Raw genomic sequence first — 288358 nt, 5'->3', positions numbered from 1 at the left:
CCTCATTAATATTAGAGAGGTAATAACCAACAAACAGAAGCTAAGGCAGATTTTCTAAACATGCCTCTTCCCATTTGAATTCAGAATTAAAGACAGACAGCACTCCAGTTGCATTTCTGCTATATCCTCATTTTCTACAAGAATAATAAAGTGAATCTAATAATTTGTGGCAGTAAAAAGGTTAGAAAAGGTAGTGGGACTCATAAAACAAAACCACCAAGAAAGCCCTACCACTGCACAGCAGAGAGATCTGCAGTAGATTTTAAATTCTGTTCAAGTACACATTCTCAGCTATGCCATGTTTTGGAATCTAGTGCTGTCATTTTTAAAATGAATAAAGTATATCCTTATTCCTCACTATGAATCATCAGTTTGCATTAAAAAAATAGGGAAAAAAAAGGCAAAATATAGCAGAGAGCTTAAAGCTTACAAAGAAATAGGGGGTTGGAGACAGGGAGGAACATCTTGAAACAGCCCAAACAATCTTTGATCTTTATTGTGAATTGATCCTGTGATTTTTGAATTTCATAAGAACATCAAAGTATCTTTTTTATTATTTATTTCAATATGCTTGAATCAGACCCTTAAAGCCTTGTCAGATAATTAATGCTTTGCAATGCAATTAGCAAAACTTTTGAGCAATATTATTATTTTGGCTTTTATTCCTTTTTATTGGCTAAAACAATAGCAGATCACTGTCTATATTGTTAAGTCTTGTAAATTCAAACAGAAAGACATATATTTATGATAGGGTTTTCTTTTTAAAACAAGCTTTGTTTCCAAGCCAAATTTCTGTGGATTGGTACTCAGCATATTCTGAATAAAGTTAGATCCTCCCACACTGAAAAGATTCCAAGTCAGGCAAGCAAAATTGATTGCCTATCATTTTTAGCATCTCGCATCTCAATATGGAAAAGTATGCACACAGTCTGCTAGCTAACTTGTCTCTGAAAATTAGGTGAAGCTTAGGCTGAGAAAGTGATTTTTTTAATATGGAAATAATTAGTAAGAGGTACTTACAAACAAGGAAAATTTTCTTAATTGTACATTACTAAATGCAATTTATTTGTAACTGAGTAAGAGGATTTCCATAGGCTTTTGGTGAAAACATAAAGCTAAGCAGCTAATTTCAAACATTTACATTTTCTCATTATAAAATAAAATGGAAAATGTACTTTTACATGTCCCCATAAGTTTCATATTTGAGAAGCTTTTTCCTCATAGACCATGCCACCTTTAATAAAGTTATTAATTCCAATTAAGACTCCTATCAAATACTGTTTAGAAGCCATCAATTGTAATGTAGTTCAAAAAGTGCAAAATCAGTGTAGAATGTTGAATAAGAAAGACGAAATAAATCTCTATTCTACTTTTTAATGAAATATATTTGAGCAGTTGGGACTCAGGTTTGAAATTTTACATTAATATAATTTTGCTAATAATTACTGCTTTTCATCTACTCTGCTCCCCTTTGCTCTGTAGTTAATTGTCTTGGCTATTCCAGTGGATGATCAACCTGAGAAATACTGGCAATATATCCACAAGAAAAGTCAACAGAGCAGCTTTATCAAAAGTTAAAAATTATATTACTAATGTTATAAAGAAGTAGCAGCATTTCAATATGCATGTGATCCTGAGTCACACCATGAGGAGAGCTCAAGATTAACAGAGCACACACACACTTTGAAAATGAAAATGAACTGGCTGAAAGAGGAGCAGAGCAGCATCACACACACAGTAACAGGAAAAACACCATTATTGAAGGCACAGCTGTTCTCCAGCACACCTTTAAAGGAAGGGGATAATAGGAACAGCTCCTCCCAAAGAACTGAGCTCTGTAGCAGCTCATTAGTTCAGCTGAATTCTTTTCTACTGGGTTACATAAAAGATTTCTTAACAACAATGTCATTAAAATGAAATTCCTATCAAAAGGAAAAGTGGCAAAATCAACCACAATGTTAACTTGGTCTTGAAAAGAGCATTGCAGGAGCTGTGCTGAAGACTGTAAATAATTTGAACATAATAGGTGATGTTTCCTCACCATCTCCTCTGATTTCATCCTTTCTGATTTCAAACTAACCTTCATTTATGTTTGAAGTGCTGGTTTTGACCTTGGTTTGGAAAGAATGTTGTGATTCATCAGAGACAGTAACGTTTATTCTAACTTCTGGTTCTCAGAATTTTCTGATATAGCTGCTGCAGGCACCTGCAGCACATTGGGCTGTATTCTCTGTGTTCTATTGTCACACATATCCCACAGGTCTGTCAGAAATAACTTTGGGGACTACTAATTTTAGTGGGAATAACTCATATTTCTCCTTCTGTTAAGACAAAATTAATATTGCCATGTGATACTGCTCTGAAAGGGAATGCATATTCCATAGTGGGAATAAATGGGTTTTGTATAGCTCAGGAAAAGAGGAAAGAAAAGTTGACTCAGTCACAAAACCAATCAACCCTGTAGATGACACTGGAGACAGATAAAGGAAGTGCTACATTTTCTCCTGGATGCTGTTTGGCAATGTCTGCCTTGCAATTTATTGAATTTTACTTCATGGACACTGTGGAACTTACAGGCATGGAGCAAAGATTTCAAAACCTCATTATTTTCTTAGCAGCCTGAATCCCTGCACTTTACTGTACAGCTCAGATTGCCAGAACAACCTGATCAGGGCAGTGCAGGTACCATGAAAATGTCAGGTTGTCCACACTGTGCCCCTCAGAGCTCCACATCTGAAGCAGTTCTGATACTTGATATTTGCCTCAGTTACTCTGCATATTTCAGAGCAATGCAGGCATATTATATCCTGTTTTCAGTAAAATCCAAGGCTGGAAGACACACAGAGGTACAATATTCCTAGGCAATGGAGGCAGTTCTCCATCATTTTGAGGTCTCCTCCATTTAATTTTAAAAAAGAAGAAGGAAGAAGCTTTGTCAAAGCAAAAGGAAGCATGGGCGTGGGGTTCCACAAGTGTATTTTCTTAGTCTCTAATTTCATATTGTCCTGGCAGACAAAATAAAGATTAGGTTTATTAAATTTGCAGACTAAGAGAGAGTGCCAGTAGTTAGGAAGATATGCTCAGAACTCATACTGATCTTGACAAAAGGGAGATTAGGTCTGGAAAAACAAAGATTCTATTCAAAAGAGTAAGAAAAATACCTAGCAAGAATTGTAAGGCACATTAAAGTCAATGTGAGCAGCAATTCTGCAAAAGATGTTCTAGGGACTGTTATGGAGCCTTAGTTAAGTATATGTCATGATAATGATTACAATCAGCCACTCTATTATGATATAGAAACAGATCTGTACTTCAGAGGCATGAAGTTGGTTTTCTGCTCCTGTACTGACATTGAAAACACCCCAGCTAATGCTTCAGATCTGATTTTAGGCACTGTCAGTTGGAATACCAAGAGGACAGGGATAATGACACAAGATTTCGAAACAAGTCCTAAATGTGCTAAGTTTCTTGCACAGAGTGTTGGACAGATGCAAGGAAAATATTGTAAGAGGCTTCATAAAAGAGTCCTGGGGAGTGGTAAGGAGCAATCTCTTCCTGTCACTTGGTAAAAAACAGAACAAGAAATAATAGAAACAAATTTCAGGAAGGACTCAGGTGAGACATTAGGAAAAAAGCAGTGAGGACAATGTCTGTGTGAGCCCCCCTGTGAAGCTGAACCTCCATCCACCGTGACTTGCAGAACCCGTGAGGAGCAGCACTGCCAACATTGCCTGAAGACAGGGAAAAAGAGGAGTCAAGATGACCTTGTGGTGCTTGTCTTTTGTGCTGAAACTGAGTTGTGGCTGAAGAAACGTGTCAGTAAACCTTGTTCTCTGTAATGGGGGGGCTGGTGTGGGAGAAGGGAAGAAAACCCTAAAATATTATGAGTATATGAGCTCCTCCACTATATCAACAGTATATCCACACATCTGCAAACAGACATCCTCCTGAGTCCTGAAAACTGATCTCAGGATGTGGAACACAGATTCCAGGGTCACTTTTAAGTTACTTGTTTTAACTTTAATTTCAGAAACCTGGCTAGAATGATTCATGAATGTCTTGTGATTCTGAATATTTCTGCAGCATTACCATGGCAACCTGAACTGATAGAAGCAGTGACTATAAAAATGTATTGAGACATCTTTTAAGAAAAGAAAAAACAATGAAAACAGAATATAAAATAATGGAAATTGTACACTTGCAACATTATATACATATTGAAATTCAATAAATGCATCCTGTGAAAGCACTAAGGATATATTCTCTACTGCTCAATACAGGTGTAGAATTTACTTCTCAATATTGACACCAGTCCAGTAATAACTGGTTGAAGTCAACAAATAAAAGCACCATTGAAAAGCAAGATGGCTGTTGGTTTCTGATTATCACTATGAAAGAAGTCTTTATCCATCCTTCACCCTCCTCTCAGTTCTAAAATGAAGATAACCATTATTCTTACTACTTAGCTCATCTGAGGACTTCTTGCTTGCTTTTAGGGACTAATGTTTGATTTAACTTCCCAACTTCCTCAAGGATTACTCTTTCTTTAAATGTCACTATTTATAAAAATATGGCTTAAGCTTTTTTTTCCTGCTTCTTCCCCTTTCTTATGCACAATTACTCATTTTGGAAACAGGTGCTGCAGTTGGACATGTGAGATTTAGACAATTCAGATTATTAATGGCAGAACATTTCCCTTTAAAGTCTTAATCACTGTCTTCTGATATTGTGGTTACCTCATTTTGAATTTAAGAGGCCTCCATTTATCCAATTTCTGTAAGAGGTATCAAAAGTACTACTGAATTTCAATTTCTCTAATCCTTCATTTTTTTTAAATTTCCCTGGAATACAAAAAATAGGTCAAATTTATTTTTAAACATATCTTTTGACCTTGCCCTGATCAGACCAATTGTCTCATAACTACTACAGCCTTCCATTCTCACCTAATTCAGAAGTGGTTTTGTATCTGGGCACTCAATTTCAGTTGTGAACTCACTTTTAGTTGAGTCAGAACCATTCCAGACAGGAACTTCAGTTACCTAGAGAGCCTGGGTCCTTTCTCCTGTGAGGAAAGTGGTGGTTAAGGTAGAGGAAGGAAAAGAAGAGAAATTATCTGGATTCAGAGACCTCCAGCAGTTCTGCATTGTAATTACAAAAGGACTTGAAAACTGGTCCTGTTTCTCCATTGACCACAGGACAGGTTGGTAAAGCTGACTCTTCCTTCCAATGACTATTTCTAAGTAGTGCAGAGTCAAAATGTATTGAAGTGGTGGAATTACATGATGCTGACAATTTTCTTACCTACTAGACACTGGGTGAGCATGGAATTCCCTCAGGAGATTGCTCCCACCTGGCCCCTTTTCCAGAGGCTCCATCCATTCTCTGATATGCCTTAGGGTTGCACTGAGTTAAACACCAAGATATTATGCACGAATTTGCTCAAGGATTTCCTTCTCTGTTCATCAGTGATGGTTAATTGACCATGAAATTTCATTTGTATATCAAAAAGAGCTCAAAAATATTTTTCCAGAAAAGCTTTAAATTAAAAAATATTATTTCTAGGATGGCTTTTTATTTTGACTTATAAGGCTAGTTCAATTTTCATGTGAAACAATGCCATTTGCTTTAAAAATCAGTTTGTAAAAATTCTTCAATAATGTCATGTAAAGAGTTCAGCATTTACTGACTGCTTTCTAAGAGATGGTTTTGGTAGCAATCTATTTTTAATAGTCACAATATGATAATATTATTACATAAACTGATGTAAATCTTTTGCTTTGGCAGGAGCAGGATATCATAAATCCCACTGAGTTGCTGGAAGCTTTCAGGATCACACAGAGGAAGCAAGAAGCTCCTTGAAGATCTGAAGATTTTGTACATTTAAAAATATTATTTTACAGTTTACTGACTTCAGAGCAGAGATACATACATACTACTGCATTTTCCTGTTCCCACTTCTCCTGATACACAGGACAAAACAAAAACCTTTGCTCTTCCTGGCCTTCTGTGTTCCAAACACAACCTGATTGGCTGGAATTACCATTTTAGGGGCCCTTCAGGATTTCTGAATGGACTGGAAAGCTCCATACATCAGCTGTACCACAGGAGTGAACAACTCCCCAAATGCCTATGCAAATCTCTTCTGGTTTTGAACTGCAGCAAAGAAAAGCACCAACAAATCCAGAACACTTCTTAGATACCACAGTCTCGGTATTATTATAAATCCTGTCTTAATTCAACAAGAGTTTATCTAGTTAATCACAACATCATGTCTAGAACATTCTCTTTTCTAATATATTACAGCGGACATCTTGTTCTCTTATGTGGCTCCAAATGGCAAAAGGGAGGAAAGCTCAAGCTCAAGCTCATCTCTAGCTGCAAATGAACAAAGCCATAAGCAGAGAAGTGTACCCAGGCAGGAGCAGGTATTTTAACACTGAACTGCCTCCAGTCACGAAGACTTTCCATAATTTACCAAGTACTGCATAAATATTGACTTACTGCCTTCCTGACCCTGTTACTTGTTGCTTCCAGGGTCACTAATGCTGCTGCTCCCATGGAATGAGAGCTTTCCACAGCTGTGGCACAAGCATTCCAACTGCATCTTCTGCACAGCTGCTGTTCAGTGTCAGTCTCAGTGGTGTCAGTGACACACACATCAGAGCAAAGTGCTTCAGCAGGTAGATCAGAGCAGAACAGCTCAATGGAGCAGCACCCCTGTGCTGCCACTAAAGGCTCAGGGAATGTCCTGGCAGATGGAGGCAAGTATACTCACATTATGGCAATTCCATTTTCCTAATGAGGCCATTGCAGCAACATCAATACAGAGCAGCCCAGCTGGCTGCAGCATCTTGGCATCTATGGTTAGCAAAGTGCAAAAACATTCCTCCTGCTCTGCAGACTCTCCTTTGTCCCCATAAAGACTTCTTGTTCTCACAAAGGGTGAGCTAGATGGAATATTGCCTCCCATTTTTCAGATGAGAATTTCTTTATTCCTCTCTACTCTTAACTAAACAATTTCACTACTGGGAGCTGAATTTTCCTTTATTAAAATACAGTTAAGTGTGAGTTTTTTAGGGAATATTGCCAAAGCTGTTTTCAGAGAGTAGAATTTATCAGCAACATTGTTCTTTTGTGTGTCTCAATAGGAGATTATTAGCTGTATGTGGGCAGTTTATTTAAATTATGGGACACTGCTGTACGTGTATGTGGCTGACAAGTTTGTTACTTCCTCCTCTTTAAAGTCCTGACTTGTAGACAATTTCAAGGAACCACTACAATCCCAATGTAACCCCTCAGTCCCCCGCAAGGGCCTCAGAAGAGCTCTGAGCATTTTTACAAGCTTGAAACTTGCCCAAAATAAACAGGATAAATATGAATTAAACATAGACTTTTCTTGTATTGGACCAAATAGGCTGTATCTGGTGAATGGGGTAGCAGACCTGTCTGCTGGACATTCCAGCACAACACTGTTGTTATGTCCTCATAAAATCATGTTTATAGTAAATGAACTTGTTAGAGATACAGTCAGTGATATTTTCTCAGTTTATTTCATTTCTTATTTATACTAATTTATAACATATATAACCCATTCATAACATACTTCCTTTTTATATTGTTTATAAAAAAAATAAGGAGATAAAATGCATTCTCTACATTATTCCCATCTATCAGCATGCCCCCAATTCCCTTCATCTCAACTGTGAACACTTATAATGATAAAACAATAAGGGAGCATCTGGCTGGATTTTTTGAAGCAAATAGCAAACTAGGTTTAGCTGAGGACTTCTAAGGTGCTATCAGAAGGTGGAGGGTGCACTGCTGTCCTCATGTATGAGTGAACTGAATTCTCACTGTAGGAGAAATTTCCAATCACAGAAATCCCAAGCAGCTCAGGCTGATTACAATTTGTTTGTTGTGCTTGACACCACAGGATAAATGAAAAGCTTTTTGGAAGGATACCCATTCCCCCTGGCACAGAATTCATTTAATGATGCTCACAGTTATCTTTACAGCAAAGATCCTGGCTTATTATGAGCTGTCACCGAGCTTGTGGTGCCATGGCTCTCACAAGAAATGGACAAAATTGATACAGACTGCATCAAAACCATGCTGTGTAAATTAGCTGTGTGGGGAGTTGCACAAGAGTGCATGTTAGGGATGGAGCTGGGGACACTCAGCCTGTTCTGTAGAGCACACATCAGTATGCAGCCACACGGTGAAAGAGGAATGTGGGGCTTCACACAGATGTGTCCATGGCAACTGACAGACTATTTCCACTTGTCTCCAAAGATGTTTCCAGCTCAAAGGACTCCATTTAAACTCACAGATAAATCCACATTCAGAAAGGATACCAGCCAAAAGTCTTTGTTAAACTTATATTCTGTTTTGACAGGGGCATGGGACTTCTTTGTTTCACAAGCCAATTACCAGTCCATTTTTATGGCAGAAAAAAAACAGTGGCAAGGTTTTCTATGAACAACATATAAAAATTCAAAAATTTAAGACTATTGTAAAATGATATTAAATTTAGACCATTCTGTACCCATACACACACTGAGTTATGACAGAAGGTTAAATGTCACCTATGAACACCAAGAATCAAAGTAATAAACAAGGAAATGTTGGAACCCTTGACCGGGGCACAGAAACAAAAAGACCTCAGAGCATTGCTGGTCTTTCCCTGCCTGAAATAGCTGCAAAGTTACAATGCCCTTGAAACAGGTTTCCCAGAAGTGATGAGAAAAGCTGAAAGAACACTGAGGAATAGCATGCTATGAAAAACCTGTGATCATTAGATGACAAGGAAATTAAGCAGTTCAAGACAGCATGAGGGATAAATCACACTTTGATTTTTTGATTAATATATTGCACAGATCCACTGCATGGATCACAATATTAAAGGAAGCACAACATCCACTTCTAAAGCAGAACATCTATTTCAAATTCCTACCAAGCATGTGCCACATCATGCAGTATTTAGTCTTTAAAAAAAGGCCTTTTAATTTTTGCCCCAGCATAGCAAATTTTCAGGGCCCTTCTGATTATTTGTGTCATGGAATGACCTGTCTCCTTTCCCAGTTCAACATTGCCTTCATTGAAAAACAAGCAACATATTTCCCATTGAAGGTAGAAATTATTTTTTACTGCCTGGATCTTTCATTATTTGTTTTTATTTTATCAGATTTAATTGTCTTAATTTTACCAACATATTTTTTTTTGCCAGTTCTTACCTTTTTAATAAGCTTTCTGACTTGTGAATCACATTTGTTTGCTGATCAATCCCTCTATTCCCTACAGGCTCTCTGCATAATTGTGTTAGGATTTGTTATAAATAGCTGTGGGGGTTTGGGTAATTCTCTGCCTTTTGCCCAGGTCTCTGGCAGTGGGCAGGAACTTTATTGGGGTGGCCAGCACCACAAACCCCACTCTCATTTTCAAGTTCTTTATTAATGGCTGATTTGGTCTATTGTAGAATGAATTATTTATGTAATAGACACAAAACTAACAGACATAAAACATAAAACAAACTAATACTACACAGGAATAAAGAGAGAAGGAAACCACTCGTAGGTAAATGTCTTTGCCCCACTGCTGGCAACACCCAACACATTAACTGGAACAAATCCAAACCATAAATAACAACACATAGAACCAACAACTTTCATTATTTTACCTAATAACCTTTTGGCTGCAGCAAAATATTACCTCATCTCTCACACCTGTGATCTTCTTCTCTTGAGCAGTCATTCACCCAGCAGGTTTGAAACTATTTCCTGCAAGAAATTCAAAAGTTTGTAAAGACAACTCTGGGAAGCTGTGCAATATTGATTAATAACAACAACCTCAAAAACATCAAGCCTCATTGACACTGAAGAGTTTGAGCTCTTCAGCACAGCTGAATTCTCTGATGAGCTCCTTTAATTTCTCAAAGCTCGCCCTTTTGAAATAAATAAAAAACTGTAATTAGTAATCCACTTGGTTTATTTCTCTATTAATTTGAAATGGACTTAACTCAGGGTCACTCAATCTTGAATAATTTCCTGGGAGCAGCTCTTTCAGTAAGTTATCTCCTACCATTCAGGCTGCAGAATTACACAGCCTGTTCTTGGTTCAGTGCTTAGTAACAAGTCTGTCATCTGGCACAGTCAGAAACTCATGGGACCCAATACCGTCAGTATTTTGTCTCCAAGCTACACAGAGAAAAATTAAGTGTCCCACAGTGAAACAGTTGCATTCAGAATAATCATTTGTTTGTACAAATATTAAATCAGTCCTGAAGTTTTTTTAATAACAATATAACAGAGATATGCCTGTGGCATATTTCAGAATTGTATTTTAAAGTAAACCTAAGCTTGAGGCTTCAGTCTTTCAGGCTCAGTCTAAAACTCAGTGCATTTAGTGTCCAAATGGTCATGAATATTCCTCATCACAAAAGACAACAAGCAAAATGTACCTGCAGGATTTCTTTTCTGCTCATTGTTTCTCTAGCTCACTTATGGTTGAATGTTGTGGTCTGGTGTGTACCAGTTGAGGCTTCTGAGTCATAAACTCGAGGCAAAATATTCAGCAGTAATTAGTAATAGACTGTCACTGAAGCAAAACCATGGAATCTCCCATTCACATCAATGATATCTGTTCACTGTCACTTAAAGTCACAGGTCCCCATAATTTACCATAAACTTGTGGGCATACAGCAAAGAAATTGAGAAAACTACATGTCTCTGAACTAATTTCACTATATTTCATCTAGAAAATTACTCTTTTAATGGATAAGAGTCAAACAGACTCAAACATACTAACTGTTTGTATTTGATTCCTCTGCAGCAAAATGGTCTCCTAATATTCATAAAAGGCCCTCATCAGCTTTGGAGGCCTTTTCTGTCATGCACATTCAGCCAGGAATCAGATGTGATGGAATTAATGGATTTCCAAAATTCCTAAGGTACTTTTGAAAATTCCATTGAACAACCCTGATTTAGTCCCCAGCCCTAGTAGTCTGATTTATCTTGATGAGAATACACAGATGATAAGGGTACCAAGCTGAAAAGGGATACAAAATTGTACTGAAAACCTTGATGTTCCCTTAGAGAAACTTCTTAGATAACACTTCTCCATGTGATAGAATTGCTAATGAAAGGATTTCACATTATTAATTTAATGAATATTAAAACTGAGATTTATTTTCATCTAGTTCTCATTACTTTCATGATGAGATATTTGCATGCATATGCATTTGTGTGTAGGATAATGTGCTACACATCATGACTTAAGGACAGATAAAATGGTAGCATGTGTATTCATGCTGCTTGGGGTCAGGTCAAATATGATGGTCTGGATCTATGAGCAGGTTCAACAAGCAATGGAAAACAAACCAAGAATTGCTTAAGAAAAAATGAACAATCAGAAATGTACAACATATCAGGGTCAGTGAAAGCACTAAGAAAAAGATCTGTGGCAATATGAACAGTTATCCAATTGAATGACCAGGAGGATAGTTGGTTAAGACAGAAAAATTTTTAGTATCTATTATTTTGAATAAGATTTAAAATTATTTATTACCCACCACTTCAGTCCCTGCAAATCAATACAAACCAGCCTATTGTGTGGCTTGGTGCCTCTGCTTTACTTAGGAGTTAAGCTGCTTTTTAATACCTTTTTTTTTATTATTGGATTGTCAGTGTTATTCAGCTTTGCATAGCCAAGAAGGTTCATTTAAACCTATTTGCATTTAATTGTAAGAACACAAGTAAGTAGAGCTTAACTTTTTCTTAATTAAACTCCAAACAACAAATCACCATTACTACGATACCCTGCAGGGACAGAGATTAGAGATACATACCCAGACCTTAAAATCTGGTTTTGTGCCTGCAATGCAATATTTACAAAACTATCAGAACAGTTTGTGTGTTTGTTAAAAAGGCAAGAATATGTTAACAAACTATGTAAGAGTAAGTACTTTATGCAGTTCCATGTTCTCCTCCCCAGGGAAAAAGGAGGAAGCAGCAGACGCGGCCAACAGTTACATTGCCTACATTGCTAATGACATCTGACCTTGAGTTTGTCCTTCCCTGCTCAGGGACCGTCAGCACAGTCTGCCACTCGAGGCTGGGGGTCCTCCCCTGGTTCCAACCATCCATCTCAGGTCTGCCCAGCTCTGAGGTGTGTGCAGAACAAACTGCCAGCACCAGGTCCTGTCTTGCTGATAGGCAACTTTGGCCATCTGTGATTAGAAACAAATTCAGGACAGGAGCAAAAAGGTTTTGGGTTTATTTCTGCATTGCCTTAGCTTGGAGCGGTTCAAAGGGATGTGTTCTTCTTTTCAGTATCAGAGGATGGATGGGAATCGTAGTCTGAGCATTTCAGTGTGGGTCAATAAAATGAAGAACTATAATTTACATGGTTCTTGTTAAGAGTGGCTGCCAGGCAGTCCAGAGGACCACTGGCTTCCTCATTACACTGCATCTGTTTGACCATGGACATTCAGGTGCCCAGCCTGAGGTGCCCTGGTTAGTTTCTGGGAATGAAAATAAAATAAATACTAATGAATTGATATAGTTGTATCATCAATGTTCCGCTGAATAATCATGAGGTGCAACCTAAAGATTTCTGAGCATTTATTAAAGACTACAGTTCCTTTCTTTTTAATTTTCTTTTAAACCCTGCATCATAGAGGTTCAGGTCACATTTTCAAAGGTTCATTAGCACTGGGATGTCTATGACCTTACTTATTTTTCATTTTTATTTATTTTTGGAAAGTTGATACTTTTAAATAGCTAATGGTACTTGAGTTTTAAGGCAAAAAAAGACACGTTATGAGTGTCTGATTCAGAATTCACAGGATCATAATTAATCACATTCACTAAAGTGAAGGACTTGACCTGCAAATAATATCTCTGCATGATGGTGTTTGAGAGAGGAAGACGAGGAGAGACAGACAGGTGGACACAGATTCTCTAGCTTGAGGCAATTGCAGAAAGTCAGGAAGCAGAGATGCATGTTTTAGGATTTTCCTGTGAATGTTTCGGTTGTGAACTGTTAACTATTGGAGTCTGGCCCCTCAAATTAGTCTTAACGTTCACTTGAGATTAACAATTCACAAAATAGAAATTCCTGCTAGTGACCATCACACATGAATTTTAAAGCAGATTTTCCCTTTCACCTTTATCTTCTGAACCTCTAGAAATGCTTCTGTGTATTGAATTCAAGGCTAATTAAAGAACGTGGAGACCATGATGGTACCTGTGGATAAACTTTTCCTTTGGGAGATCTTTTGCCATTATTTGTGAAGAGTTGAGTTGATTGAAGTCAGCTATCCAAGGTTTCAGTTTATTTTGTTTTCCCTGCATTGTACCTCCTGCATTCAAGAGCTGAGAAGTTTTATCTCTTTAATTGCTGCATTATTCAGTACAGCTAGCTGTAATCTAAGCTTTTGCTACAACTGCCTTTGGTTTATTACTCCAGCTGATTTGTACAATTCATCATGTTCTTGTTTGCTCTTTCCTCCATTCTAACATTTTCTTTTCATTTTGCTGGCTTTAGCCCCTCTTACCAGCTGCTTACTTGAGCAGTGACCTGCAGTAAACCCCTCTGTATTTCTTCTCCCAGTGTAGGTTTTGACTGAAGGCCTGTGTCTACCACATTTGAATTTCAAGTGTGTTATCTTAAGGCATGCTGGGCTATCCAGAAGAGCAAATGGAGTCTCTGTTTAGGAAGATCAGACATTGAGTCACACCTTGTTCAACTTCTGTACCTTGTACTTAAGGGATACTAGCCAAACCTGCAAGCCATTTATCATCCATTTATTTAAAACATTTCTGTTTATGAGTTAAGGAGATACTTTTAAGGAACCTTTGATACTTTGCTCCTAATTATAAGATGGTTACAGATGAATGATCTGCTGCAGTACTGACTGCGAACAGAACCTGAATATTGCCTGTTATAATGCTCAAGCCTAAGTCAATGTTGTTATTGCTGAACTACTATTAAATTCTGTTTTGGGTGTGTTTCATATGACTCTTACAAACTCATGTAAATGGTAAAGTTGTTAAGTATGTAAAGAATGTATCACTAATAAAAAAGTTATTATTGCTATTCTATCATTAGCCCTTATGAATCTTATCCTACAGGTCAAACATTGTTATTAAATTCTGTTAATGATTTTAATGTTTGTTGCACTTAGGCATTTTCAAAATTGGACTAGTTACCTTGCAAAGGTGGGCAGACTGAGTCAGAGGTATTTTCCTCATGCCATCTTAAAATATGATGAAAACATGAGTGATGAATGCATATATTTATGAAGCTCCAAAACAACACCACTCTTTGAAGTCTGGAAAACATCAGAAGACAGGATTAGAACAAATTATTATATTATTGAAGCAATCTTTTATTTATAAATGCAGGCTCTCTGTTTGTCAATAGGCAATTTCTTCAAAAGAGGTGTTTGATCTCAACTAGGGAAAAATCAAGAATATTGCACTTCTGGAAGAAAAGCAAACATTGTGGGACATAGGAAAACCAGGGTAATCAATTCACTGCATGTGGTACTTGTATCTCAGCTGCAGACTGTGTCTAACTTAACCAATAGGTAGAATGACTGGAAAAAAATCCAGGGAATGCAAGAATAATAAGCAACCTGGAAACATAAGTATTGTTTGAAGAAATAGAGTTTGTTTAATATAGGGAGAAGAGGTGAAGAATAAAAATTCATATACACAGCAAGTGCCTGAAAAGAATAAGAAAATAATCTGTTCTTCCTGTCAACACAGATAAGATTAAAAATACCCCAAAGGTCTTTAGCTGGACAGGGAAGACAGCAGGGATTGCTAAGCACTGAAACAGATGGCCCACATGGGCTATGAAATCATCCCCCAGCTAGCCTGTTTGGACTTTTAAAGTACAACTAATGAACAAAAAGGACAGTTTTTCTTGGTATTAGAGGAAGCAAAAATAACCCTAAAAGTGACGCTGCTGTAGTATGTTCTGACAGTAGGACATGAGAGCTCTGTGTGTGTATGGGGGTGTTGTAGCACTCAGAAATATAGGACAGCAGCTTCACACATTTTCCATTGTGACTCTGGAGCTATGTAGTCTCCACCTGGTAGCTCTGAAAAGATCACATAAATTTGTGACCAGAAAGCAAAATACAGATGATTTTTGTTGGTATTTATTTTGAATGGATTAATATTAACAGAAGAGGGCAGCTGGACTGCAGTGACTAAATTGCTATGTTTATGTGTTTTTCTATTTTGCTATCTTTTTTTATTGCCTTAATTCTGTGTGGGGTCATTCAAGATAAATTGATGTAATTCCTCTTTTTTTTTTTTATTGATTCTCTGTTATGATACAGCTAGACAACATAAAAAAAAAACCCAAACCAAAAAACCAAACAAACTCCCCCCCCAGATTGCACTTAAAAAAAACCCTTTTCAACAATTTGAAACTGTCAAATACCTGATTAACTTCAGTTTTTAGGGATCAATTCTGCAATGGAACCTTAATGATTACCTTAATGATCCATTGATGAGCTACATCATCAATGGAGAACTCAAACATCTCTCTGCAAGAGAGAATTTCCTGGTGCAACTCTCACCCTGATGATTCAGGAAGGACAGACTCTATTTCCATGCCAAAGGTGCAATGGTTAGAGGCCTTAGGTAATACAGGACGTTGATGGACATCCTCAGAAAAGGCTCATTCATTCTCCCTGGCCTTGTTTTCCAGACATTTCAGGTCTTTTTCATTCAACAAGGATACTTTATTTCTGCTTTAAATGCCCAACTGCTGCCTAAATATAAGGAAGTGGGAAATAAAGGCAGAGGGGAAAAATGTGGGCTGCTCTCAGGTCCAGTCTCCAAAGGGATAGGACACAGAAAGGGTAAGGATATAATGCTTTCTATTTCACATACTCTCACCAGTGGGACAACTTGTTTTCCAGCATCAGATGAAATGTTAAACAGCCTCAAATAATCTGCTTTTCAGACAGGAAAAGAAATGAGACAAAGAGATGTATGATCTTTCCAGACCTGTAATTCACGTTGGAGTAAAAGTTGAAAATTCAGCCCCCTCCATTCCCAGGCACTTGCTCACACAGTGGACTGGACATCCCGACTGGACAGAGGATGTAAAGCTATGTTTCCATAGATTGAGGTGATGTTTGCAATTTTATGTGTCCACAGAAGCAAGAAAGAAGAAGAAATAAGGAGTAGGAAATTCAAGGCCTCAGCAAAGTTCTAGCTTTTTACCTCCTGTATGTTTATTACTTTCAAACCTGATTAAAATGATGTATTATCCAATCTCCATATTTTATTATTTTACTCTACTTACCTTTCACTCAAGTTACTGACCATAATTCCCTGCAGTCATTCTGATAATAAAAGAAGTCTCTTGATATGATTTCCTCCATAGATAATATAATATTCATCAGACCTAGATAACATAAATGATTTATATTGTGAAAGTGAAAGGAAGAAGCCTTCAGTTCTGTTTAAAGCTGAAATTTTCAGGTATTTTTAACAGCATCTTATTATATCTTTAATATGCCAACTGACCCATTTTGACTTCAGATCAACGGGCAGAAAATGAGCTTTTGGTGTAACTAAGAAAGAGGTGAAACCAAATTATAACTATTATGTAATAATGTTGTCTGGTCATAATGCACTTTCTTCATGTAGGTCTGATTTCATGAGGGCAATTTGATTAATATATGAATGGGGGAAAAAGGGTTTCCGTAGAGTTGAAACTGCAGAATTAAATCCTGCTTCTGTGGAATTTATTGAGGACAGAATTTAATCTATCTCCTCACATTTTCAAAATTAACCTCCTAAAAATATTTAAAATATTTAGGCCTGTTGAAATGCTGGATCTAAGTTCACAAAAATCTCCTCACTACCTTGAAAAATGCAGCTATTTTAAATTCATGCTATGAATCCATTTTAGAGGGAAAAAAGCATTTACTGGTAGGAAAAGTTGTGGACTTAATATTCTTCCTTAGATTTAACAACACATAGCAAGGTGATAAAACTTATGGAAATAAAGGAGAAAGCAGTGGAGATGTGTGCAGGAAGCGATAATGGAACTCTAACTCTGGAAGGCTTCCTGAAAGTAAATTTAGGAAAAAAAAAATCTAGATTGGACTATTTCATCAGATAGTAAGGAAGAATAGGAATAATCTTGGCAGTTCTCTCTTCTGAGCTCTACTTCAAGTGGAAAATTTTCATTTCACCTAAGCCAGAAATGCATGTGGCATCTCATGTTCTTATCTTTCATTGAATGCTTGAAATATTTGAAACTCTGGAAAAGAGAAAAGGGGAGCTTTTTGATCAAGTACCCTGAACAATGCCAACATTTCTTAGAAAAAAAAAAAAGCCAATGCCAAGAACTGAACAAATTTACTATCTGTGAGCTACATTCTGTGAAAACCCACTGCAATTATTAAAGACGAAAAATTAAAGATAAATATATGATGTACTAAACATTTACAACTAAATACGAATTATGATTTAAGTATCTGGAAATCCAGGAAATCAAGACTTCTTTGCAGCTACTTTAAGACTTTTTACTAGACTATAAAAGAATACATCCCTTTGATAAATTTCAAATTGTATTTTATAATTTGATACTATTAAACATCTAATCCAGTCAGTACAATAACCAAGGTTTTACCACACATAAAGGAAGAGAGGGTGGCAAACCTCTTGCTAAGGATCCTAAGGCAGAGAAATTGTATTTTGTAGTGAAGATTGTTCACTTGATCTCTAGAGCAAATTTACAAGCAATTTTTTATTGTGCTTCCCATTAAGTCACATTATATCTTGGTCCCTAGACCCCATTGTCTTTAGATATTCTTTTTTATTAAGTGTAGATAGCTAAATTCATCTTTCTAGAAGACTGGCAAAATAATTAATTTTAATTTTTTTGAGCACATGTTAAAGGAGATTTCTTTTTAAATAGACAATTTTGCTATTTTTTAGTTGATTGTCAGAAACATTTTGGAGGCAACAATTTATTTTTTCCAGTTTTGAATAAGTGAAAAATTTGATTCAGGGAAATACTCACTGACTCTTAAATGTTCTTCATAACATGTGAGGAAAGAAAACCTTCGAGTCTGAGTCTGTGCAAGGCTCTGTCCTTTATCAAAGTATCCTTTATCAAAGAACAGCGACTTCTGATGTCCTTAACACAACATTGGGCTACATAATGTCCTTGAGCAGAACGAATGCAAGGATTTTCATTTTAAGAGTAAAGCCTGGCCTGAGATCCTACAACTCCCACGATCACTCTCTTGTTTTCATCACCTCAGAACTCATTCATTGACCAGGCTGAATGAAAAGACTCAATCTATGCATTCAGTTTAAAGAGTGATGGTTCAGACTCGTAACTCATTCACCATCCAAGGTTACAGACATGGATTCCTGGATTTGCTGTTTTATATATGCAACTCTAAGAATTAAAACATTCTTCTTTAAGAAATCACTCACATCACTGGGGGTTTATTATCTTTAACTGTTCACCAAAATGTATGGGAAGAAATATCACATAAAAGGCTGTTGGAGGAACATTTCATTTTCCATGTCAAATAGGTTCAGCAAGGTACTGAACATGGTGTTTTGTATGAAATGTCTTAGAGCATCTTTCCCAACCTCCTCGAGCAACTGCACTTACCACTGGTGTTGTAAAACCTGTAAAACAAATTGGAAGGAACTGTTATTTTGCACCCATCGGTAAATTACACGACATTTCTGCCAAAAAAGCCTCACAAACTGCCACACCAGCTGGAAATCCTTCAGTTTAGTATAACAAGTGCAACCCTGAAGAGCTTTTATAGATATGACTAATTCAGTTTAGCTTCATTCTAAATTAATGCATTGGGACAGCCAATAGTAAAGCTATTAAAAGAGTGAAATGCTGGTGTAATTGTCAGAATTTCTCCCTTAGCCTGCATTTAGGAAGACAGTTTTAGCTACATGGGTCTCCAGTCAGTAGCAGAGACAGGCATACATTACATTCAAAGTTACATGAGATTTTTGGGGACAGGACTTGAGGAAAACAGTGCTGCCCACTGAACAGCACTATATGCATGCATATGAAATTTATTTTCGTTAACATGACAAAAGGGATGACACTGAAATTAGACAAAGGTGGCCCCCTGTCAGGCAGAAGCCTGTCCAAGCAGATGGGCTCTCCAATACACTTGAAGGTCAAGAGATTCTAAATCACCAAGTGTGTCAGTAACTGTGGTAGTTTATAAATCTCTCTCTGCTGTAGCTACTGGATCTAATCTGTTCATGTCTTGGCAGTTAAAAGATAAGGTCCTGAAAGCAGCTATCCAAGCAAACTGAAAAAGAAACCAGATCCTCTTTTCTGAAGAGAAAAGAAATCTTGTTGGTTCTGTTTGGATCATGATAAATAGGGAAGTTTATTGCCACTGTGGGCTTTCATATAAGCAATCCTGTGAGAATGAATTCTCAAAGACACAGCAGCCTGTGTTGGTTTGCAAGGCAATGTCTGCCAGGGAAGGTGGGAACCTCTGTTAGGGCCCTGGGCTCTCCTCTGGGGCACCCCAGTGGATGGTGAGGGCCCTTTCCAGTGAGGTCAGGGGTTGATAAGGTCCAACATCTGCTCTTAAAAGCAAAGGCTCACCCACAGCAGGAGAAGCATCAGGAGGACAGAAGCTCTGCACTGGCAGCAAATCCTCTGGGCAGCATCAGGCACCAATCCCACCTGTCTCCGCTCCAGTCCCGAGAGAGAGCGAGGAGCTGAGCCAATCCCTCACCCCCAGCCCAAATCTCTCAGCCCTAAGAGAAAACACCAACACCTAAGCTAAGAGTAGCCAGCTGCATTCTTCCTCCCATCTTTTGGTCTCTTAAGTACCCCTTGTTATCATCTCTTAAGAAACAAATATGAGAAAATTCTCTGAGAGAAAGAAAAGGAAAAATCCTGACCTCCAGCACATGCAGTGGATATTTAATCCCAAATAATGATGTCTTAATATTATAGTTCAAATAAACAAACAAAAATGCTATGTTTTGTTGTGCTGATACAAATCTTGCATAACAGTATTAAAATAAGTGACATTAAGTCTATGTAAAAGCCATAAATAAAAACATAATTTAAGGTTTTCATGGAAAAGTTCTCCAGGACTGAGTAGTCAAAGGATATCATAAAACTCAACTACTTTAAATTGTAGTGGCTGATAAACCCACATTATTCATGTACACTTTTAAAAATCCATATCTTCAACTCAATTTCCTTTCTGCATTTACTTTTTTTTTTTAATCTCTGTCCCTTGTGTCTTAAAAGACTGCATTTGAGCAAAAGCACCTACAGCCACTAATACTTAAGTCTGTTGCTTTCAGTGAGGTTCTCTTGCCTCAGTCTTTCCTCTTGATTAATCTGTGTTTACTTTCCCTTTACCCACTCTTTCTCTCCTCTCCTTCTTCAAATGTTCTTCCTTTGTTTTGGAAGGAAAAAAAATGTTCATAGAATAACTAAAAACAAGGCTGAATTCTCTGATAAATTACCATCATCTAAAATTCAATGAAGAAAATTTTAATCACCTGGAAACACTCTTTCTTACCCTATTAATCAAACCCATTCTTACTCTTGTGTGATGCAAGAACATAGAAGGAAATGATTTCTGTTTCTTCACTGTCTGAAAGGATGTTCCCCTCCATTTCTTCTTTCAACATGCTTCTCTTTTTGTCACAGGGAATCTTTGAATCTACCAAGCTTAACTTGGGCGTGTTAAAGAATGCACACACACTCCCACCCCTTCATCCCCCCAACATGCCAGATGGAAAATAAGGAAGTTGTATTTAACTAAACACTGGAGACAATATGACTCACTCAATCTTCCTAGATGTATACTGACCCTACCAGACCTTATTCCTGATTTCTTTCCTAAATCTAAAGCTACAGTTTGTTTGAGAACCTGAATGTCTGTCACCAGTGTTCTTAATAGCACCCTATTTTGGGATTCCATTTCCTGTACTAACCCATAGTACAAGCTCTGCTCTCTATTTCTTTGTCAAGAAATACTGGAGGGATTTATGTTTTAGAATAATGAAAGATGCCTCTCTGCATACCCAATATCACTACAAGTCAGAGTAAGGACTGATATTCTTTAAAAGACTCATCCCTTCTGTCAAGTCAGCACAAGTGTGCAGTACAGTGAAGGGTTTCAGCCAATAAAATGTCAGTTTTTTTCAATTTAACAAAATGAAAAGTTTTGAGCATTAAATAAATAAATAAAAGAGCTGATGGCAAAACAATATGCATGTTTAGCACTTCTAAGACATGTTTATAAATTCCAGTCACCCAAATGAAAAATATTTTACAGAAAAAACAGAAGTGCGAGGACCAGGCTGACAAGTAACTATACAGGAGACTATACAGCTGAACAGTAAATGAATTGGAAACTACTGTGGTTTGGACCAAATCTGGTTAAAAACAATAGTAATTCATTAGATCAGCACCACCATCAGATGCACCATATGGTCATGCAGGCACTCGTGCCAGAACAAGTGAGAAAGAAGCATGGGGACAGGGATTAAATGAATGAAAGGATACTGGGATTAACCTTTCAGGGACAATGCTGGCTTTAAATGTTTGCAAAACAGCAGAGTGACTAGATCATGACATTTCAACTCAGAAAAGAAAAACAGCTGAGGAGAAATATAAAGAATGGCAATACAAAAATTTCATTACTGAGCTCCTACATAAAATTTCTCAAAAATCATGAAGGTGACAAATTCTTACTTCACTTCATTCTTCCGAATGGGTGTGTACCGATTTAAAATTATCTGGCAATCCTATTTGTACAACACAGCAAAATTATTCAGGCATTATCTTAAGTTCATTAAAATGTATTAATCCAGCTACTTCGAGTACCAGAAGTTTTTATATACAATTGCTTTCAGAGCTACTTGAATTGTGTTTCAGAGCTACTTTAAAGGACTTGAAATTTTTTCATTAATTTGGTCACCTCTGTGACTAAAAAGGAAAAAGTAGTTTCAGTTTTTTTCTATAAAATTGACTATTTAAAAAAATATTTTCATTTTTTGATCTATGTCTTGTACTTCTATTTTCTCCCTTGTTAGATCATAGTGAATGAAATAACAAACTGGAATGGATTGCCAGAAACCCATAACAGATATTATCTGCAAATTTCTTTCAAGTTCAAATACTGACAACTTTCTTTTATCCTTCCTCTACAAGGGGTAGTTTACATTTAAAGTTCCATCCATGACGAATTCCATGAAACACACAAAGGTGTTTAAGCCTGAACATATTTGTGATGTCTATTAAAATTTGAAACTTGTTCTTTCTTTCATTTATTACAGTGCTTCGTTTAGTCACAGGTCATATTAGCAACACTTTTTGATATCATCCTCATCCTAGAACAGGGCAAAGACAATGTTCCAGTTTTGCCAAGATCATTATGTCTCCAAAAGCTTAAATGAGAAGAACATTTTCAAAATGGAAAGATAGTTTAGAAAGCAGTTCTTATGAGCAACCATTATAAAACACTGATTCTCACAGAAGCTGACAATTAATCACAGTTCTAAATTTAGTTCTGAGTCTTGAAATCCATTTTCCTTGTAGTGTTCCAGGGACATTTTTGTTCTTGAGGGAAAATAAACTCACAGCCCATTTACAAGCTAGCACATAATCCTGTGGCTCTCAAAGAATATAAAATAAACAGCACTAAATCTCCTTCAGCTCTTTATCTTTCCCACTTCATTAAAAAAAAAAAAAATGCTTCAAGTGAAAATTGTTAATAACTGAGGTTCTTCAGCCTATGAGAAGTTACATAACAACTCAGGGAAATCCATATGGCAAAAGTTTCAAAGTTGAACCACAATTGAATTTGAATCACCAGAGATATCTCTAAATAAAATTAGTGTAGTGAGAGAAAGATTAAGTATTCCAGAGGGCTATTTCTGCTTGGTATGATTCATGCTGGAAAACAGCTCTCTTTGAAACTAATGAGGCCCAGCACAAAGCCAGAGGAATTAGGCACCATCCTGCTGAAGGAAGGCTCTCACTGGCTGATCCTGGTGCACCTGCATGTTTCTGTTACTATACCAACAAAAAAGGAAGTTGAGCCTTATATATTAAGGCTCTATTAGCAGGAAGGAGTTTTCATATTATTGCAGAGTGTCTTAGTAAAAAAAAGGTTGGTTTTTTTGATTTGCCTGATAAGTCATTAAAACCTGTGTAGGGATCCTGGGGCAAGTGTTGCATAATACAGAAAAAATGCAAAAGTCAGCATTCAGAAGATCCAGTAGCAGACTGAAGTGTGCAAAGCTATAACAAAAGAATTGGTTGACCGTGAGAACATTCACTTAGGGCAGTGTCACACCTTCACCAATGTCAGAGCCACTCTCATGCTCTGTGGATCTTAGTCCTAAGCAAGATGCAGACCTGAGCTGCATAAATAAACTCCAGAAAGCAAAAGAGTGAAATGTGGTAAGGTAACTTTTAGTTTCTTGAGAAATACTAAACAGCAGGTTTCAAGCTTGTCTGTGTACAGAGAAAACAACTAACTGAAGTAAATCAAGGTGTATTTTGTTTCTAAAAAAAAAAATCGACAAATTCCAGGGTCACTTACAAAAAGCAAAAAGAAGAATAGGAAAAAAAAAAGAGTAGGACTGTTACAAAGAATTAAGTGATAGGATCATATTCTCTTGTCATTTTAGGTGAACAATTTTCAGCCTCTCTGAGTTTTTATAAATGAACTATTTTTACTCTCCCTTGAATTGATGTTACACTCTGTTGAAAGGATAATTTGTATTAAAACATCCAATCATTTTGTACAGCACTAAGGCCTCCCCACCTCTTCATGTTTCATATACTTTTACTGGCCCTTCCTCACAAACCTCTTCTTCTGAATTAAACACCCAGATCTTAAAATCTCTCTCAGAAATGCATGAGCATATTCCCTGGCAGCATGACTCACTCCAGTGTCTTAGCCTCATTAGTAAGCAAGGCAGATGTCCAGATTCCAATGCTGTCTGTAGCACATATGTTTTATATAACATCTCATTATTTATATATAAATGTACAGTGCCTTATCCTGGGAATACAGCATCAATTTTTGGTTGAACATTACTAAGATTCACACACAAGTGTCTTGTTTATTTTAGTCCACTTCATGTTTTTCTTCTTTCTTAAATTTTGCCATGAATTATGCTTATTTAGGAGAAAGCAACCCTCTTTTGGGATATTTTCCCCTGAATGCATTGCATATTATAAAATGTCAGTGGCAGAACCTCTTATGGTGTAGCAGTTGACAATCTGCATACTTTAATCAAGATTTAAAGTTTTAATTATACTGCTGGAGGCACTGCATTTACATTTATTTTCTTTAATAAAGACTCTGTGAGAAATTTAAAAAAATAAAATAGTAAAAGGTAGAGTTCCTTGGGAAGAAAGAGGATGTCACTCTGTTTCTTAAACACAGACAAATCTGAAGAGTCTCTATTAAAGAGTCATTGAGTGTTTTAGGTTGGAAAAGACATTAAAAGTCATCAAGCCCAACCTTTAACCCAGCACTAAACCATGTCCCTCAGCTCCACATCTCCAGGCCTTTTAAACACCTCCAGGGATGGGGACTCAATGACTTCTCTGGCTCCTGTTCCAGTGCTGGACAGCCCTGAGGGTGAAAAAACATTTCCTCATAGTAGAGAATCATAGAACATCCTGAGCTGAGAGGGATGCACAAGGATCATCAAATACATCTCCTGGTCCTGCACAGGACACCCCAAGAACCCCACCATGTACCTGAGAGGGTTCTCCAAACGCTCTGTGACCTCTGGCAGACTGGTGCTGTCACCACTGCCCTTGGGAGCCTGTTCCAGTTTCCAGTGAACCACCTACAGTATCCCACTAGGAAACTTCCTCTGGCCCCACTTCAGGCCATTTCCTCTTTACCTCTTGTACTATCCCTTGTTACCTGGGAGAAGACACCAACAACCACTTTTTTCCCACCATCTTTCAGGGAGCTGTGGGGAACAATAAACCCTCCTGTGATATTCCTTTCTGCCCATGCTGAACACTGCCAGCCCCCTCAGCTGTTCCTTGCAGGGCTCTCTAGGCCTTCCCAGGCCTGCTGCCCTTCCCTGGACCTGCTCCAGCAGCTCAGGCTCCTTCCTGAATGCAGGCCCAGAACTGGACACAGCACTCGAGGTCCCTCACAGTGCCCAGTGCAGGGGACAGTCCCTGCCCTGGTCCTGCTGCCCCTCTGTTGCCATTGTCCCTCACAGTGCCCAGTGCAGGGGACAGTCCCTGCCCTGGTCCTGCTGCCCCTCTGTTGCCATTGTCCCTCACAGTGTCCAGTGCAGGGGACAGTCCCTGCCCTGGTCCTGCTGCCCCTCTGTTGCCATTGTCCCTCACAGTATCCAGTGCAGGGGACAGTCCCTGCCCTGGTCCTGCTGCCCCTTTATTGCCATTGTCCCTCATAGTGCCCAGTGCAGGGGACAGTCCCTGCCCCGGTCCTGCTGCCCCTCTATTGCCATTGTCCCTCACAGTGCCCAGTGCAGGGGACAGTCCCTGCCCTGGTCCTGCTGCCCCTCTGTTGCCATTGTCCCTCACAGTGCCCAGTGCAGGGGACAGTCCCTGCCCTGGTCCTGCTGCCCCTCTGTTGCCATTGTCCCTCACAGTGTCCAGTGCAGGGGACAGTCCCTGCCCTGGTCCTGCTGCCCTCTATTGCCTGTGCAAGGGTGGGCTCCAGCCTGGAGCACTGCAGGGGCTGCTGTGACCCCAGACCTGTCACTGGGGCTTGTGGAACCTCAGACCACTGCTCTGAGCCCTTCCATCTGGCCTGTCCAGGGCCTTCTGCAGAGCCCTCCTGCCCTTCAGAACATCTACACACCCAGCTCGGGGTCCCCTGCAAACTGCCTGAGGCTGCACTCAAACTTCTACTCTGGACCATTGATAAAGATGTTAAAATGGATCATTGATAACGACGTTAACAGCCCCAATGCTGAGCCACAAGGGACATACTTGTCACCTGCCACCACTCTATGGGTCTGGGCAGCTTGTTTTTTACTTACTGAACAGTGCACCCAACCAAGCCATGAGCAGCCAACCAAGCCATGAGCAGCCAATGATATAATTTGGGTTTTTTTACACCAAGGAAGAGAAAATGGTATGTTTGGTACTATTATAATGCTTTTGGATACTATAATTGTTCTAACAATAGCAGGTCCTTTAAATAAAATTCTCCTCCCTCCCCATTTCCCTTTTTTCTGTCTTCTGGCATTCAGTACAGGAGTGGGCAGCCCCATGCAGTTGGGAACTGTGCACCTGAACAAATACAGCTGTAAGAACAGCATGTGCCTTGCCCTATTTAAGCTCACCTTGAACAATTGTTACGGCAGGGGATTTTAGCTTGGAAATATAATGTCTTACCAGATGCCTGCTTTAGGAAAGAAAGGCACCATTATGAAATATCTGTTGGCCTTTGAAACTGATTAAAGAAAAAAAAGCAGAAGGACCCTGCTGTCATCTATTGAAACAGAATTTCTTCTCAGAAGGACAGCAAAATTTCTCATCAAAATTTGTTTTAGATTTAAATGTTACGCTATCATCACTGAAGTCACTATGACAGATCTTGTGGAATTGTATTTTTAATATATATGTATTTCATGAAATAAATTTAATTAATGATCTATTTTTCACAGCCTGTATGTTTGGGGCTGAGTTCATAATTTACCTTATGGTGTTTTTTTTCCCCAAGGATGAGCTCATTAGCCGTGGGGTTCCTGATTTCATTCCAAATCAGGTAGTTCTTTCTCTACAAATTCTCTTTAATCTTCATTTGGATGCACTGTATTTCTCTCCCTAGTCTCAAAGTACTATTTATGTAGCATTGCTGTTAGAAGCTTTTCCTTGTTATTTCCACACCACAGGTATCAAAACTGTAACAGTGAGATAAACAATCTATATGGGATGAATAATGGCTGGAAGTTACAAAGAGAAGATCAATTATATATATAGGACTATTAATGTATGTCACAGTATCAAGATAAGAGATATTTTGATTAAAACTGCATTTAAATACGAGATCAGGTTTCTTCACAGTTGTCTTGTTTGACTGAGCAAATAAATACAGCAAATGTAAAATGTTTTAATCACCCCAAACCAGATATTCCAGCTCAGAAAAGGATTTAAATGTCTAATACATAAATTACATGGAATTTGAACTCCCAGATGCAAAGACACAACCTTGAAACTATGGATTACACAGACTCTAGGTAGCATAAAATCAAGAGGGAGTTCAATATAAAAGTTCTTCAGATAAAAAAATCTCTAACTTCTCTAAATGATGACAAATAACTAATTCCTGAAAGAGTTAAGTGTCATGTACCTCACTGCAGATGACTAACCTGCATTTCTCTGCCTCCCCTTCTAAAGAACTTGTGCCAGAAGGTTTTAAAGCACACTGCAGACTCATTTCCTCTTAGAAAAAATTCCCAGAAAGAGTTTTGCTTTTCAAAATGACCAGAAAAGGAGTGAGATTTTCCTTTCCCTTGCTTTTAGACTAAAGCTCACTCTTTGGAACAGTGACCCAGGGTTCATTCTCTTCCTGCCTTTAAAATGCTGTTCAAGCCTATGTAATTGCCAGATAAGAAATTGCACAGAGGTAAAGACAGAGGTGCTTTCAAGCTTCCTATGGAGGCTGTGGCATTTTCCATGTAAGAATCAGGCACTGCTTGTTGGGTATTTATGGGAAGGAGAAAGGCTGGGTAGTGTTCCCTGACCTGGGAATAACAGAGGGCAGCTGGGGAGATGGATTTCTAGGCTGACCTACAGAATAAAAAGATAAATGTAATTCAAAACATTAAGGAAGACAATTGAAAGAAAAGGGATCTTGTTTAATTGTTATCCATCTCTCTTCTTTTACTTTTGGTTCAAATGGAACAAGAAGAATTCCCCATTCCTCGTGCTATGCTGATTCCAGCAGCAAGCGCAGTTTGTGACAGTGCAGTGACAGCTTGTGCAACACCAGATCTACAACTGCTCCTCTCTGGAACACAGGTGTCCTCTTGTGATATTTTTTTGGCTAGACAGACAGCATGATAATTTTTTGGAGATCATCCACAGCCATTTCATAAAGACAATTGTACATCTTCTCTGCCACTAATTATAGTAATCATCTTACTTAATAACAAGCCAAGAGCTTGCGCCAGAGCAACTAATTTTGCTTTTACTCCCAATTCCCAATTCATGCTACATTGTTCAACCTTGTCTCAATTAAAAATTGTCTGAATTTTTGGTTGGATATAAAACAGAGGAAGGAACAATATTTCCTTCAAGATGTAGATTGGCTTCCTGACATAGATTGTTAGGCAACACTGTATTAAAGTGTGCAGCAGAACAAACCACATTTTGAAGTGTTTCTCAGGGAAGTGGAGAACAGTTATTTTACAATACCATGTTTACAAAAAAAATACTCTTTTGGATTAAAAAGTACATTTAAAAGCACTGCCTATGTCAGTGACAACATTTAAAGCAGCCCTTAATATTATTTAAGTTTTGAGATGAGAAGGAATAAATAAGTCAGTTGTGCCAGCAATGTAATTCAAGAAAGTGTCAAAAGTTTTATGAATCTCTTTGAAATTAATGCTCAGCATTCTGAGAGCCAAAGAAATGAAACAATGAGATTAAATTGATGATGGATATACTTGGTAAAATCTCTGAAATAATGACATTTTAAAATCAATAGCATTCAGATAATTCTCACAAAAATGCCATGACTGATCTGAAATTTAGCTGTGACATTGTAAACTAAAATATATGCAGGAACATGTCAAAAGTTGGAAATTATTTAGAAAAATTTAAATACTGATAATATAAAATATTACATAATTATTGTCTCCTGTTACTTCCTTATGTGATTTTCTGTATTTTTAAGGATAAACATATTTAGTCTGACCTGTAGGCATCATATCCAAAGTCTTCTTAGCTTAGTTCTGTTCTGTACTGAATCAATTATAAATATTTTGTAGGTTTAAAATTATTAATACCTATGCAAAGTAGTATATTTATACCCATTTTCAAGTAGTATTGATCATTTTGCCTCTGCATAGACTATGAGAAAAAGCTGAATTCTCTATAGCCTGCTGGAGCTACATTTCTCTGTTTACTTGGTTAGGAGCTTAAGTTTTGAGCTCAGAAATTATTAGTTAGACATACAGTGAGGGACTGATGTGGCTTAACTCAGCCATCTAAATGCCAGATTAATAAATCTGAACCAGTCACACCCAATCCCTTTCCTAACTGAAGAACAGGCATCCTTAGATGTTTATAATTTGGTCAGATATCTATCTTTCTCTCTCCCCCAGCCCAACAATTTTCAAATAAAATAATTATTCTTGAACACTACACATGTGATTACCTTGAAATGATTAAAATTTTCTGTGTCACCATAATGCAGTGCTTTGTTCACAGCTGGGAGGGCAGTGAGAGCAAGAGTTTCTTCAATGATGGTGCAATATCTCCATATCTTTTCTATACTCTTCAGTAGTAAAATCATGAACTTACTAGGTTGCAATGGAACTTCAGTTGTCATTCTCTGTTTCTTCATAGCCTTACTGTCCTTAAGTGTTCTTGAGAGATTAGGACAACCTTGAGAACAAAAGAAAAAGCAGAAGTAATTTATTGCAAGCAGTACAACTGCAGAGGGGTTTATGTTGATAAGGGAATAGCCCTGGAACATGACAAATGCAAATGAGGCAGGCAGTAATGTACTGCATGTTTAAGAACCACTTATATAATAGGTAAATACTGAGGAAACTATTTCATATTGAGCATGGCAGCTTTTGATATATTTAGTGAACACCAAAATGCCATTCTTAGAGATGAATCACTGCTTATCATTCCTCTGTCCCTCAACACATAAATACATTCATACATGTGCATTTGGAAAAATTATTAATAAAACCAAGCAAAATCAATTGAAAAAACTATATTTTGAGTGTGTCCTTATGAGTTTTAAGTCAGACAACCAGCTCAAATATGCTACAAATTAGTGCAACCACAAAAGGTAATCAGAACGGTTTAAGTACAGGTATGTAACTTCAAAAACATTCAGAAAAAAAATCCCCCATAAATTTTATGAAGTCATAAAATTAAAATGGGAAAACATGAATGTTTAGTAGCATAGGGTTTTGCTTAAGGGAATACAACTTTTTCTTGCTTATGTTCCACTGAAAACATTTCAGAACTTTCAAGAGTAGCAAGACATTTCATGGAGCTGATGAACAAAGGGGTTCCATTCCATCCTAACTGGTGTTAAGCAAGCGGGAATTAACACAAAATAATGAATTCAACATTAATTTTTAACCTTTTTACTCAACAATCAGATCTCTTTTGCCTCCAGCTGACTGTTTCATTGTAGTATGCTGGACTCTGCCATGTACAATATTTTGATATGCAAGGAAGCAATATTCTCTAAAAAGACTTGAAGCTTCCATTGGTTTGCCTGTTACAAAAATCTGCAGGCTGGAAAATAACTCCCATGGGACACTTTCTTCTTTGAAACGTTTAAATCTAAAACGTTATCCTTTTCCCCTTGTTTATCTGGAGAGCAGAACTGCAGAACATGCTAAGGTACACATTAGTCACTTCTTCAAGTGAGCTAGCTAACAGAATAGGAGACATTTAAATTGTACAAAATGCACAAAAACGCCTTTCAGACATGTTATGAACAAAGATTGATTGTCATCAAAGCCAAATATTCAAAGAAATTTGATCCAAAGTGAAATGTTTCGCTCGACAAAACTGCCACAGAAGAAACATTTGAATTTCTGTGTCTGTCAGTGATAAGTTCACAGTGACATTGAACATCTCATCCACATCAGTTAGCTGGAACTTGTGACACTTTCCCTGCAAAATCAGGAAGGAATTCAACATAAACATTTAGTAGATTTGGAAACAAAGAAATTTTGTATCTGGTCTTCCAACTAAAGATGAATTGCTCCAGATTTTTGTTTGAACTGATGACAGAAGTATTTGTCAAAACAAGAAACAGTTTCCTCCATCTTGTACAGAAAAAGTTGCACTTCTGTAGCTATTCCACATATTTCTATTTGGAAGTCAGCCTGGTTTATCCTATTTTATCCAAAGAACTGGCATGCTCAAGTCCATGGTTAAGTTACTGGCATTTGTCACAAAGTAAGAATGAAATCCTTGATCTTTATAATAGAAAAATCTTTGTTCTACTAGCCAAAGATTTTATTTCTGCTTCCTTACAAGTAAAAAATTTAAAACATTTTCATATTCCTGTCTCTATTATCAAATAATACCAGATCTTCTGAATATTTTTTAATTAAAACTGCTTTTTGAAACTGACTTCAGCTTTTCAATCAGAATGAAATCACATATTCTTTAGCTTTCCACTTTTATTTAACAGAGACTTTTCTTACTTTAGATGTTCTAATTATTTTTGCTTAGTGAAGCTAAAGCAGATTTGTACAGTATATAAAGATACCGCTCTTTGCTCTACAGACTTGTACCTCAACAATGAGGATATTTTCTAACAAAGCATCCATCAGAAGTTTAGAGACTTTTCCAAAGAGTTTCTACAGGTGCTAATACACAAAGAATTCCAATGCATGAGCTATAAAACTGGGAAGAATTTATTGTTTTCCTCTCCTATTCCCTGGTATAATTCATCTTTACCATACTTATTTCCATATACTGGAATAAAAAATATTTTCTTTCTCCTTTTCTTAAGATGAGAATATTTTTGTCCACTTTCTGACAGTTTTTGGCTACAATCCACTCACTAACTTGGAAGTAATGACACTCTGGAAACATTTTATGCACTCTCTACTTTTGGTTTTCCCCTGTTTTGATATTTTTTGGATTTTAGCTATGCCACTGCTTGTTTCCTTACCTTGTTTACAGTGCAGTTGAATGTGTGTGGGCTGGTTCTGAGGCTTGAGGTACTGGGGGACATGAAGCCCTCAAAATGACTGCTGAAAATGCAGAAAACTAACTTGGGTATTTAATCCCTCATATTTCCATACTCTAATTTCTGTGTAAGAAAGTTTATGTTGAACAAACTGTGGCTATTGATATTTGTATTCCCCACACTGTCAGAGCACCCTCACTATCGAGCTCATTACAGAAACTGCCTTAGAATGCCTTCAGTGTGAAAGGTGTTATTATAGTATCAGATTCTACTCTAGTCTGAATTTCAAATTCTTGATTAAAAAAGCATTTTGGGCTAACAGGTCCTCTATTAACATCTCACCTATATACTTTACACTGAATAATTCTAAATGATTTGTTACAGCTAGGAAGATTAAGGCTGTTTAAAATAATAGTCTGCTATTACTGCTTCAAATGAGATCTTTATTGCAACAGTGGATTCAATATTATAAAATACTATAATCTATCAGCTACTGCCAGTGAAAGAAGCTCCTAAACATCTGTGGGGAGTGGGAGCTATAAGGCTGAGATTAGCATCATACACTGGTATCATTAGTTTGCTGAATATACAAGTGAAGAGTAGATCAAGAATTAATTTTGTCATTCATAGCAGAAATAAAACTGGTTACACAAAACTAAACATGCACAGACTGCCTGAGAAGTAAGTATTATGTACAGTTACAAATTCAAGAGATCCTGGTCCTGGCCATATTTTACTTGTGGGAATCTAATCAGATGCACTGCCTTAACATATATATGCCCATTAAGGCAACCACAGAGATGGGTTTAAAAGAATTTAAAATAAATTCTGGGCATGGCCTTTTTGTGCACTTATGTCCATGATTTAGCACCTCTTGCTGAGGCTAGAAACAGCTCAGAACTGAGGGAAAGGACTCCAGGGCTGGGTGGGACAGTGCCAGGGCTGGGTGGGACAGGGCCAGGGCTGCCTTGTGGCCATGTCCTGCCACAGATTGCATCCCACTCATAAAGTGCGGCCCAAGAGACAATCATGGGATCTCAGAAGAGTTTGGGTTGAAGAGACCTTCAAGGTCATCTAGTTCCAAGTCCCCTACCATGGTCTACAGAAGTTCTCCCTTACTGAGAGCACAAAGTCTTTTATTTCCAGGTAAAGCCAGATTTGCAGTATCTCACAGGCAGGGTGAGGGTGATGCACCTCACAGAGTCACTTTGTGTAGGTGGAGCTGCCAGAAAATGCCTTGGTTACATTTCTGATCTTCTCTGTAAACAGGAAGGCCCAGGCCCACATCCTGGGGTACAGAAGTAGGAAATCACTGAACCTGCCTCAGGAGGGTTTGCTGCTCAAGCCAGTGAGTAGGCTGAGAGAAAGACAGCTTCAGAAGGGATCTCAGAAATTAGGTCAGACCTAGTTACTACCAGGGTATGCCAATTCCTCCAGTGACTCAACCACTCCTGTAAAATACTTGATCAAAATACATTTTTGACATGCTTACGTACAGGAAAAATTCTTTCTACTATTCATACAGTTGATTTCCAAATCAAATCAAATCAAATCAAAGGGCAATATTTTAAAACAAATACGTGAGTTTTAAAGGAGATTACTTGCCTTCTTAATTAACAGGTGACAGAACCTCAAAGGAAAGAGTTACCAGAGCTGCAGGCTCATGTGTAGGGGTGGCTGGTAGGCAGGAAAGGGCAGCCCTGGGGATGGCCCGTGGTGGAAAGGCTGTGGAATTGCACCTACACAGGAAACTGCCAGACACCATAGGAGCAGATCTAGAGAAAGAAAAATCAGACACGGATTTAGCCTTGTAACACAACCTAGTTCAGTGATCTTAGAAAATACTGCAGTTAGCAGGAATGCATCAGAGAGGTTTTCATCGGCATCTGTGGGAAAACAGCACTGACACCTGAAAATCTGTAACAATTTATGGCAGTTCATAATATTCCAAAATCAACTCTAGCATACCTTGAATTATATTTATAGTTTCAGAAGACTTTTTAAATTAATTAACCCTTTTAAACATTTTACAGTCTCTGGAGAACTGGGAAGATGGCTTTTCACTATGCATCTATGGCAAGGAGAACAATTTGCTGCAGGGTTAGCTGAGTAGTGGGAGAAAGAAACTGAGGACAACTTTTTAATAAAAATTATCAAGGAAAGCAATAGCCTTCATTCAAGTAATCATAAAATAATCAATCAGAATTCAGTCAGAAATCAAGTTCTTGTTTTAGAAAGGCTTAAGCTAACTATTCTGTCACATACATTTCCTCCATGATAAATCTGAAGTTTGAAATCATGGTTTCCCCCTAGTGATACCCAAGTAATCAGAGTATAATGCTTCTTTAAGAAAAGTATAGAGCAAAAAATTTTCAGCATTAAAGTTAAAAAAAAGAACAACATTTTTTTTTACAATCTCAGCCTCAGCTCTGATGACCTTGCTCTAAGCACCTCACAGACTTTGAAACAGAGAACACAGCTTAAAAAGAATGACAAATAAGTTGAGTCCTGTTGAGGTTCAAAGTTTTAAAATTAATATCTTTCAATACAAAATGAAACTTTGAAATGTACTTGGGTTTGCCATTCATTCATTGTAATTCTCTCAGTATTATGTTCACTATTCATATTTTCTGTCAGAGATCTTCAATATGATGAATTTATCTATGAATTTGAATCACAAGCAAGGAAACTATGTTCAAACAATAATTCAACCCAATCAGATCTAGTTCATCTCTCATTTTTAAGGGGTAAGGAATTTTTCTCCTCTCCCTGACTCCCCAGGTGCTGCACAGCAGTTAAAGTCTCAGTGATTCATGCTCCCCAGGCAGGCACCTTCTCCCCGAGTGCCAAGTGCTGACTGACTCCTGTGCCCTCCCTTGCTCTGAGTTTGCACTGAGTCTTGTTTCTATTTTGGTCTGAAATTCCAGTGCAGCCATGTCCTGAAGGAAACAAGGCCAGATGCTTATTGTGCAGCCCATGCACAAAACACAGCCCAAGACAGGCCCAAAGGAATCAAAGCTGCTGCTCTGAGAAAACAGGGAAGGAACCAGCAGTGAAATGTGGTGATGGAGAGGGAAGGGCTGTGATCTGGAAAGGAGGGAAGACACAAAATGCATAAGCCACCAAAGAGAATATAATTAAATACTATGAAGAAAAGAAAACTGGTGGGCTCAGCACACCATAACCTGAAGAGTGATTCTACAAAGGAATCAATAAGCCTGAGAAAGAGAGCCCATGAGTAAATAGTAAAGAAAATAGAGAAAGACAAGCTGAGGTAGAGAAGATATTCCAGAACCAGAAGAAGTTGGACAAAACTCATGCAAGGGAAAGCAGGAAAGCCTTTGGCTGTGAGATGAAACTCTTTGGAGTCCACATGGAAGCCAAGATTCCTGACACTTTTGGTTCTGAGCTCTAGCACAGCCATTAGCTGTGCTGCTCCTTCATCACATTTAGTGCTAATGAGCACCTATCAGAGCCATTATTGCTGTCAGTAATTTCAGTTTATAGGTCAAACATCTACTGGGTAAATATAATGGGTTCCATACATCCAATTCTTGTAATATAAAAATAATATATTTTTGTAGTTTTAGTGCAGGTTGTGTGTGTACAATTTGTTATGTTATTTTAGTAAATGTTTTGCTTATGTCCTCAGTGATATAATGGCTAGAAGTAAGGGAAAGGCAGCACGTCTGACTACATGCTTTTGAATTGTTGTGTAGGATTGACCAAATCCCTGTTGCTTCATGTTGAAACTTGTTGGAAGGTCTGTGTAAAACTGCAGAAATTGAAGCACTGTATTTAATTCCTTAATAAAACATCATTTTAAAACCACAAGTGAAAAAGACACCTTTACAGCCAGTAGAAATCAATAGAACTCAATATTCTTTCCGATAACCATGGGAATGAGCTACAAAAAAAAATCTGTCAAAAATTTCCTGCATGTCCAGTGAGCCCTCTAAGCTAAGCCTACAGCTAATGAAATTACTTTGCTGTGGACCATAGCTCCTGCATGGAGCATGCAGAAGCACACAGGGGTAACTTGGGAGACACCCAAATTTTCGAATGCAATCAAGAGTCAAGGTTCCCATGACTGGCCTTGCAGTCTTTGCCATTCTTACTTGCTTTTGTGATACCATTTTACATTTCATGTCAGAGAGACAAGGCTGAAATCCCCCTGTACTGACAGGCAGCTCAGTACCACATATCCCAAAGGTAAATGAGATGGGTAAATGCCTGCACTGGAACTAAACTCAGAGGTTGATGGTGAAACAATATGAATGCAAGAAATTGGATATGATCTATTTCAGGTAATCAGTCCTTCAAATCCAGATCATGCTGATTTTTATCACTTATTGAGTCATTTCTGATGTGTTAAAACTTCAAAACCATCCTACTCTGTGTTTCATCTTAATCTGTTTTAGTCCTGTGGCCCACATATCTGATGAAGGCCTTTGTTGTATTTTCCCTTTGCTGTGCAGCTGTGGAGGGCAGTGGCAGAGAGGCTTTGGTGGGTGTCTGGCATCCAGCCAGGGTCAATCCACTGCAGGAACAAAACTATTGCCAGTTATTGCCATTGATCTGATTGGAGAGAACTGTGGGAAGCCAAAGAGCTGAAGATTACACTGTGCAGAAGGAAGCAGGGCAGGAGTTGTATTGCCACAGACAGTGGAAATTTCAGAATATTCCCATTGTATATTACAACAAACTATAGCACTCTCAAAGCCTTTCCTGACAAAGGAAAGAGGGCAGAAGAGGAAGAAAAGACCAAAACTACTTTTGTAGTTACTATTTGGATGCTCACTTAGGCTGTAGAGAACCTGCATTGTGGTTTTCAATCTTCTGTATTGAGAGCAGGAACTTTGAAGATATTTTTCCTTTCACAGGCACACAAAGACTGCGGGTAAGAAAATTCTTTGTTTTACTCAGAATCAGTCTCTTGGCTGAACAGAAATTACCCTCAGGACAGGAAAATGGCTCTTTGTAAAGATAAGAAAGAAGTGTACTCCAGTAGAATGTTTCAGTTTTCATAAACTTTTCCTTATTGAAAAAATGTATAATCAGAAAATTCCTACTTACCTCTAGGAAAAAATCTTTTTTGCAAGCTTTGTCACTATAATTAAATTATTTGTTTCCTGAGATAAATCTCTTCAAGAAACTAGCACTGTATTTGCATTTCCATTAAATACTCTGTTTTCATGTTATCTTGAAAACACACTGCTTATATTAACAGTATTTTCTTTTTCTGCTGTTTGTTTTGAAGGCATAAGATTTTCTCGGTACAGATAACTATGAAACTTTTAGTAAGTAATTCAAATGTTTGGTTATTAAATGAAACTTTCTCATTTCAATTTAGAATTCAATTAGAATTTGTTCATTTCTCTGGTTCAGTGTTTGGAATCAATTGGCTCTGTGCTGACACACTGTTTATTTTAATGCTCAACCTTAAAAAAAAAAGGTTTTTGCAACCATAAATCTATAAAATAAAATGTTTAGGAATATAACCTGTGTTTCAAAGTTTGCCTTCTTCCAAACATGAATGCAAAATTCACACTTCCCAGGATCAAACACAAGCAGTCCAGCTGACAAGGTGTGATATGAAAACTGGCTTACCTTACCACCCACCTCAAGCTAGGATACTTGAAATATTAGTGGAGTAAGAATGCCTAGACATAAAAGCAGAGGTGAAGTTATTCAAGCAAATTTCTACCTTAATTCTTCTACAATGTAAGCACAACACCAAATTGTCAAATTACTAATGAAGACAGCCACGTTCTTTTTCTAGGCATTTTTCTTTAGTCATTCAGCTATTTGCAAGATACTCTACACTTAACAAAATTTCATTTGTTGATTTTCAGGAATTGTAGTCTTTGAAAATTCTCAGTTATTTGCTAAATAATATATGTGGCAGAATTTTCTCTCCACTGTACTAATAAAGATTAGAGGGAAATAGAGCTCCTGTGATTAAATTTGCTTGTAAGAGGATAATCTATTATAAATCAGCAGCAATCATGGCCTGTTACAATTAAAATACAAGAATTAAATGACCACTTTATGACAAAACATTTCAAAACCATGAAAAGTAATCTCATTAAGAAGTATAAACTTAAAAAAAAGAGTAGAGCTGCATATGCCAAAGACTTCACATGATTTTCAAGTCAATGTATAAAAGCAGTTACAAAAATGGAATTTTATACCAAGTAATTCAAAAATTTAAAGGGATATGTTGTCATGTATTAACATAATTTGTATTAATTCCTGTTGTCAAATATAAATAAATGTCAGTAGTAATTTAAGTCTTTTGCTAATACTTTAACTCAATCCTTGTGCCTTAAAAAACTCTTTATTGAAAAAACCCCAAACCTTAATCAAGTCACACTGGCCTAATTTACAAATACTTAGAAGAAGAGCAGGTAAGGTGTTAATGACTGTAAACTGGTGTGAGCTGACTGCAGGATGTGAGATCACACTGTCACACATCTGAAGATGTGGCCTTTGCTTATTTTCCCTTAGGAACTCTGTGTGATTTACCTTTTCCTGATGAACAGCACACAGGTCTTGGGCTTCCTGCTTGCCAGATGCAATCTAGAATTCTAGAACTGAGTCAGAGACAGTTATTTGGGAGAAAGCAAAAAAGAACAAAGGTTCACACAGAAAAGGGCATTTCTGTGCATGCATGTGCAGTTAATCAGCTGTTATGGCCACCATGTCTGACAAAAATCTTAAAGCTAAAACATCCCAGGAGACTAAAACTGGATCTGTGGAAATCAGGCAGTGAGGAGAGAGAGGAGGAAGGTGGTGGGAAGTTCATAGGGCTCAGAGAAGAGACTCCCCTCCCCTCCAAAAATGCACTCTACTCCTATCCATAGAAACTTTAGTCCTTTCACACCATCTTCATTTCTGTAGACTGAAAAAATACCATGATTTGAAAAGGTTTTGAATGTTTTTGATCAGGTATTTGCTTGTAAAGGAGAACATTCGTAATTGCCATATGTACTTTGTACTCTCTTATCCAGACTTAGTCTGGATGTAGAGGACAAGTTCCATACTGTATTTAAATGTAGGGTTACTCAGCTTCAGAAAATAAGTTATTTTTATGTATTATCTATCATGATTTATAAATTATTTATCATGAGAATTGCTCTTCTTGGCAACAATATCCTTTTATTGGTGTAATAAAATAGCTAAGAGTAAAATAAATCTCTCAGTGCAAAGTACAATCATAAACAGGATAAATATTACTCCCTTTAAATAAACTAGTCCTATAGTTCCCTCTCTCCAAATAAATTTTTTCCTTTAGATTTAAATAAGATATAGTTTTTCTCTACAATATATTCTAACTCTGGGTTCACTTGAATAATTCTTTTCTTTTATGGTCAGTTTCAGTGAGATCTTAGTGCTCTACAGATCCTCCTGATTTTTCAGGTGAATATTTTAGTAAATGCCAAAAACTCTTTCTGAGGTTTTAGTCACAGCAATAATAACAGCAGCAAATCAAAGATAATCCAGGAAATTCTTGTCAATGATCTGGTCTGCCTTGAAGGTTTGGACAAAGGTGAAATTGTGCTTGGGACAGTGTCTTCCTGTCTAATATGTCCAATTAATTTTCTATCTTAATTCTCTTGTCAAGTGCAAAAGTTGTTAGACTGGTCAGACTCAGGTGAAGCCAGTTTCATTTACTTTAGCTTTATCTTGCATGTTTTACACACAGAATCTCAACTGGTGCCTGAATTTAAGAGTTACTTACAGCAACTTCAGTGAATTTCTGTTAAAAAGAAATAAACCTCAATGTCAGCCAGTGAAAATACATGGTATCTCAGTGGGTACTGAATATCTCCAAACCAGATTATGTGCTTTCTCTGAGGGAGAAAAGTGTTACCAATCCAAGACGAAAGAAATGGAAGTCTATGAAGAAAGTGTTCAGTTATTTGAAGACTAACTGCAAACAATAATTCCTGGAAATGGTATATATTGCTTTATTTAAAGAAATGCCTCCTAATTAAATATGTTTCCGTATTTGTCACTTTTTGCCATTTTAAAACATGAATAATCATAAGTAATCATAAGGGCTTGTTCTGGAAGACACTATATCTTCATTATTGTGAGGAGAACTAAATAAACCTAAATATGAAAGGTAATGCAGACAGTTCCAAGTTAGCATAAATGATAAAATCAAGGCCAGTGTTCTAGAAAACATTCAGTGAAAACCAAAACACATTAATGTGCTTATCAATCAGTGTGAACTAACTAGATGGTCACTTTCTAGAAACTTTCCAGTAAGAATACTTGTGTAAAATTTTGACGCCACATGGCTAAGTCTAAAGCTAAATTTATCATTTAAACTTCAGGAATAATCTTTCTGAGAAATTATGCACAAATGCAGTTACTGATGCCAGAAGATATTGGTATTATTTCTTAAATCCTCAAGATAAAAGCTTCATTCATAAATTATTGTTTGAAGAGTTCTTGAATGAATGTGCCTTAAAGTGAATTAATCTGTCACACAAAACCCCACGTGGAATGAACAAGTTAATACCATTTAAAGAACATAGCACTACTTGAAAGCAGAGCCATCCCTCCTAGGTACACATTCCCACTTTTATATTAAAGATTCCTTTTTAAGTGTAATAGAATCAAGAGAAGACTGGGAAGTGAAAGAAGGAAAATGGTTGTGATTCCAAGTGCTACTTGGATTTAGAAATGAAATTATTTTAAAATTAGGCTGTGACTCTGTAGAAGAACATATGAGCTAAAGCACAGAGTGAAACAAAGGTTTTGCTGGGAAAATCTGTCAATTTGAATAATTAAGTGGTTCCACCTGTTGGAAGAAAAGGACCTGGGAACTGATTTGGCAAACAATAATTTACCCTTAGTGCCTGGGTAAAGAAGATCTGTAATTTCCCCCTAACCTTAACAATGAATGTGGCTCATATAAACAATGAGAAACATACAAAGGATTTTCCTGTTTTCACAGGTCAGTAGAAATTCTTCTTTTTCAATATCTCTCATGCATCATCACAATGGGCAAAATAGTTTTTTCAGACCTGCACTGTTTTCCATGAATTTCAAGGATACCAAGTACCCTGCAGATCTGAGTGAAGGATTTGTACATTTGAAAGAGCAATACTCTTCATCTTCCTGGCTTATGCAAAACAACAGGGGAATAAGTAAACAAAAAGTATTTACATCTTATGAAAATGTTGTAGTGGTATGCTTCCCAAAAGATCTGAGAAAAAGATGGGAATATTTTGGACAAGTCATCACAGAAAACATGAAGAGATGTTAGCTGCTCAGATATTTGGGTTTGGAAGGTGGTAAGTCTGGTTACTGGTTAATGAAGGAATATAAATGTCATAGATTAGATCTGAATTCTTAGAGCTTTAGTATTCCACCAGGGCTTCAACAAGCAAGGTTTTTAATGTGAAAAGACTTTATCAGCATCATCCTTTCAGAATCTCATAATTTAAAAGCAAATTTGGTTTCCTGGGCTGGATGAAAGGTGATGTTTCCAACTACTGAGGAGGAAGCATTGAAGAGTGGGCTTGTGGAATTTAGGCTTTTCTGAAATAATGGCATTCAGCAAACAGTATTGCTGTTAGAATCCAATAGGGTGGAACAGGTGAATGAAGTGGAATGTTTTTCAAAAATAAGGAAATAGTTGATCTTATGAATATGCAGAACTCAGTCAAATAATTAACATTTTCCTGTCTCCCCAGAGACAATCTTCTGGTTAATGCCTGTCACTGCAAAACATTTCTGCAGCCATGTTAACCTGGAATTACAGGATTGCAAGTTACTGCCACTTTCTGAAAGAGGCTCCCTGGGAAGTGAATATCCAATTTCAAGAGGTATCAGCCAGCTAAAACATTTCAGGGTGCTTACAGAGCACTCAGATCTGTTTTGCATACTTACATGGAAAGATCTTCTGCCTGGATGTTGTTTCCACTGACCTAAATTTTGATGAGGATCCCCAAGCATCTGTGTAGCTGCCCTCTTCTGGAAGTCTGCCTCATGTTTTCAACCTGACCCCACAAGGAGGTGCTGAAATTCATTAACTTGAAAATTAACACAAAGTACATGCTTGAGCAGTGCAATGTGATTATTGTTTGCTTTGTTGCAACTGGCAATGTAACACATCATTTTGGGATGACCAGATATCCTGCAAACTGTATAAGAAAGGCCTCTTACCACTCAGATGTGAGTCCTGAACAAAATGCACCAAGTACTTCAGAGTGGCTTTGTTTTGTTGCTGGGCTTTGCTTTGTTTTGCTTTTAATTTTTAATCAAAGCATCTTCTAGATAGAAATCAAGCAGTAATTATGGGCCAATTATATAAATAAAGTTCCATTAAATAACAAAAGCAAAAAAGAAAACATAAATTACTTTAAGGCAAATCTGTCAGTCTTTCACTGCAGGGTGCACACTTTAGCACCATGTTTGATTCTGCATTAATGCTTACAATTTTTGTTCCCAGGAGACAGAAGTTTCCCTACTCTAAGCAAAACAGTAACTAAATCAGTATTCTGTAACATATCAAACACAAAAATGCTAATGTTTAAGGGGAAAGGAAGACTTTGAAAAAGAGGGGGGTAAAAATCAATTCGACCCTTCTGGTTGGGTTTTTGTCCTGCAGCCAATGTCCATTTTTTAATACCCAGTTAAAGGCTTCCCACTGCTGTTCTTGCCTGGACCACCTGTTCCCATCATGCACTCAAATCAGCAGGGTTTGGCACTGCATTGGACAGTTCATAAAAATGCAGTTCAACAGCAGGCATTTAGGGTGACCAGCCTAGATCCCATGAGCTGAGTGCTGTTTCACTTCCATGAAAACCTGAATGGTTATAATTAGGAAGAATAAATTTGATTGTAGGTCAAGCTGGTGTTAGTGAAGGAAAAGAGACTTTGAATAAAGGCCTCAAGTACATTTGTAGCAACAGTGTTACAGTGAGGGGGAAAAGGGACAAGGAAGAGTAAGGAATGTAGACCATAATTTCTGGGGTTAAAGGGATGCAAATGATGTTGAATAAAGAGAAGGGAGAGGCAACTTGTCTACTCATAGATTAGAATAGGAAGAGCAGGTGATAAATCATCTCACACAAAGAGGAAAATGAGTAGTGTATAGAGGAACAGAGATGAGAAGAGAAGATGGAGTGGTAGATGGCTTGGAGATTCAACAGGCAGGTTAGTTAGATAAATAATTGTTGGCTGCCAGTCTTAAAAGCTCTCTGAAATTTAAATTTTAATTCAACCTTCATATCCAGCCTCTCACAAAACTTTTTACCCATAGTTATATATTCACATCTGGAAGAAAAAAGCCCTGAAACACAGTTATAAGTGTCTTTTTTATCTCATAGGAAACTTTTCTAGCTGCAAAGCTGAAGCTTTCTGGTTCCTTTAACTTCCTCTCATTGCTACAGACTCTGCCTCACAGCTGACATGTCATGGAATTAAGGTACTATTGCCATTCCAGGAGGTGAGGAGAAAAGGAGCTCCTCCTCCTTCTGGAATGAAGAGCTTTTCATTCACTCCCATTACAGTAGCAGCCTCAGGCCTCAATCCTTGGACTTTTTGAGGAGAAAACACTTTATTCCAGCTCTTGGCACTGCAGTGTTCTTAGACACTCAGATAATCCATGGGGGTGTTATCCCACACACAACACCACACCGAGGGAGAATCCCAAACCTTTAAGTAAACAGCACTAGATCTCAAACATTTTATCCACTAAATCTGAAATTATTTTTACCTACTTCCACAAGTTGAACCTGAATGTACACCCTGACCAGGTCTGTCCCCAGTGCATATTTCCTGGTAAAATGAGAGGCTTGCTTGGATAGAGGCTGCTTTCTCTGCAAAGAACATGATACTTTGCAAAGAGCTTGAAGAGGGGTTGAGAGACAGGTTAAAAAGTCAAAGTCAAAGGTTTCTTTGTATGAAGTTCAGGAAGGTAGAAAATATATTAATGATGGAATAGAATAAAAGGTTTTATGAGCAATCTTGTACCTGGTGAGGCTGATGCAGATCCAGAGCCAACAGTCTAATAATCTCCTTGCTCATTCACTCCACTCTCTGCTTGGAGCCTTACAATTATGGGTAAATAGTAGGTTCATTACAGCTGGGTATACAAAGAACTGGCTCAGATCCACGGTCCTCAGTGTTTTCATAATGTACTTAATGGTTTCTCCATACACTTTAAAGCTTTTGCAGCTCAAATATTTTCTTATCCATAGTTATCTGCAATGCAGAAGATAAGAGTTAAAAATTTGATATTTTAAGACAGTTAAATCCAGTCTTTTTATCCTAAACAAAGCAGAAACTTGTCAGAAAACATTTAAGGAAACTAGCACTACATGAATGCAAAGTATTGCAGTAATATAATTCCTGCTTCAAATACACACCTTCCTCTGGGATTCTGCCCATGTAAATACCACCATATTTTCTTTTTTAAGATTTTGATATGCATGTGAAGTGGTTTTAAGACACACTGCTGCATTTAAGAAAAATTATTGAAAATCTTATTTGACTGAGGCCCAGCTGTCACACAGTTTTTTATTTTGCCCCACCACAGAGAAGTTGGGACTTGTGCCCCTGTCTTTCCCTTGGTTCACAGCCTTCCACTAATTCTGAACATGTGCATATTTCCTACCCTTTTTGACATCATCAAGCTGGCAAGTGTCTCATCCAATTTGCTGGCGCAAACCAAGGTGCTGGCATGGCTTTCTTGAATGGTAAATATCATCACTGAGTGTGTAACAGCTGAGAATTTTGCCTCTAGCATCTGCCTACATGCTGCAGGATTATCTGGCCTATCCACAATCTATCTGCTAGCAGGAGAATAAATTAAAACAAACAAACAAACCCCAAAGAAACAAAAAAACAATACAGATACAAACCCAAGTATTCAACTCTAACTGAAGCTGTCTTTCTTGAACAAATACAGAAATATGACATCTGCTTCAAAAAGTGAAGTTAACAATGAGATCACTTAAGCTGCCCACACAGTGCCTCCTGCAAAGCAGCAAACATGATACAGACACAGAGGAAGAAATTCTGTCAAATTCCATGTGGTTACTGTTGCTTGGGAAACCACTTCCTTGGTAACTACAATGCATTCTCAGCACGACTCAGTATCAATTTCTCTCTGGCTCTGAGACACAAACCTGCAGTATAGTGTGAAGTGAGGACCAGAAAAACAACAAGCCAGTAACAAGAAAACCAACCTGAAGAAAAAAGGAGAGAATGAGCAAAAGATTTCTTGCTGTTGTTTCAAATGTGCCTAAATGAAAAATAACATAATCAGAAATCTATCTGGAAGTTGGTTTTAATGTTTTTTGGAGGAGAAATCATTGATATGTGTCAGAAAGTGTGTCTTGAATCATAAGTGTGAGGTTGGAGACAGGTTCTTGTGTGGGTCTGGAGAATTGGCACTGAGCCTGAAGGTTGGCTGTCACTGTGTTTTCTCTGCTCCAGCTTGTCAGGACATTTGTGGCTGAATCCACACTATAGAATGCAGTTTAGGGAAAGATCTGTTAAGAATAACTCACTAGTATTTTAAACATAATTTCTGAAGAAAGTTGTTGTAAAAAGAAGACATAAACCTTAGAATCCTATCCCATACTGCTCCAGAAGAATGGCTCAGTGATAGTGCTGCTAAGCCACTGACAGTTTGCTTCCTGCTGGAACACAGTGATCTTTCCTTTAGAAGTATTGATTTGAGCTCTCTGCATAGAATGCAAAATTTGGAATTTTCAATGTTTCACACCAAAATCTTGTCTTCTGCTTACCCTGGACCTCCAACTTCTCTTTGGCAACAGGCATGTAAGCAGCTAAGCACAGTTTTTGTTCATGGACTACATAAAGGAAATTTAGTTTTTATAAGAAACAAATAGAAGAAATGCTGTAGTTATAGCACCAGAAATTTGGGGTTTCTTTTCAGTTTATCTTTTTCTGGGCTTTCTATCAGAATCATTATTTTGTTGTTCCAGTACAGAAAGTGTGTTCACTAGAGGTTTCTTTTCACATAGCTGGAGATTATTAGGGTGGCAAAAAGGAGGCACCATGAGCTCTCTGCTTCTTCCATTTGTATTAAGTAACTTAGTACAGAGTGACTCTAAAAAAGCATGAAAAATAAATAAGGATACTAGAGAAATCATTTAAGTCACCCTCATTCTCAGTGCAATGAACTACTCCTTTTATGTATGTCTGTTTAAATATATAGATTTCTATCTGTACATAGACATACACTTGCCTTTTCAAGGACAGTAATAAATAAGTTTTCTACTTTTTTGCAGACAAAAAATTAACTGGTTGAAGCTATTTTGTTCTTACAGAGGGAGCATCAGCAAAAAACATTAATAGTGTCATTTTAACACCTTTAGCTCAAGCATGCCTTCCACCCACACTCCAAATGGCAGAGGATATACGTAAAACACATCTCTTCCAGGAATTCAGGAACTTCTTGAGTCAATGCAAACATTGGTGCTAAACTGCAATAATATATGTACTCATCCCATTTCCTGGTGCTGTTGCCTGGATTAAATAGAGGGACAAATCAAGGAATCTGAAATTTAGAAGAGTTTATAATTTGTTCTCTGAAAATACAGGAATTTGTATATCTGCTCTGGAGTATGTGGCTGTGGGGAGAGGGCAGGAGGATATCCCTGGAATACTAGAAAAGGTGTGATGGAGAGCTGGGATAGATCTGGGTAACAACAATGGAAAGGGCACTCTCTCTTTTGGTGTTGACTACCCAGGTCAGCACTAGTTTCTCTTCAAGAATAGTGTCTTAATTCAGAAAAACAAATTAGGGAGTTCAGAGGACTTGAATTGATATTATATTGTGTTACTATGCTCAGGTAGTTGAAATACTTCTTCAGCATATGTTTACAGTGCTTTGAGATGAAAAACAACAGTGGGAAATGCCAAGTCTTCCACATTGCTGAGAGAGTACTTAAAATGTTTTGGCAGAACTCCTTCCCCTCCCTGTGAAATTTAATTACTCCATCCAAAAGCACCAAGTAGCCATTAGGATCAACATTATTTGGACACTGATGCCATGAAAGCTCTAAACTTGAATGTGAAGTTGTAGGTCTCATGGTGCATAATAACTGTCTCCAAACTATTCCTGGAAGAATAGCAGGAAGTTATATACATGAAAAACAAGTCAGACAAAACAATTCCAACAAAACTCAAAGCCAAACGCACAAAGTGATTTGGGATAAGTCAGGTTTTCTGTTTGTTCTGGTGTTTTTAAAGGAAGTTTTCAACAGTTATATAATCCAGAAATGCATATGTAATACTTCATTCTTCTGCTGTCATAATTGCTGTACTATAAATTAAATACTGCAGTCATACTACTTCCTTAGTTTAGAGGAGAGAAAATTCTCGAGTATATCATGTTTACATGTGAAAGTTTACCACTGTGATTTCATATCCAAAGTTGTATCTTGTAGAACAATTACATATTTTTCAGACTATAATGTATTATTAATGTATATGCTTTCCTAAGTAAAAACCTTGCTTCTGTGCCTAGAGTCTATTGAATATTTTACCATTGATGTCACAATCAAAAAAATTAAGGCAAATATTAAACACATGTGAGAATGGGCATCCAGTGCATAGGATGTCAGGCTTGCACTTTGTGGCCTGTTTCAGTAAGCACCATGAAAAACCAATAAAACCCAGGGGGAGTCAGGCAATTCACATTATCAGTTCCTAACTCAATAAAGTGGGCTACTACAAAATCAGGGTTCCAGGCTTTGCTGAGCCATTGTCCCTCAGGGTCAGTGTGTGGGAGCCACCACTGCAGCCTGATCCATGGGCTGTGAGATGTGGAACAAAATCTGATTCATGCCCTGTGCTGAGGTGAATGCATCTGTCAATTTGCAGCGATTTGAAAAAACATGTTTAGAGAAGTATTTTATCCTATCTTCTCTATATAGCTTCTAATGTCTTCCATTCTGCTGTTTGACCAAAAAAATAATGTTCTGCAGACTGCAAAAATTCATGTAAGATAAACCAAATCAAGACAGTGTCTTTGAAGTCTCTATACATTGACATTTAAGTAATACTTTAGACAAAGAAAAGGTTGGGAAAAAAAAGAAGCCTGATTTTTAAAAATACTTTTTTATTATCTCATAGGATCAGAGTCTCTCTCTGTCACTATGCCTTTAATTAGATAAATACTGCTGCTTCTCACATATTGTTGGCTTGATTCAAGGAAAAGACATCTAGCTTTTTAAAAGTCAGAGTTTGTAGATTTGATTTCTCAGAGGATTCAGTTATGTCTACTTGAGTCTATGGGATTGAACTGAGATAAATATTCTTGCCTTTCAGGCATTCATTTGCAGGCACATCAGGTTTTCAGTGAATTTTTAAAGTATGTTTGCCATACATCTGAAGGAGGAATTCTTTTTACATGGAATGAGTAACAAACTTCCTTTTATCTCTTGCCATGGTGCAGATCAAGGTACTAACTTGTTACCTCACTGTGTGAGAGATACTGGATCGTTTGTGATGCAGTACAGTGTGATTAAACCTATTTCAGGTACGGTTTCATTACAGAATTCTGTCAGTTGTTGTCTGTGAAGTGTTCCAAAGCAGTCTCAGAAAGCTTTATGGTTCTTCAGTATTAGAATACATGGATATATTTTCAGAAGAACTGTTTTCAATACATGAGGCTCCTGTAAACAATTTTTGCACAGACAAACAATTAAGAAGTGTTATTCAGAGAAAAACTGCTGGAATATCAGAGACTTGTACTCAAACCAAGGATTTACACAAAACAGGAACAAATAACCATCTTTCTTGTACCTTTGGTTGAAGTCCTAATCACTGGGATATTGGTATTCTGTGCCATTTCTCAGACTTCTTTAAATATGCATCAAACTAATGAAGGCTGATTTGGAACATCACCCATGACGTTAATGAATCAGGAAGAGCAACATCTCAAACCTTGGGCTCCCAGCAGCCAGTCCAGGGCTGCTCTCTGATGTCTTCACAAACTTAATTTGCATGGTCTTAATTTGTTTCAGTTCAGAATAAAGAATAATGTTAATGTAAATGTCAAACCCCTCTAATTTTAACAGAGCTTCCATTTTTCAGGCAGGCTTCCCTACCATTTCTGAAGGCTTTTCCTCACAAGGACTCACATTGTCATAGACAAAATCCAAACACAGTCCCATGAAATACAGCTCTCCTCCAGTATAAACCAGTGCAAATGAGCAATTTGTCTGAACTCTGGTTAAACCTTTCCCTGGGGCTGCAGGGAGCCCAAGCACAATCAGCTCCAGGCAAGGATTGATTTGCAGAGGAGCACACTGCCCCATTTAGGCCAAACCAAGACCCTCTATTTCCAAACATCCCTCTAAACCCCAGGCAAGCAGCACAGGTGGCACCTTAAGAAAAGTACCAGGGAAAGTTCAGAGAACACTGGTGGGAGCAGCTGTTACAGTGGTAAAGCAGGGAAGCTCCAAGGAAATATTCAGACTCTTAACAAGACTCATTATTTCCAGTCCATGGCCTCAGCTCTTCTGACACTTCCCTTCACCCCCACACCACATCTCTTCTCTCAGTCTCCCCAATAAAACGAATTTTTGTATTTCAGCAACTGCCTCTTAATTCCCTTTGGGTTTCTTCCCACTTACAAGTGTATGTTTTATCTCCCTCATTGGATAAGTTTAAGGGGAGGAAAATGTAGTTGCTGTCATGTTGTCCTCTTCCCTTGTGCTTTTCATCCACCACTCTATTCATTACCATAACCCCCATGACTCTTAGTAAGTAAAAGTATCTAGGGTTTCTGCTGCCACTCACTGAAGAGCAACTGAACTGGTGTCACTTTTAGCAGACAAGTTTTCAAAAAATAGTGGCAAGAGATTAGCTTAAAGCATTAAAAAAAAAAAAAAAAAAAGTTTCTCCCTTAATGAATAAAAATTGACACCCCAGCTGGCAGAACACCCCCTGGACTGAGCCACCTGACCATTTCAGCCTCCTCTCTCCTAATCACCAGGATATTCATATGACCACAGCCTCAAAGATCATTCCAGTGCATATTTGTGTCTCACAATTTCATATCCAGAGGGGTTCAGACCATCACAAATGATCAAATAATTTTCTAAAGCAAATACTTTAAAGCTAATGAAAATAAGGATGCAGCTAAAATGTTGTGTCTAGCATAAGCTTATTTGCTTTTTGTCTCAGCTTGGTAAATAATAGTGCTCCTATAACTGACATTGTTTGATACTTCTGTTAACAATTCTAATACAACAAAATATGAATGTACAGCCAACAGTCAGAGATCTTCTCATTATTCAGGTAAAGAGAGAAAAGAAAAGGAGATACAACGGAGATCTATAAAATTGTGAGTATTATGAGAAAGCTTACCAGCAATATTTACTCTTTGTTGTAACAAAATGACTAGGATACAAATTCAAACCAAAATTAGAAGCAATTTCACACAAACTGAACTATGGAGATTATTACTGATACATGGCATTGACCCAGTTTATATGGATTCAAAAAGTACATTTATGAATTCATGGAATGAAAATTGGGAAAAGTACAGCTTTTCCTTTACTATCCTTAAAAAGTGGCAACTCTGCGGCAATATATTGACAGACAAGAGACCTGAGAGGTAGCCAAGACAGCAGTTATTAAGATGGAGGACAGCAGCTGCCTGAAAAATCAAGTAAAAATTGATTCTTTTATGCAGCTTCTGCCAAAACAAGAGCAAACCACAAAGCAATGTGTTGCTTGCATGAAAAAACTGTCTTGACATTTAAAGCCTAAATCCCCAGAAAATGCACAGTGCTTAAGGATCTGATTCACACTTCTGCAGATAAGTAGGCTTTTGTTTCATGTAATGGAACTAAATTCTTGAACTCAAGAGTTTTTCCTTAAATGTAGCTTATTTCTTCAAATAATATAAATTGTTCCAGAGACTTCCTTTTCTTAACATTGGGATGACATTCAATTCAGATTTTCACAAAATTGAGTATAAAGAGACAGCCTAGTCAAAAATAAGAATTTTTTCTCAGTTATTCCTCTTATGCCACAGTAATGTGACACTGTAAATACAAAACATACCCATAACTTTAGGAAGTACTTATATGAACAATGGGCTTAATTATGTTGCTCGTATTGAACTTGAAGTAATCCCAGTTGCACTGAATTTTCTATACCTTTATCAATGAAATTGAAAAGAGAAATGGAGCAAAATGAACAATTTGATTTTGGAGCAATAGTTAATGAGTAGGCCATTCCTTTTTTTTTCTCCCTTTTTTTTGTTTTGTTGTTGTTGTTTTTTGTTTTTTTTTTTTTAAAGAGGACTTTTTTACCACTGTGTGTTGTTTAAACACAGCCATCATTTGCCAAGAGAGACTTTCCCCTTTAGCTGTTGCCTCAAGCCTTGCTAGTATTGCCCAACATACAAGTGGTGTCACAGTTGCAAGGTCACACCACAGACCTGCCCTCAGCTGATTGTCCCCAGGTCTCCCAGGCCACCTTCTGCAAAGCTGATGCCTTCCCGTGGTAGGAAATTAATACTCCAGCAAAGTGAATATGAACCCAAAATTAATATTCTCACTTGCTTTTACAGTACTGAAAAGGGGACTATTTTAAATACCTTCTGTGGAATCATCAGATTGAGTCAAGAAATTCTGGTGTTTCCAAGTCTGACAAGACTTCTAATTAGATTGTTGAACTATTTTCCTATCCAGGAGTAGCCCAAACAAGAACAAAAACCAGTAAGTAATTGCAGTCTACATTAACCTTTACCATTCAAAAGCTAACCCATGAACACTCTGGTTCTTCATTAAAATCAGTTTTAAAAACCTTTTTTTATTATTTACAAACCTCCAGGCTATGCATGAACTTTTGTGAGGTCCCACTGATCAAGTAGAGCTTATTAGCTTCCAGACTCCACACAGCCTACAAGGTTCAAATTTTAAAGCCTCAAAACCTTTTGCCCCAGACTCCTGACATTTTCACTAACTTCATTTGAAATGGTGATATGTATGCACATTTCTTTGACCCTCACTTGTGTACATCTTCTCCCTAAAATACTCTAAAGTCAAAAGAAAGTTGCAAACAGCACTGCATAAACAGTTTTTTAAAATGCAAGCACAGAAAGGGCAAGTTTAGCAAATTGTCTGAGCAAGAAAAGTATTTGTTAGGGAATGTGCCTTAGTGTGTACTTTAGTACTACTTTAACTCCTCACATGAACAAACCTTATTTAGCCCTCACATTTTGAAAATGTGGTTTAATTTTAATTGAATGCAACTCTTCCTGTGCATTGCTGGTAACAAATGCAACTAATTTAAACCTATTTTAAAAATCAGGAGACAGGACACATGATGTAAAAAGATCAGGATAACCATTCTGAGTTTGAAATTTTAAATTAAAACATTGGGATATATGAGGTTCTCTCTTGTGAATAGTGAAACAGCAGGAGCATTCCGAAACACTGAGGGGTCCTTCCCCTGGATTCCTTAAGTAACTCCACAATTCTCTTCTGTTTTAAAAAGAGAGATTATTACTTAAGAAGGACTCCAAGAGAAGGAGAGGTAAGAGCAGGGACAGGTTGGTATTTAGTACTGCAAAAACTACCACTGTACCATAGCCCAAAATTCAACAAAATATAATACATGAAGCCAAGACACCTGGAGGAAGAGAACTTCCATCACCCATCTCTGCCTGTCCGTACTAGTTTGAAAACAAACCAGTGGGAGATTACAACTCAGAACTACAGCTTAATAAGAAAAATGAAATAAAGGCTGAAAACACTGGCTTAAACTGACAGAGTCAGTATACAACCTGACGTCCTGGTGGCCAGGGTGGTGGTGACAGTCCAATTAAATGGTGGCTGCAGTCCTGTTGGAATGATGAGTGCGGTTCTGTTGAAGCTGTGAGCCTGTGGAAGGGCCTGGTGTCACATCCACATTCTCTGGAAAAATCCCTTAGCCCAGGATTTTTCTCCTGGGAAGCTGAGAAGCCTCAGAGAAAAGTGAAACAATTCTTATCTCATTTGCTTCTCCTGTGTTTTGCTCATCTGGAATGTGTTTGGAGATTGTTCACCCCAGGTGATTGTTTCATTGGCTTCTGGTGTGAATTGTTTTGACTCATTGGCCAATCAGGGTCAAGCTGTGTCAGGACTCTGGAAAGAGTCCGGAGTTTTCATTATTATCTTTTTAACATTCTGTAAGTATCCTTTCTGTATTCTTTAGTATAGTTTTAGTACAGTATTCTTTAATATAATATAGTATCATAAAATAATAAATTAGCCTTCTGAGAACATGGACTCATCATTCCTTTCTTCGTCTGGGGGCAATGCAAGTACAATAGCCTGGTCTCCCTCTGAAGGTCCAGTGGTGGTTATTGAGCTCTTGTCCTCCGGGAATCCAGCAGGTAAAGGCTGCCTGTGGTGCTCCAAACCTCAGATTGTATCCAGGCAGGAATGCTTGGCTCCTCCCCCTGGGAGGAGCATCTCCCAGTGGGATGATGGAACTCTGTGAGAGATGCAGTGAGACTTGATGGCCCATTGGTGCTCCTGGACCCCAGAGGGAGTTATCAGGCATGAGATAAGGAGCACTGCCCCGTCTGTTTTAACAACTTATGAAGACGGTGACAGAACACACTCTTGTGGTTACATCTTACACCGTAACCTAAGACACTGTCCAAGAGTGAGAATGAAGTTCATGGCCCAGAAGAGTTCATTATCACAGCACATCAGTTCCATGCTTTTCAGGGCCAGTGGATGCCATGCCATTTTCTCAGGACAAAAATGAATTGAAGTGAATTGAACAGAACAGAATCCTTCAGTTAGAAGGGACCTACAGCAATCATCTAGGCCAACTTCTTAGACTGTGTGCAACCACTCAGGGCCAAGGAGATATTTTTGCCCTAAAAGGAATAAAATTGTTAGTCATCATTTTTGACCATTGTAAGGTGATTTAGAAAACATCAAACCAAAAAATTTTCAAATTTTCTTGCCTCTTTTCTACCCTATGTTCATTTATATATTTCTATGGTGTGGACTATATTATCAACTATTTAACTGGCAAGAAGCCATATCAATTAATACCATAAATGTCTTATTCTATATTTTTTTTATTATAAATAAATTTTATGGCAGAATTCCTGTGGACATCTTGTAGATAATGATTTATAGTACATAGTGTCCTGAAGGCATTTTAAGAGTTATTCTGCTCCCTTTCTCCCCTCTAAGAGGGTGAAAATTTAACAGGGAATCAGAGAGTTATATTTGATTTTAAAAATGTTGTTAAAAACAGGGTGGAATTTGAAGGATTCTTATTCTCATAAAAAAAAGGCAAAAAAGCTTTTAAAATTGTCTCATAGGGCACATTTGAAAAGTATACAAGTAAACTGCCATTATCTGTATGTTAGGATAACTTGTGCTTTAGTGTCTTTTCTGTCTATTTGCTGTGCAAACTGCTTAGGAGCAGAGGAAACCATAAGCTCCAGGAGCCAATCTGCCACTGTTGTCTGTTTATGTAGTCTGATAGAATTTACATGGGCTGGCAGAAAATTTGCCCTTTGCATGCTTTGTCTCTAGGGGAATTTGGAAGTATGTCCAAGTTTTATAAAATAATGATGATCACAAAATACACCAAGCAAAAATAACAGATTTTCTAAGGTCTTTTCTAAGCAAATTAAGTCTGTGGACAAACAGAAAAGAACAGATAATTCCTTAAAAGAAAAGGAAAACCAACCCATTTATGCATCAAAGTTAAAGTGGGTCACTCTGCAACATAAAGCACATTTTTAGTGGATATAAATTTAGCAGCTCTCTGCAGCATTATGCATGACAGCTGTCTTGTGATATTTCAAGTATAGAACAGGTCCCTGGAGACACCATGTAATTTATAATGGACTAACCATAATGAACCATAGCAGCCAGAAAAGGAGCTGGTTCCAACGAAATAAGGAATGTTGGTTTACTTGTCTTATAGGAGCATCATGTTGAAGATCTCACTTATCTGGGATCAGACAGGAGCAGTGGGGAGGTCAGTTTATTGGTCACTAGAAAGGAAAAAACCAAAACAGAAAATCTCCTGTTTGTCTGGAGTATGAACTTAAAATAAAGAAAACAAATACAAAGGATCACAATACACTTTTCCAGCAGACTAATAACTAGCAACCCTTTTCTCCAAGTGCACAGCAAATGCCTTTCTGCTGTTTGTGCTGGCAGAGCTTTATCATAATTGGTGCAGTAACAAAATCCAGGGATACCTGCAGGGCCAAGGGCTCTGCCTTCCTCAGCTGTGCTGCACATTAATTAGGCCCCAGCTGTCTACAAAGGCACTCTTTATTTGTGATGTATCTGTTACTCCATTTTTTCACAGGGTCCTTGCAGGTAGGCTGAGGGTGTCTATTTGTTCTGTTCATGGCTACCAGGGACTGATACCCAACAACCTGCACAGAGTGTGGGACATGGTAAACAGATTAAAGGTGCTCTTTTCCAAAACATAAGGGGATATTTAGCATGTCCGTTCACTGCAGTGATCTGTAGACCTTGTAATTAATGAAAATTTAGTTTTTCAAGGCCTGGAAACTTCATTTCTATATCCTAACTTCTTACAAGACTTTGATGACATGAGAAATTATTAAAGATATTGTTAATGTGATGAGAGTTTCACTTAACATTTTCCCATTCTGTCACTTTTTCCTTCAAAATAAGAGTAACAAAGTGCTCTAGTTACATAACACTTTGCAATTATCAATTAATTATATAATTAAGGCACAGGTATAACAATACTACTGATGTGATAGTTAACATCTAATTCAACTGTAGTGGAGGTAAAGCAGAGAAGGGGGATGCCACATGGGAGGCAAACCTGAGGCAAGTCCCAATCTGACAGCAGGCTTGCTGTCTATCAAACAAATGTTTTTGGAAATCCCAGAAGTCCTTTCCAAATTCACATTATGCAAAAGCTTTGGTAATCCTAATTTAATTCCTCATAGCAAAGTGTCAATTCCTGCACACAATTGTCATCCTGTTCCAGAGCTGGGTCTCAAACATAGAATCCTGCAAGAGACATTCAGTGTCTGCTAAAGAATGATGCAGGGGCATTACAGTTTGACTTCTTCTATTTTCCAATGTCCATATCATTCTGTTTCATTAGAATGACAATAAGTCTCTTTAATTCTTGCAGAAATGAGCAAAGCCAACTCTCAGCAGTGTACAGATTTTGCATAAGTTGTTGTTTCTATTTCAACAATACACGTGAGTGCTTGCAATATCTAGGCAAAGCATTTTCAATTACAGGGCAACAGATTTGACTTGTTATCTCAGTTTTTAAAGGAGAAAGTTCTTCCCTCCCCTCCTCCACTGATACAATGGCTAAAATATTTCTCAGAGTGTGCACAATCATGGAATGGGTGCTTAACACGTTTGGAAATCCTTTGGGCAGAGTAAAGGGAGCAGGATTTGGTATTTGCTCTCAAGTATTGTCAAATGCAAAATACACATCTAGGGAAAACGTAAGGACTTGGATGCTGGACATCCTTTCCTTTCATCAACACCAGGAGCTATTATCTCATATCACTTTCCTGGAAGCAGTCTTAAATGGGCAAACCCAGGTGATGGATGGCTGGGCTGCAGTTAAAAGACAGGCAACCACGTTCTGCCAGAGGAGCAGGCAGTATTTACTCTAAAATCTTACAGCACGAGAGAGGAAACAGCCTTTACTTTCCATCTGCCTTTCCTTCCCATTTTTATGTTTGTTCCTTTTGTCTGGACCCCATAGAAAGATTTGCCCCTGCCTCTTTTTCTCATCCTTAACTAGTTTGAATGTCAAACCTTCTCAGTAATCACATTGCTTTGGGTGGTAATGAAGGCAAATAAATAATGCTTAACCTTTCTTAAAGAGATCTAGAGACCCTTCCAAAACCAATTAAGGCTTATTTTTTTGCTGGAATTAGCCAAAGTCATCACACTAAATTTCCAAACTTGTCTAAGAAAAAAGCCATTAAAATTAAGGCTGGGAAAGGAGAAAGAAAAATCTTGTCCTTCCTACAGTCTTAAAACCTTCTAATTTTAAAGTGTGTTATGAGTGGGAGAAAAAAGAAGAACATAAATTAGGTGATGCATGTTGCACTTCATGGCTGCTTGAGAGAATGGGAGGGAATTTGCTGGATTTCACCACACTGGTTTTTTTGGTCTTTTTTTTGTTTGTTTGTTTGTTTTGGTGGTGTTTTTTTTTTTTTTCCTTTTCTTTTTGTTGTTGTTGATGTTGTTTTGGGGTTTTTCCCCCTTTTTTTCTGTCCAGCAATTTTTTCCTGTCTATTTGGCACATATTTCCAATTCAGATATCTTTTGAATGATGACTAACAGCAGCAATAAAAAAGCCTTGATTTTTCATAACCTAAAACAGAGAAGCACATCAAAAGCAATCCAATTTGTCTGCAAATCTTGCAGATAAATCTTGCTGTCCTGACATGTAGGTTTTGATCTGTTTATTATCCACATTGCTTCTCCTGTCAATGTCTTCTCACCTGAAGAAACAATTTCTTGGCATGACGTGGAAGTGGGAATATCACCCTCAGCAATGGAACTGCACTGACCCTAGCATGACCACAGCAGCTTTTGTGCTGTGGGTTTATCACCCACCTCTTGCCCTTTTTGCTGCTGTCAAAGAGGGTATGACAGGACTTCATCCCCTGTCTCCTGCATGACACTGCACTCCTGTGCTTCCTGTGATGTCTCTTCACAGCACCTTCTCAAGCATCAATGCCATGAAATTTCAACAAAGGGCTGAAGATTAAAGACTGCCATGATCAGTGAGACCCTTCAGAAAAGGGAACGTTTAACAAGGACATCTCAAAGGTCACAGTTCAGTTTCATGTGGGCTTAGAAAGCAGCAGATTTCAGATGTATCAACCAAGCTGAGAAATCTGAGTACCTGTGACCATAAATACTCACAGTTACACCGAGCTCTACTCAAGTTCCATCTCAAAACAAAACAGCACCAAAACCAAAAATGTGCAGTTTACATGATTTAGTTTTTAAAGCATTTTAAAGGGAACTTAAAATAGCTGGATTTCCTTGGCTATATTTTTTTCCAAAAAAGAGAAAACTTAAAAAAAAGTGGTCTCAGCTGGAAGTATGCCTCTAGCCATTAGAGTGCCAAAATGAATGCAGTGTGTCAGCTGTGACAATCTGTCAGAAAGAGAGAAAGAAAAATACTTTTGCTCCAAGAATAAGAGGTGTTCAAAAGTTTTGCCCTTACACTGAAACAAGCACTCCCCCTCTCCCCAAAAACCTGGCCCAGAGCCTCAGGCCCAGGGAAGCACATCTCCCTTTATACAATCAATTTTCATCACCTGAATAGACAACCCACATTTCTTGACATAGCCATCATTTTTTTAAAAAACATATCCCTTGATTAGACTCATATGAACACCATAATAAATGAGTCATTCCAGATATCCCTCAAGAACAACAAGCATTATGGATTAATAATGTCATACTGCTCATTAATTTTGATAACCACAGAATTTATGTCAGTGAACATGCTTGCTATGTAGTTATAATGTTGCATTTATTTATATGCAGCACTTACAATGTGTTAGATGCCAGTTCCCATTATTTCACTGTTTCACAGCCATTCAGTATTTGACAGATGCATAATTTCATTCTTTAAAATACTCATTTTCCTTTTATAAGTTAGGAACTGTGATGTTAGATAATTTCTCTCATGTTTTGTTAATTTTAGATTATCAAGATATATTCAACAGTGCAATTTACCCATAAGAAGTCACTATTAAGGTTTCTAATTTGCAATCCAGTAAATTGAATGAAGGAGAGGCCATGTCATGAAGTGCTAAAACTCAGAGTAAAGGAAATAAATTATTCAAATACCCTATAGTACTAGCCTTCTTTTTGTGCCAGTTGATTTGATATAACTCCTGTTAGGATGGGATAATCAAATGCATTTATAAACCCAGACAAGTGAAATAGACATTTTTGATTTGGAAATGATACTCACCAACTAATATAAATATTTATAGTCTCTGAAATCATGAACCAGTCTCAAAGTATAAATACTTGCTTCCTATCTTGTAATAATCCTGAAAATAAGGGGCAAGAGTATATCACAAGAGTTGTAATAAAACAAATGTGCTGACATTTCAGTCTTTTTTCAGAACTCATCTCTCCTTTTCAGAAGCTTCAGAGGAAGATGTGGTATTTTAAACAGTGAGAGAAGAAGTCTTATTTGAGCTTTCCTTAACAGTCTGGAACACTTTACTTCTCATGTTCTGTGTCTCCTGACACAGAGTCAGCATCCTGCACCCAGCAGCTCCTCACCTCAGTACCATCTCTAAGGCTCAAGGCTTCCCATCTTCACTCTCTGCAGAGCTGAGTCTTTCATCCACAGAAAAGACAGACAGAACAGATCAATCATTAAAGCAGTGCTGTTGTGGGGCTGGTACAGGGAATAGCCAGGTGGACAACTTCAAAAGGAATTACCAACTGCTGTCTGCATTTCCAGACAAAGATGAGAAATTGGCAGTTTTAGCCTTTGGCAGCCTTTTGTCTGATGGCCATTTGTTCCCTTTTCTGGTGCTCCATCTGCTCCCCCTGAAAAGAATCAACTGCAGGAATGTGCAGCTACAGCTACCAATGAACACCCTGTAGTATCCCCCTTGTAGTAATGCTTGGGGTTTGGAAACACAGCTATGGACTTCCTTTTATTAGAGCTGGGACAGCAGACAACAAGAAAATCCAATAGACACAAACTGCTCACCCAGCACAGCCAGCAAACAGGTGTAAGTCTGCAGTATATCTAAGGCTCAAGATTCCACTAAGACAGAAAGAAGCAGCAAAACCAGACCTGGATTAGTGGACATTTTACTTCTTTGGAGCACAATGAGAGACCCAGATTCTAATCTCTGTCCAAAGCAGTCAGAGCCTCTCATGACCATGCCTGACTGCTCTCTCCTCTGCTCGTCTTGAATTGTTCTTCAACTGAACCACTCAAACAGGAAAATCTAAATCCACCATCCTGAAAAGGACAGAAATTTGTCATCCAGAATCTGTCATGTTTGACCCTAAGTAGGAAGAGGAAGGAATGAAACTTGGGACTTCCATATCTGAAGTCCACAAATTCAGAGTTAAGACCATTCACTGTAATAGGAAATATCATCCCCCTGCAAACAAACCCTTCCATATTTCTGTAAGGGGGACACCAGCAACTCACCATCAGCAACAGCTGCACAAGAGTTGACTCTGAGGAGGTGGTGCTGAACCTCTGGGATTTCTCAGCTGTTCCCCCTGCTCTGAGCCTTTCCTCACTGACCAGCACCAGGCTTCTCACTGCACATTGCTTACACTCCCCAGACACTCCAGTCTCCCGACGGGCTGCACAGGCAAATTAACACCACGATATGGTTCCCCCTTCCATCCTACACCTACATTTCAGGTGCCTCAACACCCAACTTCTGAGTCCCTTTCTGGCCCAAACTCAGAGTTATTCACTTCAGATTAGAACTGAAATCTGCAGCTTTGAGAAAAGAGCCTGCTCAACATAACACAACTACATGTACATATTTTAGGTTTTCTTTATTTATATTTTTAAATTCAAGAATTACACACTAGCCAACATTATTATATATTTACATGCTGAAACTGGCTGCAATAATTTTAAATTCAAGAAAATATCTCTTATGTGCTACTCATTTACAATCATCATTTTACTACCTCATAAATCCCAGAGGTTAGCAGTCCTTTTGAGAAAGACATGAAGATCTGATGCAATGATATCCACTAGTATTTTGCATTTTCTAGCCATTGGAAAATGTGCATTATGTGCATATAAGAAAGGCTACAAGGTCATTAGTAAGGCTGATGATTACTACATTATGAAATAAATAGTACTAAGTAAAAGATAACTCAGAACTGTGCAAAGACAGTACTAACAGAACCATTTAAACACCCATGCCAATAAAAACGTGATAGAAGTCAAATCATAGGCAGTTTGTCAGAATTAATCATGTTTCAAATGTTCTTTTTGTCTTGAACTGAAAGTAACAGGACAGACCATGAACCATACAGCCTGGTGAGTATCTGCCAAATGACAGGAACAGTGAAAACATACAAAATGCTATCAAATTGGAATAGATGACCTCATGTCTGAAAAACATTAAAAAAATACAACCCTTAGTATGAAAGTAGAGGTGAGATTTTTCATCATTTAAGTTTCATTTTTTTGTCAAAGCACTTACAAAGAAAATAATTTTATATTTATGAAATGCTAGTGTTGCATATTCTTGTAGAGATTATCTATTTCAATTTTATATAATGGATATTTAAATTCTTAGTATTTTTACAAAGTAGAATAGGGCAGTCTTTTTGATCAACAACATTCCATTTGCTTCTTAAAAATTTAGACAAAGTTCCTAGTGCATTTTACTAAGCTTTACCTTTGGTGTTAAGCAGTGACTTTTTAGATTTCCCTTTTAAACAATTTCTGGAGTGAAGATTCTTTGGCTTTGGGGGACTATGCTATCTAACGACAGTCAAACATCCTGTGGTTTTTGTTTTTTTTTTTTTCTTAAAGAAAAATATAAGCCTACTATTAAATACCATAAGAGACAGATTTCAGAATCAGACAGATGCAATATGCAGGCTTCTGTAATGAAATCGCCGACAGCTGAGTTCTCACTTACCTGGACACCTTCCCCTCTCCACTCACTGGAGCAACACCAAGGTGCCTTATGGTAGGTGAAAACCAGGCCCTGTTAGTTTTGGCTAGTCTGAGTACTGAGTGTGGCCTGAACATTTTAACCATACAAAACAATCAGCTGTGCCAGCAGGAACGTTGCCACGGTGGCTATTTTACACTACAGCACTTCCTGTACTATTTTATATCTGGAGTCCAAATCTGTTTATGCAAAAGGGTGTTTAAATTACTCTGCTAGAGCACTGCAATTATTGTACTTAGTAAAAAAAAGTCACTAAACAAATACTGTATCTATTGACTGCTCATTTACAGCTTATTTAATTATTTACATAATTTTAGGACACATTAACCTAAACCATAAGTAGAATTAGCTTTTTGCCTTACCATAAAGTACAAATTAGAAGTTAAAAATGTTTAAGAAATCTGATAATATTTACACACGTTCAGCTTAAGTTATGGTTGCTCACATCGTATGTTCTATGTACACATAGCAAAATGTTTTGATCACTACTGATATAGTATTGTACCCTGGCCATCCCACCCTAGATTATTTTCTAGAAATAGTTACTATTTTTGCCTTTTTTTTTTTCTTGGTTCCCTAAGGAATTTGTTGGTTTTGAAAACTTACTAGTGGACAATGCTGTTATAAAAAGAGAGAGAAGAAATAGGCAAGCAATGTGAGGACTAGTCTAATTCCAGATGCAAGGAGGTACAGTACTATCATCATGTCAAACGGTGCAATACTCCATACGAATCATAAGCATTGATCTGCTGATATAGAAATGCCCAGTTACCCTGTAGAGTTAGTTGTTTGGTTTTTTTTTCTAAATACATTACTCTTTTTTTTTTTCTCAAAAATATATTCATACACTGGTTGATGATAGAAACAAAACTATTATTAGCTTATTCCTTTAACACACCAACATGTGAATGTGTGTGCATATATATATATATATACTCAGCACGTGTATATATACACACATATGTCCATACAGACATTTGGGGGTACGTCCATATGCACATACAGTTGGAAAATGTTTCACATCTGTTCACTTATGTTTAGCACTGTGTTATAGGATTGGAACACAGTCTAATATTTATAGTGAAAATAAATTGAGGCTCAATTTTAATGCACGTTTTTCTGAAATAAATAGGATATTTTCCCCAGGTATAAGACCACCACTTATTTTCTCAATGCATTGTGCTTTTGTACCTTACAGATTTTATGTCTTTTTTTTTTTATTCGAATGTAAGAACTCTCTGAAGACCTCTGCCACATGCTGTTATCTAGGACTCTTGTTTTCCTCCTGGGAATGAGAAAAGAAATGGTCACAATGTCATTGCTTGAGTCTTTCTTCCCAGTCATTGAACTGCGATAGGATAGAACATAACATTCCTTATGCAAACACAGAAATATGTTGCATGAATTTTCAGTTCTGAAAATGTGTATCATACTTACTAGCAGTCATGTACAGTATATATTTACAGATTGATCTCAAAGATTTCATTAAAACTGTGCCATGTTATAGTCATAATTCCCCCATGAATTTCGCAAAGATGAAAAACACCTTAATTGCTGGCTATTATGTCTAATAGAACAATAAAATGTGCAACTATAATTATATTACAAGTTTTTATCTAAATTATTAACTTTGCTATTTTGTTTATTGAAACCAACAACAATTAACACGATTAAAAAGATCTAGAATATTTATTTTCGGTCAATTCTAAAGTAAAAGCAAATTTATTCTAGTTTACCTGGAGGGTAGCACACATAGCAAACCCCGTGTCTCATGTCTGTTGGCATCATTTCCCACTTTCACTCAAGTATCTCAGGAGTAAGTGCTTACCTGGGGCTCGAGTTATGCTTTTTCCTTGATAGTGCCTCACCAGCCATCTCACCCCCATCTTTTTATATCACAGTGTTAAGCCTTAGTACAAAATGGTAGAATCTTTCTCTATCACTAATTTTATACATCACGTTAATAGCCAGAAGAACATAGTAAAAGCAAAAGTGCTCTTTCCCCACAGATAATTTATCTTTCCTAGTGACACCTGAGCAGAAACCAAACATTTTCTTTCACTCTCTGAATAGCAATATCAGAGAGTATTATGGCTTGTACTGTAACTTCAGAAAAGTGAATGTGCAGTTCCAGGATTCGATCTCTGTGATTTTTGTAATAGCTGAAGCAGTTACCAATGCAGAGAGTCAACATATTCCCTGTAAGGTTTTATATTTGATGTGTATCAACCACAGAAAGGCTGCGAGCTCCCTGCAGTCACACTCTGCTTCTATGAAACAATAAAAGGAGCTGTCAGCAATTTCTGAAATGAAAGAAAAGCTTGTACAGTAGAATACCATAAGACTGCTTTCATTTAGGATAATTAATATAATTTTCAAAGAACAGACTTTGAGGAGAAATATTGGATTTTGATATGCTCCATTTCTTAAAATTGGGAAAAAAATAATCCAACATGACTCATACCTATCAGCTGAAATCCCAAGTGCATCTACAAAGGTTATTGCGTTATGCATGAAATGCAGTCACAAATTTACTATGTGAACAAAGACCATAATTTTCACTGGGAAAGTTAATCACATCAGGGAAACCTATCTCTACATATTGCAGAGTCTGAGCCTGGAGGCAGTGTGTGAATGTACACAACTTCCTGGCAGGTAGGGTGTATTGCAAATCCCATCCCAGGCTCTGAAACTATACTTTCTTATTTGAACCAGAAATAAGCATATGAAGTGCTCAAAAAAAAAAGTGTGAATATTTGCCTATTAGTTCTCAGAACTTCTCTTCCTATTAGTGTCATTTACTATCAAATGGGGGGAGAGGAAGGGGAATCAAAAATAAAACCACAGAACCTTGTAAGAAAATTACTCTTTTGAAGAACAAAAAAATTAAAAAATATATTTTATGAAAAATATTCTAAAGAGTTTTTTTTAGTACCCTGAAAAAAACATTTATACTCTCTAGTCTCTTTCAAAAATTTGTACACAGATGAGAGGTAGTATGGATGCAACAGATGTGGCTTTTGCTTCTTGAAAGATTGTGTCAAACAATATTGGGGATCTCATCTAGTAAAAGCCATCAAGAATTTTACTTTTTATACAGATCTTATGATTGCTGTTTTCATTACAAAACGAGTTCCACAGTGGAATAAGTGACAAAAAATTTTGTCTAATTTTTTTTTCTACTATATATTTTGCTATTTTGTAAAAATAAAGCTCAGTGGAATGAAAAAAATCTCAACCTTTTAATTCAAGAAGCTTCCCAAAGAAAACCAGAAATTTTCTAGTTTTTCAATGGAAATCACCCTAAAGCAGGAAACATTCAACAGTGTACTTAAACTCTTAAAGTGACTGCTATGAATTTCTTTCCTTTAGAACAGTGCATTAAGGAAAGCAAAAAGTGAAATGTTATTGCCTAATCCAGACTGAGAAAACACCCTGTCAGTACCTCTTGTACAGAAATAGATATGCTCAGATCCTAACTGCTGAAAGAGGTACAGAACCTTTAACCAACAGCAGGAAGCATAATGCTGGAAAGATGAAAACCTGGAAGGAATCACACAACTCCACACGACTATTTCAGATTAAGGTGTGTACAACTGAGAACATTCACCTGCACTGTGTTTGTGTATATGTGTGTGTATATATGTATGTGTGTATGTATATATATATATATATACGTGTGTATGTGTATATATATATATACGTGTGTATGTGTATATATATATATACGTGTGTATGTATATATATATATACGTGTGTATGTATATATATATACGTGTGTATGTATATATATATACGTGTGTATGTATATATATATATATATATATATATACACACACACATTTATGTATATGTAGCCCCCTGTCTCCCTGCCCCTGCACTTTGTAATTGCTCTCTCACTCTCTCTGCCCTGGAGAAAGGCAGGGCACCACTGGCTTCCTTCAGCCATCTACAGAATTACTATTTGGGCAATGAATTTTGGCACTTTGGACAGACTCCCTTTCCTCAACACAACCCAGCAGCATCTACCCATTCAGTGCTGTTGCATTTTTATACTGTCCCCACATTTCTCTATTGATCCCAAACACAGTCACTATGACTGAGCATAGGTTCTCTCTTTAAAATACAAACAAACTAGTGCTTCTTGCTTCAGCTTCTGTGCAAACACCCAACCCCAATATCATCAGTCAAAGGTTCAGCTCTCTCAATAAATAAAAGGAAATACCTGAATGTGGTTGGGAAACCTCTGACCATCATCATCTTGGAAAGATGATAGGCACTACTTGTTTTCAAGTTTACACATTTAAAAAGTAAAGTGTATGTGTTTCATAAGCATGATATCTTAGTACACTCTCTTAAGTGTATATGCATGCCTTGGATATGCACTTTCCCTAGAATGGCATGTACTGCTGTTGAAATTAATACTTGTTTCTCAAATGCTGCTCTATAATTTGTACCACTAAACTCAAATGGCCATTGGGAAAAAAAAAAGAAAAAAAAAAAAAAGAGTGAGGGACAATGAGACAAAAGTGATTTTCAAAACGCAATTTGCCTTTACACTCAAAATGCACTTATATTTTGATAAGGGGATATGTCCATACTGCAACGTAACATATGTATGGTTTAGCAGATACAACCAAAACATTATAAAAACAGACCATAGAGTGGGCCAGCAACTAAGGTGTTTTAAAATAACTTTTTGTCCTGAATAGAATTTTTCCAAGTCCCACTTTTGGCTGTACAACTGATTCGAAGAGAAAATCCAGTTCTTTCTTCCTGCGTGGCTTTGTTTCTTAGTTCACATAGTAAAGCCAATAGACGATGTTGAAGAAGGAAAAAACCACGGGGAAGAAGATGCGGGACCATCGATCTATGGCATTGACATCAGTCAAGTCAGGGATGGTGATTTTCAGCTGCGACGCGCGCCTCCGTAGCCGGCTCTTCTTCTGTGCCACGTGCCGCTCCAGCGCGTTGCGGCCGAAGCTGTGCCGGGGCAGGCCGGCCTTGCGGTACTGGATGCTCGAGGTGTCGTAGGCCAGCATTGTGCTCCTAGGGTCCCCAAGCCCCATCACAGCCTCAGAGGCAGCCATCTCGTTTTTAATTTCCAGCGTGCTCAACAAGATGTTTTCGTGTGGGTCCATCTGTAAAAAAAATAAGGCGGCGGATTTAGCAGGAGGGAAAGGAAGCCCGGTCAGCTGCAAAATGAAGCCATGCTGGTAAGGGCCATATCTAGCATTGCTAATTGATTGGATGTCAGCCTGAAAGACTCTAAGCATAGCTGTGATTATATTTATTATTATTTATTTGTGACCTCAAGGAGAAATAGGGCCAGTATTTTATAATGCAATAAATGGCATTTCCCTGGACCCAATTCTCAGCAAGCACAAGCAATACCTGGGAACAGAGAACACACTCAGCTCCTGAAAGTGGCATTCTGTCACTGAGGAGGACATCTGGGGCAAATATTGAAATTTTCAGGGGTTTTGGAAGGAAATCCAATGGGAAAAGATCTGCTTTGTTTTGGTTCTTCTTCTTTCAAATGAAAGCTTTGGCTCTGACACAAACTTCCATTATTCACGAGGTCTCTCTGCCTCTATGAATGAGGTGCAAAGCACTGCACAAGAGAATGCACATTTTAGGTCCCCATATTCCAAACAGGAGTGCTGGTTACTTGGGGAAAGACAATGGCATGGTCTAGCTATAGCTATGTGGAAACTCCATGCCCCAGTACTAACAAATTTCTTCAATACAATGCATGCTGTAATAGCATGCTGCTGTAATAGCAGAGATCTGCAATTTCAAGCAAGGGAAAAGATATGCAGAATGTAATCACATCAAATGTACATTGAACAGTTGTTTCAATGGGTAGATTTAGCTGCTATGCGTTTTTTAAAGCAATTCAGTGAAAAAAAATAATAAAGCAATATTGTAGAGAAACCCCTCAGACAATCAAGAGGATTTCAAAGATAAGGAACTAACTTCCACTCTTAGGCAATCTGGAGTAGATCTGGAGTGTGGAAGTAGATTCTAAAAAGAATCCATTTATAGAAAGCAAATAAAAGTTATTTAGGCAAGTTCTAATTCTTCTCAGCCTTTTCTTTATGAGTGTATTTTGAATTGTGTGATAACAGATTATAATTAACTAAAAGTTCTTAAAAACAATAATAGCTAAAGAGAAGCTAATTAATTACATTGAATTAGTGATGGTAATGCAGATACACTCCAGGCCAAGTAAGAGAAAAAACTGTCCCAGAGCTCCTTTAAGAATAACTCAGCCACATTATTAATTTATCATGTACAGAATATATTCTATGATTATTACTCAAAGTACAAAAACTGTGACCTTTGTGGATTTCTAAACAACAACAGGGTATTAGTATTTTCTGTAATATTTAGAAACTACCTCTCAGCAGCATGTACCACCCTGCACTGCTCATTGCAGGCTGATTAACCATTATTAAACCCCCTATATAATATTTACCATGGCAAGATGAGAGAACTGGGTTCAACCAGTTGCTTTTTGGTAGCACCCTCTGCCCAGTGTTCTGAACTGAGAAGTCAGACACTCACAAAGGTACTTTGGACCTACTGAAACACTGTCATTTGAGTGATTACATCTGTTCAAGTGATGCACAAAACCTAGTGTTGCTGAGATGACAGATTTCCCTCTCTCTCTTTCCCTCCCCCAATCTGTGTGAGTTTGCACCCCTCTAGTTTAATTATAAATCAAATGTCATGACTCAATGTGAAACAGACAAAATCTTTCTTTTCTGTTAGCTTTTCATAAGAGCCACATGATATTTATGAAATTCATAGTGTGGGAAATCAATCTTTACTTGAAAAGCCCTGGAAAAATGTGAAAGTTGAGCTGGAATTCAAGAAAAATTCCTTTAAGAGCTCAGTAGCATGATATTGAACATAGTGAGGGAGCAGTGCTTCTATCCAGGAAGGCCATCAAATCAGTTCCTGCCAGCATTGGACAGGTAATAGTAGTATTCTACTATTGCAATTGCAACAAAAGCAAATGTCTGCAAGAGCAAATCAATCTATGAAACTTCTCAAGATGGATTTAAAACATCGTTTTCTAATGAGTGTATTTATTTGGAAAATACTTTTCTGATTTCTGGGGTAAAACAAAAGGGGACTCAATTTGTTATTAGATCTCAGACCAATCATAAGACTCTCAGGGTCCTAAAAATAAAACAATTAATTGCAGGTACTTGGCATTCATTGATCCCAAAATGTCTAAAATCAGAAGAGGTAAGTTTACTACATGAGGGGTGCAAAGTCATTTGGAAACTACATTTTCTGTATTTTCATATAACCTCAAGAAAAGAAGTTTTAGTTCCAGTGACATCAGGGGAAGTTGGATATAACATCCACTAATGTAATGGGTTTACCCTTTAGCCCAGAGCCTGGGTTATTTTCACCTCAATGTTGTGCATTCTAGGATACTATTTTTGAAAATATTTTAGTGCCAACAATTTTTTTCACATCTTAAATCTTCTTAGGATGAGTCTACTTTAAGCATTTTATCCTTTTGATCTGCAATGATATTAGAAATTTGAGTGCTCTTTACATATTTGCATACATTCTATGCAGCACACATGCAAGAAAGGCTATTTTAGTCTGCTAGAGTTAGACACAAACATGTTTTAGCAGCATGATATCACTCCAGTCAACTTTTTTTCTTAATGCAGCAAAATGCTGCAGATGTCTATAATCTTGGAAGCAGTTAGTAAGATTAGTGATGCTGGGCAGAGAAAACATTCAGCAATATTCTAAACTATCTTCTAGGGAAAAATGTCGTCTTCTGTACATATCACACTCGTATCAGAGTTGAAGCACAGCATTTTTCAATATTCCAAGACTTTTTCAGAAGAAATAATGCAAAATACAGTAAATATTAGAGATGGGCGAACCTTCAAGTGTTACAATACCCAGGAAAACACCACAAAGTTCAGCTGTTTCTTGAGCACTAATGCATCTGGAATAATGAGCTACCATAAGAACAAAGGCATTTTCTCAAGATATTTTGAAGGGGGAGGGGAGGGGAGGGAGGGGAGGGGAGGGAGGGGAGGGGAAGGGAAGGGAAGGGAAGGGAAGGGAAGGGAAGGGAAGGGAAGGGAAGGGAAGGGAAGGGAAGGGAAGGGAAGGGAAGGGAAGGGAAGGGAAGGGAAGGGAAGGGAAGGGAAGGGAAGGGAAGGGAAGGGAAGGGAAGGGAAGGGAAGGGAAGGGAAGGGAAGGGAAGGGAAGGGAAGGGAAGGGAAGGGAAGGGAAGGGAAGGGAAGGGAAGGGAAGGGAAGGGAAGGGCCTCTTCAACCTTTGCCAAAAGGTTCCCCATCAAATTAGAGAGAGCTGGGACTGTTTTTTCCACCAAGCAGATTCGCCCAGCTCTAACTAAAACATGCTTTTGTAACGAAGTGACGCCTGAGATAGAATGACAGTGATCTACATTTACTGTAAACAGCACCACCCATTCAAAAGGATCCCAAAGCGCTTTACAAGCATTAGAAAGAAGAACCACTTCACTTCCCAGTGAAGCACAATCACCTCTGAGGTGAAATGTGGTGACTGACAGTGCAGAACAACACACTTTATTTTAGTCGAGGAAATGGAGAATGTTGTAGCCAATTAAAACTATGGGGTGGGTGAGTGGTGGTGGGGAATGTTGGGTAAGCAGAACAGTTACATAAATTGATATTTGCCCAGGGGCTTGGGGTTGAGATGACCACGCTATAAAAAAGTGCCATGGGATCTTTAATGACCATAACCGGTCAAGACCTGAATTTTACGTCTCTGAGGATAAAAACATTAGAAAACAATGAAAGATACCTTTGTTGAATACATTTCTGGACAATGATATGTGCCAATTATTCTTCTGTCCTGTAAGTTAATAAAATCAAGACCAGTTTCCTTAGAGATAAGGCAGCTGTTATCTTTCATTTAAAATTAAAGCACTATAGTATAATAGTAGGACAAGTAATTAAAATATATGGGGACCTCTAAGCCAACAATTAGCATAGGTACATTCTGGCTTCAGAGGTGCTATTACTGCCTTGCTGTGCTCCTCAAGGTAACATAATGTTGTGATGTAAATGTATTTTTTCCAACTGGTCATTTGACCAAGGAAGATATGATGATATGAAAACAATTATTAAAATTATTCTGGGGGGAAAGTAAGTGTAAAAGTGGTTTCAAAAGGAGGTGGAGGAAGGTTAAAAAGATCTCTTGGTGCTGAAGGATTGTTCAACCATAGAACTAGACTCTTTATGGTGAACAGGAGAGCTCAAACTTAATGGAGAAATTCCCAGGACGAGAAAGGAAGGGAGGATGAAGATGAAGAAAAAGCAGCAGCAAGTACTATGGAAATAAAAGGTGAAGGCAGAAGTGGAGGAGAAATGACCAGAGCTAAGCAACCATGCAAGATACTGGGGTTTTTATAAATCAATCTTAAATGTGAACGACAAAAGAGATGATGCAAATGATTCATTTATAGGTCCAGGTCAAACTGAAGAAAAGCTGACTCTGGAGCCTTGAAAGCGGCCATGAATTTTTTTGATGGTTTTAAACAAAGGGAATACAGAGGAAAGCATAGAATTGTTACCATTATATATTCTTCCTATTACCTAGAACTCCAAAATGATGGCTTTCTTGAGGAATTCATCTTACAATAATACATTAACAACAGTTAAATACAAGAAAATTACAACTCCCACACACATTCATTAGGAATCCTCCAAGGATGACCAGATCTCTGAAATTATTAGCTTTCAGTAAATCAGTTCCTTGGTGATTAGGGTCTGCTGCTCTGCCAAACACAGCTTTATCGTACAAGAGAAATTTATACTGATGAATTAAAAAGATACAACATTGATATTTCTCCCTTCTAATACACTGTTCATTTTCACCTGTAACCTTCAGCTACAGGCAGGAACTGTATTTTATGGTAGAGTGACTCAGAAACTGTGTATAAAATAGACAGTCGGGATGGAATTCCTGATAGAAAAACTCTTGGAAACAACACAGTTTCAAATTGAAAACTTTTTGTTAAGTAGAGCTGCCATTAGATTAAAACAAAATCTGCTGAGCTAAACCATGGAGTCTAAACTGGTACCCAGTCTATTATAAAGATTAAAACCTGAGATATAGATGTTATATGTCCTGTGAAGTGACATTCCTAAGAAGTGAAGACAGAAATAAAGATCCCTTTCTCAACGAAGACTTAGGTGACATATCTAGATATATAATTGATTTTTGTTATAGATGAAAACCTTACTATGGCAGTTTTCCACCTCTTAAAAGCTGAGGTTTGCTTGGAAAACCAGTAACATTCCATTCCTAACTAGTCACAGGGGCTCTAGCAAGATCAGATGAAAGTATGATGTGCACTTTACCTGTAGTTGGGATCTTCCACCTCATCAGCAAGGTTTGACTTACAGAATGGGAAGCACTGAGCTCTGGGGACAGCCCTGACTACACAGGCAATGTGAGGGAGGTAGACAGCTCTGTGCAAGCTGCTGCTGGGTTCACTCTGGATGAAAAAACAATTAATGATTTTCAATAGGCACCTGCCTAAAGCTACAGTGGTATTTTTGACATGATAAGCCAGTCTGCTGAGATAAAGCTATAGAAATTTATAAGACACAAATGCCTAATATTTCAAAATACCCATATGTGAAACAATATCTCTAACAATGCAACAAACACTGCATTTCCATTGTCTGTACAAAACTCAGTTTACTGCCAGTATTGCAGTTACTGTATATGAAACCAGGCTAGCATGCATTGTTATACACCTAAAATTTGGGTCAGGCTGTGAGGAGTGCAATTAGGGGACAGTAATGGGGAAGTCTTATAGTTTCAGGTTGTTTCACATGGTTTCAGATCAGAAATTTCAGAGAAACTCTGCAAATTTTATAGAAGGATTTTCTTCAGGTTCTTGACCTTTCAAAGACTAAAAGTCTAAGCACACCCTGACCCTGCAAGAAACCTGTAAGAGTTAAAGAAAAAAAATGAGGTGAGGAAAAAATGCAAGATCTGAACATGGAGCTTTAACATTGCTCTAAATAATTGTAAATCAATTTCTAGACATCCATTTTTACCTTCTGATATATGTGACTTCTTGATAATTATCTTTAGTAACCCATCAATAATTTAGTTGCAAGTATTGCAGGATTCTGGAGAAATGGTTGAAAATATAACTTCCTGTTAGTATGCATTACTTAAACATGGCATTCTGTACTTAAGGCACTGAAGAATGAGTGCCCAGATGAAATGTGAGAGGCTAAAGCATCTTTGCTTTGATGACATTTGAAAAAAGCCCATGAAATATGAGCTTGTTCAAACCTCTGCACAGAATCCAATAAGCTTGAAGTTTCTATCAATGTCTTCTCAAATACAATTTTCAGCAACAATTTTTTTACTACTGAGACATTTAGGAGGAAGCAGAGGAAGGTGATCTGGGACAGAAGATTTCTGGGGTAGCAATTAACAACAGTTAAATCCTACTGTTTCACAAAAACCAAGATGTTGGGCAGTCCAGATTTTTAGTAATACTACTCTGATTAAGTTACTGTTATTTCTTTTTTTAAATATCATCCCATTTAAGACCATACAATTAATTTTCTTGAAGATAATATAAATGAAGAACACATCAGCAAGAACCTGCGTCTTAAACTGCTCACTTCCATCTGCGACAAAATCAAATTTTCATCAAGCCTTTATAGCAATCATAAGTCTCCCATTATGGTGTCTTACAAAATACAATTTAGCAGATACATCTAGCATCAAAAATCTACTACAGGAACAGAGCAAAATTGGTTATATAAAAAAGTGTTGTGAAAGATACTAAAAAAAAGCATGGAACACACAATTATCACCACAACTTTCAAAATTTCTAGGGTATAATTTGGATATAGTTATGGTTTTGAAATATGAACTAGATGGTAAAAATAAGATTGTTAAGTTGCTCCTGTAGAACAGCATCTGTAAAATACACTAAAGATGTTATTTTTCTTGTTTGAAGCCAAATATAATGTGCAAAGAACTGCACAGCACATCCTTGTCATGAGAGTGGGTGGGCTGAACGGCAGTCTACCAGTTCCATCCGTCTGACCATGATATACTCACTTGTCAGATTCAGCCTTGTGGTTTTGGGGAACACATAATTCTTGGGCCCAGGCCAAAGACAAACATGTTCAGAGACAGCAAGAGGTCCAAGGATAAAACTCTGGAGAGAAACTGCAACTAATTCAACAACAACAACAACAAAACTAAAAGAAAGTTCCTGAGATCTTTCTATGGAAAAATCACTGAGAAGATTTTGTTACAAAGAAAAGAAAGATGAATTTCTAACATTTTATAATAATTGTCCAAATTTAAAAAGATCCAGAAAAGTATTTCATACGATCAGTTCAGTGCTGATGTAGAAGCCTGAAACAGAGACAGTTCCACAGCTGTAGATACTGCAAGGCTCAGAGGACTAGTCCTGACAATATTAAAATGAAAAGTCTTCTGCTTTAAAATTATGAAAAAAAACCCTCCAAATTTGACTAAATTAAAATGTGTTGTGTTTCAGGAAATCAATTCACCAGATTTCCCTAGCCAGACTCACCTTCTGGACTGCAGGTACATAGATTTCTTCTACTTCACTGTACATAATTTGTCTTTTTTTGTGTCTTATTTCTTCACAACTTGATCTAATGACCTAAACTGCACTAAGGGATTCTTTTATGAACTAAAAATTGTGTTCTGCTCAGGGTCACAGGCTGTAGATGCAGTACAAAAGCCAAGAGGAGAATGTGCTTTAAACAAGTGTACAGGCACTGGTCTTACATTAATTAAATATGGCATTCAAAGGAGTGCAACTGGGGAAAAAAGCCTCACACAGTTGACTTGACCTTTATTCAGATGTCATGTGGAATACCAGCACAGATCGTGGAACATCACCTTCTGACTGCTTCTGCAAAGTGCTGTGAGCTAAAACTGGAACCTCCTCAAATTTCACCCCTATCCAAGCTCTGGTTTGATAAAACATGAAGAGGCTGGCCAGACACCCTGTGCATTGCTGACTGTTTCATATGCAACTTGTTCCCTGAGATTGCATGAATGGAAATTTAGGAGAAAGGGTAAGCTTTTATAATCCATGCCTACTTTGTTACATGTCCTTCAATAAATTGCTGTGGAAGGAATACCTTCTGATCCTGGATCAACAATCAGTCCTTGTGCAGCTTTACCTGTACTGCAAACAAAAGGAAAACTCTTCTTGGAGAGAAAGAAAGAGGGTGAATTCTTTCACTGACATCTGGACAGTGGCAGCATTAGCTCCTGCAATATAGAGCAGTAAGGATTTGAGACTGAAATTTTAAGAGCTTCCTGTTGCCTTAGTGTTTTAATATCCTGTTCAGTTTATTAACCAAGTCTGTGCATATAACCAGTTTAAAAATCCTCTTTTTACCAAAAGCTTTTACATCTTGTAATGTTATATATGCTTACATGTTATATATGTTTACTCATGTTTTATATTAGAAGTACCTCCAGTCCATAGGGTATAAAGTGCCATTCTATGTAATAAGTACTGACTGGTTTTAGGTACCTTTGCAATAGTTTCTTCTCCCTGAAGATGCATTATATGATTTCTTCAGATAGAAATGAACAAATAATTGCTATGAACTGAAAAGGCCAGTGGCAAGCCAGCAGTAAATCAGTGGGGAAATAAAAGCATTAGCCAAGCCTAATTGTTTTGCAGCATTGCTTTGGAGCAAGGTCTATTATCTCAGGCCTACAGCCCTGCTAATGCATCTTCACACCACAGCCTGAAAACTGAGGAGAGTGACCTTGCCTGATTGCAGTGCACTGAAAGCCATCACAAGCTGCAAAAAGCCACAGGTACACATCAGAGCATTCCCTTTGGCTCAGGTTAACACAGTCCTTCATCTAATTCACCCTTCCTTTTCTAGAGACATCTATGAATATGACAGATTTAAAAAAAATACAAGGCTCTCCCAGTTATTCTCTAGTAAAGCGGTGAAAAGTTTGGAAGCTGTCACGGGAAATGTCAGGTAGCACAGCAGCCCCTGAACTGACTGTGCCATTTCCAAGTGTGCTGCTGGAACAGAGGGCATTTCTGGCACAATGGACTAGAAAGTTCTCAGTGTCCCTGCTCCAAGAGCCCCCATACATCAGACAGTTAATCTGAAAGCAGGCATCTGGGAAGGAGGATGCTGTGGGAGCCCCATTTCCTTGCTAGATTACAAACAGCCACTCCATCCTTAGCCTACCAGTGTAGTTGAAATAGTTAGATGTAATCACTTGTGAAACAGGTGACTGCATGCTCTTATTTCTCTCAAAGCTCTGATAATGCAATGGAGTTCCCTTAGAGTGAAAGATCTGAGGACAACTACTTAACTAGTCCAGCTAAACTCGGTCAGACTCCTTTCCTTAGTCAAAAAGCTGTAGGGAAAAAAATAGCAGCTGAGACAACTTGAAGGGGAAGAAAGTTAGCAAGTGTTTCTGAGGGCAGGTTAAGTTTCTATTTGTCATTGGCTTGCCATCTCACCTCCTTTAGCAGCCCTGTGCTAATCCAGATATAACAACAGGGGGCCAGGAGGGCAATGAATTGCAAAGACACCTTATTTGTTTAAACCTTCTTACCCTCCTAAGCCCTTCATTAACTTTTTGAGAAGGCTTCTATTGTATTCAAATCTATTAAGATGTGTTTAAACTCATTGTCATATTGACATTCCCTGTTCTTGGTACCCAAATTTTGGATGGAAAAATGCCAGTAGTCTGACAGCTTCCCTTGTTCATGATTTGCACTATGAGCAGCAATGCACTGGCCCTTTCAGGTGTGCTGACTTTTTATTACCTTATGTAATAGAAAGAGGTCTGAGTAAAGAATTACTCATTGTTTTAAAAATACACTCAGTATATTTAAAAAGGAACCTTATCTAAACATGCAGAGGTTAGCAATGTCACTTCACATTTATTTACAGAAAATGACTGAATAAATCTGCATAAACAGTTTTACAAAGCATTGCATAATATGCTGACATTTTTCCCCTCTTTCCCAGAGGGAAATTGCTGTGTTACTGCTCACAATAACCAAGTATGATTGCAAAATTAAAGGTAGTTTTATTTATGTGACTTATGTTATCATGTACTTCAGGTATATTGCCTGTGCATTGGAGCATTCTCTGTGCTTTAAGCCAAGTTGGAAGCATGTAGACTTTAATCATTACTGCAACTGCATGCAATCCAAAGCCACCTTTAGTGATGTATTTACATGTATTTTACATTATGCAGAATGTAGTGCTGCTTCCAGTGAAGTGGCAAATCAAATTATTTGAAAGAACATAGCTAAGAAATCTATATAAGGAATGTTAATATGTTAACTGTTATAAACCTAGATGATTGAGCTATAAAGAAAAAAATTAAATAATATAGAAATAACTTAAACACTACCTGAATGACATATTAGTAAGAATTAGAAGGACTAGAAATGGAAGAAAGGTGCACTAAATCATTATGTGGTAATGCCTCTGTAAGGTTTGGTATCTGAGTTGAAAAAAGGAAGTACCATATCCTGTTTGTGGGTAATGCACTAGTGAGGCAACAATAGGATATTGAAGAGACTGACCAAGACCTCCTTAAAGAGACAGATCTGTAGCTCTTCCTTTAATGAGAGTCTTCCTGTAGGAAGTGCTCCCAGTACTCACAATAAGTATCTCTGCTGCCTCTGATGCTGTGGAAGAGGATGGCACAGGGCTGCCTTTCCATGGGAATCACTCTTGTCAAACATCCAGATGGCAAGAAGCACTTCTTTACAGAGGAAGAACAGTCAGCCTTTCATTTACCATGGTCTTTAAAGTGACAGTCTTGGTTTTACCACTCTAACAAAGGTTTTCTGATCTATCCAGAATAACAAATATAGATTTAATTGATATTGAAAAGCATTTTCACCCTACTTACATCTCAAGAGTAGTCAATTCATGTACATAGTAGTTTGGATCAAATGAGTCAGAGGAGCAACTGCAGAAAAAACAGCAGTAGAATCCAATAGACAAATTGACAATTGGTCAGCTGGCTGACAGGAAATTTGGTAACACAGGAAAACACACGGAAAATATAGAACTTGGCAGGTGATCAGAGAGCAAATGTCTAGAAGATATATCAGACTCATCAGAATGGTCAGCATCAGCAAGCCCATCTAAATAGAGTTCCAAGATGGAAACATCCAAGATAAAATTATTAGAAGCAACAAATTAAGAGTACATTTAAAAATTAACCAAAAAAGCCTTGGCTCCTAGATGCTGGAAAAAATTTAAGGGGAATAAATCAGCTCTGAGAGAGCACCAAGAAACTAATTATCTGAGCTCTCATAACAGAAATGAAACTTATTAAAATGGATGGGGGTCTGCCTAAGAAATCATTTGCAGCTGTACCAGGCTCTACACTGGAACTGTGGTTTGGTGAATCACCTTCTTGGAGACAAAGCCAAACTTCACAGGGAGAAAACCTGAAAAATTTTATGACAGTGGCTTGTTTCCCCTCCCCTAGCCCCCTTCTATCCCAAAAGGAAACAAGAAAAAAAAACCTACAATGAAAAGAAAAAACAGGGTCACAGAGGCTTCTAGACCAAATCTTTCTAGACCATTTGTAGGAGGAGATATGATTTATGGATTTCAGTAAAGCCTTTGGTACATTATCTTAAAATAGAAGGGATAACATGTCCCAGATGCATGTACAATCACCCATAGGAAGACAGGTGAATGATATTGGGAAGTCAGAGGCTGGAATTTGGCCCTGTATTTTAATGTATCTTCATCATCTTGAAGAAGCACAGACAATATTGGCATAAAGATTCATGAAATGCAAAGGATCAAAAGGACACTGATGACCATCAACATTCTTAAACACAAAAGTTCACAGAATAAGAAGACATAACAATGGCTTAGAGTATATAAACCATACTTTATGACATGCTAGGTCCTCAAGCAGACATAGGACACCCCCAGTGTACCTATCCTTATGTACACTTGTAGTACTTTGCCAATCAGAAGAGACTAAGGAACTTGAGACTACCAAGGCAAGAAAGGCATTTCAAGACATAAGATGAAAAACCTGAAAAGAGATGTGAGGAAATTATGTGAATGCTATCTCAAATAAATGAAGGATGCCTAAAGAAAGAAGAAAGCCAGTGATTTACCTACAAGCAACAACAGATTGTTTAAAGAAAGTACAACTAGTCTTGACAAGGCAAAAGATGATGGGCTAGACTAAAGGAACAAACTGCTAAATGCAGCCTGAGAAGTTTCAAGAGTGAAATGATGATTCAGCCATTTTTATCTGAACTCACTGCAAAGAAAATCAAGCAAGTCCTATATGATTTAACAAGTGTGTGGCAATGTATCTGCTGGTAACTGAGTCTGAATCTGCCTTGAGTTTTATGTTTTTTAAATTTCTACATGATTTTATTACTCAGATTTCAGTATCCAAGAAGCAAATCAAATACAGGCCCAATTCCTTCCCTATCTTTCCATTACCACAAACAGGATCAACAATCTTTGAAAATGGAATATATCCTCTGTGATGATTCAGACTAGATATATGGAAGAACTTTTTTAAATAAGAGTGACGAAAGAGCAGAAGAGGTTGCCCAGAGAGGTGGTGGATGCCCCATCCCTGGAAACAGGGATCCAAGGTCACATTGGATGGTGCCCTGAGCAACCTGATCTAGCTGAAGATGGCTCTGCTCATTAAAATGAGGTTGGAGTGACCTTTAAAGGTCCCTTCCAACTCAAACTATTCCATGATTTAAAAAAAAAAGGACAGAAGAAACCCCAAACTACCAGATTTTGTATATGAAAAGAATACGATGTGAAATTTAAAGAAAGATGTGGCCACACTTTCATCTGGAATAACCCTGGGGAAGCTCTGCAGCCAGCCTGATGAAGTTCACTCAAATGGAAAAAACAAGGACACCTGAGTCACCCAATCTCCATGAGATTGCAATGGATTCAGCAGATACCACAGCCATGGAAAAAAAACTTCCCTTGCACGCTGTGTTGTAGGCTCCCTGGTATCTTTGGGATAACACCAAGCAAAAATAGAGAGATTACCAGTGCCTGTATCCACCCTGGATCTGTCCATGGAAGAGAATTCAACAGCATAAAGGGAGCATGAATTAACTTCTCTGACTTTGCAAGCAGAGTTGTGGATGAGAGGACTGATCAGCACTTCTCCTCTCCCCACATTTGATTGAAAGTTTTATGAGATTGTTACTAAATAAGAGTGTTGGAATTGCAAGAAAACCATTACAGATTTTCTGGTCTCTAAAGTATAAGCAGAGATGCTGCACTACAAACAGCAGTTCCAATAACTATTTATCCACCTCTTTTACAGTGTCAATGCTGAATGCAGCCACAATTTTGTGTAGAAGTTTTCATCCTTATATTTTGAGGTTTATTCCTCATGGCATCAATCTTCTCTTGTATAGTATCTGTTTCTTATGAATTCATAATATTGCACAAAGTGATTCAAGAGCAATCTAGTAGTATCACAAAAGAACACTCATACCTTGTAAAATCAGTCCTTCTCTATTGGAGCCTAGTTAAAGATGGAGTATGTGATCCCATTTCTAAAACATGTTGATTTTTATGAAAAAAACTGTTTCTGAATTAATTTCAGCAGTTCAGACCCCTTTTTGATTCTTACAAATGAAAATAATTACATAATATTTGTCTCCTTTTAATAGATAAAATATTCAGGTCCATTAAATATTAATGTTTTCTCGCTGCTGGTCAAACAACAAGAGCAGCTGTCAGCTCCTTTCCTTCTCCCCAGAGCAGTCTGTGCAGCAGGACAAGTTCTCTGATCCTCTCCTATTTGATTCCCTGCCTATTGCTTAAAGGATTGCAGACCTGATTACCAGATCAGAGTGGATCTGGGTACCAGAGCAGAACTGACAGAGACTGTTCACCATGCTGGCCCAGAACGGTAACTGAAAGGCTCACTATGAAAAAAGTAAAAATCATGTAAAATTGTTCCTTGTGTTCCACAGCATACCTTGTGCCAATCCTGTAAGCTGGCAGAGTTCTTCAACAGTTATTGAAATTAATTTACTCTGCCTAGTGAATTGGATTAACACACCAGCTATGCTTTCAAACTCTGCTTCATGATCAGCAATTTGCCACTGGGTTTGGCTATTCTGTTACACAGCTGAAGGTCTGTTGTATGAACAAGAATGTTGAGAACACCACAAGGGAAGCAAAGTGTACAGAAATATACCTCAGCTATTGGTGGCACTCTGACACCTATGGATCTTAAATTTCCATTGATGTTAGAGGAAAGACTTCAGGTAAATGCAAGTCTAATCTTGCAAAATTGCTTACAGGGTAGTTTATAGCACCTTAAAAGTGAAATTTAATTTAAAAAAAGGAAAAAAAAAACTCTAACAGCTTAAATAAAATCTCACAGATTTTTTCATTGCTGAAAAATCACAAATAGAAATAAAAACATGTTACAGTGTCTTCATGAACTTTATAATGCTAAAAGATGATATATGTAACATAACATCAAAATTAAACCCATCATTATGAGTATGCCTTCATTCATTGTAATATGTTTCTCTCCAATCAAAAAGAAAAAAAAAATAGGTGAGCTATGAACCATGGTGATATAACTCTCCTTAAAAGACTATAAGCTATAATCTAAAAAACTATTTTGTGCTATCAATATGTAATGGATTTTTGGAATAAAAAGTTCTTCTGTCTGCAGACCCACTATGTGTGTAGAGGTTCTGAACAAACATTAGAAATTTCACTATTAGAGCTGTATGAAACTTAAGTTTCCAATTGACAAATAATCCCGTGTTTTTTTCTAAGACAGGTTTTTTTTTTAAGATTTTGACTTCAGTTTTTTTTCTCCTTGGTCATGATGAATTACAACTCAATGAGCTTCCCCTGACCAAAAAAAAAAAAATCCCACAACCCTCTCACCCCTCCAAAAAGCCCCAAACCCCCAAAGGTAATTCAACCTTACTTATCTTTCCAACTTCGCATGTGTGTGAAAGTTTATACAGTTTAGACTGAGAATATTTTTGCATTCAGCACAGATTTGCCACTCTGTGAAATTCATTCCAAAATGGTCAAAGTGATAAATTACAAGTGCTTTATGATAAGTGCCCCATTTTCATTAAGCATAATGGATACTTTTCCCAGAAGTGTGTATCGTGGCAAATACCTTTTCTGCCTCAATTCTCCATCCCTAGGGGGCTACTTTTAGATTCAAAATTAAGTACACAGCACATTGATGGTTTATTTCTGAGAAGCTCCTCATTTAGTCAATAGTATTCTGGCCCATTAGACATGGAAAATATGCAAACTTCTCAAACTTTAAACACTTCTGTGGCAAATATTTCTTATCCAGCTCATCTGAAAGATTTATTAAAGCAGGTTAAATTTAGATTTTAGTTCCAATGTTCCATACAGCTCTTACTAGAATATACAGCCATCATTTTGGATTTATTCCTTTGGAAACAGGTTGTACATATTCAAGTCTACATTCTGACTAAGAAAACATCTCTCAGTAAAACTTCACTGACTGCATGCTTTAGAAACAAGGCATTCAGCTTCCCAGGCTGGAGGGCAGCATTCACTGCTGAGGTGCCTAAGCACACTGCTCTGCAGAGCTAAGACAAGGTCATCATAATTCCACTCCACTCATTTTCTTCAAGAAATTACATTTTAAAGCACTGTCTGACAGAAGTGAGAGCCTGTCTTCCTGGGAAAATGCTAAAAATGTATCCCCATTACAGTTTACCTTATTGACATCCATTCTCAACTTCTCATTGTTGGCACTGGCAGCTTTTTCTGCTGCTTTCTTTTGGCGCTGAGGTCCCCTGCCAAAGAAGATGTAGTTGACCAATGCATACTCCAGCAGAGCCATGAAAACGAAGACAAAACATCCCATAAGGTACATATCAATGGCTTTCACATATGGAATTTTGGGAAGAGTCTCTCGAAGATGGGTGTTAATTGTTGTCATTGTGAGCACAGTTGTGATTCCTGGAAAAAAGAATTGAGAAGTCTAGTGATTGAAATAATTGTAGCTTATTTTCTAGAATAATAATTTCTACTATTTAAATGCTGGAGTTGAAAAATGCTTTTTTTCCCCTGGTGGACAAAAGATATCTCTAACCTTTGTCCATATTAATAGAATCCTAGAAAGGTTTGGGTTGGAAGGGCTCTTCAAAACCATCTAGTACCATGGGCAGGGATCCTTCCACTAGACCAGGTTGCTCATAACCCCATCCACCCTGGCCTTGAATGTTTCTAGGGACAGGGATGCCCCAGCTCCAGGCAACTGATCCCCTGTCTCACTACACTCACAGAGAAGAATTTCTTCCTAAGATCTAAACTAAATCCTCAGTCCTCAGCTGTCAGTTTAAAGACATTCCCCTTTGTCCCAAGTTCCTCTCCAGCTCTCTTGGAGCACTTTTAGGCTCTCAAAGATGCCCTAAGGTCTCCCTGGAGCCTTCTCTGCTCCAGGCTGAACAATTCCAACTCCCTGTCTTCATGGAGAGTGGTGCTCTAGTCACACAATTATCTTTGTGACATTTCTCCAGCCTTTTAATGCTCCTCTGGATGGCATCTCTTCCCTCCAGTATGTGGGGAACACCACACAGCTCAGGAACTTGCCAAGGACACCCTCAATCCCACTGTCCATGTTGCTGACCAAGATGTTAAAGCAGCACAATCCCAACACAGACCCCTGAGGACACTTGTCACTCATCTCCACTTGGACATCAAACTGTTGAGTGCAACCATCCAGCCAATTCCTTATCCACTGAGTGGTCCATCCAACAAATCCATGACTCTTCAACTTAGAGACAAGGATCTCAAGCATAATAGTGTCAGATGCTTTGCACAAGTCCAGGTAGATGACAGCAGTTGCTCTTCCCTCATCCCACCAGGGCTGGGACCCTGCTGTAGGTGGTCACAAACTCTGTCAGGCACAACCTGCCCTTAGTGAAGCCAGGCTGGCTCTCATCCATCACCTCCCTGGTTTCCATGTGCCTTAGCATAGTTTTCAGGAGGATCTGCTCCATGACCTTGACAGGCACCAACGTGAGACTGACAGTTCTGTAGTTCCCCAAGTCTTCTTTTTTCCCCCTCTTAAAAATTAGGGCCTTTGCTTCCACTTTTTTAGTCAGTGAAACTTCACCAGACTGCCATGGCTTCTCAAATAAGATGTACAGAGTTTTAGCCAATTTCCCAGCTCCCTCAGGCCCTGTGGATGCATCTCATCAGGTCCCATGGACTTTGTGCTTGGGATCCCCATGTTCCTTAGATGGTCTCCAACAAGTTCTCTTAAGGAGGTGGTTCTTCATTCTCCCAGTGCCAGCCTTTACCTTCTGCAGCTTGGCAAGGTGTCTGGAGCACATGTCCATGAGAGCAAGGCATTAAAAAGGTGTTCAGCACCTCAGCCTTCTTCAGATCCTGGCTATCCAGGCCTCCTGTTTCCTTTCAGAGAGGACTCCCATTTTCCCTCATCACCTTTTAGCACTGATGTACCTATATAGAAGCTTTTCTTGTTGCCCTTGATGTCCCTGGACAGATTTAGTTCTGTCTCAGGGCTTTAGCTTACCTAACCTGATCCCTGGCTGCTCAGATTTTTTTTGTGCATTTTTCACAGGCTACCTGACCTTGCCACCACCCTCTGTAGGTTTCCTTTTGTGTCTGAATTTTTTCAGGGACATCTTGTTCAGTCCTTATCTTGGACTTGGATTTTCTGCATAGCATAAAAAACATTACACCTGTAATAAATTGAGCTCAGTCAAGCAAACAGTAGTTGGATTCCATAAGTGTATTTTTAACCAGATAAACTGCAACTTGCTGTAATGAGTCTCAGTTGAAAATTACAGGCTAAAATTGCTTTATCTTGCTTTCCTCCACATTTTCAGGATGTCTGCAGTCTGATATTCTTAAGGCAAAATGCTACACAGAAAGGTCTGGTAAAACTCAGATGTATTCTATAACATTAAAATGTCAAATTTTCAATGGCATCTTTTATGGGGTTTTACTTATTTTAGCTATACAAGAACTGTACTGGCAGGAATCAGTCTGATTTTGACAAAACTTGGCAATAGATACACTTATTTTTGGAACATGCTCTTTATGATGAGGGGCACAGAATAAAAAGATACACATAGGCCTAGTGATGAGATAGACAAATAGTCTAGAGATTAATTAGGGAAACAGTTTTGCTTTGGACCCTAAGGTAGCAGTAGGGAAAAAATAATCGTACTCATGCAATAATTTAGGTTGGAAAAGACCTTTAAGTTAATTGAATGCAATTTTTAACTCAGAACTGCCACATTCACCACTAAACCATGTTCCCCAGGCACCAAGTCTTCAAATCTTTTAAATCCCTTCATGGATGGTAACTCCACCACCTCCCAAAACAGCCTCTGCCAAGGGTAGAAACCTTTTTGGTGAAGAAATTTCTCCTAGGATCTAATCTAAACCTCCCCTGGCATAACTCGAGCCCATTTCCTCTTGTTCTTTCACTTGGCAGAAGACACCGACCCTCAGCTGGCTGCACCTCTCTGCCAGGGAGTTTTAGGGGGCAAGAAGGTCCCCCCTGAGCCTCCTTTTCTCCAGGCTGAGCTCCCCCAGCTGCTCCTCATCAGTCCTGTGCTCCAGACCCTTCCCCAGCTCTGTTGCCCTTCTCTGGACACATCCCAGCCCCTCAATGTGAGTCTGGAGTGAGGAGCCAGGAACAGGATTTGAGGCACAGCCTCCTCCTCCCTCAACATAAGGACAAGTGAGCTATGCAAACCTAGTAAAACTTTATTTAATTCCTGAAAGGAAAAGCAATTTGTAATCCATAACACAATGCTGAACGTGTGTTCTGGACTGCTATGGGCAAAAGCAAACTAAGTGCATTCTTTTCAGAGAAAAAACAAGCAGCAAAAGAACAACAGAATATGTTGAGCTAATTTTGATTACAATGATTATAAAGTTGGCCAATTCAGACATGAAATCACTTTAATTTTTATTTAAATTCTGATGTTTTAAATGCTGATTCAAATAATACAAAGCTTAACAAGCCACACATAAAAAGATCTAACACATAGATTTTTTTATTTTGAAATCATGCACTATACACTCAGCCAGAAGCCAGAAAAACCATTCAGCTAATGCACACTGCATGAGATGTGTAAAAATGCCTACCTAAAGCAACTCTTGCAGCTGAAGCATCATAATTAATCCAGAAGGAAACCCAGGACAGGATAGTGATCAGAATAGAAGGCATGTAGGTCTGCAGAATGAAGTAACCAATGTTTCTCTTAAGTTTAAAGCTGAGAGACAGCCTTGGGTAGGCACCTAAAAGAGAATATTTGGTACGGCCATAATTTATTTGTATAATGCCTGAAAACATTTTTCTTTTCTGTCATTTTTGTTTTATTTTTTCATTTGACGTAGAGTACACTCAGAGCTGAAAGATCCAGGATATTCAGCGGCAGAATTTCTAGCAAGAATTGGGATTAAATAATCTTTTATGCTGAGGGTACAAAGATGCTCTAGTTGCTTATCTGCTGGTAATCATAACATTCAACAATCAACAGCCAAAATACAAACCAGAGCAAAAAAGCACAGAAATTCCTCTTCCCTGACAAACTCTCATATGCCAGCTTCAGTGCAGCCCTGATCCTAAACGTCTCTCCAAGAAATGCAACACTCCTCTCTTGTCACTGGACATCAGAAATATTGTAGTGCTTGAAACATTTGTTAATATGGGTGCCTAGAAATCATTCTTCAAGTCCCATTTCTGCTTGATTTTGAAGAATTTTCAATGTACAATTATTCTACAGTCCCTCCAAAGGTGATTTCTACTCATATCTGAACAGTGAGTTTTGAAGATATTTTTTTTAACACACTTAATGGGTTTCTCAAATAGGTAGAAAACACCTCCTAGTAACAGCCCAATTCAACTCTTGCCTCCCTTGAGCAATTTAATGTCATTGAAATATGTTAGGGGTTTTTAAATTATTATTATTTTTATTTCATGAAATGCAATCTGATTTTCTGCTCCTTCTCAGAAAGCATCTTTTCAGCCTTCAGAATGTCATGCACTTGCTAGAATAGGCTAAACTGGAAATCGTGAAACAAGCATTTTAAAGATTTTATATTGAAGACATAGTAATTAGTCTAATACATCCCCAACATGGCAAAAGAAACATCTAAAAATATGGAGAAAAAGGTTCCTAAATTTCCTACATGTTGGGGAACAGAGGTGTACAAGTGGCTTCATCAGTTTTCACGGGTAAACAAAAAATACAGCTCATTTGCTGAGCCTAAACATGACAGATTACACATGTTAATGAGTGGTGCCTTATACACTATGGAAGCTGTAATAAAAACCTCTGCTTTCCAAATTCACAGCTGCTGCTCTATTTTGTTCCTGTTTCTAAAAGTTTTGCTCCTCAACAGCACACTAAGAATTAATCCAGTTTTAAAAGTCTTTAAAAGAATTCCCCTTTTAAGTTCCCCCCCACAAACCTGTAGAGAAAACAACATTCTTGGTGATAAGCTTGTAGTCCACAATGGAGAACTGTGGCAGCTCGATTTTTGTCACTCCTGTGACTGCATTATCACCCCCACGCCAGTAAAACTCAATGTCATCTGTTGTATAGCCATCTATAAAAACAGGAACAAACAAGTGAGATCTGACATCATGGGGAGCAGTTCATTTACTCAAAACATATGAAATCTATTTCTAAAATTGAAACATTTATAAACATACAGACACAGGTCATTCCAAACATAACTTCAAAAGGCAATCCTAGGTACATTTTAATATTTGTTGGCTTTTGTATTTTTTTAAAGATATATTACATGAATGTATTAACAAAACAGACCTTTAAAACTAAATTAAGACTACACATATCCCATCTCTAGAGAGCAACTGTACATCAGCTTAAGGTAAATTCTGATCTCAAGGCTGGATAAAACAGCATGAGTTTGCTGTAACTTCTGTCCCTGAGCTGAAACATCAGCACTGGCAATGTTTAGTTTTCAGTTGTAAAAACCAGCATAGTTCTTTTCCTAAAATGGCTTGAATGCAGTAAAACACAGCCACGTTCAGTGAGGCTTGTAAGAGGCCATGTAGGAAGCAATGATAGAAGATGCAACACCCATCAGTGGCAAAATACCACCCACAAGAAATCAACCAAAGAAAAATAAAATTCCCACCAGCCAACAAAACACGCCAGAACACAGCACGTGTTCACAGAGTCAAAAAACATCCATGAGAAAGGAATCTGGGTTCCCCAATGGCACCTGAGCCAAGTTCCATGCTCCAGAGCTGGTGTACAGAAATGATCGTGAGACATCAGAAATAAATCTATTGCAAAACCAGGAAATACAATATTCATTAATGTTTCATTATGCATTAATCTAAAGACTTTTGTCCTTGAAACTAAAATACAGAATAATGACCATGACTTCTTTGCAAATTGAGATAATAAATATATAAAATACCTTGATTTTAAGTCCTCATCCACAGACTAAGGACAAAATTAAACACTGAATACCATTTTAGAATGCTCAAATACCACTGAATGTCAAGGAATAATGCATAGAATCTGTAAAATTGCTCCTGTTCATCATTAATTTTTGATAATCCAAGTAGAATCCAGAGTTCAGCATTAGTGGAAGGCAAGCAGTTTTGAAGACATGAACCAAATAATCTGTAAAATCACTGAAACAACTATAAAAATCTATCTAATACACACAATTTTTAAAAGTATTTTGGTAGATACATTCGTATAGTATGTTGATAGCAATTCCAGAGTTTTGTATAAGTGACTCTTTTACTTTCCTGGCCACAAGTCTGTCTTCAGAAAAGAGGCAGCTTACTTATGTTTCCCTGCCTAGCAACTTCATATTTGTCAAGTCTTCCTCTTGGCTTTCAGAGAGAAATAAAATAAAATCTAAAATAAAATAAAGTCTAAAGTAAAATAAAGATGAATAATTATATTGCCTCATATTGAGATGTAAAAGCAACTTACTGCATTTCATGTTATGAAAAATATAAAAGAACACCCCCTTAGAGAGTTTAGGAAGGTTGATATTACTTTTTCGGGAGTTTCTTTGTGATATTGTCAAGTTTTGCTGATATTCTGACATCAACCCTGCCCTCCAATGCCAAGTTACAGATTCTAATACCATTTACTGAACTTGGATTAATCAAGGTAACATAGTTAATTCTAAGGTAACTAAATTGTTAAACTTCACAGCTAATTAATCAGTATTATATTTTTATTTTATTTCTGAAAAAAAACAAATGGCAAAATAAGTTTCAGCAGGGAAAAACCCCACTTTTCTATGTGAGAGAAAAAGTTTATAAAAAGCCCAAATGGCTTTTTATTTGGTTGTATTTTTTAGAATATCTATTGGAAGAACTTTTTGCCAAACTGTCTATGAACAATTTGGCCTTGAACTGTCTAATCATGGCAGGGTTCACACAAGAGACCTCCAGGATTTACATTCCAGCTGATGGCCAAATGCTTCAGCTTTACCCTCCACCGGGAATTTGTGGTTCAGCTTCTCCCTGGATTCTCACAGCCTTAACACGAAGCAAACATTGATAACATCTCAGGAGAGAGGAATCTTTGGAAACTCCCACCCCAAAGTTCAAACTGAAGATTCCAAACTCTGCAGCTCTGGGTGGCTTTGGGAAGAACTGAGCAGAATTCCCTACTACTGAAGGGTCTTACATTGGGCAAATGATAACCTGAGACAGATCCAGAATGACAGGACTTATTAATTAATAAGGAGAATTTCAGGAAGTCTCTTGAAGCTTTCATTAAAATACTTCTCTTTCCAAAAAGGATAAATTATCCCATTCATTTCAGAGTGTGGAGAAGGAGAGCAAAGAATATTACAGTCATCTGCACATGAATGCTCTTGTGTGCTGCAAAGTACCCAAAGATAATTGGATATAAGTCTAATATCTGCAAAACATCTGCCAAAAGAGAGAATGGGCCTATTCATGTCTCTAGTGGATGTTTTACAGTAAAGTCCAATTACCTGCAGCTATAATAAACTCCTTCTGCAGGTATCTGGGACTCAAAACAACTCAACAAACAAGTTAAAATTATTTAAAGATCAACCAATTTAAAGTAGTAATAAGCAGTCTAGAAAAAAAACCTGTCACTCTTGACAAGAAAAAACAAGAATTAATAGAGTCAGTTCAATATTTCTAAATTATCAAACACCACATGTTGGTAAAGCAAAAAGGAAAGCATACTAAACCCAGAAATGTTCCAAGTAATCTTTGCAAGAATATGAGTTTAGCACAGAACACTATTTGATTTAGACTGTAAACAACTGTTGGTTTACTATATATTAAATTGTATGTAGCTCAGCTGCCAGCAGAGAGCATCTGATTGATTGCTTTTCCCTCAGTCATTTATATATCATCATCAGCACAATTTACTTCACGTTCAGAAAGTTCAATTTCTCATTTCTGTCATGCATCACACACTGGCAGTCACCCAAATCAATACATTGTCCTGGTAATATGGCACCAATCCTGAGAGAAGCAAAATATTCTCAACTCCCATTAACAGGGACAGGGAGTTTATCATCCTGTATGCATTGAGGGATGACAGATGATGAAGCACTGTAGAGGAAAAACAAACAACTAATAGAACATAAAATAAAACCCCCTTCACATAGAAACTATAAAAGCACCAATTTTTTTCCAGCCTATTCAAGACAAGTCAAAAATAGGAAATTCTTCTAATACAAACAACCTAAAACGAAAGCTGTAACATTACTGACTGAAAACAAAAATATTTAGACACAAGACAATTATCATAAACACCATACAATGGAAGAAAAGAAGCAGATTTTTCTGAAAAGCTCAGGATTTATCAGGATTCACTGTCTCACAGTGCTGCAGTTTATACATGACAGCCAGGAGATATTTTACATCTACACATCTCCAGTGTGCACTGTGCAGGAATTCAATGCTCCACATTACTGACACGATGGCAGCACCTGGAGATTGAACATAAGGCAGCTGTTGATTTTTTTTTTTGGGGCGGGGGAGAGGGAAATGACAAACATGCAAAACAGTGAAAATGTGCCTAAAAAAAGGGGAGGATTGTGAGGCCATGCCCTAGCCTCTCTCTGTTCTGAACCATCAGCAATTTGTGTGAGCTGGAGCAGTGCATGCACACATCCTGCATCACCTCTGAGCTCAGGAGAGCCACCTCAGCCCTGACCAGGAGCCACAGGAGACAAAAGCATCCTGTTGGCACCTCTGAATGCCACCCCCAGCTGCTGAAGCTTATCCAAATAACTGCTGCTCTACTTACAACCTGGATCTGTGATTCTGAGCATTGAGACCATGCAGTTATGATGAACCACTGCTCAGCTACCCCAAATTTTTGCTGAGAGGGTCTGGAGACTGGTGAAAGCTGGGAGCACCCCCCCCACTTTGATCACCTGAGGTATTTGTCTTCTGCTCACCAATAAACAACATATGAGAACTCAGTTTACAGCAGATTCTGGACTTAAACACTATTTAAAAGCAACCATTTACAAGGCGAACAGCCTACACCTGGTGGAGAACAACAGAGCTGCATTATACACATGGCATTTTTGGGGAAAAAAATCCAATGTACATTACTATATACAAAAACCTACGGCCTCATAGGTAGGCAATGGGTAACAAGCTACTTAATTTCTCCTGCTGCTATAAAATGGATGTTCTTTGCTTAGCCACTCACAATATTGTACCTTCCCAAAATAAAAGGAGAGAACCCATGCATGATATCTATACCCAAGAGAAAGTTTTGAATACAACTATATAAAACATCCTTAGCTAGCAACCATAATACATTAATTTATATAAATGTAGGTCATAGAAGAACTTGACATCTACAGGCCCTGTAAAATGAGAGGAATGCTGCAAAGAAATATTAAATTCAGTGATTAATCCTGTTTGTAAAATAGACTGTAGAATACCTTTAATGGCAATATCTATGTATTTAATTTAGTTTTAAACATAGAACCACTACTCCCTCCTTTTTCCATATTTTCTTCAGCAGTTTTACATTTACACAGCAAAATTACTTATAAAACCCTAAGTAACATTCAAAGCATGTTTTGAAAATCGGAAGCCTTTCAGATCTCTCAAACTTGTTTCACTGTACCACTTCAGCCTTCACTTATTCATTCAAAAACATAGCCAGAAAGAGAAAGTTAGAAGTGTTTCCTTGAATTTGCAGAGATGTTTAAAGCTGAGGAGAACATAAGACATGAGGTGCTGAAACCAGTGGGGTGATATAAGGGTGAGTAGGAAAACCAGAGTTTGTGTGCCAGAGCAATTGGAAAAATGCATATCACACTTGTTTCTTTCTCTCTCATCCCCTCTAAACTCTTGTCTTTCTGCATAAAACATTAAAATTCTTCTTACATTCCACTTCAAAGGCTTTTTCCCCTAAGGCTCTGAGGATTTGGATACAAAGAGGATGAACAGTTTTCTGACTGCAGTGAAATTCAAGTGATTTTTAGATTAAATTGGCAACATTCTCAAAAAACAATCATCTTCAAGTTGTACAAATGGCTCCTTACTGGGCAGAGTAGGGTAGGTCAAAGAAAGGGACAGAAATGTGATGCTGTAATTACTATATACAGCTATTTAAAAAAAGAAAATTCCTTTTGATGAACAAGTGAAATAATAAAATTGATTCCAGGCCTTAGAGTGGAATTCCCATTATATTAGCAGAATCAATTTAATTTTTATGTAGGTACTTCAAGCTTTCAAGCTAATTTTTACAGGAAGCCTATAACTTACAGAATAGGTATCCTGGTGGGACTCCTTAACTTTTTTTTTTTTTCCCTAATGCTTTCACTGAAAATTGTTCATACTTCAGAGCACCTCCTGCAAAATGCTTTCAAAAATATATTTCCACTGCTACAATATTTCTAGGAAAGGAAAGAGATCAGAATCAGATAGGGAGAACTGTATCCATGCGATAACATCCAAAAACCTTTTATCTCCTGGAACACAACAATTTCACACAATCTTTTTGCTTCTACAAGTTCAGTTCCTCCCACCAGTATGAATGATCTAAAAAGTAGTTGGGTTCAGCACTGTGGAGATGCTGCAAGCCTAGGAGCTCCTCACCCAGCAGGGACAAGAGCATGTGGAGCAGAAGTGCCTGGTGACAGGAGGGTCCTGGTGGCTGAGTGGTACAGGGAGGGTGCCCCAGCACCAGAGCCAAGCTCCCTCTGGGGCTCCAGGGAGAGATGGGCACTCTCTGGGTGGGTTGGAGCTCAGATCTTTCCCACTTGCTGCACACAAGGATGCTCTTCATCTTTTTCCTTCTGATTTCCATCATACTTTTGTCCTGCAGACCAAGTGCCACGTTAATGCATTAAATATATCCCAGAACACCATAAAGTAAAACACATCTGGCTCAGTTTTATTTATTTAAATGGCTAAAATCCAGGGATTTCCATCAATTAGAAATTCGGTATCTGATTTCTGCAGGCAAACAAACAGCTTTAGATAATGTTTTATACAGTACACAGAAGCATCCTAACCCCCATTTCTGCCACAGTTTGTATTCCCTAACCCACTCACTTCATTTAGCAGATGACCTTTCCTGAGGATAAGGTTGACAGCATTATGTCAGCACATTGATTAAGTCTGGATCATCTTGAAGGTTATTTCAGTGTAGCATGGGTGACATTAAGCACATATGTGAGGAAAACATGGGTGGCAACAGTTGTCAGTATAAAGTTAGAGCTAAACATATTTCTCACATTCACTACGATAAAAATTATGAAGAAAAAAACCCTTAATCTTTGAATTTAAAAAACCAGATTAGTATACATTAGATTTCTGCAGTCAAGTTTATTATTTCCTTATTACACATACCACAGAAAAAAAGGAGTTCTGGAACACACAAGTGACTACGTGAGACACGACAAATCTGTCCCAGACATACAAGATGGTGGGAAGGTTAGTTTCATTTGCAATTAAAGCTAGACTATGGTAGAAAACTCTGAAACTCAATATTAAGAAACCCAATATAATGAACTATTTTTTAAAATCTCAATTTTATTGTCAGTGACACAGAGAAGCCAAGAAATTTACTTTCACTTCTTGCAATGGTAGAGCTTCAAAGATGCAGTAGGAAACTGCAATATGCAACCATGAAGATACCAATCATTGCTGAGGAAAGCAACATTTAGGCAGAAATAAATTTCTATTGAAATGTGAACTGATGTAAATAGGATAAAAATGAATACATGAATACTTAAGTGATCTATTTCAACGCCATTAAATCACAAAATGAACAGAACTCAAGTGAAAACAACCATTGAGAAAAGACAAGTGCAATCAGGTACAAGCAGGAAATAGGCTTTTTTTTTCCCCCAGAATGATCAACAAAGTGAAAATATAAATTATTTCCTATTTTTAAAGACTGAAGATTTTACTACATAATTCATAGCTATTTGCTTCCACATTTAAATAAATGAAAAAAGTCAAAATAAAAAATAATAAATAAATACCTTCAATATCTCACAGACATCAGAAACTGCTTACAGGAAAACAAATGTTGTTTACCCTGGTTCACAAGATTTAATCTCAATCAGAGACAGAACACAAGTCCCAGAAAGCTGAACTGGGAGATCTACATGGAAGAGAGAACTTGGAATGCCCAGAGACCACTCAAGGTCTGCTTGAACCTTCTGCCACACCCAAACCCTCCAGTTTGAAGAGCAAGGTAGTGAGGTGCACAGACCTTAATGAACATGGCTAAAAATGTTCAACTGAACAATTCAGTAAATGGATGGTGCCTCTCATATATTAACTGGATCATTTTGAAAAGTCCACAAATTTGCATTGGCAATCTCATCAGCCCCACAATCAAATATGAAAACTCTATTGTGTTATTAAATGAGGGATATGTTTTAGTAATTATTCAAATAGGAAGGACTGTGTTCTCTTTGCATCATATTAACAAGCCAACATGGGTGCAGAGGGAACAATTTTTGGTACTTTGATGCATACACACACACACACACACACACAATTTTCACCTCTATTCTGAAAAGATATTTTTGAAGATTGATGGAAATGTCTTAACCCTCAACTCTCTATGTAAAACTAAACACTGTTTCTGCTCCTTGAAAATAATTATTAGCAACTGTCTTCTACTTTTGAAAGGCCATATTTCAGGAACAGAACTTTTATAGTAAAATGCACATCCATAGTGAGTGGGTGTAAATGACAAATTATTTTCTCCTTCAGTAAGGACAAGGATCATGTAGGGAAACCAAATACTTATATTTGCACCCTACCATGAATCTCATCACTGCAGCCTGTATTTCATGATTTGAGCTGGTTCCTGTACTTTTATCTCATTTGACTACATGAACTAATTTATGCATAGGAAAATTGCTGTCCAAAGCAATTATATGTAATCTGTAAGTTATGAAGGTCATTGAATATTGTTCTCTTAGACAAACAAATCTCACAACTTGCTTATTTCAGAGAAGACTTAATAAAAAGACTGTGTATGCTGTTTGCTCTCTTATCTGATTTAAGAAGTGGTTTTTTTGAAACTGGAAATAGAAATGAGGGGTATATCCAAACAAATGAATCAGCAAAGCATCAACTCCACAAGCTCAATTTTTAATACCTTAGATATGTAAGACCAAATGTTCTAAGTTTCCTGCAACCCACTACCAGCCTACATTTTGAATGCTGATCTACATTTAAAAAAGAGAGGAAAAATGAACAACAGCTGGCAACCCTAACCTTATTTATAAAATTGCATTAATACTCCACTCTGCTTAATTATTCCATAGCTGTATTAAAAATACAAGGCCACAAGGAGAAAAATGCAATTTGTAGAAGAAAGCCCTTCTGTTTGTGGCTCTGCCATTTTTTCAATTTAGAAAAATATTTATTCATTATGATATGCTAGCTTGCAATGATGTGTGAGGTAATATTCTGAAATATTATTCCATCTTTGCCTGAAGGAGATTACAGTATCTAAAACACTTCTACTTTTAGATAAAATCTGGTTATGAAGGTTTAGGAACTTTGGTCTCATAGACTGTCCAGCAGGAACATGCTAAGATCTGTTATTGCCAAGAGTGAAATGTTCATTAGAACATAAAAGCCCCCACAGATTTTTACACATGCAGAATAATGATTGGGTTTGGACACTTACCTGAACCTGCAGAAATTAATTTTCTTTTAGTAATGAGCAAGCTATAATTAATGCTCCTTCTAAAGTCATCCACATGTATAGATCTGGGAACTTTCTCTTTCCTATCTGGATAAGTCTTCTGTCATCTACAAGTTTTTCAAGGATAATTACATCTACCTTTGATGTGGAGAACTATTTATACAGTACCATGTGAATGAAGTTTATAGGAACTTTAATTATAGACCATGATATTGTTAGAACTACATCATTATTTTCTAAAAATTGCAATAGTCCTGTAACATTTCTGTGTCCTTCACACAGCTTGGTTGGTATCAGAAACCACATCGCTGCCTCCTCAAAATATTTCAGTGGGAGCTGTGTGCCTCAAGGCTCAGAGGACTTTCCTGCAGGAAACTCTCTTGTGACACCTCTATCAGGAAAGACAGCACAGGTTTGTTGGCAGTATCCCAACTACTTTCCTGGGATGCTGAAAGAGGCCAGAAAAAATTCTTTTGACACCCATCCCTCCAGCTTTTAGAAATGGAACACAGAGAACAGTTATTTGGTGGGTCACAAGTAATGGTTGTGGATGGGTATGCACAAGGTAGCAGGAATTGCAAGTGTTTTAACAGGAGATGGGGACAAGGCCAAAGGAGAATGAAAGCTGCTTGAGCTCTCTGCATCTCTCTGGCACAGGAGACCAACCCTGAGAGCCTCAAACACACCATTCAGCAGCTACTTCTGTAAATGCAACCTCACCCCACATTTTTTTTTCACTAGAAAAGTCCTCTTGCCCTAGTCAAGTTTAAAGTTTTGGCTCTTATGTACCACAAAGCTGCATTAAATTCTGCTCTATAGGTAATATACTCTTTTACTCAGTATCTGGTGTCCTCCTCTGATCTCCATTGATGTACCATACTAGGTTTTATTAATACATTTTAGAAGTTTATAAGTTCACAGAATTGTCTGTAACTTTTCTAACACTCACTTTTCTTCTGAGCTGCAACTCCAGGCATTGCTCAAGGCTATGCCAAGCTCATGAAGTAGGTGTGACTGAGACAAGACAATGCCAAGCCTTAAAGGGACTTTTCCTTGCAAGCACATTTTAACACCCTGTTGACTTTTATTCTGTTTTCCTCTAGCTCTAGTATTGTAACTGTGTCAATATGCAAATATGTATTACATAAGGTTGCCTCTTGGGCTGAAAAAGCAGGATATCTGCATATAAATGTTCATTAAGAAGAATCCAGTACAACATTTTAACATACATAAAAGGAAATCAGCCTCAAATACAAAAGTTAAAGAACTACAACTTTTTGCTGAGAGCCTCATGTGGACTGCACCTCTCTCGTGCCTTTGAAATAAATACCCTTCTTCAGAAAAAACGAAGAGGAAAAACACATGAATAATACAATAATGTATAATAAACCATGCAGCAATGGAATATGTTATAAGTAGTGCTTCATAATCACTATACATTCCTGACACAACTGCACAGAATCATTCTTGGAGGAGTTTTGAGTCAAAGTCACCTCGAAGCTACAAAAAAAAAAAAAACCCAAAACACCAATGTGACTATTTACAGATAAATCTACAGTATTCCATACCTGTGCCTGTCTGTTCTTTATTTAAACTGCCTTTTCCCTTACACAGTGACATTAATTTCTAGCTTATCCTTACAACTCAAGGCTTATGTGTGCATCACACATGCCCTTATCTACATCTATATTCTTATTTCCTAACTTTGTCTTTCCTTTGGAAGTGTTATCCTGTGTGTGTCTGTGGGCTTTATGAATCAGAAAAGTTGCTACTTGTAGGGAACACATTGCTTCAGAGCAGAAGCAAGAAACTGAAAGTACAGTGAGCTCTGCTATCATAAATATGAAAATTGGATTCCTCCTCTGCTCTGCAGCATCCTCAGTGCCCAGGAAGCTGTCAGGGCTCAGGAACACCCCTGAGACAGGTATCTAACAGCCACCTTGTAAACAATGTTATCAAACCATTGTCCTATCTGTGGTGCTCCCAACTTTGCATCATTAAATTACTGCAGTACCCTGTTTAAGTTACAAGTATGTGTATGCTGCAGTAATTATAAGGAAAATTTGTATTACTATGATTGCATAAAGCAACTATTTGTCCAAAGCTTAAAATGAAAGGCCTCTTGTGTGGCAAAGAAAAAATGTGAAACAAAACATCTTTGGAAGGCATGGAGTTGAAGGTAATTATCTCTGTCATTTGAGTTTTATCATGTCATTCTGTCATGAGTTAGGAGTGGGAACACTGCAAAACTGACCTGTCCCAAGTGGCTTTAAACTGCCCCTGTGACTTGGAACACCTCAGGGAGCTGTCAGACAAATGGAAGGTATGCAAACGCAATGTTGTCCTGGGCACAAGATCTCTAATAACATCCAATTTGTATGTAGAGTGGTGAAGCTAAGAAATCCCTTCATTTCCTTCCCCGTACCAAGCATAAATACAGAAAGACAGACTGAGTCTGATTCTTGCTTTTTAAAGTATCAAGAGCTATTGAAACACAAAAGCGTTGCCAAGTCAACAGGGAAAACATAGGGCACTTTGTCTTCAAGGAAACCAAAAACCTTCCAGGTCTACAAGCTCATAATAATGCAGTGCTGCTTCAAAATTGTCAGTACAGGTACATGCCAAGGACAAACCTGAAAGGGATGAAGTGGAGCAGCTCTCCCTGGAGGCTCATTAGACTCTTCCTTTGGGTGGAACTGCCTGGCCAGCAGTAACAGTAAATACTCATGAGCACCATAAACAGAAATGCACGTGACCATAAAGAATGGGTCATCCCCACCAGAGCACCCAAATTCCTGTGGTCACATGGTGAGTACCAGAAACCCAGCAAGAAGAGGATGGAGAGGAGCAGCTCTCTGAGAGGATGCCCCACATTCAGTTGTGGTGGTTAAAACAACCTCTACACCTCCTCAGGCACACCCTAAACTCTCCATGCAGTTTACTGTGCACATGGCTGACATCACCAACCAAAAACCTTCCAATATTATATTAAAAAATACATCAACCTCTAGAGAACACTTAAAGGACCTATCAAATATTAAGTTTACTTCCAAGGTTTATTTGTTTTGATTTTGGATGAAATTGAACACATAGAAGGCAATCTGCCAGCTTAATTACAATAAAAACCAAAAAAAACCTGTGCTGCACTTTTGTCCTCTTCACTAACCCAAATGTATTCATGACCTGCCCATTACAGCTATTTGATGCACCATTAAATATAGCAAATAGCTCTATATTGTTAACATTTTCTGTGGGATCACTGCACTTGGAAGAAGGTTGGTAGCTGAAGATGTGGAACTAATATAATACCAACAGTTAAAGAGGCTGACACACTAGCAAACAATCAATTTAGAAGAGTAGAAAACATTAAAAACTATTTTTCTGAAAATGTTTAAAAATATGCCATATTTCCTTCTAAATATCCAGATTTTAAAATGTATAACCACTCTAAATAGCATAATTACACAGCTTAATTCATAAAGCTATGAATATAAACAAACATAACTATAATATCAAGTATATCAAGAAAAATGCCATACAAACAACAATGAATACTAGGAAAAAAGTAAAACAGGAAGTCATTATCAAATGTATAATTATTGTGGATGATAATGGCAACATTCCCATGGATTTACATCAGAGCTGCATCTGCATGTCCAGCAATGACACCTTCTTTGAAAAGAATTTTCCCTGACTTTGTTGAGAATAATCTTTTAAGTGAGCAGAAATACAGAAGCTGCACTTCCATCATCTGTGCTCTGCAGAATTACTGAATGTCAATATTTCAGAATGATTTGTAATTCAGAAACCTCAGAATGTTGGTTTGATGAAAGGAAATGATGCAGGGACAGTGGCTCAGATGGGGTTGATTATCAATAGATTCTTGAGGGTTTACACCTGTTGAGATCTACCAACAAATGTTTTTCATACAGAAAGGTGATCAGAAATATTCTTGGGCTCATCCTTCGTGGGTATTTTCAGCTATTTTTACCATCACTACAACACTAGGCTGCATTAGAGACTTGTTCGTATAAACAACAGGGTGATCAAGGGAAAAACCATTCTAGTTTGGAAAGGTTAGATGTGTTTCAGAACTGAAATGATAGGAATGCAAAAGGCAAATAAAATGTGGAAAAGACAAAAACCTATTGCAACAAAAAAAAAAAGGCCCTTCTTAAAAAGGAAAATTATTCAGAACACATTAGGAAAATCCAAGGGAAACCATTTTGCTTTCATCCTGTCTTTCAGCTTTGGTAGACAAAGTGTTTATGTTTCTCTTTTTACCTAAATTCACTTAAACCATATATTTATGCTACGTGCAAATTAATACATAATCTTATGAAGAGCTCACTTGTCTAAAGCATAGAGAAAACCAGTTTTTAGTACCAGACTTCTGTCTCACAAGAATAATCTTTCAGCTTAGTTTCTTTTGCAGTCTTTGTACTGCAGTAATTTCTTTTTAAATTAGTTCTCAGCATGGACGAAGGTGGGCTATTTTTTTTTTTTTGCAATTCTACCTGTTTATTCCCTAGAGACAATTCTCTAAAACAGTTTTTAGCCAAATAAAATCCCTTGAGAAAACTAAGGGAAACCAAGAATGAGTTTTGCCTGATGAAGATTTCATGGATTTTAGCTACCAAAATAAATAAATTTTAAATCACTTCCCAAATTCTCATTACATGTATGAGAGGTTAAGGAGTATGCCAGCTACAAATTAGATGCAGCCATTTAATAGCACAAAGTAGCCTCACAGAACAATTTATGGCATACATTGAGGAATGCAAAATCCAATTAAAATTACAGGGGGAGTTTAGCAGGGCAGAATTTAATTAGCAAAGATAAAATTTTGCCAGAAGACTGTAGCTAACACCTGTTCTGAAGCGTAAAGTGACAAGGAATACGTGGTAACAAACATTTGGGTCATAATTCGCGTTGGATTGCTAGACAGCTCCTCCAGCGGCATTTAGACCCTTGTTTCCCTCAGACTGGGGAAGTGCTGAGTTCTCAGCTCCCAGTGCTGCTGCTGCAGCCTCTGACTCATCCCAAAATCCTAATCCAGCCCAAGCAGGACTGCTGGAGCACTGAAATGCTGATTTTTTTTTTTTTCCTATTTCTGCATGCAGTTTAAATCCCATTTATTTGCATCTTTGCCTCCCCTCCTTGAAGCTGCAGAGATTCCTGCAAGCAGCCGTGGGTGCCCACAGGACACAAGGGTTGTGCCAACAAGACTCAAGGGCTGTGCCCACAGCACATGGCAAGGGGGCAAATGAGCCTGAGGTCATTCCCTTGGTCAAAGAACAAGGTCAAAACGGCAGGGAGGATTTCAGGGAGTGAAACTGGCTTCCTCACTGGGATTCACCCACAATGTCCCACCTGGGAGGATAATCCACAGCACCTGCCCAGACACAAATGCAGAATCAAAAAAAACTCAGTTCTATCATATTTTCCAAGTTGAATTAATTTAAGATTTTCCTAAAATCCACTATTTACCTTTTGCATGCCCAAAGTAGCAATAAGGACACTTATTTACCTAAATATTTGAACACCTCCTGAAATACAGATGACTAATTTTTTAAGTGTTCCCAACAGTAGAAATATTAAAAATTAACTAAAGCTATGAACTGAATCATCACCATTTTCTGTTATATTCTTCTGCTATTTTTTTACTTGCTTAGGAGGGTGTAAGTATTTGCTTTGATCCACATGCAAAACATCCCTGGAAACATACCCTTCATTTACAATTCTAGCAGGGATATATTGTCTAATAAGAGCATTTTCTACATCTGGCAAGTTGTTACATTCACTAACATTGTGAATTAAAATCCAAATTAAATTCTACTATCTTTAATGACTACAGTTAATGTTTTTCTCTAGGTTCACTAGCAACTTCATTATCATTAACATCAAGGCACTGGACTACCTCCCTGATGAAAGATGAAGCCACTGATTAAGCTGTCCATTATATCAATCAGCATTATACTTATGAGTTAAAATCCTATGCTATTAGTGATGAAAGGAAAGGAATACATATCAGAAACCTAGCATTAATGAACCCTACTGTTAGTAAATCCACATGTAGCTACAGTGCAGGACAAATAAAGCAACAAGATTAAAGCTTTGAGCTTTGACAATTATGTAAATAATGAGAGAGAAAATAATTTTTAAAACCTCGAAGTAAAGAATGTTTCAAAAAAATTCATTTTTGCCTCGAGGCTGCCCTTTGAATATCAGAAATATGAAGCACCATTACTGTAATTCTCACATAAGAATTTCAATTCAATATAGAAAATAAAAATTTCAATTAATTTTACTGATAGCAAAATAAAGCCTTGTGATTTGGGAAATTGTGAATTAAATCTATATATTACTGCATCTCCAAGTGCTACATCTTAGGGTAGATGAAATAAAAGCAATTACTGGTAATCCTGAACAGAAAAAAGAATGTTTCAGAAGTCCATCTCACCAAGCCATCCAAAGCAATAGAAATTACTGTATGTTCTGAAGGGGTTTTATTAAATATATTCAGCTTTAACAAATCTGATTTATTTTGAAAACATATTTGTTTTTGTAAAGTTGCTTTTACACTGGCAAGAAAGCCTCCAGGGCATGATATGTGCTGTGTGATTGCTATTTGTTTGTGCACTGTGGATTTCCTTCCAACCCACTTCTCACCTAGAGCATTTGGTTACCCTAACTCAGCAAGTGACTTTAATTATCTGCTGAAAAGTGGCTGCAAGCTGTTGATTGAAGAAATGCCTCAATTCCTGTGCGTGCACCTAGCATCAATTATAACCTGCATCTATAAAATCAGGTATTTTAACACTTCCTACAGCAGCACTGCTTTTAAATCTCAGCAATACGTAGGAATCAACAATTTTAAGAGACTAAAACATTACTTAAGATTGCTTAAAGGGGGTTTTAGTCTAAAAACTGAATTGCTCTAACTCTGGCTGAGAAAAGGCACACTGAATAAAGAATTGCAGCATAGGCTTGGATCTCCACTTTCCATTATAGCCCTGCCTCCCAGCAGAGAAGATTTAATTGCTGTTATGCTGATTATTATTGCTATTTTTTTTCACTGTGCTATCATTCTGCACCACTGGGCTGTGACAGTAAAACAGGACTAAGTTTATTGTTAGTTTACTGTTAGTTACAGACCTGGGGAACTTCAGGATGTGCAATACCCCTCCTGTTCTGGGAGTGACTAGAACTAGAAGACAGGTAGGTGCCAAGAAAGAAACATCTTCCTGCTGCTTAAGCTGGGACTCACAGAGTCCTTTACTGCTTTCACTGTGCAGTCGATGAAGGAACTCTACAGATTGATACAGGCAGAACCAGAGAAATCCTTTTATTTTATTGTATTTTAAAACAAAAAGTAACTTCAAGGGGAAAGGAACACGCTCTAACTTCCCTCTCGCTTATATTCAATAACCATGAAATGAAAATTCATGGAAAATTCTCACTCATCTAATTCATCTTTCTTATTAAAATTAGCAATGTGTTACATGCTTTCTGGCTTTGTTGAAGTAGGTTGGTGTTGATACTACCTGACAGTGAACTTTCTATGCTTTTAACTACACCTAGCAAGAACAGCAAAATAATAAAACAATCTGTCAGCAGTTCACTTTGGCTGCTCAATAGTTTAAACAGCAAATAAGTGTTTCTGTGGGAGCACAAAGGAACTTTTGAGTCACTTACAGGCAGAGATCACTCTTGATTTAGATACAGGGCTCTACTTTATAATGGAGCTTTTGAAGACAGACATTCCACCTCTTCTATTGATTTTCTGTACATGAGCTCGAATAACTAAACCCAAGATTTCTGCATTCATACATCTATCATTCACCTAGTACTTTAAATAGGGAACTGATGCTTTAGAAGAAACAAAAATGCTACCTCATGTTAGTTTGTGTGCATATATCTGTATTTATATGCATTGCATATTTTTAACACAGACCAATTGAAAGGATTTAGACTTTATCTATACAGTTGTTTTTTTCCCCACTGAGTGTTTGCAAATTCATCTTATTTCTTTAAGGATATACTGAACTACAAGAATATACTGAAAAATTTGCAATCACTGAGAAATCAGAAGTCCATAACCTCAGATCCCTACCCCTGTCCTAATGATGTACTTGAAAAAAAAATCACTAATTCAGCTCATAGAAAAGAATAATAATTCCAATTGTTTCTTTTCTGTCTAGGAATAACCACTAAAATGAATTAGCTGTTACTGAAGATTGGAGAAATCCCACCTGATTGGCATTTAGATGCCTTTAATCAACATGCAAGGGTGAGAAGTCACTTTAACATTTTATTTTTTCACATAATATTGTTTCTTCTTCATCCTAATAATGAATTGCCTTAATAAGAAAAGGCTGAAAACTGAAATGGGGCAAGGCAGCAGTAAGAAAATTGAAAAATGTGCAAGGAATATGCTTAAATACATGACTTTGCCTTTATTCATCACATATTTATCAAACCCATCAGATTTAATCAATAAAAGCTGGGTTGATTCATGGCTTACCAGTGCTGATAAGTACTCTATTACTATAGGCTCTACCTCGGAGACTTAACATATGTGGCTTTCACACAGTGAAGGCAGCCAGATCAAATTTCGCCTCTTTCCAAAATCAGATTTAAGTGTCACTGATCTCAAGAAAATCTGTTCCACACATTCCACATCAATTTTAGATTTTACTTTGTAAAAAAAGCAGGTAATAGCATAATCTCATCATTTAAATTAGTGACCCCATGTCAAACAGAAAGCCTCACACAGCATCATATCTCTAAATCTTCAGCCCTCAATTGTTCTGACCTCTCACCTGTGCTGTCAGGATTTACACTACAGGAGAAGGAAAAAAACCAAAACCCAAAAATCCCAACAATCCACTCCCAAATCCATCCTGCAAACCAGATGAAAACTCTGGCTGCTTGCAGAGATGAGAACATAACTGCAGCATCCAGACCAGCGTGACCTTGTTGCGCAAGTTTTCCTAAAATCTCTGACCTGAGGGCTTCTCATTGAAATATTCCAGATCCTCGTGTCTCCTTGAGCTCTGCTGCTATTAATAACATGGGCAGCAGGGCTTATTCTGATCTGTTTTGGGTTTTTTTGTGGCTTTTTGAGTTCTTCAAAGGAACGTCTGTTTCTTGTGACAAACATTTATTCTCATACTTGATATTCTACAGTTTTATAAGAAAAGACAAAGAATTCTCTGTCCTTGTTGGAGATCGATTGAGACACAAAAGCAGGAAGTTTTTTCCTCATTGCAATCTCATTATTATGTGCAAATGCCCTCAATATTCAGTGTTTAATTTTAATCAGTCAACTTCCTATACAGTAAAAAATAAAAGGCACTACCTGGATGTTTCAGATAAAAGAAGGCTGGTTTGAGTGTTCCTGAAAATTACATTCTCTTAACTAGATAAATTCCAAGTACTTCTCTGTTTTGTAAAAGAAAAGAAAAAAAAATCCAAATTCAAAGAAATAGAAAAAACCCAGGAATTCATGCATATGTTACATAAATGCAATCAGGTGGAGTGCATTTAATCCCCTGGATTTCAATATACCCTGCTCTATTTTTCAAATTTTGTTGGTTTTCAAAATCTCTTGATTACCTGAAATAATTTGCTTGTCTTAAAAATACATACATAAATAAATATTGGATTTCTTTTTAAAATGTTATATGTGAGTACTGGTATGATAAGAAATATTTTTTTAATAAATGCAGCAAAAATATAATATAATCTGTTAATTTTGTTCAAGCAGGCCAGACGGCGTATAGCTTGTAATCTTTGGGGAGCAACAAATCAGATTAGTGTGCTCCCATACACTGCCTAATGCTATCAATTTCTGCTTGGAATCTGTAAGAAAGGCAAAAAAAAAAAATTGGAAAATTAATGTGTAACAGTCTATAGTATTATCTTATTATGGAGTTTGCACTAATGGGGCCAATCTGTGCACGGTGTGCTTTCTCCTGGGGAGTCATTAGGTGCCTGAATCAAAAAACATGTGGAATAGAAAAAGCTTTACAAAACCAGCTTTAAATAAAGAGGTAATTACATGCAAAGGGCATAATGTTGACAGCAATTATTGCTGCTAACCTGGAAATACAATTTACTTAAGCAGTTCTCTCACAATACTACTGTTTCCTATGAGAAGTCATATTATATTTCACTTCTCTTACTATGGGCAGCTTCTTTCTAATGTTCTGTGCTCCTCACCATCATTCTAGATTACAACAGCTTCAACAGCTAAAACAGCCAGAGAAACATTAAAAGAAACTATAGCACAGAGAAATGTCACCACAGGTCACAGAAGTGACCAAATCAGTACTAAGTGTGGAAACAAAAATCTGTTTCCCAGTCTGGTGCTTTTCCAGAGCAGCTGCTCACCCTTACTGGGACACAAAAATGAGCTTTCTTTAAGAGATACACATTTTTGTCAATCTAATAACAACAATCAGTGACTTGACCTATAAAAAGAAATGCACCTTGTTCTAGACCTCAGAGCAGCACTCCATAAATGGGAATTTTCATCAGGTGGAGCCTCCAGGGCCTGGTGCCAGCATGCACTACTTGGAAGTGGGTTACACACCTGAGATATTTAACATTTCCTGCTCCTTTTTCTTGTAACAATTGTACTCACATAACCATTAGCATTTAGTCACCAGTTTTCTCTACAGAACACAAATATAGCCAAAGAAATACCATTCATATGAGTCTGGCATGATGTCACCAGGCTGGCTTTTAATCCCTGAGCCACACAGGAGGGAGCTGCAGAGGCTCTGCTCAACATTTAGGAAGCAGTGTTGAGTGATGGGCTGTGCTTAGATACCCTGGAAATTGAAAAAAAATATCAAGGGAAAAGTGCACACAATGTCAGAGACACTAAGCCTTGCTTCTGACATTATGGTATTAGCTCTTCTAGCCCAGATGACTGATCATTCCAAAGATTACTTTGGAATTAAGAAATTTTCTCTGAGAGAATCTAGAGATATAAATACTTGTAACACATAAGAGGTTTTTTCCCTGCAATAAAAGAAGATGACTGAAGACACAGAGTCCTTCAAATCATGATTATACCTAACCTGAAACCATTCTCATTTTGAATGAATGACCATGATTAAAGCCTCTTAGGATTCAAATATATTTATATAAAAAGACAGGTACTCATGGGCAAGCACTAAGACCCATGATCAATTGGGTTTAGATTACAGAGTTGCTGCCTGGATATAAAATGTACATTCCATAGACACAGAATATGAGGATTTGAGGAAATTTCCAGTTTCACCAGCAGAATAAGCAAGATAGAATATATATTAAATGTTCATAGTGCAAAAGGAGAAAATTAACATACTGAGAATTCTGAGGATTTTTAACAGTGCAATTCAGGCCAGAGAGAGATTTAGCATCTCCAAATTCACAATCCTAATCTTGAGACTCAGACTAGAACCTGGACTCCATATGCAGAAACTGGAAAGAATTAACCTGCAGAAGGGTACATCCCCTTGTAAGTCAGGTTTGATGACCTGATTTTGGGGGATGTACAACTTCCCACTGGCAATCCAGGTAGACCAAACAGTTTATTTAGCTAGATCATTGTCCTTAGGTGAGCTAAACACTAACTCATCCGACAAATGCTACTCTAAGGTTGTTTTTTTATTTCTCTTAGCATTTAGAAGCACTCAGCAGAATCACAGAACACAAGGACATTCTCCTGAACTGAGGGATGGAATTGCTTTTAATATTGGTCTCATATTATAGGGAAAAAAAATTATGCAGACACAGCCAAGCCACAGTCATGAAAATATGTTCAATTTGCCTGTGAACTGAGCCATTTCTATATCTGCTGAACATTAATAGTCTCAAAAATGGTAAAGCATCACAGATACATGTAGTGTGCTGCTGGCACATACCTGAACAACATTAAAAGGACTAATATCCTCCAACATCTTTCTTCTCTAAATGAAGAACAAAACATGGGGGCCCTAAAGCCCAAGAGTAGATCCCTCTAGTTGAAATCTGTTCCCTTAATGCACTGTGCTGTATACTTGCATTATGACACAGCCCACAGCGAGGCAATCACATGGCATTTTACCCACACAACTCTCCCTACCACACATAACAAGCCAACAGAGACTTATTGTTCTCTCAGATACAGAAAATATTTCAACAGCTAAAAGCAAGTGTGTACATGGGTATCTTTTGTGGCAAGCCTGTGCTTTCCTGTTACAGAATCTACAAAACTGGGCAGTGATTTCTCTCACACAATCATGAGAGAGAGAAAAGGAAGAATATGTGAAAGAGATATAATATTCATTTGCATACATCTTTCAGGGTACCAGAAAATCACTCAGAACAAATGTGAATATGTATGTGGTAATAACTTCCATCCTTATTTCAAAGGACTGCTCTTCCACAGCAACACATTAGACAGGAATTTCCTCAGTCCTCCTGTAAGCTACCTAAAATAATTATTAAATTAAAAACCTAGCTTTGAAAAGGTGGCTGGGATCTATTTAGACAGCTGTCCAAGCAGCCAGAAGGCAGCGTGCCTGATCACTGGGAGAGCTGAGCGCCCGCTGTCAGAGCAGGAGGAGCGAGGGCAGCGTCCCCTCCTGGGCACTGAGCTTTGCCTGGGGTGACAGGGCTGTCCTCTCGCCAGGAGCACTGAGCTGGCAGGGACAGCCCATCCCTCCACACTGCTCTGCACCTGGGCCCCCAGAGCCTGCCAGGAGATGCCTCCTCACCCCACACACAACGAGCAGCAGCTGCAAAGGGCCCAAAGGGCTGGCACAAGTGGAGGGCAAAATGGGAGAAAGACTTCTGCTCTCTGTCACAGTATTTGTAAGTATGTGATTAATATTAATGTAATGTGTAAGGATCACCACTGACATAAAGGGTTAAAATTAAACTAAGGATCAATATGAATTCTGGAACCACACTGCAACTCAATATTTCTTTCTTCATTGCTATGAAATCAAGTGGCATAGTAATAGAACCTATGGTTTATAAGCTGCAGCACATTGAAATAATTCAGGATTTTTCTTCAGAATTATAGACAGAGCTTTTTCAATTCCAGTTCCACTGGAAAAGACCTTCACTCGATTATTCCCAGATGAAATTATGGGAATCATTATTATTTCTGCCAGAGCTTCCTCAGAACAAAGTTTTGGTTTTCACCTGTATTTCTATCAGATCTTTTTCCTGGGCACACATGCTAATGCCCAGAGCAGAACAGAAGTCAGCAGCAGCACAGACTTCCATAGCATGCTGCCAGTCTTCAGCATGCTTCAAACTAGCTGCATCATTTCTCTTTTTCATAAACATATAGAGGAAAAAAAAAAGCATTTTGGTTCTGACACTAAGATTTTTCTGAATAAACTTGTTCTTTGCATTGTTCTACAAGATGGCAACTTTCATTATCCTAATAAATTAACAAGAAAAGACATCTCTGTTGCAATCATGTTACATAAACATCTCACCGATAGAGATATATCATTAGATTATATTTTAAGCTCCCATATGTCACTAGAATTCATGCTGAAGCCACCTTACAATGCAATCTTTATGACAGATTTCTGTGGATTAACCAGCTTCCAGTTTTCTCTGACATTTTGTTAAAACTTTAATACTCTAAGCACTGTCGTTTGACATGCTTTCTGCCACTACTTTTGCCAAGCACAAGCATATGCTACAACACAGCAAAGGCTGCTCTTTGACTTACGTCTTCCACAGGAAAAATATTTTGCACTGACACTGCATATTGTTTTAAAAGTATTTAGCTGGTTAATATGTTATTTTATACATGTGGGACTTTGCTTCCACATGTTTTGTGACTCTTATTACAATCTGTTTAGATAGAGCATGTTAATAGTATGAAACTGACTGACTCTTTAAACATGCCATCACTGCCTTTCCCTATCATAGCAGAAACCTGCCAAGGTTAATCACAGGAAAGAACTTCTTAACTAAGGAGCAGGACAGAATACAACACCAATAAAATGATGATGATAGAAGACAGAAAACAGGCTCTGTCCCCCTTGTGGCACAGAGCATAGGTCACAGATTTCCCAAGTATGCTGTCAGGGGAGTTCCCTGGTATATCCATATTGGAATAAAATGTATTGTTCTCCCTTCCTCCAGAAGACTAAAATTTTTTTCTTGAAAATTCTTAGGTTAATAAAGATGACTTCCAAATTTGAAGCTACAGCTAATGAGAAGTTGCAGGGCAGGAAGTATCTAAAACTAGATTTCTGTTTCATTCCTACATATTCATCTGAAAATTCCTGGAAATACTTGCTGCAATAGGTGATCTTCAAATGATGCAGCATGCCATGCCCTCCCTTGCTGAGTCAGCTCTGGAAAGAAAAGTGGAAGAACATCATCACCACTTCTTCACAGTGGCCTCCTTTTAGGTATTAGGACTAGCTAGAATACCTGATACCCAAAAGCATGATTCCTATTAAGCAGAAATATCTGAGGAAACGTAAAAAGAAGGTGAACACCCCTCCTTAATTTCCAGAACATTGGAAGAAAAGCAAAGTTAACAGAAATGCATTAGTTCTTAAACAGCAACCCAGAATAGTGCCAATTTCATGAACACCTAAAAGCCAGGAATACTGACAAACTGAAATTGCTCAAAGCCCAGCAATGCCACTGGAAGTTCCTGAGGACATTTTAAATAATATTGCACATTCTTATGGGCTTTTTTTTTCACTGTTATAAGCAACAGAAACACACACAGTACTGATGCAGGGTACTGTGCATTTTCCCTCTCAAAAACCCCAAAAAACCCAACCACCAAAACCTCTAGTACTCATTCTCTTTTAAATTATTTTCATAGCACAGAAATTACACACACAAGGTAATAGAGAGGATAACTACTTCCCATTGTTATTCCAGAGGAGAACCTGAGACAAATTTACAAAGTCACAGCCTTTTGTATAGCTCAACCTGTCCTGTGCCTGTAAATATTGAAAGATAAACACATCTATGCATACTCAAATACTACTCAGTATGTACAGCAGTATACTTGTTATTTGCTGATGCTTGTATGCACCTGAAGAGGGAGTGCACACCATCACAAGGAGAAAGTGTAGACAACCTACTAGAAAATAAATCAAAACAACCTTTATGATCTTGATTATACTCAGAGACACTCATTCCAGCTCTGCTTCAGACTGGTAGGAGGAAAATGCAAATACAGTCTTTGAGTAAGACATGTTGAGTTCCTCACCTGTTTATCAAGCCTTAGTTTTGGGTTTTAATTAACTGTGTATACAATGGTAATTTAATGCTGGTGTATCTATCATCACATCCATCACTCATGCAAAATCTATTTATCAGCAAGGTTAGGGGCAACTGTACCTCCATAGATCCTGTCAAATGGTTTTCTGCTTGTCTTGAGAGCTCTCCTGGTGTGGATCACAATGAGTGGAAGTCCATCCCTGCATCTCACTGTGGTTATCTTTTTACTTCCCATTCCTACCACCTCCACTTTGAACTTTCACTGCTGCAATTTCAGATCTTCACTTCTTGTCCTAACCAACGTGATAGAGAACAGATTATCCTCTTGCACTGCAGTATATTTTGTACATTACAAGACTCACACTTCTCTTCCTTAAATTCCCCTTTACCAAACAACTCTTATCCTCTAAGTCATGTTTTCTAGGACTTGGGTTAACTTTCTTGCTATGCCTTGGATATTCTCTAATGGATACAAATCTTCCTTGAGGTGCAGCCCTTAGAAGGACATAGCCTGACCACCAGGTATTACCACTACAGGACCAAACAGAAAAATTCAGTTACTGTACAAACAGCACTTCCACTTACAGACCCTGATGCCAGCCTTACTATTGCTGCCAAGCAATCAGTGTCACATCACAATCCATGATATCTCCCCAAGGCTGGGCTTTTTTATTTTGTTTTGATTCCCACACCCCTGCCCTGGGCTGCCATTTCAACCTTGTTATTTCACCATTCTGAGATGCCAGTATTAGATGTAAAATTGGGAATTTGATTTTTTTTCAGGCCACCTCTCTAGTGAGAGCCATGAAAACCGAACTCTATCCTTTCAAGCTGCACAAATGTTTTGAAAGTTCCATAATCTTCAGATCATTAAATGAAAATAGTGAAGAGGGACTTGATAAAAAATTGTTTCTTTCCTGAAAACCCAATAATCACGTTCATGTTATTTTCCAAATGTGGTTTTCTCTAATCTGTGTTTCCTCACCTTGTTTATAATAATGTCGTTCAATACAACATCAGGAGCCTTACTAATGTCAAAATATAGGACATCTACTGCCTCCAGCAAACAACTCTGCTGTTCAGAAATCATCCAGGCACCACCACATGGGATCCACTCACGAATAGGAGTGTTAGGTTCAAAATGGAAAAAACAGTCACAAAAGAGATATTTGCATTGGCAGGGGGGAGATATAGACACCTGACCATTTTTTCAGACTAGAGGTTTAAAAATACTAATTGGACAAATAATTCTGTTGCTCATTTGAAATCATTAAGATTTCCAGCTCTTACTGTGACTGCCCAGAGGTGATTTTTCTCAGGAGACTGAGCCTCTAACAGTGCCATTGTACTGGCAGCAGTCTCAAGGGCTCCTCAGCTGGCACAGAGGGCAAGGTCTCACTGTGCTGCCAGCTTTGCAAACACTCTGGTGAACGCTTTATTAAAGAAGGTTTAGAAAGGAGAGCAATCCCTTATTGATGATTCAAACACAACAACTCAGAAAGCAAATCTCAGGATTAGCACGGAACCATCAGTGGTGAGGTGCAGTTATGGGGACACTGCCCATGAAGTGGCAGAGCAGACACACCAACTGCATTCACTCTTGACATTTGTGCCACAGCCCAGGGCAGACTCTGAAAGGCAGGAAGGAAAAACCTAGAAATAACATTTCTGAGGGAGGTATGTTACTACTCCACTTAACAGAGCAGGGAGGCAAAGACATAGATGCACTTACTGCTAGAAAGGCAAGTGATGAGAGAAAACAGAAAAAGGCAATGAAAATCAAAAATCCAAACAGCACACAAGTGCTTTCATAGCCATAAAGGTTACTTGCCAATTTTCTGTGGGATGACATCCTTTCAGGAAAATACTCAAGAAAGAATTTCTGGTCTGGTCATCAGTATGGGCATACTCCACAGGACATTTAATGTTATGACACAAATCACAAGGAATTCAAGTAATCAGCATGTCTTGAAATAACATGGGAACATGAAAGGAGTCAACTTGGTTTATAACAGATGGATAACAACTGCAAAGCTGGTCCTGGGCTCCTATCCTGACATTGTGGGATTACCAAATTGTTGGGCTGAAATGTGGACTTTGTGGAGCTTTGAAAAAATTCTGATAATTTAGGGATAGGTGGAATTTTAAAGATATGTGCAAGACTTTTTTTCATTGCTCAAGAGGCCTGTGATAACCTTACCTTCTTTTATATATGAGAAAGAAAGTGGCCGTCAGTGTTCCCCCTCTTTCATGCACTAAACATTAGTAAGCAAGGATGGATTCTCAGAAATTTTTATATTTCACTCTAACAACCTGAAAACTCAAATCAACATCAAGCACACAGCAAGTGAACTGGCTCAGTTCCTTTTTAGGAAGATCAGAGCTCTTCATGTTCAGAAAAGAGAATACTGAGATAGGCACCAACTCCAACAGACCACCTTTTCTCTCTTAAAATACCCTGAAAGTTACAGAACTTTTTTCTACTTTACTATCATCATTTTTCAGAGATACCTGCATACAGACAGGTAAAAAATAGATATGGAATGAATAACCTGTCCCCTAGATGAAATATTCAACCATTAGCAAGATTTATGGAAGTGCAAGCATGTGCATTCCATAAGCCAGCATGTCTACCCTTAGAAAACAAATTGTTGGGAAATATATCTGATCATACACTTCCCAAGGCCTTTTTGCACTAGTTTCAACAGCCTAAAATGCAAAAATACGTAATTTAGCTGCAGATACACAATAAATAACACCCAATAATTTCCTCATCAAAAGCTAATATAACTAAAGAGAACTTCTATTTAAATGCCTTAAATTAAATTGTAACATTTATTCTGAAAACCAGACCTATTTTAAAAATTAGTACTTATGGTCAGCCACTGGTATACTGATAGGTCGAGAACTGTCAATCAAGAAGGATTTCACGCTGTGTACACTGAGGCACTGATGCCAAATTTAGGAAACAGTCACAGGACACAGGATCTCCTTGAGACAACACAAAGCACCAAACCCTGCCTTGTCCAGATGGCAACTGGAGCAGACTGACCTCACACCTTGGGCATCTATGAGCAGCCATCAAGAAAAGACTGAGCAAATCTTTGTCTGAACAGTAAAAATCTCATTAAGCCACTCTGCCACAAGGGTGACAGCAGAATGCTTCCATGGCTAAATCTCCATACACTGATGACATGTTCCCAAAAATCTGGAATACAAACCCATTTATTAAATGTGTGTGTGCTGATACTCTGGGTATCAGCACACACCAACAGTAACAGGTTTTATGAGAAACCAGCAGCACTCAGCTCAAAAGAGGGACAACACACTTCAGGCTGCATGTTCCAGTTCCAACAACGATGACTTGAGATGGGAACATCTCTTATGCAAACCTCTTTAAAGGGTGAAAGCTTTTGGTTAACATTTATTTGATCAGATTTTAGTGAGATAAGGACTCTGAATCTCTTTTAGCTATGTTGACCAGAAAACTACATTGACATCAGCTGTTCCCACACACGCTACAGGAAATAGCAGTGGCTTATTGATAGATCTGTCTTCTGCAGACAGCTGCAATGCAGTGGACAAAATCTAAGACAACCAAGGGGCTGAAAATAGTCCAGGTTAAAGTACACAGAGCTCCACATCAGCTCATCTGCCCTTCTTTGATTCTGTAAGAACAGATGTACACTATCTGCTAATTATCTTCCTCTATGCAACAGACTCCGATATTTTGCTCAGATATTTTTATAGCATACTTTGATATTTTTATCATGATTGGAAAAACAATTTAGATAAGGAAAGATCTAACTAAAAGGCTTGCCTAGTCATCATTCTCATAATTATTTAGGGCTTACATTCATCCTTCCTATGGAAGCAGTTTGCAATCTATTCTGAACAGCTCACTAGGGATGATAGTGCTTGAGCTGAGAGCTGAGCTTCTTCGAAGGTCAGACACTCATGGAATAACCATTATGCAAAAGCAAATCAGGAAATTTGGATATATATTTGCAATAACAAGGTATTGCCTCCTTTTTTACAGACTGAGTGAATTTTTGGCTGGTCAAGAGGCCTCATGTGTTGACTTATGAACGTGTGGAACCAACACTGCTGTATTTTCAGTCCCAGGTGGAGTCTCCCTAGTGAGCTGTGTTCTACCTTCTGGCTAAAATACTTGCCACAATCATCCAAATCCCTGAAGGTAAAGATGACTTTAAAAAGCCCCAAAAAAGGGAAAAAAAAAAAAAAAAGAAAGAAAGGAAAAAAACCCAACAAAACAAAAAAAAAAACCCACAAAAACAAACAGCTGCTCTAGGTTGCCTTGTGTTTAAGGAAAACATGCTGCATTCCAAACCACAGTATTTTCCCTGTAAGAGAAAGAAAAAGCACAAAATGTCATTGTTTCTATCATCCTACTCACCTCTAGAGCAGCCATATTAACATCTCAGTATTCATTCACAATAGCACTTTCTAGTCCAAGAAAAGAGAAACTCAAAGAAGTAGTCAGAGGAGCTGGACTTGGTCGGAGGTACTGGCTACTGCTCAAGCAGGAAAGATGTGCTCCAGCCCTTTCAAAAAAAAGCTCATCTTCCAACAGCAGATTTCATGCCCAGAAAAAAAGTGCAGCTTTAATCAGCCTAGAGAGCTCCCTGTAAAAGCAAGTCATTCTGAGATATCAAGTATGAAAACAGGTTACAATGCTTGTTCATATGTGGCCATTACAACTATGAAAATCATCCTTAAATGATAATTACATCACTGCTTTTGCCATTTAATGTCTGGCAAAATTATGGCCATACCATATGTAACAGGCACATTGACCTAATTTATCAAATATCTTTTTTTAAATTCCTTAAAATCAAAAGCAATTTGGCATCCAGCCATAGAACAAAGTGTCCCTGAGTAGAGCTTCAAGGCCAAATATGAGCTAGCACATATGTAAATATGTGCAAATAGGAACTCACTGTTCAGTTACAAAGACCTATCTTCAAAAAAAGGTGACTGAAAGTCTCTTCATGGATCACTCAGCAGCACAAGTTGACAGGAATGTGCACAGTAGAAATGCTACTTATATTTGCACCACTTTCAAGAATCCCTACCCAAAATAATTTTTTTAAAGTATATTTTTATATGTATAAATAGAAGAATTAGCTGGCAGACATTCAGACCTCACAGTCATCTTCTCTCAGCATATTTCAAATATTTTCCATGTTTTGCTGTGTTCATAATTGCATTGCACTCATAAGAAAACCACACAGATATCAAAGTTAAAACCACCACTTTATTTTTTAAAGAAAGTTAACATATTTAGTAAGCACCTTGTACTTTTATAATGCAAGCAAGTTACCCACACCTATACAATCAATTCTACAGTAGTATCAGCAGTACATAAAGGGTCATTGAAAGGGGAAAAGGGGAAAAATGGGAAAATGAGAAAGATAAAGAGGAAAAGAGAAAGAGAGAAGGAGATCAAAGGGGCAAAAGACAAAAAAAAGAAGAGATATCTATGCTGTACATAGCACACTGTAGGGTAAAATGCTAATTTTGGACATAGTGAGATGCCAGCTTTTTTGCCATCATAGCAAAATGTAAAACCAAGTTCTTGAGAACCATCTTCCCAAAAATGAATAAAAATAGAGAGAAGTAAAAGATAGTTCTTCTTGGGCAGCAAGACAACAACTTTGACAGGAAGTTAGGTTGATTTTGCAGGAGAAAATGTCATGCATTTACCTATAATGCTGTGGAACCTGCAGGACTTGAAGAAAGTTGTTCTTGAAACCTGAAAGGAAAGCAATAATCTAACTAGTACATGTGCACAGTACACCACTACCTACCTGTGCTACAGCAACATAACTTACAGAATAAAGGCATTACACTTGCAGCACTTTGGTGCACACCTGCTCCCCTGAACATTCCTGTTAGCTGTCTGGGGAGAATGAGAAGTTCCTTGGTATGGATACCATCACTATGATAATAATTCTAACAGGATAGGAGTCACTAATGTTACTCTTTATGTCTGCAAAGAAAAGAAGATAAAGAGGGACCATAGGTAAAATGAAAACTGTTCTGCTCTTTGTCCCTTTACAGAATTTTCCCCAGATTGTGTGTCAGGAACAGGTTACAGGCTTCCAGACACAAAAAGCCCCCATAGGAATAAAATCATAATTCACAAGCAAAAATGTAACTTACCAGCATTTCAGCATCACTCAGGTTGCCTGTGTAACATTCTGGTGCAGATCACTCTCCCAGAGGTCAGCTGTTGAAGGGATGATTGTTCCACCAACAAACTGCTGGTTCCTTGGAGTGCCCTGATGGGCTCCCACAGACACAGGTGCCTGCTGTGCTTTTATGGAAGTTGTTCCCACAGCAGCCCACAATAGGTGTGTTTGGCTTGAATAATGCTGGGTCTGATACTGGACAAATGGTCACTTGAAATGTATGCTGACTGTGAATTGACTGTTTAAGAAAACAGCTAAAAGTGGCGATTTTACTAGGAAACTAATGTGTAAGTTTATGCAGAATTCACCAAATACTCAAATAATCAACTTTGACACATCAATAAAGTGCCCGGATTCAGCAGAGTATTTGATTCCGTCCATTGCAGACTCCTCCTGATAACAAGGTGTTGTTCCCATCATGTCAGAGTGGAAAGGTGTGTTCCTACACATACAGCCAAATACTGACTCCCACATTGTTTTTTCTGTTATGTTACCATGTTTTTATATAAGATTATTGTCTGGGCTCAGATAACATCTTGAATTCTGGCTGCAGTGACACATCAGTCACCAGATGAGACAAGCCTGTCTGAGAGAAAATGCACACACTGGATTGCTCTGCAGCTGAGGAGAACAAGTATGACATACCACAAGTTCAAAGTCTCTGCATTTCCAATACATTCCTGCAAAACTGACTAATTATATCTGTGTTCCATACCCAATAAGGACAACTTTTGTGTTGTAGTCATAGAATACAGAGAATTGCCTTTTAAATGCATGTAACAACAAAAATGTTACTGAGCCAAACACCATAATGAAAATTCTGAGATCATTATCCAGGGAAAAGAACCCTTTTTTTTTGAGAGTTTTTAAACCATAACAAGCATTGACAGACACACTATATAATGGGAATAGTACCTGGGTACCTGAACAAAGAGATATGGAGCAGATTATACCACACTAGATTGTACATGAAAGAAAAATTGCATTGTTAACTCTTTGTTAAATTACAGAGCTACTTGCACAGCATAGTGATTTATTCAGAGCATTCTCATGGTATTGTCATTCTGTTCCATGAGTCAGGAACTTTTTCACAATGCAGGTCACGCAGCCCTGAGGTTCTATTTCAGATCAGTAATGGTAAATACTTATTCCTGATTCTGTAAGGCAGATGTAGGATCCCAGGACAGGATAAATCAGATAGAAAACTTCAATTAAAATTCTTCACTGCTATGGTCAGGTTGTCTGGGGAGGTTTTTCAATCTCTGTCCTTGGAGGTTTTCTAGACCAGACTGGACAAAGCCCTGAGTAACTTGGTCTGACCACGGAGCTGACCCTTTTTAAATAGATTTGACTAAGGACCTCCTGAGGTCCTTTTCATCCTGAATTATTCCTGAAGTACAACCTGAAATGTAAGTACATATTAATCTACTTAGTGACTTCTCTTTCCTCACTTAAAAAGCCACTTTAAAAAACAAACCTTAATTATTGCATAAGAAAAAGGACAAAAATAAACCCCAACTCTTTTATTTGCACACCAATGCAATTGGTGAACTATTTGATCAGCCTGACTAGCAGTACATGAGCAACTGAAAACAAAATTAACTTGTCTCACAAAGCTCTCATCATTACCAAGGTGTGATCAAGAGATGAAAAAGTTGTAATTTTTAACTTTGCCAAATCTGCTTCTAATTCAATTTCTTCTCTGTTATTCCACCAAAGTAAAATAATGTTCCCTAGACCTGTCTGCTTGGAAGGTCAAACCTTCCTCCACTCAAATCTAATGTCATAATCAAAACTGAAGATGATCTTATTACTCTCTCTGGCTTCTACTTGCTGAAACAAAACCAATTAAATTGTTTTCCTGTTCAGTGACCAATGATGCAATATTCTGCATTTGAGCATCAGTAAGAAAAAGTAATGAAAACTTGGAGTTTGGAAAAAACCAAAACTAAATCACACAACCAAAAAAATTCCAACCCTGCAGGAGAATACGGCTATTTCTTTTCTTTAACAAGAGCTAGTGAGGAAGGTTAAGCTCATATTTGAGAGATGAATCTTTAATTCCTATTCTAGAAACTTAGGACAAATGGACAAGTATCAGTGGCCCAAATGCAGAGCACTCTCACCAATCTGGTGATCTGGCTTGCTCCTCAAGCAGCAAACTGAATTCTTGTCAGAGCAGGAACCTAATGAGCCTCATCTCACCCCAGCCCAGCTGTGCTGCCCATGGGGACAAAGAGGACCCTTTGCCAGGGTGGGTAAGAGTTGATCCCATTTTGGTTGTTGTTGCCTTGTAAACAGGCCAAAATTCCTAATCAAATTTCATCTGAATCCGCAGTTCTGCAGTGACTCAAATATTCATTTTCATTCTTCCCCCACTTCAGTAATTCAGCATGAGCTGAAGAGCAGTAGCAAGAGCACTGGCATTACTATTGGAGTTGCTGCTAGCAGTGACCAAGGGCAAACACAGATCAGACTGACAACAGACTCCAGTGCCCTCCTGCCCCTAGATGTTTTGAAAGCTAATCTGAAAAAATTGAATTCATTCTTTAATGTAATTGATGAACAAAAGACAATTGTAATTATATAGAGGGAAAAAGCTCTTTCTCTTAGCAAGTAAAATGGCTGTAGAAACATTTCACTTTTCACAGGTATGTGATCACTGTGTGATAGTCAAAATTTGCATTGTTTTCTAATTTTTTTCCCAAACCTTAGCAATTACATTTGATACTTTCTGAATATGAACTTTTTAAAAATAATAATAATCCCTTGATAAATGCAGGGTTATTTGTAATAAGGAAAAATCTACTATTGTTCAAATTGAATATAAAAGACAAAATGCATTACAAATTTTAAAATCGTTCTCATTTTGTTTCTCTCTTTTTGATTATATATGTTCTCCATATTCAACTATTGAATGAGATGACAAAAAAAAAAAGGCACTCAAAATTGTTAATTTCTCTGTGGAAATCTGTGTTGCTGGTATGGCCTGAGACTGAAAGGCACAGATTAGATATTTGTATACTGCATTCCCTTTTAGATTTAACTCCAGGTAGCTTGAAAGCATTAAGAGTCTGTTTCAGAGCTCCTGCAGAATTCTTTCTTCATTTGCAAACAGTACATCACCTTGTTAGTGCTATGAGAACTCCCAGGAAGCAGAGACTGCTGCAAAGATGTACTGAGATGTAATGAAAAAAGGAAGATACTTCCCTCTTGTCAACCTTAGGGTAATAAATCTCGGGTGTTATTTGAGCTCCAGCCTGAAAGCCCAACCCCCAGCTGGGTGTGGGGGTGTGTGTTATCAAACCCTACAAACACTGGTTCCCTTGCACACAGCCCACCCTGATCATATGCACTGCTGGTGAGTCTGAATTTCCTTCCCCTCTTCAGGCAACACAGAAGAATCATCTACTGCTGGGGATTATTTTAGCTCTTCCTGAATCATCCTATCTCCACACTGAAGAGGAGTCAAGGATTTCCTGTTCATTTTCAGTGTGCATTATGCCACTGAAATTATACCTTTTCTCTTCTCAGCATGCTTGAGATGGAATTACTGAGGACAAATAAAGAACAAAGTACCTGTCCCAAGGAAGCCACACCGGAAGCTGTGGTGCCAAAATGGCAACAGACATGGATGGAATTCATCGCTGTTTGTTAAACAACACATCTCTGCTCCACACACTGTGCTGTACAGGTTGGATTGGCAGAGAATTCAAATTAGGAAATCTGAATATGGAGATGATGAACAAGATGAAAATAGGGGCACCTTGATAAGACCACCTTCTGCTGATAGAGGAATACCCTCTCTGCAAGGGCCATGATGCAAAACAGTCTCAGCTGAAGAGACAAAGGGGATGGAATACACATTAACTCAGATAAAAGAAAAAAAAAATTAACAACTTTTAAAATTGTAGCTGTCAGTGTTGCAAGAGTCGTGTGTTTAGCTCTCCATTTGCTGTGCAGTTGTTGGAAGTCACGTGTTGCCATGGTATCCAGCTGTGCTGAGCACCCCACAGCCGGGGACCGCAGCTCCTTGCCTGGCATCCAACACATTGGCCTCTAACCCAGAAAAGCCCTGCCTGGTCAGCACCTGGAGTCCCACCATTTGTCCCGTGTGACCTGATTACAGCTTTGATCGATGGCCAGAGCAGCCATCTGCAAAGTACTCAAAGCTCCAGCAAAAGGCTGCTTTGATTTCTTTTCAGCGCCTTAAAAGTACTCATAAAGTCACCTGGAGCACACAAAGATGACTTCTCTTTCTCTTGTTGATGAGATTTCACAGATGATCTGATTAGAAAGTGTTTGGGACCGGGCTGCACTGCCACGGGCAGGAATGACACTTTTTGACTCTGTTTCTGGCTTTTTCCACATCCTCTTACGGAACGGTGTGTTTTACCTTTTAACCTAGTGTGCTTCTCTGGTGGTTTTGTCGTGAAGTTGAACAAAAAATTCTAATGGTTTCTGCTCCAAACACCTCAGGTTTTCACATAAATGAAATGTCCTGAAAACAATTATTTCTCATTCATCAGCAAAAATTCCCCTGCCTGTCTGTGAGTGTTTTTCCCTGGTCAGTACAGCCACATGGGGAGCTCGCTCTCTGCCAAGGGCTTGGATGTGCTGCTTCAATGCCACACAACATGGAAAGAGTTTCTGAGGAGAAACTCAGTGCATTCTTGTTTGTTCCACAGCTACAAAGAAATGGAAAAAAACCCCAAAACCCGCTATCAAAAGGCAGATTCTGAATTTTACTCAGTATACCATAAATATAGGCAGGCCTAACTCATTATGAAACAAGATAAGAAGGAATTGAATAAATTTTTGTCTTTATGTGGCACAACATAATTGAAACCGACAAAGGTCCAGATGTACCACATGAATCTTGAATAATTGTGTTTAAGAATAGTCAAAAGAATCACAATAATTTCTGTTAGGCTGAGGATGTGCAATATGATATTTTATTAGTTTATAGGAATATGAAGTATTCATCAAATTGTCTTGTACTTCTTATTGCCTTTGAGCTCTCACTAGTCTTATGAATGATTAGCTGAGACATTCCTCTCAACAGTTACAATTCCAGGGAGGCAGGAAACAGCAGAGAAATAAAATCATGCTCATGAATCATCAGAAACTCAGCAATACAAACTGCAGTGGCCGAGGTAGGGTGCAGAACAGGTATTTACTGAGACAAGTAAATATTCAACTAAAAAAGAAAAAAACTCTGTTTCCTGCAAGTTGGGAAACTAAAAAATGAATATTTAGGAAAATTGGTTTCCCTCTGGTATTATAACCCTGCTGTTCAGTATGTTGGAGAAGAACAAAAGAAAGGGAGAAGTGGAATAGCTCAGAGTAGGCCCCCTGGACACGATAGCCCACAGGTTCAGAAGCATCTTAGCAAAACTGAATATTCAACAAGCTTCTGCTTTTAAAGGACCTCAGAGTGTAACTAGCTATACATGGAAAAAACCAGGATTTCATTCCTCACAACTGGTACTTTTTAAACTAATGGAGAATAGATCGCTCCTACACTTTCAGCATTTCACTAAGACTGCCCTTAAAAATGCTGTCTCTTGAATCTTAATAGATGATATCACCCCCTCTATATCATGTTTTATATTTTATATACAACCCTTTTGCACAATAATTTCTAATTTGACAATTAATCTATATTGATGCAAATCTAGATTAACAAAAACTTGATATTGGCCACAAATGTCAGTAAACACTGTGACATGAAGGAAAAAAAAAGCCCAGGTATTTTAAATAGGCATTCAACTCTGGCATCAGCAAGAGGATGAGGGGAGGAAAGGAAGAAGGAAGCAGAGAAAGAATGGAAGGACTTTAGAGACAGTAACATGTATTGGAACAGAATAAAAATATCATTACAACTCAAATGACCTGACTTGACAATAACTTCTTTTTTAAACAATGCATAGCTGAACTGGATTTCATAGAAATATTTTTATAAGACTAACTAAGAAAAGACACCTAGTAAAGGTATGTAAAAGATGTGTAGGAAATTGTACTGCACTGAAAGGTCATGCTTAATACAGAAAATGACTGTAAGCAAAGCTCTTCCTTCTTGACATTAATATTCCTTAGTATTTGTGTGTTGATGAAATTTCTAATGAAACAAAATCAGCAGGCATTGTCAGGAACAAGGATGAACAGAACAAATATAACAAGAACTGGATAACCTTGAGGACTGTAGCAACATTAAGAACACTGATTTATGTGAACAGTGTTATGAAATGCCAAGTCATGTGCTCTTAGCATTATGCAAAAAAATTCTTCAAAAAGCCAGCAAGAACCTGCTGCTGGAAAATGAGTGAGGAAGGGAAAGACCTTACTGTACTTTTTGTTCCAGAAAAGACTCTCACCTGTGATATGCAGTAGTGAAGAAAGGCAGAGGTGGCTTTTTGAAGAAAGGCAGGAGTAATGCCATAGCGTAATACAAATTTCATCTGGGACACTGTTCATGGTGCTAGTTATTCCTAATGAAGAACTAATGCCAGTTCTGCATTTCTCTTCACATACTCCTGCATGAGAAAGCTAAAAAAGACTGGAATAATCAGTTTAATGAAATGAAGTCTATGAGAAACTGCAAGTGTTTTCATTAAATGTGCTATGAAGGTCCCAGTAGGGCCAGAGAAGACACTGAATTAAAAAAAAATTGTAGGTCCAAGCAAAGAATATTAATTTCATGCCTTCATAGGCATGAAAAGACCTGGGGTAGGAATTCATAGAATATCTAACCACTACAAGAAAGAAGTGGTGAAACAGTAATCTAAGAGGATCAGAAGGGCAAGAAACCAACCTTCTTCAGGCATGCAGCTAAAGCACTTTTTAGAAGTGAATATGACTTCAGCACCTGCATTTAATAACTTATTCATCCTGCCCATCTACCTATCAGCACTTTTGCCTTAAGTGATTCATGAGGAGTAGACACACAGGTTTTCAGCAGGACAAAATGGTGTTTATGAAGACCAATCATTTTCTGAAGCAGTCTGACAGTGCTTCAAAACACAGTTCAAGTGTTACTTTATCCACATTCTTTAGTGGACTTTATTATTGCCATGACAGACAGGCTGGCTACACTTAGTATCCTGATTTAAATCCATTTTACCTTTGTGATGCTGCAACAGAGCTCACAAATCCCCAGATGACCTCTGCTCCAGGCATCCCAGCTTCCATGGTAAATTCAACTTCTACCCTCTCTATGATATAACGAGCATTAAGTTTTCATACTGAGTGGAACAACAACTTTGAGTACTCGATACCTCAGTTTTTAGGATTGTTTCTAGAAAGATAAGTGATCTGCATCAAACCTCTACATCAGATAAAAGGGAAATTTCAATTGACAAGTCCCACATTCTAAGTCTGAATGAGAACAAGTGCTCTCATTGAAAAGCAGAGACACAATTTTCTTCTTTGCCCAAGGACTAACCTGACAAGTATTTCCTGGGAATATTTTCCAGAGCAGGTTGTGAAAGGATGAGAGGAGGGATATCTACTTTGTGAATCCCAATAAGACTTAGTCATCTCAGCAATGCAGAGAGATGGCAAGACCTTGCTGGCCATTTAAACAACGCTGTAAACAGAGAAAGCATCTCCTTTGACTCTCCAGCTTCCCACCTTACATACACAACTGGAAAATAGAAAAATACCAGGTCTTTGCTACAAGAACAATTAAAAGACACTGTCACAGCAAAAAATTTCTCAATAAAATCTCTCTAAGCCTGAATTATGCCAAGAGTTTTCTCACACATTATAATCAACCTAATATATATACACTACCTGTGTACTAGTTGCATAATAGCAGGCTGCAGGTATGAGATCCTGAATCAAATGCTATCAATGGAAATTGTACACAGAACTACAAAGAACCTCAAATAAACTAGATTTTATCCACTCTCAGTGCCAAGTCCACCACTGTATTTGCTGCTTGTGAATACCAGTACACAGAATTCTAAAGATAGTCTCAACTCTCCTTACTTATGCATGGAAATTATTTCAGGCAACAGTGTCACAAGAATTTTAGCATATCTGTAAATTCCAATAAGATGAATGAAATTTAGACACAAATGTAAAACATATTCTTAAATGCTTTCTCAAACAGAAGTTCAGCTGTAACGAGTTCTTACCAGACTGTAGCAGAAATCAAACACAGAAATCCCACATATTTCATAATACAGAGATTATTTTAAAAATACACATACTTGTGTGCTGTATATTAAAATGTTACATTAATCTTGAAAGTTTTTATATAATCTTAATTAAAGTGTTAAATAACATACTTGCAATATTGTCATTATAAAAGTGATCATGAATCTTTTTCAGAGAAAAGACAGATTTTACTTGACAAGTTTTATCTACATAAGTTCAATAGACACCAGCCATTAAATCAGTATATATAAACAGACTGTTTACATGCTTTGAAAGTTTAACTAGAGCACAGTGGTTAGGAAAAAACCCACAAATCACCTATTTCAAGGACAATTTTAACCTCTTGCCTTCACTTATAAATGGAAACAAGCTGCCACCCAGTTCAGCAGTAAAGGAGGATAAAGAACTGATAATAATCCTCGTGCTCCTCACATGAACTCCAACAAGGCATTTGAATGAGACTTTAAAAGCTGTAAATTATCTATAAAAACACAGAATAACTTTTGCTAATCCTTGTGCCACAAATTACTAATCCATCTGGAAAGCTATTTTTTTTGCTTGTGTTTACAAGGATCTAAGCATCATCAGACAGAAAGACAACTGGGTTAGTAGCATGTAAAAAAAAAAAACCCAAAAAAACCCTGAATACAAAACATGAAAAAACCAGAACTCAACAGAAATAAAAACTCCAAAGCAGTTGAGCAGAGAATAAGTAGGATTTGCAGAAGTACTTACAGCTTTCAATCTCCAGCGTGCAGTTCTGCTCATCCAGCGGATATCTCCGCAGGTCCATCATACAGGCAGCTGTTGTTGTAATTCTGGGAAGGAAGGAGAAAAGTTTGTTAATGTGCCTTGCTCCAATCTTTCCACCATCACACTGTGCTCAAAGAAGAATCTGTATTTGTCATAGCTGATGCTCAGCTTGGTTTTGCCTGGGTGCCATGTCTGCTGCTGGCCGGTAACCAGCGCTGTCCCAGCGAGGTTCTCCCAGCACAGCTCCCCTCAGCACAGGAGTTTTCTGCTGTGTGCTAAGCACAGCTGACCGGCCAAAGCACCTGGGGAACCTGTTTCCACACCATGAGAAAAATGAGCAGCCATTTGTACAAGCTTTCTTCAAGCTGAAAGGCTGATCAAATGAACGGGCTCAAAATGCAAAATCCAACATGATGATCTCCACAATGGGACCCAAGGTGGAGTAGATGGAGTGCCTGCAACACATGCAGACAGTAAGACATTAAAGGATCAATGTCTTTCCCAGGTATTAATGAGAGATTGGGTGACCAACACTTCTCTTCTCAAAATCCTGTGTCATATATGAGGTTTACTACTGGCCTTTCATAGTAGATATTTAGAATGTTCAATATGAGTGCAAAAACTTGTTGGATATTCTTTGTTCTGGTAAAAAGACTTCAGAGAACTCTTTCATTTGACAGATTTTATTCTTTCTCCTTGAATACCTAAGAAAGTGCTCATTAGTGGCAGAAAATTAGAGGTGCCTGGTCAAAATTCACTCAAAATAGACTGTAGCAATCATTCCTGCAAAACAGAAATTAAGAATCTTCATAAGTATGCTTACTGTCCTTTCCTATTGGTTTCTTGGAGAAAAGGAACATCTTTTGGCACCATGTCCTTTTTTCATTCCATGTAGGCGTACTCATAGAATACACCTACATGGAAAATATAATGGTTTTAATCAGTGTGTCTTACCAGAGATGCTTCACAACTAAGTTTTTTGGAGTGGGACAAAAGCACGGGGAGAAAGGCTCCTTTGGTGCTCTCAGTGAAAGCCTTCCAGCTTTTAACAAAATCAGACTGCTGAGGAATGCATGTGAGTTGATAGAAAATGCAAATGGAGCAAGCAGCAGCACATATTGGTAAAAAAAAACCCCTTGGCAGTTAATAGTTGGTTCCTTATTTTTAAATTTAAAGAAAAATCAAAGAAATCACCCTGTTCCAGTATCAATGTAAGACTGATTGTTTTGGGGCAAACTTCAACAAAGGTATAGTGAGACCGGAAAATAATTACAGGTCATGTTTTCTTGTTGGGTTATGTTTGGGTTTTTTGTGGGGAGGTTTGTTTTGATTTCCTCAGTACTTCCACACTTATCTGTATATTATAGCCAAGATTTTACAAGAGCTTCAGTAGTTCACAGAGGAAAAGGCAGAGCACAGGCTTATAGCCAAGGTTTAAATGCACAAAAAAGTTATGGTAAAAGCTAACCTGGTTGACTATTAAGCTTCTCAGAGCTTTCTCTGCACTAAACACTTCCTTCCAGGGTCTACCAGATCCAAGGGTTCCACACAGAGACAACCCCCAGCCCGTGCTACCCTCTGCAGAGTGTCTGTACCCACTGCTGGAGCGGAGAACTCACAGCTCTCACACATTGCCAGAGGATTTTTGGTGCAAAAACCAAGAGGGGCCAAAGGCTGCAGACAGCTGGGATAAAAGCTCTGTAGGGAACATCAGGAAATCTTTAAAGGACACAATGCCCTGCACCTCACTAGAAAGTAAAGGGAAAAAAGTGGCATGGTAAGGAAAATGATTTGTAGAGCAGGGATTTAATCAAATCAAAACAGAAGTTTTGAATAATGTATTAAATTCAACTTGCTTGTTCCTTCCTATCCATAATGCAAATCCATTGAAATAAAATCAGTAGTCTGTCCTTTCCTCTCCTCTTACCTCCCTCATATTTTTAGCCTGGCTTCTCACATTAATAGTGAAGTAGAAGAAGTTCTCTTTCATCTTCATAATTAATTAAACAGCAAAACTACCTTTGGACAATTCTTAGTGGTTCACAATTAATGGTGATTAGCTAAACCAATTCACCAAAGCAACAGAGTGCAAGTATTACCACCTTGGAATACTTTGAAAGGCAAGAGACGTGACCCACACCTTTTCAGACAGAAGAAGAAACAGAAGTTCATTTTAGAAGTTGGGAAGACTTGAAACAGGCCCAAAGCCTCTCCCCCCAGAACAGAGCTACTTCGATTTTCACAGCAGGATTAAAAATATTTTTATACAGCTTGTACTAGTGCAAAAAATGCAACATTGTGTTTTGCATAATGTAACCTTGAGAACAAACAGTGAAAAAGTGAAAGGTTTTAAAAAAACAACACAGTGACTCAAGGCATTGCAGTCATTGGGGATGATACACAATAGCAGGACTCAGAGAGGCACCACATGAAATGAAACACATCACAGAACTGTCTCTCTCATACACTCATCTTTTCATCTGTTGCTAAAGAAAGAGAAACCTTGTGATATTTTATGATTCCTAACAATGGAAATGAGTTTTCATCTTCCTCTTTTATGAACTTTATTTTGAATGTAGACTGATTATGAGGCACAAAAAAAAAAAAAAAAGCAAACCCTGAAGCACCACTAAACTGACTAAATAAAGTATTATGAAGTAGACCTAGAGAAAGGTTCTTGTGTTAAAACAAGCACAGCTACCACTGAAAAAAGTCTGCGCCACAATTGACTTGCAGGGAAAGTAAAGTTTGCTGTCAATAATTCAAAATAATTCAGATAAACTCTGAGAAAGATGAAAATATGCTCACTTTGGAAGGTTTTGGATTCAAATAACAGTCAGAAATTCTCACTACTTCTTTAAGAGGCCAAATGTGAAGGCCATAAAGAACCTTTTTTAAACACTTGCAAACTTAAAGTGAGGCAGAAAATAATACCCCTATTATAATGCTATCCCAGAAGTGCCAGTAGGTCTTATTTTGCAGTTCTATGCAGGGAACAGTTTCTCAAAATCCTATAAATTTTGCTTTTCTGACAAGTTCAAATACGATTTGAAATCCAAAATAGCAACTTAAACAGTTCTGACATCACTAGTGGAGGAAAAAGAGCACAGGAAGACAGGAGAGCAATGCTAATGCCATGTGGAGATGGACAGAACCCAATTCCCTCTTGGAGCTGCAATGGCTTTGCAAAGCTGTGGAGAATAAAGCAGTAAGAGAAACTTATGTCTGCCCTGGAAGCAGCCCTGCCCTGTAATTACAGGCTTACAGACACACAGCAGTGATGAGCAAGAGGGTGACAAGTTCAGTACAAGAACTCTGTCACACCCTCCTCTCCTGTTCTAGCTCTAACAGACCATGGACTCAAAGAGCTGAAGCCCAGGGGGAAAATACAAGAACTAATTCTTGCTCTAAATGTATGCACATATATCCTGTTGAAAGCAGAGTGAAATTCTGCTTCAGCTCTGTGTACCTGCGAGCTGACTGCCGACCATTAACAGCACCAGGAGCAATCCAAAGAGCTCACAGGGACAACAGACTCAACCTCTTGATTGAGAACTTTATAAGAATTCTCTGTGTGTGGTGAAAGAGTCAGGAACTCTCTAAATTAGTTACTGAAATAATTTACTGCAGCTAAACCCACTGTTCACCTTTGCTTCTTGGAAAAAGTCCCCATGCATGACAGTTGGAAATACCTGTGACAGCAGCAGCCAGCAGAGCCCATTTTAAATACCTGGAAATTCTGGGAACAAAACATCAGGAGGATAAATCTCTCTCCTGATGATAACATTGGATTTAAACATATGTCAAGGTTGATAGACATACTAACAGATCTACTTTTAAATAAAACAAATTTATTGCTAATTAGAGAGTTCACAGAATTTTTCTCCTGTTTATTCACAGAAAAGAAAAGCCTCCCTTGTGTGATCATAGGTAAAGATTTGCCTGTAGGAAACGCCAAACAATAGTTTCTAAAAATTCAACATTAAATCTAAAAATTCAGCTACTGAATTTTTCAGCTATAAATCAGCTATAGACTTTCAACTGTAAACAGCACATAGAGTCTCAGCGTAGTTTTATAGGAAAAGAACAGCTTTTTTATTGATGTTGATGTCTCTATTTGAGATGAAAGAATACACACATGCTACCCAGAATCTGTAATATGCTCTCCTCTAACACTACACGTCAACATTTCCTAAGTATTCCAACCTAAGTGCCAAGAGCTCACTTTTCTTACTCCATCTGGAAGTAATGACATGTAGATATTTCCCCCTTGATTCTGTAGTGTGCAATCCTTAGACAGTAAGGTGTTCTCTGACAGCACTAAGTATATTTGTCAAAGCTGAAAGGCATAACCATAATACAAGTTAAGAATATGAAGGATATTATACTAAAGCATTATCTAAATGTAATACAAGAGAGGAAAAACTTTTGCAGCTGATAAAGCGCAGGGAGTCAGAATTCATACAGAAACTTTGACCTCATTCAGTTGTGTTGTTGCTGAGATTATTGGCAAAAGAAGCATATAGGATTTTTAAAGGAAACTAAAATCTATATGCCTCTGATCTTTCTTGGGAAGATGTTCTGCATTTCTCTGCTGAAGTACAGCCTATTGTGCCATCTGCATGTCAGAAGGGAAGAGTCCTGGAAAACCAGGGCTCTTATTTCATGGTAAAAGAATTCTGTCACAGAAGAATCAGAATTTTGCTGCAGGGTTCCTTTTTATCTTCTGCTATATATGTAGCTCTAGAAATTGTTCTTTAAGTGAGATAGCATTTCCTACTATCCTGTCACTGTGTCCAAAATTCAGCCATAGCACCATTGTAATTATATCCTTGCAAAAAGCATACATCACAAAGCAGTAAAATCTTCTGCTACAATAACCTCAGCTTTAGACTGAATTCATTCAAACCTTTCTCTGAAGTAATAGGTTCTTCTCCAGAAAATAATACCTACATAAAATGGCAGAAAAGCTCAGAGGAGCACTTCATAATTTTAATATTTTATCACTGCGAAATGTATCCTTGTCTTTCAGCATTCACTTCACTTCTCCCTTTCAAAAGAAATAAATAAAAGGGAGTATACTAAAGTACTACAGGACTTAGAGAAAATGAAACAATATGAGCATGATCAGTAGCATGAAACAAGCAACCTTGGAATAAAGAGTTACTACATCGCCATTATCCAGAGTTTGTAGCCCTTTTGCTTTACTAACCATCACTGAAAACATCAAAGTTTTACTTTCAAATATTTCACAAAAACATATTTCTTATTCTGGTTGGGAAAATTACATGCCTACTTCACTCAATGTCAGCATTGAAATAAAAAGTGCATTATTTCACTTTCTATCTCAAAAAGTTATATTGTTACCATCCAAGTCACACTGCATAAAATAAATCATATATACAAAACATTTTTAAACCAGTTGTTCTGATATTACACCACATCAAATACAGACTCTCAAACTAGGGAAGAGAGCTAGAACTTTTCAAGGGGACACATGAATTTAGTGGGTTTTTAATCAGTTCTCACCACCCAAAATAACGTGCTTATCTCTAACAAGTACATTGCACTGTAAATGTACCCTATACTAACAATTTTTACTGCTGACACAACCTGCACCTCCCTCTGTTAGTGAGGAGCTTGTGCTCTGGATAATGAGCTCACACAGAAACTGCAGCCACTTGGTTGTGTTCGTAACCCATGGTTTCTGTGTGTTTGATTTATCAGATGTATTTGATGCATCAGATTCCAGGAAACTGACTGGAAAGTGTTTTCACTGTTCTGGAGGAAAAAAGTTCACATTAGTTTTTAACTCAAGTGGAAAGTCAAAACAATATTCAGTAAGAAGTTTTATGATTGCAGTTTATTTAGTACATTTTACAGAAATAGTAAGATAAGAGCCCAAAATTCCCATTCTTCTGGATTTTGTGAGTCAGACACTCATTTCCCACAGGAAAATGTCAACAGAAATCATAAATGCAAGTGGAGTCTTAACCAGCAGAATCACTCCCAGATCCAAAAAGGTTAAAAAAAAAAAAAAAAGTTAAAATAAACAATACAACTGTTGTCAAACCTATCATTTTATCCCAAGTGGTTTTAGGTTTTGCTTTTTATTGCAAAAAAGTTACCATTATATGACTGCAAAAATGTAATAAGTATAATTGGACTGGATTATTCTTTTTTCCCCACAGCTCTGATGTCAGCAGATCACACACACCGCACACAGTGACCATTGGCCAGTTTTTAAAACTGTGTTTAATTCATGCCCTTAGGAGTGTCTACATAGCAGCACCAGGGGCCTATTTCCAGATATTGGAGTGGTACAACTGACATAATACATAACGACCTGGAACATCACACAGAATTAAAGGAGGCACTGTAAAATTACAGAGGAGCCCTTGGGGAAAGCTCTGAATGGTTCTTTTGCAGCAACTGTTATGTCCATAGAGTAGTGATCACTGAATAGTGCCAGTTTCTCACTTAGGAATGAGAGCATTTTTCACTAGAACAGGGAGAATTTTAGTGGGTCAACAGCACTCCAGGTAGTTAGATACCAAGAATATGAAAAAAAAACCTAACAAAAAGCCAAAAATATACGTATAGTAAAATTTAGTTTTGATACTGGTGTTAATGTTAAGGCTGCACCATACAGGCAGTACTTCATAAGTACAGGACTGCAAGAGCTGTGGATCCAAGTGTCCAAGCACAGTACAGGCGTCAGACACTGACACCTCACAAAACTGCAGAGGAGCAGGATGAAGACATTTTTAAGGCAGAATGAATACTTTCAGTGTCAGAACCTCCATTAGGATTCAAATCTTTTAATCCAATGTGGCTAATTGCAGACTACTTTCAACTACTTTTCTCCCTTTTACTCCTCATCACCTGCTTGCCATTATCTACAGAAAGGTCTACACTGCACTCCTAAGTGGGGGGAGGCAGTATTAGAAAACAAAAAAGGATGAGCAACTCTGCTGCTAATTGCTTTTGAATTGCCTCATTTTGCTTCAAGTGATGCTTTTGTTTCCAGAAGATTTGTTTTGGTTGTATCGAGGATATCACATCATTTATTCTGCAGAATATACTCTTAATTAATATTTTCAGAAATATGTATTGTTTATCAATTAAAGGTTCAGTGCCTATATTTAATCCTGCAAATTACCTAAGCAGATGTCCATGTATACCAAATCCTGCACAGAGTAAATAAGATCTGACAAACATGGACAGTACAAATACAGATAATGGGTATTCCAGAACAACATTTTGAATTTATAGAAGAGAAATCACTCCCTTAAAATGACTACCAGAATTGTTAAAGATGGCTACAACTTATTCAATTAGTATTTAATTATTACCTATAAAGCACAGATGAAAGAGACATATTGCATATATCATCCTCTATGGGCACACTAAGAATTAACTCCTAGGGAAATAAAGCTACAGATCCTCACCCTTCACAGTGTGTCCAGAGTGTCAGTGGGACAATTGTCAGTTATCAATTATCCTGCCCAGTTATCAGCTGGATCTGAAGCTGTTTAAGGTGTCTTGAACCAATCACCCATTTTCACTGTAGTTATATATCTCAGCTCAACAACTACTTCCATGTGAGCAGTACTTAATTGAGGAAATGAATTAAGATGTAGGAGATATTTTTAGGCCTAATTCACAGCAAATAAGTTTCAAATTACAAATTTCTATTATCATCAAATGACTTTAGGTAAGGCTCCTGTAGAGAGGGGAAAAGAAAAAGACAAGAAAAATACCTACAGATGATTTTAATATAAAATGCTGTAATGGGGAGTTGGGAAATGAAGATCCTCCTTATTCAGATAAATGCTTTAGGATAGGTCTGACATGAGCAAAATATAAACAATCTTATTCTCTTCATTTTCCTCTTAAACATTGCTATTTTCCTGCTCAGGCTAATCTGCAAGTGGAGACCTGTGGGGAAAATGCATTTTGCAGCTATTTCTGATCCTCCTTCCTTTTTTCTCTCTTCTGACAGATAGGCCTACTGACATGCCCAAGCCAGTACAATTCTTTTTTATATTGACAATGAAAAAATAAATTACTTAGAATTGCCTTCTATCACATTCCAGATGTCATATCTGGCCTCAGCACTCTCCTCATCTGTTTTGTTAGGCTTGCATTGCCCATTTCATATCTGATCCATTTGGAACACCAAATACTCTTATTGCTTTAATATATTATTAAAGCAGCAGGAATATTATTTTGAGAATGGGAGGCCATGTCCTTCTTGAACATTCCAAAATCTGTACCTACATCAATTCAACTCAGCTTTAGCTAAGAGTTTATTGGATGTGTGAGAGAAGCATAACAATGAGTCAAACCTAATGACTAAAATTAACAAGGCATCTAAGTTAACTCCAGCCATCCTTCTGGAATCCAATTCCCAAGGGCTTCATCTCCTCCTGTGCCAAAATTAGGATGCTCAGGCACAACCTTTCTCTTCCTCATCCTAATTTCAGAACATTCATATCTTTGTTCCAAACAGAAACAGGAAAACCACCCAAAACACTTCTGTGCATATCAGCTGCATCATACTGGCAAGAGCTGAAAGCTTGATAAGCTATGTAACACACTGAATGCTGGAAATCTAAATAGAAAATCTGGATAGGGAATATTCAGTTGGTCCTGTCCTGTTTATAAAATAAAACCTTTGAAAATTCTCAGTAAGTAGATCTCAGTTGCCAGAACTCTAATCCATACACTGCAAAAAAAAAAAAAACCCAAACACACACACACAGAGTTTCCTCTTCATGACCATATTTTCCTGCAAAAAATGCTTTAAAATAAATTAAATCTGTATTCCCTTAAGACAAGCTTCAGAAATCTTACCAAGGTCCCTTCTTTTCCATTCTAAAGCTAGCTAGATCCATCGGTTTCTGCAGTCAAAGTTATTTGCATTTATGATCAATAACGCCATTAGATTTGGGAGATCCGTGACTCTGACCTGCCAAACAGCCCAGGATGATGCTGTTCACAAGCCCATTAGCAGAGAGGGTGTGACCTGAGGCAGATTAGAATCACTTGAACTCAGACTCTCTTTGACACCCTCAGTCTCAAAGAGAGTCTGAGTTCAACTGATTCTAATCAGAGTTTAATCAGGTCTTGGCTTCCCATAGACTTAGGCAGACAGTGGGGATCCCTTTTAACATTCTGTGCAGCCAGAGCTGCATTTTAATGCTTCACACTGCACTGGAAGTTGAATCAATACATGGGCTACATATGAAGGATTTCTCTGTGGTGTGTACTTTTATAATTTAATTTAGAAAATATGTCCCCCATTGCTTTTTCTGTTACCTTGTCTATATATGAACCTTCTTTTCTCCAAGAAACAATTTAAAACTAGTTCACATTTGAGGTAGATGAAAAGTCAGATGGAAAATGTCAGTCCTACCCAACACAGCAAACATACATCTGATGAGAAATTAAATATTTATCTCAGATATGTCAGATCTGTCTGGGCCCCATTCCTCCAATTCAGGGAATTTTTAAAGTGATTATTTTGCTGTAGAAAGTGCACCTTTTTCTTTCTTTTTTTTTTTTTTTTTAACCAATCCCTAAAATTACTCTATGCTTTACTTAAAAGTCTTTTATACATCAACAATAGGACAACACATGCTGCAACTCAGTAAATCAAATTGAGAGCCTTGGGAAGCATTTACTTGATTAAATGCACAGGTGTTTTGAGGTGACTGCAAACACTGGCATGGAGCAAAAGCACCAGCGGCACAGCAGGTTGAGCACAGAGCCATCCCCGAGGCACAGCACAGGGGTTGGTGGCTGCTGTGTCCCCTCCACTCATCCTCAGCACTCCTGAGCCAGGCATGTGAGCAATGACCAACCCACAGCCACCAGCCCAACCCACAGAAGCACAGAACCACGGGTATGTCAGCACTGCTGCCACTTCCCATGGTGAAAAGTCACCACTGCCCACCTGGCCAGACCTTTCAACTTTTATAGTGTACAAGGATAACGCCAGCACAGTAACAAAACCAGCACTCCTCCCTCCACGAGGCAGAGTGCTCATGGGAAATTGCTGAAAGAGATTTTTAAAAATAACTGCTCAGCAGCAAAATCTTAGCAGGGATGGGGAGTTCAAGTTGGTGCTGCCTGCAATATGAGGTCAGAAGGAGAGGACACTGTAACAAAACAGACACACTTTCATGGGCAAGCAGGAGACAAACATGGGATGATACATGAAAATTATCTGTGCCATGTTTTAAATGGGTAAGACAATTCTCTTTAAGCCAGTTCAGCATTTTCCTCGTTTCCCAATACACTTTCTCAAGCCTGCAGTTAAATACTGTGTTAGGAGAAACATCCATCTATTTGGGTTTTGCTGGGTTCATTCAGGGTTTTTTAACATATCACTATTTTTACTTTCAGATATTTCAAGCATTGGCCAGAATTTATCACTTCTGTCATGCATTACCCATGTTCATTTAACCTAATGCTAGAGCCAGTGACTGCAAAATCTCTCTCAGGTGGTAAATCTCATTTCTAACCATAGACCAGAAATTTAGTGAACAATTTCAGCAGTTTAAAAACTCTCCTGTTAAGGCTAAATGTTTTTCTCCTGCTGCCCCTCCAAGCTGACAAAAGAGAAGAGTAACCACCTGAACATCAGTACTGAAGTACAGAAATCATTCTTAGGAATGTAGATGGGAGTCTGTTCATATTGTGATCCACATTTAATGGAGACAAAGAAACTGAGGCAATAACCAGCTTGCTAAAAATGGCTCCACTTTTCAGCATTTTCAACAATTACCATCTCAAATTTTTAATTCTGAAAGTATTACGAGTTGGGTTGTGGTGCAGTGGATCTGCCTTAGCTTTCCATTTACTCCAAGGCTTCTTCTACCAACAGATTCAAACATGACTGCAGTGCCTTAGAAGGGTATTAATAATCTCTCTGTTCTTGGAATAGCAGAGGCACTCCTAAATCCACAATACCAGCACTTGACTCAGAGACCAAACTGCATATTCTGCAAAGCCTTTGCATTTTCTGTGTTAGGTAACAAAAACCATGCTCTGGGTCAAGCCTCCAACTCTATATGGAGGAAAACCAGGCTCTCTTCAGGTTCATTCTACTTTTTTTTAGGTCACTTCTTCATTCCCATTTCTGCTTATATCTTGGAAACCTTGACACATGCCAGACACAGCCCTGAGTCCCCCTCTCTCAGCATCACTTCTTTGTGTCGCTCCCAAAGGCTCAGCATCCCCCAGCCCCTGCATGCAGCTTCAGGTAGAGGGGAATTCAACCCTGAATGGCCAGAAACACCAAACATGTACTTGCTAAGGAGACACCTGTGTCACAACTCATTGCTAGAAAAAGAACTGTAGATTTTAAAAAGTAATTATAAACTTTCTTTAATTGCACCTGCAGCACAGGATCTTTTCTAAACAAAATAATAAAAAAAAAACCCCAGAAACAAAACAACAAAAACAAAAAAAGACCAAACCAAACGGCCCTAGCATTTGCAAACAATGATCAGGTACATAGCAGTGATACTTCAAAAAAAGCAAGCCTTTAAGTTATTAGTAAAATATATAAGATGTGTGACTTTGGAGAACAAGCCCAGAAAATGTTTGAATACAGAAATGCCAATACTATTGTGTGAAAGAAGCAATAATAGAAAATCTGGGGAGCAGAATGGCCATGAAAGACAGATGAAATCAAAGAAGAAATAAAATTTTAAGGAATTTTCTTCATTAGTTGTGCCTAAATTACTCCTGTTGTTTCTTGCAAGCCATAAAAACAAATAAATGCATGAGTAGAAAAGCAAAACATTAAAGCAGAAAAAGTATTTCTTTTTTACCTGTCACACACAAATTATGCTCAAATTCTAGAAATTAAAAAAGAAATGCTTTTAGTGAAAGTTCAACATCTGGAAATCCTCACTTAAGTTCTGGCAAGTTCACCAGCTGAAGAGCCTGAGAATCTCTTGAACATGTAAGGAATGACTTCCAGTTACCCACATAAAGCTGGCACTGCAAATGTCACATGTTGTTAGCAGGAATGAAGATGAAAATTCAGTGCTCCTGGCTCTAATTTGCTTGAAGGTTTCAGGCAAAGCTTGGCACAGGTGTGCTTTAAAGAAGAAAGTGCACGTGCAAATTCTGCCTCTTAGCAACAAGATGTGATCACAGTATTGGGTTTAAAAGGCAGGTGATGAATCACAAATCCTGCTAAATAATGAGATGGCAATACACCCTCTTTGCACAGTGTAAATGCCACCAGAGGAGGAGATATCACACAGCTAAGCCACTACCATCTGCACAATTAATACATGCTCTAAGCAGTGAGGGAGTAGGAGGAAAAGCATCATCACTTATGACTATGTAGTCATTAGCCAAGGTCCTCATCTTCATTAGACAAATAAATTAAAATTCACATTTACTGAAGCTGTCACAGTGGCTCCAAAACAATGCTCTAAAAATGGTCTCACTGGATTTGGATGAAAATGATGCCTTTTGAAAGGGTAGTTGGTAAGCAAAAGCATGACATCAAATCCACTGACAATCCAGTGCTATTAGTCTAAGGCAACCCTCCTCTCTCCTTCACTCTTTCACAATAAGGAGAAAGAAAAATAGAGCCCATGTGAAATTTTAGTGTAAAACAATAACTCAGGATAATAAAGGTCTGTAATTCAATGAAAAACTGACTACAAAACCACACTGCTTTTCCAAAAGTTTTAGAGCTTGGAGAGATTTGACATTAGAAAATTGCTAAATAGAAAGCATGGCTGAGCACAGTGATGAGGTGGAATAGTAAAACTTATCCTCTCTCTTTCTGGCTTTGCTAATGCATTTTCAAAACAATAAGAAGAAAGCAGGAAAACTTGGTCAGTGCTAAGACTACGTTTGACGAATTAAAATTTCGGGGGCAGGGGAGAGGTAGGGGTGCTATTTTCATTACTACTCAATATTGAAAATAACACAAAAGTTATGCTCAAGCAGAGCAGGGGAATGGTTTTACTAACACTCATCCTTTGTACCAACATTGAGAGGGACTTGTTTAACTAAATGGAAACTCTCCCATGTTCCTGGGCAGAAAACATCATCACTATAACTTTTTCATTAGATCAATCCCTGATGCAGAGCTGACACCCTGCTCTCCTAACTGGCATCACACTTTCAGAACAGAGCATAATAGAGTGTCACACTAGGCCTGAACTGTCACTGTCTTTTAAAAAGCACTTTGAACATCATGTTTTCCAGGGCTAGTAAGAGGTGCTGAACAACAAAGAACTGTGAGGAATAAAACTTTTCACTTTTCATCCCTGTCTAAACTAACAAGCAAAATGAATCCTGATAGCCTGCTCATTTCTCTCAACCTGAAACAGAATTTTAAAAGTCTCGAAGTATAAGGATACTTTATTTCTAGAAATAGGGGGTTAGTTTTGGGGTTGTGCCAAGGCCATAATATTAAATTCGCTGCATTCCCACTCTACGTTGCAGGAGTGTGAGATTCAGGATTCTAGGAGTGATATTCAGCCCAGCAGTTTATCAGTTTGGCCATCACACATCTAACATCACACAAGCTGCTGAGCCAATACTTTACAAAGCAAAACAAAATCCTGTTTTTACTACGTATTGCACCAACAAATATAACTTAATAAAAAAGTCATACAAGTGCAAAAAACTGCTTTACCAATGTTTTTTTTTCTTTCATATGGATAAGTAATAATTATCTCTGCCTATCTAAAGTTTGAGCATTTCATCTACTAGTCATGAATTTTCTAATTGCTTTATCATTGATGTATATCATGTAATGATGTAATATCTGAACAAATTACTACTGAAGTTCTGTAATATCTGTAATGGCAGGTAATATTTAATATTTATTTTCATTCTTGACATTAAACAATAACTACACTCCATGCTCTTTTACTTGTCTTCAGTTTTGTGGGGTAGTGTTCCCCACTGTTAACAATTTCAGTGCCTTGGTTCAGTCTTACCCCTATTTCTAAAACCAGGACACAGCCAATTTTCTTAGCAATCCTATAAATCATAAATATAGATTGTACTGAAATTAAAGCCATATTGAAATAAAATGGAAAGATGAACCCTAATGAAAATTAAATGAGGTGAACCAGAGATGATGTGACCAGATAAGACAGCTGGGATGGGAATCTATCTCCTTCAATACCAGAAAAATATCTTCAGTACTCATGGAAACAAAATACTAATACAGAAAAAGAACCCCAAAAAGTGCAAATAAACAAAACTAAAGAAACTACCAAAAAACTTACCATAATACCCCAGTATCAGATTCTGAGATATCCCTACACATAATCTTTTTTACAAGGCTTTCTTTAGTGTTCAGTTATGAAAAAAGAAAGAGCATCATGATACAAGCTTTGGGTCTGTCCAGTTAAATCAGAGGAGCAGAAAAGAGATGATGACTGGAGGCCTGACTCAAATGGCAAAGTGCAGCTGCAGTTGATTTGCATGAGTGGGACCCCACCTGCAGCATCAGGGATAACCTCCAGAACCACCTGTGCAGGGAAAGGTTTCCTCCTAATCCTTGTCTACAAACATCTCTATACCCTCAATCAGATTTCAATTTCTTCTAAGATTGTAACTTAGATTTCTCAGGGTTTTTTTTAACTATTTCTTGAAAAAAATCATAATTCTGAATATTACAGTATATGCACCCAGATATTACTCTAGGACCCTTTGAAGCCAGGCTAAGTTTTGTTGTATTTGTATTATTACAGACATATATAACTGCAAAATAAAAATACCTTCCTGAACAACAGCATTCAACACTTTATCCATATCCTTCAGTTTTAATAACGGGCAAAAAATTTACTTGAACTGATAGTGTGAGTTCTTTATAACATAAAACCAGCTTGCATTAGAAGATGAAGACAGAAGGCTATGAAAAAGTAATCTTGAGTGTATTTTCAGTATCTCTTTCCTCAAAAAGAAACAAAGCACTCTGGTTGGGAGAAGGGGTGGATGTTTCTTTAACACACGGCAGTGTCCTTAGAAAATTCTTTTTCAGATAAATATTGCAGCTCTTGAATGCATTTCTGGAAGGCATAGCAAAGTTACATGGAAATGACTAATGGCTTATCTTTCTTATAGCTACTCTACCACCTCTTTAAAAATCCAACAGCAACAAAAGTCATCTCCTCTCTGCTGCATGTGTCATTTCTGCAGCAACACTAATGCTGTGAAACAATATTCAAAGGCATTTCAGGATAACCATTATGGAATATTTGTACATTCCAACCGTTGGTGCTTTGGGACCCCAAAAGCAGCCCACAGATTGGTGTTTAAAGATGCACAGTGTTTTACTCTCAGTTGTTTGCCAAGAATAAGATACATCCTGGGATGGAACTATGAAATAAGCTCCTGTTGTGTGTAATGAAAAATAGAAGGAGAGAGGGGTGAATATTCAGTATTTGCCTCCTTGCCTTTGTCTTGTTTTCCATCTCGTGCACTGATGGTCATCTCTGCTTTTTACAGGGAGAACCAAAGGGAAAAGCCATGATCCTTCTTCTAGAGAGTGAATGATACAGTGAGAACACAGGTGATGATATCACCCTGGAAGGATAGGGCTTATCAGCAAGGTCTAACAATAATTTACCTCCTCAGCTGAACACAAACTAATGGCCTGCAGGTCATCTAAGCTCTTTGCAAGTAGTTTTTCATTGCCTGAAATTTGTAATATTTCAGTAAAAATATCTATGGGGTAGACTGTAACAAGCTTTATGATTACAGTAAATTAATGTTTCTTGGTTTCTCACATCAGCAGAAGTATTCCAAATTTTGTTGTGAGTGTTTCTTCCTATGCAGTATCAGTCATATTGCCTTGTTAAGGTACAAGACTATTATTTTAAAGCACACATCTTGGTTTTAAGTTAAAAAACTCCAAAGCTACAAAGATCTATTGCTGAGAGCTAATTTTTGCCGGCATTTCTACCAGTTACAAACACTGTTAAAACCTGCACAACAAAGAAAGTTCACCATTACAAAGAACAAAAAGAGAGCACAGAATTTGTGGATTACAACATTGTGATAAAGAAAATTTTCCTTCTTATTCCAATATTTCTGATGCTTACCCAGGTACCTCCAAATGGGAATAGGTTCTGGATTGACAGAAACAGCACTCTGAAGTAGGTTAGAAAGTTATGATCCCTGAGAGAGAAGCCAGCCAGATAATGCTGGAGCACTTGCTCCTGACCCTACTCTGTTCCAGTTTCCATTAATGCAAATTAAACTGAGATCTCAAAGTGTTTCCCCAACAGCTACATACCCCCCTGTTTTTCTCCATTCTGACACTGAAGAGAATGCACCACAACATTCTTCAATATATACTGAATAAATTTTCCATTATCACTTTAAATAGGAAAAAAGCAGGATGCAACACCTTCTACAGTAAAGATATCTCAGTCTTGCAGGAATTGTTAAGGTCTATCACTACATTTTTTATGTGAAAACAAATGTTAACTTTATAATCCCCAGTGGCTTTACAACCCTGCAAAGGGCTTTGGGAAAAGGATATTTTTCCACATTAAAAGGTCTTATGCTTTCATATGCCTTTCACTTTTCAAGATAAATTTTTGGAGCAAATATTTTAAAATGTCAGAGTTTTAATAAGCAGTCCTGAGACAGCTCCCTGTCAGCGAATGAACACAAACCCATAAGCTGTAAGTATTTTTTTGGGCAACACGCATGAGGAACAGAGGGCCATTGTGCAGCAGAAAAATTATTATATATTTGCCATAGTGGAAAGGGATTGGGATGACTGACACAACTGCAGGGCTCAGTTCAGGACCCCTCCCTGCAAGGAAGAGGGGCCATAGAGGCATTGGAGCAAGGCCAGAGAAGGGCAGTGGAGCTGGGACTGGGTTTGGAGCAGCACCTGAGGGACCTGGGGGCTCAGCCTGGAGAAAAGGAGCCTCAGGGGAGACCTTCTCCCTTTACAGCTCCCTGGCAGGAGGACCAGGTGAGGGTCATTCTCTCCTACCAAGTTACAAGCAAAGGGCAAGAGTAACAGCTCAGGCTGAACTAGGAGAGGTGTAGAGAGAGCTTTAGGAAAAATTTCTATACTGTAAGGGCTGTTAAACATGGTAACAGGCTGCCCTAAAGGGGTGGAGTCACCATTCCTGGAGGGATCTCTAAGATGTGTAGATGTGTCAGCAGCTGCCACCACAAAAAAAAAAAAAAAAAAAAGAAAAAAAAAAAAGTAAACCATTGAAGGATGTCACATGTATTCAATATTCTGTACTTGCTGTGTTTTTTTTAAAAAGTGCTCTCAAAAATGACCCACTGCACCCCATGAAGACAGAGCAAACAGTGACCTCTCAATAAAGAAGCTGAGCAGGATAAGGCACTCTGGCCAACCCTCCCTGGGAAATGCTGAATGTGGACTTACAGCCATATGTGAGAACCATTCAGGGTCCTGAAAATTTGCTTGTTTCTGAGCAACTGCCAGGAAAGATCATGTCCAGAGAACACCAACCCTGGGGACCCTTCCCTGTACCGATGGCACCACCTTGCAACACCTTCTGTGCTGGCCCAGCCATTCTGGGGGAGCAGCCCCCAGGCCAGGGCAGTGGGGCACTGCTGAGGTCCTTCTTGCTCTGACACAAGGAACAGGGCTCATGGAGTTCTCTCCTTGTGATGTGATCTCACAGCCTCCTCCTGGCCCTGAGACATTCTTGCCATCTGCTCGTACAGATGGCACATTCATGTACGTTTTAAAAAAGGGTTTTCCAAACGTTTTCTATTCTCTCTCTTCTCAGATAGTTCTAGACTAGCAGATGCAGTAAATGTTCTAGGAATGACTACTCAGAAAGAGAAAAAAAAAATATCATCTTACACAAGTAATTTAGAGAGGAAAAAATTCTAGTCACTGAGCAGCAAGTAGAAATATCTGCATTATCGTCTAAAAATCACTGATAGACACAGCTCTAAATGCTCTTCTGCAGAGGCCTTACACGCATCCTGAGTCTGGAGAACATACCTGGAAGCACAAACCCCCAGAATTTCTTATAATTTATCCTAGTTTCTTTCCTGCTAAGCAGGACTGAAAACTGTTCAAGGAAGAGCTCTCTTCAATACTTTGCACAAGAAATTTGAATTTTCAGAGAAATAAAGAAATGGATCCAGGAGATGCAAGTAAAAAAGACCCCAACAAACCCCTTACACCTGAGGAGTTTAGGTAATCCTTATCTCTCAGAAAACATTTTACCAATGTTTAAAGTTTAATAACAAAGTAGGATAAAACAATGGGTGAACAAATCAGTAATTATCTTCCCAGAAAATGCATTCAAACATAAAGGAAATGTGTCCTGGGTGAAAAAATTACCCAAACTAGATATTTAACTAGAATAAAAACTAAATCCAAGTACTTACACCTTCAGATAAGACATTTGGTAGGGGGAAAAACCCCCATATTCTTCCATTCAATAAACAGTAATCTAAAACGACTTACATTAAAATGTCAAAGAAAAGCGTCATCTCTAAAATCACAACAACTAGAAAGTGATTATGTGTGACCCACAAGGGGTATTATTAGTTCTACAGTGTCCTATATACACATAAGGACCCCAACCCTGCTCCTACTTCTGAAATCCATCTCAGATTTACCAATTTTAGTAAAAAAACCCCAGTATGTGCAAGTAGAATTTATACATATACAAATATAATGTATTTATTTATGAAATATATATCATATATGTAAGCATGTGTTTGTATACACACATTTAGCATCTATCAAGCTGAGTATTGATCAGAGAATTCTGAGATTTTTATGTGTGTCCTTCCAACTGGAAAATCTCCCTTCTCAGGGTCACCAACTATTCGCTCAAATATTATCAAAGACATTGCAGAAGAGAAATGATAGACTGCTGTAATTCTAAATTATATAAATTATTATATTTTAATTTAAGACTAAATGTTTGATGACCTCTATTTGTTTTTTGGAATATGCAATACCCTTGGAGCAACTTAAACTATTTCATGGTTCTGTAGCTGATGGAGTTTTTCTTACTAATAAAGACTAAATGCCACAGTCTGTCTGTTAGGCAATAAAACTCTGAATTCTTTTCACTTCATTGCAATGTAATAATTTTGGATAATAGGGCTTTTAATGGAAAGGATTCCTGTGACCTAAAGCTTTTTTTTATTAAGCTTAATTGAATTAATTGTTCACATACTAATGACTTAGCAGCTACTTCATAAAAAAATGAAAGCAAAAGACCCTTCTGAATACTTATCCCATACTTAAAATCTAATAAAGGGACTGAAATAGAAAGATATCCTTTGTTTTCTTTCAGATAGGAGAGATATTTAAAACACAACTACTCTCCCTCCTGCTGAGAAGGAATGGTGAAAAGATGCCATTCCAAATCCTACAGAAAAATGCATAATAATCTATGAGTCTGTAATTGAAAAGAGATATTTATGAGAGTCAATGATCTCCCTTGTTTTCCCCCCCCAGAAATTGTATCTTTCCTAAAACTGGCTCATTTTGTGAATGGGCTGCTATGTAGGGAAAGTGGAACAATGGGATTCTGAGAAAATAAAGCAGATTTGTATCCATAACCCAGCCATCCCAAGGTGCACATGAGGGCTGGCATTTTATAATTCTTCATAATAATGCTTGGCACTTGTGTAGTGTTTTATGGGATCAAAGCACTTTACAAACTAATTAATTAATCTTCACAACACCCCTGTGAGAAGGTAGGTTTTAGTGCTCAATTCACCAAATGGAATAACTGAGCAGAGAAGCTCGATCATTTGTTTCATGGCCAAATCTTCAGTTCACAGATACAGTGTTAATAGAAATAACAGTAGTTGCATTTCTCTGCTTTATTCCTTGGAACTTACAAAAGAACTATTTGCATGAGAAAGGAAAATAGCATCTGGGCACACCTTGGGCCAGAGCTGATACCTTGTTTATTTAAAACAACAATTAATTCACTTACGAGACACACTGGAATTTACGTTGCTTTCCTTATGCTGGATCTATATTTTTGCAAGAAAAGAGCCATTATCAGACATGTCCTGCCCCAGGATTTCCAAATAATCAGATTGGGGTGGTAATGATTCCTTGTTAATGCAGAAATTCTTTGTACTTGAAATTCTACATAATTGTACAGTATTCCATTTTTTCAAGTCTTGGCAACAGCTACATGACTTCAGTTTGAAATGATGTTTTACTACATTTGCATTTATTTCTCCAAGTTCCCAAAAATTTCTTGCTTTGACCACCTGCATACAAGATTTAAGGGCTCTTACACATGTCTGTGTATACTAACAGCCTTGAAAACCTGGACACAGAAATGGAATTAACCTCATTTCCTGTGCAAGAGTAAACAACTGCATGCCAGCCTGTGAATTAGCTTTGGCAAGTGTTGGCAAATGAAAAGTCAGTAATTGCATATATAGGTGTGAGCACCAGCACAAAATCTATCCTAGATTTGAATGCCTAAATTTACTGTTCTAAATGTTGTCAAATCACTAATATCCTCTTGCAAGTCATCTTAATTTCCAACATGGTAATTTTCCCTGTAATGACTCTTCATTTAAGACTACATGTTTACAATTTTCTACCATTTAGGTGATTTAAGTATATCATCTAATGAATGTCCTAGTCTTGGCAGCAGTGAATAATTTTCTTGACAGATGGAATATGAAAAAAATACTAAATAAAACATTTTCCCAAAACATAAATAGCTGGCAGTTATCCCTCAGAAATAAAAGTCCTTCTTAACCTAAAAGCAGCCAGCAAGTCATGTTCTCTGTAAAAACAAGGTCAAGAATTTAGATATGCCCTTAACTCATGCCCTATTGCAGTGGAGAAGGCAGGCTATGAGGACAACATACCAGCCATTTAGATATCTCCATCCATTATTAGCCATTTATTATTAGCCATTTCTCTTTTTTCTCCCTGCTTTCAGCAGCAGCATAATCCAGGTGCTCACAAAACTTCCCCTTAGTCCTTCCTGAAATTCACCTTCCCAACATCAAATCTAATCAGATATGGCGTGCACACCATGTATGGGCTCTGCTCACAAAAGCAAAGAGAACAACGTTAAGGGATCACTGCTTGCTGTAGGAAATAGAAATTCAACTGCAGGGACACAAAGAAAGGGATGGTTACATTTGTACTGATAAAATCACTTGCTGTTCAATGGATTTGGTTACAGCAATCAAGGTAAATGCAACCAAATTCACAGCAACATTTATTCATGTGTGTATTTTATGATGGTTATAAGTAGATGTATAGGGAAGTGAAACATTTCAGGCTGATACTTAAAGGAATCTCACTTCAGAAAAATGAATCCCACAGTAAGAATATGTGACTGCAAGTACAAGGTAAATTAATGCAGCAACAACAGTAGATTTTCAGAATAAATAGTGATAAGGGGTTTTAGATATGTGAGAAATACAACTCCCTAAGCAGGCATTTTTAAGATGTGGAAATTACTAATAAGCAGAATTAAATATATCAGTTATGTGGACATTTGAAATAACAATAAATCTGAGTTGAATTTAGATTAAATAGATAAAGCTACTTAAAGCTATAAAATGAAAACCTTCATATTAGAATGAGATCATTGATTGCCACTTGATCCAGGGAAGGCAAAAAGCAGAATACGGGCAGTCACATAACCCTGGTGTATTTCCACTGGTGCATTTTTCCCATGCAGCCCAGGGGGTTGGGCTGAGTATGAGGAGCAGGATCAATTCTGCATTTCACAAGGCGTGTCTGGGGTTCATTAAGAATTAGACCTGTAAGAAGCAGTTCTCTTACCATGTCCTCTATTAAGTCCCTGCTATGTTCCACAGTCCCCAGCCCAGAACAACAAGGACCAGCAGTGCCCTTCCCCTCTGTGCTGCCCAAGGACAGAGCTGCCACAGCACTGAGGCAACTGCAGTCCCCAGCCTTGGGTGACACGCGCCCTGCCCCTCGGTACAGTTCTCAGCCAGCATTCACCCTGTGCCAGCTCACAGGGCAAAGAGCACTCTGGAAATGCACCACGTGGAGACTTAAAAGAGATTTAAGAACTGATAATCTCAAATGTGAGACTGCTAGGTATGCCAGAAAATTATTTCCTAAAGTCAATTTTTTTTACCTAGGAAAAAAAGCTGTCTAAATACCTTTAACTCTGGGCCATGCACAAGTCCTACGATAGAAAAAAAATCCCACTTTAGAATTATTCTAAAACCATTTTGGATAACACATTGGGATTGCAAGTATTGAGGAAAATAACTCTGGGAAATAAAGGCTCAAAGCATTAATAATGATTCCACTAATTACATTAAACAGCTTTAAGTGAAGAATAGATACCATTTGACTTTACTGCATCTCATAAGAGATGTTAAAACTGATTTGCTACTTCTGCTGAATGAAAAGGAGGAAAGGTTTCACCCAAAACAATCAAGCAGTATCAAGACTGGTGCAGCTTAAAGAAAAGAAACAAACAAAACCCTCAAAACCTTAAAAGTATATTTCATGAAAGGTTTTGAGGGTTTTAAGAAACAAATGAGCATCAAAAGAAACTCCCAGAAAACAAAACTTCTTTTTACTTGATTCTTCTATGGACAATTTTTTGTGAGCTCTACTTACTGTTTACCAACCTTTTAAAAAAACAGAAATTATTACAGATGCTTAAGCACTCAGAATAAAAAATGGCACAAATAGCAAAAAAAAAGTTAGCCTTATTGAAGACATTAATCTGATACTTATTTCTAATTTATTCTTGGAGAAAATAATAAAGATTATGATTTCAGAATCTTAAATTGAAAACAAACCATCGTTATGCTGGCTCTCACTCCATTAATATAAATGTGTTATGTAGCTGGATTATATTTCACTTTAAACTAAGCTGCATTTCAAGGAACCAAGTATCTGTTGGTTCATTGAACAATCAACTCCAGACTTGCTCACAGCCACAGTGCCAGAGCCTGACCTGCTCCCACAGAAAACACAACTGGACACAGCAAACTTTGGTAAACACAATCCCCAGCTCTGCAGCATTTCCTGTTGTTAACCCAGGCAATGCTTTCCTGCTGTTTTGGTACCTACCCACACAGCACTGGCAGTCACCTTTTTCAGTTATATTTTTAAATCCATTTCTCAGCAATAATTTATCCTGCTGACATCACTAAACAGACAATTTCCCAAGTTTTCAGAGCTTCTCAAGAGTGAAGCCCTTTTGTTGATTTTCCCAGTCACCCCTCTCCATACAGTCACACAGAACAACAGGCTGTAAAACACTTCAAGCCATACCACATCTTAGTGAAAACCAGAAAGCTGATACATCTGGGTAGCATTCAAACCAATCTAATATTCAATCAAAAATATTTTTAAAGCATATCAGTTAAACTATCAGTTCAGCTGTCATATACATTTTCTGTTTTCTCCTCTAATCCTCATTTTGTATTTCATATTTCAATTTCTTTGAAGAAGCAGTTCTAAACTAGGCTTTCAATCCAGAATGAGTATTTCAAATAATATTTACAGTCTTATTTGTTTTTAATACAAGTCTCTGAACTGTACTAAAAATAGTTTATCTCCAAAATTTGTATAAAAATAAAATCCTTAGATTTACAATACAAGCTTAGAATACTTTTTTTTTTCTGGAATATCATCAGTTATACAGAACACAGAAATAAAAAGCATTAAAAAACAAACAAAAAAGAACAAGGAAAGGTTTTTATTTTCAGTTTTTAATCATGGTTTTAAATTAAGAGGCAGAAGAGTTAGAAATGTTCATACTGACCTGAGCCCATAAAGGACTGTTCCATCTGGATGCAGACGAATCATTCTGTTCTTCACAGTAACACCATGAACAAATGACTTCTTGTCATTCAGGAAATAGGTATCAGGCACCCAGAGCTGATCAGCTACTCTGTTGTCCAGGGTAAGGTTTAGAGGTATTACATTATAGGACAGCCTCTTGTCCCTCCACGCTTGCTGGAAGTACATTGTCAAGGTATAGTCCTGGGAGCAGAAAAAACAAACAGAACAAGTGTGCATTGAAACACGCATATGCAAAAAAACCTCAATGCAAATACATATGCATTCATTGTTACTGTTCCTAAAGGCAAACATTTCTGTTCAGAATTTCCATGAGTAGATTTATTTACTCTTACGGTACTAAACAACTTGTATGTGCTTAATAACAGCAGTGAGAACACAAAGAAGATAGGGCATTTAAATTTAATGAATGACTTGAAAGCTATTACTTCAATATTTAAAAATAAAATTTAAAAATTGTAGACATTTAACAGCCTGTAGCACTTTACAAGCCTGGGAGTTCTAGGAAATAGGAACATTCACAGATCCAAATTTAATTTCAGGGTCTCCACTGTATTCAATAGAGCTCTGGATCAAGTCTTCTGTCTCTTGCAGTCACCACCCAAAGACTTCCCTAAATGAAAATTTCTTCAAAGTCTGTTAACTTTTCCCTGGGCACTGAAACCAATGGGAATTTTTGAAGGTTCCTAAACTAAATACTTTGCCTTAATTTTACAGATTAAGTAACTCTGGTTACTTCAGGGGGACAATTCAGAGAGCACAATTAGCATCTCAGTAATTATTCACAGTATTATGAGACTTGTACTGTCTTGATGCAGGCCACCACTGTACAGTGCTTCAGAGATGTTTTGACCTCTTGATTTTTAAAGAATAATGCATTTACAAAGGTTATACCTTGGTCAAAATTGTTATCCAGATGCAGAATAATCATTATATTTAGCCAGTGCTAAAAAAACCTCTACAAATAGTACAAAAATATATTGAGAGCAACCCTGTGGAGAAAGACTCACATAAACGGCAATATCAGTTCTTATTCCCTGCTTTATATTGTAAAGGAGAGTCCACTATTTAAAGCATTTTTATTACAGTTGGAAAAGAAAAATTTATCTTCCTGCTGAACTACTTCAAAAGCATATGCCACAAGTGTATTTTACAAGCATTCTCATTTAGAAGGATGTTTGACATGTGAACACTATATAGAATGCCTCAGATAATACAAAAATAAATTTTTCTTATTCTGCAGTTTCCCAGACTGAACACCCCAGTAGGAAATCACTGAAATTGGGTTGCTGTAATTATTCTCTTTACAATGTACAATACCCACCCTTGAACTAGGGAGGGTCTGTGAGAACTATGGCTATTTCAGCAGAATTCTGTAAGCAATGACACAGAACCTTGGAACGAAGTGACCCTGCCTCTTCTGCAGAACAGTGTGCACTCAGAACAATCAGTATAAACTATTTTTTATAGAAATGTGCATCTCAGTGGAGGAAAGACTCTTATTGTTTTTTTCTCATCCCTCTCCAGAAGAGGCCATGTACATGGGCTTGAAAATGTCTCTTCAATTTTCAGTGAAGCAGGGGGAAATACATGTTCTGTTGTGAATAGTTACTGCATTTCCTCCTTCCCAACACAAAGCACAGATGGTATCACTGCTGTCCCTCCAGTCTGCACTGGTGCCAGGCCAATCCCCTTCCCTTGCAGCACCCCTGGCCATGCCTGCAACCCCAGCACCTTTAGCCAGGTGCCACAACAGCCACTCTGCAGGGACTTCAGCAGGCAAACACCAAATAAACCTTTCCAGTTGTTTGAATACCAAATATATTCACCTATATATTCACCTGGTGCTGTTCTACAATCTGATCAGTTTTAATGATCTGAAATCTCCTCCCACCTCCCCAGGGTCAGGATGAAATTCTGCTTGCAAGTGTTCCACCTACATCTAAAGAATTTTACTGTTATGCTTCATCACTGTTCTGCAGGATTTGATTCATAACCAGCAATCAGAAAATCTCCATTGGAAAATTTATTAGTCTTCATTATACTAATATATCACATCATCAAGTAATGATCTGCAGCAATTGATTCCCTATTATCCTTGGAAAGCTGCATTTTATTCCTATTCCAAGGAATAACCTACATGTATTAATATATTGCATAAATGCATAGAACATGCTTTCCTTCTTACACCTCAGTAAAAGAGGAAAAGAAGAGGAGGAAAAACCCTAAACATACATGGTTCATTGCATAGAAGTGAATTACATAAAACTGTAAATTTGGAGCACTGGCATAGCTGAAAGAAAAGCCAAGTCACCAGGCTGGAGTTTAAAATCAAACACACTGTGTTCCAGAAAGAGCTGGTGTTCTGACTAAAAATTATTTGTCATCTGTTGGCCCTAGTTTTCAGACGTGACTGGAGTTTCTGATGGTCAAAACAGAACTCCTTTGAAATTATTATAAAACTCTCACAAGCTTTTGAATTTAGGTTTTTATTTTTAATGATAATTTTAAAAAACCCCAAAGATGTTTCAAGCTACATATTTCAAAGTGAAATTGATAAGATAGAAAAAAGCAAAACCTGTAACATAAACTGTGATCTATTCCTCAGAAAGGAGAGAGGCATCTGTTCTCAAAATCCCAAATGAAAAAGTAATTCAAAAAAGGTGTGCTGGTACAAAATGTCCCTAAAGTATCCCGAGACCCTTTACATGTTGACATTAAGAACACTCTCATCTAGACAAGAAAAAAGTCTGTTAAACTCACATGAAATATGGGCATTCCCCATCAAAACAAACATGCAAATATCTCGTCTCTAGGAAGAGAAGCAACACAAAAGAAGTAGAGGAATAGAAGGAAAGGATGATTTTATTTTGTTAAGGTTTAGCATCCTTTTAAATTCAAAAGATGAGACTGTCAGAACCAGTATAAGTTAGAGGAAACAGGAGCAAATTCATTTTCACAGCCTTGCACAAGGAACTAATTCTAATGAGCTGAGAGAACTCCAAGCCCAAAGCTCCTGATGATGGGGTCAGTGTAAAGCATGGCACAGACACAAACTACAAAGGCACTGACTGTTTGCAGCACAGCCACACAGACACTTCTCCCATAGAAATAAAGAGGTTCCTCAGCTGCCCTGGACACGAAAAACTGTATAAAACTGTACTAGTGTTGACCAAGTTGCAAGAAAAACCTACACTATATAAAGAAGCAAACATATTTTCTGTAAATATTATCAATTTTCTAAGTTTCATTATTTTAATGATTTCATTATTATTCCATTGTTTGCCTCGATTTAAATTTAATAAAGTTTTTTTATTCTGTCCAGAGCAAAAATTGAGGCATCAGAAAATGGATCATTACCCCTATTCTACTGTGATCAAAGAAAAGATATCTCCTTTTTTCCTCACCTCACCCTTTCCACTTTCCCTCCTCTTTATTTCATACAATGAACAAAAGAGCAGCAAATATAAGACAAAGTTAATGTTTAAGCATATTATTCATATGAATACAAAAGTATCAAACCGTTTCATTAGTATTAGCATATTCATAACTAACTTTTATTCTGCACATCAACTCTGTGCAGTGGTTGCCTGCAAACATTTTAGCTGCTGGAAGTGTAAATACACTGAGGATTTAAACTTTTATTTAGATAAATAGAAGAATAAATAGAAAAAATAGAATATTACAGACAGACATGGTGTCAGTGAATAGGCCATCAACTTCAATTATGTAACAGAAGATACTGGACAGGAAAGCATCAAATCTGAATACTGGCATTCTTACTTATGTTCTGGCATTTCATTCATGCTCTCAAATATATGTTTAAGAAAAAAAAAAAACAAGAGAAAAATCAGTTTGGGCCTATTATTAGTTTAAAAAGAGTAGAACACAGGCCTTGGCTAAACCTACCCATGGGCCAATAACTGACATATTGCTGATCCTCTTTTTATTTTGGAAAAAGGATCAAGGCAAAAAAGGAAATAGAGGTCATGAATATTCACAATGACAGTGGGTGTCTAATGCAAAAGACTCTACCAGATGTAAATTTTTTCAAAGCATAATAATAAGGTCCAATGTGAGAAAACACATTTAAAATATAGCTCCTTCTTCTGCATTACACAAATCAGGACTGATTCACACTGCAGCTTAAAACTGTAACCAACACGTGTATTAACAGGGCTAGAAAACAGCTACTGAAACACTGGAAGCAAAAAAGGCAGGAAACTTCAGAGGAGAAAAAAATAAGCAGAAGAAATATACAATATCTAATGTATATAATAAACATTCTGTATATTGTAAACATAGTATAAGACAGTGAAGTTGAAGAAACTATTAATCACAGCTCTGCAGTAATGAATGGAGAACTCATTTGTGGTTTGGCTTAAGTCCACTCCTCATCACATTCCTGGATATTACTAACTTGTAAAAATGCTTTACTACATTTCCACATATGGCTGTTTTAAAACAAAATAATTCCCTTCTGAAGATGCTTGAAGCTGAAGATTTTGCACAAGCACTATATTTATTTAACATGTACATTTCAAAAACTGTTGATAACATTTAAAACTGCTGATTGACAATCCTTTCAATCCTATTTTAATTTAAAACCAACCACTACAATGTTTGATTCAAAATTATCTCTCAGTCTCTCATTGAGAAAAAAAATAATATAAAAAGTCTGCTTAATGCTGGAGACACCACAAAATACACAAAGTGACATATAAAAGTAGAAAGAATGGCTGAAGGAATGGATGATACCAAAGAAATGCCAAAATAGTCATATGCCCTTCCAAAAAAAGTATTTTTCACATTCTATACATCTTCAAAATTAAAAAAAAAAAATCCGCAAAACATATAAAAAAGCCACAAACAATGACATCAGGAACCTTACACAGAATTCAAGTTGAATTCCCTCTATCACATCTGACTTCCCAAGCTGGCTTAAAATCTGTGAAACATTTGTAATTAACTGAGTCTCCCAAAACTTACTAGGGAAATTTTCCTTGATGGGAATTACATCTTCACAAGTTTATGATCTTTCCAAAAAGAAGATCCCAACACCAAGCTTACCATTTATTTTGCTGCAACTCTCCTGGAATCATTCATCAGCAATTCTCATTTGTCAACTGAGCAAAGCAGCCGAGATGGGCTGTGTATCTTCCACCACAGCTCTCAGAAAAACCATGTTACAGAATCAAGCAAGAGATTTGGCCCTGAAAGCCAAATGAGTGGCAGCAGGAAAGTTTTGACCCTGATATATGAAATCTGAAACAAGAGGCTGTAGGGTTTCAGCATCAAGAGCATGAATCTGAGTCTACTGAGGGTAGCCAGTATTTATAATATTTCTGTTATATTTATGTTTTTCCATGGTGATTTAGATAATGGCGCAGCCTCACAGTACAATGGATTTCATGCACTGAAGTTAAATGGAGCAGTTCTGGCTGATAAGCTTCCTGTAACCTTAATTAGTTTAGCAAGACTCTGTGACATTTGATTTTAATTTCTGACAGGTCACCAGACTGAATCACGACACTGCAGTGCTCCTGAGGCAGCAATCTGCACACCACTGAAACCCCTGAGCTTCTGCCACAGCTCTTCCAGCTCTCTCTGCTTTGCTGTCTCTGGATAATAAGAGGAAGATTGATTAAAGTGAACCTGGAGTGGAAAATGTAATCTAACTGCTGCTGGGTTGAGACAGTCATGTGTCTGAGATCCTGAGATTGTTCTCCTCTAAAGGATCTCATCACCCTGATCCAGCACTGCAGGATTCTCAGATGAATAAAGCAAATAATAAAATGAATAAAGCAAATTCCGAGTACAATGAATAAATGCAACTACTCTCACTTAAAAGAAGTTATGAAAACAGCAGTTTTCTGCCTCAGACAAAATTATTATTTAGTTGTGTCTTTGAAGTAAAATAAAATATTTTAGGCTACAAGAAACATCAAGAAGTTTATTTATATTTGAATTTCAAAGTTTTCTTTACTTGTGTATCTCAAGTTATTTCCCAGAGCTCACAGGTCATTCCCTATGTTATTATACAATTCCACAGATCTTCAACAGAAATCATATTTCTATTGTTTGCTATTATAGCCTATGATATAATTGCCTTGCAAAATAGTAGAGAATTTGTTGGAAATACTAAAGAGCAAAAAAAAAATCATAATAATCATTAAGTAGAGTGGAAATAAACCTGTGGTTAAGAAGAACTTGAGATCCAGCTGAAAGGTTGGTGTGAGCAGATGGTGGCCTAAGATATTGTTTTGCAGAAGAGACTCAAGACTGAAAAAATAGAAACAACGACCAGAGCCCTGAATGTCTGATACTTTTGGGAGGAGGGAGGGGGCAGAGGGAGGAATTCCAGGGTAAGAATATGGCTATTGATAGATGAACTCTGGCTTAAATCTGAGAATTCAAGTTTTACCTAGATGCAGAAGTAAACTGGCATAACATTGGAATAAGTGCTCTTTTTCCTTATGCTTTACAGATTCCCAAGTTCCTTCACAATCCAAGCCTTAAGAATTCCTTCAGGGAACGAAAGAATGGCAAGTTAATGCTGCTCCAGATCATTGCAATTAACTTCTGAAAAACGCACTAAATGAGTACTAAAAGTATGAGGTGTTAATCTAAAGCACAGAATACTTATTTTTAAGATAAATATTTCGCAATATTTTTCAAGGAGACTTATGAAAATGAATAAATATTCCCAGAATCGATTTATTTATAAGCATAGCCTAGCTTCCTTCAATCAAGGAGCTGTCATTGCATAGGGGCACGGAGACTCCAATGACAAAAGTGCCATTACTATTCCTGTTATTACACCACACAGCCCATGTGCCTTTCCACATCTAAAAGGTTGTGTAACAAATCTCTAAATTTTCAGTCACAGGCTTAATACTGAAACAAGCCACAGTTAGCTCAATTAAAAGTGTAAATTTAGTTTCAATATTAAAAATTCAGGGAAACAGCTATCGAAAACTTCAATATCTGAGCTTTGGACTGAAGTTTATGCTTAGTGGTGTTGAGAAATGCAGTGTTCTAACAAAAATATTTCTCTTGTGTGCTTTCATTTAATTGAGCTGCCTAAGGATGCAGTTCTTGAAAAGGAAAATTATATGAATATTTTATTGCATCGTTTTCATAGGCAAAGGAATTTACTTTGCTATGTTTAGTTCACTTTAAAACAGATGAATTTTCCAGTATTTCCTTTCAGGTAAAAAGCCAGCTGCCTCCTCAGTCAGCAATGGAGAAGTTTCTACAAGAAACAGACACACTCAAGACAGCATATATACGTATATTCTTCATTTTCCTAGATATGTTCAAAGTAATTTTTCTATTCTGGTAATACTGTTACCCTTGGCTTGTCCAATCTACATCATATTACCTCTGTGTCACAGAGTACCTGAACAATTTCAGTGGCTTTCAGCTAAGCTTTCTGGCCTTTGATATTTTCCTTATAAGAACTCTTTCACAAGTGAGAACACTATTAATTTTGCTTTGCTTGTGATGCAATAACTGTCAGATTTAGACACAGAAAATCTTATCAGTCTACATGAAGATTGCCTTTTGATTAAGAGGGCCAAAGCCAACATCCCAGATAGCCTTACTGTAAGATAGACAGTTCTGTAGAAAAGAAGGAGCACATATGAATATTAATCAGTGCTGAGTCAATATTAGCAGTCCTGGCATTATGCAGTTATTAAACATCACCTTCATTTTAATGATAAAAATTAAAGAGAGAGCAGAGGAGCTCAGACAAAAGTATCGAGTCAGATTTTTAGGAGGCATCAGAGTGAAATTCCTTATCAAGATGGACAGTCCTGTAACTTTTACAAAATTTAACTGAAATTGTGGGTAATCAACAGTTAATAAAGCCCTGTTATATTAGCACTGGGAAAGTGGACAAAGTCAGGGTACTTGTCCCAGTGTTGCCCTAAACAAAGCGTTGGATACATAGATAAATTATTGATTAATGAAGTAATTGCTTTCCATGGTGCTCCTTGACACTAAACACAGTCAGATTTTCTGTTCTAACTTAAAGCATCCTTTAGCATACAGACTCAGCTATTACACAGTTTTTTCAAAGCAATTATGATTATCTTATATTTGTAATGCTTGTAAAACTAGATCAAGGATATATTTCATAAAAATAATATTTTAAAGCCAAGATCACCTCAAAAAGCAATGTTTAAGATTAAGCAACAATCACAGAGCAAACTGATGTAAGAGACAGGCAGTGAGTGAGAGAGCATGAGTTGAAGGAAAATATTTACAAAATAATCCAAAACATTTTGGATAGTTCATTGCAGAATTACAAAGACAATGGGATACATAATATTCCCTTGAATAATGTGCAGTTTAACTGAAACACAATTAGACTAATGTATTTCTTTAGCTTATTACGGTCTCTAAAAGCTGCTGATACTTCACACAAATTTACAGGACAAAACCAGCCAGGTCTGTGACATTCCCTGAGTTTATTTTTGCTTTATTTTTCTTTTAAAAGACTCAGAGTCCTTCTCCCTCTGTCTGTATGCATGCATTTTCTCACATACTATACTAATAACCATCATAGATTTTTATGCTGATTTTCTTGGCATTTTTTTTGTGTCGCTTTATTTTTTTTTCTTTTTCTTCTAAATTTTTGTCAAACACATGCACTTTGGAAAGAGAACCAGAGCTGTTTCTAGGCAAGGGTGACCTGGCAGTTTTCTCATGCCGTTCGCCAGTCCCATGAGGAGCACCAGCAGCAGCTCCCTCCTGTTGAACACTGTCACATTCCACAACACTTCATCCTCTGCCCTGCTGACTCCCAGCTCTCTAAAACGGTTCATTAATCCAGCAGTAACAAACTGACACCTTGAAGGGAGCAAAGGGCCCTGGAGAGCACAAATCTCCCCAGAAACATCCCCAGAAGTGTTTCTGTATTTTGGCGCAATATGCCAGAGGCTGCACTGCAAACTGATGTGTTCCCTCCCTGTTTGCACATCAATCGTGTGGGAATAGACAAACCACCCTGATTCAGCCCCTCCTCGGCCAATAATCTCTTGCATACTGCAACTCCGTGCACAGATTTAATGAAATATGAGCAGTGAAGAGCAGGAAAATGAAAAAAAAACAAACAAAAAAAGCAATAGTGTCATGTCACCTAGACCTTTTCCTGTATTTTAAAGCTTTCCTCCCTGAAGCCCACAATGTGACAGGCTGTTTCCTCTCAAAAATGTCAGGCACTGCAGAGAACTGCCAGCACTGAAGTAAAAAAGACAACTTATAATAATACATATCATTTCTTTCAGCGATGACAAGCCTGTGGAAGCTGGTAGAAGGTCCAATTTGCATGACAGCACAACACTTCAGCAAAGAGAATACACTTAGTAGAGACACTGCAAGAGAATAAATGATGTATTCAGATGAAAGAAAAATTATTATTATTATTATGCTCTAGGAAAAAAAAGCTGAAAAAAACCACAGGTGGAAAAATTTTTCCATCTCTAACAGTAATTAATTATACTCTAAATTGTTCCTGGCTCAGCAAAGCCAAAACCTATGGGAATATCTCACAGCAAAAATTTCATTACAAGTGCCTCTGACACAAAAGTGTATTTTCCTCCAGTTCATCCTCACACGCAAAGCAAGATCTGCTGTGAGGTCAGACCAAGTTGCTCAGGGCTTTCAAGCCTCTTGGAAAGGGATTAGAACAAAACTTTAATACCAATGAAACTGCTACTTGCATTTAGAAAGAATCTCCCTGTCCGTCAAAAAGGAAAAATCAGGATGGTCACCCTAATCTAGCAGTGACTGAAACTTAATTTCAGTTTGATTCAAAATCACCATTGTCTGATTTTTAGAGCCACTGCACACTACCACTTTCATCTGTTCTGTTTAGTGTATTATTATTCCAGTCTTTTTGTGTCATTTTCTCAGCAATTGCCTCCACTCTTTAATCTCACTACTATTTGAGACTCTTAGAAATCAACAGGATTCTGTTACCACTGAGGTTTTGAATGCAGCCATTGTTCACTATTTCCTATATTCTTCAACTGGCACCAACAATTCCTCATGAAAATATTCCCTGTCCCTATACAGTACATAATTTTTGTCTTTTTTTGTTCTTTCTCTCTTAATCTTCAGTGTTTCCATCTCTGCCAAAGAACTTTCTATGCAATTAAATAATTTATTCCCACTTTCAACACTGTCAATAGATATTTTGTAAACAATCCTGATTATATTTCATCAGACTGAAGCTATCTTTTCATCTAGAGCTAATAATGTCTCTATACTTGTCCTGTCAGTTCAGAAATACACTCCAAGAATTAAAAATAAAAAAAATAATTTAGGTATCCTTCACTACCAAATGGGTTTATTTATTTGTGTCTTATTAAATACCTCATCTTAACCTTCAAAATTTGTCACCTCCTTTGTGGTTCACTATTTCTTCCAGGGTCCAAGTCAGCCTTGTATAACAGTGACTGAGTGGATGTAACTGTTTTTACAGCTGAAAAGATCAAGAACAAGACCCAAGAAAACCTTTTCTCAAGGAATGAAAGGTATATGGAAATGGAAATGGCATGGAAAGTATTTCTTACTTGGCATTAATACAAAGCCTACCTATTTTAACAAAGTAAGGATAATTAAGGATTCCATACTTTTTTCTTTTTTTTTTTTTTTTTTTTCCCAGTCAGACTGCTTGTTGGGGAAATGGCAATAAAAATAACACTGGTTCCATGCTTTTTAGCCCTTCTAGCAAATACCCATATAAGTGCATCAGGAAATTATTCAGGAAACACAGATCACATTTTAAACCAAGCTGCTTCATTATAATTATACTTTAAATGTATTTGACTTGGCAGACGCATGGATGGGTTTTAAGCAATTTTAAGATCTTGCACAGAGCAAACTTTCAACTTGCACAGCACTTCCCTCCAGCTACTCTTACTGGAAGGTATTTACACAACCTGCTGGGACTCAGCTTGACATCATTCCTTCCATCTGGACATCCAAACCAGCAGTCTGGATACAATATTTCCTGCCTCCTCTCTACTTCACACACTTGACATTCATTGAAATTTCTGGAAAATGAGAATCAGAGTTCTATGAATACTTCAGAACCCCTTGAGAAAGGGTTTTGCTTTTTCTTCGCAGCTGAAGGAACACTACACCAGTGTTTCCAAAAGCAGTAGTCATTTTTTCCACAGGTAAAAGAATGCACTTGGTTCCTTTTTTGACATGCAGAATTGGATTATCATTCTCACATCTCTATATATTCGAAAATAAATCAAAATTAACCAAGTCAATGAGCTCTGTTTTAAAGAACTCCAAGGACGTATTCCAACTTACAACCTGTCAATTCTTCCATTAAAAACTCTCAAAAATTTCATAAAGATATGGAAACCAACTAATCCATGGATCAGAAACAAACACTAAATTTGCAGGAGAAACTAATCATCAAACATTCCCTAAAGCTTACACAAAACATGCTTTCATTCATAAGATGACCTGGCAAAAGAGTTTCAATCCTTTTTTATGACAGAACCATTATTTCCCTTTCCCTCCAATGGTCAGAAGATATCAAACCTATTTTGCAGTCCTACTATAAGAAATTTGGAGAGAAATTAAAATAAAAGATAAATCAAACATATAAAGACACAAAAATAATCAAAAAAGCTCTGTTATGACTCCACTGAGATTGTCCTGAAAACAATGACTCATCTCCTGGCAGCTTCATCAGTCTTGATGAATTTCCAACACTGGATTTTCTACCTTAACCATAAAGATTTTGTTAAACATATTATTCATAATAGGTTCAAAAATACAATAACTGAAATGCTTTGCTTTTTCTCCCAAATTATTAGACCATAGTAAATAAGTGCAGAGCCACAGCAATAAGAGCAGGGCTTTAGCAGGTGCTAGACAAGCAAAACCTCCAGTAGCTCATACATTTGTAGCCATGACCTCATGTGCTGGATGCAGAATTTGTGCTTGAGCACATTCCCTATTAGCTGGGAAGCAGCACACATGGATTTGAACCCTACTGGCTAGCAGCTGGTTAATCCATGCATGAAATGCACTTAGACAGCAGTTCAGTGGTTTGATTGATGACACATCTATTCTCCTAAGATAACAGCATGCTTCCTGTCTCAAGAGTCATGAAACCGCTTTACAACATATTCTCATGTTGCTACACACTACCTGAAATTTAGGATTTTTTTTTAAAGAAACTCTTCTTGGAGATGCATTCACCATCATGTCCAAAAGAAGTAGAAGCTCTATAAATTTTTCACATTAGGAATGATTTTGTTTTATTTTAAAGAGTTAATTCCTCAGTAATGCACTTGACAGAAAACTGACTCCTATGAAACAGCCTATCTCTTTGTCTTCCTCATTTTCCTCCCTCCCATTAAGTAAGCAAGAAAAAAAGTAAGCCCTAACACCCCAGCATTACACACTAAACTTTTTTTACCTCCTGGGCTTTGCTTATCAACACTCTATTCTTGAATTCTGATCACCATTCTTTCCCAGCAAGTCACAGGGAAAATGAGGAAGCATTCAGATCCACATTTATAAGCAAACACAACAGAACCCAAATTTGATACCAGCACCATGGATAAGAAACCCTTTGTTTTTACAAGCAGGGCTTGGGATTTTTTAATGGCCTTGTTTCTAGCTAACCCATGACCAATCACTAGGAAGCTTGAAACCTTCTTCGCTGTGAAATAATTTGAAAATAAAGGAAACACAGCTCATAATAATTTTCAAAAAAGTAAATTGCTAAGTACTGCCCTATATGCTCTGCCCTGTTCTTAAGGATAGATACCTGCATAATTATTTTGAGACAAGAGTTCCATACCAAGGGTATTTAAATTAAAGGTATAAATTTCTCAGAAACTTTGTTTGGCAAATGAGACTGGTATATGGGAGTTCTACCCACAATTCTTTTTGTTGTTTGTAGTGCTTTCCTGAATTAATGGTTATATCTCTGTTCATTATAATAAGTAACATACAGAGTAGATTAGGTAAGGCTTGCAGATCTGAAAAAAAGGAATCATGCTCGTGAAAAGTTCTGGTGTTATATTCTTGCAACAATATTCTTTCTTCCCAAAGGTCTAAAAATCAACTTAAGTACAAAGAGAGGATATATAGACATGAATTAAATCGACACAATGACTAACAACTGTTAGCATGGATAGAACTTTTTTGTTTTGACTTAAAATATAAAAAAACATTATGAGAATAAACCATGTTTTCAAACACCAATTTGAATCACAAACATATAAAGGATTTTGAAAATCCTATTGACTAGATCTTCCTGTTATAAACAGGTATTTATGTTTTCTCATGGCTCTGTTATCCCAGTACCTAAGCCAATCCTAAAGTTAAGAAAAAAAATCTTCAAACAAACAGTAGCTATGCATTCCAAACAGCATTTCAAAACCAGCACTTACATACTCCTCCCAAAAATGTCTTGATTGATTCTCCTCAAAGTAGCTCATTTATTGTCATCATTTGCATTTAACTTGATGTTCTGATTTATATTAATGCAAGTTTTTTACTGTTTGTTTTTGTTGTGTTACTTGATGCAATATTTCTTCATTACCTGTAGCAAGGTCTCCTCCTGAACACTGCAGGATGTTGCAGATGCCTGGAGCATGTTGTGTTAGCAGTGATTTCACTACTGAAAATATTACCCAGACTTCACGGTCTTACCTAGAAAACTGGTGCACAAATTGGCAGGTTTTTTATTTGTTTGGTGGTGGTTTTTTGGTTCTTTTTTCCCCTCAGTGGGTGTGAGGAGGGAAGAACAGGGAAGATTATCAAGTACTTATGATCTTTTGAAGTCCTTCCCAACCTGGGCTGTTCCATGAGCGCTTTGAGACAAGCACACCCTAAATTAATTGCTTCATTTCTTGTATTAGACAACTTGTGATTAATGTCACCAAATATTACAATTAAGTACTCCTCTCAAATTATCTCCTCATCTCTGCACTGTTCAAAAAGTCAAGCTAGACCTCAGCTGGCCTACGGCATAACATGATTATCTACAGCAGCTCACAATTAACCAATTACACTTGGAATGCAGCGCTCTCACACACAATTATTTAGGAACTCACTGAAACATGAATTTAGTGTCTGCTTGTTTCAGCTATTCAGCAAGGAATATTTACAGCTGGAGATGCTCTCTGAGCCTGGGAGAATTAAAGACTCTTTAGATTAAATAGGAAAAAATACCCAAAATTAATTATAGCAAAATTTGCACAAACATAAATAGTACCTTTATAATAATAAAGCATCGAATAATAGCACCACCTATAAAATAAAAGCACCTTTCCTAGGGAAAAAAATTAAGTGCTTAAAACTAAGCATATCATTTGGGGTTTTACAAAGGAGCTCTTTAATCACAACAATACTGTGAAGGGTATTAAAAAAAACAAAACAAAACAAACAAAAAAAACCACCAAAAACAAAAAAAACCTGGAACCAAACAAGACAAACCAAATAAATTCTCAGGCAAAACCAGATCTCCTTCAGTTTCATGCAGGAACAGAGATTTTAGGCAAGGAGGTTCACATGTCTGCTAATCCTGCACCTAGTGAAATAATGGATTCACTTCAGAATAGGGCTCTGGAAAAAAACAACCCAAACAAAACTCCCATAGAATTTTGATGCAGACAGCAACAATTCTGAGCTTCTCAGAACAGGAGATAAATGTGAGCCACTTAAAAATGGATTCTTCGTTAGATTCTGTTTGATTCTTAGGTTTTATCTTGATCCTTACTTCTGTAGATAAGGGTGCAAGAAAACACTTTTTGTACTTAATTTAATTTGCCTTTTATTTACATTGCTATCATACTTTGTAAAAAATGTACCCATTGATCAGTTAAATAAACAGTAAATACATTTTTTTATTCCCTAGTCTAAGTTTATTCTAAATCCTTACTTGAGTGTGATTCCTTTGAGTCAAATGGAAATAAAAATCAAAACACTACATGGCCCTGAACTAATTTTTCTTAGCAAGAAAAAAAATTCTCTCTGCACTCTGCTATATAAAAATGTATAATTGTAAATAAGTCTTTGGATGATTTCATCAAAAATGTAGCCCTCTACATCACAGACCTCAACTTTTATGATCACATCACGTATTTAAAATTTAACCTCCTCTTCTACCCAGATAAAGTTACAACAAATCAGACAGAAGTACTAAATTACCGAGTATCATTCTTAAGGATATCACGACCCTTTAGTACCACAACAGAGGGTTTTCATGACTTGAGAACATGACAATACAACAACTGCAGTGAGTGGACTGGGAAAAGCTGCTATTGATAAGTTACTTTTTAATTTCTATGTTCAAGAACAGCCCAATCTCACAGGAAATTCCTAGTTAATAAGTTAATAGGGAAACCTCAGTCTATTCATTACTTCATGCTTATTTGCAGCACAATAATAATTTTTAACATTCATCTTAGTTCAGTATAATTAACCATTCTGCTTAGAATTAAACAGAAAACAAAAAAGAAGGGGTAAAAGAGGATTCAGATTCCAACCACTGGATAATTTACACAATATCCACATGTATTATCTATTATTAACATTAAAAGTCACATTGTAAAACCTGAATATTGAAATCAAATATTTTTGGCTGCCAGCCAAGCATAGAAAACAGACAGGCTAATACTAAAGAAAAAATTTTATTCATTTACCTTCTGTTGGAAATGAACTGTGTAGTGAATTTTTTAGAAGATGAAAATTGTAATTGCTTGTATAATAAAGCTGAAAATTAAGGAGAAACAGATGGAAGACTAAAAGGTTTTTTTTGTAAGTGATAAGAGGATGATTCATAAGTATTTGACATAAGTTAAAATTACTTATGGAACAAATGTTTATGGAAAATGTTCTGCTTAGGACAATGTGCCATCATACAATCAGCAGTGAATTATTCCAATTGCCATCCCTAATCAAAAAGAGAAAAGGAAATAAACTAAGAAAGAAGAACGAATCGAAACTTGTTATTTTCTCCTGAACTTCAGTGACTTGTGTCTTAAAGTTCTACCTCAAGAACAGAGGGCACTATCAGAAGCATTGCAGGTCAGAGTAATTCTATTAATTTGCAGTTTTGAGATCACTTTATAAAGTCACTAAGTAGTAATTAACTTCCTAAGGTCAGCTCAACAGAATGTGTGAAAAAACAGGTGGCATGTAAGTGCATGAGACTCGTGGTGAAGTTACCACACCTTGTTGCAACAACACTATTTTTAAATCTTCATCTACTACTTGTAAACAAAAATTGACAGGAAAGCAAATGATCTTACCCACAATTACATGGGTGCGTACGACTTGAAATATAATAAGTGAATATTTTCACATATATCTAAATACTTAAAGTAGCAGATTAAAAATACACACATTCATTTCTTTTCATTGTTTTCCTAATACTCCACCATGAAAAACGTAGCTACCATCCAGATGATGGTTTTGTTCAGGGTAAATGGGCCAACACTTGGATTATGCAGTCAAGAGTTCTCTTTGACATTGATGATTGCCAGGCAGTGCAGCGCCAGCCTTGCTGTAGGAGTAGAGCAGAACAAGACACAGCTGGGTTGTTGTGGTCTTTAGCAGCAGAGTAGGTGCCTGTCCATTCTGGTGTCAGCAGTAATCATGCTGAAACCCACATCCAAATCCACAGGTCAAATCCAAACTGTATCTGGAGCCAATAATGCTGGAAAGTACACCTTAATTAATCCATGAATCTTTAGGTTTAAAATATACAGCCGAGTGCTGCTGTCTCTTCACAGCACTTCCTCCTCCAGGTCACTTTCTCAGTCACTCACAGATCTATTGCTAGGCAATAGAGGTATTTATAAAATAATTTAATCATGTCACATGTGGAAGAGTTCATCTATTTCAATAAAATAGATAACTTTCAATATTTTATTAACAGTTAATAGGGCTTAGGGACTGATGTTTGGATGCTTCTATGCATTCATTTTAATTAGTTGTTCTTATTTTTTTTTTTTTTGTAATGATCCATTTGCCTACATAATTTCTTTTTTTCTGTCTTCCCATAAAATGGGATTTCAATGAATAGATCTTACTCTAACTGAACAGGTTATTGAAACCTAGATCATAATATCCACATATTGCACATTACATATGCAAAATTGGTATGAGAAAATGGAGGAAATTTTCCAGACTACAGCACAGAACACAAAGTCTGGAACAGCAACAATACAAAGAATCTTAAACAGTAAGTTTCAAAATGTCAGTTAAAGCAACTAAAACCCTCACCCTGTTCTATGTCTGATGAAGAAGAACCAAACATCACACCTAAAAGCAAGAGGTGCCACTGCTACACATGAACAACAAGCCTAAACATGGACAAAATAAAGATTTAAGGAATCACTTTTGTACCTCCAATTCACAGACTGCTTCCAATCTTCCACTGGTGGATTTTTCTGCATCTATTGCAGACTTAGCACCTCCTGTTCTGCATGGCTATTCTCTAAAGATATAATTTTGTTATGTCAAGCAAAGTTATCTGCAACTAGCTAAGGGTACCCCACATCTGGGAAAAACTTGATAGTGACAGTACATTAGCAATATTAGTTCCACAAAAATAAACCACATATTTGCACATTCAAGGAAGAAAAATTGCAACGAGGCAAATACAGGAATAGATGAGCACAAATTGTGGGGTTTGAGAATGTAGGTCATTCTACAGAGATCTCCAGATACAAATATCATTTCAGCCATAGAACAGGCTAAGTTTATTCTCTTTTTTTTTTTTTTTTTAGATTTCTGAGTCTAGTAGATGATTTTGCACCAATCACTTTAAGTTTGGCACAAAAGAAAAATAAACAGGCAAGAAAATTACTGCAGAATGTGGAAGGCTGGTACCATAACCCCTGGCATAACTCAGGATCTGATGCAGTGAGGGGTGAAATCTGTGCCAAAAGCCTGGCTGTTACCGAGGCTCAAGTCCAAAAAAAAAACCAAAACAGAAAAGAACCAACAGAACCAGAGAACCCCATATCATGATGCAGCTTTCAAAAAGGAGAAGGTTAGCTATGTGGCTTTCTAATTAAAGCTTTAAGATCCCACACACACTGCTCTATAAACATCATAAAAATTTCCCTTCTTCATTTGTTAATACCTTAGGAAAATCTTAACACAAACGTATCCCAAAAAGGGAAAAAGCAGATCAACAGAAATTAGCTGCCTGAACTACCATAAACTTTGTCTTCTGTATAGAAGGAAACATACCTGGAAATTTCTTTGTGCAATATGTGTTACTTAAGAGATAGTGTCAATGAAATAGTGCATTGTTAGAGGATAATGGTCTCCTGCTGCTATTAAATGCCAAGGCACAGCTAAGCCACTTGCAAAGCAAGGGACATTATTCCAATGATAATATTCTAGTACAAGTGGCATTTCTACTACACTGAATAGGGTACATGGATTCAATCATTTGATCTGATACCTGCTACTGTGACAGAGCAACAGTTGCTCAAAAGTGCTGCTCTAAAATTGCAGATTTTGAACTGACCACCTACAGAACCTGCAGCATTTGTACCATTTAATCCCAGCACATAAACATCAGCCAAGCCTTAAATAACACTAGATTTATATTTTTATGGCCATTTGGTGCATAGAGAAACTAAGACTTGCCCAACCTTATAGTACAGCTTAGCAGAACAACTAGAAACAAAATGAAGAAATATTTAATCTTACAAGAGAGGTACACCTTCCCACTGGGGTTTGCAACCATTTGCTAGAACATAAAAACTTGGATGTACTATATACAAGCAGCATGAAGAGTTTGCATCCTTTCAGCCTTCCAAATGAGATATTCTAGATGTCAAAAAGAGAGCATGGAGACATCATATTTCCAGGATTTCACATATCTAAACAGAGGAGATTGCTCTTGCCTTCAAGTTATTGTTTATTCCTCACTCCTGCACAGGGCGGGCCTCAAAGCATTCCTAACTCAAATTTCTTCAGTCTCAGAAGCATGACTTTAAAAATGTTTGGTTTTTGAATTTTTACACTATGATGAACTCCTTGAAAAGGTCCTGCAACCCTTCTTCACCTAAGGGCAAATCAAATGACTGGAGCGAGGCTTCACCGGTCCACGAAGCAGCTGTACCTTCAGAAACATTTTCCAGTTTCTTTAGGTGGATGGAGATTTTGGGACGGCCTGAGGGGAAGCCTAGTGCAAAAGAAGAGAGAACTGTGGAGGCAGGGCTTGTTGGTGATTGCCTTGGTGCCGCCTGCCCATGGATCTTACCAAGCAGCAGCAGGTAGAAAGAGCCACTGCAGCCAGTGTCAGCTCATCAAGAGCCACCCTAAAACACACAGAGCACGGGCAAGCAGGGAGAGCAACAGCTGAACGGTGGTGTTGGAGACAGAAGCACTTATTCCATATTTAAAGGTAGTTCAAAAGACTCTTCATAAGAAAATAGAAACCCATCAGGCATTCCAGAGCCACAGAGGACAAGACCTCAGTGACAGCAGGGGCTCTTGACTCTCTTTGCACAAGTGTCTGCTAGTAAGGAAGGTGTGCCCAGCGCTGCTGCCACTGCTGGCTCCTGGCACACAAATGAGGGGCAGCAGCAGCTCTGCCGACCCACACAGTGACCTGTGGGCTGCCAGGGCAGCTGGGCCAAGAGCCTCAGCAGTGTCACACCACCAGGAGCTGGGAGCTGAAGAACCTGAGCCTCTCTGTGCACCAGTTCACAGCCCAGTATTTCAGTTCTGAATAAGCACCTCCAGGTTTCAGAAAGAGCTGCCAACTGGCTGCTTTTCTTCCCTAACAGCTGGTGAGCTGGTTTCCCAACACAAACTTGACAGAGTGGATAAGCATCACAGTGCAATGCAAACTCCACCATGATTGGTTGTGTAAAAACATAACTGAAAAGCAATTTACTAATTAAAGCAAGGATTCCCCTGTGGTCCAGCTGAATAGAGAAAAAATTAAACTTGACTATAACTCAGAGACCAGGCGCTTGAGAACAAAGGCACAAAAGCTTTGTTTCACATTTTAACCACTGAAAATATCTTGAAATTTGGGAGCTTAAATCACATGCACATTCACAGCAATACACATATACAGACAGTCATGGGAAGGAAAAACAAGACTGTTCTAATGATAATCATGTTCACATAAGCAACTAGTAGAAGAGTGCTACGTTATAAACGTCATGATTTTTATAAGCTTGCTTCCAATAATTCAATTTTTTTGGTACAATTGTCATTCAGCTTTCTCTAATGAACCACCACAGATCTCATGTTTAGAATTACATGTTACTGTATAGCTTCAATTCTTCCTATTAGGAACTTCAAGCACTACTATATTGCACAGAACTCTACTGCATTATTTTTGTCTTCCAGTTTGTATTTGAATTATGAGTAATTTCTCAAGGAACTCACACAATAAGTGAAAGCACCAAACATGTCACAAGTAAAATCATTCATATTAATCAGTTATTCAGAGGCAACTTATGTCATCAGCACCCATCCAGTTCAGACCAGGAAGTGGTGCTGTGAAGGCAACGTGACATAAAATCTTGAAATGGTCCTCTCAAGGAACTCCAAAGCATACAGTCTTGATAATTTTTAAGTTTTCTTTCATTTTTTTAATCTGGGAGAGCAGATTAGACCCAGGGCATTTTTATCCTCCTCTTTTATGCAGACCTCATTTTATGGTCTAATGTTCATCTGGTGATTTGGTCATTAAACCTCAGTTATGTTCCTCTGCCTTCTTCAAACTTCTTCTGTGATCAGGAAGAAACCAGTTAAGGCATTCTGTAAGTTCACTCTATTTCCCTGCTAGCAGAAGTGTATTAAGTACATTCTATGACTTGGAAATGCTAGAATTTGCTAGAATTTGACCAGAAATCTAACAATACTTAAATTTACCTCAGCAGACACCAAAATACAACTAATGCTCTAGAGGTAGACTAAAATTGCACGTGCTGCATGTTTGTGGTTTGCTTGTCTCGATAAAGGATGGTTATTTCCTTTTTTATACTCCCTGTGGCATAAGGTAATGTGGCAGCTAAAGTAAACAACACCAGACAGACTTAAAAATTGATCCCACAGTTCATTCTGTGTGTTCCTAAGGGCTTCTCATTCATAGCACTCAAAGAATAAAAGCATAATTTACCTTATGTGAGGTCAAGTTAATTATTTCACATTAAAGCCCCAGTGACCAATCTATAAAACAGCTGGTAGCATCTATTTTCAATTGCAAAACCTTTGTCTATCTTTTTTGTTTCCAGAACATTACATGCCATTTTTCTTGGTAATTTTTGCCTCATTAAAAGCTGACCTGACTGTCTTCAGATAATACTGCATTACTAATGTCAGAGCTAAATAGAGTCTATTATGGGCAAAAAGAACCTCCTATAGTTCTTACTAAACCATTTCAGATGGTTCAGAGCATCATCTAGCCATAAAATATGCTTATCCTTTCAGGTCTGTCTCATTTTTAAAAAAATTCATTGTGCATATAACACCAAAACAGATGGAAACCTTTGCTGATACTAAATACACAAATACTGAGAGCCAAAGAAAACTCTTTCAGAGATGTAAATTTATGTTATTGCTGCATGACTACACTTAGACATGACTATGTGGCAAAGTTTACCAAAATTATTTTCTCACTCATATTTCTATGGATAAGAAGAGAGCTTTGATGAGAACAGAACTTACTCATTTTTCTAAAAATGCAATGTAACACCTTTGTTTCATTTTTCTGTCTCACGTACTTCAAAAAGTCTAAAGCACTTCTGAAAATAATAACGTAAAACCTTCCACTGCTGCAGAAATGTTGAAGTGATATTACTGGTATACTACAGAAAGAAATCCCATAATAGTAGCAATATGTAACAGGCACAAAGGGTGCAAAAACAATGCCAAGTTTTAATTTCAAATGTGGTGATATATATTAATGAGGTACTGTGAAAAACTCCAAGTGAAAAACTTGGGGATTACCACACATCAAAGGGGAAAAAAAAAAGCCAGAAAAGGTCATATGAAAAGAAATTGGTGACCACATATATGTAGTCATAAATAAGCTCCTATAATCCTAAACTGAATGCCAATGAACACATTAGTCTGAAACAGAGCAGGACAATGCACAGAAAAGACCCTTAAACACAGGTGCTGCAGTACCACCAACCCAAATGCCTTCCCCCTGCTAAAATTAAACCATTGACATTTCTCTCTTTTCTCACCATTCTGGATCATTCCCCCACAACAAAGATGTGTTTTTCAGAGTACATAAAACTATTCAGATTCCTCCTGCTTCAAATTAGGTGTGAAATTAATGTACAGCAAATACATTGATAATTTGGCCACTGAGCATCTAAAGGGGTGGATAGGGAAGTGTCCTGTAGTATTCTCAGTAATTCATAAAATGTAATTTACTGTTGTAATATGCTTAAAAGTGGTCTTTGAAAGAAAATTATCTCTTGAGCAATGCAAAATTCTGAAGCATTTACAGACAAATAGTGATCAAAAAATCTTTTACTGATTAAAGTAACAATCTTTCAGTTAATGTCTCCTCTAACAGAAGCCTTGCAGGGCAATGCAAATCTCTAAATAACATGTTTTTGTTCTTCCCAAAACCAGATGCTCACATGAATTCGCCCTTGAAGCTAACTGACTCTCCAATCAACTAATTTTTACCCTAGTTAACATAACTGCAAATGCTCTCAGAAATAAGTCAATTGAAAAACAAATGAAAAAACCCAAAAACCAGAACCAAACCCCAAGCCCCTTAAAATGGTGCTCAAGTAGCTCTTGAGGTCCAGACTTGTCTTGACCATTCCTGTGTGCTGCTTTGGCTCGACAGGACATTTGTGTTTCTGAATCTCCTGCCCTATAAGACCTCCTAAAAGCCACTTTGTAGCATTTCTTACATAAAAACCTCTTCTTTAAAAAAAAAAATTAAGAAAATCCTGAATGGAATAGATTTTCCCAACTGTGATTATTTCTGCCATAGAACATTCTCAGGGATGCAGGTAAGGTTACAAAGTTCCTCACCTCGTTGAATGAGTGAAGAAGGGAGGATTATGCAGAAAGGAGGGAAACAAAAACAAAGAAAAGCCAGCATCTTTACTGCTACTGAGGTGAAAAATTAATTTACTTTTATCTGAGGCTTTGGATTTGTAACTACTGCTAATTCAATGCTTTTTAATACTTCTGAAAGCATGGAAGAAGCACATTGATTCCACTAAAATTTCTAATCTCAATGTTCCTCCAGACAAGCAGCAGCTTTGTCTGCCTGAAGATTTATCATGAGACAATAAAGAATATTACAGTGAGAAGAATGTAAATAGTTGCAAAAAATGTGTCCCTTTCTCCTCAAATATGGACAGACCAGAGCTAAAACTGCCAAACTACCCAGAGCTTTGGGCTAGGCAAAATTGCAGGATCTCTGAAAAATTAACTATTTTCTTTCTCCATAATAATTCTTCATCCCTTAACCGAAAGGATCCATTAAATATCTTCTTTGTTCTTGTTCAAGCTGCCTTTTTTTGTTTCACACCTCCTGAAGTGTGTGGACCGATAGAGGTGCACTCATTTCCATAGAGCCACTGGGAGCCTTAGAGCAAGGTGTCTTGCATTCCTTACCTCCTACCTTCTAGCAACGTAATGGCTCTTGGCATCCCTGCTGCTTTCACTAATGACTGTATAGGAATCTTTCAGTGTCTACTTAAACCCCTCAGTGTTACAGGTTAAATTGTGATGTATGATAATAGCTCTGAAAAGAAATCTGCTGATAATTAATGGCTTTATCCATACAATTACAGAGTCATGCCTTTTCCCAAAGTCCACTTGCCTCAGGTTCTTAGTGTGACAGCAGTAACTGCACAAATGTTACTGTGCAAATGTTATTGCCTGTGGATAGTGCTCTAAAACTCTCATTGCAAATTAAAGCCCCAGTAAGCTTGGACTGGGCCAAACACATAACAAGAGAATGGTCTATGCCTCAAAATGTCCATGGCATATCACACCATTCAACTGCTCCAAATTTTCAAAGCTGCATCCTCACAGACTTGGACCTCAAAAACCAGAAATGCTGTGCTTTTCAATTATACATAGCTCTTTCCACCTGAGTCATCAGTTTTGTCTGACTCCCCATAGGCACCTGCTTGGCCTCCTCTTGTCGTGGTGCTCAGTTAAGTACCTATATGTACCTTCTAAAATAGGTCTGAGTCCCTCATCCAAATCACTCTCTAAACCAGCCTCCTTGGTGTCATTTTGCACTTGTCAGCACTGGCCAGATGACTTCTTTCTTATTGTAGTGCTTCTGAATTAAAATGCAAATTCATCAACAGGAACATGTGCTATTATATGTACATCAGAATGCTCCAGAAATTACTGTTTCCCTCTGTAGAAAGTAGAGGTACCTTACATTTTAAAACCAACATTTTGTCTTTTGTCTCAACATGCATTTTATGCAACAAGGTTCAGAATATGGCAGGTAGATGAGAATAACACACTTCAAAAGAAGAAACGCTCAAACTCGGTGTGGTTCTGACACAAATACCTGTGTCACCACTCACCTGCTTCTAAGGATGTTGCAAACTTGAAAAGACATGCTCATGAAACCACAGCTCTCATTTCCCATCAGAAAATCCTCAACAATCTCCCTACTAAAAGGTACGAGAAGTCATGAGTAAGAGATGGGGAATATTGCAGAAAGTGAATTCCCTGCAAACAGGGGGCAGCAGCTGCCAGGTCACAACCCCACAGAGGGGTGGGGGAGCAAAGGCAGGCGACCTTCAGAAGGGGAGCATGCCAGAAGCTCAAAGCAAAATCCAACTCCCTCTCTTTTTACAAAGGTTAGCAAGAACAAATGAAAAACCTGAACCGTGGTTTAAAGCACTTAAATCCTCCTATATACCTCCAAATTTATAAACTAAACACGTGACTAGAGAGGAAAAGGTGGAACTGCCCAAAAAAGGGAACATATCCACATTCAACACTGAAAAAAAACCTCATCTCCAAAATGTCCAGATAAAATAAAATATCAGGACAGAAAGGTAACACAGGTGATATGGCCAGTAAGATCAGTTATTAATTCATAGAGATTACAGACAAAACAGATCTCTCTCCTTACTCTCATCACATCATGAATCAGTTATACATTGCTCACAGCAACAAAACGATGTCACTAATTCGAGTTTATTTTGTTAAACTTCATTCACTTCTTCAGCTCTTGGTTCACTTGACTTCCTGTCATAAAAATTAAAAGCAGAATTAAGAAACAAAGCACTTTTCTGACTACTAAACATCAGCTAAGAAAAACTGACAACATGAAAGCTAATGGCTCCTGCTCTGAAATGTGTATTTCACAGTTTTCAGACTCCAATGTTTTCATTCTTATCTCAACTGAAAACATTTCCACTGAGATATTATGCAAATGAAGTGTGGAAATAAAGACAAAATTTTCTACCATGAGGTCTATTTATGGAATGGAACCAGTCCACACTGATGCTGAGGAGGGATTAAGGCATGCAGCTGTAGTCTAGAGGAACCATCCATCACTAAGAGCCTGCTGGTTTTATATGACTCACTTCACTTGTAATTTTTTTTTAACTTTAAATCCAAAGTCAATTACCAAGATACTGAAGCTTTGAGCCACACTTTTCATATAATTAAGGTCTTCTGAAACGACAGTGATTTTTAATTGCATTGCAAACACAAGTTTGGAGTGTGTGCCCAAAAGCAGAGGTGACAATTTCTAATGTAGTACACTCTTCTGTCTTTCATCATTATTTTCAATCTCCAATTCAGACCTGAGAGATAAGAAGTAATTCCTGGGAAGCCCAATTCCCATCAGCTCCAGCACATGCCATGAGGATGCTACTCAGCTCTTGGTCCCTGAAAACAGCCCCACAGAGCTCAAAGCACAGATTGATAACTAGTCTGTTCTCAGTAAAAGTGACAATTTCATCAGGAGTATAGATCTGGAATTATGTGACAACTCTAAAGTGTCAGAAGAGGTTTGGAGTGCAAGGATTTTTCTGAAGATTTTTAAATATGTTATACTGAGGTTTTCACAATACATAAGACAAATATTTCCTTTAGAGAATAACAGAATAGTCTGGATTAGAAGGGACCCACAAGGATCACCAAAGTCCAACTCCTGACCCTGCACATGGCATCTCAAGGGTCCCATGGTGTATTCAAGAGGGTTCTCCAAACTCCCCTTGAGCTCTGTCAGCCCGGTGCTGTGACCCCCTCCGTGGGCAGCTGTTCAGTGCCCAGCCACCCTCTGGGTCAAGAGCCTTTTCCTCTTTTCCAGGCTGCACCTCCCCTGACACAGCCTCAGGCCATCCCCTCAGCTCCTGGCACTGCTCACCTGTGCTTTCCCTCACGAGGAAGTTGCAGATTGCTTCAACCCTGTGTGGACTTTAATGGAAATTGGCTGCAGTCTGCCAGCACATCACTTGTCAGCTGCACATAGCCCTGAACAACAAGCAGGCCATTAGCTGGTTACTAATTTTAGCTTGTTCTATGCGTTCCCTCCTTTTTTTTTCTTTCTTTATTTTCTGTTACAAAAATTACTAAATTTTTCAAGAGGCTTCTTTATAATAATTTAGGAATGCATAAAGAATGAGCTGTGTTTTAGGCAAGCAGAGCACAGCCCTACTGCTGACTTATTTCCTGCATTGCTTTCTACAGAGTACAAAACATGCTTACACAAACGTGCAAAGCTATGCCAGCTTTTTTACATTGCAGTTAACTGAGATAATCAGCTGGCAGAAAATATTCAGAGAAACACATTTCTCAGCTCAATGAAAATGCTATGCATTATAAATGTGTTAGACAGGAATAAGGCATACATCTTGTACCTTGAAAACAGAATTTGATGCTTACTTCTGAAAAATGCCTAGCCATAAATAAAACTCTACATAAAATAAGGTACTCCCAATGTAAGGACAGCTACAGTGCACAGTTCCAAGTTAAATTTTCCATTTCCAATTTTCTTATCCATGTTCCTGCACATATTCTTTCTCCATCAGAAAGTAATGACTCTAAAGGCTGCTTATAGTGTATGCGTGTATGATTCAAGTGCCCTCAAACCCAAACTGGAATTGTTTTAAAAGTGCATCTGTATTTTCTATTCGGAGGATAAGACTGAGATAAGATCAATGTACTTTTCAATATACTTCAAGAAGAGCAGGTAAGATTCTGCTGCAGGCAACTACATTCATTTCACACATATTCATTTCCATTTTTAAAAGTACATTAACTCTAGACAATCTGCTAAAAATAACATGGCATTTGTACAACTGTAGAATATTGATAACAAAACAATGACATATTGGTCAAACTGCTTTTATATGTCCATTATTAGTCAGCTGAATTCCTCATTCACATCACCATTTTTTATACAACCTAATACACTTACCCATATAATAAAGTCCTCCCAGACCCATAACACATCTTCAAGGCCACTCAAACTTGCCCTCTATCAGCATGAGAATAACCTCAGGCTGCACTAAAGTCTATGTCACAGGACTTAAAATATTGAGAGTTCTATGAAAATATAAATAAAAGCTCTCCTCTTTGGAGAACCAGCACACAGACATCAAAGGCACATTATTCTTTATTACAAGTGTCTCTCAAGATGTGTTGCTCCCCTGTGACAAAGTCTGTTGCAATCACACTTTTAGTAACAAGATCAATGAATTTACCTTGGCCATAGAATAATGGCATGTGGAAAGCTGCTGAAGCTGAAAATTATGTTCTCCCAGCAACTTGAAGGATAAATTAAATCACTGAACAACAATAAAAAAGCATGACTTTAAGATAATCCTACAGATCTAAGGCTCAACCACTGTCTATCCTTAACTTGTACCATTTAAAAGCAATAACTTAACTGTCATTTGCTGACCTAGATACTTGGCTTGCACTCCAGATGTTCTCACATTCCTTGGTGCTGGATTTGTTTTCTTTCTGGCAGTATGAATGGGTACTCCATTAAAATTCTCAAAGCACTGGATAGTCACAGTAATACAGAAGTGTTTTTCACATTCATTCCTAAAGCTCTTATCTTCCTTTTTTTTTTTTCTTGCACAGTTTTCCTTCAGCAATAGAGGTTCGGAAGGTGTTGGGGAGAAACTCAAAACCAGCTGTTTAAAAAAAGGGGCTAAGAGTACCTGGGGAAACTGTTAACAAACAATCATCTGTTGGTAGTATTTAGTGCAGAGTCATCCCTTCTGTGAACACGGACTACAGAACTCTGAGACCAACCTCTAACCAAAGTGTCACTGTCACTACTTTTTAGTTAACAAAACATGCATTACATTAGTGATTCCCTCTGTGCTAAAGACAGCCAAGCACCACGACAAAAGTTCATCATTAGCCATTTAATGTCAACTAGTCCTCTCATCTAATTTGCCTTTCAAGCTCAAGTATTCAAAGCAGAAATATGGCTAAAGGAAACTCGGGTTCAGCTCCAAAAACCCAAGGAATTTTATTTTTTTTACAGAACTGAGAGGAGCCCTGCAACAGTGTCCAGATGATCCAACAGATGAGGCACTAAAATTGCCCTCAGATTATTTTATCAGCCCAGAGAATTGCATGCTGTATTCCAGATATTTTTCCTTCTCCAAGCACACTGACATTCTATTAAGGAGCCTTTAGGAAGATGCAAGAGGAAAAGGGATAGCATGAACAGCATGCAGTTGATAAAAATAAAAACAAACTTTATCTACATGGAAAAGATAGAAGGGTGCATTATAAGGGTCATAAATGGAAATGGCAGTATTTATCTGGAGCTGGTACTCAGATATTTTAGAGTGGTTACTTCCAAACATACAAATGCTCTAGCTCAAATACTCCTGTATATATGTCACTAGTAAGTGATGACTTTTTAAATGCAGTCACTGCAGAAACTATTTCAAATCTTTTAAAATAACCAAGTCGAAGTTTATGGATAAACACACATAAAGCTAAAGGTCTTATATCCTATCTGAAGACTGTTACAGCTCTCAAATTGATATCTGAACCAAAATAAGTTTTAACCAAAAAAAGGGGCATATGCAGCCAAAATGAATAGCTCCCAGAGAAAGCTGCTGACAACAGATGCCTAAAGAAGAAGACATTTCATAAGTCAAACCTCCTCTACTGCAGCATGATGAGGAAAGGTTTCCCATGATTACAAACACTAAAAGTACCTCCAGAAAAATACTTGGGTTAAAAAGCAAAATAAAAACCACCAAACTAACAAGCAAAAAATCCCCAAACAAACAAACAACCCTGAAGGAAAACCCAAAACAAAAACTACACACAAATTAAAAAAAGCACCAAAAGTAAGAAAACTAAAACTTCCTCACAGTTCTTAACTATGAATCTCTTTCTGCTATTGCCATACCTTAATTCAGAAAAGAAAGACTATAGGTAAGATGGACCCAAAAATCAGAAAAAAATTCACACAGAAACAAAGAACTGCAAAGTAACAACAGCAATGGAGCACCAGTCAAAGAGATAATCCTGAGGATTTTGCGTGTCACTGTCAGGCAGATGAATTCCTGGGAGAACTGCAGCCCACAGTTCTGGTTTGCAATGTAATGACAGCATAACCTTTCTCAGTAGAAGAGAGGAATACTGAACAGTAACCTACAAAATTTGAGTGATAGTAACTAAAGGAATGCTACTTTTAAATGACTGCCCTCACATGAACACCTTTGCAGGTCTGAACAGTGAGAAAAGTTGGATTATGATCATTCCAAGCAGAAATACTGGTTATTTTATTTTGCCTGTGTCCACTTAAAGGACTATTTTTATAAAATCAGTGATTTTGGAAAACTGATGCTGCTGATATGTGGGAACATTTGGCTTAGCTGAGTTCCACCTCTTTACTTAAAACCTCCCTCCGTCTGCTACTGTGGTTCACCTTCAGAGAAATCATTACCCTTTTCCTCAGAGACAATGCTTTAGGGGAAGTGAAAATCTCAGAGAAAGGTGAATAATTACTGCTCTCTCAAAATTAGGTCTTAAAAAATATTTTGAAAGCACTTCCACGATTGGGTGCTATAAACAGAAGAGAGGCACAATCACCAGTATTACAAAACCTCTTCGCTGTAGCTCATTGATAATCCTGTCTTTGTTTAAAAGGGTATTTCCTTATGAAATTATTTTCAATTTTGCCAAGTTTTGCTCACTTAAAAAAATAAGTGACTAATATGATATTTTATTTTCTCTAGATATATTAATGCAGATGGCTTCAGGAACCAGACTGCTGTTGAGTTATATTTAGAAAACATGAGGGCAAATAGCCCAACACAGCAATTCTTTTCAGCTGAAGACTTCGTTTGAGACAGAAGCAATGTGGCAACTGTTCTGACCTTCCTGATTATGATTATTACCTTCATAATCTATGTAAATTCCACATGTGAATTAGTAATCAATAATTTTAAAAGAAAAAGGGGCTGAAGGATGGGAAAATTTTCTAAGGTTGCTAATAAAGCATGTTTTAAGGTTTGCAACTGTGAAACTGAAGCCTTATTGATAATGTAACCATTTGTGCAAAATCCTGTGTCAGTGGTGCACAGAGGTGATAGAGGGAACAGAACCATTGTTCCATTGCATATAAAAATATACAAGTAGCATTTTGGAAGTCCAGGCACATAGGACAGAAAAAATTAGAGAAAAATCTGCTCTAACATAGCTTAAAACTATTGGATGGGTAGCAGTCATATTGCTAAAAGTCAAGCAAACAAACTAATTCTGTGAAATAGGATTGAGTTCAGAAGGATGGAGAGGTCTTTCTGAAACCCACTGGGTTTTTTTCCAAGATTTTAAGATTTAATCATCGGATAATGATAAGCAATGATGATCATCATAGTGATAAAAGCTGAGACATAATTGCTAATGCCCATTCACAATTAAAGTAATCAAATAGCTTTATCCTCTCTTCCATTCTTTCTTTAAGTAGATGTAAGGGTAAATTGGAAGTAAACAAAAACTCACTGCCCTCCCTCACCTTGTCCAGCTTTAGAAGGTCAACCAGTAATTTAGAACAAGAGATTTGAAATGGGTGAACTTGAAACCGGGAAACAACAAATTCCTGTAACATTGGCCTAACTTGAGAGAGGGCTCCAAGGTTTAACACATGCTCAAATTAAAAAAATTACATTGAGGTCTTCAGAGAGGCGGAATTAAAACCTTATTTCTCTATCACACCATTGCTTTTTATGACAATTTATCTAAGACTCGAGTTATCTTAACATCAGGAGTACAGCAGAGACAGAAAAAAAATAAACTAACACACCCCAGTAAAATACTGCACATAAAAATATACAGCTCCAGACATTTTACTACTGTAAATTGTAGGCTTACCTGTGTTCTAAGGTTTCTGAAAAGTAAGTTTTGTGGAGGCTTTTTTTCCTGAATTTTTTGGTTTGGGTTGTTTGCTTTTATATACAGAAAAAACCCCAGGTGAGATAAAAGTTGGCCTCTCTAGAAGGAGGAGATGTTTCCAGAGTGGAAAGTTTGCAAACCTGCACTACACTACCACCAGTTCTAGAACGACTTTTCTCAGCTGAGCTTTAGAAAAAAGTTTATCATGAAATACTGCATTTAGTGACAACCCCACAATGTTTCTCTTGCTTTCAGTAGGACCTTTTAGACACACTTAAAAATTAATCTTTTGGGGAATCTTTCAGATAGCTTGGGAGCTGGATTATTAGTTGTCACTTGAGACAAAAATTGCAGCTCAATCTCCTTCAAGCAAGAGTTCTTTGTCATTTTTTTACAAAGGAGTCATTACCACAGCTTGGTGGCTGCTACTGCAAAATAAAAAGGAACTGCAGCTTTTCATAACCCATAGTTTGGAAACTCTCATTGAGACAAGAGGAAGCCCACAATACTATCAAGCAAAAGTTAAAAGCTGAAGTTAACTTTTACAAAATTGAATTAAGTCTTAAATTAAGCAATTGTTCCACTGATAATACGTGATATAGTTATACAAATAATTTTTCTTCCACTGCTGTTCATATATTACCAGTGATTCCATGTGCAACTGGATTGTTTTTCTGTTCTTTAAGACATCTGTGTCATTGGGCCAGCAAGACAAAGCTCTCACTCCCAAATCAACACCTTCCTCCTTTTTTCCCTAGAAGAAACTGGTTGAAGTTTTACTGACCTCTCAAAAACTAATGTTTCACCTTGCAGTTCCAAGGTTCTATGTGGTGCAAATTGACTAATTTTGAAAATTTTTAGTTTTGATGCAAATAAAATCATGCAGGAGCGCTTGCCTGCAATGGCATCAGAGACATGTTCCTGTATTTATAGGAAGTTCAGGCCATCACAAAAGCAGTAAATAACAAAGGCTAAAACTTCCCATGCCAACCAGATTAAATGATAACTGCATTTTTTTCCTCAGAGAAAGACTCTTTTTCCATATTTCCACTTGGCCTCCAGTGTACCTGGACATGTTTAATTCAGCACAGTCAATTATTTAAAACACCACTTATACCTAGCTTTACAAATTGCTATACTCCTCGATGTTCTAAATGTAACACTCTGCAGCAAGGTAAGCTTTCTAAAAATAATACTAAGCATATTTTAAAAAGTCTATGGAATCTGATGACTATAATCAAAACAGTTCTTAAATTTGCAACTCAGGAATTGTGAATTTTTAATACATTAATTACTTCATATTTGCTACTCATGAGTCAGCTTTGATCTGCTAAAATAGCATGCAAAAGGCATTCTTTCCCCTCTCAAGATTTTTATTTCTGCATTATAAACAAAATACTTTTGTTAGTATTTAAAAATGACATTAAGATGACACAGCAAAGTGGTGTGGGTGAGAATGTGTGGGAAGCTGATCAGAAGCACAATGAACTTCTTGGATGCTCAGAGAACAGCGGATCCCTCCAGGGAAATTTGGAAAAAATATTCTGCATAGAAACAACTCTGCCTATATATCACATTTTATCTTTTTCTCCTAAGGTTCTTTATCACTTGGAATATTTGCTGGGAAACAGATTTTCTGTCTTGATGGTTGTCTAGTCTGCTACGTACAACTCCAGACATCATCCTGTTTGTGACATTGCCATTGGTGACAAGAGACAACTCCCCCCACATCCACCTCCACTCTGTGGTCAGGGTGATCCAAAGGACACAGCTCAGCAAAACTCTTCCAAGCCTAGCCCCAAACATGTGCTTCTGTCTTCTGGGTGTGTGTCCTCACCAAACCAGGATGTGAGGGCAGAACAGCCACAACTCCCATTTTGGGCTGTCATTGCTGCTGCAGCCAGAGCCAGCATCCAAGGGCAGTGCCAGGTAGATGAAGGTTGGTGGTCAGACATTTACACACTACAACTCCACTGGGTTTGCTTGTAAACATGCTCACACTGATGCTCAAACAGAGCATCCTTTTACTCCATCAGCCAGAATGAAACAGAGCCAGGTGTGTGGTCCCTGGGATCTCTCACTCACATGCAAGGGGAAGAGGCAAACACAGGCACTGCAGAGCCAGGCCAAACTGGCAGAAATTAACAAACAACAAACAAGAACAAGACCAAGCAGTGGAGGAACAGATCAGCTATGACCAGGAAAGCTTTGCATTCCAGTTAAAGTGCAAATAAAGAACTCCGTGACTGCATTTCAACTTCTATGAGTTACTCATCAATAAAATATATATAAACATCCTTTGTTTTCAAAAAGTTTAACTCAAGAGGTAATTTAAGTTACATAAAATATTTCCCCAATAAAACAACTGAGACAATGATTAAAACAAGCCCTTTACATATCCAAAAGCAGCAATTTTGATTGAAATCTCATATTCTCAATCTTTACTAAATAATTGCTGCCTTCATCAATAAACAAAACTGTTATCCAGGCAGCATATTATTGGGACATAGGTATCTATCCTAAACTCCCATATGCTATATCAAAAGTTCATACACCTTTGCATTAACAAAAAAATCAATGCAATTAAAAAAATTAATCAAAACTTAATTCAACACTTTAGACTTTGCACTACCATCTAGCTTAGCCAAGATGATTCTATATAGTAAACAAGGTGACACCTGTGAGGGGGAGAAATGATGTATCTGACTCCATAGATATCAGAAGGCTAATTAATTACTTTATTATACTATATTATTGTGTATTACATCTAAACTGAACCTGCCAAGCACTCAACTGCCCTCATGACTGTCAGCCCACAGTCCCAACACACACACACACACACACACACCTGGATCCAATTGGTCAGTGAATCACAGCACTCACACCGCAATCCAATCACCAATTCCCTTCAGGTGAACAATCTTCCACAACGCATTCCACTTGTGAACAAGAGGAGCAGCAAATGAGATATGAATTGTGTTCTCTTACTCTGAGGTTCAGAGAATATGAATCCCAGAATATCCTTGGGAAGTTGTGCCTTGCTTTTCTCTGTGAAGAGAAATGCAGCTACAATTCTATGATTTTAAAATGTACATTGTTATTCATTTAACTGAAAGTGGAAAAAAGATGCCAGAAAGATTTTGATGTCAAGTGATGTCTCCCATTTAACACAAGGCAAAGTTTGGCCCTGGTAGGAACCACATGAACCTCCTAATGCTGCCTCAGAAATGCATTTGGTTACAGCACAAACTCAAGACCAAGAGTAAAAAAAGTGTACTCTTCCTATGACTGGACTAACTGGGTTTTAAACATCCTTAAATCAAAACTGCCAGCAAGGTTTAATGACTTTCCAGCCAATTAAAACCACCAGTAACATCTACTCACTTCAGAAGAGCACCTATTATTGCACAGCAACATTTTTGGAGACTATTACCCAGTCCCATTTACACTTAGTGGCTGAGGCATTATAAGAATCATCTTGTATTGCATTTCAAGTCACTGAAATGCCCACAAATCTGTGAAACCCATGCAGAAATAGCCTCTGTGGAAAAATCAGCATCACATTTTAAGACTTCAAAACAAGGCTCACGTGGGACCTGAGCTCACAAAAGCATTCTGCAGAGCCTATGCACAGAGGTGGGTACTTTTAACAGCAGATTTGAATGCAGCAGGCTAACTAGAATTATTATAGATTTCTCCGTAACTGGTCACTTGTGTCACATAATAGTAGATTAATGAAAAAGTGTATTTATTTCCAGGCATTTACACTAAGAGGAATGATTATAGTTAAGGGTCCCCTGGAATTTCCATTACAAATCTATTTTTTCAGGATTGATATGTCAGCTATAATAATATATTTTTAGCTGAAATTCAATATGAAAGGTCTCAGCTACGCATTATTCAGGAAATGTTCCCACACCTTTGAAAAGGCTTCCTACAAAATTAGGAAAAGACAGTAATTTTACCTCATTTTCCTATTTATTGTGGTTGTTGAACATTTTATTTTGAGCAACCTAAGGCAGCATTTGCTACAAGATACAAATTGTAGCATTGTTAATTCTGGATGGACTTCCTACAAGTATCTCACAACACAAAATGTCAGTGAAAAAGAGCAATTGGACAGTAAAACAGATTGAACAGTCACATAAGCTTAAGGAAGATTGCAGGCTGATTAAAATGATTCTTTGGTCATTTCTGGACCTACATGATTAATGATGGAATTAGTAGAAAAAATGCTCCTTTTCATGTGTAAAAGAAATTCATAATTTTTTAATCTTATTTCCTTCTTCCCTGTGTATTATCTAAAAGAATAAATAATTTCCCAATAAGGAATAATGAAACAGTTACACTCCTAAATTATTTAATTTATGAATTCAATCTACTGAACCTTCCAACTACTTTTGTTCACTTAAACATTATGCCTCCTTTGGTGCACATCTTGTCAAACGTGGATTAACACTCTTATTCTGACACACCTGAGAGAGCCAGCAGAGCCTATTGGGTCACCAGTCCTTTGGAGAGGAAAAAAAACCCCACAATGCTTTACAAGTTCTTTGGAACTGCAGGGCTATTAACTCAAAAATACACTTATAAAAGAAACAAATAATGATTAGACAGCAGACCATAACAATTTCTGGGCTATTGGGTGATAACTGTTATGCAAATGACAACATATTCACCCTTACTGACCAAAAAGAATTAACACTGTTTCACTACTTTCACTGTGGTTGCAGTAATGTGCCTCCTTTTTTTTTTAACAATATTCAGTTTTAAAGGTCTATACAGAAAATTTTAAAATTGGAAATCTTTAAAATTTCCAATTCCACTTATTAAAAAACAATTCAAACTTCCATGGAAAAAAATCAATTTACAATAGAAATTAGGATCAGATTTTCCAAAGGCTTCTGCATCCATGGCAGTGAATGGTTTTCAAAAACGCTTTATTATCTTTTCCAGTACTTAATTACTACATTTTAATAGTTGGTTCTCACTGAGAAATAGATGCCTTCCATTCCTTGAAAGCAATAGAACTTCTGGCTACTTCAGAAGCTGTATATAATGCGAGAAGTAGAATGAGAAAGACTTCTGAAATCTAAACCACAAGTCACCATTCTGAGCCATCCCAAATATATGAGTATCCACATGCATTTCTGGAAGACCTTCTCATCTCAGTTGGGCTTAGCATGACCTTTACTTAACTCTACACCTAATAACAACTCCTCTCGGAGGGTTGTATCTAAAAATAAACAACACTTACAGCATTTTGCACATTAGGGCCTTTTGCCCAACCCAACTGGTCAAGGAAATTGTGGTGACTAATCTCTGAAAAATATTGCTTTCGCCCTGTTCTTCTAATGTTTACGTTTTTATAATGGAGTTTCTCACACACTTTATGTAAATAATGACTGGTTTTTCATTCCTTTCTGGAGAAGGAGAAATTTGATAAACTGATAGTTTGACAAGTGTTGTTAAAGAAGTAGCAATTTCATCCTCCAATTCAGAGTCATTTTTAGAATTATATATATATCAAAGCCTGTTGCAATCTTATTGCAAAGCTCCCATACCTTCTTGGTGATTTCTCATGGGCAGCTCTTTGCAGCACTGACTCCTTCTTCTTCCTCACACCCCAGCCAACAAACCCCAACTCTTGCCTCACCCAGCTCACCCACCCTTTTATGGCACTCATCCTCACTGGACACAGCTGTGGCCTGTTAAGGGCAGGCCTGTTCCTAATCTTTGGTAATTAGTCCAGCTGCCACTCCTCAGGGGTGAGACTGCCTTCTGCACTATCTTTATTTTCTTACATTCTATCAATTCCCCCTTTTCTTTTAATGACCAAGTTGCAGCATCTCTAGAAGATATGTTCAAGTAAATTGATACTATAATATATTCACATATCTCACTTAGGACTAACAGTTATGCAAATGTTCAGGCAACACGTCACAGTAAGAACATACATTTCTAAGTTCTGATTTAGTTTTGCTTTTCACAGTCTAGAACATCAACCTAAGACTTTTCATAAACTAATGTTGTGTTTACTATCTTTTATTTTCCTACATTCTATCTCCCCACAGAGGTCAACAAATAAACTGTCTTCTTTTTACCTTCAAAGTTTCCGCGTGCGTGTCGTTCATTCTGTCCTATTACAACATGAAATTTACAAGTTTCTGCCATTTTGATGATTGAGCTTTCCCATTTCACAAAGATCTGCAGTGCACATCTACTCAGGAAGGAGCTGCTCCAGGTAAGCATGATGACACCCATTCAGACAGGTTATAATATTTAAATCTTATGCAAATATAGACAAAACCATTGCGCTTAGGTAATGTCCAGCGTAACAGAAAGTCATGGCTACTCTGGCTCAAAACCATTTCCAGTGACAGAAAAGGCAAAGGATGTGTTGTCAGCCTTTCAGGGGTTAATTTATGACATGCAAGACCTGTTTTTCTGGTCCCCTGACACCTGAACTCCCCCACTCCCAAGCACCCCGGGCCAACAATCCATCTGGAGCAGAGGCTGCTCTGCAGCAAGGCATGCAAAACATGGCCATGGAAAGAGACAGTCACAAGCAGTAATAAGGACACCCAATTATGAAGGAAAATTCTGGGGTTTAATCCTTTGTTGGTTAATAGAAATGCCTGTTCATGAAAGAAGAAACAGTCCAGAGAGCAGACACTGGAACAAGGACTTTCACTTCAAATTGCTGAATTTTTTGAGTAAGGCTTTCATTAGGGTAATTTAATATACTGCTCCTGTCCAAGGCCAAGCTTTCTGTAATTTTTTTGCACTTGTTCAAAATTTATAAAGTTGAGTTTGTCTTTCAGCACAATCACAAAGAATCAGTGGTTTGTATACAGGAAAAATCAGTGAAAAGACTCAGAAGTGACACATTTACTATAACAGCACACCCTTGAGCTGCAAAATGCATCTCTCAGAAGGGTTGCTTGTTTCCCCATACAGTTAAATTATTACTTGAAAACTAACAAGTAAATCCCTCTGTCAGTATTCACAGAATAAAAATTAATAAGCCTTAACTTTGATGGAGATATGCAAAAAGAAGCTTAAGGTAGACAGAAATAGCACAGGGCCCCTGTTCTTTTAAGTTTGGGGACAGGGGAAGAGGTCACACTCCCAATGCTTTATCTGACCTGTGATAAACTACATTGACTATGATCTACATATTCTATATTCAGTTGCATATATGTCAACTTCCTGAATATTAAATGCTTTCTTATTTAGAACAGAACTTGTAGTTTTTATTGGGAATTAATTACACCCTTATTTGAAAAACTCATACAAAAACGTCACGTGCAGTTTGTGTGATTCCAAGTCTTGGGAGGATCTTTGCATTGTTCAGCTAATTTGAAAATACTTAGCCAGAAAATTTGCACGCAAAGATTTTTGTAGGGAAAAGCTGTGAAGTGAGAGCACTGCTGCTTCTCTGGCCTCCAGTCAGGCAAGACTGAAACTGTAAATATGCCCCTATGTCACTATTCCTCCAGGGCCTGTGCTGTCCTGGCTGTTATTCATCCACTGTACACAGCATCTCTATCAAGAAATGGGAGCAGGGTGGGAATCCCTGTAGAAGCACAGTTAGGGTAATTACAGTAAAGCACAAAGGATGATTCTGTCCTGGTTTTCTTTTGCAAACTCACAATTGACAATATTTGTTAATGGCTACAATTCATATATAATTATACACAGGTACAGACAGATTGCATTCTCTCATAGTAGCAAAGTTTTCAGTTTTAATAACTCCAGACATCTGACTATTTCTGAAGTTATCATCTCTAAAGACAAATAAGATGCCATCTTCCATGTCTTAAAAGGGGGACTCAAAAAAATGACCTTATGGATGAGCACCATCCTTTGAAATGAGGGGACTTAACCTTGCTTACTTAATTCTTACAAGCACTATCTGAGAACTACAGCATTAACCACTGGAAGTCTACTAGGAATCTGGATTACTTCTGGGAAAAAAAAATTACTATACAAGACTGTTCTTCAACATGATTGAATACTAAAGGTTCTATTATGAACCTTGCAGAGGGTTGCATGATGTATGAGGATAAAAAAGGGAGGGAGGAATAATAAGGATTTAGTCATGATGCACTGACAGACTTTGGAGTCACTAAGGAGCACAAATACAACCACTGGAACAGCTTAAACTTGTAACAAGTTTGTAGAGTACAACATAAAAATCTTTTATTCTACTACACAGCTCATCTATAAAGATTTTATGTGATTTTCAATAGAGGAGTTATGAAATAAAGCAGCCTATAGCAGGAGCTAACAAGTGCACTTCATGTTCATTCCCACGCATTAGCACCAAGACACTGCCCATAAAATACATGAAAGATAAATTTATCTTTCCTTCTGTGGCAAGAGCCAAAACACTTCAATGTTTATAGATCAAGGCTTTCTTAAAGGAAAAAAACAAAAACAACAAAAAAACCACCCCAGAATACAATAATTATTAATTCAGTAGTACAAATCATCTCCAAGGCAATCTCTTTAAATTTCTAACAACCATGACCTGGTCCGCAGAAGGGAGTGATCACTTTGAAAAATCACCACCACCAACCAAACAGGAAGATTTTTCTACTGATTAAAGTCTTGCAACACTGTAGCACCCTGAAAGTGCAATCCAATTAACAAACCATTTATCCTGACCTTAAAGAAAAATGAGAATTAGTCACCCTTCTAGAGATGTATAACATAGATACACATAATATATATAAATATACATAATAATTTAATACTTGTGAACTATCTGGTAAAAGTAGCTATAAACTTGCTATATTCCTCCATAAACGTTCTAGATGAATCTTTTCATGCTCTGGCTACATATATGCTAGCAAAACCAGCATGAAATCCACATGAAGAGTATCAATAGGAAGACTAATTCGGGTCCTCAAGAATAAATATTTTATTTGGACATAGGAGCTCTTATTTATTTTCACACACCTTTAAACTGAGAAAGGAAAGTGTCTGAATTAGAGACACGTAGTAACAAAAAATGGAAATCCATACTAATGTAATTTAGTTCAGTTCAAAAATGTCCTGCAATGTTATTCCAGACAGTAACTGAAGGAAAAGGTGAAACAAGGTTTTCAGTAAAAAGAAGTTCTCACTTCTAAGATGTACATCACCTGCTCTGCATTCACAGAAGTCTCTGTAGACACATTTCAGTATGACTCAGTAATGCATAAGCACAATAATTTGACAAGAGCCAAATTCAAACTGTCTGCTGAGAAACGCTATTTTATGTGAAGAAACACATTCATTTATGACACAGAGAAACTAATAAAACCCACTGTCTCTGGCAGCAGAAGTATTTAGCAAGGCAGCACCCTCTCAATATTCCAATATTTCATTTTCAATGCATTTTCAGCCCTGTTTTTTCCTTTTTCTCTCTATAGAGTATGTGCAGCAACATAAACAACTCGGAAGAATTAAAAATAGAAAATATTGCTGACAGAAAACATTTTCATTACCATTTTCCCCATCTCTTTCTACACCAGTGTATATAGGACATTTTTTCCTCTTTTCATTTTTCTCTATCAGGACTTTTCCATGAAGTTTTGGGGTTTGGAACAGCTCCACCCTATTTTCTTACCACTTAATCCCTATTTGTTTTTGTATCACAAGCCATCTATTCCCTTTACACACATAAAGATAATTGCTGCTACTTGAGAGCCAACAAGACAGGCCCTGTTGTTTTCATTATCTAAACCTGTTTAATAATCTAAACCCTGAGCTTTGTTAATGTCCCCTACTGAGAATACCTCAAGAAAAAGGAGAGATTTTATGTAAACCAGTAGTGGGCTTCCATTATCAAGAGCAACTCAAAATCTGAGGTCTACCAGCAAATTACAGCTGTGCCTGCACATTTCTGAGAATATTCTGATCTATAAGAATTATACTTATTGTTTTGTGCAACTTTGGCATAACTCAAATATAGAAGTGAAATATAATATTAAAAAAAATAAAAAGCTTTTTTTAGAGCTTTGAAGCTATTAGGCTCTGCTATGTAAAACTTGGCACACACTAAGAAATAAACCTTTCCCTAATAGATGGTAACAGCTCCTTTGTTTCTCCAACTCCCACTTGATGGAAGGATTATGCTCTCAATCAACAGTAATGGCCCCACTAAGACAAACCAATATATCATCTCTAACTCCACACACAGCACTGACTCCATGTGCCAAAACCTGCACACTAGGCAAGCAAACACTGGGAATTCAATAAACACTTCAGGGTCCTCTCTGCAGACCCCAATGACCCACAGAGTCAATAGCTGTATTTAATTATACTCATATCTAGACAAGAAAAAGAGACAATGGTGATACTGGACCATACAGCCACCCCAGGACACATATACAGCCCAATACCTCAACAAGCATAAATTTCCTGAGTCAAATCTGCAGCTACAGAATATTTCTCTCTCTTTTCAAGACATTCTGTACTAGAATCCCAGAATAGCCACAGACCAAGGGGGGGAAAAAAGGAAGGAAATGTTGACCTATTTAATAGGGAATAAGCCAAGACATTGAAAACTAACACATGACCAACATTATCCATAGAAATCCTCATGTCTTATCCAGATAGATCAAATGCAGAACATGTTACACAGAATCTTCAGGGGTGTCTAGGGAAGAAAATTTATTTCTTTACTTTTTAATGAGCCTGTAACAATTTTTCAAAGAGTTTATAAGGGAATAGTTGGGAGAAAAAGGGAGAAAATTAGAATGGGGAATAGTCTTCATTGCTACATTTTCAAGGCGTCTATTCCAAAAATTAACTGAGAGGAAAATGTGGAAATGTGAATATTGCATTAGACTCACTGCACTGTAGCTAATCTTACATAACATCAAATTCATTAGCCCAGGAAAACCATGTAAGTTGCCTTCACAGCTCTCCATCTTTGTTCTCCATTGTTACCTGAATAAGAGAATCCCTAAGAAAATCTATAGTATAACTACAATAAAGGATACACTCAACAATATTGCAAGACTTGGCAGAATTAGCCATAACCATTCCTGGATCACATAAAATGCCTGCTGTAGATGTTTCCTTTGCAGAATACAAAGAATTAGTCCAAATAGTCATGATATTTGTTGATAACCACAAACACTTGAAGTTCTCACTTTTCTCATGTGCATTCAGTGTGTTCCTCAGAGCTGGAACAAATTGTTTTCACAAGTACCAGTACTTTGAAATCATTTCTGCAAACTCAGACAAATACTAGTTCACGTTTCTGACTGCCCAAGGTAAACAGCTTACAGTTTCAGCTCTGTTGCATAAAAGAAATAATTCTAAGGCACCTGTAAAGCCTAATACACTCTGAGTCTGAGTTATTTATGAGCAAGTGCTCATCACCTCTTTAAGAATTCAAAGTCAACAATTATATTCTTGAACATCCTTAATGTACTTTCTATCAAAGCAAGTCTAAATTATCCTGTTCAACAAAGTGCAAACTTCATGATTTACTCCATGACACTGGAGTGACATAAACATTTTCCCTGCAGGATGCACAAGTTTACATGGTGGTTGCAATATATCCAGACTGAGAAAGAAATGCAATTTTAAAATAAATAAACATTAAAATTAACAGAAGTTATCTCAAGCTGAAGAACTATGATTATTTAGCCTGTCTCCCAAGGCATAAGTTTGATCCCAGTAGTCAGTACCAGAGTCCAGGCAATGATCTGCCTTTATCTAAAGTCAGTAGTGTTTGCCATGACTACAAACAAAGCTACAACAAGGCGATGCTCAGAAAAAAACAGGTCCATAAATCCAAAAGGTTCTTTCTGTGTCTCTTGTTATCTCAGCTGGCATTCCATGGTATTCCTCCTGGTTTCTACTCCAAATTCTGGTAAATGTGCAAGTAAAAAAGCCAAGGCCTTGCATACTAAGGATTTTGTTGTTTCCTTGTATGTCTGTCTCCTCATTCATTTCAGGTTACATTCAGGGTATATTGGGACTTGCTATGTTATACAGATCATTGTAAAATCAAGTGTTACGTTTTGCAATTAAACAGATTATAATCTTGGTTTGGTATCTCTTTTGAAACTCTAAGTGAAAAAAAGAAAAATTATGTAACATGATTGCCTGGGTATAAGAAATAGGTGGCTTCCTGGAGTAAAATAAACCCAGAGTTTAAATGCTTTAGGCAAATTAGTAGGACAAAACTGTAGATACAGTTCCTCCTCCGAGTTCTGCAGATAGTCTGAAAAGACTTTTCAGAAAGGTCAAACACTTCATTATAGAAACACAATAAACTGACTACAGAATACTAAAAATAATACTGCTTTAGATAGTTAGGCTGTAAGTGTATTCTGATATGCTATCACCTTTAACTGGAGACCAAATGTCTAGAAACCATTTAAAGAAACAAAGAAAAGAATCAGAAGATTTTCAACAACTTTCCAGTTCTGAAGGGATGGGAGAGTACAACACTGACCTGGTAGATTGCAGCCCCAGCAAAGAACCCCCATCCTTCCCTCACTGCTCAGGGCTGGCTAAGAAATAAATCTGTGTCCCCTTTTCTCCTACCCACAGTTCTCTTAATGAAAAACAAGTGGTTTGAAATACAATGCACTTTTCTTCCTCTGCACTTAAAGCTCCTGAAGGTAGAACACCAGATAACAAATTTAGTGATACAAAGTTTGGGAGCCCCTTTTAGCCACTTAGAAATTTCCCAGAAGTAATGTTTCAGAAGGTGAAATTATTCAGGTCTCCTGGTGTCTTGAAAAAGACCAGCATCAAGCACTCAGTCACCAACACCTCCCTGTCCCACAGTAAAATCACCTGTAATGTTACCCTCAAATTAGGCCAAGGGCTTTATTCTACATTATGAAAAAACTCCTGTACATCACACAAGTCTTTCAGTTTCAGAACAAATGTTTGCCAATTCATCCAGTGCAACATCTCTGAGAACCCAAGCATGACGCTGAGGAACTAAATATTTCAGTAGTACAATGTTATTAAAACAACTGATAACTTCCCAAGCGTTATTTTCAAATGCATGGTTACAGCTACAGCAAGAGCCCTAAAATCACACCTGTGATTTCAAAGATGTTTACTTGAAATCTCTTCAAGAATAATGGAAATTTTGCTTCAAACAACAAACTTGCATTCACAAATACTTGACAAAATCACATTTATTTTGCATCACTTTTGTATCATGTGCTACTATGTTTTAGTGTCTTTTGTTTTTCTTTATAAGCCCCTATAAATGCTAGGCCAAATTCCATGTGCTTAACCAACTGGCATGCAAATTAAGATAAAAAGTTCAAAACTTGACCCCAAACTTTCCAAATAATAAAAATGAATGTTAGTAAAGCTTCATCTAAGTAAAAAACAGTTTTTTCTAAAGTATGAATCAGACTTGTCCAATTATCTCCACACATCATTAGTCTCCCAGGGGATGTAAGTGAAACACAGAAAGCAACATGTCAAATTACTACGTTCTGAACAAGTTCAGTATTTGAGGACAGTCAGTTCTAAATAAGAGAGACAAACATCTTAGGAAAATTAAACTCCTAAAATCATCGACTCTTTCATCACCATCCAAAAAAATATCAGGCTAGGGGGAAAAAACAGGTAAATTTTGAACACGCGCAGAAGCAAAACCCTATTTTTTTGTTTTTAATCGGAAGAGCACGGCTCAGAGGCCCCGGCACCCTAAACTGATTATTATTTTTGATTATTATTATTTTGTTTTCAGCCAGGCACACAAGGAGGGCACCGGGCCGGGGCTGAGCTCCAGGCGCGGCGGCTGCGCGGGGCAAGGCTGCGGTGCGCGCGCGCGGCCGGCAGGGGGCGCCGTTGCTCGCTGGAAGGCGCTGAGGGCGGGCGCGCCCCCGGAGCTGCCGCAGGAGCGGCCCCGCGCTCCCCGCTCCGAGCCGCCGCTCCCCGCCCGGGATTCGCCGCTTCCCGGCCCGGGATCCGCTGCCGTCAGCGGGGGGAAGGCCGCCCCCGACCCCCCAGCAGCCGGGTGTGCCCCGCCCCGGCGCCTCCCCGGGGCAGGAGGCCGCGCCGGGTCCCCTCACGCCCCGCTCCGCCTCGGCAGGGGCGGGGGAAGCGGCAGCCACCCCCTCGGAGAGCAAGCAGCCCCGAACCCCAAGTACTCACCATATTGACTTCCGAGACCATATCTATACTGGCAATGTCTATGTTCATGCCAACAGCCACTGGGGGACCTGCAAACCAACAAGATGGTCCGCAATGTGATCTCGAAGAACTTAACTCGTTCTTAGCGGAGTTAGCAGGGCGAACGCGCAGCGCACATAGGAAACGACGTTTAAACACAACCAGAAAGTCGGGAGGGAGGCATGAAGTGCTCCCCCCCCCCGTTTGCCCTCCCCAGCGGGGTCCCAGCGCGGCCGCGGGGCCCGGGCCGAGGCGGTGCTTTATGTAACAGCGCACACGTGCGGCACCGCCGCGCCCGCTCCGCGCCCGCTCAGCCCCGCGGCCCGGGCACAGCGAGCACCGAGCCCCGCGGAGGGATGGGGGGAACAAGGTGCGTGTGTGGGAAAGGGCCACCCACAGAGAACACGTCCGAAATAAACAAACTAGTTGGAAGTCGGAGCGCGCAGGGGGTTAAATGACATTTTTGTATCAGTTAACGGCACGTCTTGTACTCGGAAATAGTAGCTGTGATCACAGGCACGTTAGGCTGAAAGGAGCAAACGTTGGGTGAACTTAAGAGAGATTTGCATCTCGATAAAACCAGTTAAACAAGGGTTCAATTACAGGTTGGTAAAGTGTCATCACACACACATACACAATGAGGGACCGATTAGGAATATACAAGTGATTTAAGTGATCGCATTAAGATCATCCTTTGCTAAGAAAATTGAGAAACAATGGGCTTAACTTTGGATCAGCTACAGGAAATGGCAATACACACACCCCCCAAAGCAACAGCACCCACAAGACGTTTGAAACCGCCCCCATACACAACGCACCCAGCCCGGATATGCAACCTCTCTTATGCAAAAGCAGTCAAATTACCTCCAAAATCTGGCCTCAAGCGAATATCATAGCCCTTCAGCAGTCTATCCACGGTCTCTTTCACCAGTGACATATTACTAGGGTCATTGACACTAAAGAAAAAGAAAGAATAATACTGTATTATTTCTGATTTCTCAGCCCCCAGCTGTACATTTCTCTAAGCAGCAGCATGCACTGCAATTCAAAGTAAAGGAAAAGAGATAGCTTAATCACTTACCTCTGTGCACACACCGCAGCTATTATTAAAGGGAATGTCCAAATCCCAAAGTAACCCTTTTTCCGGACTCTCAGCATCCCTTTAGCTTTTGATATGATTTAGGGTTTCAGTGAAGAGAAGAAGAGATCCAACTTATTCTGGCCAGTGCAGTAATTCTAATGTGAAGCGCATGCGCACGGCGTACCACAACATCAAAAGGAGCAGTGGTTGCTGCTGGAGATGGAGCAAATTTCCTTGAAAAAAAAAATTAAAGGGGAAGAAGGAAATGCATTATTTAAAAAAGAAAAAAAAAAGTAATCCACAGGAGGATCCAGTATATTTTTGCTGTCCTTTTTGTTATTATAGAATATAAATCACAGCAAGAAGAGAAGTTTTAGGAGTTGCAAGGTACAGCGGCTTTGCAACCTAGTTTAAGCGTTGGGGGGGCTGGACGGTCTCGGATTAGGCACAGGGCGAATAGTTAAAAAGGAGAATGCACTGCGTACGTATGGGGGCAGGTGGGGGGAGAGAGGGGGCAGCTTAACTTTTTAGTCCCTGGAAGGAACCGCCTGAAGCGAGGAGAGGTGCGGGCAAAGGAGCCGGCGCTGGCAACGGGGGCGGGCGGTGGGGGAGGAGGGAGATGAGCGCCTACAACATTTCTCACGGAGGAAAAAAAAATGATGACGAATAGTTTCTTGTAAGAGGGGATTAGGCTGTTTCTTTCCTTACTGTGATACCAGGCGCTATTCCCGGAGCACAGGCGCTGGGAACTGAGGGGGTCGCCGGCTCCCGGTGGTCACTGGCTGGTGCCCCTGGGGCAGCACGGAGCCTCCGCGACCCCGCTGCCCCCCGGCGTATTTTCCCTACATCGACCGATGTTTAACCCAGGGATGCGAGTTCTTCAGGTAGAGCGGAACCTGGCTCCGGAGCTGGGGGAGGGGGGCAAGGGGAAGAAAAACACCACCCTGAAAGGCTTTCGGTGACCATCCAGAGCCCACGGAGGTGCATAAGCCCACTTACCTTAGCGGGTAAAACACCCAGGCTCTTCAAATGCAGCGTGTGATCCAATTAATGCCTCGGAAGAAACCGGAGACGAGCGGAAAGCTGATCTGGGGATGCTTTGAGTGACATTTAAATCCTGAGCAGAAAACGAGCTAGAAAGGAGAGAGAGAGAAGGGAAAAAACAAACCCATGAAAAAACAACAAATACCAGAGTTAAATTATTCCTCTCAAATCTGCTTTGTGCCCGTCGCTCCTTTTACACCACCTCCTCCTCCTCCTCACGCACATACCCGCTCGGCCCCGCGGATCTGTGCTGCTTCACCGAGCGGATCTGGGCGTGCACACGTCCTCGGTCGGCCCGGGCGGCGCGGGGAAGGGATTGGGAACACTTTGGGCGTCAATTAACAAAAGAAATATTTAACTCGCTGCGGGAGAGTGAAGGAGCAAAAAAAAAAAAAAAAAAAAAAATAAGGAAAAAAAAAAAAAAGAGGAGGAAAAGGAAAAAAAAAAAAAAAGAAAAAACGGCGGGTGGTGGGGGAGGGACAAGGGTGAAGGTGTTGCTCAGAGATCGAGGCGGGCTAGAGAGCCGCTCGCTCCCCGGCACGGCGCGGTGCCCGGCGCGGGCTGAGGCGCTCCGGAGCTCCTGCCCTGCCCTGCCCTGCCCCGCCGCCCCCGGACCGGCCAGCGCCTCCTGCTCCCCGGGAAAGCCGCGATTCGCCTCGCACGGCCGGGCCGGCCCCAGCCCACATCCAGGCGCACCCTGGCCGGGGAGCAGGGGTCAGGAGGGGTGCGGGGCCGGGGGGAGGCTCGGGGAGAAGAGGCGGCGGCTCCCCGGGAAGGGCGAGGGGAGGAAGGGCTGAGGCGGGGGCGGACGGCGAGGCGGTGGGATGAAGCCTCACCTAGGGAAGCAGCGGGGTGGAGAGGGGGGAGCTGCCCCCGAGAGACAGCAGAGCTGCCAAAAAAAGAAAAAAATAAACAGCCAAACCATGAAGCAGGCGGCAGCCCCGAAAAGCAGGCAGCCATTTAATAGAGAGCGACAACTACCCCGGCCGGAGCGCTCGGGAGCGGGGAAGCCCCGCAGCATCCACCTGCCGCTGGAGCGGGGCCAGGGCGGCCCCGGCCTCCCCCCTGGCCCGGCCCGGGCTGCCAGCGGCACCCTGGCACCGCTCCCGGGGGGACAAACCGGGCCCCTGTCCCTCCCTGCCCCTGCTGCCTCACACCGCCACGCTGTGCCGTTCGGCCCAAGTAAGGAGCTGCTCGGGTTTTCCTCCCAGAAACACAATAGCCGTCCTTTAGGGGGCTGGGGGCAATTCGTCATGTCGGTTTCTCTACCTTTTCCCATTTGTAAGAATCGGAATTGCACAGAGTGAGAAAACACACTTTTCCTGCTGAAACAGACAAGATTGTGTGGGTGATAAATTTCTCATTTATGTATTCAATAGAAAAAAAAAAACCACCCAAACAACTAAGTTAAAGAACGTTTAAGCATTTTTAAAATCAAAACAGCCACGGCCCCCACCCCATTTTTCAGCTTTTCATTCCGTGGCTGGTTTCACAGAGCCACTCTCCCTGCTCACCAGCGGAGGCTTCTGTTCTCACACAGCCAGGCTGTTTCACTGCCAAACCTCTTGAAGTATAGCCCTGAAAGGAAGATGGTGGATATGCTGTGCAGTGAATCATTTGACTTTAGATGTATAATAGGCACTTTTTTTTTTTTTTTTGCTTTCTGCAATCTGCAAAAAGGAGGTCTCAAGATAAAGCACTTTAATCCTGCACTGTGAAATTCACCTGCAAGTGCTAACTTGGGAGCGCATCTGACACTCCTGAGCTGTTTCTGAGTCTCTGCTATTAATTGCCATTACACCACAGAAATGTGTCATTTGCCACACCTGAATATGACCAGGCATCAAGATGAACCTGATGCTGAAGGTTGGTAATACTTGGTTCTGGAATGACAAGAACTTTTGATTTTCATATTAAAAAGAATTCTAGCAATGCCAAAATATCTCTGATCTGGTGTATGCACTGATAGTCAGAGAACACTTGTTCCAGGCCCAGAGCACCCCTGTGCAATGTATAGTGAAATATACTGTCAGTCTGGCTGTCCTAGCAAAAAGCAATTGAACATATCTCAAGCAAATTCAATATATGTGGATATCACGGTGCATTATGTGTGGAAAATTAATGTATATCCTTGGGTTTTGGAAATAAAAAGGTTCCATTGAGCCATGTTTGGGCTGATCTGCATAACTCACTATTTTTGCTAGCTGTAAATCCACTATCTAAATGCGTCTGTAGCAGTACCATTGTCTTAGCAACCCTGCAGGCTCTGTGTGCCCAGACAAGCCTGTGGGGTAGGGGTTTCATCATTACTTATTGACAGTGTGCAAAGTCATACAACACTTTTCCTTTTACAAATGTGTTCATGCTTTGCTATACACTTTTGACAATACCACTTGGACTATGGGGTTGTGGTCTATCTCTGCCAGTTAAAATTTCTTATCACCTTCAAAATCTCCCATTTATTTTAAGCAACTTGTCAAATAAATTGTTTCCTTCTTGTTCTCACTTGTGTCTATGTGTTTGATTGAAAAGTGGAGGAAATAACTGGTGTGAACACCAGTATTGGCAAAATGCAGAACTGTTCATGTGGTATGTTTAAGGATTGCTAAGATTTTGGGTGTCTTACAATGGGCAAACAACCTGGTTCCCAGCTGGGTGCTTCTGGTTCTAAAAATATCTCAATTAGACTACAAGTACTGTAATCTCACAGAGAAGCCAGCAAAGATGGTCCTATTTTAAATGGCAATTGCAGAGTATTTTGATTCTTTGCTTTCTAGATGGAAAAAAAATACCCCTAAAAACTGAAATACTCTGAACTAATGGCGCACAGTCCTTGGTGAGCAGCATGTGATACTATGCAAAAAATGGGCAATAAAGTAACATCATACTTATTCATCTTGTCAACCCTTGGCTACAGCATTATTTTCCTGTCACCACAAGTAATGTCCCACTCCATGTACTAAGAACTCTAAAAGGCTTTCAAATGGGTTGCTGTAAATGTGTTCGTTATGCAAAATAAACTCCCAGATGGAGTAAGAGTTTCGTGATAGATTCAGTCACTCAAGTCAGTAGAGACAGAAGAGATGCTGATTGATATACCCCAAGAACAGTAGTCCTGTATCACAAATGGTGTGACTAACAAGCGCAAAATCCCACTTAAAAAAAATTATTTTCACTGCACCTCAACAGGCTTTTGTGTTCTGTCAAAGTCCTGAATTTTCTAGCATTTGGATAAGATGCAGCAGTATCAGAAATATGCAGGTGAAAGTTGTTTCCATGTATCAGATAACACTTAATCGACTAATTAACAGAAGAATGTTAATAATAAACTATTTTGATTATTTCAATTTCCAAATTCTATAAAGATATAAATTCATGTGAAAGACAACACAATATTGTCAACCATTGTAGACATTTCCTGACCAAGGTTTCAATATACTTTATTTAGGTGTCTTGACTTTCACTGTAGGTCTTCAGATCTAGTGTGTCACCATACACCATCCCATTAGCAATCAGCATGTCAGCATAAAGATACCTGTTACATCACAAACACAGAAAAAAAAATATGCATGCAAGTGTCTGGATTCTGCTTTTCGTGGGCAATGGAATTCACTTTTTCATAGCCCCAATTTTCTGGGATTCACATCAGCTTCAACTACTGTTTATCTAAAAGAATCCAAACCAATAAATTTATTGACAAAAGCAATTTTGTAAGACTTTCCAGTTATTCTGCTCTTGGCCCTGAAAAATATTAATTTCTCAGTATTGTACAGAAAATTAGTCCAATAAGTTGCTCAGGAAACAAGTAACTCTTGATACAAGCATGACTGTCACTTAACTGTAAAAGAGCAAATGGGAGGGGCAAATAATAATCTCGGTCTCCATAATTCTGTCAGATTTTAGATTTTGGAGCACCTGTTTTTTCATTCTGTAACTCACCACATGCATGTCCACAGGGTTAAAGATAATATAGGTAAGATCTTACCCCAGTTCTGGACCCAGGCAGTACTTTATGAGTCAAGGATCTGCTATATCTTTAAACAAAAATCTTTTGTGTGGTTTGAGGATCAGCAGAACTTAAGTATATATTGAAGAAAGTCTTTTAATGTGAAATTGAATTACAGATCAAAAAAAAAAGGCAATTAAAAGGTTGTAGAAAACATCCCCAAGTGTTTTGATTGCAGACAGTTGGAAGCAACTCAGTGGGGACTCGAAAAATACAAAGTATCAGGCACTGAGAATTACGATGGATTGAGACCTGAAGTCCTCTTATCAAATCATGAAATCACCACAAAAAGCTGCCCTATTTCATTCAAGGTGGTGGAATAAATTAGTTTAACAGCTATATAGACAGCAATTTTTTAATTCCTTTATTTTAGCTAAGAAATGTCTGCACCATCTATACTCTTTGATAGGAAGGCAGGGCAAGGCAGAATGAGTGATTGCATAGGGTAAGGATAGTAAAATGCTTAAAAGACAGCAAAAAATGTGAACCAAGATTATGTCACTCTGTGTCTAAATCTCTTTCATGATGTTTGTGTAAGATTCAGCTGAAAGCAGATTGCAGAAACCTGTTATGTTTCATGGAATCAATACTTGCTTTACCTGGGACCTGCCTCTATTTCCAGATGCTAAAAGGTAGAAATTTCACTGAGAGATGTTTCTGTTCAGCAGCCACCACCAAGTCTGAACAAACCAGTTTTGTTGAGTTAGTGTTTTTAAAGAGCTGCATTATCCTCTACAGAAAGAGTATTGTTGCCTAAAGGGAGAGCATGGAGATGGGCTGGGGGCCAGTGAAGATGGAAGGCACCTGTGTAACTCAGGCCTAGAGGACATTATGATAATCCTGGGAAAATTCAGAATGCCAGGACAGGAAAAAAAAAACCCACTCAAACCAATCACAAAACTTACTGTGGAATAATCTCTTTCAAGAAGCTATACACAGCAAAACCCCCTAGGAATACTGTCAGTATTTACCACTTTGCATTCAAGGATCTCTCTTCAAAATATTTCAGTGTTACTGTGGAGAGTTCTCTTTCATTCTCTCCACCCATCCCATTTTGTGCTCAGACTTGGTAGTTTACAAACAGCTGTGATCTGGAAGAGATCTCATTCATGCCAATTTGTACAATATCACCATGCTGGGTTCACAGGTGAGGTAGAGGAAGCACACACTGGCTCAGCACCCAAGACAATCCCCACTGAAACTAATGGCAAAATCCACATTCAGGTCAGGAACAGCAACATCAAGGCCCATCATACAAAGCATTGTTTAAAAAAGCTGTAAGACACCCAACAGACATGATTATTCAATCTTTTTACCAACCTGGTCCCTACCACATTTACAGGAAAATTAAAAATACTTTCTAATTTTCATCTAATGAATTACTAGATGGAAATGAAAACATCCTCAGGTTGTTATATTTTTTGAGGCTACAGCTTTCAAACTAGAGGGTGTCTTGGATCCTCTAAGGTCCTTGGTCTTTCAAACTAGATGTCTTATTAGAGAGGTCAAAGGCACAGGTATGCTGAGTCCTCCAGCAGTGACAGGGGGCTCACAGAGGGTGTGAAGCCTTGATGAATTTGTTTTGTATGACCTCCCCTCTGATGCCTAGGGACATTTTGTATTGATTCCACACAAGCCAACCATGAGGTCACTTCAACAGCTCCTATTGATTGCTTTGCCAGAGTGGGCAGTTCAGGGAAATCTTAAACAGGCTGACAAAATTGTCTTCAGAGCCACTTGGAAAAGCTGTGAATGAACCAGTCAGAACAAGAATCTGTCACTGGAAGCAGCTCTGGGTAGTCATACTAATCAAGGTATTAACTTTGTAAATTTATTCTCATATGTGGCAAAAGCAGCTGAGTAATACCCATACTTGATGTTGTTACACAGCAAATTCAAAGCACTGCTTTGCATTTTCTCTCTCACCATGGCAACTTTGGACATTTCTTGCCAGTGTAAATTAGGAGCAACTCTACAGGTTTTACACCATTACAAAAACCCCCAAATCCACACACCCACACCCACCAAAAAACAATCTAAAAATAGACTTAAGGGAAAGACCTTCTCTGCAGAGTAACATAATTATGCCTCTTTATTTATATATTTACCCTAATTTTGGTGACACATGTCTGTTTAGCTCACTATGAACAATTAAGTATGCTTTATGCAAATTTCACAACAAATCTCCATAATCCTAACTCTATACATTAATTACTTGCATATTCATTCTGCCTCAGAGTTCAAGCTCAAAAACAGCTGGACTGTTCTTCCAACTACCTTTTCATTTCTCCAGTTATACTTTATAAATACAGATCATTTGCATCACCATAAGGCATCAAGAATCACTTGAACATATTAAGAACTTATGAATTAAACACTTTCTTGTCTAGTTTCCTAAATTTTAAGTCCAGTTTTAAATTTTTTCTGTTTTGAGCTTGACCACCTTCTTCCCAGTATAAGGTTTTATAAGGTTTCCCTATTATAAGGTTTCATTTAAGTCAGAGATCCAGTTGACACCGTCACAACTTTCTGTTGGGGCTATGGTTCTGTTGGGGTAAGAGTTGTCTTTTCTGTGCTGATGGATGTTGCTGTCATTCATTTGCAATTTTTTGGAAATTGGTTTTCACAGAGATTAGAACAACCTCTAACAAAGTTTGTTAGGGCAACTATCATACCAAATACATCACAGCATAATTTGGAAAGACAATTTTGAAAGTAACAGACAATTGCATCTTGCAAGAGCTAGGTCTGAAGCATAGAGAAAAGGCTATTCTTGACTTTGCCTTAAGTAACTTACTGAAATAATTCCTGTAAGTAAGAATGATTGACCTGCTACAGAAAAAATATAATTAAATTTGACATGTTTTGTGAGACCAAACTAAGTGGTACTTTGCAACACTGCAATTCAAGAGCCAAATTATTTTAAAATGAGAAGGCTATAGCAGCTCAAAAGACAATGAAGTAAAAAGAATAGAAAACTAAAATCCATAGGAAGCAGCCTGGACACCATGCTGTTAGAAAGTCAGGGGAAAGCTCTGAAAACTGCTATACTAAATCCACAAAAATGCAATGAACAGAGTAGGTTTAAATGTAAAGTTAGCCTTGAAGCCACTTTTTATCAATGAAACTCAGATTATGGCAGTGAGTAAGATTCTAACAAGGGCTGCCTAGGAGGCTATAATTCCAATCTGATTGCCAAAAATAAGAATAAATACAGTAAAACCCAAATTTTGGAAGCTTAGCAGAATGCATGTGGGATGTCAGTACCCCCAGAGAACTTTTAGTGAGACAATCATTTTACTTTGCTCTTTATATCTAAAGTGAATATGAGGAACCCATATATAGCACTGAAATAAAAAGCAGCTTTTGAGGCATTCCCAAAGATACAGATAACAAAAAGTCTGCAAGATGTGGGTATAATGAGAAGACTGAAGCAGTGCATTGCCTCTGCATTTTGTACCTTTCAAAATACACATCTCCACTACTGTATCCTTGGAGGGCTTCTTGTGGAATTATATTTAGCCTGGGTATCAGGAGCTCAGCTCTAGCAGCATGAGGCTCAGCATGCACTAATTAGTCAGGCTCCTCAGAAAGCTCTCGCAGGCCACGCTCAGCCCTGCAAGGCTGCAGGCACTGCTGGCATTTGAAACCCACACCAGCCCAAACAGCTCATTTGGTCTTCTGCTAACTGCACTAGAGAAGAGCCTGCAAAAAGATGCATTTTACCCTTGTGTGCAGGTGTCAATGTGCTTGAAAACAAGACACCAGGCAGCTGGGCATGAACATGTACATTTATTCCATGTTATGTCATATCTTAATTACACCTTCTCTATTTATGCATATAGAGATACCATACACCTATATCATGTCTTCTGGCTTTTTCTTTGCTTTACTTAGCTGGAAGTTGTATGTTATGCACAAAACAACAGCTTAATGAATAACAAAAGCATGTTATTTAATTCTCATGGGGGAGACCAGCAATTACTGTATACTGACTGTTCAAGGGTGTTATTTTTGTAAACAAGAAAGAAACTAAATGAGCATAGAATTCATCATTAGGAAATCATCTCTTATTCAATTAATACACATTCAAGAGAGCCCCATATGCATGTGCTCTAGTCAGTGAAGTACTGCAGGAAAATAGGAAGAGATCTCCCAGGGTGCAGCACACCCTGCTTTCTCTACCATATGCCCTCTAAATATGTTCCTCTGTGTCACTACACTCACAAGGCAACTTGCTGATTGTTGGCAGATTGATTCTGATACATTGAAAACATACAATTCCTAAAGAATAGGTTTTTCCCTTATCAAAAAAAAAACTAAACCCACAAAAAACAACAAGCAAACAAACCTGCCAAACCACCAAACCAACAAAGAGAAACACCCTTATGAAAGTGATCAGTGAATTCTGGCAACAGGTAAATACTTGCAAAAGCTGGAATAATCTACTCTCCAAATTATGGTCTCAACAAGATCCTGAAAAACAGAGCTTGAACAACTTGAGAGACTCCATGGTGCATGAAACATATCAGGAATATTTATTGATTTATTGATTGAGTTATTATAATAAAAAAGTTTTTATAAAGAAAGTATGACATATACAGGGTAACCATAAACTTCTTTGAGATTAGCCTAAATGTGGATAAAAGAAATTAGTGAATTTTCAAGAAGAAAATGCTAGAGGAAGGCTAAGGAGTCCAAATAATAAGCTGCTTGTAAAACAGATTTTAAATAATATATGAAAATTCACATTTATGGTCTTAACTTTCAGCTCTGTTCCATAAAGTTGTACAACAAATTAAGCAGGAAACTTTGTTCTCAAAAAGGCCCTCTTTTAAAGGGCCTCCAAGTAGTCATAGAATAAGGAACCACTAATTAAGAGGAGATGGGAATAGAAAGGATAATGGAAGAATAACTGAGTTATATTAAATTCAAGTTATATTAATACATTTTAAGATGTGTGTGTGCCTATGTGTTATAAAAAAAAGAATAAAGATGAACAAGGAGGAATTAAGGCTGGAAGAAAATAAAAGTGGTAATAAAACAGCATCTACAGGTGGACACAGATTAGAAATGCAAGAGTTGAAATATTAGCAATCACTTTTAGAAACTCTTTGAGAATTGAAGAGGTCGCAGTTGATTAGAAATCAGTGATTTGTTTCAGTACTTTGAACAGCTTTCTTAAAATTATTTAAAATAGCTGCACATCTGCAAGTTCTACATATCTTTATTGTAGGCTTTAAAAACACAAAATTCAGCTTCTGTGTTTTCTGTTTGATTCCCAAAGTTAAAATGAGTAGGAATGCTTTTCCCAACAAGTCAGGAACCTGAATTTCTAACCCCACAGCCTGAGAACTGGCTGGATTTGGGGATACTAAAATGTTCTAGTGCTTAGCATCCCTTTGCCCAGCCATGAATCCCAGAATATTTCATCCTGTTCTATCTGAACTTTTGCAGTCACTGACATCCTAATTACAAACTGTGCTGGAAAGGAGTTTTAAAACCCGTTCTATAAAGCAGCAAATTCCATTGAGTCCAATGGGCAGAAACAATATTTAAAGTGTGTATAAATTTACTTATTCAAGAAACAGACTTGGAAATAGATACAGTCATAAGACCACACATTATGTGATATAATAGATTTTTTTTCAATATCAAACAAATAATTCTTAATACAGAACCTTTTTACAAATGGCTGTTTCAAAATATGAGCAGAAAAAAAGTCCATCTGCAAATAAGATAAATCAGGGACATAGTGAGTATTCACTGGGTAGATATGATTTATTTCCACTGTGCTCCAGAGAATCCATCAAAATCTATCACATACAATGTAGAAAAGATGGGATCTATGTTAAGAAGGTTTTAGTATTTAGAAGGCTCAATATAAATCTTTTTGCAAAGTAAAGCAAAAGCTAAACAAGGTATATTATGGTAAAGGGAGTCTAAGGAGGATTCTGGTTACAACTTGACAGTGACTCCTGCCAGAATATCATGACTCTTAGGAATTAATCATGTCCATTTTGAGAAATTCAACCATGTCATAAAAATCTCAGAGGAACTGAGCTGTCTTATTTTATATTCATAAATCACATAATGTGCAACACATTTTATCTTGACTTCAATTCTAAACAAACAAGGCCTTAGTTCAAAAATAACACATAATAACAAACTATTCAGTGACCACTGATAGCATCAGCAATATAGGGCATTGCTGAAGAGTTACTTTTATTTTCCATGTTTGAAGAGTAGCTTTCTGTTGTTTAGAAAAACACACAATTGGACATTTGAATCTGAGGCTTCTATTGTGCATCTATAAATAAATCTGCTGAATACTACATGGCTTTCACTAAGTTTCCACCTATAATTATTGTGTTTTACCTCTCTGTCCTTGGCACCAGTGAGTCCCTGGCCTTAAGACTCGTCTGTTCTTCATACCCAAAGTCTCCAAAGCAACAAAAATTCTTATTCAAGCATTTTAAGAAAGTTGCCACCTTTGACTACAGGAAAAAATGTAAAATATTTCTCATTATACTGTTCAAAGAGATTGGTATTTAAAGTAATTTTTTAGATTAAAAAATTGCAAGCTGTTTGCACACTCAAAATTGCATTCCAGTTATTCCATGATAACAGTAACTCTTGGTATCTAATTTTTCCTTCGTCAAATTTTTGTTCAATTTTATCTATGCAGATATTTCTCTGGCTATTCACATTTAAAGATCTTTTTGAGACCATTTTGAAAATGCAGCCGCTAATGAGAGGGATGATTAAGAGGCCTTGTAGTTTGCTATTAGCATATGGAAAAGTGAAACAGTTTCCATCTGCATACCTATTTTTATCTCTCTGTTTCTCCTCCTGCCCTTAAAGTAGAACTACTACATTAGGTAATCTGCCTTGTTAAGGCATTGGAAGAGCAATCCAAAGTGAGAAGAATCCTATGACTGCTGGTGGAACTGCCCCAGAAGCAGTGGCTCTTCTGCACATTATCATCTTTGTGCAGCACAGCTGTCTCAACTGACAACTTTGATTTTAAATTAGGGGGGGGTTGGTCAAATTCTTTGACTGTATTTCAACATTTCACATAAATAAAGATGTGTACAAAGATGTCACATATTAAGCTACGTTAACTGCCATGTGTTGTATGCTAAGGATTTTCTCCAAGTTCATAATTTAACTTTTGGATTAGAGCCTATCACAAATAAAATGTATTTGAAACTTGTTTGTGAATACTCAATGCAGTACATCAGGCCTAATCTCCAGCCTCCAAGGTTAAATCTGCTAACAGTTTCTTATTAAGCACCAGACAAAAAAGTAAACAAACTCATCTTTAATTAGACCTTCAAACTTCCCCCTTCCCCCTTTTTTTTTTTCTTAGTTACAAAGTCTAACCAATGCTTAGAGAACTAACAGATTGAAGAGTGGTAACAATCTAAAATTTCAAATGAAAGTAATACTGGATTCAACTTAAAGACATTAATTATTCTTCAACACTGCAAAATGACAATGGTTTCCAAAACAACATGTATACTAACCCCCCAAACTTCATCACATTCTGAAGTACTAGCTTTGGATTTCTTGTGATCAGGTTGATCCCAGAAAAAAAGTCGCTTTCTCTCCCTTACACATTCTCTTTATTAGAAGGGCACAAAGGGTCCAAGCTCTGACACATCATTTGCAGATGGCATCTTGCAGTGAAAATGCACCAATGGACTGAAAGAATGTCTGAATTCCCTTTCTACTGCTTGACCATTCCTGAGTCAGGCAAAAGCATCCTCAAACCTCACCTCAGCGCCCACCTCTGGAGCAGCTGCAGTCAGGAGAGCTATAAGAACTTTGAATTGTGTAGCCTTCCTACATCCTACAAGAAAATGCCTATTCATTACTGTAAGCTAGGAATTTCAAATTAAAATATCTAATGATGTCACTTTAGCACAAGTGGTTTTATGACTTTTAAGCCACTATAGATTATTGCTAGTCTGCTAAGCAAAGAGGGACAGGCAGGTATCCTTTTTCCATTCTGTAAGCAAGTTTCTGCATTTATTTCAATAGATTGTAATAATATATTCAGAAAGCACTACACATTTTAATCAAATATTTTTTTAACATCAAGCTAGCAGTTAAGCATGTGTGCTTTCATGGAAATACAAAATCCCCCACAAAACAACAAAAACCTAAAAATAAACCCCCCACACAACAGCCTGACCAATGTTGCTTGCCTGGGACCATGAAAAATAGTAACAAGAGCAAACAATATGAAAGACAAAGCTACTTTTAGAGAGCTAGATTTTTCTTATATTGCTAATAGAATACTCTGTCCAGAACAGCATCTATAACACAGACACAATAAACTGAACTCAGGCTTCAGAGTGGCATACAGAAAGGTACTAAATGAGTAGCAAGCAGCTTCTGAGCTATTTCAGCACCTGCAATATTATCTAGTTAGTATAATACAGGAAATAACTTGCCTAATTTCAGGTAAAAGGGAGATAAAACCATGTTTCACAGCAGCATCTTCATAGATAAGGAGAAGCATTTCCCTTTGGATTTACCTCTTTCCTCTTGAAAAAAAAAATTGCTTCATGAAGCCAGTCACTATTTATTTGCATTCTAACAATGTCTATTATCAAATAAGGGCTGCAAGGAGCAGCCCTGCCCTTTCTTACAGAAATCCAGACAGGAAAAGATTTAGTTTCACAGATACTACAGGCCTGTACACAGCCTAAACACAACCAAACATTGATAGACAATCACTGACTTGAGGGTGCTGTTTTTGTTTTGGTTTGAGGGTTTTTGTTGTTATTGGGTTTTCTATCCACCAGCAGCTGTAACAGCTGCTCTGCATCTTCCAGTTCATCACAGTGGTGTTTCCTAGGATGCAGATATGAACTGATGCAAGTACAATCAGGCTGAGAATTGTACAGCTCTCTTGATGGAGAGACGATGACTGAAGTCAGGCACAGCCTGCTAGGCACCACTATTGCTAAGTCAGCTCATTCTTGCTAACTGGTGAGGTGTTACAGGAGACAATTTCCAGTCTAACTGCATATTCAGAACACCGTCTATTAAGTGCTGTTGTATCCTCACTGTTTCACACACAGCCACGGGGACTTGTTGCTTCAAGCAGCACCTAATACCCTGTGAAATCACTTGGTACACAAGGATGCTTTTTCAGAACTGCCTGACACTGCAGGTCTTTTTTGGGACATGTGTTTCAGTACCTCCCATATTTTTAACACTTTACATGCCCAAGTAAATCTTTGGGATGTGGATAAGGTACAGACAAAGGGAAATAATTAAACTATATTTAGATATGCAAGTTAAAAAAACCTTCCTCATATCCAAATCTCATTAATTTCAAAATTAGTTGAGAACCCCAAATCTTTACAAAGTGAGTTGGCACAGAATGCAGATTGGGCAGTTCAATCCAGACTTACCCAATCCTGTGCACAAGAGGACACAGCTGGGGGCATGAGGGAACCTTAGAAACAGAGAACAACAGCAACAAAATGGTAAGGAGAAAAGCTGAAGTAAGAGAGCAAGAAGCAGCAGAGAAGGCAAATGTAGAGACTTCCCAGGGGGCCAGAATGCAATGGAACAGGCAGAGATTCACCGGGCAGAAAACCAGGCAGCAGCAGTTGCTGCCTTAATGCAGTGCTGAGTTTTCCCTGGCAGATGATACCTGATGGTGCTTCTCTGTGTCAGAATCTGATCTTAAACACTTAATTATCCATTGGAGAAAGCACTAATCAACATTCTAGGCCCTTGAGATTCCATTAAAGAATTCTGCATAGGCATCAGGACTTTATAGAATTGGAGATATAAAAGAAAGGTTATAAAGGAAATACTGCAAACCAAGTAAAGGTAAATACTTGTTTAGTTTAAGATGGAGTAGATCTTAAGGGGGAGGAGAAAATAAAAATTATGTTTTACAGCTCTTACAATGAAGGAAACAGTTGGATGGTTGGTATGAAGCTAATGATATGAGTTTGTATAATATTGAATGAAGATTCCATGAGGAAGAAAGACTGAATGAAGCAACCTGAACCTTTATATATAAGAGGCAAACTTTCTGAATAGAGGAGTAAAAAATCATCAATAAAGCATTACATAATAGCAGTAATTGAGATGCCAAATGTGTTAGGTTACAATGAAAGGTGCAACCAAAAGTATGTATCCCATTCCCATGCATTCTATTCTACTCTCACTGCATCACTCACAGAGTTACATCATCCCATTGGGAGATGCCTCACCCAAGGGAGGAATGAAACATTCCTACCTGGATGTAATCTGAGACCTGGAACACTATGAGAGCCCTACCACTGGATTCAGAGGACAAGAGCTCAATAACCACCACTGGACCTCCAGAGAAGGAGCAGATTTTACTACAGGATCCACAGCTTCAACAGAACCACATCCATCACTCCCACAGGACTGCAGCCACCATTTCATTGGACTGCCACCACCACCCTGACCAACAGGGTGTCAGTTCTTGTCTTAGGTTGCAGTGTAAGATAGAACCAAAAGTATGAATTCTATCACCCTCTTCATAAGCTGTTATGAAAGATAAATTGGAAATTCTCCTGGATGAGGAACAAACACATATATAATTGGTATTATTGCTGCTGGTGGTCACCAGAATTCAAATCCCTTTAAATTTAAATTTTAAATCTATTTAAATTAGAATACAGATGGAAATTCATCATTTGTTTCAGAGGGTCAAGAACCTCAGAATTTTATTTGTAAATGCATATTTCATGCTCTAAGAAAGCCAGGAAAGTTCATCCCTGAAAAGGCCTACAGAGCAGATCTTGAACACCAACCCAGAATGGATGGGCTCAGCAACACAGCAGGAGAATATCCTTGTGGCAGATTGGCCAACAGTGTTATTCTGCAGCCAGAGCAGTAAAATGTTGTTATGTTTTCAAACACTGCAACTGAACCTATGCTGGACTTTGCTGGTCTTTTAGTTACTAACTATCCCAACCAATTTCTTTCAGCATGAACAAACGGGCAGCACTCCCCATCTTCAGTGCTTACAAAGGGTCATTTCCCTCCAAATAAGAAATCCAGTGGTTGGCAAAAAGATTGAAAATTCAAAGGTTCCTAAAAACCAGAATATGAAAAGCTCCAAGTTTATGACAGTGCTAGAAAGAGGCAACTTCATTTCAGTGATCAGGTGATGGTAGAAAAAGGATTAATAAAACAAATGAAGATAGCAAGTAATAGAAATTAAAAGTTATGCAGCATGGATAGAGATACTGCCCTTAGCCCAGCATATCTTAAAGATATTTAAGCACATTCTTAATTTTCAAGTTTGGTTTTAGGATTAATTCTAAAAAGAACTTTTAATAAGTTCAATTCTTCATGTTTCAATAGGAAATATAATCATCTCAATCCACTCTGTCTCAGTTTGATTTTAGGATCCTCTCCCAGAAAGTCAGACAGCTAAGATTAAGTTAATTCTGTCATTTTTAATTAATCATAAATTTTGGAGGGTTTTTTTAATAAAAGAGAAAAAAATAGCCACAGTATAAATACAGTAACAAGTTATATAATTCATAGTATAATAATTAGAGATACAATTTAAAAAATTACAACCATAATACTTTATATGAAAAATATACAAACAACAACAGCAACAAAGCACAAACAAAAAACCCCCAAAGAGTACTAAAGGAGAGGAATCAGAGGCAATCTCCTGTCTGCTAGCATTAACTTTCTAATAAATCATGGAAAGCTGGAGTAACTCCAGAAGATTAGAAGAGAGGCAATGTTGTGTCCATACTAAAAATGCCAAAAGGGATGAATCAGGTAACCACAGGCCAGATGCCCAACTTCTGCTCTTGGCAACATAAAGGAAAACTGCTGCAACTGTTTGATAAATTATAGAAAAATATTCAACTCGCAGCTTAATTATTTTAGAGGAAATTGGTCTGGACTAAAAGCTTGATTTTATTCTTTCAAAAGATTACAAACTTTGTTGATGAAGGTAATCATGTGCATGTAATAAACTTAATTTTTGCAAGGCATCAAAAACAAGCAGAATTTAATATTGTGCTCCATCCATGCAGAAAAAGATATCTGATTGCTCTGGAGGCTTCGCCCTTAAATTCCTGGGACTTTCTGCTTTAAAAGACTGAGTGATAGTAGCTGCAGCTGAGCTGAGACTGGAGCAGCCCTGCAGGTCCCTGTGTCTGGCTGCCTATGCTTAAAGTCTGACTGCCCAGCTGGTGAGGAAAGTTGTGAGAAATACAACAGAATTGACTTCAGATTCATTTTGTCACACAACAAATAATAGCTTAAGAAGTTACACAGAAAATTATTTGATCAGAATACTTCTGATCCAGAGATCTGTTTTGAGTATTTTTGACCACCTTGAAGCAGGAAATGTGAGAAGACTTCCGTGGCCACCACTGAAAACTCCAGAAGAGGAATTCTGCACCCTGCTTCAATGTATGCATTTGAAGAAAAGTTGACTTATTTTGTGCTGTCCTGTCCAAGGCAAAATAGAGCAAATGACTTAGAGGGTAGACAAACCAAGTGTCTGTCCAGCTGCTGGTCTTGAAACAGGCTGGGAGCTGGTTTGCTTGTTGTATTTCAGTATTCACTTATAATGAGAGACACATCAAGTACCAACAAATTCCTTCACAGGGCAATGAGCAATGGAAACCAATGGTTAAATGCTACAGCCAGATAAACATTAGCTGGAAATAAGACACAGTTTTCAGTGAGATTGTTCACAGCATAGGATAAATCAGGCTGGAAGATACCTCAGTGGTCATTTAGCACAATCTTCTGCTAGAAACCAGATCAGCTTTGATCACTCAGGGTTTATCCAGTCTGGTTTGAAAACTTACAAGTTGGAGACTGAAAGAGCTCCTTGGCAACCTGTTCTACTGCTATTTGCTGCTATCAGGGCTGAGCATAGAGGTCAAGACATACTATAGCTATACATTGTTTTCTGAATTGAAAAAATGTCTACAATTCTGAGAATACTGGAGTCATTCAAGGATACAAATGAAATGCTACGAAGAAAGGAGCAGCTGAAAAACAAAGATAATAAACTATCTCTAAATGGTACAGCAGTTTAACTTGAAACCCATTCTTTACTCCTAATACAATCATACATAACATCCAAGAATAATTTGGGCCAGTAACTCCTTGCAATGTGATATCAACTCTTCACTAAAACCAGGTGTTTCTGTAGGCAATGATGGTCAAGTAACATCAGATACTGAAAGCACAGGGGAACTACATTATCAATCATGACTTCCTAAAGATATTCTCAAGACAATGACTTTATGCTATACACATTGCTTTTTTCAAAAGTAGCTGAGAAAACTGGACATAAGGAGGCCTTAGTCACCGACAGATTTTTGGTTGAAAACAAAAGATTCCTGAGTTGTTAAAAAAAAAGGATGTAAAGCCTAATCAAGATATCGAATGCATCACTGCAGACTATCACTATTTATCAACTCATCAACGGGAGCAGGACAGGTTATTAAACAATTCTTAAGAACTCTGGTATCAGATCTTATGATATAAAAAAGGGGAAGCCTATAAGCAGCTCAATGGATGTGAATTTCTATTCTCTGACAATAAAATATCATATTTTGTAACAGATCTAACAAACTATTTATTGTTTCAGTATGGGGTTCTGAGTTTGTTGCTGTGGGGGAAGTTGGGAGGTTTTTTTTTCTCCTTCCTCTCAGACATACTGTGCATGTTCCACAGTAGAAACAGCCAGGAAGAACAAGAAAAACCAAGGCACATCCCCCAAAACACTATAGTTTCTACAAAGAGGAAATTTGCAATCCATTACTCATTCTAGTCAAACTTCCAAGGCATTGCAGATGTACTGCTTCATGTGGCTTGCTTCAAAAGAAAAGAATCTTAAATTGTGAATCATTTAGTGCTACTTACTTGTGCAACCTATGAGATGTCTGGCACTTGAAACTGCCCACGACTTTAATAATCAATTGGAGGATGCAGCCAATCACGTTGTCCCCCATGACAGTTTCCAAGGTAACCAACAAAGATACTGACATGGGCTGCATGCAGTGCAGAAATGCACAAAAACACTGCTACATCGCCACTTTTTTCAATACTTTGGATTGTATATGATAAAATGCTAAAAATCCCCTAAATTAGTATTGACAAAACCAGTAGCAAAAAGGCCAAAGCAGAATTAAAAGACAGTGATGACAAATTCCTGTCTGCAGCGATTCAGGAGGATTACAGAGACTTCTTGAAGCTCTGTTTTTCATCAGCTACAGTATGGACCCCTCCCTTCCCTGGTCAGTCACAGAAAATGAGAGCTGCAGCTCATTAACACAATTAGGACACCTTCTCTGTTTTGTTCCTGTAAATACTTTGCTTAATTGATATTTGTTTGTGATCTGCCTTCATCATGAGACAGTATGACACATTGTTTTTTACATAGATATGTGCTAGAACTTTTAGCTCTCAGCCCCCAAGAAAACCCCTCCAGACAAAAAAAAGATCAATAGTACTTTCCTATAAAGGAGTCATCAAATTATTCATTAGAAAAGCTCTCCTCTCACCCCTTCTTCTCACTCCATCTGTCAATCAAAGCACAATATGCAGGGGAAAAAATGTTGGTATTTTTGTTTGGTTTTTCCCCCCCTTCACGTTCACACCAGAATTTCAGGCCTTAGTTTCTTTTAATTAAAATATCTCCAAAAAATCATGGTCTGGGCAAAATGAATCTTGGAGCCAAATTGAGCTTCTGTTACTTAAAGGCTTAAAATTGGGATTTAGCAACACATGGGTTCTGTGAAAATAAAATCGAGCATTGGGACTTGCTCAATAGCTATTATTAAGAATAAATAATTGACACCTGATAATTGGCTCTGGTACATGAATGTTTTCCTGAGAAGCACCCTGGCAGAGCTTCTCTAATTCTGAACCTTTCCTGATCAGAGATTGTCAGTCACATTTCTTGGTGCAAAGCCACATAGTGGACAGACATCACTTTCCCCAGAATCTAATGCAATCCTCAGGCTTGAGTTTTCTTGTGAATTCATCAAAACCCAAACCTTTGATCTCCAGAAAAAAATTCTTCTGCATCAGGAAAAGGATGCTTTGCCTTATCCAAGAAAGCCTCAAAACCAAAGCAATCAACCCCACCATCCAAGGATCCCTTAATGATGTTTGTATCCCCAGTTGTCTGTTCTGTTTATGCTGGATATTAAATTCTGCACCTTAAGGACTGGTTCCCAGAGCAAGGGTGTAATATTATTCATTTTTTATGCTTATGAATACTTTGCTTGATAAATAAACAAATTTTTTCCACTTTTCCCCAAGGAAATCTTTTCCTGAACCAGCTGGGGGAGTGGCTGCTTGAATCTGCTTTCTAGAGGGTCCCCTTTGGAAGTTTCCTCCCAGATTTGCCCTAAACCAGGACACCCACACCCAAAAAACCAAAGCAGAAAACCAAATCCACACACAAACATACACAACAGACTCCAGTCACTGCTCTATTTCTCTCTAGTCTGTATATCACGAAGGCGAGTCCTTCATGAAGATATTCAATTGTCTTTTGTTTATAAAGTGCAGAATGACACAAGCTCACAGATTGGTCTAAGTAGCTTGAAATGCGTTAGAAACTCAAATGATTTGAGTAATTTCAGCCAAACTGGTTAGGTTATTAAATTTAAAAACTGTGCAATAATTGCTAAATAATTTAAAATGCAATAGTATTTTTCAATTACTGGAAAATTTAATACTAGCACTCTCTAAGATAACCAAATACATAAGCATGAGAGTAGATCTGGTGCTGGCAAATCAAGTCTTAATTTTAATTACATGTACATCCTATTAAATCTTGCTGTAAGATAAAATGATTTCAGAACATAACCCTAATTCATTTATATTCTACAAGCCTTGTGAAAAAAGTGGCACAGCAAAATCAACTTCCTGTGTTGTTTAATAAACAGCTTTGTAAATAAAAGAAAGGCCAAAGTTTGAAAGCAAGGTGTAGGCAATGAGACTGCAATAATCCTTGTTTGCACATGGAGACAGGATAACAACATCCTTAGCCATCTGTCAGCAGAAATACCAGCTTTTATTCTTCAGCTCTGAAAATAGAGTTTTAAAACTGTACCCTGAAACTTCATAGACTACAATAAAAAGTAAGATTTATTTTTATTGTCCTCACACTACGCAGTAGTAAACAATAACAACATTTCTTGGAAATATAAAGATGCAATGCTCCTAGCTTGCCCATTTGCTTTACATTTCCCCATCTATTCTGTCTGCATTGGGTGGGAGAAATAATGTGTTTATTAAAAATTTGTATGAGAACAGATTGACCCAAATGTCTGTTACAAAAATAGATTATATTAGCTAGAATGAAGTGTGTTTCTTCCATGAAATCAGCAACAGCCTTATGAAAATGTCAGCTCTTATATATACATTCTGATGCAGGATAAGTAAAACTCTTTTTCAACTCTGAAAATAAATACATTAGCAATAGTTTGCTTTGTGCTATGAGCATGCAATATAACTTGCCTAGAAATACTGTTCCTGCAATCAGTTTCCTTCAATGCTGAGTTTTATTCATCACTCTTGGTAGACTACCAAAATAAATCAGTTTCAGACAGTCCTTTAAAGTCACTAACACTTAAAATCAGCAGACAGGCATTTGCCATGATCAGTGGTGATCCCTGGTAGACCAGTCTAGAGCTCCTTGTGTCTGGTCAAATCATCCCCAGCATGAAAGCACAGCAGCTTATTCTTGTAGATTTAGGATATTGTGTAGTTTCACTGTAGATTCCAAAGAGTAGGATTTCAAAGGACAGGACAAGTCCCTTGCCCTAAAAACCTCTGCAGTGCTTCCAGTTCATCCTGCGTGTTAGAAGGAAGCCAGGACTCCCTGCCTACCAGCCTCCATTTGAGTGTATGAAGACATTAAACCTGCGATGGGTTGCAACCTGTCCTATCAAAGATTGTCCAAATTGCTGGATTCCACCCTTTTTTTAATAACCATTTTTCATCTAGGTTTTTAGTTAAATGCATTAGTTATTTTAGTCAGGCACAGAGGGGAGAGCAATACCTACTTTAGTCTCAATAAGTTACAGCTATTTATCTAGGGTTTTCTAACAATTAGCTAACACAAGAGCTGGGAGATCTGGGTTAGATAAAACTCATTGTAGAGTTAGGTGTCAATTTATTAATAATGATCATGTTTCACAGTGGCACAGAATCATTTGCAAATGGTCAATCAATTCATGCTAAAAAAAATACAGCAGAGAAAGAAACAACACAAATAAAACAGGAACCTCTTTGGGGCCTAAGCATCCAAGAGCAGCTGACAAGAGTTGATAAGGTCACTTACTCTCACTGTCTATCATCCATAAACTTCCCCTCAGTAGACCCTCCTCCACACACTGCTTGCAATTGCTAAAACATTTACAACTCTATACTTACGTGCAAATGACCAATTCATTATTATTTCTTCTAGCAAAATATTTTGCAGGCCACGACTATTTAACCACCTTCTGCTTTTATGAAGGAGAAATGCTACTGGCCTACTTAAAAACTACTAATGCTGCTGCTTTATGTGTTCCTCCTTTACACCTTTCAGTTAATTTACCAACTTCACAGGAGTTAGCTCTTATTTCTTTCATTTCCTGAATAGATTATCTCAAAACCTGTTGGGAAGCATCCAAATATTTACCAGGTGGAGTCACCTGCTGTTAAATTTATGTGCTACCTTTTCATTAATCATCTTGCATACAGCATTTTCTTATTGAAATGCAGGTATCAACCTGTTCTGTGTTTTATAAGAAATTATACCTTTAGACACCCTTAATGATTGATATTAAGGAAAACTCCCTAGCCTGAAAGCTCAAATTTAAGTATTAATGTTAAGGCTCTAAGTTTCTGGTTTTTATATGAACTGATTCATTATAAGAATAGGTGTTAAAAATGAGTAAGTAGAACTGGCCTGAGACCATACCAGCATCCCCACTAACCTTATATACATTTTTAAGAGTGAAGATTTGTATTTATTATGAAGCCAGGCATACAGTGCGCAAAGATTTAGCATTATATGATGCATCTGGAACTCTCTTCCATGCATTCAGTTGCCTAATAGTAAGAAAAACAAATGGTAGCACCAATTGAGACTAGAAAGAAAAACCTGTCCACTCTTCCCTTCTGTGTTGGGGCATGCCATCATAACAGACAACTGTACATAAAAATGGCTTTTCAATTTTATTGTCCATATGAGTAATCTGTTAAATAAATCCATAGAATTATTTGGATACTTGTTTTAGAATAAAAACAGTGTGGGCTTTACTCATCCCTAGTCCCTACTAGTGTGTAAGCTTAAAAGTAGAAAAGCTTAATATATATATTTAAAAGGAAAAAAGCAAACACCAAACACAAATTTATGTCTCTCATTCTGTAGGAGTTTGTTACTTAGCAGATTATTCCATTCCTACAAGAAAATAGCTATACTTCCTTAGATTTATCATTATTTAACTTTAGAAAATATTAGAATTGGTATTCAGCCAGCAACATTTAATAGTCCAATTTCTGAAAGAAAAAAAGAAATGAGAAAAAGGAAAGCTGATGAAAGCACTGCAGTTGCAGGTTACATTTCTTACCAAATTAATTATGTTAGTGAAAAGCAATATGCACAGATGTTTCTACCAGGCCATCCTGACTAAATGTCACAAATAATTTTAATATCCCCATTGAACAACCCTCTCTAAGGTTGGAATTCTTGCTAATTTGAGGACTAGCCTTAAAAATGTGATTTTCTTCCAGTAGCAGAAAACAGAAGTCTGCCTATAGCTTTAACAGATTTTCAACTAAAGTTGTGTGCCTAAAGATGTAGAAGATACATATGGGATTTATAGAAGTGACTAAGTGAAATTCAGTGGGAAGTAGATACTGCTGTCTAAATTGCCTTTAAATAATTCTGTTAAACATCTGACTGTATCGTCAAAGCACCTAAATAGATCTTTCTTTAGTAAATGCTTCTCTTCGTCTTCAGCATTGCTGGACAACGTGCTCAGCTGTTAAAGAGATTTTCTTTTTGCTTAGCAGTCACACCAACTTTGAGATGTTAAGAGGCAATGGGTTATTTAGAAACATTATTTCAAGTAACTAAAGTAGAGTTTCTTGGAACCCAGAAGTCATATTCCATTGAAGTCTCTCATATTCAAAACCAGAACACTGCCAAATTTTTTCTACATAGCCTTAATTGTACAAAATAAAGTCTTCATTTAGTTTCACTGCTTTCAAAATAAAATGTCTTTCCAATGATTTGGTTACACTTATTTTATCATCGTTTTTTGGGGGTCATGTCCAAATGATGTCCCTAGGGGGAGAAAAAATAAGAAGAAAGGAAGAGGTGATGGTATCATAGATATCATAGACACATATCTGAGAGAGCAATTTACTTCTGGGTTCCTTAATTTAGATTCTATTTACAAACCAACAGGAAAGTTATTTTGTCATCATTGGACCTGGGAAATTTGAGAGAATTCATACCAAGGCATCTTTGTCATCAGGCTCTGCCCTGGAGAGGATGGGACATGGAGGACAACAGCTTCTGCCTCCCTCCTGCTACAGGGGCCAGGTGCCCATCCCTCCCCTCTTTATTCCCTCTGCAAAGTCTTCTTCAGGTCATAAAGTCACACTTAAAGTAGGAAAAAGGCCATGTGCCCCTATCAGACAGATTTAATGCAACAGAAGAAAATATTTTCCAGCTGTGTCTTCCACCTTGTGTTCCATGACTGAGATGACACCAATTATATGGGACTTCTTATCTCCAGCTGTGGAAATCCTCAGAACTGGGACAAAACCAGCTAAACAGCATCCACCTGTACATGGTCACTCAGAGTCAACACTTCCAACTCAAATGATGTGAAGAAAATCAAGTGTGCTTACCCAGAAGGACTTGAAAGACAAGTGAAAGACATGAGCTGTAATTAACAAGCCTACTAATTTTTAAAGTCACCTGTCCAAGTCTTGATAAAAGAGATCATATTTGCTATCAGGAGTTGAAGTTAACAGTGAAAGGCAGCAAAAAACTGTTGAGAACTCAGTGCAGTGGTTCTTAAGTGACTTAAAAATCTAAAAAGATATTTTGGTTTTACAAAGGAAGATGATTAAAACACACACCCTTTGAGTACTCTAGTTATTATGTATGGCTTTCCCTTCCAAGGGTTTTCTTATTCCCACTTGAATGAAGGGAAAGAAGCAATTTCTAAGGCTCTCTGAAAACCCAAGGCAAAGTGTTAACTATTTAAAGTTAGGTTCTGGCCCTATACATTCACCAGAAAAGCTTCACTTATTCCACTCATCTTTATCCATAGATATTCTGGCAGCCATGAATGAAATTTTTCCTTCCAAATAAGTTGCTGCCCATCATCTGACAAAAGAATAACTCTACAGATCTAAAGACATGGCTGCAGATATTGCCCACTGATTTTACTACAGCTTATAGCCCCAAATGTGATGAAGTTTTGTTGTTATTGGTGAACTTGTGCTGTCATATTTTTTCCACAATCAGGAAAAAGATATGTGCTTTAAAATCGGAGTAATGAGAATGTTTTAAATAAGCAATGTTAAAACAACACCTTGCGCTCCAGAGTACTGGAAAAGTCACCACATATTCAGATTCCATGACCCTATCCAGGGATCCAAACAGTGGTTATTTATTTCAAATTATCTTGTGATGATATAACAGCAGCTAGAGTTTAGTAAACCTCTGCATGATGACACTTTGAGCATCTGACTGACACGTTCCATTCTGGTTATGCCATGGAGAAAGTGACCTTTGGAACTGGACACTTCCGAGCTACCACAAGCTGCAGTAGGGAAGGATGGCAATGCATCAACAGTTGATTGGTACAAGAATTGGAATTGTAGTATGGTAGTTCTGGAACACTGGAATTATTTTTTTTTTTTTTTTTAACGTTCAAGGTCATAAATAAAATGGTAGGAAAACTGTGTATGAAACAGCTTAACCTACTTGCATACGAAAAGTAAAAAAAATAGACCAGTAGGGGAAGCCTTACCTTACTTTTACTAAGCAAAAGATTTCGAGGCTTTGAAATGATTAGGAGAATCAAATTGAAATCTTTAGCAAAAGATTATAAAGTTGAGAATTCCAATTTAATTACTGTAGGGGTAGTTTTCCCTTCAATTATGTTTTACCTTTAATTTGGACATTTCAAAGCAGAAGACAATTTTGTGAATTCTGTTGATTATATTATTGAATTCCAAAATAAAACCATTACTAACATCCAATGCTTGCTCACTTACCCAAGTGAGTTCCCTCACAGTAGGATAGTCATTGTTTCAGAAATGAGGGGCAGAAAGATTTGTAAGGAGAATTTGCTTAAGTTGCAAAGGCTCCTGAATTCTCAGTCTTCTCACGCAATGGAGGTCTTCTTTAAATAAGGAAGAGTTATTCTGAATTATCAGGTCTCATTCTGCCCCATTAACACAGTTTTAGAATTTAAAAATCTCTCTCATTTGCCTCAAGAATTAATTTTTAGTACCTAAACTGCATTTTCTGACAAAACTGACAAATTTATTACTTGCAAGAACTAAAATGATCATCAGTTTTCAGTATTGAAACTGAGAAAAATTAATTACCTTGAATACACACAGGTATATAGTCACCTGTACTGAACATAACACCTGAGTGTGCTGAAAGAAATGACTGTCCTTATAGAGAATGAAGCACATGTAACAGATGTAATTGTACACATCAAACATTAAAGTTACACCAAAAAGACCAAATATTTTTCTTTCAGTCCACCTGCAAACTTCTTTTTAGTTTCAGTCAAAGTCTTATGCACCATCAGAACTATTCCAAAGGATCTGATTTTCTTCTTCAATTACCTCTGGCATTATTCAGGAAATTTAGGTACTATATGCCCTAATAGTCATCCAAATAACTGACAAGATTAGAGGAAAACAAAGATACATTAAACATCCCCACTCCAATGCTTTTGGTAGAGTTGTACTGAAAAAGACAAGGTGGGTCCTAAAGGGACTCCACAGATTGAAAGTTAAATCATTATCATGTATCTCTGCTGTAGATCAACTAATGATTTTACTGAACTGCACTTAAGCTTAATCTTTAATGTTTCATTAAACTGGACGATTTATTTGTGCTATGATTCTGGAAAAAATTTAAAGTCTCATTTCTTATTGGAAAAAAAATGGTAATAATGGAAAATGAACAATAAGATTTATCAGAAGACAAAGAATGAGGAAAACTCACTAGAAACATTTTTTTCGACTATTAAAACACTGCTAGCAAGGTAATCACAAAATTGAGACTTCTCTTGGTGCATGAAATTACAGTATTTTTGGAATTATGCAAAGATTCAGATTTAGATAGGGCCAGTTTTGCAGAGTAGGAGAAATTTACTACAGTTGCCTGTAGTATACACATTTAAATTAAGACAATCTGCATTTCAGTTGGTTATATAATATCCAACTTAGCTGATTGTTAAAATAAACTGAAAAACTCAGCACAGGGCAGTGAAAGACCAATGTAATTTTCTTCATATCTTAAACATCCTGACACCATTGTTACTGACTTTGGATCAAAATGAACAAATCATGATATAATGAATGCACATCAAAACTTGATTTTGATAATAATTCAGCATAGTTCAGATAGAAGAAAGCACATAAATACCAACCTGATCTTCATCTTGGAATAAGTAACAGAATTTTCAGACTGCTAATATTAAAAAAAAAAAAAAAAATCAGGATCAGTACTCCTAATGAGCAAAAGTTACATAATGATGTTCAGATAAAAGTAAAAATAAGCTGAGAAGTTCAAGCAAGAGCTGAGTAGATGGCTGGCTGGATTCACATGCAGCTGTGTACAGAGTTTTTTTCTCAGATAAAATATTTCAGTAAAATATGGCACAGAGATATTCTTCTTGGATGGTTCTCTACACTCAGTCAAACTGGGATTCTGTTGTACCACAAAAAAGCCAACCTCAAGACCAGCAGCTTTGCTATCTGGAATTTCTAGTGCTTCTAAAACAGCTGATCACCAATAATCATGCAAATCTCAACCAATGAGCTAAAGATGTCAAACCCCACTTTACTCTCTACCTACAAAATAGAAAGTCAGCAGATTGTGGATAATAAACTAAAGAACACAACCAAACTTTACAAATGAAAGTATATAGTGGACTTAAAATGTAAAGTAACTTTGATAAGGGTATAGAAAATAATAAACATTTTATTAGGACAATTTTGAAGCACTAATGCCTCTCATTTAGGGAACTGATGAGTGAAATTACACAATATTTGCTGCTGTAATCATAACCAAACTGTTAACTTTAAAGACCCCTATTGCAATAATTTTTTTGTGAAATATTTAATAAGGGCACATTAGGACTAAACCAATTAATTAATGCTATGAAGCAAAACCAATTAATAAAAATCAGTGATGCATCAACTGTTAAAATCAATAGATTTCATGATGAATGTTCCTCTTCCTAAGATTGTGCCTATATATTATAGGGCAAAGGAAGCTGAAAACAGGATTTTTTCAATAACTTGAACTAAACCAATATGGTCTTTATGGAAATTATGCTAACTGGCTGCAGCACACATTTGATGTGCTGCAGAACACGGAGGTTGGTTTATCTGCGTGCTGAGGCAGAGCCTGGTGAGCCCCCGCCAGTGCCGCACCGTGCGGGGCTGCCTCCAGCAGATGGAGACAGGGAAACAACCGAGATGGGCGCAGCCAGCAGCTGCTGGGCAGCTCCGGACAGCTGACACCGCGCTGACATCAGGGACCTGCGGCTGCCAGACACGTGCAAATAAACGTGTTTTCTTCTATTGCTCTTCTCGCCAAGAACACTTGCTCTCCATCAGGTACCCGGGGTACGTTCACTAGGAATATTTCTGGAACTGCACTGTGGCCTAAGGAGGCTGGCTCATTGCTGCTCTGTCATTGATATGCCTCACTCCTCTCCTTTCCCATTTCCCTCTGGAATTTCACATTCTCTGCTAAACTCTGCCACACAGACTGTTACTGTTTCCTGTTCCCTGTGTGAAATGCTGGTTGTGTGTGCTCTTTGTGCAGGTTGGCAGCATCTGCATGTGCAAGGCAGATCAGAGAGGGTGGGAGGAATCCCAGAACAGCTGGAGTTGGGAGGGGTCCAGACGGATCATCAGCTCCAACTCTCAAGTGAATGGCCCAAACAGGGAGGGAACCCTCGACCTCGGTGTTAGCAGCACCACACTCTGACCATCTGGAAAGTTCCATTGCATACACAGAGTTTTTCTGATGAGAGGATGAACTTTTGGTGCAGGACAGAAAGACTAAACCCTAACCAAACCTTTCCTCCCATTTCTAGATATGTTTTTTCTTATACAGGGAGAACATTATTCTTTACTTTCTGGTAAACAGTATTAAGGCACCGATATAAAACATGAAGAAAACAAAAACAGCAAGAACAGAAATTCCAGCTAGATAAACAGAAATAAAACTTAATGGGAAGATTGGTCAAACAATGGAACAGACTAGTCAAAAATGGTCTGCGAGTCTATCCTTGGAAACACTCAAAGATGAGGTAGATTTCAGCATAAGCAAATTGATTTGAGATTGAAGCTAGATCCAACCTTTGAGCAGGGGGCTAGAACAGATTACCTCCAGCAGTTCCTTTCAACTGAAATTATTGTAGGTTTTTATGAAAGCATATGGCTCCTTTTCTTATCTCAGATATGCCAAACAAGAAGATAACAATATCATTATAACAATACAAGGTAAAGGTAAGCAATTATGGGTTTTTTTTAAAATATTTTTTAGGACAATATTTTCCTAGGGCAGAACTGTTAGCATAACTAGTATTTTTATCTGTTGATAAAAAGCTGCTTGTCAGACAATGACAACTGGGATTATTTAGTAGTCTTTGGTTGCTGAAACTGACAGACATTCAACAACACTCCCACAGAACGAATTTTTGACTGAAATTTAGCTGTTCAATCTGCCATTGGTTTAGAAAAGACATTCTTGAGGAAAGCTGGCAATTCCCATGAGGCATTTGATTAATAGCTTTCAAAGCTGCAGTAGATAAGCATTACCACATCAATGAAGGCTGTCATGCAGAAACACCACAAGAGCCAACTGTAGCAGCACTGCAGAAACTCAGATTATCATGGACTTCTGCAAGCTACATCATTGAACTCAGAAAGGCAGACACATAAGAGAAAAAGAAGTAAAAGGAAAGCAGTATCATAATTACCTTTGACTGAGAAAACACAAGGGGTTTTTGCAATGGATTCTGACATTTAGATTTATGAAAGATAACAAAATCTTGAAACACAGATGTTTCCTGCAAAACTTTGACTTTAACCACAGATCAGGAAAATTCTCTTGGAAGGCTGCAATAATGGGAGGCCAGTTAATAAGACATGGCAAGAGTTCAGAGCTGCTGTTGTAAGGACAGAGTCCTTAGAGCAGGTTTAGATCAGGTTCCCCTATTTAGGGGACAATGTGCCTGCTGAGGACCTGGGTCAGCAAAGCTTCCAAAGCCTACAGATGCTCCTCATAGGAAGAAGTCCAAGATTGTCTGCAGCTGAGACAGAACTTGAGAGTTCTCTCAGAGTACTTATTTCAATAAAAAGTCATGAGTAAGAAATTTTATTATCATCATAATTTTTCCAACTCGCTATTGCTACAACTTATCCTTCTTCACTAGTGTAGACTTTTATAGAAATTTTTACATGAAAATAAATTTTAGGAAGAGCTGGGCCATTAACAGACTCCCATACCCTCTTGTCAGCTGTAGTTTTATCATGAAACAAGATTTACCTATATTAGTTCTTTCTCCTGAATCAATCTTCTTGCACTCATGTGAACTTAAACACATGTTCTTGTAGGTTCACACTCAGTAATATTAAAATTGGAATAGGATACCCAAACAATTACACCACTAAAAACTTCAGAATTTGGGGTAGATAAGCTAAAGCAGAAGCAGCTGAGGCTTCAAAATGTAAAATGATGAGCCTGCAGAGAGGCACTACATTTACTGGGATACAAAGGAGGATGTAACTCACTGGACACAATAAAAGGAGGCAAAAGTCAATCTAAAATTACTGCTGCTGTATTTTTCAGGCCCTGCTTTTAAAGCAAATACTACCTGGGAAAAAGTTTAGAGCATGGTGATGGACAACTCTATTCACATAAATTTCGGGTAAAAACTGCATAAAAAATAAGCCCAGCAATGTACAAAATGTACAAGTAGAGGGATGGCAGTCTGGCAAAAATTAACTAGGCAGGAGCTGTTTTTATCCAACCCAGGTCTCCCATACCTTGTCATCTTATTGCAGGGGTTCCATGCTGTTGTCTCCTATCACCAAAGTTCCAAACCTTCTTGGTGTTTCTCCTGGGCAGCTCCTCAGAGCACTGACTCTTTCCTCTCACAAAGCAGCCACTGACTCCAGTCCCCCTCTCACCCAGCCCGCCCGCCCGCCCCCCCCCCCCCCCCCCCCCAACTCCTTAGGGTGAGATTACTTTCTACACCATCTTTATTTTCTTATCTTCTATCCCCCTGCAATACATGTAGAGGAAACACAGCATTACCACTTCATCAGTTCAGAAATCATGCACAATAGTTTTCATCCACTGATCACCACTTGCACCCCTAGATCTCAAGGCATTTCAAAATAGACCCAGTATCCTTCTTCCCATCCACTCAAGCACTCAGACTTTAGAAAGCTGAATTTATGTTAAGAACTTAAGGCCACTGTGACCCAATACACTGATTAAACTGGGAGGAACAGCATCTGTATCTAATTTTCTACAACTGTAGCATTTGCATAGGGAAATCACAAGAAAGATTCAATTAGGTATACCATTACTGTTGTGAAGAAAGGGCTGACATGTCAACATTAAAATAATATAAGCATTTGATTTTTTTTTTTTAATGCTATAAGTACTTTTGTGAGAAATGGAGAAAAACGTAGCTATGCAAGTTGGGGAAAATAAATTGTAAGGATATATTAAAGGAGAAAAAAATAAATCAGTATCTTCACAGAAGCCAGCATCCAAAAAGGAGGACACTGATCCAGAAATAATTATACTGGGAAATAGGATAAAGAAGATAAAAATAGCTGCCATTAAACGGTTATTTTTCTTCCAGTTGTCCTATAATATAATGGGTTTTGTCCACTGCCTAAACTATTTTGTCTCTTATATATTACATGTATTAGCACATATATGAAAAGATGCTGTGGCTGAATAAGATTGTATGTTTATATGGTTATATAGAAAAACATATTACCTACTATATACAAGGAGTGATAAACACAATACTGAACAAATAGTGGAGGAAATAGAAACCATTTAGGTGAAGCAAATATGTACTTTCAGATGGATTTAATTTTAAATTGATGGGCTTTTTCCCTATGATCAAGTTTGAATGAAGCTATGGAAAGTAAAATTATCAACAGCAAAGCAGAAGGAGAGGAATGGGAAGAGGGGGGCACAATCCCATGAAACCACAGGTTTGATAGTGAACATTGTAATAAATCTGCTAAACCATAGCCTTGCTTGATTGGAAAATCCACTGTCCATGCTTATGCTGCATCCACTCCCTGTGCAAATTAGAACTGTACAGTCTGGGAAGAAAGCCCATGTGGAGTTTCTGGTTGTTGTTAGTAGTCATAGCCACTACATTGCCCTTGCTGTGGAGGCACAGCTCAGCTGCTGCCTTGGGCTGTCCTTGCTCACGGTTCTGAGGTGGAGCCCAGCTCTCTCAGTGCTCTGTGCCCAAGGTCTGAGCCCTGCACAGAGCAGTTCACTGCCGTCCCTTCATGGTGCTCAGCAAAACCAGGAATTCTGGATCACATCTCTCCTTCCTTAGGTCTATCAATAAGAATGTTCCGGATGAAATCTCATGTTCCAAATCAGATTTCCTACGCTTTGTCTGCATTTCTTTATTTGCAGGGGTCTTGATGATGATAGTAGAAGATGGGAGAATTCACTAAGTCATATGAACAGGTTAGGTTATATCATGCATATGTGAAGAACTATCAAAGATCCACTTCAATCCACTCTTGACATTGTGTTTATTTATCTTTCTATTTAAAGACTAAAATGATCATTTTTCATTAATGTAAAAGCATCAGCAACCTGATAAGCCTCTAAGTATTATATCTGTTGGAATAAAATTAATTCTTTTACCATATATCATGTCAAAGAACATCTGGCAAATATTTGAAGCAAATAATTTATCTATTTTCTTTCTCTCTCTGTGTCTTTCATTTCAGCCACTGCCAGATCCCCTTTCTAGTAAAGGCTATAAATACCTAGAAAGCACTTATTCTAATTAGTATTTCTATATTTTATAACCAGTGTCAAATTACTGATTCCAAGATTCTCATCCAAGAAATACAATTTTATCCACTGTAAAAATAGTAGTAAATAGCATATACAATACCACAAACTTCCAAAGATAGGAAAAAAACTACAGGAAGTTTCAATTTTGAAGGCTATTGTAAAAGAGGGGCAGATGATTCAAAATTCTTAAGAACTGGAGGACTACTAATCAGCACATGATTAAAATTTTGATAGATTATATGGGTTTATGAAATTCAACAAAAATTATTTTACATTAAATATGTGGCAAAGACATGATCAATACAATAATCTTTTTTGATTCCTGTAATTTTCTATATAAATAAATCTCCATGAAATTTTTGAATAAACCCACAACTTTAATTATCTTTTTATTCAGGATTGCATTGGAATAAGGCACATACTATATTTATTGAAATAAAACTACATTTTCTTGGTTTGTTGTGCTTGGGTTTTTTTTCCCCTGCAGCTCACACTGTAATTTTGGTTGGGTTGTTTTTTAAACATTTCCACATAAACAATGCTCATTTTTTAAGCTAAGAGAAGAAACAAAAATAGATACTTCCTTGAACTGCATTGCATTTGGCTTTATCTGAAGCTTTCAATCCATGTGTCAATTGGCTGAGATAGTGAGCTCCCATGTAGAGTGAGGCACGTTATCATTTATGGCTTTAACATCTTCATCGGGCACCTTTGCCTATTACAGCAAAACTGAGCTACAAAAACTGCAGAGAAACCACCACACCTTGCACAGCCCTCCTGACCTGCACTGCTCATTGACAGAAATCAAGTGATTCAATTTTGGGCTGTCTTTGCCTCTTTTACTAATAAATAAAATATGCCAATATTTTCTGGCACCAACATCTAACCTGGCTTGGTTTAATCTTGTTTCTTGGATATTTTTTGAACTTTTCTGGGTTTAATCTGTTTTATTCACAGAAGCTCAGTTTTCCTCACCCTTCTGTGTTTAAACTGGTTTGTAATAGGCATTTAGGGACAATCTTTACAGATGTGCACAGCAAAGTCACAAATCTGTGGTGTTCTCTAAGGGACCTAACAACTTCTGTTGGAAAACAAATAAATGCAGCACCTTGCATATAGACATATAGTGATTTACTTGCAACACAAGAAAGAGCAGAAATTTTTTGCAGTGTGAGAAATTAGTATTTTAGCACATCTGTTTGATAGTCTAGAATATTTACAGACAAGTAAGGAAAAAAACTGACTGTAAAGTACCTCAGGAGATTTACAAAGGCTACATTTTCCAAGATTTGGAAAGTTTGGTGAGTTAATATTTCACAGCACCATATCTTTGCTGATGCTAGGACTGGTGTAAAATAAAAAACCCATTCAATATTATGATTAATATGCAGTTTGGGTGAGTACTAAGGTAGAGAGAAAGGTAAAGTTACTAACTCCACAGGGAAAATGTGTGACAAATGTAATTTGTATTGGTATTAATAGAAAATGTATTGTTGTTGTATTTACTGACATTAAAACAGGAAATTTCAGAATAATTTTTTTGTATATTTTTTTTTACTAATACAGAGCAGTACATGTGCATCTTGCTGCTTTCTATAATGCAAACATCTAATCTTTTCTAATAACTTCAAGCAACTGTTGGGAATGAACCTAATTAAGAGACACTTAAGTGGCTTATCTCTAGCCAAACAGTCAACAAGAGGGAAAGATTCAGATGTCAGAAGGGGTGGTTTATGCAAGCATCCAAATACTCCCCAACATGGAAGGCAAAAGAAATTTCAATGTTGGGAAATGAAGGAAAATAAGGAGAAACCTTTAAGGATTACCAAGTAATCCACAAGTAATACTTTCAGAAATCTTGCTCCTTCCCCCTCCCCTCATTTTTCCCCTGAGATGGCAAAGAAGCAGGGGAAAGCCTCATGGTTATAAACACAGGAAAATTATTTGCCACACTAAAAGGGACAATTAAATTTTTTATTTCAAATACTTATCTTAACATATTTTGTATAAATGATGCTCTACAGTATGCAAGATTTAAAAGCTGGTCTAACTTGTGACTGCCAAACAACTTACGAGAGGCTCTTGCTTTCTGTTCGAGTACCCAGCTAATGGCACATTCCTAAATGCAGAGAAATACAAGTGCATGACTTTGGAACTCATGCATTTAAATTATGTATTTCAATTATATAACCATTTTTGAGAGAATATATAAAACAGAGACAAATATAGATGAATTAATTTTGCTCAAGTGCTTAGGTGAGTATCTACAGGGAAGTGACATAAATCCAATCTCTGATCACAGGCAAGGAGTGGGAGCTGGAAGGGATGATAGTGGTAACCAATGTATTCCACAGTCACTCCAGAGTGGAATATTCATATGTTTAGTATAATAAATTATATATTTAAGGCATTCTGGACCTAACATCTTATTCAGAGCCCCTACAATAAAGTAACACTTCTACATTAGCTTATTAGCTAACATACAACCGAAAAATCAGTGACTATGAGATTCCAAGAGAAAAATATGGATTCACTAGACATGAAAAAAGTCATCCAGGCAATGTAGGGGCTTGAGTGACTCTGAGTAAGAGACAAATAAGCTCAACACACACACTTTTTTTTAAAGTCTTGTGTAAAAGCAAACAAACAAAACCACCTGAAGATGAAATCAGAAGTTAATTTTTTACCTTCCTTTCAGTTTAAAATAAGTTGAAGAGTTTTAATAATCTTTTTGGAAGAAAAAATCATGTAGAGAAATATCTATATCTCAGGAGTAAATCTACATGCAAAACTAACATGAAAACAAATTAAATTTAACCCTAAGTTCTGTACAATTACACAAACCTCATTAGGCAATAGTTGGCAAAGTCTTATTAAACACACATCTGAAAGTTGGTTTGTTCCTTTAGGCTACTTTCTAAATGTGGGTTCCTAAAGACATGTGCTCAAGGAAAAAATACCAACCAGCACATTACAATCCCTTAAATAATTTGTCTAATTTATGTATCTTGGGCAGCCACGCACATACTTAACCAGACTGCTTTATCTTTACATTAAAGATATCAAATATGTCTATGCTCTGTCTGTACATCCTTGGCAGTCCACCACCTCCATGGCTGAATAGAAACCCATTTAACTCCTACCACACAACTAACAGAAAGCCAGCATAGACTTGCTAGGATTTTTTTCACTGTGCATTTGGACTCAGCATTGTCTCTAGGCAATGTAAAAAAAAGGACTGACTTACAAAAAAGCAGAGATCTGGAGATTTAACAATTGGTGTTCACTGATTCTTCAAACGTGAAGGATGCCAGGCTAGAGACCATCTCTCCCTCATCCCAGAGTTCCTGTTGAGTGAAAAGAAAGTGTGGCCACCATTACTACAATTATATAACCACAGGCATTACTAGTAGTTAACACTGTTAAATTCACTAAGCTCCACACCAAGTCAGGCACAGTGAGCCTGCAGTTCACAGCACTTCCCAGCCCAGGTGCTGCTGCTAAAGAAGGATTTCCTTCTCATTTGGAGCTTGGACCTTACACCTGTTCCAGACACCTATCCAAACAATCAGAGAATCAATGTGTCCTGGGTTGACAGTGACATAAGGAGAACTTGCTTCTGCTAGATTAGGACTTGGACACTTGCCAATACAGTCAAGACAAGAAAGTTTATGCAAGATTCAGAAAAAACAGAGAATGTGAAGTAGAACCCATCTCTCCCCTACTATAAATGTTTATCCTCAAATAAAGGATTCCTGAAAAATTAATATTAAGCCTCATTCTTTAGTTGTGAATAGCTCTGTAAAGATTACTTGAATTGAAATAATAATGGATAGTTACTACCAAGTACAATTAACACAACCTAGGGAATCAGATTTTTGCTTTCTGCATTGCATATCTGAGGTACAATAGAACACCTTCTTTTAGGAGTTGGGAATCTGACTACATGAATGAGATGATCTGGAGAGCCAACAAGGCTTCAAAAAGTTCAGTGACAGAATGATCACTCTACCATCAGCTCTGCTGTTGGAGATGGTGCTCAAAAACAGATGACTGAGACACATAGAGGCCCATGATGACACAGTAGTATTGCTGTCACTCCCTGATTCCTTCCCTCTGCAGCTCAGGACAGGAAACAGTGGCTGCCCTCTTGTCTGTTAATACTGAGATGTCACTGGAATGGCACATGGCAAAAATGCCAGCAAAAGGAAAGGTCCTTCTGATGCCTCAAAGAATCTATAAATGAAACAACACACACTTTTGAGAGTATATTAGTCTAGGAGGTAATATAAAGGCCCCAGGAGTGGATATGGAAAATATCCACAAAAGCCCACCCCTCCATAGGGTGAACACTGTTTTATAAGTTTAGTAAATTAGCATAATTGACAAAAAATACCAATTAGGAGCACCAGTAGTGATGCAATTCCCCCCAGTTCAGCCCCTTCTAAATCCTCTCCCCTTAGATGGGACTAAACTTTGTTGTTGAAAATGTGTTTAAAAGAGCTGTTTTTCAACCTTGGTTTCTAAGGAGAACCCAGATACATAGGGGTCTTGGAATGTGTTTTGCTTTCTGCCTAGCAGGGCAGGGAATAGTACTGGGAGAACTAGCTATGAATGTAATAACAGGCACAGAGAAAAAAGCAAAAATCATTAGGCATCATTTCGAGCTCTGGGGCAAAGGAGGGTTGCACCGTTTGTTCTAATGTGGTTCCTGCCAGGTTTTTTTTGCAGTGTTTCACCTCTGTACAGCAAGGAAGGAGCCCAAGGCCTTCAGTTTGGTTTAGGTTGTTTGAAGATGCCTCAATAGGAATCTAGACAGAACCCTCAGCTTTCACAGAATGATTCATGGATACATCAGATTTCCCAGAAACATTCAGTTCCTATGAGGACAGAAATACCCAGAAAACCAAGAAACCACACAATACTTGTATTGATTTGTACACACAGTGTCAGCCAGTTCCAGCTGTACTTTGAAATGCCATTTTTGTATCTGCATGGTAGGTGGAACAAGTACTAACAACTGAACAGCAGTCTGTCCCATATCCTTCAAAAATGCTTAATGAAGAATTTGTTTCACTTTCTGACCAGAAGATCTGCCAAAAGCAAGCTTCTTTCCATTACTGAAGTGTGTATGCTAGACTGCACACTAAATAATGCCTAAGAACCAGCCTGAGATTTGAAGTGTTATGGTTTCTGTCTGTTTGGACCTCTGACTTCCCCAGACATAAAAGCAAACTCAAATATGCAAATAGGCTCAAATGTTTAAGCATTTAATATGAAAAATAAGAATGCATGTCTGCATATGTCTTTGCAGGTGCATAAATTTGTTTTTCCTAATTACAAAATTTTTCACAGTCATGGAGCTTTGTACAGGACAAGAATAAATAGGACAGCAGCATCTTTACCTCAGTGTGTTCCCTCAGCTCTGAGAGCTGCTCTGTCCTGTGCCAGCTCCTGGTGTTACAAGGTACCAAGAAGGCCATTTGTGAGCAGATGACTCATCCACACTTGGAATTGTCTGTGGCAGAGTGGGGTGAGCAGCACAGGTAACAATATGTGCATCCATTCTCTCTGAAGGCTTTGGAAGGCAGAGGAAACATTTGAAAGGGTAAACAGAGTAAACACTGTCCTCTGACAGCAAGATGAGCCTCAAGGAATACCAATCTGGCAGGCATTCCATTTACACAGAATTGTACAATCTAAAAACTATTTGCCTTATATCTCTGCTGTATATTCCCCGTAAAAATAATTAATTCACTGGGAAATAAAGCTTGTAAAAAGAAAAGTCAAGAGACCTTGAAATGCAAGCTTTTCCCAAAAAGCAAAGACAGTTTTAAAATAAAGTTTCCCTATGACCCTTGAGTTAATTTATAATCACATCCACAGCATAAAATTTTATTTCTTCTTACATAGGATGTAGATGCTGAACAAATATAAACAGGGGATGCATTTCTCTGTCAGGGGCTGAACAGATAGCAGGTATCAGATTAAATGCAAATATGAGAGAAGCAATTGCAATCTTGTAAGCCTTTGTGCCAAATTTATCATATTTTAACTTCCTAGTTGCCACAGAAACTCCAGCCAGAGTTTCATTTCAAAATGCCTCAATTTCAAGAAGAAAACAAACACATTTTTCAAGAAGTTTTCAGCTGTTGCAAAAGATCTAATTTTCAGTAACAGTATTCCCAAATGAATCAGAAATCTCATTTTTCATCTCAGTGCTAATGAGACCCTACAAGGTGATAAAATTAGCAGCTGGAAAGTGTAATCTTGCCACCACACTTCTCAATTTGCCATTCACTTTTTTCAAGCCTGTTGTTCAGCTCATGCCATTTTCTCAACAAATTTCCAAATTGTTTGTTTAATTAAAAGCCCAAAGCATATGTTGCTGACAAGCCTTTTATAACATTTTCATTATTCTCATGAGAGCTTTGTCTACCAAGAAACATCTCTTCCTGTCTCCATGATCACTATTCCTTTTTAAAGCGTGCTTGGTTCACTTATAAAATTCTAATTTCAACTGATTTTCTCAGATATGCTTATTTTCAAACTGGTTTGATAATCAGCTTCATACAATTTGCTGGTTTGATCTTCTCTGATAGAGAAATTTGTACAACTGATAGTGTGAACATTTCATAAACAGAAAACAAACACAAGAGTACTCAACTTCTTGGTGCAGAGAATTTCAAAACTGCTGAGAACGGGAATGTATCTGTTTCACTCTTAAAAGTTTCAAATCCACACAAAGAAAACATTAACAGAAATTTCAAGGTAAATTAGATCTAACAATCTGTCCAAAGCTTCTTTCAGCTCCTGAAACCATCTAGCTCTGTGACAATAAAGCCCCTTCTACTGCCTTAACAAAGCAAAGGCTGCTTTTAGCATTTTAGAAGGTAGGCTGGAATATTTTGAGTGGCTTAAAGTTTTTTTAATGCCTTTGACTCTAACTGCAAATTTCTTATGAAGAATATTATCATTATTTTCTTGCAGGGGAATCCCATCCTGAAATGATACAATTTATTCAAAGGATGCAGCCCACTGCCCAAGTTTCCTGCTTTGCCATCAGAGATCCTTCCTGCCATGCAAGAATTGCTGGGGTAGACCCAGAGGTGAGGTAATAACAGACAATGAGGGGAGTCCAGAGAACATCCCAGCCTGGGATGTATCCAAAAAGCAAATGTTAAACTCCCTATCCAAAAAGCAAATGTTAAACTCCCCCAATTTCTAGGTAAAGGGAAAAAAATCTATGTCTGGCTCACATCCCAATCTACTCTTAGTGAAAGAGACAAATAGTTTGTGTTTTTGCACAATAGGAGTCTAATTTGGAACAGGGTGCTATTGAACAAAAGATAATTGACAATTATGCAATTAGCAGAAAATGTGGTTTACCTAATTCACAATAAAACAAGTGAAGTAAAAGAAGGAAGGAGTGGTTGGTGGCCCCATGTAGCACTGGCCTTTTTATACCCAGGAGATGCTTATTAAAAGAAGCTGCAAAAATAAACCTTTAAAAAGAAGACAAATTGGATGTGTTCTATTCAGCTGGGGGATGCTGATGGGACACAGCATACGCTTAATTTTATAAATTTAACTCTTCTTGCACATTTTGTGAAGGAAATTTGAATACTCCTGTTAATATTTTGCCAAGACTTTTTTCCTTTATTGAAAAAGGAACAGGCCATTATGCCAAGAGGAGATGCAAGGTAAAACACAGAACATAAAACCCTTAGAAGTAAATAAAGTGATCCAATGGGTCCAGAAAAATAAAAGAAAATAAATAAGGAGCCCTAAACTTTCAACTGTACTTACATATTTAATATTAATGTAAGCATATTTACAAAGATGAATATTAATGATGTTTACATGCTTAGTATAGTTTTAATATTCTGAGAAGAGTGATGCACACAAATAACTCAAACATGTCTCAGATTTAACATATGTGAAAAATGGGATTAAGTTTCAAATGGTAGATTTTAATCAAGACCAGAGAGAACATAACCCCAGAAGGTTCTGATTTGTTGAATTTCCTTTCCTTCTTTTCCCTGTTCCACTTAGTATTTCACACAAACCTTTGATTTTTCATAGATGCAATAGTATTGTCCATGAATAAATTAATGCAGATAAATGGCTCTGAATATTAACAAAAATCCTGAGCTACACAGCCCATGGTGAGCTCACAGAATTCACATTGGTGTATTCAGAGAGCATTTCCAGGGACTCTCAGGAGCTCATGTTTCCAGCTGTTCAAAGGCAGACCTGGAGCTCGGGCAGAATGCAGAGCCTACCTTTGTGGATTATGTCACATTACTGCCCATGGCAAAAGGGAAAGGGACTTAGTGACAGAGGATATCTTGTGGTTTTAATTACATCATTGAATTATCTTGGTTTTGTAGTATCACACAGTCTCTCTTAAAACACAAAACTTGAGCACAGAACCCCAGTGTCGGTCTTAATCTAGTTTTACTCCTGAATAAATACATGATTTTCCTAGTTTCATGTGAATACATTTTCCCATTTCTTGATAATTAAAATATTTTCCTAGGAGCTGAGAAAATGAGGCTTATGCAAGAAAATATTATGAAAAAAATTAATTTATTTTGGTATATTTATTAGTCCCTCTGTATTACCATATAAAGAAAATGAACCCAATTCCTTTGTTTACAGAATAGCTAAATGACATACATTCACATAATTCTTACATCATTCACTGTTTTCATCATTCACTGTTTTCATCATTCACTGTTTTCTTGAGAAGCAATAAAGCCACAAAAAAAAGCTGGAGCAGTGTGAATTTTTTTCCTTTAGGGCAGACTACATTACTACACTCTTACTGAAGGAAGGGACAGTAATGATCCAGTCAGTACTTATCAGGACAAAATTAGTAATGATTTATAATCCCAGTGGTTTAGAAGTAAGGAGTTCCAGTTCTAACAAAAGTCCTGGTAATGCCTTGGTTTAAAGTCTGAGTGAAATCTGTGCATGTAACGCTCCAAAACAGCTTAGTATTAACAAAAACAAACAAACAAAAAAGAAAACAAACAAGCAAATCTAGAAAACTGAACCAGAACCAACTTTTAGTGTCTAATGTCCAGATATCAGCGTTTAGATACTGGACATCTCTGTACAATTCTGAAGAATTGATCATCAGGAAAACTGTTGAGAAAGGTTAAAATCCCCAATAAATTGCAAACTGTTGGGTCCCCCCCCGCCTCCCCAAAGTTCTAATGATGTGGAAGCTGCATAATAATCTCCCTGTGAACCATAAACATAATAAAAGCTGAGGCCATTTCTAACATAATCTCTATCAGCAAGATGCCAGCGCTTTTCCAGATTTCCTAACGGGTCCCTGCTAATTCCATGCCAAAACTAGCAGTGGATTTCTTCCTTTTAATCTCCCCTAATGCCTTATTCGATTATTGTCACTGCTCTCCGGCCGCGCACCGTCCCTTCAAACCCTAATTCCCCCCGTGGAGCGGTCAGATGAGGCTGAACGGCGGCGGCGAAGCCGAGGGACGAGCACGGCCGCGGGCACAGCCCGGCCCGGGAGCGCGGGGCCGGGGCTGAGGAACCGGGCAGAGCCCGCCGGGCCCTGCCAGAGCCTCACCCGGGGCTGAGGAACCGGGCTGAGCCCGCCGGGCCCTGCCAGAGCCTCACCGGGGCTGAGGAACCGGGCTGAGCCCGCCGGGCCCTGCCAGAGCCTCACCGGGGCTGAGGAACCGGGCTGAGCCCGCCGGGCCCTGCCAGAGCCTCACCCGGGGCTGAGCCAGCCGGGCTCTGCCAGAGCCTCACCCGGGCCCGGGGGAAGGATGAGCGCCGACACCGGCTCCAGCTGACGGGTCTGAGGGCACTGGAGCGTCCCCGCACACACCTGCGGCATGGCTCTGCTGCTCGCCTGGGCGTGTGTGGCTGTGAGGTGAGTGAGCCCCCACCACCACGCCGACCCCCGAGGGCTCCCCGCAGCCCCGGGCTCTGCCGTCCCTCCCTGCTCCCCCCGGGGCTGACGGGGACTCGCCTCTGCCCGCAGCGTGGGGACGGCGCTGGGGGACCAGGGCGACGGGGCGGACCTGTACTCGGAAAACATCACTCGCATCCTCGACAAGTTGTTGGACGGCTACGACAACAGGCTCCGACCGGGATTTGGAGGTAGCGGGGAAGCCTCGTCCCTCGGGGAGCCGGCGGGTGGGGAAGGGCGAGCAGCGCCCCGTGCCCGGGCAGGAGCGGCTCGTCCCGCACCCGCGGCAGGAGGGAGGCGGTGGAGCCCCAAAAGCGGCGGCGAACAGCAAAGTTTGCCGTGCCCCGCAGCCCCCGCGCTTGCGGGGCGGCTCTGCTGCCCTCAAACAAGGGGTCCCGCTCCTCTCCCAGCCCCTCTCCGTGTCCCGCAGGCGCCGTGACAGAAGTCAAGACGGACATCTACGTGACCAGCTTCGGGCCGGTGTCCGACGTGGAGATGGTAAGGGCCCTGCTCGGCGCCCCTGCTCTGTTTTCCCGGGATTCATTACGGTGGCATCTGAGTTGACCGTCATTAAAGCAGATTACGAGGCTTAATCTCTTTGACAATCTCTAGGGCCCAGCAGAGCAGTTTGGCCAGAGCTGCATACAGCTATTTCCCGGCCGCTCCAGCCGGGGCTGGGCACACACAGCCTCAAGCGAGGGCACGGCCGCAGGTAAAAGATGCCTCTTGAACCCTGAGAAGATGGTGAGCGCCGTGTCCCAGCACAGCTCTGCAGAACGCTGCCTGCTGGAAGGACACCGAATGAGCAGCTGCAGGGGAATGGTGCCACTGCTGACACAGCTGCCTCTGTGCTGGGTCGTGCTGGGTGCCCCCAAACTCAGGCAGCCACAGACTTGGGTGCACTCAGTCTGTGTAGAAAGAGGTTCAGACTTGGGTGCACTCAGTCTGTGTAGACAGAAGTTCAGACTTGGGTGCACTCAGGCTATGTAGACAGAGCTTCCGACTTGGGTGAACTCAGTCTGTGTAGACAGAGGCTCCAACTTGGGTGAACTCTGACTATGCAGCACTAGCCCCCAGGAACACATTAAGTCATGGAAGTGAGGATGGCATTGCTGTTCTCTTTCTAGACAGTGACTTGGGCTGCTATTTTTGCCCTTGTACACCCCTTTAACACCAGCTCACCTGAGCCTGCAATCCAGCCCAACTGCGGGCTCTGAGTAATACCAAAGTTTTTCCACTGCTCTTCATCAGTCAAAGAGAAGGCATAATTTTGCATTCTTACAAAATTTGCCCCGGCCAGGTTTAGCTCTGTTTCCTAAGCAACTTCTGCAGATACCTCTTTTCTGAAGAGTTGTGAAAATATTAGTAAGAATTCTTGGAAAAAAGTCCCAGTGATTAATATTAACTTGACACCATAATCCTACTGTGATGTGACTCAGATCAGTCCTCACTTTCTCACTTTGTGAATATCCAAAGGAAGCTGCAGAAGAGTCACCAAGCGTGTCTTTTTGTTTCTGGCAATTAAACATTGATAGCTTGGTCTTGCACTTTGAAAGGTAGACATTTGTATTTCCTTAGACCTCAGTCACTTTGAATTAAATTAATAGCTATGAGAGTACAATGAGGGTTAGTTTTTTTTCCCTTACTCATGTCCAATTATCTGTTCAATGATTCATTTGTAACTATTCTTTAAATAATAAGAAAATAGGATACGTTTTCATGGATGACTTTTTTAGTAACTACTTAATGATAATAGGATTGAGTGTTTAAGCAGTAAATGAAATGCCATTGACATGTGTGTTAAATTGTCTCATGGAGTTACTGTCCCCACAGCCATTTGGGACTGCTGACCCCCACACAGATGTCAACCCCTATTTATTTCCCACAGGAATACACAATGGATGTCTTCTTTCGTCAGACATGGACTGATGAGAGGCTGAAGTTTAGTGGGCCAACTGAAATTTTGAGACTGAACAATTTAATGGTCAGTAAAATTTGGACACCAGACACGTTTTTTAGAAATGGAAAAAAATCAATTGCTCACAATATGACAACTCCTAACAAACTTTTCAGAATTATGCAGAATGGAACTATTCTTTACACTATGAGGTGAGAGCTTGCCCTGCTTTTGGTTGACCTGTATTTTTGATCCTATCAGCATTTTCCTACATACCATATTTTTTCATTATCTACAACTGTGTGTTCTAGACTAACCATTAATGCTGACTGTCCCATGAGGTTGGTGAATTTCCCAATGGATGGACATGCTTGTCCACTGAAATTTGGAAGCTGTAAGTTTTTCTGTATCTTCCCGTTTTAAAGTAACACTTGGTCAGAAGATCCTAAGATATTACTTAGTGACATAGCTGAAATTTTAAGTTGTATTTTTATACTAGAATTTTACTTTTTTGTCTGAGACTCAGACCATTCATATGGACATTGATTTATCCACTGAAGGGTGACTGCTGAAGCATCTTTTGTTGTTTATTATTCTTACACTTCTGGTAGTCAAAGTTGGTCCCTCAACAAATATTAAAACCTCTGCTACATTTACTATATTACTTATAATTTTGAAAATATGTGGTAATCAATTTTGAAATATTGTGGTAATATAATTTTGAAAATATTTAGTTGAGCTGTGGTAATCAATATGTTTGTTTTATAACAAATTAAGAAGTGACAGCTAGTTCCTCTCAGGTCCCACCGCAGCCATTCTCTTACTGTTGCTTTTTTTAAATTTTGTCATTTATAAGGTTAGGAACTTCCTGGAGTAGGATGCATGTTTCTGTGGGCATTTGAGCTACAAAAGGGATTATTCTATTTATTTTTTCAATTGCTTATAAAATACATAATTAGTAATGGTCATTTTCCCCTCTGTTACTCAGATGCTTATCCAAAAAGTGAAATAATTTATACTTGGAAAAAAGGACCATTGCATTCAGTAGAAGTACCACAGGAGTCTTCCAGTCTTCTCCAGTATGACCTCATAGGACAAACTGTATCTAGTGAAACAATTAAATCTAACACAGGTAAGATGGAGCCATGTAGAAACTACTGGTTTGGAAACATCTTGATAATAAATTACAGGGTTTTTTTCATATAGAATGAATTAATTTATATTTTGCCATTTTAAAAAGTAAAACCCTTGGACAGATTCTAACCATTGTCTCTTAAAAGACAGCTTTTCAATACAGTCCCATCAAACACAAAAAAATTTCATGATATTCTTAAGAATTCCCACTACCTCTCCAGCCCAGTAAAATCAGTCCATAAAATGAATATTATTCTGCTTTGTTTCCATAAGGTCACTTTACCTTTTTTTAAGCAGCTTATTTTTATTATGCACTAAGAGGTCTGTGATTTCACTGGAACATATTATGTTGGGTTTAAGCCAATAATGTTCACTCACATGTTGCCAGAATAATGCTGACATACTTGTCTCTTAACAGGTGAATATGTAATCATGACAGTTTATTTCCACTTGCAAAGGAAGATGGGCTACTTCATGATACAGATTTACACTCCTTGCATTATGACAGTCATTCTTTCTCAGGTGTCTTTCTGGATTAACAAGGAGTCTGTTCCAGCCAGGACAGTTTTTGGTATGCTGTGTTAAGGTCTTTGAGCTCAGCATCACATCTACCATTCATTCATTCATTCCTTTCATTGCTTGTTTGTTTTAGGGGAATATTCACTCCAGCTGCTCTATTTCCATCTGCAAAGGAAAATAGGCTACTATCTCATTCAGACATACATTCCATGCATCATGACTGTCGTCTTGTCTCAAGTTGTGTTTTGGATTAACAAAGAATCTGTTCCAGCAAGAACTGTGGCTGGTATTTGTGTTTTTCCTTTTGTCTTTCATTTCATTCACTGTATTGAATCTGTTCTATCAATCAGATACTGCAAGCCAGGGGGGATTAGGAAAGGCAGCTAGTAGGTTCAGTCAGCAAAAGTAAATACTAAAGGGAAATGATATTCAATTTACCTATGGGGGTCAAAATTCTTGACTCAGAATGTTTGGGTAGCCAGACTTGTTTGTGACAATTTTCAATTGTATTCCACTGTGTATTTTTGTATGCAGAAAGGGACAATTTCAAAGTAAATGCCATTTTTTCCAAGAGGATTTTTTTCCTATGGATTTATTGTCTCATGAAACCAATATGAGTTAAAACTATAAAAGGAAAAAAAATCACATGGAGTTATTATCTGACAGAAGGTACCCCATCTAACACTCATTCTGGAGTGCTCTCTTCCCCTTGGTTACGAAGGTATCCAAACAACTAACAAGGGCTTTAGATGGATAAAGATCAGTGAGATGAATAATGTCCCTAGCACAGGTTGAAGTTATAACGACAGAGATGTATCCATATTGCATGGCAGGGCCTTTTTCTTTCTTTCCAATGGTTTGAATTAATGCTCTCAAAGCTTTGAGTCTCCTGGTTCATACCTATCTGAGGTTTATACTCCAGATATGATGCTACCTGATTTGGCTTCATGTTGCATCTCTGGATTGTAGAGTTAAATCCTCTATGTTTGGAGTAAAACATACTTGCAACATAGTGGGCATGGAAGGTAACTACATTCTTGAAGAGATGTGCAAGTAGTTCTGTAGCTGGTTTGGTAATAATTATATAAATACCCCAAACACTGAAATAACAGCTCCTAGGTGTTGTACTGAAGAGTAATGTGGACTTGAGAAAACATTTTATGAAAAGACTACAATTAACTCCTTTCTGTATTGTGGAAAATAGTGATAGCATTTTAAAAGAATATTTCAATCCTTATTCCATTTGTATTTCTCCCAGGGCACAGTCTGAATTTGTAGTCCAGACTTGTTCAATATCCCATGGATTCTGAATACCTTAATCTAAGGAAAAGAGTGCAAATTTCTTATGACCAAAAAAAGACTGGTCTTTTTCACTGAAAAAGAAAATTTTGAAATGCATCATATTGCAAATACTTGAATTGTAAATTTTCACTTGTACTTGTAAGTCTGAAAGCTAAGTTTGAGAGAAGAGATATTAATAGTAGAAGAAGAATGATGTGCCTAAACCAGTTTTTCAGCACAAAATAATTCAAGGACTTTGTTTACCTCCAAAATGGATGCCAGCTATCAGATTTCAGTGTTTGCATTATGTAACATATTCTTCAAAACTTACCAAGAAGTGTTCAAAATGTAAAGACAAGGATAAACAATCAGCAGTTGCACAGTTTACCAACTGTAATTTGGTATTCAGTTTGATGAAGCAGCTTTCCACAGTGCAGAGCATTTCATCAATATTCACTCCACATGGAGAGAATTCTTATCTATATCTGTAAAAGAATAGGAGACCTATTCCTAAGTTAAATTCCCGCTGCAGTAAGTTTTTATTCAGACACAGAATATGTCTATTTTATTAATAACTACCACATGGACAGATTCTAATCTAATCACACATCTTTTCAAAAAGTTCATTCTGGACCTTTGAAATTAAAGTGCATCTCAGCATAGTTGTATTCATATAATAAAATGAGTCTGGCAGATTTGGGAGAAGTAGGAATCCTACATATTTCTATACCATCTCCTATTTGTATTTCATTAAAATGTGAGAAGTAATGACATTGGGATGTAGTTAACCTCAGACAGCTGGCAAGCCACATCATGTGAAAGAGTTGCAGAGAAACTCTGAAAATAATGTCACCCTTTCTGGATGCTGCAGTATGCTATGACACTGCATCCTTTCCTCTGAGCATCACTCATAGCATATTGCTTCATCGACTCAACATGACCATCACAATATGACATTAAAACATCTTTCACTTTGCCACCTACCCTTTCCCAACTGCAGAAAATAGAAGAGGATATTCTCCACCTTACTGTCTTTAAATACCCACAGTTTTTACATTCTAGCAGGCATATTTATAAGTAAATATGAGTCACAGAGGCTTGTATGTAAATGATTGAGTTTGTTCTTGCATTTTTTGCTTGTATCAGGCAGCAGTAGGAAGTAAGTATATTTCCTACATTATTAATGCTGTACACTCCAACACAGAAAGAATAAATTCATGAATTCATGTGAAGAACACCATGGGGCCCATGAGCTACATGACCAGATTTGCTCTGTGAAAATAGATAAGCAGCTCTAGAGAAGTAGCTTTTCTGTCTTTCCCTATCTGTAGCTAGGGGAGCTTTCAAATCAAGATACTCTTAGTGAATCTTAAAAAATGTATCCAGTGATTAAAGACAACAGCTCAGGGGACCAAAGCATTATTACTTCAAATGTTTGGATCAGGCTCTGACTGTTTTTCATGTAGGATTTGACTGATTTAGTGAGGGTTCTGTAAGCCATGTGTTGTACTACAACAGGAGAAAGAGAGGATCACTGTTGGGGAATGACAATATGTGAATCCAGGTTTCTGCCAAACATTATACTTACTAACCCACCAAGGAAAACCTCCTTCAAATTTTGAGCCTGGATTTTGTTATAGCCATATTTATCCAATTCTAAGAAGCTGTCCCATCTAGAATATGTTGTTATCTTTCAGTCTTCTCAATGCATTTAGGAAGTTTTCCCAGACCTTTTAGATGCTGAATCCAGTACGCATGAGTTATTAAAGGATACAAAATACTTAGGAGTCTTTTTGGGATGTAGGATGACAGCTAAAATCAAAAAGGGTGCTGTGCTTTGGTTTTTCCATATATGTGAATTTAAGAGTGTCAGGGCTGAAGCCAAGTTCTAATGCCCCCCATTTCTTTCTCCTGTTTCCAAGGAATCACCACAGTCCTCACCATGACCACCCTGAGCATCAGCGCTCGCCACTCTCTGCCCAAGGTGTCCTACGCCACCGCCATGGACTGGTTCATCGCCGTGTGCTTTGCCTTTGTCTTCTCTGCACTCATTGAGTTTGCAGCTGTCAACTACTTCACCAATCTCCAGGCTCAGAGAGCAATGAGGAAGGCAGCCAGGGCAGCAGCACTGGCAGCAGCACTATCAGCAGCAACTGTACCGGCAGAGGACGAGATTGTCTCGGTAATTGCTTGCTTTTCTGATAATAAGCATCATATAGGAACAGGCAGCTGAAGTACTGAATGCAAAACAATATTAAAGTGATCTTAACCTGAAGCAGATTATGTAAGCAGATTGTGTGTATTTATCAAAGACATTGTTCTGATTCCAGAAACTGAAAATACTTCATTTATTTGTAGTGTTTATTTAAATTTGCAATATGATTTTCTAGGGTGATGTTTATTTGGCTAGGTATTTAAGGAAAGCCATTAGACTATTATCCATGATACTTCTCCTGAGCAATGCTGTAGGCACTGTGGTCAGGCAGCTGTTGTTCCCAGCAAGTCTGCAGAATTTGTGGGACAGTGTACAATGGAATGAACATGTGCATTGGCCAGATGATTATGGAATCACTGTAGTACAAGGGTACAGACCATAAGTGAGCCATTTGGAAGATGGGTAATTAGCCTATACATAAACTTGGCATCTCTTACTGAAATCTGTGTTGGTAGAAGCTTTGGGGGAAAAAAATATAAATGAAAGATAGATTTTGGTACACGTGAAAGAGAGGAAGTCTTTCTAGTATCAAAATCTGTGCCAGAATTGCTTGCAAATTTCACTCTGTAAATCTCATGCTAAATTGTGAATGCTGTCTCACAGCATATGTTCAACTATTTATCATTGTGGCCTTCCTGTTTCAAAACCAGTTTTACTACCACCATGATTTCCATTTTTAGAGAAACCACAATCTGAATGACATTTTGCAAAACCTCTGAATCTGTAATTGAATAAGGGAGTCAGTCTGAGAGGTGCCCATACCAAGGCAACACCCTACCCACCATAGAGTAATTTTTCCACATTTGCTGATAAATAGCAGTTAGAGTTACAAAATTTAAGTACTTTCAAACTATTAAAATCAAAGTCGATAAGTTTTGCTGACTCTTTTTTGGAGGACAATCTATCAGAAAAGAAAAATCAAAAAGTTTACCTGGTTTTATATAGCATGAAGAAAATATTGATAGCTGCTACATCTTGAAGAGGAACACCAGCTTGGACCTGGTCCTTCACACTCTTCCTTATTCAAGTTGGAGTTAACCATAAGGAGGTTTTCTAGAAAGGAAAAAACAAAACAGAAGTACTACTTTTGTTTTCCCTGAAAGGTCCCTACTGAGCAATACAAAAACAATTAGGCTGACTGCACATGCATTCACAGCCACTGTGGCCACCCCCACACATTCCCAGTCTCAGGAAAACAACTGATCCAAAAATAACCTCTTGCTTCTGCCCAGATAAGCTAAGATAGGGCTCCTCCAGATTTACATGCTCTATGAATCACAGCAGACCAAGGTAGGCACCAGACATAAAATTTCTGTTGAAAAAAATGAATAAAAGATAAAGAAGTTAAAAGGCTCAAATTTCTTATCAAGGTCTTCAGCCTTAAACAAGCAAAGAGCAAACTGAAGACCCTCCTTCCTGTTTTGGAAATATTCACTTGTTAGGTTTTCCAAGTAAAAATCAACAAAAGAAAAAAGAAAACATCTAGGAATAAAATACACATCTAGGAATCACCCTGCAACAATCTGCTCAAGAAAACTATTTACATCTAGCTGACAGCATACAGATTTATAAGAGTAGTAAATCCCATAACATTTAGGCCCCAAAGTAAACTCAGTCTCTTAAGCAGCCCACAAAATTCTACAGACCTGATCTTGCTCAAAGCAAGACAGCCATTTTCAGGCCCTGTACATCCACCATGTTTTTCTCCCAGGATCAGTTGTCTATGAGAACTGCAATAACAGAAAGAGCAAACTCAGTGAGATCATAAAAACAAAGGGTACTTACAACTGAAGGCAAGATGATGTAGTCAAAAAGGTTTCTAGAAGAATTAGCTATTGGATTTAAAACGTTCCCTTCCAGAAGGGCATTCTGGGAAAAAGGAGTGATTATGGGATAAGGGATTTTAAGAAGCTTTTCTTTTTTCATTCCCTTTTTTTTTCCCTTTGGTAGAGATAAGGGGGAAGGAACTTTTGTATGTTGGCACATCCATAGATATACTGCAGTCAGTGATATAATTTCATATGAAACAGACCTGAAGTGTTTAATTTGAATGCTAACAGTGTATTTAATACAGGCTGATTGCATGTGTATAACCATTTCCTCTGACTGTCATTCTTCCTGAGCCTTGTGCTTCTATAACTGCATTACTGATCCTAGGGCAGATATTTTTAAGGCACACAGCATAAGACTCAGTTTCCTGCTAGAGTGAGGGCCCAAAGTCAAGATAAACATATCTACAGAATAAATATATATATATATATATAATTTCAAATTAAATGCTTTTTGAAAAAAAAAATACTAAGCAGTCTTCTTTTCCCTTCCATCTAGTTAACTTTATTTAAAATTTTGCCTTATTCAAATAAACTAAAGTCTCTCACACAGGTTTTTATAATGTAGAGAAAAAACCTGTACGCTCAGAAAAGAAATCTGTCAGAAGACCAAATTCTGCTCTAGTGTAGAATGAAAGTAGGAGAAAATGCTGCAGCCACTGAACTGTGGTGGGGTCAGTAAGAGAGATGAGGCTGTGCCCGTGTGCTCAGCAGAGAGCTGAGAAGCCCAGCAGGCCTGGGCTGGCTCCAGGAAAGCCTCTCTATTTACCTCAGTTAACTGAGAGCAGGATTTGGCTTGCTCTCTTCATCAGCTGCAAGCAATCCCTGTGTGAAATACAAAACTCTGGGTGTTCCTCTGCAGAACACAAGGGCAGCAAGCTGAGCCTTCATCTGGACCCTGACACAAACCTGTTCTTACTCATACTGTGGCCAAGCTGGCTTTAGCATGTCAAAGCCAAACATCTTATACATACATACATATACATATAAAACCATGATGCCTTTTAGCTTTTAAATCCATTTCAAATTTATCTCTTCTATATCAGTTGCATTGTTTCCTCTTGATGGCTTTCTTTTCCCAGGGAGATCCCAGTCCTGGACGTTGCAGGGGAGGGGAATTGGTGATACTGTGAGGAGCACACCATTTGCAGAAATGCTCTGTGGGATGGTCAGGGAATAACCCCGTGGATCAAAAGACATGCTTTCCATGTGAGAGGCTACATGTAAAAGACAACAGATTACCACCCTGTAACAGCTTGCTCACAGCTATGTTCTAAAAGTCCTCATGTTTTAGCAGAAATCAGCACAGAGCAGTGCAATACCTCTGGGAGAGCTTCTTTCTCCCTCCAGCCTTGTTTCAAAACAGCACAGCTTGGGCAGGACAGGATTCTGTTTCCCTTTAACCTGGCCAGTGCAGAGCAGCTGTCACTGGTATAGAGGATTTAGTTTCCTACAATTATGTCAGAATATATTGAGTTTGTTTAATGAATATCCTGGTGTAACAGAGTACTTCTGTCTGGATCAACAACCCCCTTTAGTATCACCCTAAAACAGCTATATGCTTTAAGGTCTTCACTGACAACATTGAGACATAATCCCAGCAAATTTTTTGCAGGAGGGTAGTGAGAACAAAATAAAGTAAATATAGTTATAGGAAAAAAAACATATGGACAGACGCTGATAGATTTAAGAGCCAAATGTGGCTTTGAAAATTTAAATCTGTTTAATGTAAAAACATATTTTGACAGCAGAGAGGCTCTGTGCCAATTATATGTTTTTTCTGGCATGCTACAAATAAATGTTATGAAGAAACTCTACCATAGCTCATTCCCTTTGAAAAGAGAATGACCAGGGTTCCAGTCTCTGCTCTCCTTACTGCATATCTGGTTTATATGACAGCAATTTTAATACAATGGGCATTGGGTATTTTTCAGTTATGCTTCCTGCCTATATAGATCTTAAGATTTTTCCATGCAAAATAAAATAGCTTTAAAGTAATAGGTAACAGCCTCTCTCCTTATTCACCTTCACTTGATGTTTAGGCTATATTCTGAGAGAAGTGAATTTCATTTCCTGGAGGTCAAGATCTTGAAAGATCTTGAACATGTTTTTCCCCTGCTCCAAGTGAGCAATTTAACCTAAGTGATTTAACCCTTTTACTAGGGTAAAAAATGATGAAAACAAGTCTGCATGTTTGTCCTCAGTGTTTCTAGCAAAGGTAATTTAAAATTCCTTAAGAGATGCCTGAAGCTAGAGCTGTTAATGACTTCTAAACTATACTCAGCTTTTGATTATGCAGGACACTGTTGATAGCTATTTACACATTATTTGCAATATACTTCTTTTTAATCAGATCCCACAGATGAGGCACTCAAAGAAGTGTCCAAATTAGGGTTTACAATGAATCTGTGCCATCAGATGGACACTGAAACTGCACAGGACTCTGTTGAAGGAGGTTCCTTAGTACATGGCCAAAAGATGATGTTCAATAGTGCAGTGAACTTTCCTGCTGGAAGTTGCTGCATGTGGATTGCTCAGTAGCCAAGGAGAGGCTTTGCAGATCACACTGGTGGATGTAGGGGCTAAACCATGGTTAACTCCCCCTTTGGGAGATAAGTCACTAGCATGCTGTTATGTCTGTAATGGTTGAAATTTCTCAAACTGTATCCACTAATGAGCAGAGGCAAAAAATGTTATATGTTTAATTAGGCATTCTGCCTTTTACAGACACTGAGCTCTGCTTCTAGGTTGGTTTGTGTGTGGGTTTTGATATAAGGAAAGTTCAGTGTCTTTAATCAAATAAATTATGAAGAAATGAAGAAATAAAATATTCTTCTTATCTGAACTTCTAGAGTTTATTGTCATGAACCTCTTTTTACTGCATTGCTAGCAGGAAAAAGAGATGGGAGTAAAAGAGAGATAAGGAAGGACATACAGATATTTGTTTTTTTAAGGTTAGCCAGTATCTGGGTTGCATATGTAAGAGACTGGTGTTACTGTTAGATCACAAACTAAACTGATAGTGAGAATATGCATTTGCAGTGCAAAGCAACAGAGAAGAGAATTCTACAAATATGAATTACAGAAATCTCTTGAGGGAAAGAAACATAAGAACATAGTGCATTCATAAATCACAGTTAGCATGCACCAAAGGAATCAGAGAGAGCAGACAAAGAATTTTATTTACTCCAAGGTTATGTGTGATGTATTTTTTAGATCTGGAAGGCAAGAAATTTGGTGAAAGCCTCCTGAGATATTCTGAGTATAATCAACTTCTAGTGATATTGAGGAGTGTTGTGAGAGAGCAGAGCTTTATAGAGGGGATGAGAGTGCTTTGTGAGCTTTCCAGGGGATGAGATAGCTTGGCTGCAAAGCTCAGAGAAGGCAGACTGTGCCTTACAGGCCATCTCCATACCAGTGCACTGTGGTGGTGTCACATTCAACAATGGACTGGCAGTCTGCTCTGTGTCACTGCCTGCTCAGACAGAGCTGCAAGTTTAATTGCCTGATGGGACTAACATTCCACATGAGTGCAAGAGTACCTCTGAATCAAGGTTCAGTAACTCCAGAAAATCCATTATTTCCTTACGACACAGTGTGCTGTGCCTCAGGCTTCTTGTTCTTGCTGCTTGTAAAACAGTCCTTACTTGAGTGATTGGCTCTGGGAGCTATGCAAAATAGGCTATTCATTTCCATTTTCTCTGTTTTGTTAACATTTCATGATGTTATTGTATGTAATCGTTGTCAAAAGGAGAAGTTAAATCTAGATACAGTAGACAAATTACTGTAGCTGCTGCTCAGAACAACTGTAATAAGGAATTATATTCTTATCCTCAGGCCTCCTCACTGCCTCCTGTTCTTGGTTTAGCAGTGAATTCCCCCAGTTCTGGGGCAGCAGTCTGGTCTACAAAAAACTCCCATACTGAGAGACATCCTCATTACACATCTAAGATAAATTTCGGCTTAGAATTCCATATCCTGAGTAGGGATTTAGAAGAAAATAGTTTTGACCCTGAGCTTGCTGTTATGGGGACACAGGACTGTTAAAGACAGTGAAAAGAACTGCTCAGGGTGTTTTCTTGAGAAGAAATCACATTGAGATAATCCTTCTACTTTAGCAATCTCCCTTCTATAGGAATGAGATTTAATAAATATAAATAAAATAATGACCAGGATTACACCTTTCCAAGTGCTTATTCAAATGATCACAAAGATTTTCCTACCTCCACATTCTAAATATGTTCAGTACTAAACACCCAATAACCATACACTACATCTGTTCTACTTACTATTAACTCCATCACCTCAGCACTGTAATTCCTGATTCATGCTTGAATAATCCAGAGTAGAATTTGACCTGCTTTGTACCAGAATATTGTAGATTAAAAGGACTAAGATTCACCTTAACACTTGTATTTTTAGGAACCACACAGTCTCCACAAAAGGTCGAGTTATTCCACAGAAACTGAAAAACAAGATGGAGAAAATGAGATGCCTGACAGTTTGTACAGTTCTGTTAAAGCAGGGCATGCAGGCAAATGGAACAGAAGTGGAGTGAAAGCAGGAAGGCAGGCTCAGCCAGCCAGTCTGTTCATAGAGGGGGATTATTATTATTATGATTAGTGCAAGTGGACATGGATAACCCTCTTTCTGTTTCTGTGACACATCTGTAGCTCATCCTCCATTTAAATCTGTCTGCTGCTTGCTGTGTTACTGCAAAATACAAAACGAAACATCTGTGTTCCAGATAGGCACAGAGCAGGAATGCTTTTTAATACCCATTCACAATATCACACCAACCATATCATGTGTAGAGGGCAAATTGGAAGTGGTGATTGGTTGTAGGGGAAGGAAAAGGGCAAAAGGTAAGGGAAATGCATACAGAAAAAGTACCTTTTTCCTTTTGAAGTAAGGAAAACTTCAACTCTTCACCTTTTGTTTAGACTAAAGTCAGCTGTGAGAAATCCATCTCTCCCTAATTTTGGTTGGATACCAGTCCATTCATTCATGAACAAAACTTGGCATCCTGTTGTGGAAATGTCAATTGTTCTGATTCTGTGACAGTTAGGATGACTTCTGGAAGGATAATTCCTGTTACAACTATTCCAAGTCACCCAGGAGACACCAGCTGTGCTAGGTTAGTCTGTTATCTAGAAATTGTGGCCCAAGTACAAGAGTGGAAAATGTATTTCAGAAAATGCTTCCTTTCCTTTTAGTGACTCAGTCATTTATCTGATTGACTAAAATCTGTTCCCATGCTTAGAAATCCTGCAAGATAAATCCCAAAAATGCTGACAGCAGGCTACATTTATGTGAATGGTTGTCATTAAATCACTCCCAATGAATGGCTTTGGAAATTGCCTATCTAATAGCATTTTTCTACCTTAAAATCATTCCAATGTTAGTCTCCCATTTCACTGTAGATGTATGTGCTGTTATTTTGGGAGTTTTTTACATTGTCCAAGACTTCCCTCATCTGCTTCAGTCATTTGGTCATCTCGTTCTGCCGACCAGAAAATCTTTGTATTCAAATGCAAGAACATCTGTGCACATTGTGTGATTTTTCTGCACAAGATTTTTCCTCAATAATCAGGGAAATGAGTTTTATGGACAAAATATGGAGCTTAAGCCTAAAACTAACAGAACACTACAGTACTTCATCTCAAAACAAAGTCACTCACATCATGCCTCTGTATTTTCTCAGCCATCAGATGAATCTTAGAGCTGCTGCCATGCATGCACAAATGGCCATCCTGGGATATGGCAGGAGCAGCAAGGTTTTTTGCTATTTCCTCCTATTTGACATTACTGTGAAAGTGAGCAATTGATATCCATTAGAGCAGGCTTGGAACCTGGGGTGGGCCTGTTCCTAATCATTTCTGGAAGGAAGAACTCTATCACTTCTACTCTTGTGAAAGTAAAATAATAGCAACGTGGTCCCAGATAAAACAGATGTACAAAATTAATATACATGCTAGCCTAGTAAGCTCTACATGTCCCTGAGTTCTGGCTGAATTTTCAGAAGAGTTTTAATACAGCTTTCTGAAGAGTAATTGGACCTGGCTGCAAATGCTGCACAAAATATGGGAGTAATTTGGTTTCATTTCACCATAAATGAAAATAAAAATAGTCCCATTACAGCTGAGTATATTTGTCTTCAGTTGTATGCGTGGAAGTGCTGTGGGAATTATGAGATATATTTAAAAATGAAATTTTATCCTGGAAAAAACAAGACAATTCAGCATTCATGTCTTCAGCAGCTGTAAAGTTAGTCAATTGCCTTTGGTGCAGCAGTTTCCTAGCTCTTGCATGACTCCATTCAGTGTTTACTAAACTCATCAATGGGTTCAGCCAGGAAGATTGCACCTGAGCCAGCCCATATTGTTGCTTGGTTTAATCTTGATCCATATCTGCACACACTTCAGTCATACCAACCTACTACAATTTGGATACACCATTACCTTCTTTCCCATTTAGCTCCATCTTCTCTTTTTCTCTCTTGGAGCTTCCACTTATCACAATGTTAGCAATGTGAAAAGCACATATTCTTTCATGACTTTACAAGAAAGCTTTAGGCCATAAAAATAGAAATCCTTCTGTATAGATGCATTATTTTTATGATTTTCTGATATTGCACTATAGCAGAGAAGCAACAGTAAAATCAGAAAGTTAAGTTAAAAGGTGGAAAGAAATGTAAAGATCACAAAACCTGAGACTCTGTATCCAAATATCACCCTTTTTTTCCCTCTTCTTTTTTCTTTCCCAGCATTCTGACTCCAACTCTAACCTGAAGAAGAGAGTGAACTCCATAGCATCTCAGGCAGAGCAGTCTCCTGAGCCCAGCATAATATCAAATACAGCATCGCAGTGTCAACCTCTGCCTGTTCCTCCACCAGCCCCACCACAACCACCAGCTATTGGAGGTGCAAGTAAAATAGACCAGTATTCCAGGATCCTCTTTCCAGTGGCATTTGCAGGATTCAACCTGGTGTACTGGGTTGTTTATCTTTCAAAAGACACTATGGAAGTGAGTAGTAAATTTTCTGAATACTCAACTATGATATGCAATATGTTTACTTGGCCAGCATTATTTCAATTGTTCATTTACTGTTGCAACTCAGTTCATCAGCCCTTTCTGAGTAACACTAGAATGTTTTATCAAAAAAATCAGCTGTAGCACTCAGTACAATGCAGAAAGGCTGTTTGAAGAGGAAAATGTAAACACTTCTCTCTAACACATGCTGCACTGAGCAGAAAATGCTCTGTAAGACAGCACAGGATGATATTCTCAGCAAACAAACTGATCTTAAATCCTCTATTTCTCAACCTGTTGAAAGGAATGCTAGAAATGTCTGTTGAAGCCATGAAGTGAAAGAGATAAGAACTTTAATATACTAAGGTATTCTCAGGGAGCTAGTACCATAACGTTCCCCAAAAAGTTTCTTGTATAGTATAAATGATTAGTAACTGCAGTATAAAGTTTGTGAATCAAGAGTCCCTAGTTTTGTACATTTCAATACATTTTTCCTGTTTTTTTTAATATATATATCATACTGTCTTATGCAAATAAACCTGAAAAATCTTTTCTTAAGTTTCTTTGAATCAGGCAGAGAGTGATTACACCTTTAGATATCCATGAGGTCCAGAAGAGACATGTGCCCTGCAAATTGAGCATGTCTAGAATAATCAGCCAGTAATCAGTCATTAAACTTTAACTCTTTAATGCTTTAAATCTCTATTTTTTCCCTTTTTTACCTAAATAAAGTTAATAGTGTCCTACTTCCTTGGTAAAAAATATATTCATTTGCCTCGTTGCTATAGAGTTTTGGATCTCACTGTACATTGCAGTCAATTTGATTGGTACATTTAGTTTATTTAGGACAGCTAGGAGATAATGATGGTATTTAGATAGCACCAAATGCACAAAGTCCCTACATCAATAGAAACAGAGGCTGGAAATCTGGTATGAGTGGGGATCAGGCTGTACCTTTATTTCCTAGATCAAGGGTAAGGCAGGCTGAGGGAAATCTTGTGGGCAGCCAGGAGATGTTGCAGTTCAAAGAACCAAGTCAGTGCTGATCAGCTGGTTGGTGGCACCTCACCTCTGCTAGAGGGCTGCTGCTCTAGCAGACTCTAATTTTTGCTACCAATATGATCTGAAAATGCTGTCTCTCAGGGATGGGGTGTGCTGCCAAGCAGCTTCTGTGGAATTGTGAGGGCAGGAAGGTAGGAGACACTGTCTCTCACAAATATTCCTGCAGATGTCTCTCAAGAGGTCACAGCTGCCAGCTCCTGGCCACTCCAGCCCTGCCCAGTGCTAAATTTAGCATTTGTGCCAGAGTTACTGATCCTGCTGTTAAAATATTGACTATGTGTGCAAATGACTTATCTCAGAGAAGGGATTGGAAAAGCTCATGTCTGATCATGACAACTTCTCTATTTAGAGGCCAGCTCCTCAGCTTGCCAAGACTCCAGTGATTAAACCATTCACATTCTGGATCTGGAAATATTTGGAACATACTTGCCATTTCCCCTGGTGGTGATGAAATATTTACACTAAACCTCGTATATTAATAATAACATTAGAGCCAGGCTTTTAAAATACTTACAAAATCTAGGACTAAGGGCTGACTATAAATATTTTTAAATGCTACTGTGCAAGCTCACAAACATGCTCAGAAGCTGAGAAATGATGTTCTGTAGTAGCATTACAGAATAACAGAAATCTAGCAGCAAGACTTAGAAAAGAGAATAGTACTGACAGCTGGAGTGTTTTGAATTATGAAGAATATAAACAATTGTGTAAATTTTGACCAAGCTCTTCTTAAGTTACATTTCTGCATTTGTGCACAGTTATAACTAAAAATAATTGTGATATACACTGCTAGGTTTCTAATTCAAACGTTATCACCAGTTGTTACTTTCAACAACCAGGATTCTTTTGCTTTAAAAATATATTAAAAATATGTAAGCTTTTAATTCCAAAGAGAGGAGATAGAAAAGTTGGGTGAACAAAGCATGGAATGCTTCAAGGACAGTTAAACTTAATCTTTGGCTCCCTCAGGCCCAACAGATTTAATGTTGCTACTATATAATTCAGCTTATTCAATTTAAAAAGTGCATTTTGTGCATTATTTCAGATATATTAGCCTTTTTAAGTTACTTTTTTGAGTTCATAGAACTTTTGTTTAAAAAACAAGAGGAGGAAAAAAATCTACTTAATTTATTGAAATAGACAAATTTCCAGTACACCAGTTCTTGCACTGCAACTTTCTAGGATTTTTGTTAGTGCAGTTTGGAGCACAGAAGATCATTCACCAATTCATGTGCTCGAACCAAGCAGGTACCTCCTGTCTTTGGAGGTGCACAGAGAATGAATCAGGCATTTCATGGCCCTGTTTGTAAAAGCAGGTTATTAGCACTGGAATCAAAGGTGATTTTCACCTCCTATCATTACTTTCTGGCCAGGCTCTTCCTTTGGCTTTGAAGGAGGAGCAAGAAGAGTTTTTTACTTCATGTTCTGGATTCAGAGCCTTGGCTGGAAGGAGCAGCCTTGTTAGTGTAATGACACAGAGCTGCATGAAATGAGGAGCTCTTTTCTAAGCTGTTCGGTACAAGCTCAATACACCACTAAGCAATTTTCTCTGGCTTAGATAATGTGTTACAGAAATGAAAAAGCCATTTTTATGTACAGTATCTCATAAGATTTATGAGAACTTTGGGGACTGACTACTTCTGAAAGTGCTCCTTGGATAACTTTTTCTTCCTCTGCCATTAATAATTTTCTCTTCAGGTTAAATATCTTTTCTCTTACTATACATGTAAACTAAGAGTATGTAAATTACCCAGACATTTTTTGATTTGGAAGTTTGTATAAAGAAGAAGGTGTTTTAAATAAAATGTACACCTTTAAACATTGGAATGTTATCATCATAGACTGGTTTGGATTGGAGGGGAGCTTGAAGATCATAGAATTCCACACCCCTTCCATGGCAGGGACACTTGCCACTAGACCAGGTTGCTCTGAGTTCAATACAATCAGATCCTGGAAACTTCCAGGGATAAAGCATCAACAGCTTCTCTGAGTAACCTGTGCCAGGGCCTCATCACCCTCACAGGGAGAGCATCCAGGATTGGACAGACACCAAAGGTATCTTGGACTGAACTCCTGTATTTATACTTCCACACATACTGCACCAAGTCAAGCTTTGCAAACCAGGAAGCTTAGTAGCAAACTTTCATTACAAGATGAATATTTTCTATGTTTTAAATCAAAACCAGCACCATTCTCTGAAGGAAAAAAGAAATGAGAAAAAAAAAAATCCAGCTTAAAATTAAGTAATTCACCTGAATGCTTTTTTCACATGGATGGGGATAACATTCATCTTCTGGTCTTAATATTTAAATAAAGGGTTCAATTCTCTATTGGAAAAAGTGGGAAAACATTCTTATTCAACAGCAGTCATCCACTGTGCAACTTGATACATAAGATATTTCAGTGTAAATGGGTTTGCACTGGGGAGTAGCAAGAGCATTGCAGAGCATCAATTGTACTGGTCAAAACAAAGAAATTAAACTAGCAAAGTTCTCTGTCTGGATTTGGTTATACTGTATATTGGTAGAACCTAATAGAACAAAAGGACTACAAAATGTACAAAATAACTGATGCTAGTTTCAGAGCACAGAAAATGCTGTAAGATAGCTGTAAGATAAGCCCCCTTTTCTCTCAAAAGGTTTTATAGGTTAATGCTACAGATACCAACTATAGTGATATCTGTGCTATTTATACTATGAAAAAATAAAGCATCAGAGTTACTCTAAGAGGACTTAACTCCCTCTCTATGTAAGGTGAATTAAATTAGGTGGAAGGTTTGAGGATGTAGCATCCCCATGATTTATACATGGGGGATGGAACAGGCACATTTCTATGGTCCATATTCTTCTGTAGGGTACAGTAATATCTGCCGTCCACAAAAAGCTCTACACAGTAATGAAAAAGACACATTTGTCTAAATTAGACAAATAGAAAGGTTCTTGAAAGAAGATCAAACCTTTCTGACAAATGAGGAAAAAGGTATTCTAGCTTTTTATTTTGTCATACAGCATATTTTGGCTTTGTTTTCTGTTTTAAAGCTTCCTTAGTCCTTGAGCTGAATACTAATTTATGACAGTGACCTTGGTGGGTGAATTGCACACTTAATTTATTTTAAGATTTGCTTGATTTAGAGTGCAAAGAGTCCCCTTTTAAAGAGCTGCAAGTACTACCTTTGCCACATAACTCACAATGCATATGCCACTGCCACATCATCTTGTGCACCTTACTTCTAAATTCACCTATCTTAATTTTTATATGTAACATTATATTACAGTTTCTCGTGTAAGAAAACATCGAATAATGGAGTGAATCAAGCTAGATAAGGAGATGATGCTAAAATTTTGATGATAAATCCAGAAAAAGAAGCAGAGGCAGCTTTTATGTTTGGGAGCACAGAAAGATACAAAGTCACTGAATGGACCAAAGTTGCTGAGTCCTGGATATTATTTGGATGCAGAGAACATAGCAGGATGGCAGGAGAAGAGTTACATAATAAGTCCAAGATGCTAATGATGTCAGGTGGGAAGAAAAAGAGAAAGAAGCAAGAGCAGGAAAAGTATTTAGCTTCAGTACATTGGTATTATAAAGCTTTTAGTGCATATCATTGCATCATTTTTCAGTTTAAACACTGGAAAAGTAAAGGTTAAGAGGAACAGTCAGTGCCATACGTACTAAACAACTGAGCTTTGATTATCCAGGTAATGAGCATCAAATTCTAAGAGGATTCTCCTTGTAGTGCAGTTCTATTTTGAGTCTGCTGAGAGAGTCAGAAATCACATGGGTTTGTGGGTTAACTCAGTTGTTGTTAACAGTGGTTAACAACTCACAGCTTAAACCTCTCTCAACTTTTCTTCCAGTTTTTTGAACCTTCAGCAATGCATTTTCGAAATGACCCTCAGTCCAACTGAAGAACAGCTCAAGATTTCAAGGAAATCACTCAAGGTCACAGAGCATTGAAGAGACTTCAAAGGATTTGTCTTTCCACAGGTGATCTCAGTTTTCAGTCAGGGAATATTTTTATTGGACATTACCTGGATGCAAACTCTGGACAAATCAAGAGCTGCAAACTTCTTAGGGATCTAATTAATATTTTCTTAATATTTTGTACAATGATTCTACTACAGAAGTTCTTGTCAAATTATTTGTTTAATTGTCAAAGGAAAGAATGTTCATTTCTTCTACAACATTTGTAAACAATTGAATGTTAAATTTATATGAAACATCAATAAAAGGGTTTGGGGTTTTTTAATAGAATAAGGATTGCTAAACTCAGCTGACTCTGAAATGGTAGAACTTGGCATAATTTCAGTGAAAATCTAGGAGTTGTACTGATTTCCAGCATTTGAAATTGACCCAAAACAATGTTGGGTAGAAATCCTATGAAAAGGAGCTGTAGTTCTATCCTGTTTTAACCTTTTCATATAAAAGATAAGGGATTAGTTCTTAATTATTTTTAATTTAATTTTCATCTTTGAGATGACACTTATAAAGAATGAGATACAAGGAAAAAAAGGAAATATAAGCTATTTTTTTGTGTGCTTTAGCTGTTTGGATACCACAGTGTAACTTTCTTTGTTGAAAGTCACCATTAAAGTACAACCAGACTAATAACAAGCAATGTCTTGGCAGGATCTAGAAATGGAGCACTGGAATTTCAGGGAGTTTTCAAGGTCTAAAGCTGAATAGACAGAAAGATGCAGCTACCAATGAGGCTGAATGCAAGCCTCCAGCTCCAGGGAACTTCCTGGAAGCAGGTCTTGATTACTAGTTAAGGAACAGCTTTTTGTCAGCTGATTCTACTGAACTGCATGGAGCAAACTCCCTAGAAATGTTTTCTAGAGCCAAAGAACTGCCAGCACATTCAGAGTTTAAAGGTAATAATATTTTGTCACTCTCAACACAAACAGTTAACAGAATTCCTTCATTCACCCTTCATCTCCATGATCCTTCCCAGGAATGTACACATGCCGAATCAAACCAAACCCAAGACCAAATTATTGCAGCTGTAATGGACATTGGGAGGAGACTGAAGTACACAAAGTAGTTTCATATGAAGCAAAATAAAAATTAAGGATTCCATCCTATATTGTAATTTCAGTTCAGTAAAATTAAGAGAAACATGAAATAATGCACAGATTCAGGATATTCAGGGTCAATTGCTTTGTCTACACAAACATCTTAATTCCTGTGAGGAAATACTTACAAGCTGACTAATTGATTCCACTAAGTCACCAACTCTTTTATTGGTACTATGACCATTTTAACTCTTTGAAGGCCTTGCTCCAGCTGTTTTTCTCCTCCTATTTCTAGAGCTTTTACTAGTGTGGTGGCTGGAGTGGTCATGGGAAATCCTTTTTGCACACCCTGTTCTCTAACTCTGAAGGGCTTAAATGGAACAATTTTAGGATTTTCCATAATAATAAATATTGTTTGTACAGAAATGTCACATTTGCTATTTGCTTTTTCTGACTGGCTGCAGGCTGGCACTTGGATGTATTTGTAAGTGCATGGAATTCTATCTACATTTTCCTTTCAAACAGAAGTGGTAAAAAATTTTCCTATTTTCAGCATTTTTATACTGTTGTAAGAAAAAAAAATAAACTATGGATACTGGGCAAATATTTTATAATTTGTAAATACATCTCATTTTGAAAAAAGGAAATTATACAGTAGGGACCCAGAAGTTATTTTTTTAAATAACTGTACTCACTCTTGCTTCACTGACTAATTTCTATTTTGAGTACATTAATATCTGTAAGAGTTTCCAGAGGATTTTAAAACTGGTTTATGCACAATATGAAAATTTTTAAAAGCTATGGTAAAACATGTGACACTAAAGGAGCTAAATTTTGTATCTGGTCTTTGCTTAATAGAATTCTGAATACTAATTTTACAGCAGATGCAGAGAGTTACTAAATAGTGACTATTTCCTTGAAATGTAGTATTTCAATGTATAAAATGGTGGTAACTTCCCAATTAGGAAGCTGTATCATCATCTTAAAATTGTTTTAGTAGCTCTTGGTATTTAAAAATGCATTTCAACATCAGCACAAAGACTGCTTATCTTTTTTCTCCAAAGAGCTTTTTTTGTGGATATGACAGAAAAGGGTGGGTTCTCAGCTTTTTGAATGGTAGGAAGGGAATGTGTATTTTTCCTGTTACATACTTTGTAGAGACACAGCTGTAATCAATAATGTTAATAATGTCAAGTTATATCTTAGAATAAATGCAATTTCTTAAAATTAATGTCACTTCTTAACAATCCTGGTTATGGTCAAACACTAATCAACCAAACAAGACAGCAAAAGAGCAGAGAAATAGAAAAAGGTTATATACATATATGTATATATTTCTGTATGCATATATACATATGTATTTCTGTAGAAAATATAAATAATAAATAAATTACACCATAATAAAGAATATATACTTCTTTCTGTATCACAAATTGAAAGAAAATTGAGGGATACGGGTTTTTCCAGTATTTTTGACTGTACTGCAATAGGAAGAGCAGAAGCTAAAGTTGCTCTAAGATGGGAATTCCTGTGTGTGGAACTGGGCACTGTGGGAAGGAGATGTGCAGTTACATTGAGCTGTTGCACTCTGATGCACATTCTTCACCACCCATTTCCCTTTCTATGGATCTTGGTTTAAAGGATGCTCTGGTGTCAGCCCACACAAAGTGAGCAGATGTAGTTTACATTCAGTTTTAGCATGTTTTGCTTGATCAGAAGTGCAAGAAAAAGCATAACTATGAACAAAAATACAGAATTATTTCATAGTAAATTAGAACCTGTGATTACATGTAAATCTTTATTATTCTTCATCTGGGCTCTACCTCTCCTTCCCCCATTTTTTTTCATAATTTCTAAGCCAAATGAGAACAGCAGTTTTAAGACATAGAAATTATGCAATGGCACTCTAGATCAGCCTTGAGATCATCACTCCTGTTCAAAGGGTAGTCCTCCCCAGCAGCTAAAACAGGAGCTGCATAAACCCCAGAAATGTGAAGAAAATGTCCTGATAAAGGGAACTGTCCAGTGTTTTGATATTTTGATGCTACCTGTCAGGTAACAAACTCAAGGCCTTTCTCTCATATGCAAATAAAATTCAGAGGTGACTTTGTCATTGCTTAGTTCATTACATTCTTGGTTCTCTTCCAGTTCACGACTAGAGCACCATTCCTCATCTGCCTTCTCTAATGAATTCATTCTTGCAGGATTTTCCTCTAATTGGTAATCAATCAAGGCCTTTCAACTCTCTGCATAAATGATGTCTGTCACCTGGCTTTATGGAGAAATCTGTGAAGGAAAAAGTCCTTATCCACAGTCAGAATGGGTAGGGATTGAGAAGTAAACAGTTGAGTTCTGCATCACTGCCTCAGTGAAATCATCCCTCAGCCAGTGCTGGAGTGGTGCTTGTGCACACAGAGTGAAGCTCTGCAGCTCATTTCCAGGCAGCGCTTGGGTACAGCCCACAGCAGCTCAGAAAAGTGTATTGGAAGTAGAAATTGGTGACAGAGCACAAATGAGACTCAGCCATGCTTTGAGATAAGAGTCATAAACCAGAAAGTTTTACCAAGAGAAATGAAGGAATCCAAAGAAACCAAAGCATCTCCACAATTGTCAAGTAGGAAAGAAATTCCATACTTAATCAGAGTCCTTAAAGAACAAACAAACAAACAAAAACCCAAATAAACAAATTCTTATTCCTGCCCAAAACCAAATAATATATGATCTTCCAGTCATGGTTAGGGAAAACCCCATACCCATGTATTTAATGCAGTTCTACAAAAGCAGGACAATACCAGGCATCGAGGAATCCCATAAACCATGAGACATGCACCTGTACTAAAGCACTCTGCAGCACACTTGGCTGGTTCTCAAAGGAGTCATTAGTTCATGAAAACAGGATCTGGCCTCAGTTATGACTAGACTCTTTGAACCTCCATAAATAAGAGTAATTTCTAATAGTTTAAAAGTATTAAATTCTTTACATGCCTTAAGGAGCCAATAAACCTCCTCCAGGCCATATATAGCTTCATATTTAAGTATTAAAGCAAAGATTTTTCTCCCCACCTCATACCTCCTTTGTTTATAACAACATTTTCACAGAGCAGATAAAAATATTTTATCATTTGAAACTAAATAAAACTAATAAAGGAATTTTTTTTTTTTTGCTATTCCTGTACATTAAAAAAAAAGTTAGAAAGCATCAATTCTAAGAAGTTGACTTTCCTAAGGGCTATAAACTCTGTGCCCTGATGTAAACTAGGTGGAGTCATGATGCTCCCAACTGACACGTGGGGAATGGATGTGAGATTAAAAGGTGGGATCTAAGCAATAAAGTCCCAAGTTTTAACATGAGGATGTTAAATTAATGAATCGTTTGTTCCATAGATCAATCTGTTGCAAGATTGGATAGTGATAATGAAACTGACTAGAAACGATCAGAAATAAGCTACTGCTTCAGCCAAAATTCAAAATTCACTGAACTGAAACTTTAAAAAGTAAGGCAGAAACATCTTTGTGTGAACAAAATTTAAAGTTTTTTCCATAAATATACTTAATGTGCATTCTCAAGTTTTAGTAATTTATAAATTCCTTGTGAGCTAAAACATATTATGCTTCACAACACCCCCCACCTTTCATTTTAAATGAATAAAAACTATTCTTATCTGGTACAGTCTTCACATGAAATCCAACATTAATTTGTTTGGTATGAGATTTCTGCTTGCAACGCAAATGTGTTCAAAAGTAAAAATAAGTCAGACTTCATGGTTTTAATAGTAACTACTGCTTTTGTCAGGTGGATTTTTAAACCAATGAAGCTGTGAGCTTTACCCTTACTACTTTAAGGGCTTTATTCTTATGTCACTTCCAACATAATAAAAGTGGAGTAATTCTAGTGAAGCAGACTGAGGAAGGCCAAAGTTAAATGAAATAACTAGAGATGTATATAATAAGCTGTTTTAAATACCAGCTTTTAAGCCTATTTGATAATTCAGTTGAAATAGCACTGCACTACTTAAATTCTTATAGACCAACTATTACAAAAAAAATTACATAAATCAACTTAGACTGAGATCCCTTAAAAAAGACCTGCTAAAAAAAGGTAGCATGACCTACAACTTTCACTAACTACTTAAATTAATGCAAATGTATTTTTAAATGCTGTATTAAAAATGCCCATTATGTACTTTTTATAAATAGTGAAAACAAAAAAACCCAGGCCATTGTTTCTGCCCCCTATGAAGCCAGCATGAGGAGATTATAACAGTGAACAATGGACAAAACCTCATAGGTGCAAGAAGTTAAAAGCCAGAACCACCACAGAAACACGGAGTCTTTATAAGAAGCTCTATATGGAGTGGACCTATTTTTACTTCTCTTCTGCAGATTTTATAGCAGAAATTCACTTTTTATGTTTGAGATATGTTCATTAACAGCTCATTATAGAGTAGTCACAGGAGTATTATTGTGTGCTTGAAATAAATTAAAACCACCAGGTAAATGTGCTCCACTCAGGACCAATAAAGAACAAACAAAACTAAGTGATCTTATAATTCCAGCTGCACTACAAGCTAAGATCCACATGACTCTGAAAGCCTGCCTTTATTTTAAGATTGGAAAATAATTTATTCACTCACAAGGTATCATTCCTTTGTGGGCTGATTGTGGAGTCACCAATTTTATAAGTGAACACCTTAATGTTCTGAAATCATCAGGAAAATATCCAGGTCAGTGATGTGCAAGCTAAGGCTTTTTCTCCCTGCAAGTTCCATTTGAAGGTGCAGCAATCTCAAAACATCTCCCATGATACCCTTGCAAGGAAAAAATAGTTTCTGGAGTTGCTAATGGGAAAAGAGTGACTGAAAGCTGTTCTGATTTTAGTACTAAAAGGAGAAGGCAAAACTGGACTTTGTATTTCTACATTTCTGCAAGGCAGAGTTTGCTCATTGAGATTATTCAAATAAATGTCCTTTGTGATGGTCTCCAAAAAGGAACACTGACAATTACAGACAAATTAAAACTTACATTTGCCATCTGAGCTATATTCCTTATTGGCCACACTAACATGTCCTCAAAGGCTGAGAAGATGGAAATGTGTTGGCTTAATTGCAGAGAAAACAAGGAGCAAAGAGCCATTTTTTTATGGTGTTGAAGGACAGGGAGCCTTCTAATTCCTTCACATCACTGGAGCAGCAGAAATGAAATAACACTTGGACCTGAGTGCAGTGCAAGCACGTGCTGCCAAGTGTTCTTGCACTGACATGCCATTGTCCATGGAAGCCAAGGTGTCACATGAAAAATTAGCATCAACAAAGGTAAGCAGAAAGCACTCAAGTCAGCACAACTCTGCTTGACATTGCTCTCAAAGAAAAACATTTCATTCTAGAGACAGTAAAAAATTTCCTCGGAAATTATCAGGGCACAGCTTTCCTCTGTCAGCTCTCATTTTATTCTGCATTCTTTCCTAGGCAGTTTAATGAAAACTGAGAGGTTAGGTCAGTCTGTGGTGGCCAGGAGTGACACCACAAATGTGTCACTTTCTCTTAAGCCATTTTTAATACAAATGCAGGTCCTTCTGTCTAGGAGGAATTCTGAGTAATGTTTTTTTTTTCTGTGAAGTCACATGACAAACCTGTTTGGATCTGCATAACAGGACTGCACCAAGGCTGCTGGATGGATTCTCCAGTAGGGGAAAGAAAAAAAAAAGGGCTGAGGATCAAACACACAGGAGAAGTTCTTGAACTAGAGAGCTTAAATTAGAACTGGACAGAGAAAAGAGCCTGCCTTCCCTCCTTGGGAGATTTTGATGAGCACAGATTAAATCAGAGTATTCATGTAAGTTGTGATTCTATTAAAATCAAAACATTGGTTATCAGACCTATTTCTTTTGATCATTTTAATGCTTCTGGCTAATTTTTTTTTCGGTTTGGGTCCAAAGTGTATCACCATCCCCACCACAGCTTCCCTAAAGATGCTGGATGATCTTTCACTAAAAAAAAAATACTGAAAGCATTCTCTAGTGAACAAAAATTTTGTTTGTTGAAGAGAACAATTTTCCATTCAAAAACAGTATCATCAGTAATTCATCAGAACTTAGTTACCTGTAATTTGTCCCAGAGGCAAGAGAGTTGGGAAAGTAAAAAAGTGACATTCAAGGAAGTTACTTTTTTCCTAATGATGGTACAGGGATCACTTCATAGCAGAATTAATGATAAAATGCAGAACACACACCCAGAATACTATTCCTGGGATGGCATGTCTTTCACTATGAATAAATTCAGAGGTTTGTAACTCCTTTAATTTGAGACAGCAATTCTTGCTGCAAATTTAAAGGTGAAACAAAGAAAATTGGCAGGACTCTCAACACCCAATGCCATCCCCACACAGCAGAGCTGTATAAAAATGTAAAACTGCATGTAAAAATGCAGTAAAATGCATATAAAAATGCAGTGGAATCTGGAGGAAGAGCCCACATGGACCAAGAGGAATGTGGCAGCCTCCCCAGACTTTTCCAAGATGCAGAGACAAAATACAGTCAAGGGTGTCAAGAGACTTTCAAAGGGCCACAAACTGAATGAACAAAGCACCACAAACGTGCCAGCAATGTAATCTGCTCAATCTGTGGGTAAGAGGAGGAGGTGAGGACAGCCATGCACAACAGTGAGGAGTTATGACCTAATTCCAGAGAATGGTTAGAGCCTGATTTAGACAGCCAAAGGTCTTCTGTTCCAGACACTCCCTGACAGGGACCCAATGCCTCATTATTGGTGATGAGCTGCTGCTAGCTGGGACAAGCTGGGACTCTGATTCTCTCCTACCTGTGAAATCAAGCAGCCTCAGCTATTTCAGTCGTCAAACTAGCTGGCTGAGTCTGCCAAAAAAGGTTTTTTTGTCTTAGAAGGTGTCCAGGAATGTTCCAGTTCTGTGAAACTAACTGGTTCACAGATTCCTTGCTTGCTGAAGTTCACAGCAGTTTTTGATTTTGTTTGTTTGTTTTCCACTTCATTCCAATAAAAATGATGGAAAGAACAGCAAACCCCATTGTAACCCATTGAGGTGTATGGGACAGGCATTGCTGTGGCTTTTGTAACAAGGCTGTCCCATCACCCACTGTCATCCACTCAAGGCCATGGCAGTCAGTCTCAGCATTTCTTCCTCATTTCTGCCAGTGTGGTTCCCACAATCTCAGTCTCATTATCTAAAGCAGCACTCAAGAATTTTCTTCCAAAATATGAAGATGCCAAAACCCCAAAACCCCAAAACCCCAAACTTGCTTTCTACAACTACTTAATCTCTTTTTTTCACATCATATTCTTTGTACATGTGGCTGAGTAATACAAATCATTGCTTTCTGACATTTTTGTCAACTGCTGAATACATTATTCATGAATGTTTATTTATTACTTCTGAATCAGCTCTAGAAATAGTGAAATAATATCCACTAAGTAGTTTTAGTGTGCCTTTTATTTTTATACACCAAATAATTTGGGAGTGTATTGTTTTTTAATCCAATGGGCTATGTTCATTTTTAAGGGCAGTGTACTCTGGTTAGATTTTCATAAATGCCTTCCCACAAGGAGCTGGACTAGCACATCTCCAGATAGCTATTTAAAAGACAGAAAGAAAATATTCCAAAATATGATGCCAGCTATGTAGCTATGGGCAGAAAAGTGATCACCCTAAATCCCATGGTCCTTTTTAGGTACACAATTCAGTCAAATAATTATGTTATTCTAAATGCTGTGTTTTTGCAAAAACCTGAAGGTACATATACTGGGACAGGCCAAATTGAGAAAAAATTGAGATATTAAACATTTCATTACCTTACCACTAATTTAATGCCAATTCACACCCAGTGCTATTAACATGGTTTTAATAGTCCACATTTGTCACATAAACAGTGGTTTATGCCCACCTTAGAGGGAAAGGCTTAGGAAAAGACAGATATCTCTGTCTTTATTTAAATACAGCATTACTTTCCATGAGCGAAGCAATATGAGCCTTTAAGTTTTTATGACACATACAATAGGGAAAAAAATTAGCATCATATATTTAATCTCTATCAAAATTTAACTGCTAAAACTTGAATTATCTGCTGCTACAAACTGTAGGAAATAGCACCTCTGATACTGCCAGCGAGCTTTTCTTCATTAGCACCACACCCCCTCAGTTTTCATGTCCTTCCAGTCCTTTAACCAAGTTCTAAATAGGAGAGAGGCAACTTAAAAGAGTGAAGATATTTCAAGTTTTCATGAAAAAGGCCAAGGCCACTTACAAATCCTCAAATTCCAAACAAGTGCCTGTCCAATGCACAGCTCTTTACAGAAAGGAAACCCTCTGTGCAAGTCCCTTCCCGATTGCATCCAAATACAGATATTTATAGTAAATCAAAATTAATTCAGTGTTACAAAACCTTGCACTAGACTCCCATCAAATTGCTGCTGTCACTTTGGCTTAAATGTATTTTACAAATGACTCAAAGCTACTTTTTCATAATAGTTTCTTCAAGAGGTCATTTCTACCTTTCCCTATTAAATGTTTTGATTGAAAGGCTTATGAGGTCCCTGTAATTTATTGAATTTTGTGTAACTTGCAGACACACTTAAGTTCATCTGGTGTTTCAGTGAATGCAATTAAGTGCCCATAATGCTGGTTTATGAAAAGAAATGCCAGGGTTTGCTGGAAACCAGACAGTATTTCAGGTCAATACCTTATTGAGTTGCTGCACTTAAGTAATAGGATAATGCATGAGTTGAATGTATGTGCCAGTGAACGCACAGATTAATTAATTTCACAACAAAGTAATTACTCAGAAAACGTAGAATTTAAATGTCTCCAGTCAGAACAATGTAACAGACAAATATGCTGAGAGGCCTCTAAACATCTTGTCATGCAGCAGATGGATTAACAATTGCAATTAAACTCTCCAGTTCTATTTCTCTAAATGGTATCTATGTAAAAAGTGCAGACTAATCTGTGGTGAACAGGAAGAGGAAAAGAGAGCTGGGAGGTGCTTTTCAAAACTGAGAAAAAATCTGAATGCCCAAAATCTTTTACTGAAAAAAAAAAAAAACCCTACCTAAATTCTTACAGATTGTCAGAAACATATCTGTAAATTTTAAATATACCAGGGCTATCTCATTCTAATGCTGTAGTTGTATGTTATGTAATGCAGGATATAAAAATGTATTCAAGTGCATCATGAAGCACTGATGAGTCAAAAGTTCAGCACTAAGTCAGCATCTGATTTTCAGTCTAGTTCAGCTCCCAGTCTGCTATCAAATCAGATTGAGATAATCTGGGACTAAATAACACCCATTAACTTATGACCAGTATTTTCTCTCTGGAAATATTTAGAGAAATTTTAAAATGGAGTTGTCATTTTTCTACTGCTAAGAGCAAAGTGGTTCACTTCAGAAAGTGCCTTGGGTAACTCTCTGGCTGCAAATGCCACTTTGAGGAAGGTCTGAGCAAACATTTCTTTAAAGTGTCGTTTACATCTTGTTTCTATCTACTTGGCATCCATTTTGCACATTTGTTAACCCAGCTGCTTGATCCTTTAGATGTATTTGTCATTGTAGGGAGAGCAGTTTTGGGTCTCATCTATCAGCTACCTGCTGACCTGCCTGCTATCAGCTCTTCAGGCTGGGTTTATTATCCTAGTTAAAATATGAGTACCATGACAGCTTAAACCTGCAGCTCATTACTAAGCAAAAACAGTTCTAGCAAGCCTAATTTAATAACAAAAAGGAAGTTTATTTTCCTTCTAAATCTGTTAAATTGCTATATAGCCTTTGTGGTGATACTTTCTAACTGTAGATATATGTATAGTCAAGTCACTTAAATTGTGAAGCTTTTTGGACACATATTTTTCATGCTTCTGTTTAAGTACACCTACAACATCCCTCCAGTGCAAATAAACTGGCAAAAAATTAATTTCCTGCAGCCATTATTATTATTACCTTCTATTTCTTCACCTTTAAGCATAATTGACAAGTGGCACACTTCACCCCTAGTTTGGGGGCATAAGGACAGTAAAAATAGAGTATTTTCACAGTAATTTCTCAAGTTTGGCTTGAGTATAAGGCCAAGAAGAGGCAGAAAATGCGGGAGGATGAGGGCATCATTGCATACACAAAATGAAAATAAAGAAACAAATCCAACAAAATTCAAAACCATCAAACCCAAATAGGTCAAATTCATGGAAATCTGATCACTGGCATTAAAGAATAACCACTTATTTTGCCATCTCATGTAATACTTCTTTAGGGTGAAATTCCCCACCACTGCAGGAATGGAACAGGCAATGAACTCTATGATAATCCTAAACTAACCATGAAGACCCCCTTGGCAGCATTGTTCTGCTATTTGGAATGAGAAAAAATAAAAGAAGGTACAAAATACAGAATATATATATATATACAATCAGCCCATATTCAAAATTTCCAAGCCAAAGAAATGCTATTTGGGAAAATAATTCTCAAGCAATTCAGGTTACTAAACTTTACAGGTTTTTGTGAAGGGAACAGTGTTCCTGCTTTAGGCTTGTTGGTCTTACATTTCCATCTCATTACTTCCTTGCAAATTGTGCAAAATTTGCAGTTGCCTACTAGCAGCCAAAAGCTGGTATCAAAGCTCTGCTTTAATTAACAGAAAACTGTACACAGGGCTCAGGGGCTTCACTCATTTTCCTAAACAGAGAAATTGACAGAGGTACTTGTTAATATGAGAAGATAATTATGGAAGCTCATATATAAACATACCTCTCACAGAAATTTTCACTTTGTGGCCTTATTAGAAGTGCTCAGTACTATTGCTAGCAAAGACAGGCAAAGCCTGAGGGTTGAGTGGAGAGCATCTCTCTGCTGGCTCCATTCAGCACTTCTGAGACTTTACCACTGAATTTTTCAAGGGTTAGAAGAAGCAAATTTAATTTGTATGCTGATAAATAAATTTTTACATTTAATGTAACATATCCCACTTTCATGGTGACCTTAAAATAAGGGAATTTCCATAGGCTTCAGCAATGTCAAGTTCCCCTCATTGATTTTCATGGAGCATGAGAACTCCATGTGGAAGTTTGGAAGACACTGGCTCTATAACTCACAGTCTTGATTCCAAAAGCACAAAAGAGAATTGTGAGTTTTCAAAACTAAATTCTGCATGCCACTGAATTCCTTTTAATTATAATCTCTCATCATCTGATTTACTTCCACCTGATGCAGCTTTCATTATGTAATTCTAAAAATCTGCATTTGTATTAAACATTTTTAAGATGAGACTATTAATGTGAATTTAATGTTCCATGCAAGACTGTGTATTAAATGTATGTATTAAATATAACAGTAATTTGAACATATTGTAAGGACACATTTGGTACCACCAAATGCAGCAGCTACTGGTCATAGGAGTTCACCTCCAGTTGTCAATTATTTACTATAACAAAATAAAACATAATTGTTTGCTTTGCAATTCAGATTCTACTGGCTGCTTGTTTCAAAAGAAGAGGGAAGTGTTCTCTGATTTTTGGTTTCTACCTTTTTAATGGTTGTAGTCCTGGTGTGGATTTACACACTTCCCCCCCTGCTTCCCCCCAAGCCAATAAACTAATGTTTGTTCTATGCTTCTTGATTAAAATAAGAAAAAAACCACATTGTGCTGATGAACATCTGTTCAAGACAGTTAAATGCAGATTCATGTTTATTGTTTAATTTGCTGGGTGGGCTCAACATCACTGAATTCTCTGCCCATGGGAATTCTACACCTATTGATATTCAAATAGGCCTGCATTGTTCACCCCTCACCCAGTCTGCACATCCAAATATTGACAATTTTCTTCTGCCACTGCCACACCTGTAGCTCCAATGAATAAGAATAAGCAACAACTGTCCTTTGGAAAAAAGGCATTGATTATGTCTATAAATAGGGTGAAGAAATGCAAATTAGAATCCATGTTGGAAACAAGGGGCTTTCTGAACATAAAACTTGAAAGATTTGGGTCCAAAGTGCCAGACAATTTTCACTAATGTTTTTAAAGAATGCTTAAAATTAGAGCCATCATTTCAAAAAGTCCACATTATTTTGGTCTTGTCCAATTTTACAACAAAATTATTTTTAGTAATAGATTTTTTTTCAGAAGACTTTTCAGATAAACTACCTAATTTTACATCATTCCTGTGAGGTGAATGCCAATGTGATTGAGGTTTTGTTTGGCTTTTTATTTGTGGGTTTTTTGGGGTTCTTTAGGTTTTTTTAGCTGATGAGCAAACAAAGATGGCAGGGTCACCACTTCAACATGACAATCAGTATCCTATGCACTGGAAAATGCTAATTCTTAATAAGTTAAGGTTGTGTATACATCTCAGATGACATAAGACATTCAAAATTACAGATCTCAATGCAATTTTCAAGGTCTGGTGAGTCAAGGCAGAAAAGAAATGAGAATTCATCACCTCCCTCCTCTGTTGCACATGTTATAGTTACCAATAGACTCACAATAACCATACAAGGAACTCCAAGGGTTGTACCATTGCGAAATAAAACATTCTGCAGAAAAGTGAAGTTCACCTGCTCCTCTTTTAGCTGGAATATTTCAACCCTTTTTTGTGTATTCAGCAAAAACTGAATTCTGGTTTTAAGGAGGCAAAGGACAGCACTCACCTATCCAATGGGTGGATTTACTCCAAGATTTACAGAGGTGAAGAGCTAACACACAATTTCCTCAGCCACAGTCCAGACTCAGGTGTAGCAGTGAGGACCCAATTTTCATCCCAAAGAACACCAATTAGATAGTGAAGTTTCCAGTAAGTGCACTAAACAGGACTGAGGACGTTTCAATTTCTTTGCTGATGCAGTCAAAATTCTCACATATGACCTTGAGAAGTTCATGATTTCTCTGGAATTTACATCTGGGAAATCCTCACAGTAATGATTTCTGTCTCCCCTACATACACTGTAAACTCTTCAAATCAGGGTCTGTGCCTTCTTATGTTTATTTCACCAAAAATTCCCAATTAGCACCAACCCATCATTGCTCTCTGAGTTTCCACAATATATAAATACACTAAGAATTATTTGAGTATTCTAAATCATGCAAGTCAATGTCAGGAGACATTTTATCTTGTTAAAGAGAATGTCAGGAGCCTCTTCATCCCACTTATTCTGCAATTGGTGAACATTCATCCACCTCACTGTGGGTAGAAACACCTCTCACTTTCAGAAGATATGATATTTTTATGCACACACTTATATGCAGCTGTTATTAAGAATGCAGTCACATCATTTTTTATTCTAATAGTGGGAGTACATAATCAGTTCAAGTGCTTCACTAGTAAGGAGAATTCAAGACAAATTATAAGTCATAGATAATTACTATTAATAGAAAATATGCCTCAAGGAGAATGGAGTTATTAGATAAACATCACTGCAGTGCTTAGTAGCTTGGGAGTGGATAAAAAGAAAGGAGAATGACTTGCTCTGGGATTCCTTCACCCTGTAATAGTTGAAAGGATATTTTTTTAGAATCCTTTCAGTTCCTAGTCACATAAATGCAGTTTTCCTTCAGGAGGCATGAGGAACTCCAGAAGTGCCATCCTGGAGCAGTGCAGCATTTGGTACCTGCTGTGGGAGATGTCCCAGCTCCCCAGCCAGAGCCAAGGCTCTCTGACACTCCTGCCCAAAGGATCACAGCAGAGCTCCTCACAGCAGCACTGACAGAAACAGGAATCACCTATCAAAACCAAGATTTCACGTACATGACCTGGCTGCTTTAATTTGAATTTCCATAGAGGTGACACATTGTGCTGCTTTTTGCCCTGTACTGGATGAAATGTTTCCAAGTTTGCTCCTCTTCTCTTTTTCTGAAATCTCTTATAAATTTTTTGTCCCTCCTTTTCTCCCCACCCCAAAAGCTGGACAGAGTGTCTAACTGGGGCAGTTTAACAGCAGGGAGAGGATCCCTGTGGAATATTGCCCTGCACAAGGCTGCTGGAGGCTGAGAAGGAGCTCTTAGGCAGCAGGAACATCAGAGCTGACATTAACACTGTCCTCGGTGTTTTGTGAGCGAAAAACAGTCTCCATGGGAGTTCCAGGAATCCCAATCCACATCTCTGCCTGTTTGAGCCTCTGACACATTCCATGTGACTTCCCAGACACATTCTCAGCTTCTTTATCAGCACAGCATCACAGACGCAGACCTCCCCCGTTGGACTGAGCAGCAGAGCCCAGCTTGGCACGCTTTGATCCCCCTCTGTGTAAAGATGTCTCGGGACATCTGTGAACTCAAGTGGGAGGCAATGATGGCCCTCTCCTGCCAGCTGGCTGAGGGGCAGCAGGGATGGCAGCTATGAAACATCTGCTCCTCCACCTGCAAGAGCCATGGTGGCAAAGCTGCCTTCTGACCAGTGGGGGAAGAGACAAATGTATATTTTCTAATTATGCAATTGCACTCTCCTGCTTATTTTCCACTTGGGAAAGCAGAGAAAATTGGCACAACTAGAAGTTTTGCTTACTAAAGCACACATGGGATCAGCATCACATACCAGAAACGATAGTCAAACAATCCTCAACCTCTAATCAAAGTAATGACCAGAGTTATGACGTCGAGTAATTTGATGCACAGAAACTCAGCAGTGGTGTAATAGCAAAGAAATGACACGAGGAAGTATTTGAAGCCAAAGGCTAGATTTCATTGTACATAAAAATGTTTCCTTTATAAGTCACAGCATTCAGAATTTATCATTGAGACACTTGAGAGAAGAGCTAGTTCACGAATCCAGGAATCTAGGGAACTTCATTTATTCATTGGAAGTGTGCCAGAGCAGCCCTGTGGCCATCACTGGCCACAAACACACCTGGGTGGAGATTTCAGTGTTCTGCACAGCTCAGCAACACTGCAAGGTACACAAACAGGTTCTCAGAGTAGAACCTGTAACAGCTGGTTTTGGCACTCACAGCATACATATTCTCCACCAAAATACAGTGTATTTAGAACCCCTTATTGCAGTTTTGGATTGTAAAACACTTCATACAAATATAAAGTAGAAAGGTGTGACAACAAAGACTTAGGCAGCTTCAGCAAACCTTCTGAGTTTTCATACTGCTTTCAGACTCACTGAGTGCCATCCTAAAATCCTCAGTTGGTCATTCCTAGAAGGTATCATATGGAATACAGTGCTGTATCACACAGTAATAATTACCTAAATTTCCCCCTTTAAATAAATATTTTTTAAAACAGGTTCTCAAGTAAAGGAAAACTTTAGGATGAAATCTTGGGCAAATAAAACACAAAAGGAAAGCAAATAACTTTCTGCCAGCATCCTGGTGATGGGTGGCAGGCCAGAATGAGAATGTGAACATTGTGAGCAATGTGAACATGTACAGAAAGTGGAAGGATCCCTGTTAAGAAAAGTGAGGTGGGAATCATTAGATAAGGATTTAATATTTCTGAATGACCCCCCCATTTAAATCAGGGGCATGTCCAGTCCAATCCATCTTTGGAGCTGTGCCTGCCAGAAGCTCTCAGGTTTTCCAGCTCTCACTGTTGATCTTTGGAGCTGTGTTGCCAAGGGAGGAGAGCTGACAATGAAGTGCTGTCATTACAACCATAGAGCTAAACTCCTCTTTCAGGAAACAAGCACCAATATAACATAAAAATAGTTACAGATATTCAGAATTGTTTTGCTGTTGCTTTATGTATGTTTGGTTGGCTTTCTTAAAGATGGGAGTATCTCTTCCAAATCTGATGTTTGAAAAGTACCCTCATAAGGCTGGCTAAAATTAGAATGAATAGAACTAGAATAAACACAATTTCATATTAGTTTTCATCTGCTATTATTTTCAGCTCTCCATTTAACTGTGAATGATCATGAACAAAATTTATTTCTCTTACTAATGATACAGTCCTCTTACTCTTTCATGTGGGATCACTCAGATTGAAACACACTAATGAGGCTTTCAGAGCTGAGCTCACATTTCCCATTTTCTTTGAGCATTGCTTCAGAAAGCAGATTTGCTATTCGTGGAAGTAGAGAAGATGAAGAAGCTTTAAAAATGAACCCAGGGTGGGTCCCGGGGATGATCCTCAGGATGCACCAAGCAAGGATGTGGGGGTGAGATGCCAGAGGAGGCAGAGTGAGCAACCTGCACCCTACAACATTGCAGCAGTACCCAATGTTTTGCTTTTCAAAGGTGCTCACTGAGTGCTGACTCATTAATTCATACAGAATCAGGGATGATGGGCCATGCAGGTCCAGGCTGCACCAGAATAATTCAGTGTAAACCCCACACTTCCAACAGGCTGGGAAGCACAGAGACACCAGGAATGGGTAAGAAAGAATCTCCAGGAGTTCATTTGTATCAGCAATAGCAAAGCACTCTTGCTCAAACTCAGAATAAAACCAAAACCCAGAACACTCACACAGATACATTTTTATTCCATAATTGGTTTTTGCTCAAGACAAAATAAAAGTTCGAATAATGACATCTTCTTTCAGTGGTATCCATAGGACAGCAGCAGTAGATTTATTAATAACAAGCAAGCTATACCTGAATGTTTTAGGTTGGGAAGCTTTTTCTACTCTTATTTGTATACTGGAAATACATTCAGAAACCTAGAATAGAGTGGTTAGAAATCAAAAAACCTACAGAAACAGTAAAATAAAACAAAAGAGGATCAGAAACTTACACAGAAAAAGATTTAGAAGAATGCAGTTCTATAAAAGGGCAAAAATAAAAACCTGTGAATATTAACAGGAAGGCAGGAAGAAAAAATGAATACTAAACATCATTTCAAACCCTTGAGAAGGTGATTTCAAAGGAAACAGAGAGATAAATGGATGACAACATGCATATTAATGAGCCCAAAGCAATTCTCAATTACAGTTCATTATCATTAACCATTTGAAAAGTAAAAAGCAGATCAACAACTCAGTCTGCTCCAGCAGGAGTTGAAAATTGCCTGGCAAGAGATGCTTCCCTCTCAGGAATTGTAAGTTAAGGCAAAGAGTGTTTCTCTGGATGTAACCCTAAGGATTCCATTCAGATAATAAAAAAAGACCTGGGGAAAGGGGAATTGAGTTGCATTGTCCAGCAGACAGCACACTAGCCACAATATTCTGAACCCTCTGGTAAATGCATCCTCCCGGGCTGGCCTGCAACAAGCAGCTGGTCTGAGCACCCAGTGCAACTCCCCTGACCTTTCCACCTTCATTTAACCTTTCTATCTCTCACCCAGCCCAGCTCACTCTGAAGTAATGCCCTGTCAGCAGCTTCCAGGGGCTGTTGATTGTTTTCCTGGTGCTCACCACTGCAGGAACCTTCCCTGAGGATTGCTGACTAAATACAATTCCCATGCAACTGCACACATGCTGGGGATCTATTCACAGCACACACATTAGAGTTCAATGTCAAAAATTTCCTGCCTTGTAACTATAAAATGAATCACCTGCCTTGCTCAGATAAAGTTTTGGAAGGGACAAGGATATCAGAAGGGGGCAGGATTTAGAAACTAAACGAGTGAAGAGACTGGTAGAGAAACTTTGGGAGCCAAGGACTCCTGTTACTTGCTGTAAAGAGTTAAGTGTGCTCTGCTTATCAAACTGAAGTTTTAGAAACTCTTTCTCCTCTCAGGGCCTGTGACTGGCTGCTCTGGCAAGCCTAAACCATCACAGTCTCCTTGGACTGTCTAGAGTTGGATAATTTGCAGAAACCTGGAAGGATTTTGGTGGCCTGCTGGAGCTGGAAATGAAGGAGGGGAGCTCAGCAGCTCCTCAGCTTCACCATCTACCAACACAAACAGGTTTTGGTAGTCTGGCATCAAGCACTTCATTCACAGAGCAGATGAGGCACCTAAAGGAAGATTCTAGGGCACCTTCCTGCAGCATAACCATGGGTTTGGCACCAGTGCAGAGATGCCCAGAGTCTGCCTTGGGCTCAGCCATCAGGAGGGCTGAACTGAGCCTCCCCAAGGGCCCTGCCCTCCCTGAGAGCCTGGCAAGGCTCTGGGCCTGGAGGGTGCTCTGGGTGTCCCTGTGTGGCACAGAGGATCCAGCTCCACCTCCCCAGCTGCAGCACCCACAAGGGGATGGGCCCTTCTGCCACAGCACCAGCTCCCAGCCAAAACTTCATTAATAATGTAATTTACGAACCTATTTCATCCATATTCTAGAATGATTTCATCTGTATTAATAATTTATTCTTTCTATGCCAAAGCTTCATAAATAAACAATTTATAAGCTTTTTTCCCACCAGACTTTTGACCACACAGAGATAGGAGTCTGATGAGTGACAATTTCTGTTTCCATCAGAACAGATGTATTTATGCCCTAACTGTTCCTATAAAAGTCTGTGACAAGAAAACAGTGGGTAAGAACTTGGCAAAGAAAGAGAAGCCTTGCAGTAATTTGGTGTGAAAACCAAAGGGGATCAATGCAGTACTTATTTTCATTCTTTTACTTACTAAATCTTATTTACAAACCTATAACTTTTGAGAAATTCTATGCATTCTTGATATTCTTCCTCTTTTGATGTTACAAAGCCTTTTGCTTTCATAGCTCCGTTGTAGACAAAATAGAAGGCCATTTTCCTAGCCTCTAAATTTTGTAAGATTTTCATAATTGGAGCTTGAAAGAAATTCATATCCTGCCACTGGGTCCTCAGTACAATAATTACAATGATTCCCTTGATGTGAGAAACATTCATTTTAACTTTGTAAAGTAAGTTGCTTTAAACTTTTATTGCCATCATGCATCTAGTATAGAGAGAATAAAACATTTGTTGAACACTAGACCATTACAATTTCTAGGAACATTTTATTTCTTAATCAAAAGCTGAGAGTTTGTGCAAACCATCAGAAATAGAAATTGTTTGGGTTTGTTTAATGGTGCTGTCTGATAAAGTAACCAGACAAAGAATTTTTTCCAAAGATCCATTTCTTTCAACATTGCAATGTAGTTCTTGTCATTTGTGGTGAAATCAGGCAACAATTTGGGTCTGTACAATACACACTTCATAATGCTTTTCTTACCAAAGCTGGTATTATTGTCCAGTCCTAGTCAGAATTTCAGAACAAGTGCTAAGACTTGGAACAAAGGAACAAATCTGTCCTTTTGAAACCTTTTCACTAATGAAGTCAGCAGCTTTGATGCCCAGTTCTACACAAATACTTCCAAAACTTCTAAATGCGAATAATCTAAATTTCCAACTATTTTATAGAGTAAGCAGAAAACTGCATGTATGTAGTTGTTCAATCTTTGATCACTCAGATTTAGGAATTGTAACCTGATATTTTGAAAGCATTTGAGTATTTCTTGAAAGAATTTTTTTAAATTAATTACACAGAAGCTTCTGTGTAGTACATAAATCTGATTTTGTTTTACTTTTTAATTTGGTGTTGGAATACTGTGGTATGCTTTCCCATAGGAATAATTATTTCCCAAAGCAATTGAAATGTATGTGGTCAGCACAGGGTTTGGGAAAACAGAGCAGAAATGATTAATCAGGATAAAGAACTTGAACTGTAACACTTGTCCATTTGTGCAGACATCTTTCAAACACTTAAACCAGAGTTAACCTGTTATAAACTCTTGGATGAGAAGGGCTCTAATGACATTTCTTTTAGCAATTAACAGTACCTCTTCTGAATTCAAATGCGTTTAACCAGGCAGGGCTAAGGTAGAAATCAAGGAACAGAGAAGCACAGAGTTACAAAACCTATTCAAATAAAATACTAATCTTTAAAGTACCTCCCTATGCACCAAGTCCACCATGTTCAGGTAGCAATTGATAAAAAATGGTTTAAATTACTTTCTGAAGCAGAAATTTCTATATGGAATTAGGAATTATCACCATTTTTTTATTTGGTCTTTAAGCAACTTTCCACTTCACTTACAGGAGACCTACACAAATTCACACAACTCACTGGCATCTCACAAAATTATGAGGTTTCATTTACTCTTCATTGCAGCAGCGTGGTTGTCATGGCTTCTGGCCAATGGGGTGGTGTGGAGAAATCACACAGCTCTTTACCAAAGCCTCTAGAGAATCCTCAATAACAGCTACTGTTCTCCTATACCTAAAGTCACTATCATATGTGGCATTAAGAAAAAAAAAAGGGGAAAAAAAGCCATCTATAATTTATTTCATATTCAATTTTTTTCCCTGCAGCTTCGATTAACAAAGTTCACTATTGAGGGCATTTTCTGCTTTACTGCTCAATATTACAACCACGCTGTATTTTTTCATTTCAGAAGACATTTCAATGTAACATTTACTATTGAAAATGTCTTGATGACTATCAAGCCAACAACAGTTTCACCATTAATTTCAATAGGAATCAGCCTTCAAATTCATATTAAGAGATATATTTTGCTGATGTGACAGTAAGCAATGTGATTAGGGGGGTATATTACCCACTGATCATTTCAATGCATAGCTATTGCAATAAAACATTGGGTTTAACTAAAAGCTTTGATGTCATCAGCATCCATGAAAATGGAGCATAAAAAATGTGTGAATGGGAGACCTCTCCAATCTGGAAGTTAATTTGCATGACATTATGACCTTGTTTGCATAGCAGAATATTAAAATATTCCTTTTAGCAAACACTGGCATTTTGAATACCCAGGAAATGCCATGCTGAGATCTTAATAGGTTATTAGTTATATTTCAGCTTCCCCAGATTTCTTCCAGATGGGTGTAATAAAAGGAAAGAAATCCTTAATGTGAGAGAAAGGGTAGGATTTTTTTCCCTTTAAACACCCAGAATGATGTTAACATATATTAAGGGACCAGTATTAATCTATTGTCAGTCCTCCTTGTTAATATTGCACTGTATTTTATAACAATACACGTTTTCATTTTCTGTAAGAATGTCTGTTGTTCAGGATAAAATTATTTCCTTTATAAAAAGCTGAATTTCTCTTATTATTATATTTGTTAATGAATGAACAGAAGGAAGTAAGGCAGGAATACATCCATCAGCACAAAATCTTCAGCACTCAAGTAAGCAATAATGCCTTATTACCCTCAAAGACAACTGAAAGGAAAAAATAACCTTGGCTCACAGCCCTGGCCCTCAGTTACCACTTTGGGCTGCCCTCCCCAGCTGCTGAGTTGAGAGCAGGCCCAGGGCTGCTCCAGGGAGAGCAGTGAAAGAGGAGCCCTGCACTGGCCAAGAACAAGCTGAGCTGCTCCCAGTGGTGGCAGCAGCTGCCAGCATTCCCAAATGGATCCCTTCAGCCTGTCCCACCCCGCCTCTGGTGGGGACAGACTTGACTTCTCCAACAGGAAAGCCAAGAGAGAGACAGAAGATGTACAATCACATTTAGTGTTTGAGGCAAATGGCATTTTTATGTACAAAAGTCTTTGTTATTAATGGAATCTAAGCTTCAGAAATATTTTCAGAAAGTATCATAAATCTCATCAATCTCTCACTTCTATACATAATGTCTCTGCACATGCATATAGAACTTGTACTTGAGAACTCATCAGAAGATTCAGGATGAAAGATATTTTTCCTAAATGCCCAGCTTCCAGACTAGCTCTTTGAAAGAATTCATTCAAAACATACTGAGAAGGGGAAAAAAAAAAAGTTCTGTGCCCAGGTAAAGCATTCCAAACTGCCTCAAAAAGAGACATAAATATCTCAGAAGCAGGCAGAAGATTATCTAATGGCAGTCCACAGCTAGACTCCTATTTTCATACAGAGCTATCTGCTCCTTCAAAAAGAACCCAGGAACAGCTCTTGTTTTCTGGAAAATAGTACTTAAATAACAGTCTGTTCTTTTCAAGAGTTTAGAGGTGTAGAATATTCCAACTGATGGCCAAAATGTTCTTGTTTTTCTATTTATTTTTTGCTTCTATTCTCTCCAATATGTTAGCATGCTGCTGCTAATGAAAGTGTTACAAACCATTGTATGATTCTGTGGTTAGCAGAACTTCAAGATCAGAGATAAGTGGAATCAAAAACCAGGTGGGTCATTGCCAATCTTTGGATTGGAGGGGAATGCAGAGTCGCTGGCAGGGACAGCCCAGGCCCAAGGGCAGGCTTAGCCCAACCCCTTTTGAGAAGGATTCACACATGGCTCAGACATGCAGGACACCAGGGGAGTACAGAGTCTCTGACATCAGACTTCTATGTCCAACTTATATCCCATGAGATTTTCCAGATATACAGTCATTTCATCTGCAAAACAAATATTAGCTGAATTCAGGGAGGGGGGTGAGCATTTCACTCAGAAATGCAGAGGACACAAATTGGAGGGGAAATCTAAAGCTCTTCTCGGAAATCTTTAGAGCTTCAGAGGTTCTGACAATGGGAGGACAGGGGCCCGAGCCATTGCCAGGCTGCTGACAGAGCTGCAGGGCCATGCACCAGTCTCTCTGTTTCCCTTGTACTTATTTTCCCTTTTCTTTTTCTGCTGTGTTGTTCTTTCCCTATGCTTGTTGCCTTTGCTGCTTTCTAGACTGTTTGGACAGTGTCCAGCTGCCAAGTGTCAAACCCATTTGACTGTGAGATCTCCCCTTCCCTGGGGAAGGACAGAGCCTAGCCTAGGCTGGTCCTCTGACCTTGATGTTAGAGAGACCATCTTGTGCTAATTGTCTGGAAAAAAATTTTAAAAAGTATTTTTAAGTGACTTCAAGACTGACAATGCCACAGAATCCTCATGTCCATGTAGGACATGGAGCTGTTGTTCAAAGGCAAACCTTCTTTTATTCTTTATGGGCATAGAGATAAGTTCTGAAATGTTTGAAGAAAATGATTGCCTGTAGCATGTGCCAGCAGGTCTGAGTTTCTGTAACAAATGTGATAAATGCAAAGCCCAGCTCTTCCCAGCACACAGGCACTGCCTTTGAGGACTGCTGGGTGCACAGCAGGAGGGAGCCAGTGCTGGGGAGCCCCAGCTGGGTCTGGGCAGAGCAGGAGGAGTCACAGCAAACTCAAAGCCCTGCTCTTTCCCCATCATCTCAGGAGAGATGGAGACTCCATCTCTCCATCCATTGTGCCTGCTGTGTGCAGCACAAGGGACTGAGGTGGCTGGAGGGACCCAGGTGTCAGTTCCTGCCATGCTCTGGGGACATCAAACAGTGCCCACCTCCCTAAGGGTTTCCTCTGGTGGAGTGTTATTGGGAAAATGCACTCTGTACCATCTGAAATGAAGCAATGAAAGGTCAAAGAAAAGTAAGTGGACTATTTCCTTTAGGAAAAGGGAAAAAACCTCACCCCCTAAATGGAGGTGGCATGCCATGGCTGCTTCAAGGCTGCTGTGCTCTGCAGTTCCAGCTCGGGCCGCTGGATCCAGCCAAGCGAACGTCATTCAGCTGCTGCTGTATTTATAGGGGAACTGAAAAGGAGACTGCTAACACACATGCTGCTTCTGACTTTTGCAGCAATATTTGAAAGAAAATAGTCAGACCTTTTTTGTGATTTTTTTAATGGAAGAAGACAGTTGGACTTGAAAAGGAAGGACTAGAGCAAATTTAGCCCAAAGACAATTTGAATAGTGACTACAGAACTTAAAGGTAAACTACAGAAAGGTCACTTAGTAAATTTTCAAGATTTGGGTACTTCATAAAGCCTCTGAGGTTTTCTAGACTACTGACCCAGCTACTTTCAGAGAAAAACACATTCTGATTGAATGCTTGTTGAAAAGATACCTTGAGCAGAATGCAATGTTATACTCTTTTATCAGTGACCTGAAAATGGAGTCTTGGCTGCTGCTTCCTGCAGTGCTCCTGAAAGCATTATGCCCACTTCACATCAAAATGGGACAAACTAGATGGGCCATAAGGGCAGATAAGGCCTGGAGCAGTTTGTGTTTGGTTAGCAGGTATGATCAGGAATGTTCTGCACAGAGCCCAGGAACTTTACAAATAAACCAGCTTTTTTTACCTTTTTTTTTTGTTGTTGTTGTTTTTCATTAGAAGAAAATAATGAAATACTGAAACCATAAATTCTGCAGAATTACACAAATAATTTGAAAAGTTTTGGCTACATGAATCTGTAAATCAGCAAAATCAGTCACAGACATCTGATTTAACTTCATGCAGAAATAGATGTAGATTTAACTTCATGCAGAAATATAATTTCATGCATTTAGAAGGAGAGATTAGCATTTTCTCTCAGAAAAAAAAACCAAAAACAACCAAAACCTACAGATAGTTCTTTCTGTTTTGATGGTTTTCTGCAAACAGCATATTTGAGACTGTTAGCAATGAAAGAATTTGTTTTTCCTTTAGCAGCAGATGAAGGAGTTGCTTGACAAGAGTTTGTTTTAGAGAACAAAATATGAACATCCTTATTTTTACTGTGCAGATAATTTAGTTCCTTCTGCTGGTCAATCCAGTCATCCACTTATCCAATCTCATCTATAGGTAATCCTAGATCTTGTGTGGGGTATGTTTGTTACAGCAAGAAGCCAAAGACTTAAGGGTTTTGGCTGAAATAATGATAATTTCAGATTTATTTGGTCTGTAGTACACTACTCAATACCTAATGATGAACCTAATCATCAGTACCTAATGCCACTGCCATTTAGAAGCAGATATTAGATATGGGATATCAGCAGTGTTGCTGACAGCTCCCATCACTCCAGTCTTTTCTTTGAGTCAACAAATATGATTTTATCAATGCATGGCATGCCATGCCCATTCGAGAGGGGGGGGGTTTTTCCCCTTTTCCTAAGGGGAATAGTCCACTTACTTTTCTTTGACCTTTCATTGCTTCATTTCAGATGGTACAGAGGTGCATTTTCCCAATAACATTCTGCCAGAGGAAACCTTTAGGGAGATGAACTCTACTGCAGCAAGGAATTGTGGACAGAACTCAGCTAGAAGTGCTGTGTGGACCAAAGTGAGGTTCTGTACTGAGTCCTGTTGTGACTTAGGACCACTTAACAAGGGAAACTCTCCAAATTTGGTTCAGAGGCCTTTGTGAAACAGCCATTTCCCCTCCCTTTGCAGGGTGCCTGGGCCTGGGGGAAGCAGCAGATTCCTCCGAGCTTCAGTCACTTGGCCTGAGCAGGTGCCTCCAATTTCAGACATGAATTCTGCCCATGGTTAGATAACACATCTGAAACCCAGAGGCTCTGCTGCCTTGAGATGGCCATTCCCCCTCCCCCCAAGCTTATATATAGCAAGAATATTTGTGTGTTCTGAATCATTATTTTTCTTTGAAACATCTAAAAATACTATTGCTGGAGGAAGCCAGCCATTTGAACTATGTATATTTAGTCTTCTCCAGCTGCTGGAAATGCTGATAGGATTTGAATTTATCAGAAATTTGGTTTAGGCTGCAGGTTTTTTTCTTAGCAACAGTTGCTATGCAAATTATTCAGAGAGTTTCTGCTGCAATTGATGCTGGATAGAGATTTGGAATATCAGATTCTTAAAAATCTTTGCTGCAAGACACCAAGTTCTTAACCTTTCAATTTGCTGAAATTTGACAGCTATATAAACAGAATCACTTGCCCTTCCTCACTGCTCTTCAGTCATGAAATCTTAATATTTTCTTGATAATAGATAGAAAAATTAGTTTCTAATCTTCACAGTATTACACAAGAGAGCAGTCAAACAGAGACGAAATGGTCTTTTCTCTACCCTTTGGTTACCACAGAGGGCTCAGTCCTTTGTAAATGGTAAAACATCATTCCTGCCCAGTGACAGGGAAAAATGGGGAAAAACCAGAACTCCCATCTAGCATTATGTCTATTAACATCTTTGTGAAGTTTGGTTCAATTTTGCATTCACTGTACAGAGACATAATTCAAGTCATGACTAGGCTGAATCAACTGTTAAAACAGCACAATGGAAGTAGGAATAAAACTATCCCAAATTTCCAGCACACAATACAAGTCTGTAATAAAGAAATACTGATCATCTTTCTCAGGTCATCTCTTGAAGGTGTTGAATTTCTATTATCTGCCACTATGCATTTATGCAAAAGCATTGAATATAAACCCTCTTGTTCTGCCAAGAGTGCCAGTGGGGGAGCTGACCTAATGCTACCACTGCCATTTAGAAGTAGATATTAGATATGGGCTGAGTTCTAATCATATTTCAGTCCAGTTTAAAAGCAAGGATTCAGTGTTTGAGCTTCTGCGTGAGTTAGAGCTATAGTTCAATACTCAGTCAAAACTTGTCTTTCAAAAACCCCATGAAGTTAATACCAGGGCTTTAATTACTCAGAGATTTTGTGTTCAGTCTAGAACAAGAAAATTAATCATTAACATGTTGAGCTCATAGACACAAGCATG

The 288358-nt window shown here is 38.0% G+C and overlaps 2 protein-coding genes and 1 long non-coding RNA gene across 4 annotated transcripts; 1 reads left to right on the top strand and 2 right to left on the bottom strand.

Annotated features, from left to right (window-relative positions):
* Nucleotides 1–60479: 60479 nt before the first annotated feature.
* Nucleotides 60480–198127, bottom strand: GABRB2 (gamma-aminobutyric acid type A receptor subunit beta2). Of its 2 annotated transcripts, XM_036391479.2 has the most exons (12): nucleotides 198028–198127; nucleotides 197756–197889; nucleotides 196757–196989; nucleotides 196540–196631; nucleotides 195658–195725; nucleotides 150101–150321; nucleotides 126303–126385; nucleotides 87209–87346; nucleotides 85880–86032; nucleotides 82464–82708; nucleotides 70476–70526; nucleotides 60480–66781 (listed from the first exon to the last, which is right to left on the bottom strand). In XM_036391479.2, the coding sequence occupies exons 3-12, from the start codon at nucleotides 196831–196833 to the stop codon at nucleotides 66434–66436; spliced, it is 1476 nt and encodes a 491-aa protein (XP_036247372.1). In that variant the 5' UTR covers nucleotides 196834–196989; nucleotides 197756–197889; nucleotides 198028–198127; the 3' UTR covers nucleotides 60480–66433. The 2 variants fall into 2 exon arrangements, with proteins under 2 accessions (XP_036247372.1, XP_036247375.1); XM_036391482.2 differs by lacking the exon at nucleotides 70476–70526 and having other exon boundaries at nucleotides 198028–198126.
* Nucleotides 116448–118887, bottom strand: LOC118691949 (uncharacterized). The gene is made up of 2 exons (XR_004981101.1): nucleotides 117045–118887; nucleotides 116448–116965 (listed from the first exon to the last, which is right to left on the bottom strand). It is a non-coding gene; the product is annotated as an uncharacterized LOC118691949 (long non-coding RNA).
* A 41920-nt stretch (nucleotides 198128–240047) lies between the features above and the next one.
* Nucleotides 240048–261162, top strand: GABRA6 (gamma-aminobutyric acid type A receptor subunit alpha6). The gene is made up of 10 exons (XM_036391698.1): nucleotides 240048–240085; nucleotides 240197–240315; nucleotides 240555–240622; nucleotides 242013–242233; nucleotides 242333–242415; nucleotides 243010–243153; nucleotides 243574–243726; nucleotides 246878–247137; nucleotides 255766–256026; nucleotides 260952–261162. Exons 1-10 carry the CDS (start codon nucleotides 240048–240050, stop codon nucleotides 261000–261002), a joined length of 1398 nt encoding a protein of 465 aa, XP_036247591.1. The 3' UTR covers nucleotides 261003–261162.
* Nucleotides 261163–288358: the final 27196 nt, after the last annotated feature.

This window comes from Molothrus ater, chromosome 15 (assembly GCF_012460135.2).
Source record: "Molothrus ater isolate BHLD 08-10-18 breed brown headed cowbird chromosome 15, BPBGC_Mater_1.1, whole genome shotgun sequence".
Taxonomy (NCBI): domain Eukaryota; kingdom Metazoa; phylum Chordata; class Aves; order Passeriformes; family Icteridae; genus Molothrus; species Molothrus ater.
This window is presented reverse-complemented; position numbering and strand designations above follow the sequence as displayed.

What these genes read in the sequence shown, in the direction of transcription:
- GABRA6 (XM_036391698.1), top strand. Translation starts at nt 240,048, where the DNA reads ATGGCTCTGCTGCTCGCCTGGGCGTGTGTGGCTGTGAG. An exon ending in TGGGCGTGTGTGGCTGTGAG is followed by an intron (nt 240,086 to 240,196) that starts GTGAGTGAGCCC and finishes CTCTGCCCGCAG; the next exon opens with CGTGGGGACGGCGCTGGGGG. An exon ending in TTTCAAAAGACACTATGGAA is followed by an intron (nt 256,027 to 260,951) that starts GTGAGTAGTAAA and finishes CTTTTCTTCCAG; the next exon opens with TTTTTTGAACCTTCAGCAAT.
- GABRB2 (XM_036391479.2), bottom strand. Translation starts at nt 196,833, where the DNA reads ATGCTGAGAGTCCGGAAAAAGGGTTACTTTGGGATTTGGACATTCCCT. An exon ending in TGAGAATGGATGTCAATAAG is followed by an intron (nt 70,527 to 82,463) that starts GTAAACTGTAAT and finishes ATTAACTTACAG; the next exon opens with GACAGAAGAATAATTGGCAC. An exon ending in CAGAAATGTATTCAACAAAG is followed by an intron (nt 66,782 to 70,475) that starts GTATCTTTCATT and finishes TTTTTTTTACAG; the next exon opens with ATGGACCCACACGAAAACAT.